Below are 284,697 nucleotides of genomic sequence, written 5' to 3'. Positions count from 1 at the left end.
TGATTTTGAAATGGGTAAAGGACCTGGACAGACATTTTTCCAAAGAAGACATACAAATGACCAACAGCTACATGAAAAGACACTCAGCATCACTAATCAATAGGGAGAGGCAAGTAAGAATCACAGTGAGCTATCACCTTGCACTTGCCTGGATCGTATTTCATTCCTCGGGCTAGAAAGGGGATATTGGGACAGTCCTAACTCAACCATAAAGGTTGGGAGCTAGGCAGGGGGAGTTCCCCAAAGGAAGATGCCTTGCTATAATCAGAAGAAGGTGAAGGTTAATGTTAGTCCTACCAGATGCTCTTTTCAGGGCTCTCTCTCCATTCCCAAATCCAGCTGGGTAACCCCATTACTCCCAGAGACCATGACTCCATCTGGGACCCCCATCCCCACCCCCAGTCTTTGCCCACTAGCTTCCTGGGGCCCCACAACCTGCCCCTGAAACCTGCCCCCACCTGGCATGACAGGATGAGGAATTGGGAACCGGCTACTAGTGATGGAAGAGGCAGACAGTCTCTGCTTGTTCCCATAACAAATGGGCACCTGTCAGAGAGGAACTTAGGAAAAGACACGGCCCCTGAAGATCTCTCGCTTGTAGACTTTAAAAATTTCCGCTGCACCCTGGTATGACTATTAATTAATATTATTATTATCTTTCACTGAGATGGATGGGAATACTAATTGATCCTCTCCCACCAGTCTCTCCATAGTCATACTTATCTTTAGACAAATAACAATCTAAGGACGAATGATGGACTCTCGGCATTTAGCACTCTTTTTGTAAAATGGATAAGCAAGAGGGCAATGAGGCTGAACTTCTACAATTGAGCTCCCTGTGCCAATCTGCCTGCCACCATCCCGGGACCCTCTGCTCTGAACTCTCCTCCCCGCTGCCCTCAGAGGTCCCACCCTTCTGCCTGTCCCTCTTTCCCCATCCTGTCCCTTCTGTGGCCATACCACTGGTTCCTCAGTTTAGGGGCAGAGAAAGGGAGAGATCTCTTTGAAATAAAGCGTGGCACAGTGGAAGGAAAGGGGTCTATGGAGTCAAACACACAAGACCCAAATCCTCCTGCTGTTATTCCTTAGCTGTGTGACCATGAGAAGTCACCTGTCCCTCAAAGCTGCCTCAGTTTTGTGGAAATAAGAAATACCACCCAAATAAGAAGACATTCTGTTGCCATATATGGTCTGGCCATTGTCCATTTGTCTATTCAATCTCCCAGTTTCCTCGCTGGTAAAATGGAGAAGAAAATAAACCCTAACTCAGAGATGGTAGGGGAAATAGTAGTAAGACATGATCTAAAAATCCCTTGAAGGAAACCCTCCTGCACTGTCAGTGGGAATGTAATTTGGTATGGCCACTACGGAGAACAGTATGGTGGTTCCTTAAAAAACTAAAAATAGAGTTACCATATGATCCAGCAATCCCACTCCTGGGCATATATCTGGAAAAGATGAAAACTCTAACATGTACCCCAAGAGCAACACTATTTACAGTAGCCAAGACATGGAAGCAACCTAAATGTCCATTGACAGAGGAATGGAAGATGTGGTCTATATATACAATGGAATATTACTCAGCCATGAAAAAGAATGAAATAATGCCATTTGCCGCAACATGGATAGACCTAGAGATTATTATACTGAGTGAAGTAAGTCAGACAGAGAAAGACAAATATCATATGATATCACATATATGTGGAATCTAAAAAAATGATACAAATGAACTTATTTATAAAACAGAAATATATCCACAGACGTAGAAACAAACTTATGGTTACTCAAGGGGAAAGGGAGGGAGGGATAAATTAGGAGCTGGGGATTAACAGATACACACTACTATATATAAAATAGATAAACAGGGACCTACTGTATAGCACAGGGAACTATATCCAACATCTTGTAATAACCTATAATGGAAAAGAATCTGAAAAGAATATATATATATATATATATATATATACATATATATGTAAAACTGAATCACTTTGCTTATACCTAGAACATTGTGAATCAACTATACTTCAGTTTAAAAAAGAAATCACTTGACTTCATGCCTGGCATTCATTCATGCATCCCACAAATGTTTTTCAAGCACCTTTTCTTGGTGATGGGGATATATATTGCAATGGGCAAACAGGAAAGGTCCCTAATCCCATGGAACTCACATTTTAGTGGCAATATGCAGCTTACAATGCAGCAAGCAATAAATAAACAAAATACTTTCAGACGGTGATAAATGCCATGAAGAAAAGCAAAGAGGGCCTGGGAGAGTGGGTCACTGGGAAGTGGGGTGGGCTGGTACTTTAAAAGCGTGGTCAGGAAAGACCTCTTAATAAAGACTATATTCAGACCTGAAGGAGCCAGCCACGCAATGACCTGGAGGAGAGGCATCCAGACAGGGGAACAGAGAGCATTTGCGAGGAGCGTGATGAAGTGCAGGGTGGCTGGAAGGGCGTGAGCCCAGGGGACACATACAGATATTGCCTCAGAGAAGCAGGCACGAGTCAGCTCACAGAGAGGACTTTGGCTTTTATTTTAAAAGCAAAGAAAAGTTACCAGGGCTTCCCTGGTGGTGCAGTGGTTGGGAATCTGCCTGCCAATGCAGCGGACATGGGTTCGAGCCCTGGTCCGGGAGGATCCCACATGCCGCGGAGCAACTAAGCCCGAGCGCCACAACTACTGAGCATGCTCTCTAGAGCCCGCGAGCCACAACTACTGAAGCCCGTGTGCCTAGAGCCCCGTGCTCTGCAACAAGAGAAGCCACCACAACGAGAAGCCCATGCACCGCAACGAAGAGCGCCCCCGCTCACCGCAACTAGAGAAAGCCCACGCACAGCAATGCAAGACCCAGCGCAGCCAAAAATGAATAAATAAATTAAAAAAAAAAAAGTCACCAGAGGATTGAAACAGGGTGATGCCACGTAACCGGATTTGCATTTCTAATGGATCATCCAGAGTTAAGAAACTGCCCTGGTGGTTTGGGCAAGAGGTGGGTGGCTTGGACCAAAGCAGCAGCAGAGAGGGAGGGAAATGATCTGACCCAGTGTATATTGGAGGCAGAGCCAGCAGACCCTGCTGATGAGCGGGACTTGGGGAAAGGGAGGGACAAGAGAGGATGGTTCCTGGGTGCAGTGAATGGAGAAGGAGCCGTAATTAATACCTTAATTGCTATTAATCACCAGTTGCTGGGAAGAGGCGGGAGTGAGGAGAGAAGTGTGGCTGGAGGAGGGGGAGAGAGATTCGCCTCCAGCCTGCTTCGAAAATACATGAAAACTACCTCTGTGATCCACAGTTCTCCATACACACAGGCCCCTGCTTTTCTGCCCTCTCCCTTCTGATCCTGACGCAGCCCCTCCCTTCCCTTCCACAGGGAGGAGGAGACGGTTTCTGTGGCCAAACTTTCCTAATTACCTTCACAGCAGCTCTCAGGTCCCTGGACGACTCTTCTGAAAAAGAGAAATCGCCTCTAGATATGGGCCCCAAGCAGGGAGCAGGCCTGCGATTGGCCCAAGATAATTGGGCTGTTGTCTAGGTCTCCGGAACGGGCTGTTTGGGAACATTAGCTGAGGCCACTGGCATCTTGCTGGGCTGGGGCATGCAGAGAGGCAGAATGAACCAAGCAGGGGGGTGTCCTGGTCATCAGAAACTCCGCTGGGGCCTGGGGCTGCCTCGGGTCCCCTGGGGGTGGAGGTGGGGGTAGGACTGAGCCACCAGCATTGCTGGGAGCTGCGTAATCCTCCCTGGTTTCTTCTCCCAAGAGCCATCTTCCCCTTCAGACTTGCTTCTCCATTGGCTCTTAAGGGGTGTAGTAGACAGAGCATTGTGTTCCCAGAAGCCCTAAAAGAGCTGGGACTCCCCACCCTGCTGCTGGATCCAATTCACTCACCTGAACCTCCATTTTCTAATCTGTAAAACAGAGATAAGGATGCTACCTGACTGGTATTGTTCAAGGATTAAGGGAAATGATGTATGTGAAAGTGTCGAGAAGAGTCTCTGGAATGTCCCATAAGTATTGTTCCTTGCATCCTTTACTTTCAATGGAGCCACTCTCAAAATGCCTCCTTTGCCCCTACGCCCAGCTCAAACCACACGAACCCGCAGACTCTTCCTGGATTCCTCAGTGGGGTTTCTCTCCTCTGCCCCATGCCCCCTACTAAGTCCTTGTCTGCACCTTCCATATTGCCTCTCAGCTCCTACTGAAGCCCCCTGTTGGGTGATTAACAAGGTCCCTGTTAGAACAATAGCTAACGTCATTCTGTGTTTACAGGGCACCAGGCACTGCACTGGGCATTTCCCATGTGTTACCCCAGGAGACAAGAGCTATTACCACCACCACCACCACCCCCCGCCCGTTTCAGAGATAAGCAAACAGATGCTCCGAAAGGCTGAAATGCTCTCCCAAATTTGCCTTGTTAGTAAATGAGAGAGCTGGGCTTCAAACCCCTGGCTTATCTGGCCGCACCTCCCACATCATGGCCCCCACGCTGCACCTGAACTTGCTCACCTCCATTTTCTCATTCAAGGTTTATAATAACCCAGGTAAGGAGGAATTATTCTCTCTCTTCTCTATCAGACCCATTTCACAGATGAAAAAAATCAAGGCCCAGCAGGATAGAGTAACCGACTCAATACCAAGAGCCACTAAGTAGTAGGTAAAAGATAAACTTACCTCGATTGATGGGGTTTTTTTTCTATTTATATTTCTTTTTATTTTGACTGACCCATTTGAAAATAAGTTGCAATCATTACATTTCACCTGTAAATACTATGAACAGGAATAGAACATTTGCCCACAAAAATACAAGGAATTTACCATTGATATGATAATATTAACTAATAGAAAGTTCATATCAAAATTTCCTTAAATGATCCCAAGCTGTCCTTTGTAGTTCTTTTTTGTTTTAAAAATGAAGTGTGGGCTTCCCTGGTGGCGCAGTGGTTGAGGGTCCGCCTGCCGATGCAGGGGACACGGGTTCGTACCCCGGTCCGGGAAGATCCCACATGCCGCGGAGCGGCTGGGCCCGTGAGCCATGGCCGCTGAGCCTGCGCGTCCGGAGCCTGTGCTCCGCAACGGGAGAGGCCACAACAGTGAGAGGCCCGCGTACCGCAAAAAAAAAAAAATGAAGTGTAATTTCTATACCATAACAATAACCCATTTTAAGTAGACAATCTCATGCTTTTTAGTAAATTTTAGAGCTGATTGATGGGTTTTAACCTAACAGGCATGGAGATGAAGTAAGGACACAGCATCACAACACAGCCTTTTTCCATCAACACAACCTCTCCCTTAAAGGACAAACATCTAGTTGTCCTGAAACCTCATTGCTGGATGTAAACTTGAAGTTGAAGCCTCATTTCTAACTCTGGAATTAACTCACTCCCAACTGGGTTTGGGATGGAAGAATTAACAACTGTCGGTTATTTTCCAGATACTTGTCACATGTTCGCTGAAGGGCAAAGGTGTTGAGATGGCAGGTGAAGACACCTTCTCTGGGGTCGGCAGTGAAGACCCCAGAAGAAAAAGAAGAGCTTTCTAGGCTGTCATTCAAAGCATCATTCTGTCCTCTTCCACGAATGCTGTTTCTGACCCCAGATCTTGGGATGCCAAGTTGGTCCTCCAGACATCAGAAGGGCAGGAGGCAAGATATCGTAGCTGTTGAGAGCACATCTTGGCTCTCAGTTGGGGCTAGGTTGGAGCCCAGCTCTGTCACTCCCTCACAATGTAACCTTGGACAAGTGGCTTTACCTCTGTGTGGTGAGGATTTAATGAAACAGTGGGTGAAAAGTCTTCAGCCATCTTCTAAAGCTTAGTAAGAACTCAAGAAGCAGGGGCTTCAGAAGCCAAGAGCTCCAGTACAGAGAGGAAGTGCCCAACGAAGAACGGGAGGGCTTGGAGAAACATGCTGTCTTCTTCCCAGTGAGATGGCAGTGAGGGGGGATGAAGCAAGTCCTGGCGTTGACCCTGGACAACATCAGCTCAGTGACAAGCGCTCTCAGCTTCATTCTCGTTAAGGGCTCTTATGAGGATAAAATAAAGCCCCACCTGTAAAGTATACAGCCTAGAGCAGGGTGTTCCATAAGCCTTGGGCATCTTTCCTTTCGGCTGCCTCAGTTGCCTTGCATCCAGCCATGGGTACAAGAGATTTGCCATCACCCTCCAGAAAGCCAGAGCCATTTGTTCCTTGGTGTTCTCTCTCCTCTCCACAGCCCTATCCATCCTCCCTGGGTGTCCCGAGGCACCACCCACACCCAAGTCCCGGCCGCCATCCATCTCCCACCAAACTCACGGGGCTCCTTTGAAATTCAGGGTTCCCTCTTTCCCTTTGGCTCATTTCCTCCTTATTAAATGCAACTCTGCCACCCTCTCCTGAGAGCAGTCTCAGAGGCCCCTCCAAGTCAAAGATGAGAACGTTGTCAAAGTGGCCTAATTGCACTCTGGGGAGCCTGGCATGGAGTCTCATCCCTGGCTCAAGTTACAAGTAAGTAACTTGTAGATTTCTCCCTGAGTCCCTGCTCCTGTAGAGTCTGGAGAAAGGCTGCTTCTCCACCCTGGAAGTCAGGCGGATCCTCCAAACGGTTTGCCTCCCACTTGAAGAGCCCAATGTGCTTTCTCAACCCTTTCATGGTGTCTCCGACGTGGACATGTTTGAGTGGGTTTACAGCTCACCTCTCAACCAACCAGAACACGCAATGATCTAAAATGTCCCCACACATGCTCACAAGAGGACACCTACACCCTCACGCACTGCAGCTGGCCTAGACATTAACATATTTACGAAAAAATGGGTTCCATGCAAATCCAAGCTTCAGCAGGAAGGTCATCCCAGCAGGGGTGCCAGACAAGAGATGAATAAGGCGTTTCCCCTGGAAGTGAATCTGAATCACGAATCACCGTGAAAATCAGAAGACAGAACCAAAGTGGTGGTATTCAACTGTTCATCTGAGAGCAAAGTGGGCTCCAAACAAAAGCAGTCTGAGCTGGAGGATTGGGGACACGTCAGAAAAGAGTCCATGGTGGGTCACGTGAACAGCTTCGGGAGATGTTTAGGTGGGGAGCAACACCCATCACCCACCATGTCACTCTGTGTTACTCCGTGACATCACATTGGTAGCCTGAGATCAGCCACCGTGGGAGTATTTACACCCCAGTAATTGACAAACTCTACAAATTAGAGTTTAGTTTCACTGTGCTTTGGTTTGGTTTTGGGGTTTGGGTTTTGCAGAAAGCTGGTTGTTAAAGGTTACCAGCACACCAATGGTAGCATGGCAGGGTAGTAGGGTGGTTAAGCTCACAGGGGTTGTAACCAGACAGACTGGGAAATCTGAGTATGTTATTTAACCTTGGTGAGCCTCGATTTTGTAATCTGTAAAAAGTGTTGGGTCACTTTAAAGGGATTCATCAGATTAAATGTCCTCCTTGTACAAAGCACTCACCTCAATGTCAGGCACACAGGAATCCCTCTCTAATAATTATATCACAATAGCCATGCTCCTGGTGCCACTGCAAGAAGGTTAAAGACTTCTTTTCCTGCAATCCATTCCACGGTCATGCCTGACCAACTTAAAGGAGACAGGCAGCTCAGAAGCCAAAGAAAGCTGAACATATATAGATGGTTTCAGAAGTGCCAAAGTCAAGAAGAAAATGTCTACTTCTCATCTCTGCCAACTTACTTTTTGGGTGTTTGTTTAAAAAAAAAAATAGAATTCAGGAAGCCAAGTCATTCTAGGAGGATTTTTCAATAATTGCCCTTTTTTCCTTCAGATGTTCAGAGATGATTTCTGCCACCATCGAGATACAGATAAAAAGGAAGTCGAGTGTTTCAGTGCCGAGCCCGGCCTGCCTTGTGAGCAGGGAGGTTATAACGAGAAGATAGCTGTCTCCAAGTAAAGCTAATCCGTCGTTTTCATGTCCAACCTTTACAAATCGTGCCCGTGTGGTGGAGTTTGAATCACTCTCTCTGAAAACAAATGCAAAACCTTTCAAGTTCATTCAAAGTCATTACAACACTTTCCAGAACTGAATCCATTACCGTAACCTCCGTGGGTGTGTAAAATATGAAATTACCAGCACCCTCACAGAGCCAGAGAATGGGCAAATTAGCAGAAATTGATTATGGGAGCTTTGGGAGCAGCCCCTGTTGTATTAAGTGTCTTGATGACGAACAGCAATATGTTATTTGTGAAGTTTTGTTTGATGAAATTGTCTTGTCCACTAATGGTGCTCAGCCTTGGTGATCGCAGATTTCGCCATCTAACAAACTGACATGGGGGTTGAGCTTACTGTGTTGTGACTAATGAAAACAAGACAATGAAATTGTTCTGATAGGTCCAGTATCCATTTTGTGTGACAATCCGGATGAGAATGTGGTCACTCCAAATGAGCTCACCGTGGTTCCTCCTCCCTCGACACCATGGGTCATACTTCCAGAGCAGACTATAATTTAGACTTTTTTGTCCTTTTCATCACTCCCTTCTCACACCCTGTGCCTTGCTTCTCTTCCCTTTTATTATCTTATGGATCCACTTCCGAGCCAAGTTTGTTAGCAGGCAGGATCAAGGTACCCTAAGAGATAAGCCATCCCAATGTAATCCTTTCTTCTAGCTCCTGTTTTCTTAATTTATACTTTGATTTGTCTCAAAGCAAGACGGACTTCGCTGGGAATGGAGAAGGAAAACCGTCAGTAGGACAAAACCTTCCAAGATTAGCATACTGAGACCTCTAGGGATGCTTTCCTGGCTCACAATAATGTAACTTCTGGAAAGGGGTGCAGGTCTGTGACCTCCCCTTCTGCCAACCCAGCCGTAACCGAATGACCCCAGGCATGAGCACCTGAGCGAAGCTGGGCAAACTGGATTCCCTACTGGAACTTAGACATTTGGAAGGCTAAGATTTAAGGGCTGTATGTCATTGAACCTGAGTCCTGGCAGTCCATAGAGAAGCATCATGGACTCTTGGGCTTATGTCACATGGGGCACACCTGGCTGTTGCAGGTTCTTAGTTCCCCAACCAGGGATTGAACGCGGGCCCCTGGCAGTGAAAGCGCCAAGTCCTAACCACTGAGCCGCCAGGAGACTCCCAGTTCTTGCCTTTATTGATTCTTGGTTATCCACTACTTTCTGGGGTTCCTTTTGCTACCCCCGTTCCTTCTCAATAAAGCCCCACTTTTTTAAACTTAAGTTTGCCAGAGTCCATTTCTATTGCTTGCAAACCAAATAACTTTAATACAGTAAAATTCAGAGAAGGTGAAAGCAATCAAACTGGGCTGAGCAATATGGCCAGTGATTTCCACGCTGCTTATGTGGTGAGTGGAAAAGAGTGTGGGCTTTGAAGTCAGACCCAGGTTTGAATTCTAGCTTGGCTGCCTGTTGGCTGAATAGCTTAGAGTTGGTTCCCTCATGTCTCTGTGCCTTGATTTCCTCCTCTGTAAAATGAGGATAAAACTGCTAAACTCTCAGGGCTATTTTTTATGTTTATTTTTTTATTGACGTATAGTTGAATTATGACGTTTCAGGTGTATAGCAAAGTGGTTCAGTTATACCTATACTTTTCTTCAGGTTCTTTTCCATTATGGGTTATTACAAGCCATTGAATGTAGTTCCCTGTGCTGTACAGTAGGCCCTGTTATCTCTTTTATATATAGTAGTGTGTATGTGTTACTACCAAATTCCAAATTTATCCCTTCCCCTCCTTTCCTCGTTGATAACCATAAGTTTGTTTTCTATGTCTGTGAGTCTATTTCTGTATCGTAAATAAGTTCGTTTGTATCATTTTTTTAGATTCCACATATAAGTGATATCGTGATATTTGTCTTTCCTGTCTGACTTATTTCACTTAGTATGATAATCTCTGGGTCCATCCATGTTGCTACAAATGACACTGTTTCATTCTTTTTTATGGCTGAGTAAGATTCCTTTGTGTGTATATACCACATCTTCTTTTTCCATTCATCTGTCGATGGACCTTTAAGTTGCTTACATCTTGGGGCCATTTTTTTTTTTGGCCGAGCCGCACAGTAGGCAGGATCTTAGTTCACTAACCAGGGATTGGACCCATGCCCCCTGCAGTGGAAGCGTGGAGTTTTAACCACTGGACTGCCAGGGAAGTCCCCTCGGGGCCATTTTGAAGAGTACACAAGACACCATGTGTAAAGCACAGCATGGACATGTTGTAGGTAATTGGCAGTTACTCTTCAAATGGGAATCCTGAGACGAGTCAGCATTGCCCTCCCAGGTCATGCTGGAGCCAGGAATGGTCACATGGCTGCAGAGAAGAGGTTGGCGTAACCTGGATCTACCTAACTTACTTAAACCTACTTAAAGGTGCAGGAAAATGGTACCTAACAGAACCCCCTCTTAGAAAGGCTAGTCCTCCAGAGAATGGCATGAGCAACATTGAGGAAGCTGGTGTGTCCCCCAACCATCAAGGCTTCCCTATAGAAGGACGTTTGGGCACCTTCAAGCAGGGGCTAAAAGCAGAAGGGAGAACTGGGATAATGAATCACAGATCGCTACGTACATTTGAAGCCACCACAAGATCCCCTGAAACCTACATTTCTAGCCTCCCCATCACTCCGACTTCCACCATACCCTCCAGTCCAGCCACATCAAAGAGACACTCCCTATTCCCTGGTATACAAGAAAAGCTAATGGTTGTGAGTTGAGTTAGTTTCCCACTAACCCACAGACACTCTCCCATCGACACTTCAAACTTGGGACGTGAAGACATTATGTGAAAGAAGCCAGACACAAAAAGATAAAGATTGTACAATTCTGTTTGTATGAAATGTCCAGAATAGGCAAATCTGTAGACACAGAAAGTAGAATTGTGGTTGCCAGAGCTGGTGGGAGGAGGAAATGGGTTCCTCTCTGGGGTGATGAAAATGTTCTGGAATTAGGTAGTGATGATACTTGCATAACTTTGTGAATGTACTAAAAACCACAGAAGTGTACACTTTCAAAGGGTGAATTTGGTGATATATGGATTATATCCCAATCCAAAAAAAAAAGAGGAAAATAGTGGAAAATGGAAAAGAAGAGGGAAGAAAAAATGGATGAAAGAAAGGGTTGGACTTAGGCTCTTAGGATTTGGATTAACTCTTAGGAAGAGTCAGAGATGCTAAGTGTGGTGGTTAAGAGCATGAATTCTGAAATCCAGCTGCCTGGGTTCAATTCCCAGCTCTTCCGCTTACCAGCTGTGCCTTTAGGGCAGGTCCTCTCGCCTCTTTTGGCCTCACTCCCCCGGAGGTAATATAGGAACGATTTGGGGATTGTTGGGAGGATAAAACTAGATAATCCATGCAAGGTGCTTAGCATAGCACGTGGCACATACTCAGGGCTCAGTAAATATGTGTTAGTTTCCTTAGGAAGGGAGGAAATCATTGAGTTGAAGGGAGAGGAGAATTGGGGTAGAGGGAACGGAGAGGGAAGTTGAGGAGTTGGGAGAGCAGGAGGGGAGGAGGTTGGGGCTCTCTCTGAGGGGTAGGAAAAGTCTGGGGAAGAAGCTTGCTCGGAGAAACAGGCTGGTGCCCTTGAGAGAGATCAGGGTGGTCCCAGCCCAGAAACTGCAGTCAGATCTCTTCCCTTCCCACCCCTGCTTGAGTGAAGTGCTCAGAATCAACCCCACCAGCAAGGACCACAGCCCTCCAACGTCAGCTTATGTTTCCCGGTCTGCTGGTTGCCCCAGCGAAGCAGGAACACAGAATGTCTGTCCTCTCCCTCTTCTAAGTCAAAGCCAGGGTGGAGGTGGGAACAGGAGAAGGTGGCAATGTTTACTGAGCTCTCACCATCCCGTATGCCTTAGCATGCATGGCCTTGGGGTGCAGCTACCCCCAGATCGACTCTGTGATGCTCCCACCATCTTGGGTGCCTTAGCGTGCATGACATCTTAGCAATCAGGGTCCCCAGATCAACCTTGTGGTGCAGGGATGGCCACCCTCGTGCTACAGAGGAGAAAACCAGGGCTCAGGAAGATGAAAGAACTTCATCGAGTCCTTCACTCATCCATTCAATCCATTCAGCAATATCTATTGAGCACCTGCCTCGTGCCAGATGACATCTCCAGGGCTGTGGATACAGCAGGGCAAAGACAAGAGTAATTTACATTCTCCTGGAGGACAAGAGACAATAAGCAGGAGATAAATCACTGAACACAATGATTACAGATCGCGCCAACTGTGGGGAAGGAAAGAGGGACGCACTATTGAGCGGCGAGACAGGAGCACCACTTCCACTAGGGTGGCCTCTCGGAGGAGGTGACATGAGAGGGTGGGATCTGAAAGATGAAATAGAGCCAGGGTGTCCAGATCGTGGGAAAGAGCATTCTTGTAAGTACAAAGGCCCTGGGACAGAACTAGCTCACCTTGCATGATAACAACTTGCACAATACGAAAGCCAGTACTGTGTTTAACTCTAGCAGGTACACAAATGGTGCTTAATAAATGTCATCACTCGCTGTTCATCTGAAAGGCCCTTGCAGCTTCCAGACCCATGAGACCAAGTGGTCCTCCAAAGCAGCAAACGTCTTCTCTCTGTGTGTATCCTCAGTGCCAGGCATAAAGTGGAGGCCTTTTACCAAATGACTTACTAAGGAGACTGTGTCATTGGCTGTTCTGTACTTGCTAAGTGAGGATGCACAGGAAATCAAAAACGCCTGGCTTGGCTGTCAGGGAGACCCAAATTCAAATCCCAACTCTGCCTGTTAGTGCCTGTGTGATTTGGGGCTCAATTTTTATCCAAGACTCAGTCCCCTCGCCTTGAAATGAGCATGAAATAGACACCTCCCCGTGGGTTCCTTGTGAGCACAAAATGAGATAATGTATTGTTAATCCCAAGCAAGATGCCTGGTCTGTGGTAAGAATTTTTTTTTTTCAGTCATGAGTTTTTTCTGGTTTTAGCCAATCCACATTCACTCTGAGCCTGCACTAATTCCCTCTCTTCTGTTGTCTTTTAATCCTCATATGAGACCATTAAGAGAGGTACTGTTTTTGCCCCACTTTATGGAAAAGGAAACTACGCCCAGAGAGGTTAAGGAACTTGCCTAAAGTCACACAGCTGTAAACAGCTAATAAGCAGGATCTGACTCCAAATCCACGGCATTACCCTGCCTCTGCCCTATAAGCGGGGTGTGTGTGTGTGTGTGTGTGTGTGTGTGTGTGTGTGTGTGTGAGCTATTTTTTAGCAACTTATTATCTTCCCCTCCCTATCACCTCCATGATATCTGCCAAGCCACTTGTTTCCTGATAGTTTCTGATACGAATTTACTCACCCAAAATGCACCTACATATACACACACACACTTTCTCTCATGAAGGAATCCATATTTTCAGATAATGAAAGAAGATGCAAGTGCCTTGACTCCCCAGTCTCCCCTCCTCTGCAGACGATCCCATGCTGTTCTAGTTAATAGGCCCTGCCGCCCCTTCTGACCTGCTCCCCCAAACCCAGCAAGTTCTCCCAAAGCATCCAATCATCGCCTCCCCCCCTCCCTGCCTCTGGCACCGCAGGGAGCGCCTCGCGGAAGCTTGAGCAGAAGGATGATGCTTCCGTCAAAGGGAGCAGGACAGGCTTTCCGCGGATCAGAGGGGAATGACTTCGCTGCTCCTCGCTCTGTTAACATAATGAGGGGATAATCTGGTCTTTAAATCACAGCCCAAGTGGTAAATCTGCATTGTCAGCCTTCAACGTGATTTACAAAATAATTTTAAAATGCATGAACCTTCTTCTTGATAAAGCATGGGGGTGCTAAGTTGGCTTCTAAATATTTTATCACCCAAGGTGAGCTGTTTGCCTTGTGGCCATCACATATGGAGGCAGCGAGGGGGGCGAGAGGTGTGTGAGCTTCTGAAGACCCTCCCACATCAAGTTCACGGCCATCAAGTGAGGATCCGGGAGGGTGTGGGTGGTTTATGTTGCCTCTGGTCCTTTGAACAGTGCTTTTTTAGCCAACTTCCTGGAAAATGGCTGCTTGCAGGTGTCCCCAGCAGGCTCAAATGCCCTTCGCTCATTAGGACTGAGCAAGAGATCATTGACTTTGAGGGTCTCCCCGGCAAGAATCTGTGGAAGGCTAAGGGGAACCTGCAGGGTGGGCTGGGAGTGACACTCAGATGAGCACTTTGGAGTACACGTAGGGGGAAACAGCAGCCTCTCCCATCATCTTCACCACCTGGAAGAGATTGCAGCTGGCCAGGGTGAGAAGCAAGAACAAAGACTCGTTCAATCTGGGAAGAGAAGAAATGCTATACTTGAAAGAAGGGTTGTTGTTGGGTTTTTTAAATATTTATTTATTTATTTGGCTGCATCAGGTCTTAGTTGCGGCACACGGAATCTTTAGTTGCGGCATGCATGTGGGATCTAGTTCCCTGACCAGGGAAAGAACCCCAGGCCCCCTGCATTGGGAGTGCAGAGTCTTAGCCACTGGACCACCAGAGAAGTCTCAGAAGGGTTGTTTTGCTTTGTTTTGTTTTTTCATGTCACTAACTTCTTATTCAAGGGGACGATCATGTCCACATCCCCGGAGCTAAATGTTGAGTGTTGCTGTCCCAAACTGATTCTGAGCAGGACTTACCAAAAGCCACGGTGGGACTCGAGTGAGCGCTCTCATAAACAAACAGGGTAAGGGGGGGGTCCCGGGAGAAAGAGAACCAGGTGTGGCTTTCTTGACATAAGAGAAGCCATTTTTGGCCTAAGCCTTTTTATGATCTGAGCCTGGTTACATTGCTTGCCCTTGAATAGGTCTCAGTTAAGGGAACAAAAGGATTCAAGTACAAAGGAAAAGCAATTAAGAAACAATACTTCCCCCAAAAGTCAGAGTCCTAATTCGTCCTCAAGGGAAATATATTACAATCTGATACATATCTTTAGTTTCTGCAGGAACTAAGGCCCTCACCTGGGTGGAGGATGGTAACTACACACTGAGACCCCAGGTTGGTCAGAAACTAAGGGATGATGATGTTGACCTTTTCTGACCCTCCTGACTTCAGTCAACTAAAGCTTGGACTCTTGTCAACCCTTGTCCCAGTTCTATGCTAAATTCTCCTCTGCTCAATCCCCTTCATGAATATGCATCCACCCAAGCCCCTTCATGAATATGCATGTACCTTAGCTTAAAACTTCCCCAATTTTGCTGATGGGGAGACACTGCTTTGGGAGAGATCCCTGGTGTTCTCCTTACTTGCTGCCAGTAATAAGTCCTTTCTTCTTCCGATCTTTGGCTTGTTGTGTCTTTTTGCTCGACAGCCACCGAGAGGTGAACCCAGTTTTCGGGTAACACCCTATCACATGGACATCAACCCGTCACTGGGGCTGGCTCCTCCCTGTCACTGGAAGAGGAGAAGTGGTGGCTGGACGACGGGCAGGGGAGTAACCGAATCAGAATATCTGGGAAGAGGAGCCCAGGAACCAGCATTTATAATCAACTTCTGCTGTGGTTCTCACGCACACTAAAATTTTAGAACTTCTGGGCTATCGTAAAGGTTCTGAACCCTATCTGAACATTAGAATTTGTAAAGGGGGAGTTTTAAGAAGTACTGATACTCCAGATCCTACCCCTGGAAATCCTGATTTAATTGATGCACCATGTGGCTTGGACATGAAGAACTTTATAAGCTCTCCCAGGTGATTCTGAGATGCAGCCAAGGTTGACCACCACGGAACCGGAGGAACTTAAGGCTCCTGGATTTCCATGAATTCGTGCCTGCATTCAACTTGAATTTCTCTAAGCGATGGCATGCTCACCACTTCACCTGGTAGTTCGTTCCTTGACTGATTGTCTAATTGTAACACCTTATTCCTCCAACTGAGCTGAAACTTCACTCCACACCAATTCCACATGCTGGTCCTACCTGCCTTGAGATCAGGTCACCCCAACAGACAAACTCTAGAGTTGATGAAATTTGCATTCACTGAAATTGGTGAAATTGCATTCCCTTTGCCCTGTTACATCCTTATTTCTTCTCCAGGGCCCTCACCTCTTTCCCTCCCTCTAATCCCACCTGGAAGCCAGTGCCCTAATCTCTCTCCCTCCATGAAAACACTCTCAAGCAGGTGTCTGAGATGAGTCAGTTGCACCTTAGAATGAAGGAGTCGATGGAGGAGGGAGTCTTAGATGTCAGAGACCTGGCTCCAGCTGGATCTGCCCATGTAGCACCTTGGATAAGACCCATTCACTCTCTGGGTTTCAGAGTTTTCACCCCTAAAACTAGGGGAATTCGTCTAGATTCATTTTTAGCTCCCACAATCCAATCTGGGAAAGGAATGGGAAAGGTAGGAATAATGGTTGATGTAGTCAACCAATGGAAGGAGAATGATGGGGGTTGGAGAAGAGATGGAAGGAGACAGGAATTGAGGGAAGAAAGGTAAGAGGTTAGGAAGGAAGGGGAATAGAGTCAAACAAGAGAGGGAGGATGGGGGGGAGAGAGAGAAGCAGAAAATGGGGGAAGGAAGGAAGGAAGGAACGGAGGAAGGAGGGAGGGAGAGAGGGAAAGAGGGAAGGAAGAATGGAAGGGTGGGCCACAGGAGTCTTTTGAGAACTTTCTAAAGCATCAAACAAAATATTTTGAAAATGTAGACAACACTACTCTTTATATAGTTACTTATTACACGGTGCTGGTGTGCTGTTTGAATCACAAATTGCATGCTAATGGCCTAATTCATAAACCACTGACATTCTTTATGAGTTCTTAGCATTCAGAAATGAAGAATTTGTGTTCAAAATATAATTTGCATTGCAAAATTCAATAATTTAGTTTCTCATATTCATTAATGCCTAAAACCACAACACATAACTTATCCCATTCCAACTCCCTCCTTAGGACACTGAGAAAATAAGTGTTTCAGCTGGGATCTCAAGTACTGCTTGTTAGGGCCAAGTTTGGAACTGCTCTGAGAGTCATCACCAGGGGCAGCCATGCGGGTTTCCCTTAAGGAGTGGGCACTGAAGGAGTCTGCACAGTAAGAAAAAAGAACTAGAAGAGCCTCTCAAGCACATGTTTATTTCAACTTCCCAATTGCAGGAACCCCACCTGAAACTTCAATTCCTGCTGAAAGAAATGTACAGTTTCCAGGGAAATGGTCGGTGGAAAATCCAGCAAAATAATCGATGTAACATTTAGTTGAATGGTCTGTGCTACCCACAGAAATATTGTCCAGGGACTTCCCTGGTGGCGCAGTGGATAAGATTTTGCATTCCCAATGCAGGGGGCCTGGGATCGATCCCTGGTCTGGGAACAAAATCCTACATGCCTGCCTCAACTAAGAGTTCGCATGCCACAACTAAGGAGCCCTTGAACCACAACTAAGGAGCCCACCTGCCGCAACTAAGACCCGACACAACCAAATAAGTAAATAACTCAATATTTTAAAAAAAAAAGAAATATTGTCCAATCAGATGTTTAATGGAAAAGACCATAGAATACTCTGCAAACTAAAACTAGGAACATTCTCTTGGCAAATATCTTTGCTGTGACTTAGGGACCCTGCCTCATCTATCTGAAGGATGAAATTGGATTCATAGCCTGCCCAGCTATTTCTGTTTTCTGGTACAACATAGGCACTGAGAATTGTTGAAAGAAAGGAGGGATCGATTGTTTATGGAAGAGCTGATGAAAATACTTACCTGGCCCAGTGTCCCCTTAAGAACAGGTCTTCAGGGATATATGTGGGGATGATCTCCAACACACCTATCTTGGTTTGATAGGTTATATTGCAGTGTGCTAGGGTAAATCTTTTGGAGCAATATGTAGGCTCTCGGTTTGAACCAGAACCTTTCAGAACCAAGACCTGAGTCAGGACAATGAAATTGAACACATATAATTCCCAGAGTCAGAAGTTCTACATTTTAGTTCTCAAAACAAAACCTCCAACTTGCCGTGTGGATTTGTGCAATTCATGCCCTCTCTCTGAACCTTGTAAATAGGGAGGTTTGGTTCCTAAAAACTCTTCCAACCCTGAAACTTCTAGGACTTCAAGATGTGACCCTAGTACCATGCCCAAAATTGGACATTTGTCACTCCTGTCTGGGTATGTCTGCCTGAGAGCTGGTTATCCAAGCCTTAGAAGGTCAAAGACCAAAGACCTTACTAGAATGTAAAGGGGTCCCTTAAAAGGAACCACATGCCTGTCTTTCAATGCTGTATTCCCAGCACCCAGCCTGCACGTCATCAGTGCTCGAGAAATAACCACTCATTCCAACAGATGTGCTCTGAACACTGACAATGTGATGGTCTACATCCTAGGCAGTAAGGATACAGTGATAAACAACATAAATCAAGTCTCTACCTCTGTAGGGCTTACATTAGAGTGGAAGAGACAGACAATAAACAAGCACACATAAACAAAACAAACAAACAAGTTCAAATAGTGATAAGAGCTGATAAAATAAGGTAATGGGATGGAGAGTGATGGAGATGGGCTATTTAGATTAGGTGCTCAGGCACATCCTCTCTGACAGTGGAGGGAACATATGAGTTGAGATCTAGACCAAAAGGAGGCAGCCATGGGAAGATGCTGAAGCAGAGCATTCTGGGAAGAGGGAGTAGCAAGAGCAAAGGTCCTGAGGCAGAAACATGCTCTGTGTGTTCAGAGAAGATGAACAAAGGCCCCAGGGGAGGGAGTATTGTGAGTGAGGGACCGTGAGTAAGTAAGGTGGTCGGAAGAGCAGTGGGAGCGGATTCTGTAGAGCCTTCCAGGCCCCTGGTCAAGAGTTAGGAATTTATTCTAAATGTGACAGGAAACTCTGGAATGTATTAAGTAGGTGAGTGGCATTATCTGGTCCTTAGCTCTAAAGATCCCACTGGATGCTTCATGGCAAACTGAATTGTTGAATGAATGGGGTACGAAGTACCTACTCTGTGCACCTTGGAAGAGAGTCAGCCTGGGAGGGTGATGCCCATCCATGAGAAGGACGTGGTCCGGCACTTCAGAAAGCCAGGGTGACGCCTGCTGCAGTGGCATCTGGCTGGGAAAGCCACTGAAACCACCTGGTACCCAGTACCTCTCTGTGAAGCCTGAAGTGGCTCTCATTCCAAAATCCACTCAACCTCCTCCTCCCATCTCTGCAAACTCTGCAGCCTTGCCGTAAGAGCAAGTCATTCGTCAGCAAATCTAAAATATTTATTGTGCATATTTTAAAGCCAAAGTGCTACATCATTGAGTTGTGCCCAGATGGGGACAAGGCTTCACAGTGCCGATGACTGGGATGAGGACGTGCTGGACAAAATTGCAGACAATTAATCTGTGCAAATGGAACTCTTCAAAGGGGACTGAAGGACTCACTTAAGCACCAGAGACAAACCAGCCCATAATGATCACCATTAAAATTTAATACAATTTGCTTATTTTGAAAAAATGAAATTCCTCATATCCCTTATGGCTATCACTTACCCTACTGGGAAAATGTGAGAGACGGTAGGACTGCTTTGAGGGTGAATCTTGAACCAGATTCTAGAAAGGGGGTCTCTCCAAAGGCATCCACGTTGGTAGACGTTCAACCATCACTATTTTCCTTTGGGAGAGTTTGGATAATATGCATAAGTCCTTGGTGGGCATGTTGGAGGAAGAGAAGCTGGTGGCAAGGTGAGCGAGGTGGTGGTCGTTATTGACCTTGAACAGACTCTAGTTTCCTCTAAGTCTCGGGACTCTTTATTTATAAAATGGGGGTGAGAGGAAAATTTATTCCGTGGGGTGGTGGCGAGGACTGAACAAGATGGCGCATGCAACACGTTGAGTACTGTGCTTGGCATGTGGTCTCATTGGATCCACGTACATCGTCATCTCATCGCCATTGTTGGTTGGGCCACCATTGTTATGGCTGAACTACTCACATACCAGCTGTGGGGCTCTGGGCAAGTCTCCTAACCTTCCCATAAAATGGGACGATGATTTTCTCTTCCCTGTGGAGTTCTTGGGAAGATTAGACAAGGTAATGCATGCCTAACACTTAGGGCCGAGTGCAAGTCCAGTGAAGAGCTGTTCCCGTCATTATCACCACCTTCATCATGTTCAGTGATTGACTTCACCATCCGGTCAGGAATCATCTTGGAATTGAGGCTGGTGCTAAGCTGTTGTTGGAGGGAAGCTAGGCACTAGGAAGTCTCACCATCCAGGTGTCTGCTCTGCCTAATCCAATCAGTATATTGGGGATCATATTGGACCCACACTCTCCATTAGCACTGTTTTCAAGTAAAATGCAATTATAGATACTAAGGCATTAGGAAGGTTTAAAAACAGCTCTCTATAAATATAAGGTGTGGATGGTTATTGTTTATTAAGTAGAGAGGAAAATTTTTTGTTATTGTTTTGAGTCCCCCAGCCCTGAGATAGCAGACATATATACACTAATACGTATAAAATGGATAACTAATAAGAACCTGCTGTATAAAAAAAATTAAAATAAAAAAGATAAATCAGAGCAACGTCAAGTCAGAGTGAAACATGGGTTTCCAGGATCCAGGGTACCGAGTTTCATCGGGACTTTTTTTTTTTTTCTTTTTGCAATCTTTGCTGAAAGACATTTGAAGTGAAGTTAATAATTGAAACGTAATGAATAACTGCAGTTTGGGGTCCATAGCACAATCATAATTGCCAGTTTATTACTTTTTTAATATATTTGCCAAGTATTAATAATATTGAAATAATGCAAGAAGATCATGGAAAATAAATGAAATATATCATTTGTCAAGGAAAAAGGATTTCCAAACTGTAGGCACTGCTCTTATGAGTTCTGTGATGAACGCAGCAGGGTACCAAATCATTCATCGTGGAGACATCACCTGCAAAGTTTGGTTCCTGCAGAATTCTCATCAGGTCAAATCAAGGTGAAGCTACAGAAGGCTCCTAGTGTAGACGGCCCCGCCATCTCTTATGTGCTTCTTAGGGGTGTAGGGAGCATGGTGCAGTAGAAAGTCCCCAAGCTAGGAATAATAATACCCTGGTTTTCGCCCCAGCTCTTTGGTTTGATCTTGGACAAGTCCCTTCCCTGCTCAAGTTCTCCTGGTCCTCAATATAAAGTAAAAAGCAAAAAAGGAAAAAAAGATAAAGGGATTGGAATAGATCCTGGATCCCAACTCTGTCATCTCTAAGAACCCATTTTATTATTTTTCTCCCCCAGGGACTGCCTGTTTTGAAAGGTCTTCATATACTAATTTGAACCTAACTCAATTCAACAAGGCTTGTCTTCTACCCCAGGAGCAGTGTAGGGAATATACATCCTCATCTGTAAAGCAGGCAGGTTGATTTGGGCAGAGATATCTCAGCACTGGTGAACCTTGGCTAGCGATGGGGACGGCCACAACGAATTTGTTACTAAAATCAGCTAAAGTAATGAAGTCTGCAACTGAGTCTCCAAAACAAACGGGAGTGGATTCGAAGGTCTCTCTGACAAAGCCATTCTTGCTTCTTTATGTACAGACACATTTCCCTTTGTCTGCTGCATGTCTAAGGCATTCACCTTATGACAGGCGGGCACCCAGCTAAGGAAATGAGCCCCAGGAAAGAAGTGGGCTCAGAGCTGAGGTTCTGGGGCCCACCACCATTCCTGGTCTGTGTCTTCCATCCTCAGCCTATAGTAAAAGGCAGTGCAGTGGGTCTGGAGGGTGGGATCTCGGCCACAGTAAGCCTGGAGAACAGAGCATTGAGCCAAAGAGAGTTATTCTCCAGCCTTAAGATCTCGTGGAGTGTGCCTCACAGTTTGGGCTTCCTTGGGGCCTGTTGTTCTTTTCTTGTTTTCTATTTCTCCCTTTGGGAGTGGAATGTCGGTCCTACACCTGCCCCAGCATTGTATTTTAGAAGCACATCATTTGTTGGGTTTCACACGGTTCACAGCTGGAGAGCAATTTGCCTCAGGATGACTCATACCTGGTGTCTCACTCATTTCTGATTGAGATGATACTTAGATGAGACTTTGGATTTTAGACTTGAGAGTTGATGCTGGAATGAGTTAAGATTTGGGAGCTGCTGGGATGTAATGAATATATTTTGCATGTGAGAGAACATGAACTGTGGGGACCAGGGGTGGAATGCTATAGACTGCATGTTTGTAGACCCCCAAGTTCATATGTGAACTCCTAACCCCCAAGGTGATGGTATTAGGAGGCGGGGCCTTGGGAAGTGATTAGGTCATGAGGGTGGGGCCTTCATGAATGCAATTAGTTCTCTTATAAAAGAGACCCTAGAGAGCTCCCTCACCCCTTCTGCCATGTGAAGACACAGAGAGAAAACAGCCATCTATAAACCAGGAAACAGACCCTCATCAGATACCAAATCTGCTGGCACCTTGATCTTGGACTTCCCAGCCTCCAGAACTGTGAGAAATAAATTTCTGTTGTTTATATGCCCCTCGGTCTATGGTATTTTTGATATAGCAGCCCAAATGGACTAAAACACTGATTCTAATATTTTAATGAACATTCTTCCCAATTTATATAGATATCCATATATATATGTATTCTGTTTTATATAAACACGATAATATATGTGCTTAGCTACAGTCTGGTTTTTTTTCCCCCGTTCTATTCTATGCCAGGAACTTCTACTCATTACAGCAAAGCCCTGCAGAAGTTTTCCGTTGTACTTATTTACTATTAATAATTCACCACTGACATTCACACAGCTATCAAAAAGTAGCTGTAAAAAGAACAAGAAAGCTTTTTTGTGTACTGATAGAGAACAATCTTCAAGATTGGTTGTTAAGTGTAAAAAGCAAGGTTAGGACAGTGTTTACTTTGCTCCCATTTGTGTAAAAAAAAAGAAAGAAAGAAAAAGTAAGGTGGAGTAGGAAAAATATATAAACATACTTGCTCTGGAGAACCCAAAGAGCTGGTGGTGCTGGTTGTTTCTAGGAGAAGCCCCAGTGGGCAGGGGCCTGAGGCTGGAGAGAGACATCTCATTGCAGACCCAACTCTATCTTTGGAATTTTGGGCCGTATGATTGTATTAACCCAGACAAAAAACGTGTGTGTTGTGTTTTTATGTTTTATATACTTCACTGTGTATGAGTTAAGATTTGGGGTCTGTTGGGATGTAATGAGTGTATTTTGCATATGAGAAAGACATGAATTTGGGAGGGCCAGGGTCAGAATGCTACAGACTAAACGTTTGTAGCCCCCTAAAAATCCACCCAATTCTTACTGACCTCTCAATGTATAAAAATATATCATTCTATATGACACAAATGAACCTATCTACAAGACAGAAACAGACTCACAGACATAGAAAAGAGACTTGTGGATGCCAAGGCGGGGGGTAAGGGGGTGGTTAATGGACTGGGAGTTGGGGATTAGCAGATGCAAACTATTACATACAGGATGGATCAACAACAAGGTCCTGCTGTATAGCGCAGGGAACTACATTCAGTATCCTGTGAAAAACCATAATGGAAAAGAATATAGGGCTTTCCTGGTGGCTCAGTGGTTAAGAATCCGCCTGCCAATGCAGGGGACGCGGGTTCGAGCCCTGGTCCGGGAAGATCTCACATGCCGCGGAGCAACTAAGCCCGTGCGCCACAGCTACTGAGCCTGCGCTCTAGAGCCCATGAGCCACCAGTACTGAGCCTGTGCGCCTAGAGGCTGTGCTCCGCAACAAGAGAAGCCACCGCAATAAGCCCGCACACTGCAACAAAGAGAAGCCCCACTCACAGCAACTAGAGAAAGCCCGAGCGCAGCAATGAAGACGCAGGGCAGCCAATAAATAAATAAAATTTTTTTTTTTTCAAAAGAAGCCTTTAAAAAAAAAAAAAGGTGCTGTGGTTACCAAGAACGTGAACCAGTTATGTCTAGTGCCAAAGCCCTTGCAGCCTCGGACTCAGAAGGCCATACAATTTGTCACCCAAACAAGAACAGCGGTCCTTATCAATAATGCCAAGAATGCAGGCATAAAGCAGGACCGTCCCAGGCCACACTAGAAAACAACTCAAGATAAAGAACGTGAAAGGAACAATGACGTCCATTAAAAGACCAGAGACCAGGGCTTCCCTGGTGGCGCAGTGGTTGAGAGTCCACCTGCCGATGCAGGGGACACAGGTTCGTGCCCCGGTCCGGGAAGATCCCACATGCCGCGGAGCGGCTGGGTCCGTGAGCCATGGCCGCTGAGCCTGCGTGTCCGAAGCCTGTGCTCCGCAACGGGAGAGGCCACAGCAGTGAGAGGCCCGCGTACCGCAAAAAAAAAAAAAAAAAAAAAAAGACCAGAGACCATTAAGCTGAGCACGGGCTTCAGGGAGGGAAAAGTTCTCAGTGTAACCAGAAGATGGCTTTCTTGAACCAATTCCTCCCTCTGCTACAACAGGAAACCCCCTTCTACCCCAGTCCCACATGTGAAATATATTTGACATTTCAAAAAATAATTGTCACTTTTATTAATGTTTTAACCTATAAATTTTAAATGTGACAGATGAGTGAGAAACGACAGTCTGTTTCAATGAAAATTTCATACTCTCCAGCAATAAATCATAGACCAAAGAGAACCCGACATGGGTCACAATAGTTCTTGCCTGTCTGTGTAGGGGTTACTGGAGTTTGCCAACGTTAACTTAGCAGAAGGATACCACTTGGGAACTTAGAATCCCTTGTCCGAGAAGGGTGGGAAGCCGGCCCCCTCTCACCCCCTCCACCGGGGTGCCCCTGCTCCAGACTCTTTTCCAACATTAGGGCCCATTCCCAAACTTTTCATCCAGAATCTCTACTGATATTCTATTTTCTCTCTTGTGAAGTCTTGCAAAACATGCTTTATCCTATCCTTGGTTGGCAACAAACCAATTCCATCTATTCTATATTTTTTAAGAAACCCAGAGAAGGAGCTGCTAGGGTCTCCCCTGGTCATCCAAGCTAGCTTTTAATCCCAAGGTCGGTTCCTTCCTTCAACACCATCTCAGGAAACCTTCAAATCTGGTTTGTGGTTTACAAAGAATTGAGTCAATTCACTGTGATCTAGATTTGCTCTTGGAAAACTTTAAGTATACAAGAATAATTTGGAGGTAATGGTGTGGTTGAAAATGCACACCATTTCAAAAATGGACCAGGATCTTATAAATGCTGATCCCATGGGTCGGGGGAACGGGGACCAGGCGTGTGCTTTGGACACAAGCATCCCAGGTGAGTCTAACAAAGGCAGTTTGAGGACCACGCTTTCAGAAGCACCAGGCTGAACAAGACTTGGTGGGAGCATGAAGCGCGAAGCCTGGGGTGGTGGGTGCTTTGGGGAAACTGGGATATTTCCAGCCAGAACCGCCTGGGTATCAGCTCTCCGATCCTCCTGGCTCTGCCCCACATACTCCTTCTACACCAGAGTTTAGCAAAGCTCGTCTTCTGAGGCCAGATTGAAATGCCAGAATGTATGGAGATTAATCACAGAATAATACAAACTGCAGCTTATCATCTCCCATATATTTGACATAATTACCCTACAAGCAACATGAAAATGTTATATTGTAATAACTCCCAGCCAGAAGAAAAAGCAGTGCTGCTGATAACATGAAAATAGAGAAGACAGAATAGAGCCCTTCGAAAACTTTTAATTAATTTTTCCCCCTTTCAGCATAATTGATGTCAATTCAGGCTTCAGTGTTTTCAAAGCGCCTGGCCTCAGAGCAAAGGAATTTAGGGCTGGTGCGGGTTGACTGCAGGGCAAAGCTGGGCCCTCCTGCATTTCTGCATCTTTTTTTAAATTATTTTTTGAAGTACAGTTGATTTACAATATTGTGTTAATTTCTGCTGTACAGCAAAGTAATTCAGTTATACATATATATATATATAAATATATACATATACACATTCTTTCTCACTTTCTTTTCCATTCTGGTTTATCACAGGATATTCAATACAGTTCCCTGTGCTATACAGTAGGACCGTGTTGTTGATCCATCCTCTATATAATAGTTTGCATCTGCTAATCCCAAACTCCCAATCCATCCCTCCCCTACTCCCTCCCCCTTAGCAACCACAATTCTGTTCTCTATGTCTATGTGAGACTGTTTCTGTTTCATAGGTAGGTGCATTTGTGTCATATTTTAGATCCCACATATAAGTGATACCATATGGTATTTGTCTTTCTCTGTCTGACTTACTTCACTTAGTATGATGATCTCTAGGTCCATCCATGTTGCTGCAAATAGCATTATTTCATTCTGTTTTATGGCTGAGTGATATGCCATTGTATATATAGGTACCACATCTTCTTTATCCATTCATCTGTCAATGGACATTTAGGTTGTTTCCACATCTTGGCTACTGTAAATAATGTTGCTGTGAACATAGGGGTCTGCATCTTTTAAACATGTAACAGACTGCATCACTTCCCTGTTCAAAATTCTTTCACAGCTCCCATTTCCTGCCCAACAGAGCACAAAGACCCAGGTTCTTTGATGTCCTTCTGGAGCCTTTGTGGTCAGGCACTTGCTTGCTACCTTGCCAATTTCACCTCTTGCCCCTCCCCCACGGGCCCCAGTCTTCCCAAATCACTTGCAATTTCTCCAATGTACCATTCTTAGTCCATTTGAGCCACTATAACAAAGTACAATAGACTAGGTGGCTTATAAACAACAGAAATTTATTTCTCACAGTTCTGGAGGCTGGAAGTACAAGACCAGGGCACCAACCCGGTTGGGTTCTCGTGAGAGTTCCCTTCTGGGCTGCAGATGGTTGTCTTCTGGTTGTGTGCTCACATGGCAGAAGGAGTGTAAGAGAGCTTCCTGGGGTGTCCTTATAAAGGCACTAATTCCATTCATAAAGGCTCCACCTCCATGATCTAATTATCCCCAAAGCCCCACCTCCTCATACCACCACATTGGGGTCAGGATTTCAACATATGAATTTGGTGGGAGGGGGGGACACTGCACCTTCATTCCTCCAAATATTCGCACTGGACATCCATCCCCACACCCTCCCCACCCACTTCTTCATCTGGCCAGCCCAACTCATCCTTCAAAGCTCAGAGAGCATCTCCTTCCAAAAGCCTTCCCTCCTCACCGGCAGCTGAGATTTCCGCCTTGGGTTCCCAGAGCCTCCAGGTGTCTCCCCTAACCCAGAGCTTACCACACTCGCACTGTTCTATGAGTCACTCCCTCTCTCTCCTCCACTAGAAAGTGCATGTACCTTATTCAACTCTGTAACCCAGCATCTACAGTGTCTAGGATAGAAGATGCCTCAGAGAATATTGGAAGAATGAATGAATAAATTATTTATGATTACTAATCTCACACACTGTTGATGCCCATTGTATAGGAAACTATACAGTAAATTCCTGGCAAGAAACCACTCATCTCTCATGATGAACTACTTGGAAGCATTGCTCAAACCAGCTTCTAGTGCTTGCTTCAGCAGCACATATACTAAAATTGGAACGATACAGAGAAGATTAGCATGGGAAATGAAATTGAGTTATTTGTAGTGAGGTGGATGGACCTAGAGTCTGTCATACAGAGTGAAGTAAGTCAGAAAGAGAAAAACAAATACCATATGCTAACACATATATATGGAATCTAAAAAAAAAATAAAAAGAAGAACCTAGTTGCAGGACAGGAATAAAGACGCAGACGTCTTTATTCAAGTAGAGAGTCCAGAGAATGGACTTGAGGACACGGGGAGGGGGAAGGGTAAGCTGGGATGAAGTGAGAGAGTCGCATGGACATATATACACTACCAAATGTAAAATAGATAGCTAGTGGGAAGCAGCCGCATAGCACCCGGAGATCAGCTCGGTGCTTTGTGTCCACCTAGAGGGGTGGGATAGGGAGGGTGGGAGGGAGATGCAAGAGGAAAGAGATATGGGGATATATGTATACATATAGCTAATTCACTTTGCTATATAGCAGAAACTAACACACCATTGTAAAGCAATTATACTCCAATAAAGATGTTAAAAAAAAAAAGCCAACACAAATAAAAGCCAAAGTCTTAACAGTGAAAAAAAGCAAATTATATAACCCATTATTTCCCTTTTTTATTGAAGTACAGTTGATTTACAATATTGTGTTAGTTTCAGGTATACAGCAAAGTGATTCAGTTATAAATAAATTTTTTTCAGATTCTTTTCCACCATAGGTCATTACAAGATATTGAACAGAGTCCCCTGTGTTACACAGTAAATCCTTGTTGTTTATTTTATATACAGTGGTGTGTATCTGTTAATCCCACACTCCTAATTTATCCCTCCCCCCATTATTTCTCTTTTTGCCTAGCCTGCCAGGAAGCTCAAAGTTAAATGCCATACTTAATCTTCACGATGGTGCTAGTCTAGATTTTGCTGATTAATTTTCTCTTTTCCTCTCTGTTATTTTATTATTGTTACTCTTTTCTACTTTCAATATACTGGCCCTATTTTCTCATTTTATTCATCATTGGTATTGCAAACATCTTCATATAGTTGGGCTGCAAAGAATAAGTAAAGGAAATACCCTCTGATGCATGCTTTATGTCTGACTTAACGGATAAGCACACCATTTAGATAAATAACAAGCATAATTTGTCTAAGCAGTAACCAAATAGCAAATGTCTGTTAAGCATTAACTGTGAGACAGGCAGTAAGCTAAGCCCTATGCATCCAAAGAAGAAAAACATATGGTTCCCTCACTGAAGGAGTTCATTGTCTGCTGGGAAGCAGATGTGATTACAGCCCAGCACGGGTACCTGCCATGATAGAAGTTTGTCCTGGGTGCCATAGGAGTAGGGAAAGCAAAGCATGAGGCTTCCTGGGGAAGTTTGGGAGAGGTTTTCTAGAGAAAGTAATGTTGAGTAGGGTCTTAACGGATACATAGGAGTACATCAGTTTGCTTCAAAAAAGTGAAGTGATATTGTTGGAGGACCACATACGGAATGGGGGTGGGAGGTCGGTAGATGACCAGCCTGTTAAGACAAGGAAGCCTAGATCATGAACACACAGAGGAAGACCTTGCTGCCAAGTTTAGATTTTATCCTACAGGCCACTGGTCTATAATAACTGTTTGGCATATGGGGACCCCATTTCAATGTTCAGAAATTTCATGGCAGTAGTTTCAGTGCAAATTGTCTGAGAAAACACATCACAGCAAAAGTTATGGTAAGTTCAGTGATGCATTTAAATTAATTTGTACTTTGTTCAGCCCAATCAAATCTATAGACGTTTGAAAAATAGCTGCACCCAGCAAAACATAAGCTGTTCTCCTCGTAGCTATAAATAAAATATGACTGTGTCTATTGCACGTGGTTCCCCTTTTTCCCAGCACCTTACATTGTGATGCTCAGCATTGAAGTACTATAGTCTCTGCGTTATGTCTTTCCACTGTGGTACCAACTCATGGACTGCTTTTATCAGATGCTTCTCTCTTTTATTTAACTAGGCCCGTTCTGCACCTTTTCTCTTCTCTATAAGTGTTCTTCACTTTCTTCAATGTTCTTTATTGATAACCTGTTGTTGTCAAGTTACACTCTGATGCGTTCATCTAAATTGGTGGTCCTCAAACTCTCAGGCTCATCAGCATCACCCAGAGGTTAAAACACAGATTGCTGGGCCCCGCCCCAGAGTTCCTAATTCAGTGGACTGGGACCTGAGGATGGCGTTCTAACAAATTCCCAGGTGATACTGATGCTGCTGGTCCAGGGACCGTTGATTTACATTCTCTCTCTTCTACTTTATTAGCAGTCTGTCTATGGGTTCATGGATTTCTTACATATTTTTACCCTCTTAAAATTTTCAAACCCTTGATTTCAAAAACCAGCGGTCCCCAACCTTTTTGGCACCAGGGACCGGTTTCGTGGAAGACAATTTTTCCACTGACGGGGGGTGGGGGGGAATGGTTCAGGCAGTAATGCGAGCGATGGGGAGTGATGGGGAGCGATGGGGAGCAGTGGAGAGTGGTGGGGAGCGGTGGGGAGTGATGGGGAGCGATGGGGAGTGGTGGGGAGAGATGGAGAGCGGGGGGAGCGGTGGGGAGCAATGGGGAGCGGTGGGGAGCGATGTGGAGCGGTGGGGAGCAGTGGGGAGCGGTGGGAAGCGATGGGGAGTGGTGGGGAGAGATGGGGAGCAGTGGAGAGTGGTGGGGAGCGGTGGGGAGTGATGGGGAGCGATGAGGAGTGGTGGGGAGAGATGGAGAGCGGGGGGAGCGGTGGGGAGCAATGGGGAGCGGTGGGGAGCGATGGGGAGCGATGGGGAGCGGTGGGGAGCGGCAGATGAAGCTTCACTCACTCGCCCGCCGAGTGAGCGCTCAGCCCTGTTCCTAACAGGCCACAGACCGGTGCTGGTCCACGGCCCAGGGGTGGGCACCCCTGTCAGAAACAAATGCTCAAAAAATATGAAATAATTAACTTAAGAAATAAATGTCAGGCAATGCATACAATCCCTATAACAGTACATCTGCTTGATGTCTACGATGGATGGTACATATTCCTAAGAATTATAGGAATTCTTAACTCATTTCAAACTAAGTCAATAAATGCCTGTAATTTGCATTACCTCTGTCACCTGTCAGTATATGTCAACACTTCTCAGTTAAGAGCCAAACCTTTTGTGTGGTCGCTCTGTGTTTATATCTTCATTATGGGAAACGGAACACACATACAGACAATGGCCAGAGCATATTGAAATAGGCTCCTAACCCGCAATCGGCAGCAAACAGCCCAGGAAGGTCATCTACACTAACCAGGCCAGGAAGCCAGCCTGCTCACTATAGCTACATATATTCCATAGGTCAGACTCTAGGAAGTTAGACCATTATCTCTAACAACCAGTCCAGGAAGCCAAAATTGGCCCCAGACGGTCAGGACTTGATTAATAACTGACAGCTTCCCTAATCGTTGTCCATTCTGCCAGCATGGGACTAACCAGAGAATGTCTCCTATATACCGCTAACCAACCACTAAGATGCCCCACTTCTAAGTAGCTCATCCCCAATTCCCCATGCCAACAGCCTCCAATCAGGGCACATCTGAAGACCCCCCCTTTTTCTCCTACAAAGCTTTTCCTTTCCTCTGCCTGCCTTTGAGCCTCTGCCCAAACACAAGGGAGTCAGCCACCATCGCTCGCGTCTTGGCCAGCTCTGAATACACAGCCTTTGCTTGTGCTCGTTTGGTCGGTCTTCATTTCCTCAGTCAGATGGAGGAACCAGAGGAAAGCCCCAGCCGACTGAACCTTGGGGAGGGGTCTCTAAAAATTTCATGAAAAGATTTACACACGTAAGACCCATTAGGATATTATATACAACGGTTGCTGTGCGTATGTGCTCTCGGGCCCTTGTCCGTAATTATGCTGAAGGGCTATGCGGCCCTGGTGATGGCAAGCATGGCTGTAGGCAAGTGGGAGCCCTCTAGGAATTTCTGAGCTGAGCCATGTATGATCTGTGCGTTAAAATCATCATACCAGCAGCACTGCAGAGGATGCGGAACAAGGAAGGGCAGGAAGAGTCAATCAGGGTTTCTTTAAGGAGATTGAACAAGAACTCTAGACCAGATCCTGTCTCCATGTACCTTTCCTGGTCCTGAAGCGAATTCCCATTGCCCTTGGAGAGCCCAGGTTTCATTCCTGATCACAAAGGATGGGGTCACTGTCTTCCCGAGCAGGGCCTCGTGTGGCCTCCGTGTGAAGCTGCGTGCAGTCCCAGGCCACGGTCATGCTTTGTTTATTTTTTCCCCTGGCTGCAATGCCTGACGTGCAGGATCTTAGTTCCCACACCAGGGATTGAACCCACGCCCTGGCAGCTGAGTCCTAACCATTGGACCGCAGGGGAATTCCCAAGGTCATGGTTATTTAATTAGCACAGTAGATTTTCATCAGGAAACCAAGAGGCACATTCACAGCTGAGAATCCCCTCTTAATTGCTGGGTGTGGGAGACCCATCATTCCTTCGATGGGCCCGCGGCTTGCTCTTTTGCCCTCCAACATCTGGCCTTGCTGGGGCTATGGAAATGATTCCAGGCTAGGTGATAGGTATCCCAGGAATGAGACTCTAGCCAGAATATTTGGCCAGACTTCTTAAATTTCATGAGGATGGGAAATGCACATTCCACACTCTCGGAGGTGCTGCAAGCAAGATCACCAGAAAACCCTGATCTTCCAATAAATTAAGTCGGACGCCCCGAGTTTGATCCAAGCCTTGGTGCTTAGCAACGGTGGGCACCCGACGGCACAAGTGCCTTACCCTCTCCATCCCTCCACTTCCCTGTTTGCAAAACGGGTGCAACGTGAACATCTGCCTCTCAGAGCAAACTGAAGGGCTTGGTGGCCTGACCCACAACGAACGCCGACAATAACGACACATACATCTCGAGCTCCGGGTGGCACTTTGTAGCATCCCGCAGTGGAGGTCAGCAATTTCCAAGTGCAAGCCCCTTGGGCCCATGCAGATCTACAGCAGCACTTCATGACCTTTTATTCATCACCACCTCCCCAAAGAGTCTTTTAGACTTTTTTTTCTTAATTGCCACCCCACCCACGAAATTTTAATAGCACAGATACACTGTATATCCGTTTATGGACTATGGTTCTTTGGAGAGCAAAAAAAACATGAATTTTTTTCACCTCCAAGAACCAATTTTCTCAACAGGGGTGAAATCTTATATGCATCTTTTATTCTCTTCCCTGCCCAGAGGGAAGTGACCTAAGGTTCACTGTGTATATACGTGTATAAAGCATATACACACATATATTGATGATGGTAGCTTTACATTAATTGATTAGTATGACAGTGTGAAATATTTACATTTTACATACAGGAGGAACTAGTGTTAAAAGAAAGAAAGCACCTCCTAATTTTTTTTAAAAAGAGCCAATTTTCACTCACGTTAAGAATGCATGATCTCAGGGCTTCCCTGGTGGCACAGTGGTTAAGAATCCACCTGCTAATGCAGGGAACACGGGTTCGAGCCCTGGTCTGGGAAGATCCCACATGCCACAGAGCAACTAAGCCCATGTGCCACAACTACTGAGCCCACGTGCCACAACTACTGAGGCCCTCGCGCCTAGAGCTCGTGCACCGCAACGAAGAGTAGCGCCCACTTGCCGCGGCTACAGAAAGCCCACATGCAGCAACGAAGACCCAACACAGCCAAAAATAAATAAACAAGTAAATTTATAAAAACAAAAAAAATGCATGATCTCAAAGAGAGTGAACTGAGAAAAGTAAGACAGTCCACACATATTCAGTTTAAAGCACAACCTCCGATTCCAAAATATTTCCCTTCCGGTGCATGCATTGCATACATGCATGCGTGTGTGTGTGTGTGTGTGTTAGTGAGGGAGACATGGTAGTGACGGGAGATGGTAGTGTTTGTCTTTTTGTATGTGGTTTTGTGTGTGTCTGTGTGTTTGGGGGGTTGTTTAATTGATGGGCTGACTTGGCAAGATAAAAAATGGGTAGGAAAAAACCTTAGTCCTCCACATTTTTGTCCTGTTCAGTGAGATCTGAAGTCCGGATCCCTCTCGTCACTCTACCTGTCAGGGCTCTGAAGGTTACCTTCCTCCCACTCCGACATTCACACGTGCTCATGGCCTGTTCATCGCCCTGTGGTCCTGGCCGGATCCACTGGAGAGAGCACTCCCTGCACCCCGGGGAGGGAACCACAGGAGAAGAAGGTGGGCTCAGCACCCCTGGGCTCAGCTATTCTCCATCCTACCTTGTGCTTGGCATACGGAGGTACAAAGATGGACAGTTCACGGCTCTGACACTCAAGGTGGCCACAGCTGAACAAAGGTGACTGATCTCTCCCACCTTCCTGCTCCCACACTCTTTTGTTGGCCCCCAAGCTCATCTCCCCCGTGGCCAAAGCAAAGAGAGAAACTCCATAAGTGACAAGATTCCTGGTTTCCTTGGATAAAAACCTACTAACCGTTGAAGAAAAACATTGCCTTTTTGTCTCAGAGGCATAAGAGAAATTGTTCTTGCAGAAGTTGTAAACGATAGCCCAGCTGACATTACGGGGGCATTTAAATCAACACCCTTACATCATATTTAACATCCTTAGGCGATATCCTGTGATAAACCAGAGTGGAAAAGAATATGAAAAAGAATATATATATATATATATATATATATGTATGTATAACTGGGTCACTTTGCTGTACAGAAGAAATTAACACAACATTGTAAATCAACTATACTTCAATAAAGGTTTTTTAAAAAACACCTTTAGAGATGTTTTGGAGAGGAGCCTCCCCATTCAAGCCCATGTGCCATTCAGTGAAAACAATGGTCCCAATTACCAAAAGCTGGAAAGCCCTCTCATGTCCTTTAGTGATTGACTGGATTAGTGAAGTGTACCACATCGATGCTGTGGAAAACTACTCAGGGACAGAAAGGACAGAGCTATGGATGCAGGTCACACCCTGGGTGCATCTCATAGGCACTGTGCTGAGAGAAGATGGGCCAATCTCAAGAAGTTACATACTGGGGAATTCCCTGGTGGCACAATGGTTAAGAATCCGCCTGCCAATGCAGGGGACACGGGTTCAAGCCCTGGTCCAGGAAGATCCCACGTGCCACGGAGCAACTAAGCCCGTGCGCCACAACTACTGAGCCTGCGCTCTAGAGCCCGTGAGCCACAACTACTGAGCTCGTGTGCCACAACTACTGGAGCCCACGTGCCTAGAGCCCGTGCTCCGCAACAATAGAAGCCACCTCAATGAGAAGCCCGTGCACCGCAACGAAGAGTAGCCCACAACTAGAGGAAGTCCACACGCAGCAACGAAGACCCAATACAGCCCAGAATAAATAAATAAATTTATTTAAAAAAGAAAAACAACTCTGAACTACTCAACAGCAACGCTAGAATCCAGAATACAAGAAAAAAAAAAACAAAAAGAAGTTATGTACTTTATGATTCCACTCACGTCATAGTCCCTAAATGACAAAACTCTGGCGATGGAAAACGGGATCCGACACGGGGTGGAAGGGGTGGGAAGTGCAATTCTAAACAAGTAGCACGAGGGTCCTGTTTAGGGTGATGGTAAAGTTCTGCATCTTAATTATAGTGGCGGTAACAGGAACCTGTATGTAGGAGGAAACTGCATAGAACTACACACACACACACACACACACACACACACACACACACAGAAATGAGGTCTGTCCTCACCTTAGCATTGCACCCATTTCCTGATATTAACATTGTACTACAGTTACATAGGGTGTCACCCCTGGGGTTCACGGGACTCTGTGTACTAGTTTTGCAATTTCCTGTGAGTCTATAATTATTTCAAAATGCCAAGTAAAAACAACAACAACTAAAGACGACGGCCGTTATCTAGGCGCTCTCCCTAGTTCTCCAACCCCGAGACTTCTGCCTCCAGCTTGAAGGTGAATCCTCGCTGGGTCAGCACAACCCCCCTGCCCTTCCTGCAGCCCCCCCAAGTCAAGGCTGATGCAGCTCTCAGCTCTCAGGTGGCTGCGCTGTGATTCCAATGCATCTTTGATCCCTCACTTTTGGTCTCTTACCACTTAAGCTGCCTGTGTTTCATGCTCCCTGAGTGATCTCCATCCTTTCATCCAGGCCCTTTGATGACTTAGTTCTGGTCAGTCACTAATCCGGCCGAGCTTCCTGCTTCCCACCAGGTTTTCTTCCGCCTTCTCATCGTTTCCTTTGTTGTTGGCCCTTTGCTGGGCTGAAAGGCCACGATGGAAATGCCAGGGGAGTGCAGGACTTCTGACCACCGCTGTTGTATCCCTCTGGTCTAAGAAATACTAAGCTGACCCCGGGGCTTTGGCTCAGGGATCCTGCTTTCCAAACCATGACCTGTGATTTAATCCGTATCATTTCATACTTTGGAATTGGAGTCCTAGAAAAATCTGGCAACAGGTGGTCCCTACTGCAGGTACCTGCGGCCAGAGAACTCATTCAGGAGAATGAAAAAGGCCATGGAGTTTGAAGAATCAGGAGGTGGGGATTCAAGTAGTCGCGTCACCATTTGCCAGCAAGGCTTCACCTCTCCTGGAGACGTAAATGACTGTACTGTACCTGCAGATGTGCTCCAAGCATCTGATGGGATAAAGGCAGGAAAGGGATCGGCAAACAGGACAGCACTTTGCAAATAAAATTTACAAGTTACTACCTTAGTTTCATCTTCTTCCTCTTCCAAGACCACTTTTTTGCTGTTGCCTCATTGGCCATTCATCTGATGTCATCTGTCATTAGACAAACTGAAGATGGTCCCACCTGAAGGCAAGGGAGCCGGAGTATCTACAAGCTCCACCCACGGTAGGTTAAGAGATGCTCCCAGGGCTCCTAGCTCCCCTGCACTTCCAGCCTACCCCGGGTATTAGCCAAGCAGACTCCTGAGGCCAAAGAGAGGGTCATAGATACTTGAGGTAGAAAACCATCAGCCCAGAAGGGGAAATGGTCACGGCCAAAAGGAGATGGGCAGGCACTGACAGCCTCTGCTGTGAACATAATATTCCACAGAGTACTGTTCTGTTTATCTAGTGCTGCCAACAAACCACTCCAAAACTGAGTGACCTATCACAATGACCCCATTTGTTTTGCTCATGAATCTGCAAGTATGCAACGCTTGGTGCAGACAGCTAGTCACTGCTCCACTCAGCCTCATTTGGTACAGCTTGGAGGATGGAGTCTGGAATCATCTAAAACAGGGGTCCCCGGCCTCTGGGCCGAGGACCGGTACCGAGCTGTGGCCTGTTAGGAATCAGGCCGCACAGCAGGAGGTGAGCATCAGGCGAGTGAACGAAGCTTCAGCTGCCGCCCTGCATCGCTCACGTTACTGCCTGAACCATCCCTGCCCCCGCCCCATCCATGGAAAAATTGTTTTCCACAAAACTGGTCCCTGATGCCAGAAAAGGTTGGGGACCACTGATCTAAAAGGTCACCCCATCACATGCCCAGGGGTTGATGCTGGCTGTCGCCAGGCCCTCAGCTGGGGATGGAGCTGGAGCTGGAACATTACACATGGTCTCTCCATGTGGCTGCTTGGGCTTCCTCACAACGTGGCAGCTCAATTCCAAGGGCACAGAGCAGGGGGAGGGGAACCAAGCAGAAGCCACATTGTCTTTTATGACCAAGCCTCAGAAGTCATGCAACAATACTTCCAGCACCTACTGGTTGGAGGCAAATCACAAAGGCCAGCCCATATTTAAGAGAAGAGGAATGAGACTCCATCTTTTCAGAGGGGGGGAGTGTCAAAGAATCTGCAGATATATTTTAGAACCACCACACTACACGTTTCCATTCAGTTTTACAAATACAGAGCATTTCCTCTATGCCACATATTTTTGCTAGATACCAGGGTGACAGAAATGGGCAATCCATTTGGAACAGAGATCTTTTAAAAAAAAAACTCTGGAGTCAAAGTGTTTGGGCTCATTGCCCTACTTATCTCAAGAGTAATTTTATAATTTGCATGAATTTTGCATGAATTTTTGATTAATACCAATTTCTTCTGAAATGATTCAGAAATACTTACATTGTTCAAGAATACTTTTGTGCCCAGGGCCACCACATACAGTGAGGCAAGTTGGGCACTGCACAAGGGCACCCCTCCAAGGAACCAAGGTGGGGATGAAGGGAATTTCCTGGTGGTCCATGGTTAGGACTAGGTGCTTTCAGGCCGAGGGCCTGGCTTAAAATCCCATAAGCCACATGGTGCAGCCAAAAATAGAAAACGGTGGGAATGAAACCCAAGCTGCACCTGCTCATCAGATGGTGTGCCCTGGTGCAGGGCTTGTTCGCAGAAGGACATTTTCTGGTTTCACCTGCTAAGCCATGTGCCCCTACCTGGAGCAGGCATCTTCTGCTAATTTACCCAAAGGTGCCATATGCACTAGTGCCACATGGGCTGGTGGTGGCCTTGTTTATATAAGTAGATACTTAAAGACATGCTCAAGGTTGGAAGGGGAACATGTAGATGCTGAAAGAATTAGGGAAAACCATCCAGGTAGTTAATTATGAGTGTGTGTGTTTATCAAGAATAGTTAAGTGGATATAAAGACTAGAAAGAAACACAACAAGATGTTAAGAGGTATCACTGCTGAGTGCTGGACCTATAGGAGATTTTTATCCTCTTTCTGTTGTTTGTGTGTAGTTTTCAAATTTCCTGTAAAGAACGCACATTATTGTTGTGAAGAAAAAAGTAAGACTATATTATTAAAGTCACCTGAGTCGACCCATTAAACTGTACCTGGGGCTTCCCTGGTGGCGCGGTGGTTGAGAATCCACCTGCCAATGCAGGGGACACGGGTTCAAGCCCTGGTCTGGGAAGATCCCACATGCCACGGAGCAACTAAGCCCGTGCGCCACAACTACTGAGCCTGCGCTCTAGGGCCCATGAGCCACGCAACTGCTGAAGCCCACGCGCCTGGAGCCCCTGCTCCACAAAGGGAGAAGCCACTGCAATGAGAGGCCCGCACACTGCAATGAAGAGAACCCCCGCTGCTCGCAACTAGAGAAAACCCACGCGCAGCAACAAAGACCCAATGCAGCCAAAAGTAAATAAAGTATTAAATAAAAATAAATAATAAATAAACTGTACCTGTCCAGCTGTCCAGGGAATGGAGCAGAAAAATCCTCCTGAACTTGGATCTGACCCTAGTTCCCATACCTGGTAGCTTGGTTTGTGAACCTAAACAAGCTATTTCCTTTCTCTGGACCTCAGTTTCTTCATCTGTGAATGGGTGACCAACACCCACACCCTGGGTGTTTTCTGGGGCATTCAAAGGCTCGAAAGAGATCCCAGAAGTGAACAAGCTTTGGAAGCTCTAAGATGTTCTGCACATAGGAAGGACATTTTCAACCCAAATGCCCCCAAGATAAAGGGTGGGTCCAGCAGGAGGCCCACGTGGGTCAGAACTAAGGTGAGGCCCTGGGTGCAAAATGTAGGGGGGCCCCAAATGACTCACTCATCCGGATAGGTAACACTGCAGTGCACTGCTTCTTTTAAAATCAAAAGTAATCCTCCAAATACCCATGATGAACAGAATATCAACATCTTTAAATGAAGACAGGATCTGACCCTGCAGCTCCTCCAAGCCTTGCTCTCCTCACCCTGCTCTCAACCCCGAGACCTGGACTCCAGTGCGGGAGTGATTGAACGGCTAGTGTAGAGGAGGGGAATTCCCTGAGCGCAAGGTCATCCTATGGGTTCAGAGGTCGAGCCTGGACCAGGGTCCAAATCTCCTAGCCTCTAACCAGGAGTTCTTTCTATCCCACTGGGTGGCATCTGCCCTACCAGTAAGATGCTTCAGGGAAGGTGTGTGCATGTGTGTCCCCTGCCCTCACCATCAATACTAAAGTCAACCCGTACGAGCAGGTGGTTTTCTCCAGAAAAGCCAGGAAGCATAAGAAACATCTTTACCGCTGCCCCTGATTTTCTACGTTCTTATCCACATTTTGACTCCTTGGTGTTTCCATCCAAAGCTGAGCTTGAAGGGACTGAACCCCATTTCAGTAGAAGTAGCAGGTCCTAAGACTGCTTCCCGGGAATCCTTCCTCCAGGATGATAATAGATGCACTGGAGAGGGTTTCCACCCCTGAATCTTTCCCTTGGTGGAGCGTTGGGGCTGCGCAAACAGATGAGGCAGTGTTTTCTGCACAGCTGCTCCAGAGCTGGGCAGAGAGGGTGCCTGCATCTTGGCTTTTCATAGTTTCATGCCCTTCCTCACATGTCTCTGTTGGTAATTACGCGTGTGCCACCTGATTAATGTCTGCCTCCCTCGCCCCTCCCCAAACCAGGCTTTCTGTGGGGTGGGGTCTGCCTCCATCCTGCTCACTGCTCCACCCCCAGGGGGAGCGCAGAGTACGTCTCCCATACAGATTTGTTGGAAGCATGAACCATGGAGTTAATTAAATCCATGGAGTGAGGCAAGGTCCGAGGTCTGGAAATGAGCAGAATACTGAGAAGAGCAGCCCTGGTTTACACTTACAAATGAGAGCCCCCATTCTAAGCTCTGTGCAGCGTGGACGCATGTAATCGCTGAGACCGTCCCGAAGGCAGGTACCGCTAGGAGCCCCGTCTCATGGCTGAGGAAGTGACAGCACAGGAAGCTTAAGCCATTTGCCCATCACGCTCTGCAGGCCCTCTCTCGACACAAAGTCCAAGCAGAAACATGATGCCCATGGTGGGTGCACAGAGAGAGGTGCAGGCAGCAGGTGGCACCACCATCTGCCCATTTCTGGGACTCTCCCTCCTTCCTCCCTGCTGGTCCCTCCTTCTTAGTAAGCCTTGTGGTCTCCACTGGTTTTGTCCCATTGGAGCCTGTGTTTATCACAGACACATAGGGGCCTCTCCTCTCTCACACCACACTGACGCTCTGAGCATCTCAAGGATCCCAAAGGCTTACACTGCCGTCTAGATACAGACTCTCCAAAGCATTAGACCAAGTGGTTCTCAACCGGGGCCAGCTTCCCCAGCCACCCCCCTGCCAGGGGACATCTGGCAATGTCTGGAGACGTTTGTGATTGTCATGCCTGGGAAGGGGGTGCAGTTGGCGTCTACTGGGTAGAGGTCAGAGATTGGGCACCCATCCACTGCACAGGGTGGCCCCTACAACGCAGAGTGACCTGGCCTCAGATGTCACTATGGCTGAGGTTGGGAAGTTCCGGTTGATTCCGCTCTGTGCTAAGAAGTATTCCCAGCAGGGGCGTGTCCACTTGGCCGTCCCCCAGGGTCTCAAACTCAATATCCTCCAGAAGGAACTCATTGTCTGCACCCCTCCCCCAATACTTCTGTTCAGCTTGCCTTCCAGCATTTTCCACCTCTGGAAATCTGGTTCCATTCCAGCTGGAACCGGTGTCATCTGCGCACACCACACACCCACCAAATTCAGCAACACCCCCCCACCCCGCCTAAATGCCAGCTGAGAATTCTTCTTGCCCTCCCATCACCTCCACCCTGCTCGGGCCACCACGTTCTCTCCACTACACCAGTAACAGCCTCTTTGCTGGCCTTTGTCCCTGCAGCTTCACCAGCGACCCCCTCCAGCCCATCACCCAAGCAATGGGCAGAGAGATCCTTCTAGAGCAAGAAAGTGTCACCTCCTCCAGAAAACTCCCCATTTAGTACCGAATTTGGTGGTGTGCTTGCATAGCATTGTAAAGGTGCTAAATGCCACCGGCTTGTGCATTTTAAAATGTTTAAATTTTACTCTGTATATATTTTACCACAATTTCTTAAAAACCTCCCCATTGGCCTCTGGGCTCCTCTCTGCGGCTTCTACGATCCGGCCCCTGCCTATCCCCCCAGCCTTCTTTCTTGCTAAGGACTCAATCATTGGACTTTTCCTGGGGACTGGAGCAGGGGGGGCAGGGGGGTGGGGGCAGGTGACTGAGATCTTGCAGGTGGAAACAGTGAGGCAGTGAGATTAAGAAAGCAGGTTACGGGCTTCCCTGGTGGCGCAGTGGTTGAGAATCTGCCTGCTAACGCAGGGGACACAGGTTCGAGCCCTGGTCTGGGAGGATCCCACATGCCGCGGAGCGACTAAGCCCGTGAGCAACAATTAGTGAGCCTGCGCGTCTGGAGCCTGTGCTCCGCAACAAGAGAGGCCGCAATAGTGAGAGGCCCGCGCACCGCTATGAAGAGTGGCCCCCGCTTGCCACAACTAGAGAAAGCCCTCGCACAGAAATGAAGACCCAACACAGCAAAAATAAATAAATTAATTAAAATGACCCAGGATGTACCTTTAAAAAAAAAAAAAAGCAAGCAGGTTACTCTCGTAGAGGGTGGCACGTGGTGCTTTCTGAAGATGCTACCAACACTACATCCAACACCCCAGGCTCTTCTTAGCATGTGACTCTGATACTCTTCCCAGGGAGGCTGGGGTCTGTGTTCCCTCCCCGTGAATCAGGACAGGCTGGTGATGGTGGCAGAGGGGATATGGCTTCTGAGGCTAAGTTACAAAAGGCAGTGCAGCTGGCACCTTGCTCCTTGGAGCACCTGCACTGGATCCCAAGCCTCTGACTGCCCTGCTGCTGCCATGTTGTCAGGAAGCCCAATCTAGCCCACATGGAGAGATTGTTACCAACCCAGGTTCTTGGCCTCCTTAATCAACAGACACCGATCAGAGGCCAGACAGGAAATTCAGGCAAGGCTTTATTGGGGCCCCTGCTGCAGCAAGGGTGGGGAGTGAGAACAAGTAAGAGGTTCCATTGCTCACTCGCTCCCCGGGGTGGGGGGCAAGCTAGTTCTTTATATGGGGTGAGGGTAGGGGTGGGTCCAGGGGTCAGGTCAGAGGGGCGGCTTAGGTAGTTTGCCCACCCCTTTGGTGGTGTTGAGTGCAGGGGGCGTGCACACTATCGCCCTGCTTTTGCTCCCGGCTCTTCAGAAGTGGCAGTTAGGCTTTTTGGTCTTTTTGTATCTTGTTGTCCATAATTTGCCCCAACTGCACATGCATGCAGTTATTTTTAGTCCCTTACAGTTTCTTTGTATATTCTTGCTCAAGGAGACCTTTGTGCAGGTGCAAGCCCTGCAGCAAAGGGTCCCAGGTCCCAGCCTGTCTCAAGATGTATGGAAAGGCTTTGAGGAGACACAGAGGAGCGCTCAGCCTGCTTGGCTGTACCCCCTGTTGCTCCAATTCCAGTCCCTGCATGAGAGAGACCAAACCAGAACCAGCGGCCGAGCACTTTCTGAATTCCTGACCCTCAAAGACCACAAAGGATAAAAAATGATTGTTGCTGGTTTTAGCCACTGCTTTTCTGGTGACTTGTTATGAAGCAACAAAGGAGACAGGCAGGGATGGTGCTCAAGAGCACAGATGCCAGTCAGCCAGCCTCCACCCATTCCCCCTCCCCACCTCTTACCGGGGGTGCAGCTTGGGCAATTATCTCCCCTCCCTAAGCCCCAGTCCCCTCATTGTGGAAGAGGTGATCACAGCACCTGCCTCGCAGGTATCTTAAGACTGAAGAAGATGAAGTATACTCAGCAGGTGGTAAGCACTTGATAGTGAAGCTGTGGTTATTATTCTGAGGTTTAAAACCATCCTGTTATGGTGCCTGTATTAATCCCCCAGGACCACCATGACAAAGTACCCCAAACTGGGCAGCTAAAAACAACAGAAATTTATTCTCTCAACGTTCTAGAAGCCGGAAGTCCAAGATCAAGGTGTCGGGAGGGTCATGCTCCCTCTGAAGACTCCAGGGTAGGATCTTCCTGCCTCTTCTAGTTTCTGGAGGCTCCAGATGTCCCTTGGCTTACGGCAGCACCACTCCATTCTATGCCTCTGACTTACCTGGCCTCCTCTCTGTGTGTCTGTGTCTTCCAATGGCCTTCTTATAAAGACACCAGTCGTTGGGTTTAGAGTCCACCCTAATCCAGTGTGATCTCATCTTAATTTAACTAATTACATCTGCAAAGACCCTCTTTCTTTCTTTTTTTTTTTTAATATTTATTTATTTAGCTGCACCGGGTCTTAGTTGCGGCAGGCATGTGGGATCTAGTTCCCCGACCATGGATCGAACCCAGGCCCCCCGCATTGGGAGCACAGAGTCTCAGCCACTGGACCACCAGGGAGGTCCAAAGATCCTTTTTCCAATTAAGGTCACAGGTACTGGGATCACGATCCAATATCTTTTGGAGTATAGCCTTGAACCCACAGCAGGCCCATGTTTAGGTAGGCAAGTACAGCGCGCTTAGCACACACCTCACCTCAAAGGGCCTCGTGGATAAAAGGTGAAGATCAGATGCGGATATCAGACCATCCAGGTCTGACACCAGCTCATTCCGTGGTGCAGATTCAGGACCAAGTCCCAGGCAAAGAGAAAAACAAACAGCTGGTTCCGGGAATTACAGGTGAGGCCTCGGCTCACCTCTCGGGCTCCCCGAGGCTGCTGCTTCCAGGCAAGGACTCAACAACGAAGAGAGGTGCAGGAGGGAGCAAACCCCACAAAGAAGCAAGGAGACAGGGGATGGGGGAGTCAGCTCTCCCAGCGCATAAATATTTTATTAGTCATCACAGCCTCCTTCCTCCTCTGGGGCTCCGACTATTCCATTAAATTAAGCATTTCTAACTGAGGAAATAGAAATGAACATGGAACAAATGCCGATGTACTGAGAGAACCCCCATGTCCTCCTAGCAGGGAGAGGTCCCCCCGCCCTGAGGTTGCAATACTAGCAACTTACTGAGGTTGCCGATGAAAGGGCAGGAATCCTCGGGTGCGGCAGCATCTGGTGTCATGACCACAATAGGTGCCACCAGGAGGTCCTCAGACCCCAAGGATGGTGGATGAGGAGGCAGAAGCACACAGCTCGGCTCAGTGATCAGAACACCGGGTTTGGGTCTTGGTCCTGGCCCATGACCTTGGACGCAACCTTGGCCTCACTGAGCCTCTGCAGGAGCGTCCGTCGGTGGGAACCACGGTGGACGCCCCCTCCCTGCAGGACAGCGGCAAGGGTCAGATAGGGGCCAGGAGCTTGGGAAACTCTAAAGTGCTCCCAGGTGTAAGAAAGGCATGCGCGCCGGGTGACCCACCCTAAATGGTGTTCCCGGGAGGCTTCCAGAAGAGGCCGAAGCAGATCACTCGTGGCTGCGCACAGGGGAGACGCCTCCTGGGGACAGTCGGGGACATCTGAGCGGCAGTGAGGTGATGTCCTCCCTCTCCATCTGTCAGTCCTACCGTGACAAGCTCACACCTGCAGGGTAGGTGAGAAATTGGGGCTCAAGCAGGAGAAGGAACTTTCCCAAGGCACACGTCTGGGAAGCAGAAGAGCGAGTGCCCTGGAGCACGGCTGCCTGAGCCCACCCGCCTACGTCTCCCTGAACCACACTTCCTGCACTGCCAGCCTCAGCCCCACTTACAGAGTCTCTTGTCCCCTGGGCTGGGCCCCTGCATTTGAGAGAGGGTGGTGGGATAGCTGTGCCACCAGAGAGCCTGCAGGACAGGTGATGCCATTCCCCTAAGAGGGACTTCCTAGACCCAAAAATCACATCCACACCTGATATTTCATGGGACCTGGTGACAATCAGTTTTTCTCACTGGTGCGTCCCCAGTACCTGGCAGAGGACTTGGCACAGAAAGGCTCTCAGGAGACGTGTGCTGGATTTAATTTGATGAAACGGGCTTGGGGAGGACCATCCATGGGCCCATTTTACAGACAAGAAGACTGATGCCCAGAGGGAGACAGGAACGTCCCCAAAGCCACAACCCTGAGCAGGAAGAGGTGCATCCGTCTGTTCCCCGCCTTCCTCAGACCTCTCCGCCTCGATTTTGCACCACTCCCCAGTCTCAGCTGGGCCAAGGTGTGATCCTGGGGGTCTCGGAGCCCCTGCTGGAGAAGGGTCTCGTAGCCTCCAGGGCAGAGGTTTGGGCAGCCGTGATGGTGAGAGACTGGGACGAGCATCTTCCCTTCCCAGACACCTTGGAGAAACACCTTCCTCCTGGGGCCTGACCCTGCCGGGCTCCCCCTGCAGGCGGGCCGAGCGGTAGGAGAGGGCAAAGTCCTTGCAAAGCCGGGTTCTGTCTGCAGCCTCTGAAAAGACCCACGGCACCCACGGCTGATTGTAACAAGATGCAGAATAAAATTTACGCCCCACCCAAGAGAATCATAGAAGAGGTGAGATGCGGGTGGCAACGCACCGTGCAAAGGTCAGAAGTTCGGCGTGGATGGCACTGGCTGTGAACCCTGACTGCACAGAGGACTGTGCAGCCGCGGGTGTCCCCAGCCTCAGCCCAGGGCCCGTGGCGCTGGCCTCCTAGGGATGCTGTAAGAATCGAACCCCATGGCACGGGTGAGGAGCGCCTGGTGTGTAGTAGGTGCATAATAAATGCTCTTTGCTTCTCTGCGCCTTCTCATCCCAGTCTTTCTCCTTCTTCCGTCACTTTTTCTTCCTCTTCCCCCTCCCCCATACTGTAGTCCCTGCATCCCAAGAGGCCCTCAAATCCCAGATGGGGAACCTCTCGAGAGCCAGGTGACCGTCCCCCTCCCCCGAGGGGCAGGGAGGAAGCAGGGGCTCCAGGGTCGTAGGTGAAAGGAGGGCTGGGAGTCTGCGCTGCCCTGGGGGCTGCCCAACACGCCCCGCCCCCAGACCCCGGTTGCCTGCCAGCCCGGAACAAGCTCACAGTCCCCTTTGTGTCACCCACCCCCTCGATCTGAGGGTCTCTCCTGCACCCTGAATCCTTTGCATTCGGTTTTTTTTTCTTGTGTTTTTCTTAATTTTAATTGGAGTATAGTTGCTTTACAACGTTGTTACTTTCTGCTGTACAGCAAAGTGAATCAGTCATTCGTATACATATATCCCCACTTTTTTGGATTTCCTTCCCATTTAGGTTACCACAGAGCACTGAGTTCCTTGTGCTATACAGTAGGTTTTCACTGGTTATCTATTTTATACATAGTAGTGTATATATGTCAATCCATTCTCCCAATTCATCCCACCCCCCTCCCCCCTTGGTAGCCATACATTTGTTCTCTACATCTGTGTCTCTATTTCTGCTTTGCAAATAAGTTCGTCTGTACCATTTTTCTCAGTTCCACATATAAGCGATATTATGCGATGTTTGGTTTTCTCTTTCCGACTTACTTCACTCTGGTCCATCCACGTCTCTGCAAATGGCACAATTGTTCTTTTTATGGCTGAGTAGTATTCCGTTGAATAAACGTACCACATCTTCTTTATCCATTCCTCTGTTGATGGACATTTTGGTTGCTTCCATGTCCTGGCTATTGTGAATAGCGCTGCTATGAACATTGGGGTGCATGTGTCTTTCTGAACTATGGTTTTCTTCAGGTATATGCGTCTCTGGTTTTTTGTTGTCTGTTTCACTCTCTGTTCCGCTCTCAGATTCTCTGCCCTTCTTTCCGCCTTTTTCTGAACCTCCCTGGGTCTCTTCCTGTCTCTCTCTCTTCTTTCTCTGGACGCAGCTCCTTCCTCTCTGTCTTCCTCTGACTTCAGTCCACTCGTCTCTGTCTGCACCTCTGTCTTTATCTCTTTTACTGTTGTTGATATGTTTCTCTGGGCCTCTCATGGGTGTGGGTGTGGGTGTGGGTCCATCTGTTATTCTGTCCTTCTCTCTCGCTCGCTCTCTCTTCCCCCATCCTCCAGACGCTCCAGCGGGGACCCAAATATTTGGGAAAGTTCAGGTGGCTGTTGGAACAGGCAGAGGTTGTGCGTCTTCCTCAGTGTTCACAGAGGCCTCATATCAGCGTCCCTGCCCTTGGGTATCACGTGCTGGAAAATGACAAATGGAAATTCACTGACGGGATAAGCAAAGGCCATGGGCTGCTCCCTTTTTGGCTATAAAGGAAATCCAGGCCTCTGACTCTCGAGGGAGCAGCCCACGATGTCAGAGGATGGGAAACAAGTGACCACGCTGAAGCCCCGAAGCCAGGGTCTGGGTCCCGGTTGCCTCACCTGCAGCATCAAGTCCCCATTCTGCAGGTGAGGAGCGTGGGGGCCTCAGGTTCCTTACCTGCAAAATGGGGCAACAGTGCCTGCTCTGCGAGCTCCTGTCTCCCCAGTCTCTTCCCCTCACCGCAGCCAGGATCCTATCAGCCCTGAGGCTCATCTCCAGGAAAAGGCACCGAGGTCAGCTTGGGGAGACCGAGGCCAGGTCTTCACTCAACCCATGTGTCCAGCCTCCAGGGAGACTCCCCTTCCAGACCCTACAAGAGGGGCCCAGGACACACTCATGAATTGATGAATCAATTACTGGTTCTTCAATCCTGCTCAGCAGAGGACCAGCTCCATGGGTCACTGCCAAGGTCACACTCCCCACGCACCCATCCCTGCCCCTCCTCCACTTCTTTATAGAACCTCTTCCCAGGTGACTTACCCTATGTTTTACCCATCATGTTTATTGTCTGTATGTCACACACACACAGACACACACACACAAATGTCAGCTCCATGATGACAGGGGTTTTTGTCGCTTTTGTTCATGGCTAAATTCCGAGTGCTCCAAACAGCACCTGGCACATCAGACATCCAGTAAGTAATAGTTGTTAAATGAATGAGTGAATGGAGTGATAAATGCGTGAATGAGTGAAGGCATGAATGAATGAATGATGGATGGGTGATGGATGGATGGATCAGCGAATGAATCAATTAATGGACAAATGTATGAAGTAGTGAATGAATGAATGACAAATGAATGAATGAGTGTATAAGTGAGTGAAGAAATGAATGAAGAGATGAGTGAATGGGTACATGAATATATAAATTATGAACAAATCTGCGGATGGATGGTTGGAGGGTGGACGAGTGTGTGAGTAAATGAGGGGAATGAATGGACGAGTGAATGAATGAACCTTCACTGCCAGGCAGCGTCCTCTCCGAGGGGGGAGTGGGACAGTTCCATGGGCCATCCAGCCAGGTCTGGACTTGAGGACACAGGTCTGGGCTGAGCTTCCACCGCAAAGGGGAAGCACCTACTTACCCTTCTTCTTGTCCTAGTTACCTTTTTATGAGCAAAAGTCGCCTCCCCTGAACCCCCAAACCCCCCCTGAATACAAGCCACGCCTCCCCCAGTCCAAGCTCTTTCATCTCACCTGGGTGATGGGAGAAGCCCCTCCCTGCCATCTGCTCTCCACTCACCAGACCAAAGGAGCTTCAGCAGTTGTTCTCACACCACCCCTGCACAGCACAGTCACCTGGGGAACTTTTTAAAAATACCAGTGCCTGGGCCCACTTTTGATGTTTTGATTCCTTTAGGTTCAGTTGTTAGAAGTTTGATTTTATTTTAAAGCCCCTGAATGATGCCTGGGTTGAGAACCGCTGTCTTAAAGCCGATGCATCTCTGCACCATCTCTGGAGGTGCCCCATTGCTCCCAAAGCAGGAATGGAATGGGATGGGATGGGATGGAATAGAAGAATAGAATAGAACAGTATAGAATAGAATCCTAAACCCAGCTTAATTATCATCACCTCCTTACCCTGGGCCATGGGCACTCTCCAGCCCACATCTTCCGCCTCCTCGTCACCCCTCTAAACTTCTGTCACTCTCCCTCAACGCTCCTTCCTTCTCTCCCTCAAACACATAAGTTGTTCCCACCTCAGCTACTTTGCACTTGCTGCCACCTGCCTGGTCCTCTGTTTCCCCACCTGGTAGGTTCCTCACTTGAGTCTCAGCACAATGCCACCTCTTCCAAGAAGCCCTCCCTGACTCTCCTTCCTAGAGTAGCATCTCCCAGCCACCCTCCAGCTCATGGCCCTGTTTTCTTCACTATGTGAATTTCTCATGGGTACTATTGGTTCATGTGTGTACCATCTGTTTCCATGTAACTGCAGGGATTTTGTCAGTCATCCCCATTGACGTGTCCTCAGACCCCCAGAACAGTTCTTGACACATAACAGGTGTTTCGTAAATATTTATTTAATGAATGAGATTCTTTTCAGCCGTGTTGTCAGTTCCTTTAGAACACACATGCTTTCTCTTGTTATTATTCCTTTCGTTCCCCTAGCAGGGTTTTTCACCTTCGGCGCTTTGACATGAGGGACTAGACGGTTCTTTACGGTGGGAGCATCCTGTGCACTGTGGAAGTTGAGCAGCACCCCTGGCCTCCACCCACTAGATGCCAGTAGCACTCGTCCCCAGTAATGACAGCCAAAAATGTCTCCAGACATTCCCAAAAGCCCCAGGTGGAGAGGGAGCGGCGAATCTCCCCAGTTGAGAAACCCTACCCTGCAGTATTTAACCCTCTGCTGGGCACTCAGGAGGCTGAAAACAAATGTCCCAGGACTGATTGGAATGTCAAGTCCAGCCTCAGTTCCACCATGTGACCAGCAGGTGGAAGCAAAGACCGCTCTCTCACTAGCACGGTTGCTTTCGCTTTGTGAAAAAATTTTTCTTTCCTCAGCCTAGAAACTGGTTTTGCAACCACGTTCACGCGGTGCCATGGGACTTTGTGAGCCATCCACTCAGTTTGCGCTTTTCCGGACTAGAGAGAAAGAGAAGCAGCAGCAACATCCTGAACCCAAGAGCAGACAGGGTCGGCAGAAGTGGAAAGGAAATCATCTTGGAATCAGGCAGATCTGAATTTCAGTCCTAGTTGTACCCTTTCTCTCCTTAATTGAGTCCACCTGTGCCTCAGTTCCCTGACCTGTACCCTGCCTCGCTTATCTCCAGTCATCACCAACAAGCACGTTTCACCTGCCAGTCTCTCCTCAACCATGTGGCCGCTCAGAGAGCAAGGGCTTGCTCTGCTGGGTCACTGCCCCTAGTTCCTGGCATGAAATGGCCTGTCCTCGGGGGTTTGTTGAACGACTGACTGATTGATGAGCTCGTTGAGCAGTGCAGGTAAGGCATGACTCAATGGGTTTCAGCTGTGATGATGTCATGCCGTGCTGAGGATGACGACATCATGGCGATGGTCATGTTATGAGGAGGAGGAGGATGTCATAGTTCAATGATGTCATGGTCAGGAGGATGATGTCATGGTGAGAGTAAGGGTGTCATGCTGGGGTGAGGTCATGGTGAGGATGATGACATCATGCAGTTGATAATGGTGTTCTCATGGTCCACACCAGTGGTCCCCAAACCTCTTGCCATCAGCCCTGCCCGGGCAGTTTCTTTTCTTTTCTTTTTTTTTGAATTTATTGTATTTATTTTTAAATTTATTTTTGGGCTGCATCAGGTCTTAGTTGTGGTACACGGGATCTTTCGTTGTGGCTCGCAGTCTTCTCCCTAGTTGTGGCGCGCTGGTTTTCTCTCTCTGGTTGTGGCACGTGGGCTCCACAGCACGTGGGCTCTATCGTTTGCGGCACGCAGGCTCTCTAGTTGAGGCGCGCGAGCTCAGTAGTTGTGGCGTGTGGGCTTAGTTGCTCCGCGGCATGTGGAATCTTAGTTCCCCGACCAGGGATCTAACCCGCGTCCCTGCATTGGAAGGCCAATTCGTTACCACTGGACCACCAGGGAAGCCCCTCGGGCAGTTTCTTAAACCTGAGGCTCCCCAATCCCTCCCCACATCTCATGACTCAGCATCTTACAGGAACAGGTTCTAAACCTTAGCTGATGTTGGAATCATCTGAAGAGGGCTTAAAAATTATCGGTGCCTGGACTCCCTCCCTAGAGGTGATCAGAGCAGGGATTCGGCCCCGGAATCAGGGGTTTTTAAGATGTCCTCGTGATTCTAACATGCAGGAAGGTGACAACCAGCCCTGCCACTTAACAAACTCCCAGGTCAGTGTGATACAAAGGGTGATCCCAGACCAGGAGCATCTGCATCACCTGGGAACTGGTGAGAACTGTGAATTGTGGGACCCCACCCAGACCCACTGACTCAGAGACTCTGGCCAGATGGGTTTGGACATGCAGCCACTTCGGGGCCCCCATCCCCATGGGCCGAAATATCGGGATAAAAGAGGGATGGAATTTTCTGGGGGAGGGACAAAGTGTTACGATTAGTCCCCAAAGATCCCCCTATCAATTGACCAACTCTGTGGGAAACTTTCAACTCCATATTCTAGACCAAAGCTCCACCCCACACGATAAAAACCCTGTATCAAAACTGGAGTGATTTTCACCCCAAAGGAGCCAAGTCTCAATACCAACAGGGCTGAGGAGATAGGTGCACCCCCTCACCCAGACTCGCTGTAGCCACGCCAAGAAAACATCTTCCTCTGGCCACACAACTGCTATGGGGTGTCATTATTTCACAGAAGAAGGGCTGCAATATGTCACCAGGACCCGGCCTGTGATAGTACAGACCTCCCATGCTCGTGCAGAAGCGAGCCACAATCCCTGCTGCTTTCAAGGAGACCGTGTGTGTTTATGCTGTGTAAATCCTCCCAGTCAAAGCTGGTTAGAGATGCAGGATCGCCAGCCCCGCACCCAACCTACTGAATCAGAGGCTGCATTTTCATAAGCTCTCCATGAATTTGAGATGCGCTAGTATGAACCAGATGCCAGGCCACTCTCCTTCTTGAGGGTTTATTGTTGTTGTTCCCCCACATGCAGCCTCTTATGGAGCTGAGACCATCATCACAGGAGATCCCACCTGTGTTTTATAAAGTTACACACAGGCATCTGTCCGGGTTCTAAGCCAGTCTGGTGCTTATCTCAACCCAGGCTGTACTTTGGGAAAAACCGGAGCAGTTCTGGAAGCTAATGGTGCTTGGGCCCCCAACCCCAGAGACTGTGATTTCACGGCCTGAGGTGACACCTGGGCATTTTTTAAATTCCCCGGGTGACTGCAGTGGGGTGTTAGGGTTGGGATCTGCTGATGCCCATGCATAGGCCTTATTCAGGGGATGTCAGAGGACTTAGCACATGACACTGGTTATGTGTTTTCCAGTGTGTTTAAATCTCACTGGCCTTGGATGTTACACCTGGGAACTGGGCTCCATCAACACTTTGATGTGGAAACTATTTCTATCACAGGCTCGGGGTGTCCTGAGCTCACATGTAGCGTTTGGAATGAAGGCTAAATGCAAAGCCGATGGTCCAGGAGATGCTCGTTGTGTTTGGAGGATCATTGTTTCCCACTAAGTGTGAGTGCGGGTAATTCTCTCCTCCGCGGTGAGCTTGCCAATGAGTGCTTCTTGGGCATCACAAGTTTGCTTATTGCCCTTCCTGCTGATTGTGGCTTGCTGACCCTTCCTCTCCTCCCATGAGGACCTCCTGGCACCTGTGAAGTGACACATGAATGGGACCACTGACCGCCTGAATGTCCAAGAGGGGCTTTCATCTCTGGGATGACTCTGTGTTGTTTCAAAAGCGAGTCGCTGACCACGGAGAATCATTGCATTAACTGAGCCTTTTCTGCTTGAGGCTCAGGACTCTAGACCAGGTGAGCGCGAGCCCGGCTGGGGTCAGGGAGGACATGTCCACCTCCTGGTTGCTGCGAAGCCCAGATCTCTGCTGTCTGCCCTCCAATTTCCCACGGTGCCTCCTGCCTGGTTCCAGGTCGCGGGAAGCATGAAGCCCAGTGTCTGAGACGCAGCATCCTCCACACACAGGATCCACGTCACAGCCAGCCGGCATGAACCTACTCAGAAAAGCTGTGATAAAGGAGAACATGCCTCTAGCTTGCTGTGTGTTTTTGCAACACTTACCTAACCTCTCTGGTCCTCCATTTCCTTAACAAAGAAGAGAAACCCATCCAAAGGGCAGGAGTGAGGATGAAGGGAAGCCAGAGGAGACTCACGGAGGTTGCAATCAGTAAGTTCTGTACATGATGAAGGAGATGCTTTTGCTTTTTCATGGGTTTGGCACTCAGCCTCCTCCAGCCCACACGAGACACACGTGCCTAGACAGAGCACACACCGTGCCAGGCAGCACTCAGATAGCAGCCAGGGCTGGAGCCCGGTCCACAGCGGCTCTCAGGTGGTGGCCTTTGAGGAAGAGGAGCCCACCGAGATGGGTCCATGAGGCCCCCACGCCAAGTCCCTCCCTCCCACCACGACCAGGCATCGGGGCTCAGATGGCCTGGTCCTGCCTCCGTCTCAGGCTGAGCACGCGGGCTGCTGCCAGGAAGGCCGCCCCGGTGAGCAGCTCGGCGATGAAGCTGATCCAGCCCAGGGCCAGGGACCAGCCGAAGCGGATGTCCACCTGGTCCAGCAGGGCCTTCTCCTCCAGGAGAAACAGCGCCTCCCGGAAGGCGGCGGCTGAATACGCGATGTAGACGCTGATGCCCGCGAGGGTCACCAAGGCTGAAGGGGTTGCAAAGGAGAGCAGATCAGACCCCCATCCCCGGGCACTGCCCCTCCTTCCCACTGCCGGTCCCTCTGCCCAGTGTGCTCCCTCCTCCCTTCCTGCCACTGGTAACTCCTGCTCATCCCCGCATCTCAGCTCCTGGCGATTCCTGGACCCCCCCGAGCCAGTCCAACCCACCGTGGGGTTTCACAGCATCACATGGCCCTCCATCACTTCCCAGGTCAGAATTTGTTTGTGAAACGACTTAACCAATGCCTGTCTGCCCCAATGTGAGCTCCAGAGGGTCCACCCTGGATGCCCAGCCCCCAGAACAGCACCCTGCACACGGCAGTGCTCCATGCATATGTTATTAGAACGCACTGTCCAGTCCCATAGCCACTGGCCCCACACGGCTCTTTAAACTTTTATTAATTTAAATGAACATCTCAGCTCCACGTTGGCACCTGCCACACGCCAAGTGCTCGTTGCCTGTTTCGTGGCAAATTAGAGAATTTCTCCATCAGGAGAGTTCCCCTGGAAGGTGCTGTTTGGAGAATTAGTCACTGGGCAAACTATTAATGCCAATATTAATAATAATAGCAGGTGGGTGGAGGGGATCAGAGCCTCACCGTATTCTCACCTCCAGGCATTACTTTTCTTTATTTCCCTCCATGGATTCTGCGTGTGTGTGTCATTACTGTTCTTGTTCTTTTTTAAGGTCCATTTCAAATGCACCAGAAGCAGGGAGGCCATAAAACAACCAGCTGTGAGTTTGGTTTTAATCAATCAAAGCAACGCCTGTCAGGATGGCAGGTGCACATGAAAGACTGAGGGTGGCCAGAGTGAGGGTCTCCCTCCAGCCCATGGCCCTAACGCTGACGCTCTCACAACACACTTCTTCTGTGAAATAATCAAAGTGATTCTCAGAATCTGCTCTCACCCCTATTCTTCTCTCTTGGGAACACAGACCCAGGGACCCTGGGTGGGGAGCTACTGATCCCTTCCAGCTAGGAGATCACAGGAGGGGGAAGCAAGCCCCAGAAGCGATGGGACCCCCCCAACCCTTCGCTTCTAGGGGATCGGGCACAGCCCCTCCTGGAACCCAGGCCCCGTGCAGGGTGGACACCTACCTCCAAAGAGGAAGAGGGTCCCCGTGAGCAGGAGAAGGAGGGAGGCTCGCAGGAGGAAGCTCAGAAACCCTGTCATCCCCCCAAAAACCATCAGGATGAGGCTGAGGGGCAGCAGAATCACAAACGTCCCATGCATGGCTTAGGGGAGACAGGAGGACAGCAGGTTACTAACATCCTTCTGTTAATCAACAGACATTCACTGAGCACCTCCTGTGGGCCAGCACCCACACGCTGGGGGAAAAAATCAACACCACTGCTGCTTATAATAATGGTGGTAGGGCTTCCCTGGTGGCGCAGTGGTTGAGAGTCCGCCTGCCGATGCAGGGGACACGGGTTCGTGCCCCGGTCCGGGAGGAACCCACATGCCGCGGAGCGGCTGGGCCCGTGAGCCATGGCCGCTGAGCCTGCGCGTCCGGAGCCTGTGCTCCGCAACGGGAGAGGCCACAACAGTGAGAGGCCCGCGTACCGCAAAAAATAATAATAATAATGATGATGACAATAATATTATTAATAGCAACAGTTATCGAGGCTCAGCTATGCCAGACTTTGTGCTGTATGAGTATCAGCTCAAGTAATTCTCACACACCCTGCGAGGGAAGTATGGTTCTTGTTCATTCGCTTCTTCACTCAGCACATGTGTATTGAGTGCATGCTTTGTGCCAGGCTCTGTCCCCGGCACAGCGGATTCAGCGGCAAATCCACCAGGACTCCTGACCTCGTCGGGCTGTGTGGATTCAAGCAAGTGAACAAATAAGTGACAAAGTTGAGAGGTGGTGACAAACTCCTGGGGCGGGGCGTGAATAAAGCAGAGGAGGGGCCGGAGCAGTGGCTCCACTGAAGAAGCGACATTGGAGCAAAGACCTGAAGAAGGCGAGGGAGGCAGCTGCGCAAGGGCCGGAAGGGAGGGGCCGCAGGGAGGGGCGGGGGTGGAGTCTGAGATGGGAGGGCGTGTGCCCGGTGCGGCTGAGGCTGGCAAAAGCCGGCGAGGGCAGCGGGGAGTCAGGGAGGGGAAGGCAGTGCAGGAGGAAGGCAGAGTTAACAGCAGCTCACGTGGGGCTCCTGAGCCATCGGGAAGATTTTGAACTTCTCTCTGAATGAGATGGAGGCCACCAGACAGTTTGGGGCGGAAGAAACTAGAATTTAACTTCAGTTTCTAAAGGTCGCTCTGGCCACTATATTGAGAGTGGACAGCAGAGGGCGTAGTGGGTTGAAAGGCGGCTCCCAAGTTCACATCCAGCAGGAACCTGTGAATGTGACCTCATTAGGGACAAGAGTCGTTGCCGATGTAACGAAGTCCAGGGTCTCCAGGTGAGCTCATCTCGGGTGAGACCCAATGACTTTATTTATTTATTTAAACATCTTTATTGGAGTATAATTGCTTTACAATGGTGTGTTAGTTTCTGCTGTATAACAGAGTGAATCAGCTATAGGTATACATATATCCCCATATCTCTTCCCTCTTGCATCTCCCTCCTTCCCACCCTCCCTATCCCACCCCTCCAGGTGGTCACAAAGCACCGAACTGATCTCCCTGTGCTATGCGGCTGCTTCCCACTAGCTATCTATTTTACATTTGGTAGTGTATATATGTCCATGCCACTCTCTCACTTCGTCCCAGCTTACCCTTCCCCCTCCCCGTGTCCTCAAGTCCATTCTCTATGTCTGTGTCTTTATTCCTGTTCTGCCCCTAGGTTCTTCAGAACCTTTTTTGTTTTTTTTAGATTCCATATATATGTGTTAGCATATGGTACTTGTTTTTCTCTTTCTGACTTACTTCACTCTGTATGACCTGTCTCTAGGTCCTGATGGACCTGTCTCTAGGTCCATCCACCTCACTACAGATAACTACAGATAACTCAATTTCGTTTCTTTTTATAGCTGAATAATATTCCATTGTATATATGTGCCACATCTTCTTTATCCATTCATCTGTTGATTGTCACTTAGGTTGCTTCCATGTCCTGGCTATTGTAAATAGAGCTGCAATGAACATTTTGGTACATGACTCTTTTTGAATTATGGTTTTCTCAGGCTATATGCCCAGTAGTGAGATTGCTGGGTCGTGTGGTAGTTCTATTTTTAGTTTTTTAAGGAACCTCCATACTGTTCTCCACAGTGGCTGTATCAATTTACATTCCCACCGACAGTGCAAGAGGGTTCCTTTTTCTTCACACCCTCTCCAGCATTCAGTGTTTGTAGATGTTTTGATGATGGCCATTCTGACCGGTGTGAGGTGATACCTCATTGTAGTTTTGATTTGCATTTCTCTAATATTAGTGATGTTGAGCATCCTTTCATGTCTCTGTTGGCAATCTGTATATCTTCTTTGACTTTATAAGAGAAAGGGGAGGAAACACAGAGGAGAAGATGAGGTGAAAACAGAGATGGAGATCAGAGTGATGCTTCTACAAGCCAAAGACCACCCAGGATGGACGGCAGCCCCCAGAAGCCAGGAGTGAGGGCTGGAATGGATTCTCCCCCAGAACCTCCAGAAGGACCAATCCTGCCGACACCTTGATTTTGGACTTCTGACCTCCAGAACTTGAGACAATAAATTCCTGTTGTTTTAAGCCACCAAGCTTGCGGTAACTTCTCAGCTGGCCGAGAAAACAGTACAGGGACCAAGCTGGAAGCAGGAAGACCATTGGGTGGCTACTGCAATAACCCTGGACCTGGATGGAAGCAGTGGGGTGGTGAGAAGTGGTCAGGTCCCAGGTATATTTTGAAGGTAAAACAAGCAACCACTTTGATGAGAGTAGGAGAAAAAGAGAGGGGCAAGGTGACACTGAGATTTAGGGCCTGAGCCACGGGATGGATGAGTTGCCATCTGCCAAGATGGGAAAGATGGGGGAGGCAGAGTGGGCTGCGGTGGATACCAGGACTTGTCAAGGGTGAGATGCCTGCTGGACTCCAAGCAGTGGTTTACAGTAGAGCAGAGTTCAGTGGGAGATCTGGGTGGGTGTCAATATGGTACCATTATTATGAAGGTTGGAACAGAGAGCAGACTTAGAGTGGGACCCAACTCAGCCAGGGTGTTTGAGAAAATCTCACAGGGGCTGAGCTGCAGCTAAGACGTGAAGGAATGCGGCTTCACCAGAGGACAGAGGCGATAGTCAACAAGTGTGTATCCAGCACCTGCCAGGTTCCAGGGCTCAGCAGGGAGCAAAGCCAGCAAGGATGCAGGAATTCATGTCCTTCCCAGCCACTGGAAGCGTCCTCTGCTGGAGAAGAGTGACAGGTGGGGGGATGAGCAGGAGAGAAAGGGGGAGGCCAGAGAAAGAACAACTCAGAAAAGTGCCACCAGCATCCACCACCCCCCTCCTCTGACCCCAAATTGCATGTCTTTTGTGAGTCACTTAATCCTCAGAACCGCATTTTCACATCCATGAAATGGAGGTCATAATGTGCAGCTCATGGTATTATCATAAGAACAATGCGTGTGGAGAAAATGGAGTTCCATAGAGCAAGTATTAAATAAACCATAACCCTGCCAACAATAAAGATGATGAAGATAATCATTCAGTCGGACTTCCACTGTGATCATATCACTTTGTCTTCAAGACCCTAAATGCCACCAGCCTTGGCAAGTCGAGGAGACAAAGCTGATTTCCTTTCCGGGGCTGTCACACGATAAAATGTGATTCCAGGGGGCGGGACCTGTAGTCCTTCCTCCTTCCCTCCTTCCTTCCCTCCCTCCCTCCTTCCTTCCTTCCTTCCTTCTTTCTTTCTTTTCTTTCTTAAGGAAAAACTTTGGGAAAGGAAGCACAACAGCTGGTGTGAAAACCTGGTTCTGTAAGCTCTGTCTCCTGCATGGCATTGCCTCCAGATGGTGGCTGAGAAATGAAATCATTTCTCATTTAGAAATTAATGAGGTTTCCCGGAGCTGGTTTGGCCCAGCAGTCGCATGTGTGAGGTCCCCAGACAACGCTGCTGCTGAGTTCGCGTCCATGTTCAATTAAATGTCTGTGCAAGAACAGGACAACCCCTGGGAAAGCTGTAAGATCTCCTGCTGAAATTGGTTTAGTATATATATTTTTTTGGTATGTGCCTTGGTATTTTTTATTTTCTGATTTTCAGGACTGCTGTCTGAGGACATAAATATTGATTCTGAGTTATGTTCTACTTGGAAATGTCCCCACCTCCAGTCACATCTCACTCAGAAACAAACGTCTATGGGCCCCATAGAGCCTGGGGATGCTGCAGGGGACAAGGTCTCTGCCCTCATGGACACCACAGTCCAGTACAGGAGACAGACTAGCAGGAAATAAAGGGTATAATTACAGACCGAGTGTCACAAAGGACATGAGTGTGATGATGCAGAAAAACAGGGTGGGCGGTGAGGGGGGGTGCACTTCTATAGATGAGATCGTTGTTTTAATTTCCTAGAGCTGACATAACAAATTACTACAAACTAGGTGTCTTAATAGCAGGAGGAATTTATTCTCTCACGGTTCTGGAGGCCCTAAGTCCAAAATCAAGGTGTCAGCAGGACCGCGCTCCCTTCAGAGACTCCAGGGGAGAATCCTTCCTTGCCTCTTCCAGCTTCTGGCAGTTGCCGGCAATCCTTGGCATTCCTTGGCTCGTGGCAGCATCCCTCTGTCCACCTCCATCTTCTCATGACCTTCTTTTCTCTCCTCTGTGATTCTCCTTTTTTTACGAGGACACTCGCCACAGGATTTAGGTTAATCCACAATGATCTCATCTTGAGAGCCTTAACTCAATTACACCTGCGAAGTTACTTTTCCCAAATGAGGTCCCATTCACAGGTACCGAAGGTTAGGATGTGGACACATCTTTTGTGGGGGGGCGGTGATACCTTTCAATCCACTACAGTGTTTACAGTAGGAGCTCAAGACGTGAGAGCTAAGATTACCGTCTAGAGTTAATAATACTAATAATGTTGGAGATCAGGAAGATAACTAACATGCAGCCCCATCCTCAAGGAAGCTATGTTCTGATGACAGTAGACTCGAAAATTTACAAAAATCATAAAAATCCACTTCCTTACCAGGCATAATAGGACTGAATATCTCTAAGCATTTCTTGGAGTCTCCAAGTCATACTGACAAGGTTTGAAAATAAAGATAGTGACACTTTCCCCTTTGGGAAATGGTTCCTGAGACTTCCTTCTTTCGCCAGAGCTTCTGATGTTTCTGGAGAATAATACTTCTCTGCTCTCTTTAAGAGAAGGACTGTTACTTCGCTAACCACCCCGGGGCTTCCTGACCTCGCAAGCATTCTGCAAGGCTGCTTTTCCCATCGAGCTATTCTTTGAACAGTGCAATAATGAATCATTCACACAGTTATCCTTGGCGTGAACGACTTGGCATTTTTCTGGGTTTGCTTTTCCTTTGCAACAAAGCACTTCTGAGTCGAAAAGATCTCTTGCACCTGGTACGTATTTGCTCTTGATGGAAAAAAATGACCTGTCAACATTATTAGTGTTATTAATTCTACATGGTAATCTTAGTTCTCACGTGTTGAGTTCCTACTGTAGGCAGTGGAGGATAGCAGAACTCTGAACCCAAGAAACAGGCTAGGAACTTTTCCCCTGGTCTGCCGTGGCCTCCGGTCTTGGCACACTCACGTTATACTGGAATTACCCTCGGTGTAGCATCATTCTAGAAGAATAGAAACTTCTGGGTCCAAATCCCAGATCAACCAGTTACCGTGCAAACTTCGGTAACTTACCTGACCTCTCTGTGCCTCGGTTTCCTCATTTGAAAAGTGAGGAGTATAATAACAGTACCTGCCTCGTGGGTCTGTTGTGAAGATTAAATGGGTTAAACACGTAAAGACCTCAGGACAGGGTCTGGCACACAGCACCTGTTCTGTAATCATTGACTGTTATTTTTATTGCCCTTCAACCACTCCACTGAAAGTGGTCCCCACCTCCTTTTATTACATGCGCCTGTTTTATTTCCTTTGTTACACCTACTACTATTTGAAGCCATTTTATGTTAATTTATTCACTGGTCCATGTGTTTATTATCTGTTCTCCTGCACTAGACACTAAGCCTATGTGGCAAGGACCCCACCTGTCTCATCATGTTTTATCCCCAGCACTAAGCAAAGGCATTTGCAATGATTAGCTCCATTTTACAGATGAGAAGCCTGAGGTTCAGGGAGACAATATGACTTAGAGCAGAAGGAGGAGAGAATAACTGACCTCCTGCTTTGGGTGATACCCTACGCTGGATGCTTTCCTTCCGTGATCTCATTTCATCTCAAAACAGCCCAGTTATTTTCTTAATTTATTATTTTATTGAAGTATAGTTGAATTACAATGTTGTGTTAACTACTGCTACACAGTGGAGTGACTCAGTTATACATATATACACATTCTTTTTCATATTCTTTTCCATCCACAGGATATGGAATATAGTTCCCTGTGCTATACAGTAGGACCTTGCTGTTTATAAAACAGCCCATTTATGGAAGCAGGTGGCTGGCCAGAGGTCACACAGCTGGGAGGAAGGAGGGCCCTTATCTATGATGTGGCTGACCCCACCCCCCACATCCTGCTGGGAGAGGCACATGACTCAGCTCAGCCAATCAGCACATTCCTTCCCTTCGGCCACACTGACTGGCTCAGACCTGGGCACATGATCCAATCTAGTCCAGTCAGAGACCTACCTGGAGGTTTTGCAGAATGACTGGGCAACAGGCTCCTTCTGCTTAGGTTGCTGATTCTGGAGAGGATTTAGTTGAAAGCAGAACCCAAACAGAAGCAAAGCCCAGAGAGGAGAAAAAGAAATTGAGTTTAGCTCTGGATCCCAGGGGGCTTGAGCTTTTCAGTTGCGTGGACCAGGAATTCCTTTTCTGTTTCAACTAGTATGATTTGAGTTTCTGTCACTTACCATCAAAAGACTCCTGGCTGGTACAGCTAGCCTGGTTGGTTCTAGACTGTGGCTCTTTTATGTAAACTGTGCTGAATTTGAAGACCCCCCCACCACCAAAACAAATTCCAGTCCCTAGCCAGGGAACCAAACCCATGACATCCCCAGAGCTAATCAGGAAGATAAAACATCCAAGCAAGGTGGATTTTTATTGGGTACTGAAGTAGGCTACCTGATTGGATTTTCTTGGAGGGAAAACCAATGGTTCTTCCCATACACCCCCACGGGGATTTGTCTAGGAGGCTGACTCACAGAACACGCTGCTTGTCACCTGGCCTCTCTCCTCTATGGGCTCTGCATAAAGGGAATGAAACGTCTTCATATAATAAAAGAACTTGGACAACATTCAAAACTCTTTCTGGGGATAAAGAGATTCTGTGAAAAAGCTCTCTCTGGGGGTGATCTGCAGTGAGCACGAGGTCTGAAGCGGCAGCCTCCTCTCTGTGATGATACAATGGTAGTAAGAGCAGCTAACACTTATGGCAGACTTAAAGGAGCCAGACACTGCATGAGGCTCTTTAAATACACTCTCCCACTTCATCCTTGAATTAGCCTTATGAGGAGACATGACAGTTATCTTCATTTTGCCCATGGGGGAACTGAGGCTCGGAGAGGTAAGAAATTTGCCCAAGGCCACGTGCCTAGTTGGTGGTGAAGCAGGCAGTTAGACCTAGGGCCAAGGGAACAGATGAACAGACTGTGGATGTGAGTTTTGCCTGTTTCTCAAAACCCTGGACAACACACGGTTGGTTCATTATCAAGTTTCATGAAGAGGCCAGACCAGTGGTGACCGTGGTTAGCCATCCAGTTTACTCACTGATGTGATAAGCAAGCTGAATGCCAGCACCCAGCCCAGCAAAGGGCCATAGATGTGACTGCATCTAAAAGAGGCTGGGGGGACTTCCCTGGTGGTGCAGTGGTTAAGAATCTGCCTGCCAACGCAGGGGACACGGGTTAGAGCCCTGGTCTGGGAAGATCCCACATGCCGCGGAGCAACCAAGCCCGTGCGCCACAACTACTGAGCCCGCATGCCACAACTGCTGAGCCTGCACGCCACACCTACTGAAGCCCTCGTGCCTAGAGCCCATGCTCCACAACAAGAGAAGCCACCGCAATGAGAAGCCCACGCACCGCAGCAAAGAATAGCCCCCGCTCGCCGCAACTAGAGAAAGCCCGTGCACAGCAACGAAGACCCGACACGGCCAAAAATAAATAAAATAATAATAATAAATAAAAACTAAATAAAATAAGCTGCACAGGAACAATTTTAAAGTCCAAAGAGACACGAACTTTGTTTTAAGGCTGTAGTAGCTTGATACACCATCTCCTTGCTACCTTCTCCAGCCTTCTCTGTGGACCACAGCACTACATTCAGAAGCCTGTTAGCCGACACAGGAGTTTTTGAACAGGAATTCTTGATTACTCTTGATACGCTCTGAGAACACCCAAAGTTCCTCCTAGCACAGCTTGGGGCTGAGGACAGAGTTCGTGAGACCACTTCCTTTCCTCCACCCCCCTCATATTCCAAGCATCTAGGGGATATCTCCTTCAATGGAACTTCATTCAGTGGTGTGCTGGAGCTGGATTATATCACAGAGTCAGCTGTTAAGTTTTCAGCAGTATGAGGAGCCAGCTGACATCATGTTGACAGCCTGAAACTGACCACAGTGGGAATATTTACACCACAGAGATTGGCAAATGCCACAAATCAAGACTCTCCCCTCCCACAGACAGCCAATTGTTAAATATTTTCCAGCCCACCACTGGACTTTAGAGAAACAGTCTGGTTCATTCATATACTCATTCAGTCATTCAACAAATTTGGATTGAGTTCCACCTCTAAATAATAGAGTTTGCATTCACTCTCGTGCCTGCTCAGCAAACCTTGGCTCATGGGCTACTCTATACCAGGCTCTGTGCTAAACACAGGGAATCCAGCAGTGGCAAGAAAGACGTGGTCCCTGCCCTCATGGAGCTCAGGGTCGAAAAAAATGCCACACAACCTGTAGCACGAGTAGGAGCTGACCAAGTCAAGCTGGAAGGATGGGAGCAGGGAGACTCCAATTGGAGGCAATGGCATGTGCAAAGTTCCTGTGGCAGGAGGAAACTTAGCACCCCTCCAGGAACTGGACCAAGGCCAGCATAGCCGGAGAGCAAAGAGCAAAGGGGAGAGTGGAGTTGGAGAGGGACCCTGGCAGCCCTTGTGGGCCATGCTAGGGACTTGTCTTCATTCTAAGAGTCACATCCCCAGGCCTCACTCAGTAAGTCTATCAAAAGCTGTGCATACTTTTCAAGGTCTATGGAACTCAGTCCTCATTTCCGCATCATGTCCTTTCTGTGGTACCTCTCTGGGCCTCAGTTTCCTCTTTGGAAAAATAAAGATTAAGACAGAGATGACAAAGAACTTCATAGGGAGGCTGTGGAGGTGAAATGAGGACACAGATGGAGAGCGTTCAGCTCCATGTCTGGCCAGCTGCGAGCCTCAGTGAATCGAACTATGACTTTTACTTCCCTCCTTCCTCCACTGTTTATTCAGCCCGTTTGCTTTCTCAAATTCTATCCTCCCACCTTTCCAGAGTTCCAATCACCGTGCCAGGCACTGGGAAATCAGCCAGGAACAACAGACACATGGTCCCTGGCGACAGGGAGCCGTCCTCTGCCTCCTGGTTGCCTCTCCTGAATCATTCAACAAATATTTACTGCATCCCTGCTACTGCCAAGCGCTTGTTCTCAACACCGAGGATGCAGAGAAGGCTGACAAGGGGTTGTGACAGTCAGCTCCCCGGGCTGGTTTAGGTGTCTCTTCGGGCTCCCAGCCACCCTCCCTCGTGCTGCTTGTCACTCTGAAATGTAACTGCGCACTTCCACCTCGGTCTCACCAGCTAGTCTGTGCGCCCCCTGAGCGCCTGGCCTGGGCCTTCGGCAGCAGCACGGTGCCTGGCGCACAGAAAGCCTTCAGCCAACGTTTGTTGAATGAATCCTCAACCACACGTTACGGGTGGAGCAAGTGGACCCCGCTTCCTGCTCCTACCCGCGTTCCCCTCTCCCGCCGGTGCCAGAGGCCGCCCCGACCGCCCTCTCCAACGCAGCGCCAACGCCCCCCACCCCACCTCGCCTGCTGTTTGGACAAAAGCTCCCAAACTGGTGTCCAGCCCCGGGTCCTCCCCCATCCCACCCTCCCCGGACTCACTGAGAAGTTGTCGGCTCGAGTCGCTGAAGGTCACGTTCTCCTGCCAGAAGGGGTTCATCAGCGGCGCGCACGGGCTCTGGACTGGATGGGGCAGAGGACTCGGTGGGCGGGGGCCCCGGGGTTCGGACCCCGGACCGAGGCTTCGCCCCGGCGCCTCTCGGAACTGCGAAGGCAGCCCCAGAAGCCCTGCCCACCTGCCCTTCCGACCCCAGATACCGCGTTTCGCGCCCCGGGGCTTGGGGGGCGGATGCGCTCCAAGCAACAAGTCCCGGGCGGGGGCGGCGGTGGAGGCCACCGCCCCGGGTACCCGGGTACATTCTTACCCCGGCAGGTCCGCCAGAGGCCGGAGTGCGAGCTCAGAGGTTCGAGCTGGCTGCGGTTGGAGGCCCCTGCCGGGTCCCACGCCCCCGGGCTGCTCCGCTGCAGCCGCTCTGTGTCAATGATGTACCAGAAGTCCGTGCCGATGGCGGCCGCCAGGAGCACAAAGCTGAGCGCCCCGCTCAGCGACGCCGCGCCGGCCAGCGCTCCCAGGTGCACCCGCATCGCCGAGCCGGGACCCCACGCGCCGCCCGCAGCCCCCCGCGCCGCCTCCCGCGTCCCTGAGCTCGGAGCCGGAAAGCCGGCCTCCGGACCTCGATCCCTCCCTCCGACCCTGGCTCCGCCCCTCAGCCCCTCACCTGCGCCCTGGGACCTGCCCCGGCTCCTCCCTCAGACCCCATACCAGCCAAACCCCACCTCAGTCAACACTCCCAGCCCTAGCGCAGCCCCTCGCCCCCACTCCTCACTTTCCCCCGACCCTTCTCCCTCCTACCCCCTTCCGCGCTCTCCACGAACCCCCAGCCGTTCCCCACTACGCCCTGCCTCTGCCTTTCCTCCCCAAGCCCGGCTCCTCTCCTCGCACCACCGACTCAACTTCCCACTTCCCGCCCGGTGCGCCAGGAGTCTTCCCTCTGCCGCCCTTCCCACCGCTCCCTCCTCTGCTCACAGCGCCCAGGTGACCTGCACAGTGAGAAGGGCTGGGTGGGGTGGGGGAGGGAGGGCGGCCTTCCCGCAAACTGGGGGAGCAAGAAGGACGGGCAACGGCTGTCGGATTTGCAGGTAATCTTCAATAGCCTGTCGCTCCAGCTTCAACCACCCTTCCTCCAAAATCCACCTTCAGTTGATTTTTCTAGGCTGGCTACAGAGGAAAAAGACAGATCAGGGTTTTTTTTATAAAAGCTCTTTAACAGATTACCAGCAAGGTCCTACTGTATAGCACAGGGAACTCTGCTCAATATTCTGTAATAACCTAAATGGGGAAAGAATTTGAAAAAGAATAGACACATGTATATGTATAATCGAATCACTTTGCTGTGCACCTGAAACTAACACAACATTGTAAATCAACTATTGCCCAATATAAAATTTTTTTTTAAAATTTTAAGTTCTTTAAAGCAATGGGCCACGCCTTCTGAGTCCATTATCTCTACCACCAAAGTCTTCATCACCATCACTGCCACCACCAGCACCACCAGCACCACCAACACCACCACCATCATCACCATCACCATTCTTTTCTTTTATCATCACCATCCTCTTCTTTATCATCACCATCACCCTTATCAATTCCACCACCTTTTTCACCACCATGAAACCTTTCATTATTTCAAGAAAGATTCTTGAGTGCCTACGATGGGGCAGACACCACAGTTTATATTAAAAATATAGCCATAAACAATCCAAACACAGCCCCTACCCTTAAGAAGTGTGTGGTGTAGGCTTCCCAGCTTTTTCAAAGCCAGGAATGCAGAGGAAAAACATCATACTTGTATGGCACACCGGGATAAATAGAAGAAGCTTCTAGAAGCTGGAGATGACCAGCCTCAGGGGCTGCAGCTACCAAAGGCCCCTGGAGGCTGCCCTTTATGGCTGAGAGACCAAAATCTTGGCGCTCCTGTGACACGTTCTTAAGGAAATATTGTGCCAACTCCCAAAATTTGATGAATTGGGGAGAGAATCCTTCAACAAATCTTGCTTTGAACAGGGTACTCTGAGAGAAAGTAAAAGAGGGGAGGTCTCACTGGGATTCGGAATCCAGGAAGTGACATGGATGATGAGACACAAAGAATATAAAGGCATTTCACGCCTAGGGGATGGCTTATACAAAGGGTTTGGTACATTTTAGAGAAACTCCAAGAGTAATCAGGCTGGAACATAGTGAGAGAGGAGTAAGTAGAGGGAAATGAGACTGGAGGAATAGGTTGGGGCCAGGCCATGCATGTCCTGGGGTCACAATAAAGAGTTTGGTTTCTAGTCTAGGCTTCTGACCAGTTTTGAGAAGAGTAGTGAAATGCTGTAATTTACATTTTTAAAATCTCACTCTCCGTATCGGCTTTAGTGTGGAACAGAGACTGTAAGGAAACAGGAAAGGAAGTGAGGAAGCCAGTTAGGAGCAACATAGAAGTAGGAGCAGCAAGAGATGCTTGGATGCTTAGGCTGTGGTGGTGGCAGCAGCGAGGAGGGAGGGAAGTAAATAGATTTTTTTTTTAATTGAGAGGGGCAGGATTGATAGGACCTGGGGATAGACTAAGGCTGAGAACCATTCTTTTCCTTGTTGCTTTGTTCTCTCTCACCACCTTAATCTTCATCATTGGCATCCTCATCTCCATTATCAGCAGCATCAACACACTGAACAGAGCCATCATCAGCGAGAACACATCCTCCCCTTGATTTTACACACATTCTACTGCATCACCCCTTCAACCACCACCTTCATTAAGATTGATCTCTCCCATTACCGTCCCCACTGATGGTTTTGCCTTCAACTCCATCACCTTATTACTGTTATCTTCCATTGCATCATCATCCAACCAGTCCTCCACTGTTCCATCTACATTAGGGAGCCTACATGAAGGTAAAATTCAATAAGGCTGGTCCCAGGACCCCTAATAATGTCTTTAAGGTTTAATCTCTTCTCTCTCCCTTTCTCTCCATCTCTCAAATGTTTTTCCTCTCTTGGCTTCATTCTTATTCAGACTCTCACTTGTTGGACCCCAGGAGCTACCTTTCACTGCTTAGCAACCCCAACAAAAAGAACAAATCTCTTTCTCAGTGGTGCAAGCCACATTTCCAGAATCGAAGCCCATATCCCCGTCTCTGAACCAATCTCTGAGTGATAGGGATAGAAGGCTCTGATTGGCCAAGCCTGGATCGCCTGCCTGCTCCTGGAACCAAGGCAGGGTGAATTGGTCCCATCCTAACCATTTGAGTTTAAGCAGTGTCAGGGCTGCCAGATGTACCAAATAAAAGCACAGTGTGCCTGGTTAAATTTGAATTTCAAATAAATAATAAAATTTTAGTATAAATATGTTCCATACAATATTTGGGATACACTTATACTTTTAAAATTGTTATTGTTGTTGTTTAATCTGAAGTTCAATTTTAACTGAGTGTCCTGTCTTTTATCTGGCAAACATAGCTGGCTCCCCAAAGGAAAACCAAGGTGCTATGACCAGAACCAAGAGAAGGGGTGATGGCAGGGTGGATGGTGGCCCTCCACCCAGCACATGCATTTTCCTTCACTAGGTCCCACATCTCTCGTCTGCATAAGGAGAACTTCTTCCTGGCCCCTTTGTAAAGACAATCTTGTAAGCTTTGATCATTCTACTTTTCCTGAGGATTTTGATATAATGTACCTGAATCATGCTCAGTCACTCTAAAAAGCACAGAGAGTAATGTTTTTCAATGAATCTGGGGAGGGATGGAGCACATCAAATATCGGATGCTATCATTACTCAGCCAGTTAACTGAAGAGGCAGGATAAAACCTGAAGGCTCCTGAGGCAGAATGCAAAGGAAGCACAGCATTTAGGATTCAAGCCACACCAGGCGCCATGCTGGGTACCGGACTGGTGGAGAAAGGGCATTGAACAGGGATTCCAGAGGCTGGTTTTGAGTCTTAAATCAGCATCTTACAGGCTGTGTGAGCCCAGAGAAATTGCCTGTCTTCTCTGAGCCTCAGTTTTCTCGGTTGTAAAATGGGGGCGCTCATACTTACCAATCTCAGAAGGGCACCATGGGGGTGTAATGATGGTGGGTATAAGTACTTTGTGACCTATGCAGAGTCATACCAACATAATTATTAGCATATGTGGAAACGCTTTGAGAAGAGGGGAGGAGTGCATTTCAAACATGCAAAGAAGAATATTTAAAAGAAAGAGGAGGGCATCAGCACCTGCGCTGCCTCATACTGAGAAGCAGGAATTTGCTTTTCAGCACCACGGACAGCAATCTGCTGGCAGCCGGGAAGCAGAGGGAGCCAGAATTGGGGGCATCCATGGAGCCAAACAAATATTGACTGAGCACATCCTGGGGCCAGGCACGCTAGAGAATACAAAGATTTATGTGGTCTTGACGTCCAAATAACTTAATCTCTTCAAGTCATCAACATTCCTAGACTGATACAGCTGGGGCAAGGCTTCTGATACTTGAAAAGTGGGGAGAATCAAAGGGAAAATGTTTTCTTTTCCAACAATTGTTGAATATCTGCTGTGCGTTCACATATGCCATCTAATTTTCTCACTAGACTACCACCCTCAAAGAGAACAGTTACTGCCATGTCCTATGCATTGTTACATTCCAAGTGCCCAGCACGGCGCCTGGCATATGACAGATACTCAGTAGTTTTTGAATGGATGTGTGAAGGAATTCTTATAAAATCCTATTTTACTCTTTAAAAAAGAATAAAAAAAGAGGAAGGCAGAAGGAAGGGAGGATGTCGGGATACCGGGAAGAAAGGTTACTTTTCATTATGAAGCATTGAGTATCATGGGAAAGCCGACATATTTTTAATCAGTGAGATCTGGATTTGTGCAACTCTGCAGCCCTGAGGCCCTGCTTGCCTCGCCAGCCTCACAAACCCAGGCTTCAAACACATGAAGTTTGTTCCTGCCTCTGAGCATCCACACATGCTGTTCCCTTTAACTGAAATACTCTTATCCCCACCTTTTTTTCCTTTTTATTTCTTTCTTTTTTCGGGGGGGGGCCTCAACTTAAAAATTAGTTCTTTGGAAAGGGCTTAGCCAACCCCCGATTTAGGTCGAAAGCTCTTAGGATACGATGATTTATGATGATTCAGGTGTGGTTAAGGTCCATTGTATCTCCTTAGGCTCTCAACTGCTCAGCGGCACGCCTACAACATTTACCACACACACCTGTGACTCTCCACATATGGACTTTTCTCCCCAAGTGAGAAGGCTGGAATTACTGGAGAGTGAAGGCCCCCAGGAACACCGAGCACTGATGAAGTTGGAGGATAAATAGCCCTAGCTACCTCACCCCTTTGGGGAGGGAAAGGCTCTGAAGCCTGTTCTACTCTGTCCCCCAGAGTTTCCAAGGGGGAATGAACCCCAGCTGCCCACTGCAATGATGTCTTCAATTGATTTCCTTTCTTCTTCATCTTAATTCCCCACTCTTGTACCAGTGTGTCCTAGGATCACCCCCCAAATACAATTACTGGCTCTCAAATCCTTATACCAGAGTCTACTTCGAAAGAAACCCAACCTAAAACATATGCTATCTTAGCACTGAGACTCTCCCCGTAGTAATTAATGATTATCGAGTGACGAAGTCATTTGCTACCTGTCTGTCTACTCCTTTGGACATTCAAGCAGGATGGTAGTTACTAGAGGATGGTTCATCCAACACCATTCTGATCCACCTCCCCCTTCTTATTTCTAGGTACCTTCCAGCCAGTGGTGGCCATGTAACATAATTCTGACCAATGAGGTAGAAGCAAGAGTCTGTTGGGAAGGGCTCCCCCAATTTAAAAAAGGCCAGGCCCTGGGAGGAGAAGGCTTTTGGTCCACTTGTAATACAGACGTGATGTCTGGAGTTACAACAGCCATCTTACAACCATGAGTTTAACCCTCCTGGTGGGAGGCAAAAACAAAAAGAGTCTGAGTCTCTGATTGCATCGTTGAACAGCTGTCCCATCCTTGAATTGCCTACCTCAGAAATTCTTGTTAGAAGATAAAAATAAGCCCCTATCAGTTTAAGCCACCATCTTAGGGTTGTCTGTGTTTGCAACTGAATGCCTTATGAACTGCGGCAGACACAGAATATGTTGGTCCTACCCCATGCATATCATTGGCCTTTAGGTTAGTACATGATACACAGTAGATGTGTAATGAAGATTTGTTGATTCAATAAATGAAAAGCCTTCCCAAAAGTCTCTTCTTGCAAGCACAGAGCTTATCCTGTGTGGCAAACTTGTAAGGAACCAACTCAAGGCTTTAGACATATAGCCAGGATATCGGTTCAGTTATTAAGATCGCCACACTAGAGACAAATGGCCTCTGTTTATTAAATTTCATGAGGTCATGATGCTCTGCTGGCCAGTTGGACTCCATGGACTTGACCCCTGCATAACTGTTTAAGTGCAAAGCCTCCATCTGTCCATTAGAAACTTCTAGAAGGGCTGGCTGCCACTCTTCATATCCTATATGATGTAATCAGCTTAGTATGAAAAGGGATCAGTAACCCACTGGTCTAATTTTCCCATTGCACACCTGGCGTGATGCCAAGATGAAGGCTGAGTTGCCCTTTTTTCATTTCAGGGAGTCTCTTCCCAAATTGGAATAAAAATCCCTCAGCCGGAGAGAAGCCGCTTCCAGGAGCAATGTGGTAGGGAAAGAGCTAGGACCATGAGCCAGTGCTCCTGGATTCCAGCACCACTAGCCTGCTGAGAGATCTGAACTGATTGCTTCCCTTCTCTGAGCCTCGGTTTTCTCATTGGTAAAAAGGGCTTGCAGAAATCCTCTTCTGGGAATCTATTCCTGCCACAGTTTACATGCTGCATGGTTACAATGCAGGCATCATAGATTTCTTTTTTTTTTAAATAGATTTCTTTTCTGAATCTTCACATCAGTCCTATGAAAGAAATATGCTCTTCCCCCCACCCAGTCTTATAATGGGTACAAATGGTATACAAAAAAACTGCACCAAATTAATGTATACAATTCAGTGAGTTTAGACATATGTACACACTTGTGTCACCATGACCACAGTCAAGGTAATAAACATGTTCTTCACCTCCAAAAGTTTCCTTGTGTCCCTCTGTTGTTTTGTTGTCGCTATTGTTTTGCTTTCATTTTTCAGTAAGAACACTTAGCCTGAGATCTACCCTCTTAACAAATGGTAATCTCATCCGGCAGCACACTGACAGGTACACCCCACAGGCGCACCCGGAAATTAGGCTTAATCTGGGCGCCTCGTGGCCAGTCAAGTCGATGCATAAAATTAACCATCACAGGGAATTCCCGTGCGGTCCAGTAGTTAGGACTCCACGCTCTCACTGCCAAGGGCCCAGGTTCAACCCCTGGTCGGGGAACTAAGATCCTGCATGCCCCACGGCATGGCCGAAAAGAAAGAAAAAAGAATTAACCATCACAGAGGGGATGAGGAATAACTGTAAATAGGCATGAGGTTGCTTCTGGGGGTGAAACAAATGTTCTCAAACTAGATTATGGTGATGGTTGCACAACTCTGCAGATATACTAAAAACAATTTTGTATATATAAATATATATACACTATATATATATATATGCAGATATAGATATGCAAATTTATAGAAGCCTAGGCCAGACTTGTCCAGGCCTGAACAAAAGGAACAGAAAGGGAAGCGTTCAGGAGCAATGAGAATGGTGATGCAATGATGGTGGAGGTGACAAGGACAATAGTAACCACAATGGCACCACTTCCTGAAAGTGGACGTCTGCTCTGTGTCAGACACTGTGGCATCCATCATATCACTTCATGAACACGGCGATCCTGGGAGGTAGTTCTGGTTGAGAGGCTGGGGGTCTATGACCAGCACACAGCTCTGGAGGCAGGCTACCCAGGATCAAACCACACCTGCAGCCCTTCCTAGCCTGGGACCACAAGCAATGTCCAAAGCCTCCCTAAGCCTCAGTTTCTCCATCTGTAGAGAAGACATAAGATGATCCTGACCTTGGGATTACAAGGACACGACCTGGAATCAAGCACGTGAAGCTCTGAGCAAAGTCCCCGGAAACCCCTAGAAAACAGCCAGTGTAAATGTTAGCTCTGGCTACTAGCGTGGGTCCCTGTTGTACAAAACATGACACAGTCATTCAGAGTTTGACCCAGCAAGGTCAGATATCTAATAAGGCACAGACATGGCTTTCAAATCCAGGCCAGACTCCCAACTCTGGGATGTTGCCACTACCTGGGTATGAATCTGAACAATCAGGCCTGACACGTTCACCTACCCCAGTGGGGCAGACAGCAGCCAGCCTGCCCCAGCCCTCCCCCGAAAGCATTTGCAGCTCCCAAGGAGACAGCATCTCTCCAGATTGTTAGTGCCAGAGCTGCCACATCAGTGCCCAGCGTCAGCCTCCAGCCAGCTCCCTGCAGCCCTCCCAGGCTGGGCTAAGCAAAGGTCAGACTAGAAATTTGCTAATAGAGATTCTGGACATCACAAGGGGTGGGTCTGGAACCAGCCAGGTCTCCGAGGTCATGTTCTCTTGAAATTGCCTGCTGCTGGGGCCATTGCCACTCCCTTCCCCAGCCAGGACCTGCAACCATGAGAGACAGATTTGGTCCTTCTCAATACAGTGGCTCAGCGGGGTCTGGGGGAGAGGCGGAGGCACTAGAACCATAGAGCTGGAAGAAACCACAGAATCAGCCCAATCATCTTACAGAGGAGGAAAGCGGGACCCAGAAAGGAAAGAGCACAGTTCTGCATGGAAGACGAGAAGAGGGGCATCTCTGTTCAGCTTCGAAAGCTCTCGTTTATTGAGCAGCTACTGTGTGCCAGGCACAAAGGATACAATAGGAATAAGACAAGGTCCCCTTCCTCCTCTGAGGGCCTCACAGTGTCCCAGGAGACACAGAACAGGAAAGGAATACACTCAACACGACGTAGTACATGCAGTCACAGAAGAAGGTCGAAACCATACTCTTTGAGGACAGCTACCATTTGTGAAGGTCTGACTTAAAAACCCTTCCCATAGCAGGATATTGAGACAGCCCCCCACTCCCTCCTCCAGCCAATCACTCTCCCCCATACCTGGTCACGTTCCTGAGATTTCGTCTACACCGCACCCTGCATGAGTTTCCTGTGGCCGCTATTCCAAATTATCACAAATTGAGTGGCCTAAGACAACACAAGTTCATTCTCTTTCAGTTCTGGGGGTCAGAAGTCTGAAATTAGTTTCCTCGGGCTAAAGTCAAGGTGTGGGCAGGGCTGTGCTGAATCTACAGGCCGCCTGCATTCCTTGGCTTGTAGCCCCTCCCTCCATCTTCAAAGCCAGCTGCATAGCATCTTCCCTCCTCTCGGACCTCTGCTCCCTCTGCTTTTGCCCTTATACCTTCTCTCTCTGACCCTTTTGGCTCTCTCTTATAAGGACACTGTGATCCCCTTGAGCACACTCAGGCAATCCATGAAAATCTCCCCATCTTGAGATCCTTAATTTAATCACATCTGCAAAGTCCCCTTTGCCATGGAGAGTACTACAGTCACGGGTTTCAGAGATTAGGACCCGGACACCTTTTGGTGGGCCATGATTCTGCCCAGCACAAACCCCAAAAGGTAGGGACTCACTATCACCCCCACATTAGAGATCAGGAAACCAGGACTTAGAGAGGTGGAGTAACTTACCCAAAGTCACAAAAGGGAAAGAGATTTGAAGTGGGTTTACCTGATTCCTAAGAGCATGGTCTGGTCTCTACTCTGCTACAAAAGACGGAAGGTTGAGGTCTAGAGCCAGCGAAAGAAGACTTCCCGAAAGAGGTTTCCCAAGCCAAACTGCCTTTGCAACTGGGGCATAAATAGGGCATTTGGGGCATTCCGGGGTTGAACTGCAGGACACCTGGCTACACTTTCCACCCCGCTCCCCAGACCAACATCAACACAAGCAACATGGGGGAAAGAAACCAGGTAGCTGATGTCTCCAAACAAGCCAGGCCACTTGCCCCTGTAGTTCCATATCATCGAGACAGAAATGGTAGCTTGGCTGGAAGCTTCAACAATTCAGTCATTTACCTCCAGTCCCCAACTCATCTGAATCTCTGAAACCTCTACAAGCATCTTTCTCCCATCTGAAAAATGGGCATAATTGATGCCTATTAAAGTAAGCATATTCAGGGGAATTCCCTAGTGGTCCAGTGGTTAAGACTCTGTGCTTCCACTGCAGAGGGCACAGGTTCGATCCCTGGTCGGGGAGCTAAGAGCCCACAAGCCGCGCAGCGTGGCCAACAAATAAATAAATAAGTAAAGTAAGTAAGTAAGCACATTCACTACCCTCCCTACCTCCTTCCATTCGTCTCCCTGGCCCTGGAATTTTGTTCAGAGACATCTTTCCAATGTTAAGAAGTCTCTCTTTTCTACAACAGCTGAGGGAAATAAGGCATCTAGACACAGGACAGACAAGCCTGGCCTTATCCAACCTCGGCCATTACTTCAAGTCTGAATAGAATCCCACAGAGAATGTACAATCAGAGACTCTTGGGATGGGATGGGCCGGGAAGGAGTGGAAATGTTCAGTATAAAAATACTATGTAACTTTTTTTTATTCTTGGGGAAAAGGAAAAAAAATAAAGTTGTTTATTATGCAGAGAAACCTCTGTTAACCTGTCATGTGCGTTTCTTTCTAATCTTTTTTCTATGAATAAAAATCAGGATAGTAGCATTTCTTTCTTTCTCTGGGTGCGGGGCCCTGCTCTGAGTGTTTTACTTGCATCGCCCCGGTCCTCATGGCAATTCTTCAAGGTTATAGAATTACAATTCTACAAGGTTAGAATTGCTCCACGAGGCATGCGGGATCTTAGTTCTCTGACCAGTGATCGAGCCCGTGCCCCCTGCACTGGGAGCACAGAGTCTTAACTACTGGACCACCAGGGAAGTCCCTATGACAGGTGCTTTGTATGTTTTACTTCATTTAAGTCTCCCAACAATGCTATTCTTATCATATTATACCCATTTTACACACCAGCAAATGAAGTCTCCAGGAGATGAAGTGACTCACCAGAAATGAATCAGACAATGCTCGTAAAATTCTTACTACCATGTCTTGCACAACGCCAGTGCTCAATAAATCTTACGGTGTTTGTACTCATTCAGTTTCAAGTTTCAGAAACCTAACTCAAAATAGTCTAAGCTAAAAAGAGCTCACAGAACTGGGGAGTTCTGGGTGGCTGGCTCCAGGCATGGCTGTATCCCAGAGCTGGAAGGATATCTGTTGGCAGGACTCTGTCTTTACCAATCTATTAGCTCTGTTTGCTTCTGTTTTTCAGGCTCTATCCACATGACAGACCTATTTCTTCCCGGCCTAGCAAGCCTGGGAGAACAGAAGCATCCCTCTCCCCAAATCCACAGGCTAACCTGAAAGAATATGATTGGCCCAGTTTGGGTCACATACCCCTTGCTAGAATTACATCACCAGGAGTTTGGGGCTCTATGATTGGCCATTCTGGATCACATGACCAGCTTCCAGGGGCAGGAGTGTCATGATTGACAGCCCCACCCAAAACCTAGGTCAGTAGAGTGATTCAAGAAGGAGTGCTGCGAGCAGAATGGGCGGGGCACCTTGATTGACAGCACCGCTAAGACTGCGCAATGCAGGGGATGGTTCCCCTAAGAAAAATTAGGGTACCATTGCCTGAAGAAGGAAAAGGGGTGCTGGGGAGCCTCAAACCCCAGGTGTCCACCGTAGAGTCCCTTCTGATTCCTGGTGTGCCAGCCGTACCAGGCTGCTGGTGGTTTTGCAAGGACAATGCTCTCTCTCCGAGCCTTTGCACCCAGAACGCCCTCCCTTGTGACTTGGCCGTTGATTAGTTCCTACACATCTTTCAGGCTCGCCGTCTTTTGGAGTTTTCCCCATCCCCTTGCCAGGCTGAATCAAGGGAACTTTGTGTTCCCACAGGGCGGCCTGGGCTTACTTCTATCAGCTCCTAGAGGTGGTGGTGCTGTGGTCTCCTTCTCGCCTCTCCAGCCCCTATCCAGCTTCTGGCCCTGGTGCCAGCTCAATAAATAGCGATTTTTGGTCTGACTTTGGATATTCTTCCTGTTCTGTGGGGGAATTTTAGCTGCAGGAGAAAAGGGCAGCTTTTGTGCAAAAAAACAAAAATTTCGATTTCTTCTCTCCCAGTTGGAGAAATGTGTTGCTGTCAGAGCAGCGCCGAGCTCTGTGGAGAAGGAGAGAGCAAGATAGCTTAGGGGTGTGGTTCAGGGAAGGTGTGCTGGCAGGAAGGCAAACAAGGGGTGCTTCATGTTCTCTGGGATAAAGCTGGAATGCTGGGGGAGGGGCACACAAGGGCTGAGGGACCTGGAATGGGATACAGGAAGCAACAGCCATCCCCAGGGGAGGCAGTGCCACGTGCGCACAAAGGCCTGGGCTTGGAGTCTTGGATTCAAGTCCTCTTTTGTTAATGAGCTATGTGAATTTGGGCAAGTTATCAATGTCTCAGAGCCTCAGTTTCTTTCATCTATAAAGTGGGGATAATAGTGCCCACCTGACGGAGTTGTTTTAGTGTTTAAAGGGAACAGCCCAGCTTGGTCCCTGGTTTATAGTATTTGCTCAATAAACACACATGCTTCTCTTTAGTTCCTGAACAGTTCTCATAGAACCACGGTCCCAGGCCAAATACAGCCTGGCTTTTGTGAGTAAAGTTTATTAGCAAACAGCCAGGCCAACTCATTTACAGTTGTTTATGGCCTCTTTCATGCTACAACGGTAGAGCTGAATAGTTGTGTCAGAGATCATATGGCCAGGAATGCCTTAACTATTTACTCTTCTGGCACCATACAGGGTTAGTTGGTAACCCTTTGTGTATATATAAGATATATATCTTATATACAGAGTCTCATTCTTTCTAGACTGTCACTGTGTCACCGTAGACTAGGGGACCCAAACTCAAACGATTCCAGGGGTCTCACCAGTCATGCCAACATGCAGTTTGCTAATGTAAACATTTTTGTGGATGAATAAGCTATCTTCCATTTTTCTTGAAACACAAGTTCTTCTACGTCTTCGTTGTGTGTTTGTTTTCCATGTTTGATTGAGACAGGGCACTGAGAAATTTATTCATTCAATAAGTGTTTATCAAGCGCATGGTATGTGCCAGGCAGTCTTCTGTAAGCTGAGAATAAAGCAGTGAACAAAAGAGACACCCACCCGGTCCTGCCTTCACAGAACTTCTGTTCTAGTGGGAGGGAGAGAAAATGTGTCAATTAACTTGCAATATTGGGGGGTGATAATTGCCCTTATGAGAGGCAAGGCATGGCAGCAGGATGGAGAGAGAGGTGGGGGCCATACTGAATCGGGTGGCCAGGAAAAGCCATGCAGAATGGGAGGCTGAATGGATTATCTCTCTCCTTGAGCACAGACAAAAGTTTTTGTATTCAAAGAATCAACACTGGGAAAGAGGAATGAGAAAAGCTCCCTTCGGGCTGGATAGAAAATGGGAGCATCCAGAGACCTGGTCTTTGTTCATCCCAGAGTTTGGAGTTCACACTCAAGAGAGGGGAGACATAATAATAACATTACCAAACGCAAGTAGTTCGTGTTCCTGATGCACAGTGAGGACGAACAAACCCAAACGCAGGAGTTTGGAGCAGAGAAAGGTTTATTGCAGGGACATGCAAGGAAACGGGTGGCTCGTGCCCCCAAACCCCCAAACTCCCCGAAGGGTTTCAGCAAAGCATTTTTAAAGGCAAGGTAAGGGAGGGGTGTGGTTAGTTGTTGCAAATTTCTTGGTGCCGGAATCCTTTGTTCTTGCAGCTGTCCATGTAGGTCAGGTCACGATGTTCCTGTAAACCTCCAACAAGACAAATGTTATTCTCTGTTCTGCAATTTTTTTATCTCCATGTGAATGGAAAAGAGCCTTGAGAATGGGCTATCCTGTCTATTTCAGGCTATAGGCAACATTCTTAACTGGAAGCAAAAGCAATAGAATACAAAGGTTCAAGTAAAAGAAACAGACCCAATATGGAGTCAGATTTGTTCTTCCCTATTACAATAATAGCAATAATAATAATAATAATAATAATGTCAGCTAACCCTTACTTAGCCCTTTCTGCAGGCCTGGCACTGTTCTAGTTGCTTTATCTAATCCAGTGAACCCAAGTGATGCAAAGGAGGGGGGTATGGAATCCTGGAACCCACAATGGGGGTGTTCCCACAGCTGAAGTGTCTTTTATACGCCTTGCCTAGACCTGTCTTGAAAGTAAGAGGGTCTCATATGGCAACACTATCTACTATGATAATCACTGTCCCAAATGACTATTTTTTTTTCTTTTGTTAAAAATAATCTGCACTTAAAAAAATAATTATTATTATTTATTTATTTGGTTGTGCCGGGTCTTAGTTGCAGCAGGTGGGCTCCTTAATTGCGGCATGCATGTGGGAGTAGTTCCCTGCTCAGGGGTGGAACCCGGGCCCCCTGCATTGGGAGCACGGAGTCCTATCCACTGCGCCACCAGGGAAGTCCCCCAAATGACTATTGAGCACTTGAAATGTGGCCAGTGTAACTGAGGAGCTGCATTTAAAATGCTTAAAATTAAATCGCCACATGGTGAGTAGTGGCTATCATTTTGGATGGCATAGCTCTAATCCATATAATCTATAAAATTATAAACCTACTGTCTCCTTCACATTTCTTCTGCCAAAATCCAGATGTCCAGTTACCTACTTAATATTTTTCTTTAAATAGAATCACCTTGTTAAAATCATCTTTAAAAGAGCTCTGGGTGCTACTGCTGCAGTGGAAAACTGCCATTTCTTACCAGGCAGAGAAGGTGGCTGTGAAAGTGAATATCGTGGGAAACGAGGCAAGCCTACTGGATTCTCGCCTGGAAGTGCCCAAGTCTGAGCCTGAAGCTTGCTGTCTTGGTAAAAAGGGAAATGGACAAGCGTCAGCTATAAGGGCATTTGTTCCAGCAACAAATTGAGACTTCCTTCTGGGAGCGATCAGAGGGCTGAAGGAGCATTGGAGAGGAAATGGCTGTCTTTCTGTGTGATCAGATGTTACTCAATCCTTGACATGCAACATCTGAAAACGCTCTCCAATCCCACCCACCCCTGGAGGATGCATCCCACCCACCTCCAGAAGATGCAGCCCCCCCGCCTTGGGAAACCGGTCCATGTGCAAGCTCATGAAGGGCAGCTGGGGCTGTTTCACTCTGCATTTGCTCCCCAGGGCATGGTACACTTTTTGGCACATAGTAAGTGCTCAATAAACGCATGTTAAAGCCTTTCCACCCTGCCTTACCCTGGCTCTTTCACCTCCCTTGCCCCACCGGCCACCTTTGCAGTCATCGAAGGTGGGCGTGGGTTGGAAAGATGAAGCAGCTGTGCAGATCGGCAGAGACCAACGTCTTCTCCTGTCCAGATCTCCACCAAGGGACACTCGTCACAGGCCCAGCAGCCCTTCTGCCAGGAAGGGTCTTGGTGAGCAGATAGTGGGGTGACTTTGAGTTAGTGCAGAATTGGGGATGGGCCCAATCGGCATCTTCCTTACCTACGATAATGTGTTAGGACACGATGTCCAGGGGCGAACAGGGAGATGCCCGCCCCCAACCCACCTAATGAGGCAGGAGGGATCATCATTGGTGATGCCTATGAAAATATTCCTGATCTGAAAAGTGGGGCTTTCCAGGGAACATGGCTGCCCTTCTAGTGGGCTCTGAGCACCTTGCTCCTCTTCGCTGCGGGAATTGGAGGGTTAGCAACGTCGGCTCTGGGCAAGTTACATCACCATTCTGTGTGCCTCAGTTTATCTGTAAAATGGGAGTAATGATAGCACATTCCTTCATAGGCTGTTGCGAGGATGGAATTAACATGGGTAAAGTATAACAGGGCCTGGCACACAGCAAGCACTCAACAAACATTTGCCGATTTATGATCGTTTTTGTTGCCAGGGTGGGGCGGGCCACGGAGAAGCCCCTCAGCCTTCTAGAGACCCTGTCCTGGGCTCGCTGTGTCGCTGACAATGCTCCAGACCTGGAGCCCTTGTGAGCAAGGACCAGGGCACTGCAGCCCCGCTGGCTCTGACCTTTGCGTCCAGCCAGCTTTCCTTCACCGACACTCTTACGAGCTGCTTTTTAGCCGCACACTGTTGGGCAGAGGGGTTGTTTTCCAGGTCAGCTGACAGTGTGAAGTGTGAAAAGGTTAGAGTGTGGACGTGGGAGATGAGGCGTGTGTAATGGAAACGACGTGAGCTCCAGAGCGGGGCGGTGGTGTTCTGACCACCATCTTCCCTCAATATCCATTCTGGAGTCATAATTCCTAAAGGGTAGACCAATCAGATGCTCTTCTTTCCAGAATATGCCTCGCGAATAGAGACCGTGATGAAGGAAAGTGCTTGGGGCGTAGGGTTACCCCATTTCTAAGGTAACGCCTTGAAGAAGGACGCTTTGCTTTCGTCCTAAATTTCCTGAGCTCTCTGGACCCTGTCCCTCTCAAGGTCTGGCTTTCCCAGCTTTTCCATCCTTTTGGTGTGAGAGTCCCCCAGTACACTGTCATATTTTTTAGTATATTTTAGCCATTGCTGGTTTCAGGGGCTTCCAACCAAGCCATCGGAACAGGCACAGGGCTGTGCAAGGTCAAAAGGTCTAGGAAAGCGTGCAGAATGGATCAGACATTAGACGAGTGAGTCCGTCATCAGAAGATCATCTTGGATTACCCGTTAGGGGCCTAAATCCAAGGGTCCTCATAAGAAGAGAAGACACAGACACAGAAGAGAAGAGCATGCAAAGATGGAGGCAGGGATTGGAGCGATGCGTCTACAAGGCAAGGAACGTCCAGTGTTGCCAACTGGAAGAGAAGCCTGTAACAGATCTTTCCCAAGAGCCTTCAGAGGGAGCCTGGCCCTGCCAACACCTTGATATTGGACTTCTAGGCTCTGGAACTGTGAGACTATACAATTCTGTTGTTCTAAGCCACCCAGTTTGTGCTGGTTTCTTACAACAGCCCAAGGAAACTCCCACACTTGTCTCAAGGAAGGGGAAAGGCTGTAGTATAACTTATGCTCCACAGCTCCCCGTGGGATCAGGCTGAAGCTGGAATTCCACCTGAGCCCTCTCTCATGCTGGCCTTCTCGCCTTCCCTGTCCTACTTTCCTCACTCCCTTTCCAGTTTCTCCTGGAAACCCTTGAAAAATCACTTGCATGTGAATTTCCATCTCTGGGTCTGCTTCTGGGAGAACCTGACCTGAGACAGGGGGTAGGGGGCAGGGCTAAGATTGGCATCGAGGCTGCCTGACTCCAGAAAGCTGGAAGCACATTTTAGAAGAGTCACTTTACTTTTCTGAACCACTTTTCAGAGTCAGACCCACCTGGGCCAGTCCCCTAGGAACTGAGTTACTGCAGGCAAGTGACTTCACATCTCTGAGCCTCAGTTTGCTGATCTGCAAAATGGGGCCAGTCTTGGTTTCTCCCTCTTAAGGCAGCCTGGAGAATTGGAGATGACGTGTGTGAGCATGCTGCAGGCCCCCGACCCACGGGTGCTGTGTTCTGCACTGCTGGGTATGTCCAGACAGGTGTGAGTTCTCAGGCAAGGCAGCCTCATCCTGACTCAGTGCTCTTGAAGGAGACCCGGGCAGGTGTGGACCTTCCGTGAGCCCTCTGCCGCTCTGGATTGATTAGATTTGGTGCCACGTGTTCCCAAGATAAAAGAAGCTGATGATGAGCCGTATGATCAAAGTGCCTTTGTAAGATCTGAAGCCTCACGGAGCATCGTCAGCTAGAAACAAGAAATTCTGAGTTGGAGAGAGAAAAAAAAAAAAAGATCACAAAGGCTGGGAGCAGAATGAAAGGGGCCATCTGCATTCTGACTCTCCAACAAGAGCCCCCATTCCTGTTCGGGGGGGGGTGCCTACATAGGATGGGGGCGCATTGCAGGGGAGAAGGCATTGGACCAGCCTACCCTGGCTCACCCAGAAAGAAGCCAACGCTCAGAGAGGACACCTGAAGTCTCACAGGTGGGGGCCAGTCCCAGGTCTACTAGAGTCCAGAGCCCAGACTCTCAACCCATGTCTTCCTTAAGCTGTCCAGGGTCCCTCCTGGGCCCAATTCGGTGCTTTTCTCCCTCCCCCAGCCTATTCCCCATCTACCAAGTCCAGCATTTCAAACCACAATGTGTTCTAGGAAGTTCTTACTCAATACAGCCATGACCCCCAGAGGACTCTCAGGAACAAACAAGAAAGCATCTCTATGAGACGAACCATGGGCATTCGTCAAGTCACCGCTTTCCTGAGTGTCGAGACCACGATTGCCCGCCTGGATGGTGGATTTCAAGGCACTCGGAGAAACAGGTAACTACAGCTCAGCTGGAGAGGTTCCTGGGGCTAAAGATTGGGGGCGGGGCAGTTTGCAGGGGATATATTGGATATAAATCTCTGTACTTAACCCTTAATTTTGCTATGAACCTAAAACTGCTCTAAAAAATAAAGTTTATTAATTTTTTCATGTTTTAAGAAAAGAAGGACGGAACAGGAGGGAAAGAAAAGAAAAGGGAAGGAAAGGATGTTGGGCACATGACTTAACCTGTCTGACCTCATCTATAAAATGGGAACAATACTTCACTCATAGCGTTGTTGTGGGAACTAAAAGCGATAAAACATATGAGATGCCTGGCACGGCCTCCATTCGTCCAGGAATTATTAAACAGGACATGGCTTCGCATTCCGGAGTTACTATCCCTTACTCAGATAGCAAAGATCAATCCCTGCCCAAGCTTGAAGAAAAGAGACATTTTAAATAAAATTAAATAGAAATCAGAGGGGAGACCCAAAGAAGCTGTTGGGCAGAGACAGTTGAAAAGCAGCTTAAAAATAATTTTAAAAATAAATAAATCAATCAAAGTAGCTAATCCTTCCCTGGGGAGATGGTGCATTTGCCTCCCCCCACACTGGTCCTGCTATTCAGAGGATGTACCCCGATATCTGGATCCTGGTGATTCCACTGCTACCCTACCATAAGTGCTCAGATGCAGCAATCGGACACCTTGCCAGGAGACAGCCATAATCAGAAGAGGGAGGGAGCCTCACCAGGAAGAGAAGATGCCATTCAAAGTCTTCCACCAGCATCCTGGGTCCTGGGGTAATCTGGGAAGAAGGAAAACAGAGCAGGCTTGGGACACTTGGAAATATTCATTATTCTCCCAAAGCCGGACACAGGAAAGAACAGGGTGACTTCTTAAGCTCATCTCAAAAGAGAACGTTTTGATCCTGGTCTAAGTGTTTCACCAAAACCTCTTCTGCCCACCATGCACAGCGAGTGGGTAGGGTGTCAAGGGCCAGTTTCTCTGAAGTTACACCTTCCCCATGACATCTGGGGCAGTAGCGCCTCCAGAGGCGCTCCGAAGGTCTCCAGCCTCTCGTTCTTTCTGCAGAGTCCCCTGTCACAGGCACTCAGGAAAACAGTGAACCAGGCAGGCAAGGCCCCGCTGTCATGCATCTTACATGCTAGTGCAAAAGACAGATGATAAACGCGGAGAAATTAAATAACAGGTCGTTCTGGAGAGCAACAGGCCTAGGAAGAAAATAAAACAGGTGTGTGATAGAGATCCTTGCACAGATGGTAGGGGGCAACACAGGATGGGGCGGTGGGGAGAAGGCCTATCTGAGCAGGGAGCATTTAGACTGTGAACTTCAGAAGGAGCTGATCGTGGAGGTGGAAACCGGGCTGGGCAGTGGCCTTCGGAGCCCAGGGGACACCAAAGCCTTGAGGCACCAACCAGCTGAGACCACCCGTTAGCTTCCTAACTGGGTACCACAAACTAGGGGGCTTCAACAACAGCAATTTCTTCTCTCACAGTTCTGGAGAGCAGAGGTCTAAGATCAAGATGTCAGAAGGGTTGATTCCTGCAAGAGACTCTGAGGGACGCTCTGTCCTCTGCCTCTCTCCCGGCTCCTGGTGTGGCCAGCAATCTTTGGTGTCCCCTGGCTTGTAGACTGGTCACTCCAATCTCTGCCTCTGTCTTCAATCACCTTCTTCTCTCTGCATCCTCTCCTCTTTTTATTTATTTTTTAAATATGTATTTAATTTGTTTATTTATTTATTTTGGTTGCATCGGGTCTTAGTTGCAGGCTCATGGGATCTTCGTTGAGGCATATGAGGTCTTTTCATTGTGGTGCGCAGGCTTTTGTTGTGGCACTCAGGCTTCTCTCTAGTTGTGGCGTGCGGGTTTTCTCTCTCTAGTTGTGGCGCGCAGGCTCCAGAGTGCGTGGGCTCTGTAGTTTTGGGGCATGCGGGCTCTCTAGTTGAGGCGCATGAGCTCAGTAGTTGTGGCGCACGGGCTTAGTTGCCCCGCGGCATGTGGGAATCTTAGTTCCCCGACCAGGGATCAAACCTGCGCCCCCTGCATTGGAAGGCGGATTCTTTACCACTGGACCACCAGGGAAGTCCTCTTTTTATAAGGACACTTGTCATTGGATTCAGGGTCCACCCTAAATCCAAGATGATTACGTCTACAGAGACCGTATTTCCAAAGAAGGTCACATTCGGAGGTTTCAGGTGGATATGAATTTTTGGAGGATGCTTTTCAGATCACTACAGATCCTTAATTGTGTGATTTTAACACAATTAAAAGGGCATCTGCAGTCCTGTGAGGGCCACAGCAGGCTGTGGGAGATATGAGAACTGGCTGGGTTATCCTTAAACAATTCATAAGAACAGCAGCCGAGATACTTCATCGCATCCCTTTTTTCCATGCATCCAGGCCCAACATCTAATAGGCAGCACCAGAGGCTTTCTCTAGGGTCACTCTGCTCACCCACGGCCAACCAGAAAAGCCAAGAAATTAGCAGCCCTAACCAATGACTGAGGGATTTGGTGTATAAATGCCCCAGCACCCACACCCTTTGGGTGAGACAACTCAGAGGCATGTGTTTTACACTGGTTCCAAGAGTTCCCCAATAAGACTAAACTCCAGGAAACTGGAAGCTTCATACTCAGCTGGGGCTGGAATATAAAATTATGCAGCCACTTTGGAAAACAGTTTGACTTTCCTTAAAAGATTAAACATAGTCACCAAAAGACCCAGCAATTCCATTCCTAGGTAGGTAGCCAAGAGACATGAAAATGTATGTCCACACAAAAACTTTACATGAATGTTCACAGCACCATTATTTATAACGGCCAAAAAGTAGAAACAACCCAAATGTCCATCCACTAATGAATGAATAAATAAATGTGGTCTCTCCATACCATGGAATGTTGTTTTGCCATTAAAAAGGAATGAAGTACTTATAATAACTACAAATGGAGTATAACCTTTAAAAATTGTGAATCACTATACCATACACTTATATAAAATTGTACATCAACTATACTTCAATTAAAAAAGTATTCTCAGCCAAAGACACATGTTTTTTTGGGTTTTTTTGCGGTACGCGGGCCTCTCACTGTTGTGGCCTCTCCCATTGCGGAGCACAGGCTCCGGACGCACAGGCTCAGCGGCCATGGCTCATGGGCCCAGCCGCTCCGCGGGACCAGGGCACGAACCCGTGTCCCCTACATCGGCAGGCGGACTCTCAACCACTGCGCCACCAGGGAAGCCCAAAGACATATGTTTAATCAGATTGGAGTTTACCAACTCATGTTTTAAAAAATTACACTGGCAACTTAGAATAAATTAATTTGACAATTGATAAGACATCTCAAAAAAAAAAAAAGGAATGAAGTACTAATACATGCTACAACACGGGTAAACCTTGAAAACATGCTCAGTGAAAGAAGCCAAGCACAAAAGAGTGCATTTTGTAGGATTCCATTTATATGAAATACCCCAAAGAGGCAAATCCACAGACAGAAAGTGGTTTGGCATTTGCCATGGGAGAGGGCAATGGAGAGTGAAACGAAACAGGACACTATGGTGCTTCCCCCACCCCCATATCCTCCTGCCTTTTGTCTGTGGAAAAACTTTAGCCAAAGAATAAGTTTACTCAGAGAAGTGAGAGAATGTAGAAGCAAAGAAAAACAGTCAAACAGGACGAAACGATAATAGTTTAGTCAGTAAGCAAAGTCAAGGACATTTAGTTCCCTCTCAAGGGCTACAGATAATATTCTGAGCCATATCCTGTGAGCTGTCTTATAGTTACTGAAACCCTCACCAGCTGGAAGAAGTTAACTACATGATGACCAGGCTGTAGCCATGACATAAGCTGCCACAATTCCGAGAATTGGCCTCAAGGAAATGGGAACAAAGCGACCCGGGGAACTGAAGGTTAACTGTATCTAAAACCATCAATATGGTGCTGGTCAGACCACCAATGACCAATTTCAAGATGACTGTCAGAGCTGACTGTGCTGTTTCTGCATGTAGCCCCCTCCCTCTGCCTATAAAAGCTCTTGCCCCCTGGTTGTCAGTGGGGGGGAGTTGGCCTTTGGACAGGACTCTGCACCTCCCCCCAGTTGCTGGCCTCCAAAATAAAGCAAACTTTACTTCCCACCAACTTTGCCTCTTTATTGGCTTTTGAGTGGCGAACAGAGGGACCCCACTTTCAGTTACAGGAGGATGCTGATGGGCACAGTGTTTGTTTTGGGGGTGATGAACATATTCTGGAATTAGACAGTGGTGATGGCTGTACGATGTTGTGAATATACGAAATCCACCAATTTATACACTTTAAAATAGTGAATTTGACAGTATGTAGATTATATCTTAGTTCATTCAGGCTGCTATAACCGCATACTACAGCCTGGGCAGCTTATAAACAACAGAAATATATTTCTCACAGTTCTGGAGGCTGCAAGTCTGAGATCAGGGTGGCAGTGCGGTCAGGTCAGTGTGGCCTGTGTGACTGTCTTGTACCTCAATTGTCTTTTTCCCAAGGGTTTAACATCCATTGATGATTCTTATCTGGATCAGTCAGCATTAAGGTGACTTTAAAGAGTGATTTTCTATTTCTATTCATCCTTCCTTCTACAGTTTCTCACTGCAGTTTTCCATCCACCACCCTTTTAAAAAGTCTTTTAGTTTCATTATGAACTCATGGATTTTTTAACTGAAATAAAATTCACCATTCTAAAGTGAACAATTCAGTGGCATTTAGTACATTTACAGTGTTGTACAACCACACCCTCTATCTAGTTTCAAGCCATTTTCATCACTCCCAAAGGAGACCCCGCACCCATTAAGCAGTCACTCCCCATTTTTCCCTCTCCCCAGGCCCTGGCAACCACTAGTCTGCTTATGGTCTCTATGGATTTGCCTTTTCTGGATGTTTCATTATACGTGGAATCATGCAGTACGTGTGTGGTCTTTTGTGTCTGGCACATTTCACTGAGTATCATATTTTCAATGTCCATCCATGTTGTAACATGTATCAGTACTTCCTTCCATTTTAAGGCTGGCTAATTTCCCCCTGTATGGATAGACCACATTTTATTTATCCATTTTTCAGCTGATGGACATTTAGGTTGTTTCTTTTTGCTACTATGAATAGTGATTTATGAACATTCGTGTACAAGCACTGGCCTGAATGTTTGTGTCACCCCAAGAGGGCCTTCACCACAACCTGACCACGCTGGTACCCTGAACTCAGACTTCCAGCCTCCAGAATTGTAAGCATTTCTGTTGTTTATAAACCACCTACTCTATGGTATGCTGTTATAGCAGTTTCAATGGACTAAGACACATTTGTTTTGAGTACCTGTTTACATAGATTGCTTTTATTCAATGTGTCATGTTTTATTCTTGCCAATAAATATTCATTTAAAGGCTCATATTGTCCCACACTTGACCAGTGTAAGCCCCTGTGCACTTTCATTTTTAAATAAATTTCTAACCATAGAAGTGATATATGTTGCAGCCCTTTAAAAATTAAAACAAAGTCCTCTCAAACCTACCTTCATCCCAGCCCCTATCCTGAGAGGGCATCTTTCCAGATTTTTTCTGTGTATTTATATAATATGCACATATCCTGAGAAAACATATAATTTTTTGAGTGTTTTCTGTTACTTAACTAATATTATACAGTATGTATGGCATCATAACTGGGTTTTTAAATTTTTTTATTTTAATTTTACTGGAGTACAGTTGATTTACAATGTTGTGTTCATTTCAGGTGTACAGCCAAATGATTCAGTTATACATATACATATATTCATTCTTTTTTAGATTCTTTTCTCATATAGGTTATTACAGAATATTGAGTAGAGTTCCCTGTGCTACACAGTGGGTCCTTGTTGGTTATCTGTCCTATGCATAGTTGTGTGTGTGTGTTCATCCCAAGCTCCTGATTTATGTAACTGGCTTTTTAAATTATTTATTTAATTTTTTAAATTTTACTTTTTTGTTTTATTTTTATTACAGAGTACAAAATACACTGCATGCTACACAATACACTGCATAACCTTCTAGCAGCGGTAGATGAGCATAACTGAGTTATTTTTCATCAATCAGGAAAATGCTTCCTTAATCAATGTTCTCCTAAACCCTTTGGCACATAGTAACGATCAACTCCAGAAATGCGCCTATCTCTTTCCACCAAGTTCCACAGATACGAATAATGGGCAACCCTTTTTTCCTTGCCTCCATTAGTGAACCTGTGGATGCGTGCAGTGGCCATTCCCGGGATGAACAAGCATGCGGCCATGACGGCAACCCAGGGGACAATCTCAAACCACATCGTGACACCATCACCAAGGCCAAACACTTCCTTCCAGGCCCCTTAAAGGTGACCTGGCTTAACTAGATTTTTTTTTTTTTTTTTTTGCGGTACGCGGGCCTCTCACTGTTGTGGCCTCTCCCGTTGCGGAGCACAAGCTCCGGACGCGCAGGCTCAGCGGCCATGGCTCACGAGCCCAGCCGCTCTGCTGCATGTGAGATCTTCCCGGACCGGGGCACAAACCCGTGTCCCCTGCATCGGCAGGCGGACTCTCAACCACTGCGCCACCAGGGAAGCCCTAACTGGCTTTTTAAAAATCTAACAATATATAACTTGGTAAAATTAGTGAAATTGGTGCGTTCTTTAAGATGAAGAGATACGCTCAGATCAGCTCAAGAAGCACAGGAAAGTCGCGCCTGGAACTTTTCACATTCTATTTCACTCATTCTCACAACAACGCTTCAAGGTAGGTATTATTATCAGTACTCGAGAAATTAGAAAATTAAGTTTCAAAGAAGTAAAGTAACTTGCCCGAGTACCTAGCATGTGAAAAACTCTCCACAATCACGCATCAAATGAGTGACTATGATTACTGAGTGGCCGAGCTGGGATTTGAACCCAGCTCCATCGCACGCAACGGTCACCTTGGTTTCTCTCAACGCGGTACCAGGAACCAGAGAGGCAATCACTGTGCATTTGTAGCAACTGCTGTTAGAGGCTGGTGAGATGCGGGGGTGGGGAGGTGTAGAATTATAATCACCTGCTCTCAGCAGATCCAGGGGAAGAGCTTTCTCTCCAGGAGGACAAAATCTTCCAGGGCCGATTGGGAAAACGCATCAAGCATTTAGTAAACGCATGACCTTTGGAAACGGGGCTGCTGTGAATACCCGGGCTAATAATGATCACCTGATAGCAATTTCCTGCAAGCTGGTTTCTTATCACACATCTGGCAGGCCATCTGCTTTCCTCTGTTGCATGCGTGATTTGTCATTAGCCCAGGCAGTGGGGGTGATGTACACTCCGGCATATGGGAGTTAGCACAGTAACCCTTGCATCGCCAAGCCTCGGGGGAGACTCTCAAAGGAAAAGACGTGCCTGGGATGCTAGAAACGGCTTTTCACTCTAAGGCCCCATCCAACGCTGGGACATTTCAGAGACCTGGGTCTGCATCCCAGCTCTGCCACTCAGCAGCTGGCATTTTGAGCAAAGCACCTCACCTGTCTGAGCCTCAGGGGTGGTTGTGTATGTAACTGAGACTCAGGAACGCGGGGGGCCCTCTCCCCCTAACCTGCAAAGTTCTGCGAAGAAGGGCAGCTTTCCTTCCCCCTTATTCTGAGCATCTACTGCTGTGTTGCAAACTACCCCCAAATTTAGTGGCATAGACGATAATAACACTTTTGTTATGTTTATGGATTCTGTGGGTCAGGAATTCAGACGGAGCACAGCGGGGCTGGCTCGTCTCTGCACTACGATGTCTGGGAGTCTCAGCCAGGAGGACCCCCATAGCTGAGGTGACTCACACATCTGGAGGCTGAAAAACTAGGTCTGGAGCATCCCCTCTACGATATTTTCTATTATGGGTCAAATTATGTTCCCCCAAAAGATGTGTTCAAGTCCCAAACCTGTGAATGTGACCTTATTTGGAAATAGGGTCTTTGCAGGTAAATAAGTGAAGATGAGGTCATACTGGTTTAGGTAGGCCCTAATCCAATGACTGGTGTCCTTAGAAGAGGAGGCGATTTGGACATAGACACAGAGGGAAGATGGCCATGTGAAGATGGAGGCAAATGTGTCACTGAAATGACTCATCTACAAGTCAGGGGTCACCGGGAGTCATCAGAAGCTAGGAGAAAGGCAAGAAAGGTATTACAAACTGCATATGTCCCCCCAAATTAATATATAGAAGCCCTAACCCCTAGTGTGGCTGTATTTGGAGATGGGGCCTCTAAGAAAGTCATTAAGGTTAAATGAGGTCATAAGGATGGGGCCCTGATCTGATAGGATTAGTGTCCTTATAAGAGACACTAGAGAGCTTGCTCCCTCTCTATTCATGTACTCAGAGAAGAGGGCGTGTGAGGACACAGTGAGAAGGTGGCTGTCTGCAACCCAAGGGGCGATCCCCTCACCACAATCTGGCCATGCTGGCACCTTGATCTCAGACTTCCAGCCTCCAAAACTGTGAGAAAATAAATTTCAGTTGTTTAAGCCCCTCAACCTATAATAGTTTGTTACAGCAGCTCAAGCTAATACAGAAGGATCCTTCCTGAGAGCCTTTGGAGAGAACCCAGCCCTGATGACACCTTGATTTTGAACTTCTGGCCTCCAGGACTGTGAAAAAATAAATTCATTTTGTTTTAAGCCACCAAACTTGTGGTAATTTGTTACAGCAGCCATAAGAACCTTAATACAGTTCCATCATTCACATTTGCAGGGCCTGGCCGAATGGTGAACAATGGATTCAGCTGGACCTGTTGACCAGAGGGTCTACACCTGCCTGCCCCCTCAGACATGTCTGGGGCGTTTACCACCTGAATGAACTAGTATAAGCAATAATATAGTTGACCTGTGAACAACGCAAGGGTTAGGGGCACTGACCCTCTGCAGAATTGAAAATCCAAATATAGGACCTACTGTATAGCACAGGGAACTCTGCTCAATATTCTATAATAACCTAAATGGGAAAATAATTTGAAAAAGAAAACAAAAGAAAATCCAAATATAACTTTACAGCCAGCAGATTCAACAAACCACAGATTGTATAGTACCACAGTACCTGTTTAGTGAAAAAAATCCTCCTATAAATTGACCCATGATGCACAATTCAAACCCATGTTGTTCAAGGGTCAACTGTTATAGTTTATAGGTGCTCTTGTCATTTCTTGAGTACTCATAGCATGCCGAGGATGATGCTAACTGCTTTACAAGCATTATTCCCTTTTCCTTTGTGGATACGGAGAAATCCTGCATAAGTTGCTGATGGGAACCAGCAGCTGCTCCTGCCTCCAAGGCACTCACAACCTGGTGGGGGAGTCACAGGTGCTCTGATGGAGACAGTAGAGAGGACCGGGAGGGCCCAGAGACTCATAGTCGTGAACTGGAGGAGGGGGAATCAGGGAAGGCTTCCTGGAGGAGGTGACCCCCAAGTAGGTTTGCCACTCTGCCATAACTTAGTGTAGAGCCCTCATAGCACATCTGTTTTGGGCCTCATGGATGATGGAAGGGACAAAGTATTAGGAACCAAGGACTCCCCAGTTTCCTGCTTAAGGAAGGGTCCCGGAAACTGCTCCGTAACACTTCCCTTTACATCCCATTGGCTTAATCCCTTTAGTTTAACCCCATGTCCTTGCTATTGCAAGGGAGGCTGGGAAATAGTCTTTAATTTGAGAGAGGCGTGTGCCCAGCAAAAATACTATACAACTATAGGAGGAGAGGAGAATGGATACTGTCCGTGTCTCAGGGAGGAAAGGTTAACGGGGTCCAAATGGAGTTTGAACTTGACGCTGAGGATGACAGGAAGCCTGGGATGACCTGAATTACCTCAACATCTCAGTGAGGAGCTACCCAGACCCCCAGCAGCTCTCTGTCCAGCTCCCTAACACATCTGGGCAGCCCAAAGATGGGCAGTGACATCACGTCTGCTTTTGTCTACCCTCTCTGCACACCCCGTGAGCACACATTCCTCTTTCCTTTCTTCTTTCATTCGACAAATTGAACTTTTTGAGCAGCTCCTATGCACCAGGGAGTGCCTGGGTGGGGAGAGGTGGCTTTTTTTTTTTTTTTGGCCAGGGCCTGGGGATTGCAGGATCTTCGTTCCCTGACCAGGGATCGAACCTGGGCCCCCAGCAGTGGAAGCGCAGAGTCCAAACCACTAGACCACCAGGGAATTCCCCGAGAAGCGGTTATTTTAAATAGGATGGTCTGGGAAGATCTCACTGAGAAGAGGATGATGCCTTAGCACAGGCCAGAAGGAGGTGAGGGAATGGAACAAGGCAGGTGGGTGTCCTGGAGAGAAGCCTCCCGGGTGAATAGGAGGGAGCAGAGTCGGGTATGAGATGGGGAGGGGATGACTGTGAGAATACTGACTTCCTTCTGTCCAAGGTGGGGGCCTCCAAGGGTTTGAACAGAGGAGGGACGTAATCTGACTTTTGTTTTTAAAAGATGGCTCTGCCTGCTTTATTCTCACAAGCTTTTAGACAAAAAACCCAGAAGTGTCTACACCACCTTCCTCGGTGCCCTCCTAGCACCCAGACATCCCCTGGGAACAACCCAACCAAGACTAGAACGGGGTCCCAAGATGCCCAGCCGGCTCCCTCTGTACTATCCTGGGGAGTTCAAGAAACAATCTGTTTCCTTTAAAAACATTTATGTTGCTTGCTCACTCTATTAACCACCCCCTCATGTTTTATCCATGAAACTGATGTTGACCCTCCGTATGTGCATGTAAATGTGTGCACATTTTACATCTGTGGTCCTATGTGCTTGGAAGCTTACTTGAAGTGCAATAGTTGTATCAGATTTCATTTCCTGTTAGACGCTAATTAACCTGAGGTTCTTCATTCGCCTGGTGTTGGAGACTTGACGAGTGGATGAATGAATGAAACGAGTACCAGCTATTATATTGATAAGTACTAAGAGCAGGGATAACGATAATTAGTATATAGCTAGTATGCTGGTTAACATCACAGGCTCTAGAGCCCTATTACCCGGGTTCGAATCCAAGCCTTGCCACTCAGCTGGGTGACCTGGGGCGACCTAACGGCCCCCCTCTCGCAGACCCGTCCCACCCAGGCCGGCCACCCCATTAAACCAGGGCAGGTGAGAGCAGACCTGTGCAGGTGCGAAACTCACCTCCTCAGGGCTGCACCAGTCTGCCAGCGAGGCTGGCACGCATGCGCGCTTCGGCAGGTAGGCGTGGTCAGGGCGACGAGGAGGGACACGCGCGCAGGGGGTGGGGCCGCGCCTGCGCAGGCTGCCTGCAATGGCAGCAGCTTGCGCACCGTGGTGAGCGTTTCGGTTGGGACTTCAGGCAGCGGCCGGCGGTGGGTAAGCCTGTGGGAGAGGCGGCGGCACGCGGAAGGGTGCAGGGAGCCTCCTTGCACCGAGCCTGGCCTTGAAGTGCGGGCTCCCACGGGCCTGAAGCCTAAGTCCCCACTCAGCCTCAGTTTCCCCGTCTAAGCCAGGGTGTTGGGAGGAGTCCATGCCTTCCTCTGGGTTTCCGTTCGGGGTCCACGCAGCCCCCTTGGTTTTGGATTAGGAAGGGAGGGTGATGCCCGAGCTGTGACTGCAGTTTGAGAGGGCAATGCTTAGCTCGCCAGCTGGAGTTAAGGGAGCGGCAAGACAGAGAGAACGAAGAGCCCCGAGGGTCGAGGACCCTGGAGCCCCTAACTACGGCTCCGCGCCGCGGCCAGGGCCAAGTCTTTGCCCCACAGACCCGGGCCTCAGTGTCAGAATCCCTCCTGCTTCCTGATTGTTGATGACCTTGTGACACCTGGCAGAGAGAAAGCCTGGGAGGCGGGGAGGCATTTCAACCCCCAGATCCCAGCAAACTGCTTTTAGTGGGCACTCCTGACAGGGTTAGGATGACAGCGTCTGCGTCTGGCCCCTACAGCCTTAGAGGAGCCAAGGACACTTGTCAGATGCCCAAAGGAGGAAGCAGAGGTCCCATCTGCAGTCGGGGTGTCCTTTCCCTCCTCCCCAGTGAGAAGAGGGGACTGAAGCCCATCCAGCCCCAGCATTCCCAGACAGAGACTGTGAGTCAGCTATTCCTAAATAGAGAAGCTATTGCCTTATTACATCTTCCAGCACATCAGTTAATAATTATTCTTATCAACACTATAATGATAATATTTTCTATTGTCATTTATTGAGCACTTAATATGTCCTGAGCCCTGAAAATGATCATTGTCTCATTTAATCCTCACACAGACGCTGAGACAGGTACAAAGTGCTTCTGCATTCCCAGAGATCTGGTTCTAGGAAAAGCCCCTTACAGGGAATCCACTTAACCTAGTACTCCATTGTAGAGTGCGTTTCCTGGGAGACCTGTGCAGGTTGGATTTTAAATTTGAAATTTCAACTAGAAATTAAGAATACGGGTTTGGCTTTTCTCTGTATTTAAGAAAATTTGGTATGCAATTGCAATATTTTCCCCCAGGATCTCTTTCAGTCCCGGGAGAGCCAGATCTGTCTATAAAACGATTGGTCATGGGAGGTCTAAGATGTATTTATACTGGATACTCTTCCTGGATCTATCCTAATTTTTCCAGTCCACATTGGTTGAGGACTTTTGCCTGAGGGTCGAGCATTTCTTCTTCATTGCTTTCATTGACACCATGAAATCCTGCATCCGTTTGCCAGATTCACAGGCTCACTTCACAAGCCACTTGCTTTGTGCTGGCTTATAGTCTTAGATAGGAAAGCCAGCCAGCAAGGGGCGACTCTTTTATAAAAATGTTTGTGTTGGTACAACTTTTGCTACCCTGTGGAAAGTACTTAAATGTAGGCACTCCAGTTATGTGGACTCAGATTGTGGACAGCCTGGGTTATGACGATCCCATTTTCCAGTTAAAGAAATGGAGGCCCGAGAGGTCTCATGACGTGCGTGGAGCACACACGTAGTGCACACACACACCCAAGTAGGGACGGTTCCCGTAGGAGGTCAGGGATTGTGGGCAGGTTTGGGTCAAGCATCAGAAACCAAGGATTTATTAACAATTGCTGCGGACCAAGGGCTCTGCTCAGCACTTAACACCCTTCCCCCACATATCCCCCCTCATCCCCCCACCTACTGCCAACCCTGCAAGGTGAGAATGTAGCTGAAGAAACGGGTCCAGAGAGGTGGAGTAATTTTCTCAAGGTCATGTAGCAAGGAGGTAGGAGACTGGGTTTATCCCTGCTCTGCCCAGCATCACAGCTCAAGGCTCTGTCTGCACGCGGCTGCTGCTGTTTAATGCTTTTTGATGAGGTGGAACATTTGGATGGACGAAAAGCCTTCCTGGTTTTGACCACCTTACCTCCAGCCTGGTTTTCCAAATTTTAGTTATTGCTGTGTCGCCTTCATAATTTTTCCACATCTGTATATCACCCGTACAGTGATTCCCTTAGTTGCTTTTCCTTTAAATCCACTCACTTTTTTTAATTTAAGAAGAAGGTTTAAAAACAAATGATATATGGGCAGCTGGGGCTAACTTCTAGAAGAAAAAGGTTATAGGGAAAACAACTCCTAAATGCAAAGCATAAATTGTGATTGAATACTGGTTTAGGAAAAACTAGCTGCAAAGGACGTTTGGGTGTCAAATGGAGAAAATTGATTATGAACTGGGTTTTAAATGGTATAAGGGAATCGTTCATTGTTTTAGGTCTGCTAATGGTCTTATGGTTATGTAGGAGCATGTTCTTTGGAGACAGATGCTGAAGAATTATTTAGGGGTTAAATGATGTGATGTCTAGAAGGTGCTCAGTTCAGGGGAGAAAAAACCTAGATAGACGGATCGATTTATCACGTGAAAAAGCATTAATGATCATTGAATCTAAGCAGTGGGTATATGGCTGTTTATTATGCTATGCCCTCAACTTGCTATTTGAAAATTTTCATAATAAAAAAATTGGAAAAAATAAAAAAGGAAAGGAAAACTTTATCAGTATAAATGGAAATGTAGATCTCTTGCCATAAATAAACGATTACTATGAAAATGAACACAGTGCAAAACAAAATAACCGTTCTAGCTGCATTCTGTTCCCTTGCCAAGGCTCTGAGACTTTCTCCTTCAGGAAGAATTAAGAGAGGATTGAAAAGGGAGCTCTCTGCCACCTGGCTGGGGTCGTTTACACTGTTCCCCTCTGGGACCTGCTGTCCTGAGGACTTGCTTTCGCCTCTTAGGTGCTGCTGTCCCATGGTTGATGGGGAGCCCAGGCCATGGTTGCCGTCTCCCTCCCCGGCCATGGACGAGATCACCTTCAAAAGCGACACCGTGCTGTCAGACGTCCACCTCCACACCCCAAACCAGAGACATCTCATGGTGCGGCTGAGTGGCGTGGGGCAGCCCGGTAAGGTCCCTGCACCCCAGGGAGCCCATTGTGTTTCCTGCTTTCTCCCAGAAAAGATTGGGAAGACTGGATTGTTTAGCTTATCCTCACACCACTTCTTAAGTGCCCTTGTTTCACTGAGCAAACCCCTGTGCTTTCCCGAGCACCCGCTCTGTGCCAGACCTGGACGCGATGCTGGGAACGCAGAGGGAATGAGTCAAGCTCTGCCTGGGGGAGCCCACGGGCCAGTGGGGGAATCGGGGCCCGGGGACTCCCCCAGCCCACTGCCCCTACCCCCGGCTGACTCCTCCCACCAGGGCTCCCTGGTTTTTCTCCTGCACACACTCCCTCACTCCTCTCCCCAGCATCCCAGGGGGTCCTTTGAAAAATGCAGATCATACCACTGCCCTGATTTAGACCCTCCAGTGGCTTCCCTTGCTCTTAGAAGGAAATCAGAGCCCTCACTTTGGCCTGCGAGGCCCAGCCCCTGCCCGTGTGTCCACACTTCTCTCTCCCGCCCTCGCTGCTCAGTGGCCACTTTCTGCCCCTTTCCGCCCCTCACACACTGCATGTACCTTCCTCTCTGAGCACCTTTGCCCTTGCTTTTCGCTCTGCCTAGAACGTTCTTCCCTCCCTGGCCGCCCTCCCCAGCTCCGATCACTGTTGTATTTGCTTGTTCTGGTGCAGTTCATAACTCCCCTTTCCCTCATGTCCCAGTTTGGATTCCTGGATTCAGGAAACTGAGGCTCAGAACAGATAAGCGAGTTGCCCCAGGGTCAGACAGTCGGGGGATGTGGAGGACTCTGGCCCAGGACACCCCCTGCCTCCAGCCCAACTCTCCCGGCGCCCACACTCTTACCAAAGCCTGTCCCAGTGACTTTCTGGCCGCCTGGTGGTGAGGGACACAGTATCCTTGTCCTCACTTCCAACCTTAAGGCTGAACAGTGAGGAGGGCAGAAGCGCAGGGGTTGAGTAGACCGGGTTTGAATCCTGCCTCAGCCACGCCCACAGCTGTGTGACCTTGGTCAGCTCACGTAACCTCTGAGCCTCAGCCTCCACATCTGTAAAACAGAGTGACACTGGGACTTCCCTGGTGGTCTGGTGGTTAAGACACCGCACTTCCACTACAGGGGGTGTGGGTCCCATCCCTGGTCGGGAACCAAAATCCTATAAGCCGTGTGGCGCAGCCAAAAAATTTTTAAATAAAAAATAAAATAGAGTGACACTGCCACTTTCATAGCCGCTGTAAGGAGTAAATGCGGTCTTGTGAGCCGAGCACCTGCAGTGCAGGTGCTCATCGGCGGGGCTGCTCTGGAGGCTGCAGCGTCACAGCTGGATCAGACAGACCTTTGCTGCTGGTTTTATGATATTTCCACCTGGCCTTTCTTTTTTTTTTCTTTTCAATTATGGTTTATTTACCGGATATTGAATATAGTTCCCTGTGCTATACAGTAGGTCCTTGTCCTTTTTTTTTTCACCTGGCCTTTAAAACTCTTCCCAGGTGGAAATTGAGGAAGGGAAATAGAAAAGGAGACGGTTTAGAAATATTCTGCTTTTGTGTTTTGTCTTGCCTTTCAGTCTTCCTGTCCCAGTTCAAGCTTCTGTGGAACCAAGCCTCTCAGACAGACTCGGGGGCTGAGGGTGGCAATCACAGAGCCCATCACGCAGAGGTGACTTCTCCCGCCAGAAGCAGCTGCAGCAGTGAGGGAGTCTCCCTCCAGGCTGGGGCCGACGCCACCAGCCAGGAGGGGATGGCAGCTCAGCTGGACGAGGATGGGGATTTGGACGTTGTGAGAAGACCACGGGCTGCCTCTCCCTCCAAGCCCTCGGGGCCTCCGAGAGACAAGGTACATCCCATGATTCTAACGCAGGAGGAAGATGACGTCCTGGGAGACGAAGCACGAGAGAGTGGCCCCTACGATGTCATCAAAATAGGTAATAAAGGGCTGCTCACCTGCCGCCAGGCGGCACCACAGCGTTGGTCAGGGCACAAGGCTGCTGAGCACGGGCCCATCCGGGCATCTCAGGGCAGGACAGGTTAGCAGAACCGGCGTCCAGACACTGGGAGCCAGTAGTGCCGCTGGCAGCAGGGGAGCTTGCCAAAGTGCTGTCGGGTCACCCTCCTGCTCCAGACTCTTCAGTGGCTCCCCATTGCCCTCGGGACACAGTACACACGCTCAGCATAGCTCCAGGGCCCCTGTGTGAGGTGGCTCCGCCCTCCTCTCCAGCCTCAACTCACACCAGCCTCACCCGCTCAGCCTCTGTGCGCCTTCTCCCTGCGCACCTCTGCTTCTGCCTCCTCCTCAGAGGGCTCGCTCCCTAACACATTCCTGATTGTACAAGTCCCAGCTTGGCCATCCCCTGCTCCAGAAGCTTCAGTGCTGCTGCCTCCTGCATCAGTACTCTGATCCTACGTAGCATGCCAGGGTGTGGGTCGGGGTTGTTTTTGGAAGATTTGGCCCACAGGAGCCCGCAGCAGGGAGCCATGGCAGATTCTGGAGCTGGAGCAGGGCAGAGGGGGAGGGAGGGGGAGGGAGATCCAGAGTTAACCTGGAGGAGTGTGTGGGCCCATCAGATGGGCTGGGAGCTAGAAGCTGGGGGTGTGGGGGGTGGAGGAGGCAGGGATGCAGTGGCAGGAGAGGTGGGGCGGAAGGAGGTTTCAGCAGGCACTCAGGCAGGGCCCAGAGCATCCATGGCCGGGCATAGGGGCAGGCAGAGGGCTTTGGTGACTCAGGGACTTTGATGTTTGGAAATGCCAGGAGTGGAGAGCAGCCAGGTCAGGAAGGAAGCCAGAGACGATGAGGCACCTATAGTGCTTTGATGTTCACCTTCATCATCTCACATAGTCTTCTCAGCCTCTCTGAGGGGTGCTACTAATGAGGAAGTGACGAGCCCAAGGCCGTGCCGTTTGGGGGCAGGGAGGAAGTTTCTGAGTCCGTGTGATCCATCTCCACAGCCAGGACTCTGGCCATCCCCAGCACTGCTGTGATGTGAGTCTGTTCACTGAGATGCAGGGTCCTGGATAGTGCCTGAGGTCCCAGGTAAAGGCCTCCCCCAGCACTGGCCTGGGTTGCGCATATGGGGTCCACTGGGTGCTCTCAGAAACCCAGACAGAACAGCAGCTCTGATAGCCGTGCGGTCATCCGTTCAGCAGACGGTTACCGAGGGCCTGCTGGGTACCAGGCAGGCTGGTTCTAGACCACCCTGGTGGGGGCTCTACCCTGTTTTCTGTGGATTACCTCTGGTCCTCATGGCCTTTCCAGGGATGAGTATTCCCATTTCACAGAGGAGGGAACTGAGGCTCAGAGAGGTTGAGGAACTTGCCCAAGATCACACAGCTAGTCAGTGGCAGAGCCTTGACTCACACTCAGGTCCATCTGACACCACAGCCCATGTTTCTTACCCATGTCACGTGATCAGAACATTGGAAAGTGTTATTCGTGGGGGTCGATGACTGCTCCTTTCCCTCAGCCGTCACTTAACTGGCCTCCCTGAGGAGGGGGGCAGCAGACTTCACAGCGAGCTGTTTGGCCTCCAGGGCGCATGTTTAATGTTCCAGGAATTTCCCATCCTGCAAGCTGAGAACAAAGTCCCACAGGGCAGGGTAGGGTCAGTGTGCCGCCAGCTCTGCCTCGCTGTGAAGCCCCATCTCACAGCGCCTGGAAATTCGCCCTCCTTTTTGGCTCACTGTCGCTCGGTCCCTACCTGCCCTGAGGGAGGAGAATAGAAAGGTCATTGAATACCTGAGCTTAAGCAGTAACTCCTAACTATTCCATCCGCAGCTGTACACTCACATCTGTAAAATGTGGCACAGGGGAAGGGGTCCTGGTCTCAGGATCCTGTAGAGCTCCTCCACCCCTCACAAGCCAGGGGACCCCGGACAAGTATCCTGCCCACCCAGAGCCTCAAGTTTTTGGACCTATGAAAGGGGGTTGGGGAAGCTGCCCTCCCTGGGTTTTGGTGGTGATTTCATAAATACTGCCCCGTAAGTGCTCCTGCAGGGCCTGGTGCAGAGCAGGTGCTAAGCAGGTGTCCCTCCCCTGGCCACCCTGTTCCTCCCATTCGTAAGCCCAGCCTTTTTTTAAGGTTATAGACCCATTTGAGAAACTGATTAAAATAAAATTCTCTTAGGGGGAGGAGAATGTGTTTTCCAGACTACTTCCAGGGATTGTCAAAAATCTAAAGTTTATCCACGAACCTGCTAGGAATCCACAGACCCAAGGTTCAAAGTAAATTATGATCATTTTCCCCATTTTATAGATAAACTGGGATGCAAAGAGAACTCAGAGGAGGCAGGGCTAGAACTTGGGCTGTCGGATCCCAAGTCACGTGCCTTTTCCATTGGCCTGTGACTTGGGCAAGTACGTTAACCTCTCAGAGTTCAGTTTTCTTGTCAGTAAAATGGGTATAATCTCTGGTTGTGAGGAACTGAGAGAGATGGCACATGTAGAGTTCTTAACACAGTGCTTGGTGCATAGTAGGTGCTCAAAAAACGTGAGCTGCTGTCAGCTTTCATTCCAGGGGACTGATCTGAGTGTGGAGGAGGGAGACGGGCTGAGGAGGAGAGTCTGGGTTCCTGCAGGTCTAGAGACAGTCCTGGTAGGGGCAGGGTACAGCTCAGATACTAAGACTGTCTGTCTAACCCCATTTGCCAACCCTGGAGTTTCTCGTGTGTTCCTCAGGCTGGGCTTTTATGTTCTTAAGACGCCACTGGAATTGTTTAAATATAAAGTGTGACTTTCCTCTGGGGCAGGAGCTCTCTGCCCTTGACCCTGGTTAGGGAGGCCATTGAGCCCATGAATGAGGTGATGTTATTTCTGTATCTTGTAAAGGAGCAAACTGTGGCTCTGGTGCTGAGAAGTTCAGTGACTCACGCCACCGGCCAGACTGCGTGACTGAGCCTGGCTCACACGCAGGTCTTTCTGAGCTCAGTCCATGTTCTCACTCAAGGGAAGCTGAGCACCCCTCAAATGCAGCTGGAGGCAAAACTTAAGTCCACGGGCCCCCTCGGAGAAAAGACCAGGCATAGACGACTGAGGTCCCCGTGGGAGGGCACCCCTGGCTCAGCCCGGCAAACTGGAAGGAGACAAAGAAAGATGGGAGGAGGGGAGACGCGCACCCCAGCCGGGGGCCAGTGGGCCAGGGACAGTATGCCGTGGGGCTGCAGAGACTGGGGAAGAGGGATGGGCAGGATGGGGGAAGCTGACACTGAGGGTCCGGAGCAGGGCTGGAAAGCGAGGAGGCCTCTTCTCTCAGGCACGTGCACACTCATACAGACACAGACACAGACACACACCCCTTCAGCCTTGCTGTCCCCTCCCCCCGCCACCCCCGCTCCCTGCTCCCGGTTTGAGGTGAGCCTGGGGTTTGATGTGAACTAGTCTGCCGTGCGTGTGTTGTGTTTTGATGGCCATCACCATCTTGCTTAAAGATACGAGAGCCGGTTCTTATTTAACAGGAAAAACGTTTGCCATCATTCCCTTTTCTCCTTGATCTCATAGTTCTGTTCTCCACCTCCCCCCAACAACCAGCACCAGATTTTGTCCTAATGTATTTTGTGCTTGAGAACACTCCCTAACATACTTATTTTTCATCTAAAAAGGATATAATCTGAAACTTCCTTTGTTAGCTTCTAGTGTGGTTCTGAGTGTAAGAAAATATTTTGGAGTGGGTTGTGATTATTATTCCCGTACAGTTGATCAAAAGAACATAAATATAGTATGATCGTAACATGTGGTTACCGAACATAAAAAAGTGGAGTGTGGGGTATGTGTGTTTGATTAAGTTGGGCCAGGTCCTCCTGTGACCCGAGTCTCTGGGCTGCGGGCAGAGAGACCCAGGGATCTGAATGAGAGTGACGCTCACACGCCCCCTCCTGACTGTAGCCTGGCCTGTGTTTCTGCTGCCTCCCCCACACCCCGTCTGTCTCTGTTCTGTCCATCCCCGTTTTCACGGTGGCCCTTTCTCTCTCGGTTTCCGTCCCGTCCAGAGCACACCATGGCCACCCCCCTGGAGGATGTTGGCAAGCAGGTGGGTAGGTCCCGTCCGCTTCCCACGGCCCTGAAGGGTCTCTCGGGAGCCGCAGGCCACCTTTGTTCCTGGTCCCTCTCCCCTCCAGGTGTGGCGGGGCGCCCTGTTCCTGGCGGACTACATCCTGTCCCAGCGGGACCTCTTCCAGGGTCGCACGGTGCTGGAGCTCGGGGCGGGCACCGGGCTGGCCAGCATCCTCGCGGCCACCGTGGCGCAGACCGTCTACTGTACAGGTAACGCCCCACCGTCTCAGGCTGAGGGGGAGTAGGCTCTTCACAGAGCGTGTGCTGACTAGATAAAAAGTGAGGCAGGAAACTGGACACTGGACCTTGGCTGCTCTTGCCTTTGCCCTCCTCTTTTGCTGGTTTTCTCCACCCTTCGTTGTTTTCTCAGCAGTGTGAGGATGACCCAGCAGGACCAGCGGGTGCAGGACCAGTGGCTCTGCTGGTACCTCTGTTCACACCCCCTCAAAAGAATAAACATCTCAGAAAACCATGAGGAATATGCCTCTCATACGGCTTAAAAACAAGCTTCTTTTTTTTTTTCTGATTATGGAAATCTTGCCTACTCTCTGTGGAAAATTTGTAGAACAGCAAATAACATTTCCTCATAATTTTACATTTCCCATATAAATTCAACAATATGCAGTTCATTGCATGCCCACTACATGCCAGACACAGTTCCAGATGCAGGAGACCCAGGAGTGAATGAAACAGATCAAGTCGCTGTACTCAGGGAGCTTTAGAATCTATTTCTTAACGTTCGTATATATATTTTTTACAAGTTTTTTCCTTTTCCTTTGTGTGTACCTATTCCCAAACAATAGCTAAAGTCAAACTGTATATATTCAGTGCTGTATCCTGCCAAAAATGTCAAAAAAGGGAAAAAGCATTTTCCACTGTCATTGAAAATTACTTACAAATGACTTTCAATGACCAGGTAATGTTTTGTCCCTTTTTTTTTTTTTAACCATTCTTATATTACTCGACATTTTGGCTGTTTTCATATGTTGTGTTTTGTTTTGTTTGCATTTGTCTATTGCACTGCAACAAATACCTTTGTGCATCATTGATAATCCTTAAACTAGATTCCTCGAAGTGGGTGGGACCTTTCTTAAGCTTTTGATACTTATGGTCAAATGATTGCTTTTTAAATTTTTTATTTTGAAATAATATTAGGTTCACATAGAAGTTGCCAAACTAGTATAGAAAGTGCCATGTACCCTTCACCCAGCTCCCCCAGTGGTAACATCTGCTATACCATAGTTTGGGGATCACACCAGCAAATTGACACAGTGCAGTACTGTCAGCTACACTCCAGATTTGCCGACGTGCTTTTTTAGGGAGAGTATACCAGTTTATAAGAAAGTACAATAGTATCTTATCAGGTAATTATTGTTAGTGTCATTATGTTTTAAATCTTCGATATCTGCTAGGCAGGAAGTGGTGCTGCTGATGTGCTTTGCGTTTCATCGATTCCTAGTTGACGTTTTCGTGGCGCACGTCTTTTGCTTCTGAGCTAGGAAAGGGGAAGCTAGGGGTGGCCTGGGAGTCGGGCGTACTTTTCAGATACCCTGCATAAGCCACCCTGTTTACTCCTCCTTGACAATTCAGTGTAAATCGCCAGTGAACTTCTCAAGAGTCAAGCCGTAAAGCAACAGTGCCTAGCGCCTGACAACAGCATCTAATCAAGTTATCTTACCCCTGAGAGAGATTTACTGGAGAGGAAGAGAGCTTGCATCCTGTCAGCACATTCCAGTTAGTAGAGCCTTTTCATGAGCATCAGCGCCTTTAACCTCACAGTGACCCTGGGGCAGTCGCCGGGGAGCCTGTCACCATCCCCTCCATCCAAGTGGGCAGGGTAAGGCTGAGGTCAGGGGGCTGGGCGAAGGTCACATACATGGCCGCTGGCTCACAGCACGGTGCCTCTCATCACGTGGGGGGCTCAGGCTGTTTTCTGTGGAGCAGGGTTCTGTGGGCTCCCTCGGGGGCTGGCCAAGGGGTGGGGGGGGCAGCCCCAGGGCTCTGGGTCTCCCACCGCCGCTCAGCCATCGCTGCTCCTCTCGTATGTGCTTGGTGTGTTAGAATCCCGCACAAGATCTGTTTTGACAAAAAGTACCATAAAGGCTTAAAAACTGCTGACCCAGTCCTGTGTTGTCAGGCACATACATCAGTATTCTCTTTACCCAGTGGCCCAGGAGAAGGGACAGGTGCGGCCCTTCGGTGAGCAGAGCCACACACACACACATCCCCGGCTCTGCATGGTCCCTGAGGTGGAAACGATGGTCCAGTCCCGGGAGGTCTGCAGTGAGCGGGCGAATGCCATTCACAAGACCCCCTGTGCCCTCCACATGCACGCTCTCCTAATGGGAAGTTAATTTTGGCAAAGCACTTCCCCCACTGCCGTCAAGGATACACTGTGCTACAACTCAGGTTTGCTCAAGTGACAGGAACCCCCGTCTCATCAGAGCAGCAGGTGGCTCGGGAGACGTGATGGCGGGATGGTGAGTCAGGCACCAGGGTGCCTGCCTCCAGCCTGCCTGAATGTGCTCTGTCTCCACCGATCACATCCAAATGCCCTCCTGGCTCCGGTCAGTTTTCTGGGGTGTCAAAGAGCGAGGCTTGTTGGAGTCAGAGACACCTGGGTTCAAATCCCAGCCCTGGCTCTGCCCAGCCACGTGACTGCCGGAGTCGCTTTGCCTGTGACGGGACCATGACACCAGCTCAGGGTCATTAGAAATATGGAGGGTGGATTCGGGAAGTGTGTGCATGTGTCATACGCTCTAAGGATGCTGGGAGTTCTCACCCTTCCCTGGAACGCAGAGTCTGTCCCCACCAGGACAGTCTTCTCTGTTTTAAGGCAGAGATCATTAGAAAGAGCCTTAAGGTGAATATATTTCATTTTAGTGTAAAACACACAGGAGAAACTTTTGTTTCAATTTTGCACGTTTCTGCAGCCGTGCTGTTGGTACCAGCTCTCTCCAGGCAGAAACACAAAGATAAAAGTGTCGTCACGACCGGCACCTTATGACTTGCCCTTCTGTCTTTCCAGATGTCGGTGCAGATCTCTTGGCCATGTGCCAGCGAAACATTGCCCTTAACAGCCACCTGACTGCCGCTGGAGGTGAGGCCCAGCAGGTCCCCGCCCGGGAGGGAGGTTTCCCTGTTTCGCAGGTGAGACAGACACCCAGAACCACGACACTGGGAGGCGGGGTTCTCCCTGCGTCCCTGGACACCCCGGTAGTGGAGGGATGGACGTCTCGGCTTTGTGTCACTTCAGATGCTTGACGGCTCTGTCCTCGCCTCATCTCTTCCCACGCCCACAGCCACGTCCTACCTCAGCTCTCTCCTCCCTGCAGGTCGCAGGGCCCTACCTGGTCTCCCCAGCTCCTGTCTGAGCTGCCCAAGCATCCAGAATGACCTTTCTAAGATGCAGCCTGACCCCTTCACTCCCCACTGAGCATCTTCCGGGGGTGAAGTCCAAGCTCTTCCTCTGGCTCCAGACCTCCTGGTCTGGCCCTGGCCGGCTTTTCCTGTCTCCTGTCCTGGCAGCCCCGCTGTCCAGCCCTGCATCCAGTGAGCCACGGGCTCACTTCACATGCTCTTCCCTCTGCCCAGAGCGCCCCCGCCCTGTCGGCCTGACCATCAGATTCCTGCCCCGCTGCAGGAGTGAACTGCCATGATGGAGGAGCTGCCCGGCCAGGCCTCCTGCCCCAAGCGCGATCTGGGGCGCTCTTCTGGACTCCGACCGGGTCATCTGGCCCCCCAGGCTTCAGAGCCTTCAGAGGTTTCTCATTGCTCTCGGAGTACAGACACAACTCCTTGGCTTCTCCGGACCCCGTGGGGCCTGGCCCTTGCCTGTCGGCAGCCCCTTCCCTACAGCGGCTCCCTCCGCTCTAGCCATCCTGGCCTTGCTGGTGGTTCCATCCGCTTGGGGCCTTTGCTCTGCTCTCTCCTCCTGCCTGTTTCCTCTCCCTCTTCCTCCTGTCTGTTCCTAATCATGCTCAGACGTCCAGGCAAGATCACAGCCCCCTTACAGACTCTCCTTACACCTTGAACCATGGTATTGTGACATTTGTTTGTGGGACTAGTTGATTGGCATCTGCCGCCCCACTAGACCACATGCTCCGTGAGGTCAGGGCCCTGTCTGATCCCCTGTGTCATGTTTGTTGAATGCCCAGGGCACAGCAGGCTGTCAGCAGGCCTGGAAGGAAGAAGTGGTGTGAAGTGCCTTCTCCTCAAAGCCTTCCCTGACACCCATCGACACGAGAGCCCTGTCCTCCTGTGCACCTGGCACGTCCTTTTCATATCAGTGTCTGCTCCCTGCTGGTCTCCTAGGACAGGGACGTACCTCATGAATCTCTGCTCCCTGGGCCGACACCGGGCCTGATGCTCAGCACTCAAAAAATGTGGGGTGGATGGATCTTGGTGTGTAGTGGGAAGTTTTATCTTCTTTCCTAACTGTGTTCAGAGTTTGGGGAGTTCCACTTGTGTTTGTTTTGCAGGCGGTGTGATTAAGGTCAAGGAACTGGACTGGCTGAAAGACGATCTCTGCACAGGTGCGTGGCCTCCTCTGTCGTGTCCCAGTTGATTCATTGGTTCCTTGTGCTGCCCCAGGCCATCAGCCCTGTGGCCTTGACCGCCCAGCAGAGTCCTAGCTCCGTTGGCTGATGAGTGACAGCTGCCATTCTTGGTGCTGCATGTCAGGCACCCTACACTCATTCTGTCATTCAGACTCACAGTATCACTGTCCAGTCGGTCCTATAGTCCCCAGTTCCGGGGAAGACTGATGCTCAGAGAGGTTCAGTGCCTGCCCAGGGTCACAGGTACCTAGCAGGTCAGGGTGTGAACCCAAGTCTGGGACTCCAGGGCCTAGACCGTTTGCCTGCCAGGAAGCAGCTTCCCGCTTAGCACCCGTCCTCTGCCTGCAGCAGGGAGTTGGCCCCAGGGGTTCAGGGGCTGCTGGGTGGGGAACATTTCTAAATTTCTTATGCAGACTGTTTCAGACCTGCACCTTTGCTCTTTCTTTGTACAAGAACTTTTCTTTTCCCTGTCAGATGTCAGGTGAGGAAAATCATTGCTTGTTGAGGGCCTGTCACCTAGCAAGCACCTAGCACACTTGAGGTCCTTTGGTCTCCCCGACAGTCCTGTGAGGGAAGCATTGTTATGCCCATTCTAGTGCAAACACTGCAGCCCAGAGAGGTGAAGCACCTTTCTTGGGGTCACACAGCAAGTCCACGGGGGCAGGAATGCCATGGACGGAGGTGTAGATCGTTTTCTGCACAGGCTACTGGCCGAGTCAGCAGGTCAGACCCCCATGGATAAGGTAGCCGCCCCGGCAGAAATGGCACCTCCTGCCCTGAAGTTTTCCACGTGGGTGGCGGAGGCGCTGGGATTCGGGGCTGCCTGGTGGCGCCCACTGCACCGAGCTTACCCGACCCCATTTCTTTTCCTGAAGCTTCTTTCAGTCTGTCTCGGTGAGAGCTGGTGGCCCGCAGAGAAAGGGCTGAGCCCAAGGTGTCCTTCCCCTTTCACAGATCCCGAGGTCCCCTTCAGCTGGTCGGAGGAGGACATCTCCGACCTGTACGGCCACACCACCATCCTGCTCGCGGCCGAAGGTGAGGGCGCCTCCGCGGCACAGCTGGTGTCACCGCTCGTCGTCACGGGCCGGCTCCCACCACGGCTCCGTGCCGCTTTCATTCTGAGCGCTGTGGCTGTTATGTTTATCAAAGATTCCGTCCGTGGGGCCCGCTGAGGACTCATTTCCTCTGATATTTTCCTGTTTTCTTCCCCGCAGTGTTTTACGACGATGACCTAACTGACGCTCTGTTTAAAACACTGTCCCGACTGGCTCACAGGTTGAAGAACGCCTCCACCGCCATCCTCTCTGTGGAGAAGAGGTGAGCTCCTCGCGGGGCCAGACTCTCACCTTCCAGATGCGTCCTCATTGGTGTCGTCCTCATCACTTGCTTATCCAGCACCTGCTGCGGCTGAGCCTGCTGGTCCTTTACACACGTGGCCTCGTTTAATCCGCTCACCAACCCCGTGTGCAGGCACTGCCATCCCCATCGCACAGCCAACGGGAGGAGGGCTGAGGCGTCAGGGACCCGTCCAGGCTGTAGCTGGGCAGTGAGTGCGTCAAAGCCCAGACACATGTCCACTCTGCACCCCGGGCCTCTGCCCTCGCCCTGACACAGAGCCCCTCCGGGGCGTTTCTGCCCGGATGTCCTGAAACGTTAGGGCTCTTGTTGATGGAGTGACCGTGTTGTGATAGACTCGGTGCTGGGCCCCCTGCACACATTTTCCTCTAATTCTTGTGATAACCCACAGCTTTTCTGAAGGCAATTTAGAGTATAGAGCAAAAGCCATAAAACCAAACACACTGATTTTTTTTTATTGGAGTATAATTGCTTTACAACGTTGCATTAGTTTCTGCTGTACAGCAAAGTGAATCAGCTGTGTGTATACATATATCCCCTCCCCCCCACCCCCCCATCCCAGCCATCTAGGTCATCACAGAGCATTGTGCTGAGCTCCCTGTGCTATACAGCAGGCTCCCACTAGCTACCTATTTTACACGTGCGAACACACTGATTGACCCAGCAGTTCAGCATCTGGAACTGGCCCTGAGGAAGCGATCCCAGCCGTGCACAGAGCCGTCCAGATGGACACATCTGTTGCAGCGTTGTTTACACTGATGGCCTCCAGGACCCCCTTCAGGGTCCACGTGACCAGTGGTAACGTGTGGACCCGATCACTCGAGTGGAATTTTGGGCACATGCCTTTCCCTCTCTGAGCCCCAGTCCCCACCTGAGCGGAGGCCGTAGCCGGCCCTACCTCCCAGGCTCTCCTGCAGATGCCGGAAGGCCGCGCACTGGCGCCCAGCATGAAGGAGGCGCTCAATTAAAATCCAGCGCCGTGAGGGGAGGGAGCCACAGAGCCTCTGGTGGTGACAGGCAGTGTGTGTGTCGCGGCTTGTGCGCAGGCTGAACTTCACGCTGCGGCACCTGGAGGTCACGTGCGAGGCCTACGACCACTTCCGCTCATGCCTGCGGCGACTGGAGGGGCTGACCGGTGGGCGCCTGCGCTTCGCAGTGGAGCCGGTGGACGCTTCCTTCCCGCAGCTCTTGGTCTACGAGCGCATCCAGCAGCTGGTAGGTGTGCCCGCCCGCCCGAGGGCAGCTTGCTCTGGCGTGAGGCTGTCGGCTGGAGGAGGTCGTGAGCCAGCCTCCAGGTCCAGCCCGGCCCGCGCTCTCCCCGCTGACCCCGACGCTGGGCTCTCTCCAGGTCCAGGAGGACCTGCCTGGCCAACGGTCACTTGGCCTTAGAGCACTTCCTCTTGCCGCAGGCAGTGCAGACTCCGGGGGAAGCGGGGGCGGGGGGGGGGCATTGCGTGTGGATTGCTCTTGACTGGGCCGAAGATCTTGATGCAAGAGCCCCAGTGCCGACGGCCACGTCTTCACTGTGAAAGTGTGTGGCCTCGTGGCCTAGGCGGGCTTGCCTGATGGCCGATGGCCCGTCTGACGGGGCAAGTGGGGTCCTATCACATAGGCCTCTGAGCAATAACCCCAATGACATGCTCTAGGTGCTGGCTGTCTCAGCGAGAGACAAGGTGAGTCCCGGCCAGGAAAGGGCGGGGCTGGGGTTAATCACTTCCTATTACAGTTTTAAAACCAGCACTAGGGGGAAATCTGGAAAGTCAGAAGACCCTTTAAAATCCCTTAAACTTTGTAGGAGCTGGATTCGTATAAGTCTCAAGGTCTTTCGTTCTCTCGGCCTCTTGTCTGCAGCCGCCCTTTGTCTGGGTCTTTGGAGACCCGGCCTGGTTCTTAGGAGGGGCCAGCTCAGCTCGCCCTCCGGTCCCTTCCACCAGCAAGCACGGCATTGCGTTCGTTCGTGTGTGCGGTTCCATGTGCGAGGAGGGCCTTCCCTTCATCGCTCCGCGGCCTCTGAGCTTCCCAGGCCCCTCCTAGTGAGGGTGCCAGGCTCCCACTAAGAACTTGGCGTGTTTTGTACCTTCTCCACCTGCCAGCATTAAGAGGAGCATCACACAGCCAAGAAATCAGCTCCTCACAAAATCCAGCAGCTGTGCTGCACGGCTCCCAGAATGGAGAAGGTGTGCGACTTGTGGCCATTCTGGTCCCTTTGACAGTGTGGCAGCCTCCTGCCTCTCAGATCAGTGCCAGGACTCAGCATCCAGCTCCGCCTCCACGGAACAGCCCAGAGCAATAAAAGCACCAGGAGAGGCTCCCTGCTCTCGCAGTAGCTTTCATGCTGCCCGTTTTTCGCGTCTTGTTTGGGGCTTCTCTTTTGCTGATTACGTCCCTTTATGAAATCGTGAAGTCTCATTTGCACATCTCGGAATCTCCCCCTCTCTCTGTTTGCTGCAGGAGCTCTGGAAGGTCTTTGTGGAACCAGTAACAGAACCCATCGTGTCTGCCGACACAGCTTCTTGACTGTTCTTGTGATGTTTCTAATAAAATTGAAAGCTCACAAAGTAATGTGCTTGAGATTTTATTGTTTAAAAAATACGGCAGGTGGGCCTTGTGTGACCCAATGCGGTTTTCTGCTTCCCAGCAGCAGCCAGAGAACGTTACTGCCCTAGGCTGGGAGTCCATTTGGTTGCATGTGGTTTTTGTGCTGCGGGCTTGGAGTAGGTGTTGCAGGGTGTTTGAGAGCTGCTTGGTCAAGCTGGGCGGTGTCCTCAGCTTGGTTCCGCTGGAGCTGATGACCTTACCCAGGTGCTTCCCTTGGGGCAGGGGCCCCAGGCTGCACCCATAGTCTTTTATGTTCTCTTCTTCTAACTGCTTACAAATGAGTTTAATACCATCTTCACAGTTGCCGTAGTACCACCCCGCAAAATGGGGCACAGAAGCCTCCTTGCCTTCCACGCTTGCGTGTGCCCTGTCCCTGTCCCTCTGCTGGGGGCCCCTTCAGAGGAGGAGGCAGGAGCTCCCAGACTGGACGCCTCTGGTGGTGGCCCTTGTTTTATGTTTTAACCCTTTGTAACCAAAATCGGGTGTGCGTAGAACAAACATAAAAGCCACTCCTTTGGGTCCTGCAGCTGCCTAGGGCCGGGTCCGTGCAGCCACCCGCCTCGAGGGCATTTCCCTTCCTCAGCCTGGCCTTGTTCCCCCTGTCCCCTCAGTCTCTCCACCATGCGCCACCTGTGCACGTGTTTGTCTGTCTGTCTGGTTTTTGATCTTTTTGTCTGTGCCTCTGCTGTATCTCACCCCCTCCTTCTTGCTCTCCCCCTTTACCTTGTCTCTTTATGCCCCTCCCACCACCTCTCCCTCCTTCTCCTTCTTTCCAGTTAGGGTCCCTCCCACCCTCCCGGAGGCTCCATTTCCCCGCCTCGCTGCTCCTGCCTGCTTTCCACCAGGGCCCGGCATGCCCCTTCCCCGGCTGCCCCTGCAGCTGCAGCTCAGCTGCTCCTGCCCACGTCGCTTCTCCCCAGGCACAGGTCCGATTGCCAGGCCCGTCGTACCCCCCACCCCTGGTCATTGGCTTATCCCGACACTGTGGGCTAGGCTTTTGCAGGTCTCAGTTCATTTCATTTTCCCAACAACTCTAGAAGTCAGCAGCCTGGTTAGACCCACTGAACAGCTGAGAAGACTAAGGCTCCAAAAGGGAAAAATCTCCATGAGGTCAGGGACCCTGTTTGTCTCATATACCAATGTATTCCTGGCCCAAAGTAGGTACTCGGCACATATTGTCGGTTTTTTTTTTGTTTTTTTTTTTTTGTGGTACGCGGGCCTCCCACTGTTGTGGCCTCTCCCATTGCGGAGCACAGGCTCTGGACGCACAGGCTCAGCGGCCATGGCTCACGGGCCCAGCCGCTCCGCGGCATGTGGGATCCTCCCGGACCGGGGCACGAACCCGCGTCCCCTGCATCGGCAGGCAGACTCTCAACCACTGCGCCACCAGGGAAGCCCTCGGCACATATTGTTGAATGAATCGTTAGTAGGAATTACTGCTTAGGATGGTGGTTTTCAGTTGTGGGCAGTTTTGCTTCCAGAGGCATTTGGCAAAGTTTGGAAACATTTTGGGTGGTCACCACTCGAGGAGATGGGTGCCACTGGCCAAGGAAGCTGCTAAACATCCTGTCCTGTACGGGAGCCCCCCCCACAAAGAATGGTCCAACCCAAAATGTCAGTGGTGCCAAGGTGGAGAAACCGTGACCTGGAAGAAGAGAATTAGCTACTTTAGGAAAGAAAAGTGGACCTCAGCTGTACCTGCCATGAAAGCAGTGCAGGAGAATGAGTCCCAGCCCTTCCCTCTGGGAGTGGAAGTCTACACACATCATCTCTAAATCTTACAAAGACCCCGAGAGGAGGAAGTATCCCCATTTTAAATGTGAGAAATCTGGGACTTCCCTAGTGGTGCAACGGTTAAGACTCCATGCTTCCACTGCAGGGGGCATGGGTTCGATCCCTGGTCAGGGAACTAATATCCTGCATGCCACGTGGTGTGGCCGAAATAGATAGATAGATAAATAAATAAATGTGAGTAATCTGAAGTTCAGAGAGGTTAAACAATTTGCGCACCATCACACAGCTGCCAAGTGGCAGAGTCAGGCTCCCAGCCCAGGCCTGTGCTCTTCCCACATCCCCACAGTGCGGTGCCTGGACCGGCAGCACCAGCGGCAGTGGCATCACCTGGGAGCTTGTTAAACATGTAGCAGCAACACAAGCCCAGACCGGAGTCAGATCTGCATTCTGACAAGACACCGGGTGATTTGTGAACACAGTGGTTTGAGATGCATAGCATTTGAGCTACTCCCACTTTCCAAGGTTCCTACACACAAAAAAAAATCCCTGATAGACTCGCCATAATCAGGCATAATCCCTGATAGACTCGCCATAATCGTGCAGATCACGATGGGATTTATTAATAACAAGTCTTCGAAATAGAACCACCACCCCCCCCCCCAGACAGAGCCGCAGCTGGTGATGTATCAGCATTACCGGTGACATTTTCCTAGTGCTCCTGGGGACAGGCCTATAAATGTAATTGACACCAGGCAATAGAGTTTGTCACGCCTTTCACCTGGCACGTTAGGGCAAGTGCTTTTATGTCCAAACCACTTGGCCTGAAAGCTTCCTGTAAGTGGAGCCTGGAATTAATCTCGATTCACTATAATTCAAGGCATCATCAGATTTTCACTTCTCAGAGTGGAAATGCACCCTTATGGCCGTGTTTTAAGGCTTTGCTTGAGCTTCTTGTAAGCACTTGTTTGGCAGTGCTATTTTAGAATCATCAAACCATTGAGGTGTTCTGCTAGAGAATTAACCCAGGCCATTGGACTCAAATTTATTTTTTTACATATTCTAACACTTTCAGAGGATATATGGCCCCGGGAGGGGACTTGACTTGGTGGTTCAAGCCTACATGGGAAAGATTTGGTAAAACCAACAGATAGTAACGCTGTGGGCCCAGCACTTCTCAGATTCTATGCACGTGAATCACCCAGGGTTTTTTGTTTTGTTTTGTTTTTAAATTTATTTTTGACTGCATTGGGTCTTCGTTGCTGCGTGCGGGCTTTCTCTAGTTGCGGCGAGCGGGGGGCTACTCTTCGTTGCGGTGCACGGGCTTCTCATCGCGGTGGCTTCTGTTGTCGCAGAGCACGGACTCTAGGCGCACAGGCTGCAGTAGCTGTGGCTCGCGGGCTCTAGAGCGCAGGCTTAGAAGTTGTGGCGCATGGGCTTAGTTGCTCCGCGGCATGTGGGATCTTCCCGGACCAGGGCTCGAACCCGTGTCCCCTGCGTTGACAGACAGATTCTTAACCACTGCGCCACCAGGGAAGCCCCTTACCCAGGGTTTTGACGGACGCAGGTGCTGACTCAGTCCCGGGTGGGGCCTGGTGCTGCAATTTACCAGGCTCCCAGATGATGCTGGTGCAGGGACCACATTGTGGAGAGCAAGACTGTAATGTGTCATCCCTGGTTAAGAGCACAAACTTTGGGGTTGGGCAGACCTGGATTCAATCCTGGCTCTGCCACAGACCAGCCAGGTGACCTTGGACAAACGACCTAGTCTCTCTGAGCCTCAGCTTCCCCACCTGTAAAATGGTAAGTCTCCCCTCTTCATGGAGTTATTGTGAAGATGATATGAGATAATCTGAGTAAGAGGCACCGGGGAAATTTTTAGTAGATTGCAGGTATTGTCCTAATGTAGAGTTGTTTGGTTTGGGAGTATCTTCAGTTTGTACACTGTGGCCTGGGTGATTTATAAGGTCTGGTTGTCTGTCATCGTCACCTGCTAGAGGAATCACTGAGAGCCATCTCTACCTCTCTGTGTACATAAAACGGATCCTGGGAATTCCCAGGCAGTCCAGTGGTTAAGACTCGGTGCTTTCACTGCTGTGGCCCGGGTTCAATCGCTGGTCGGGGAACTAAGATCTCACAAGCCACAGTGTGCAGCCGGAAAAGAAAAAAAAAAAAAAAAAGATCCTGTGTGTTACCTATCCTGCCACAATAGCTGGGCAGAGAGCAAATTTGAAAAGTCATACTGAACAGGCCTGCCTTAAATTCCAGGCTCCGTGTTACACACAAAGGTCACTTTGGAGGACCTGAGTGGCCCTCAGAGGAATAGGCAAGTCACCTTCAACACCACTGGTGGGGGAGACCACTGCCTGGGGAAACGATCTCAGGGTCCAGGTATCTCATACAGGGTGGAGCTGGAAGTGGGATGTCGTGTCTGCCCCATCTGAGGTGAAAACTAGTGCATGGGGCTGACCCTAATTTGGCAGGCAGATCCTGGCCCTCCGTGACTCTGATGTAAAGCATCCTGGTAGGAGCCTGAGCTTGCTGTGTCTCTGCATCAAGGTGACCCGTAGGCCTCTGGGCTCTGGGCTGCAGCAGCCGTACTGGGTACCTGGGCGCTGGTCCTCCTGATGGGATGACGACACTGTGCGTGCTATGTTCCCTGCCCTGCAGTCTTCTAGAAAGCTACGCAAGTGTGGTATTAGATCTCGGGAATGTGACTGCAAGGTCAAACCCACCTCGGCCAGCACATGGGCTGAGGCGCTGAGCAGGTGGTCACCCTGCAGACAGTGGAAGAAGGCAGGGGTTCACCCCGGTCCCAGCTAGAACCCAGGACACCTCCCAGACTGTGCCGTTCCCCACCCGGCGTGGCAGCCCCGTGCCCCAAAGCAGGTGTCAGCCAGGACTTGGTGACCCAACACTGCTGAGTGGTTTTCCTCCACAACACTGGGGCAGCTAGCTGGTGGTTCTGAAATCCATGAACTATTCAGTGATGTTACAGTCTCTACCAACAGACTGAGAAATCAACCTGATGGTTTTGTGCATTTTAACCCTCTGTTAAAACCACAGGGAATTCCCTGGCGGTCCAGTGGGTAAGACTCCACGCTTTCAATGCAGAGGCCCGAGTTCAATCCCTGGTCAGGGAACTAGATCCCGCACGCATGCCGCAACTAAAAGATCCCTCATGCTGTAACTTAAGGCCCAGCGCAGCCAAAATAAATATTTAAAAAATAAATAAAAATAAAACCACAAAGGGGCAGGGTCAGCCCCGCAGACCAAAAAAAAAAAAAACCTGTGGGCTTGGGTGATGGAAGATGCCCTGGACGCTTGGGGGCAGCCCTGACCTCTGTCCCCACATGGACACTCTTCTTGTCAGAACAATCTGGCATCCAGTGAATGTGAGTTCTGTGCTGATAGGAAAAAAATCGATGGGATGATTGGAAAGAGCATAAGAATCAGAGGAAGAAACAGTACCACCATTGGTGATTAAACCCGTGGGAAATAAAGCTAAATGCAGTGCAGTGGACAAATAAATGAGTAGAAACACCAATCTCTATTGATTGATAGATGCCTGGTCAAAATGGGTCTTGAATTGGTTTTCCATGGGGAACACCAGGTGATTTTAAGCAGCAGAGTTGTAATGATTAAAATCTAACTTTATTCTTAAGCTGCCGTATGTAGTAAAACCTTAATTAACTAGAACTCAGTTCATTAAACCTGCTTGCCCATCACTTCCAAGGCTCAAGCCACTGGGAGAGTTAAGCATAGGAGGGAACTTGAAGAAGGATCACAGCACATCAACACCCTCCCCTAAGCACCTGGGCAGTGAGGAACCACCTAGAAAGATGATGACCTCGGGAGGAGAAAGCCTTGCTTCAAAACCAGGCCTGAGTACGATGCTGCTGTGGGAGCCCTGGAGTATCAAGGTAGTAAAAACCAACCGTTCTGAACACTTTGGAGGTGTTAGCTCAGTAAATCCCCCGGCATGCACATGAGGCAGGTAGTATCAACCCCACTTTATGGCTGGGTAAACTAAGGCATGGGGGCAGGCCAGGTAACCCTCCCAAGGTCACATAGGTGGTAAGCGATGGAGTCAGAAATTGAACCCAGGCAGTCTGGACCTAGAGTCTGAACACACCCACGGGCCATCAACCCCTCCAAGTAATCTGCCCACCACGGCACTGCTTATAAATGGCAACTCTAAGGTATGTGTTTCTACGTGGAAAGTTACACACTGCACCACGGGCTTGGGTTAATCCTGGGGCGTGGGATTGAGGAAGGAGTTGATAAGAGACTTTGCCTTTTGTACTGTGCACACCTACACCTGACCTTTGAACAACACAGGTATGAACTGCCTGGGTCCACTTATTCTCGGATATTTTTCTATAGTAAATACTACAGAACCTCACAGTCCACGGTTGGTTGAATCCGTGGATGCGGCAGGACCACGGATACCGAGTGCCGACTAGAAATTAATTATACTTGGATTAATTCCCACATTGTTCAAGGGTCAACTGTACTTTGTTTTTACAACCAGCGTGGGGTATTTTTGTGTTTTTCTTTTTTACTGCAAATAAAGATAAAAGATAAGCTCACACACGTGCGCCCACGCGCGCGCGCACACACACACACACACACACACACACACACACACACACCCTCAAATGCTACCTCCACCAAGAGACACATTTGAATACAAATGGGTCAAACCATGCTTTTGGAATGTGGCTCAGTAGCCAATCTTGGAAAATAAAATCAATTTTGACCCAAAGGCTCTAGAAAGACTTAGAGAAACAGTTACCTGTGCGGAGGCCAAATCATGCCTCAGGTGGCTCTGGGGCTGCAAGACCGTGTGCTCCGTCCTCCTCCAGCTGAGACCCAGATGACAATGACACAGAAGGAGAGGACTCGGGGCCATTTAATAAAGCTCCACGTTGTCCAGTTTTCCTGTTTGGGAATTTGGCATATCCAAGCCCAGGAGAGCATGGCCACCGTCTGCACTAAAGGCTGGAGTCGTGCCATAGATTTTATCCACATTTCTAGCCCATTACTTTTTCAAGGAGAGCCCTCACGGACATGGCAGCCAACTGAAGGTGGGCATAAATCCAGCCACCACAGGGGGAGTGACTCAGACCTCTGAGCCTCTGCCCAGTGGCTGGAGAACACTAATATAAGCGAGGCCCTCTGTAGAGAGCACAGAGGTTGTATTAGTTATCTATTCACTGCATAACAAAATACCCCCAAAACTTAGAGGCTTAAAACACAAACATTTATCCTCCTACAGTTTCTATGGTCAGGAATCTGGGTTTGGCTTAACTGGGTGCCTCTGTCCCAAGCTCTCTCACAAGGGGTTCAGTGTCTTTGCTCTATAGGACATTAACCAAATTTATGTCTAAAACGGCAACTTCATCTCACCATTTTCCCAACTTACTCTGAAAATCTCTGGTTTTCATATCCTCTTTTGAACCAGCTCATCCTGCTTAGTCCCTCTTTAGTGAATTAAACAAGGTTCTGCAGCGTGCTGGCTATCAATTTGAAGAGAATTACTTTTTAATGCTTTGAGAATTATAACGTCCACGGGGTTGATAAGCGCTACGAAGAAAAGTTAAGCCATCTAGTAGAGCGTTAACGATGGGGGAGGTGATGGGGCGGGTCCTGAAGACAGAGGAGCCGGCAGTGCAGAGAAAGGAACGGAGGAATGAATGAATGAATGAACCGCAAGGGAACCAGAGCTCTTCGTCCTCCTTGCTCTGCCCCAACCGGAGGTGAAGACGGGGGCTGGAGCTACTTCTTAGAGCCTGCAGGTCCTTTTCTCCTCCCACCTCACCTCCAGGCTGGCTCCCCGGAGGACTCTCGCCGCGAGGTGGCGCCCCAGCCTCATGAATCGACAGCGGGAACTGCAGCGAGGAATCTAGGGCATAGTCATCTGTCCCCTTGGCCACTGGCAGCCGCTCCCAAGTGGACCCTGGAAGTCACGAGGGACTCTCTACCCAACCTGCGCTACATTATCCGATGGCACATTAGTTCTGAGAGCGGCCAGGGCCTAGTTAGCCCCACACCCTAATTCAGATCAAACGCACGTTTATTAAGCACTTACTACTGCTCTCATTTATCAGTACATCAACCCTGAACCCATTTTAGAGGTGGGTAAGCTGAGGCTCAAAGAGCACACGTAGGCTGTCCGAGGTCCCAGGACTCGGAAGTAACAAGGGTGGGATCTAAGCCCAGGTCTGCCTGGCTCTGTAGTCAGCATTCTTACAATTACCCCCTGCCCAGGGTGGGGACTGTTTGTCTGGAGGCAAGCAGGAGCCCTGTGGATCAGAGAGTTTGCTATGCTATTTTGCTGGGATAGATCCAAGGGTTTGATATGCGAGGACTGAGACACCATTCTGCCTTAGGCTTTAGGAAGCAGTACACATTGGAGCCATACAGGACCGTTTCTTTGGGGGCAGCAACGTCTGGATCAAGGAGTTAAGCTCACAAATGGGTTGCATGGGCAATTGTGGAGTTTCCAGCTCCCAGCTTACCAAGAAGAGAGCCTGGAGCTAATGGTTTGGATGCTGGGGCCAGGGACAAAAGGAACTGAACTTTCCCCATACACCCTCCTCCACTGAAGGCTCCTGAACGGCAATAAAGCTTGGTGCAAATGCTTAGAGCATGGCACCAGGTGTCTGAACTGGGCTCAAGCCAGCCCTAAAGCCTCGGCATTTGTGTCTGTAAAAGGCTGTACTTGATAATGCATATAAAACACGTGGCACATAACCTGGTTCAGGAGAGATGCAAGAGCTGGTGGTCATCATCGTTATCGCTTGCATCACCACCGCCATCAGCATCATTGCCATCACTATTATTAATTGTTCACTGTTGCATTTCTATTAACTGCCTGTCTCAGTGGGGGATGGAAACTCCCCAAGCAGCCGCCTTGCTCAACAGTTAACGATGCTAAAACAATCTCACTTGCCTAACCACTTTGCCTAAGTGTTATTTGACTGACAGGATGGGTTATTTTGGGGAGAAAAAATAATCATACGAGCTCTTGAATGCACCATCCCTGAAAGGTTTCCATGACAACCCACACCTGGATGTTCCAGGGAGAAGGCAGCCATGTGGGGAAGAGTGAGAACTAAAATCGAGAGATGGGGAGGGGGCGTCGCCCCAGTCCTATTTTTCTGGCTGTGTTTGTACAGTAGGACTCTTTACATAGGTTCTCTCTTTTAAACCTCACCACAATCCTATGGGGCTAAGTACTATTATTCTTACCCCCATTTTACAGATGAAGAAACTTCGACTCAGAGAGGTTAAAACTTGCCCAAGGTCGGTCTTCTCAAACCAGAGGAGTTATACTAGAGCAGGGTTTCTCAGCCGTGGCACTGTTGACTTTTTGGTCCAGATAACTCTTCGTTGGGGCCTGGCCTGTGCACTACTAGATGTTTAGCAGCATCTCTGGCCTCCATTCAGTCGATGCCAGCACCTCCCTCCTCCCCTGGTCATGACAACCCAAACCGGCTCCAGACCATGGCCCGGTGTCCCAGCTGTCCCTAGCCTTAACCCCCAGGCTAGGTTAATAGTCATTCCTTACACTTGTAGGGCACTCTACATGTATAATGCTCTTTCATAGGACCTGTCTCATGGGATCACATGTAATCATGTAACTCTGAGGTCCTTAATGGCGAGGATCCTGGGATCCTGGGACCCAGGGTGTGAGCCCAGTGGCTGAACTAGGGGAGGGACCTGGGAAATCAGGGCGAAACTCAACCGTCTAACCTCCTCGCTGAGCAGACACATCTTGCAGTACCACCCCTTTTTATGGGCAGGGAAACGGAGGGTCAGAGAGGAGGGGGAGCCCCCAAGGATCCCGGGGCCTGTAAGCGGCAGTGCTGGGTGAGTGGTTTCCACTGTAGCCTCTAAGGACTCCAGATCCCAAAGGCCACATTTGTTCAATAGGCTCGCCCAGCTCAGCTTGCTGTGCTGTATCACAGACTTGAGGATGGACTAAAGCAGCCTAGAGTCACGGGCACCCCACTCAGGACCCAGCGTGGCAGATGTCAGGCCCTTGGTCACACGGAGGACCATGGCATGGGGGGAGGGCTGTCACCTGCCTGTGGTTACAGAGGAGGAGTGGAGGATATTTCAGTGAAAGTAGCTTTGGTTCGGTGGTCCTCATAAAGAGGGTGGGACCTTACGTGATGCGAACAGTGATTTCCCAAGCTGTATGCACAAGCTACCACATTTAATCCTCTCAACACCCAGCGAGGAGAAATCATCATCCCCACTTAGAAAGCTGAGGCTCAGAGAGAGCCAGTGACAAGCTCAAGGTCACACAGCTGGGAAGTAACAACCGGTCTGGGACTGGAACCCTGGTGAATGCAGGTAAGGAGAGGCCCGGGAGCTGGCATGTCATCTGGTACCTTCCAGGCAAGGCTCCTCCCTCCACTGCCTGTGAATTCAGCAGGAGAATGAGTTACTTGCGTGTACTTCATGTCTGCAAACTCCCAGGGACCCCCAAGATTCGTTTTCATGAAGACCTTTTCTGTGGGAAATGTATTTGAAATATCAGTCAACCAAGTGTCTGCTTCCCACAAACCCTGGATTTTTTTTTTTTAATTTACTTATTTTTGACTGCGTTGCTGCACATGGGCTTTCTCTAGTTGCGGTGAGCAGTGCGGGGGCAGGTGATGCTACTCTTCATTGCGGCGCACGGGCTTCTCATTGCGGTGGCTTCTCTTGTTGTGGAGCACGGGCTCTAGGCATGCAGGCTTCCGTAGTTGTGGCATGTGGGCTCAGTAGTTGTGGCTCACGGGCTCTAGATCGCAGGCTCAGTAGTTGTGGTGAACGGGCTTGGTTGCTACATGGCATGTGGGATCTTCCTGGACCAGGGATCAAACCCGCGTCGCCTGCATCGGCAGGCGGACTCTTAACCACTGCACCACCAGGGAAGCCTGGATCTTTATGGCCATGTTCAATTCAGGAAGAATAAAAAGTAAAAATGATACTGTTTCCTCTACTTTGTTTCTGTTCAATTAGACACATACTGAGCCCTGCTCTGTGCTCGGTAAGCCAGGCCGGCTCCCGAGTTCCCCAGGGGAATGCCGCTCTGCTCGCCCGTAGAAACCTTTTTATCATCCACCTTTCCTTCTCTATCTCACCACCCCACCCTGTACTGGGGTCTCCTGGGATCACTTCCCAGATAAAGCACTCAAATCCTGGTTCCAGGAGGAACCCACACTGACTGTGATGATTTGATGATGTTCATAATAATGGCTAATATCGTGGAGTGCTTACTGTGTGCCAACCATTCCACTATGTGCTCTGTAGACATTTCTCCCACTGAACACTCAGGGGACCCCAGTCATGCAGCAGCATCATCATCACCCCCATTTCACAGATGTGGAGCTGAGGCTGGGAGAACTTAAGTTGTCTATGTAAAGTCATACCCCTCTTAACTGTCACAGCCAGGATTTGAACCCAGATCTCTGTTGAGACTGGCTGGGACCTGGGACCTGGGACCCTTCACCAGAGTGCTTGCACTTGCAGAAGCAACTAAAAATAACTGCATGCATGCGCGGTTGGGGCAATTAGGAACAATAAGGTACAAAAAGGCCACAAACCAACTGTGATTTCTGAGGTGCTGGGTGCAAAAGCAGCACACTACCCATGATCCCTGCTCACAGTACCACTAAGGAGGTGAGCAGACCACCTAAGGCCACAGCCTTCTGGCCCAACCCACGGATCCACCCCTACCCTCACCTCATTTACGAAACCAGCTCCCGGAGCTTCCCGGGTGGCACAGTGGTTGGGAGTCCGCCTGCCAGTGCAGGGGACACGGGTTCGAGCCCTGGTCCGGGAAGATCCCACATGCCGCAGAGCAACTAAACCCATGCGCCACAACTACTGAAGCCTGCACGCCTAGAGCCCGTGCTCCGCAACAAGAGAAACCACTGCAGTGAGAAGCCCGCGCACTGCAATGAAGACCCAACGCAGCCAAATAAATACATACGTACATACATACCTAAGAATTTCACACACAAAAAAGAAACCAGCTCCCTCCTCAGGGAGTGAGCAAGGGCACACGTTCCTTGAGGGTATTTTGCTCCCTTGTGCTGCAGTCCCAGCAAAGCCTGGCCTGAATTTCTCGTCTGACCTCTTATCAATTTCTATTGATTAAAGAGTCCAAGGACCTGAGTCAGTACTGAGGGGAGGATGAGGGGGAGAAATGACTTGGGAATTGCTGCCCCTGTGGGAAGTTTGTTCTCACTTTGGGCTTTCTCCTCCTCATTAGGGAGTTGTCAGGGCCAGGTATTAATAGAGTGCCTACTGCATGCCAGGTACTGTCCTCAAAGACCTCAGGAAAGACCTAAATGCTTAGCTATTTTCTCCAGCAGTGGAGGTTAGGGGGGAGCCACACCCCTCCATCTGACCCCCAGACATGCCCTTGTATGTATCCGCCAAGAAGAATTGGGATGAATAGGAGGACGTCTCCAGCCACAGAGGAAGGGACCTCGTACACAATACGTTCCTTCCATATTCTGGGAACGACATAAACATCACCTAGTACTAGGTTTCTCAGCTTGGGCACTGTTGACATTTGAGCACGATGATTGTTCTCAGGGGCTGCCTTGTGCATTTCCTGCCTCAGGGAAGCTCTGCAGGGCATGGGGCGGTGGGGGGCTCTAGGGAATGACACAGTCCCCCTGATGTTTCAGCGTGTCCGGAGCTACCAGGGTAACTGCACTGTCATGTCTCTTTCGGGCTGGCTCTGAGGGGCCCAGACATCGCAAAGGCAGCAGAATAAAGCATGTCTGTGACGTAGCAGATGTGGCAACTCCTTCTGTTGGTTGTGGCACACCTCCCCACGCTGTCCCCGTTTTACCTGTCCTTCAGGTAAGGAAAGTTGCAGGCAGCCCTGGGTCTTCCAGGAGCCCAGCGCAAGGAACAAAATGCATGGGAATCAGTGCAAGGAAATCCCATCCAGGCTTGCATTCAGGCGTCCACTTATGTCCCAGCCTTCCAGGCGACCTCTGGCCATCATGGCCGACGTACCTGCTCCCACCCTGGGAACATCATCCTTTGTTTGCTTCTAAGAGTTTTATAGTTTTAAGATGTATTTAGGTCTTTGATCCATTATGAGTTAATTTTTTATATGGTGTGAAGTAAAGGTCCAACTTCATTCTTTTACATGTTGATCTTGTGGTAGATACTTTAATTACCCAGTTTACAGATGAAAACACAGAGGCTGAGAAGGGGTAAATGATTTGTCCAGTGTCACATGGCCACTGGAAGGTGAAACTGGAAATCAATATCAAGTCCCAAACTGGTCCCCTTTCCCTTATACCCAAATGCCCTCTATGACACCCCTTTATTAGTTTGTGAGCAGGGAGTATGGAAAGCACAGACCTCAGAAATAAGGCACACATTTTAATCTGTCTCTGGGCAAGTTCATCCTCATCTCTGAGCCTCAGTTTCGTTTTCTGTACAGTGAGTTGCTGATTGCTGAGGGTCTTTCCTGCTCAGAGCCCCAAGAGCCTCAGGCTCCATTGTCCTCATTTCTCCTCTCAGGAGGTGCAGTGGGAACCCTCACAGGCAGAGCTGCTTTTCTGGCAGGAGTTCCCATCCTGGGCCTCAGCCAGCCTCTGGAAGACATTCTCAGCATCCCCTGGAAGACACCTGTAGCCCCATAGGAAAGCCTCAGAGCTGAGGAAAATGCAAGCAAAAAAAATGCTAATGTGAGCAGGGCTTTCTCTACCTGCTGACAGTTTTCTTCATAAGTGTTACAATGAAGCTATTTGAGAACCACCTTGCAAAGCCCCTCGCTCTGAATATCCCTCTCACACCCTCCCTGAACCAGAAACAACGCAGCACCTCCTTGGATGCCCAGCACCAGGGCCTAACCCACAGTGGATGCTTCGTACACAGACGCATGAATGAATGAACAGATGAAGATGACTCCACACACTTTGTCTCCCCTGACTGCCTTAGACCAGGGCCTGGCAAACTTTTCTAAAAACGCCAGATGGTGAATATGTTTGGCTTTGCAGGCTGTGTGGTCTCTGTCGCCAGTAGTCCTCAGCTCTGCTGTGGTAGCACAAAGACAGCCACAGACATGCAGAAGTGGGTGGGAATGGCTGTGTTCCAGTAAAACTTTAGGCACAACGAAATTTGAATTTTACACAATTTTCTTGAGATACAAAATATTCTTCTTCTTTTGACTTTTTTCTACCATTAAAAATGTAAAACCTATTTTATATCCTAGCTTGCAGGTCATATAAACAGATGGTGGGTTGCATTTGACTTAGACTTTTGCCTTTTGTTTTTCATTTTAAATATTTTTTTCTCAGTACAGAAGCAATATATATTCATTATAGAATAATTAGAAATTAGTGACATGCAGATAAAGTAAAATTATAATCGTCCACAATTTCAACATAAAGAGGGAACTACTTCTGGGCATTTATTTTTTCGGCCTGTCTATCTATCTATCTATCTATCTATCTATCTATCTATCTATCTATCTATCTTCTACCATCTATATTGGTGCTGTCCAGTGTGATAGCCACTAGCCATGTGTGACTATTTAACTTAAAACTAAAATTAGGGAATTCCCGGGCGGTCCAGTGGTTAGGATGAATGCTTTCACTGCCGAGGGCCCAGGTTTGATCCCTGGTTGGGGAAACTAAGATCCCACAAGTCGTGCGGCATAGCCTAAATTAATAAATAATAAAATTAGATAATATTTTAAAATTCAGTTTCTCATTCGACTAGTGACATGTCAAGTGTTCCATACCTACCTATGGCTGGTGGCTACCATATTGAACAGCACAGATAAGAACATTTCCACCATCACAGAAAGTTCTATTGGATAGCACTGATTTATCTGTGCTATAGATTTATATAAATCTATTTATATAAATTTACCAAAAATAGAACAACACCAAATAAACTTTTTAGGTGAATATCTTTTACTCACTTAATATTTTGAGTCAACCATTCAACATCCAATACTATGTTTTATTCAATTCCATACCATTCAATATTCAACACCTATGCTTTATTGGAGGCATTCGGTATCATGTAACAGATGTCCCTTCTGAGTCCCTGTTGTACATTTAAGTTGTTTCCAGTTTTTTGCTACAAGAAACAAAGTGACAGTAAATCACTTTATCACTAAACTTATGCATCATTCATTGTTTTAGGTTAAATTCATAGAGGTTTAACTGCTAGTTCAAAGGGTAAGCTCATTTTTAAGATTTTTTTAAATAGGAGTACTCAGTTTCTTTCCAGAAAGGCTTTGAACATTGATACTCCCAACAGCAATTTATGAAATTGTCCACTACCTTGAAACCTCCACAAATAATTGTAATTATAATAAAAATGAGGCCATTTTTGTAGATGAAATTTTCCATCTCTTTAATTTGCCTTTCTTTGACAAACTTTATTTCCTCCCATATTTACTGATCATTTTATTTCTTTGAGTGTGTCTTGGGCAATAAAAGGGATTACCTGTGTGGCTTAGGTTTTAAGGAAAAATTGCTCGATTTATACCCCAGGCCTCATAAAGTTCTGCAGGGTGACAGGATTAACATACCAAAGAGACTGGCAAAGCTCAGTTTTAGTAGAACTGTGGATCAATTATATTTTGTCTATTCCTTTGTATTACTCTTATTATTTCTTTTGGTCCCTACAGTCACAGACCACACTAGGGGGCAGGTGGTTTGTTTGAGTTGTTTTTTTTTTAAATATTTATTTATTTGGTTGCATGAGGTCTTAGTTGTGGCAGGTGGGCTCCTTAGTTGAAGTATGCATGTGGAATCTAGTTCCCTGACTAGGTATCGAACCCAGGCCCCTCGCATTAGGAGCGTGGAGTCTTATCCACTGCACCACCAGGGAAGTCCCTGTTTGGCGGTTTTAAAATGTATTTGTTTGCTTTATATTTATCTTAATTCCTAGGACTATAGTCCTGCTCACCTAATCAGAGATAGGGCAGCCTGGATTCATGGAAGGCAGGAAGGAAGGACCTCAGGGTTTTGCAAGATTCCAGCAGACTAAGGAAATAGTTACCTGATCGTGCTGAGTGGGAAAACCCAAGCTGTATTCTTCCTTGGCCTTTTAAGCTCTGGAATCCCCATTCATCCATTCATTATGAGCACTTGGTCATCTCATGTTGTTCTGATGGGTAGTTTCTTGTGTTTTGATTTTACCATTGAATGAACGCATCCTCTTTCTAAATACCTTTAGAAAGCTACCGGGCTATCAGTCATTCACACTTTAGTATTAACTAGTTTTCATACAGCATTTTAATTTTTATAAAAGCACCTTTATCACATCTACCACCCCTCTTATGCCCATGAAGGAGGTACTATCACAGCTGTCTCCACTTACTATTGAGGAAATTGAGTATCAGGGAGGCGGAGTGACCTGCCCTAGATCGTGCAGAATGAACCATGGACTCCTAGTCCAGTGATCTTTGCATTGCCCCCACGATGCACTAGCTATTCGTCTTTGGGAGTTGATGGGCTAGGAGGTGTTAAGTGAATGACAGCTCTTAGGGCAGAGAATGAGAGGGCCCTGAGCACCTGCAAGGGTCGGGGGGGAGTACGTGAGGGGGGTGGGGTGGGGGGTACGTGTAGGCGGGGGAGGGCTCGATGCTCTTTCCCCTCCCTTTCATACGGAACCTTGTCTGACTCCGAATCTAGGTTTCCAGAGCCCGGAATCCGGGCCGCAGGGTGCAGATGGGGCAGCTACACTAGCCCGCAGCCGCGAGGGTCCAGAAAATGGTCAGGGGGTAATTAAAGTCTAGGTGAAATCAAACTATAGAGCCACCCCGCTTTTAAAGACGGGCTCCCCACCCCCGCATCAGATAGGCTTGGTGGGGGCTCCTCGCGGCAGCCGCCACAGCCCGGACCCTCGCTCCCGGCCCTCGCAGTCCCTCCTCCAGGTCCCCAGTTCTTCCGCCCCCGGAGGCCGGACTGTGCCCCCGTCCCTCCTTCCCCTCCCTCCCGGGGGCGGTGGCCCGTGGCGGACGCGCTGATTGGCGGCGGTGCGAGCGAGGGCCGGAACCGGCAGCGCTGATTGGCCAGAGCCTCTCGGCGGAGCCACGGAGCCCGGCGAGTCGCTGGGGGAAGCTGGGCAGAGACCGGGAGGAACCGGAGCTCAGGGCGCGGATCCCTCAAGTCGGTGCCTGGCAGGTCGGAGTCCGAACGTTGGAGCAGGGGCCTGGAGGTAAGGACCTGGCGCCGGGTCGCGTGAGACGAGCCCTTCCGCGGGAGCTGAGACGGAATCCTTCGGCCCTGCCCCAGGGAGCAAAAACGGGGCATCTTCTCACAGAGACGGAGCCCTCATCTTCCCGAGACGCGGGTCCCCCGCGCCCCCCCCCGAAAAGAGAGGGTCTCTCACCTCCCAGAGAGCAAAATAGTTTCCTTTTCCCTTCAGAAATGGGCCTTTCCTTCCTGGCCCCCGGCTCTAGAGATAGGATTCCTCTTCCTACTTTACCCCTTGGAATGGAACGTGCCCCCTCAAAGTGGGTTCCAGCCTCCCCAGGTATCTAGGGCCCCTTGATCTCTTTGGAGACCCATGCCCCTTCCCCTTCCCTAAAAAACTAAGTTTGGATTCTTCTCCCCACCCAGCCTTCTCAGCTCATAGATAACGGTGTGTTTCCTCCAGGAGGGGAAATAAGCCCCTCCCTAAGAGAAGGATATCCCTCTCCAGAGATTCTGCATGTCACCCTCAAACGCGATACAGACCTCCCTGGGCCCCCCAACTCAGAAACTGGACTCTGTGATTTGCCTTCAAAGGTGGATGATTACCTACCTCCTCCCACCCCCCCATCCGTAAGAGAGAGACGACGGTTGGTTGCCTCAGACACCTCCACACTGAAGGCATTTGGGGGATTTCCCCTCTTTCTCCAGTCAAGATGTAACAGAAGGGGTTTTCACACTCAGAAACAGGGCCAGGGTCTGGTCACCAGTCTGGACCAGTCACCCACCTCAATCCACCCCTCTGTAACCCTTTTACACAAACCCCATCCCACTAACACCCCCCCTGCCCCCATCCACCACTCCCAGTCCCATCCTTCCCACCTAATTCCATCTTACCTTTCCTCACCCACCTGGCCAGAGGTAAGGCCAGAGGATGAGGTTTAGTAAGACTGAAACTCTTAAAGCTGGGATCCTGAGCCTAGAGATCATTCCAGGAGCCTCCAAACTGCCAACAGAGATGGGCTCTGAGGCAGCAGGACCAGCAGGGACCACCCCCCGCCAACACACACACACACACACACACACACACACGCGCGCACACACACACACACACACACACACACACACACAAAGGACTGTGTTCAGAATATCCTCCCCTGAGGCAGGCCAACCCCTCTTCTAGAGAAGAGGGTGTCAGTGCAGACAGAAGGGCCCCAATTTGCTCCCTGGGGCTGCCCCTCCCCCAGCTCCTGTGGGCATTGCCTGGTGGAATTCCCTAGGCCCTTGGCCAGGGGAGATGCTGCAGGAACCATCCGTTGGGCTGGCTTCAGTGAAGCTGGACTAAGGGACAGGATGTTGGTGACCTGAGCGGGGCTGGGCACCGCTGTAATCTGGCAGGCCAGGATGGGGGTGGGAGGCAGGGGAGAGAAAGGCAAGGAGCTTTGCTTTGCTCTTTGGAGTTCACCCTAGAGGTGGAGTAGGAGAAGCGTGTGTCCTGGACGCCCAAAGAGGTCAGCCCTGGAGAGAGAAAAATGGCCAAGTCGGGAGTCCTTAGACCTCCCAGGGACTCCAGATCAAAGATCTTTCTCCTTCATTTGACAGTTGAGCAAAGAGAGGCACAAGGAGGGGAAGAGACTTGCTCAAGGTCACCTAGCCAGTGGGTAGCGAAGCTGGTCACAGCCTCTCCGGGACTCCTGGGCTGCCGGGGTCCTGGACACTACCTCTTGTCCTCATATTTAGAACCGGGACTTCTGGGCACTGTGGTCCCCACTTACCAAAGGTGGTACAGAGGCTCTGCCAATGTCACGCAGCTAGGAGCAGACAGAGCTGGAACCCAGCGCCGCCCCCCAACAAGCCACCTTGTAGATCCATTCCCAGGGCCTTGCACTTCACCACTCAGCCCTTGGGATCTTTTTACTGAGCCCACTGCCAAATCTAGGCTTGCCAGAATACAAATGGACTCAGGATAGCAAATGAGATCAGTTGCAATAGTCTGGAGCCGACGCTGCTGCAGGAATATCTGTTGCAGGTGAGGCTTGCTCCAGGCACTTTGGGCAGAGCTCCCCCCCAGAACTGGAAGTCACGGCCCCTCCCTCCAGGGCCCCCCCACCTCGATCCCTGCCTTTTCCCTCCGACCCCGAGTTCCCTGCCGCAATGTCCCACCCCAGCTTAGAGCCTGCTCCTTTTCCTGAGGCATTGGATGCCCACCAGCCCACTGGGTCAACAGCAACCAGGTCCCTACAAATGGGAGGGTCTTGAGGCAGAAACTCCCCCTGCCTCCAGCTAAGGGGTTGGCTATTGTGCTCCAATTTAGAGCAGGGATCCAAGTCCAAGGTGCCAAGGTGAAAGTTCAGAGTATGAGGGAGAACTGTAGTGCATGGGGGTTGAGAGATGGGTCTCTGAACCCCTCTTATCAGGGTCTAGAGCCCAAATCTGCTACTTAGTATGTTTCTTGGAGGAATTATTAAATTCTCTGTGACTCAGTTCCCTCAATGTCCTTATCAGGGTAAAATGAGTTAATCTTTGTAAAGTGCATGGCACAGGGCAAGTGGGTGGAAGCAGTGATTATGATTACAAGTCATAAAACCTCTAAACCTGGGTAGGGAGGTTGTGCTTTTAGGTCAAACTTACGACTCGCAGTGTAGATAATCTGTCGGGGTAAAGGCAGTGAACAGTCGGCCCCTGTTTGGAGACAAGGGTGATGTCTTCCCAGAGAGACCGTACAGTGTTTGGAACGCACCGCAGACCCTAAAGTCAGATGGAGCCGGGAGTCTACTCCCATTACTGCTGACGGGGGACCTTGGACAGATCATCCACCTCTCTGAGCCTCAGTTTCCTTATCTTTGAATTGGGTTTGTTGGGGGGTAGGCATCAGATAAGAGAGAGGTCTAGAGCAGGGTTTCTTATCCTCAGCAGTGTTGCCATTTGGGGCCGGATCATTCTTTGTTGCGGGGGGCAGGGGGCTGTCCTGTGCACTGTAGGATGTCTAGCAGCATCCCTACCCTCTACCCAGTAAAGTCACTTGCAACCATTTCCATTTATGACAACTAAAATCATCTCCAAGCATTGTCAGATGTCCTCCGGAGGGGGGCGGCAAAATCCTCCCCCCTTGAGAACTGCTGATCTAATACAGGTGCCCCACTCATAGTGGATGATTGACATAAGAGAGCATCCTTCTTGTTCAGGTTCCTCGTTCTGGTTTGTGCATCATGGAAGCGGTGTGTTCAACTGCTGAGCCTCCCGATATTGAGGGCAGTATTAACCCCTCATGTTTCAACAGGAAAGTCTGGAGCACCTCCATGTATATTACTGTAGGTTTCCCATTTTACAGGTGAGCAAACGGAGGCCCACAGAAGTTAAAGGACTCTTCTAAAGGCATTACCCCCTTCCCTGCTAGAAGTCGAAGAAACGTCCATGCAAGAAACAGTTTTAGAAATCACTTAGTTCTGGGGCCTTCTCAGATCCTTTGGCAGTCTCTTTCAGAATTTAAACTGCGTGCCCTTGGGCCCGGCCATCCCACTTCTAAGAATCTCCTGTAGAAATGCTCACACAAGCACACAGTAGAATGCAGGAATGTTCGCCTAAGGGCTTAGCAATCCAAGATGGGAAGGGGTTCCATTACATGGGAATATAAGCCGTCCTTTTAGAAGAATGGGGGAGAGCTACATTCCTGACTGGAAAGACCTCCAAGACATGATTTAGTGAAAACACTAAAGTTACAGCATCAGTATATACAGTATTTTAGTAAGTATATGTAAATACATATAGGGAAGCAAGGAGCATGAAATGGGCCTGTGTGTCTGTGTATATACCTATACATATATATATGTAAATGAATCTATCCAGGGGGAAGGAGAAGAAAAGGAATCCTCTAGCCAGCTTCCTGTGCATTACAGATGAGCCAAGCACAGTCTCCAGAGGTTGAGGCTTGCTCAGGGTCCCTCAGCCAGGAAGGATGACAGGGGGACTGTAGCCCGAGTTCTACAGCCCAGGCTGGGGCTCTTTCAGCTGCCTGGCCCCCAGGTCAGTGTGGCGGGCGGGGTCTGAGGACTGGACATTCCTGCACGCCCTGGTCCCTCTCTCCTGGGAAGTGGTCAGGCCAGAAGCTGCCAGTGGCTGAAACTCAGGCCTTTGAGCTTCCTAAGAGTTCTGGGGCCAGGAGACAGGAATCTGAAGCCTCACGTCCACAGGCCGAGCCTCTGCCCTGGCCACAGCGGATTCTTTCTACCAGCATCCCAATGGGTCTTGAGGTCACACTGACCAGAGGGAGGGAGGGAGGGAGGGAGGAAGGGAGGAAGGAAGGAAGGAAGGAAGGAAGGAAGGAAGGAAGGAAGGAAGGAAGGAAGGAAGGAAGGAAGGAAGGAAGGAAGAGGGAGGGAGGGAGGCAATGGTAGAACCTACTTCTGGGTTACTCTGAGGATTAGCTGAAACCCGGTTCAAACACCTGGTACCTGGTCCCCCTTAAGTAATGTGAGCGCTGGCTCTCTCCATCTCTGTCTGCTTGCCAGCCCCCCTTGCCAGGATGCAGGGGAAAAAAGCCTCGTGGGAGCCTGAGGGCTTCAAGAACGCCCAGGCTGAATCACCAACCCCCCTCCCTCCACTGCATCCCTGCAGAAAGTCCGGGAGGGGTTTCTAAAGGTGTCTGCACTCCTCCCTCTCCCTTGTGTCTGACTAGCCCAGGCGTCTCAGGCATTAAATTGTCTTACCCATCCCCGGAATGGCCTAGCATGATATGGCCTCTAGTCACACATTCTTTCCATAGTGGGCTTGACTCCCCAAGGGCAAATTGCCCTCCTTCTTCAAAAGCTCCCTCCCTGACCCTCCCTGGCCCCAGCCTGGAGATTGATTTTTCCTCGGAACTCCCAGCACTTACATCTGAGGCCTCCTTGGGTCCATGACTGTTTGCTGGGTTTTCTCCCCTTCTGTATCCCTGGGGAGTAGAGATCATACAGTCAGGTCTCATTCCCTCCTGTCCCAAGTGCAGAGCACCTTTCCTGGCACACAGTAGAGACTGGACGAGCATTTATTGTGCAATACATATAGCATAAAATTTGCCATTCTAATCATTTTAAAGTGTACACTTCAGTGACATTAAGTACATCCACAGTGTTGCGCATCTCTCACCACTCTCTAGTTCCAGAACTCCTTTATCACCTCAAAAGGAACCCTTGTCACTCTCCCTTCCCCCAGCCCCTGGCAACCACTAATCTCTTTTTTGATTCAATAGATTTGTCTATTCTGAATATTTCATATAAATGGCATCATCCAATATGTGGCCTGTTGGGTCTGGCTTCTCCACGTTGTAGCATGTATCAGTACTTCGTTCCTTTTTATGGCTAAATAATATTCTATCGCATGGATATACCACAGTTTGTTTATCCATCTGTCAGTTGATGGACATGTGGGTTTCCAACTTTTGACAGTTGTAAATGCTGCAGCTCTGGGCATGTATGTACAACTTTTGGTTCACAGATCTGTTTTCAATTCTTTGGGAAGTGGAACTGCTGGGTCATATAGTAATTTTTTGCTTAACCTTTTGAGGAAATGCCAAACTACACCATTTTACATTCCCACCAGCAATGTGTGAGGGTTCCAATTTTTCCACAATTTTATCAACACGTTATTTTCTGATTACTGTTATTACAATGTATTATTGTCATCCTAGTGGATGTGAAGTGGTGTCTCATTGTGGTTTTGATTTGCGTTTCTCTAATGATTAGTGATGCTGAGCATCTTTTCATGTGCTGGTTGGCCATTTGTATATCTTCTTTGGAGAAAGGTTCATTCAAGTCCTTTGCCCAGTTTTGAATTGGGTCGTTTGTCTTTTTGTTGCTGTTGTAAGACTTCTTTATATACCTAAGTATATCTTTGTGTTGCCATTTCCTCTTGCATTTAAACATTTGCTCAGCTCCTGGGGGTCAGGCACTGACTGACTGGGGGTCACGGGATGTCAAGGTGACTACAATATAGTTCCTGCCCACAAGGGGCTCCCAGTTTATTTATTTATTTTTATTAATTTTTATTGGAGTATAGTTACTTTGTGTTAGTTTCTACTGTACAGCAAAGTGAATCAGCTATACATATACATATATCCCCTCTTTTTGGGATTTCCTTCCCGTTTAGGTCACAAGGGGCTCCCAGTTTAGAGCAAAGTTTCTTGACAGCACTAATGCCATTGCTGGGGTGCGTTTGGGGGTGCTGTCCCTGCACTATAGGATGTTTAACAGCATTTCTGGGTTTTACTCCACTCGGTGACAGTAGCATACTTCCCCTCAAGTTGTCACAACCAAAAATGTCTCCAGACATTGCCAAATGTCCCCTGGGGGGCCACTTGTCCCCTGGCTGAGAATCATTGGTTTAGAGGCTTAGACAGTTGTGTGTATCTACAACTTCAGTCATATCTCTTGTGCCTAACAGGGTACATAGTGGGCATTCAGGACTTATTTGTTGGATGTTGGATGGGGGGATGGATGGATGGATGGATGGATGAAATAATGAATGCAATTTACAGGGTTTGGACATGTGCCTGAAACTCTAATATGTGAAACAAAACACTCTTCTTCCGACTGGAATATTCTACCCCTTTCTGCCCAGCGCAATGTTTCTCACACTTGAGCATCAGAATCCCCTGGAGGGTGTGTTAAAACAAAGATTGATGGGCCCCACCACCAGAATTGCGGTCCCACCACCAGAATTATGTTGAATCACCGGCCCCGCAGAATGCTCCCAACCCAGTTTCCATGTCTCTTGGGAACCCTGCACCAGACTTCTCCCACCTCCGCCAGCCTGTCCATCCTAGGAGGTCTCACAGTCTTAACTACCAGCACCTCCCACTTGGGTGCTAACATTTATTGCTTTGGACTGTCAGCAACATGCTGGACATCTGTCGCTCAGCCACGGCATTGAGAATTCCTTCAAAGCCGGAACCCACCATGTCCTAGCACCCCTACAACCCTGCTACCCAAGTGTGGTCCAGTGCCCAGCGGCATGACATCACTGGGGAACTGGTTAGAAATTCAGGCTCTTGGGACACCCTCAGGCCTACAAAATGCAGTCTACATTTTAACACTATCCTGGTGGGATGGGGGGTTCATGTGCACATTCAAGTAGTTTGGGAAGCCTGTCCTAGGCCGTCTCTATAACCCTCACAACTCAGAGCTAATCCCTTGCAACTTTGCTGATGTGTTATATTGACGGCATCTGTTACACTGTACGTGGTGTCTGGGCTGGAACATCATTAGCGCGTTACTGGCCATTCATCTCTTTGCCTGATGTATTTTATCTCTTGGAATGGCTAAACTGACCTTGCTTTACCCACTGGAAAACCGGAGGGGCAGCGTCTCGCTCAAGATCAAATGAAGACTGTGAGGCAGAACAGAGAGATGGCCATCCATTCCTTAGAGGGGAGCAGTTGAAGCACCATGGTGGTGACACATGAAAATATGGGGTGGGAGGGTAGCATTCTGAGGCTACTAGGTTTGCTTTTCAAACGTGGAGAGCTGGGAGATGATTCAAAAGTAGACCAGAAACAGGGGCTGAAGTGCTATCTTGCCATTTATTCAACAAGTATTTATTGAGTACTTCGTAGATGCAGACATCGGCATCACGTGTGTGGTATTAACAAGGAATACAAGGTCTCCCTCTTAGTGGCTTCTGTCTAGGTGGGCAGTCTAGCCATCTGCATTCATTCATTCCTGTGAGTGTGCCCATTTATTGCACAACTTCCGTGTGTCCTGACAGAACTAGTGGTGTGTGTGTGCGTGTGTGCATGGTGAGGAAGAGATGAACACCCAGCTACTACACCAGAGGATCTTCTAGGCTAGCTGTCAGGGGACAGGCCTATAAACAACCATTCAGAGAGATGAGTGCCAGGTGTGTGTGGGGGAGTGGATAGTGGTCAGAGCTCAGAGAAGGAAGAGGTTCCTTGTCCCTGGGGATGCTGGGAAGGAAATTTCAGGAGGAAAAATCAGAAAAGCCAGGAAAGATATTCTCAACAGATAGAACATGAACAGGGGCTCAGAGACTTCATGGAAAACTGTTAAAAGAAAATCTTCAGGAAAAAGGTGCGGGGGGGGGGAATAAAATCATGGTTCCAAATACAGATGCAAAAACAAACACTTGTCAGTGATTTTATTAAGCTCATTCAATGAGAGAACCAAGCAGATGTTGGAACTGGTTCAAAGGAAGTCAAATAAAGCACAATTGTCTACAGAGTCAAGGAATGCTTAAATGCATTACAAACGGAGACAAAATAAAATGGTTGGACAAGACAGAATTGGCTTCTCTATCAGATTCCTACAACTTACAAAGAGTTGAAAAAAATATCTCAAAGATAATGAACAGGGCTAGAATCAGATATCTTAAAAGTTTGTGTTGTATGTAAACAATGCATAGTTTTCCATTGAGATGCAATTTTTTTTTCTATAAAACCAATGTTCAGAGGATGGGGGAGGCATATGGCGGAGCCCGCCCAGGGTGGATGGGCAAGGAGAGGGAAGCTGCAGGGGGGCCAGATCATGGACAGCCTGGTGACCCTAGATAATGAGTTCAGACTTGACCTAGAGACCCCTGGGGAACCTGCAAGAGTTTTAAACAAGGAGGTGACCTGATTTGATTAGCACTTGAGCAATATCCTTCTGGAAGATTCGTGGAGAGTGGACTGGTTGTAGAAGGAGCAGACAGAGAAGCCTGTTAAAAGATGAGATGGTGGGGGCTTCACGCAGAGTAGGGCTCGGCAAATATTTTCTTTAAAGGGCTGGTAGTAAATATTTGAGGCTTTGTGGGCCACACAGTTACGATCGCAACTGCTCAAACTGTACCGTGAAATGTAAATGAATGGACGAATCTGTGTGCTAATAAAGCTTTATCTACAAAAACAGGCTGGGGGGCCAGATGCCCCCCCCAACCACAGTTTGTCAACCCCTCATCTAGAGCAACGTCGGAGAGGCTAGAGCTGTCCATGGTTTTCACAGGCCTCCTGTATCCCTTCCTCGAGATGTTTAGAGTCCACTGGCAGCTATTGGTGGGAGTCAGGGACACTGCTCCCCTCCCTTTGAGTGTGGGTTCCCTGAGGGAATCAGACAATCCCTGGGGTGGATCACTGGCCTTCTAGCAAAAGCTTTCAGGACCTCGAAGCTCCTTCAGGGTAAGATTAGCCAAACAGCCTCTTAAAGCAGCCAAAAGAGCAAGCCGTCACCTCAGCAGGGCTTTCCTGCGTAAGATCAGAGTCTGCCTCCCCTCTTTGCCCAGAGCTGTAAATAGCTCTCTGCTGGCTTTGCAAGTGCCATTCTGGGGACAGGCTGGAAATGAGCACACCAAGGAGCATTTGTGCAAATTACTGCCTGCATGCGAATTTGCATGCTTGGCATCCTGCCCCAGCCCTAAGTGCACAGTCCTCCCAGGGGCTGAAAGCAAGACTCAAAGAAGAGCCACACACAGAAGAGCATGGACGTTCTGACCTGGGGACAGCGTCCAGGAGCGATCCAGGTTTGGGCTGCCAGGGTAATGATAAGCTAGAGGGACAAGAGGAAACATTCAGAGGACCCTGGACGGAGTTTCAACTCAGGCTCTGCCCATCCGAATGCAATGACCCATAAACAGTGGCAACTCATATTTGCTGAGAATTTGGTGGGTGCTAGGGCTATTCTGAGGGTTTTATGTGTATTTTGTTCGTCCCATTGCTCACAACAACCTAAGGAGGAAAGACTGATCAGGTTACAGAGGTAGGAAATGGAGGCTCAGAATGGATGACTGACTCCCGGGCTCTCATAGTAAAAGCAGCAAGTCTAGAGAGAAACCCAGGCTTACAGACCCCGACCCCTGCTGTCTAACACTAAGCCACACGGATGCCTCTGGGTATGCCCACTGCTCTTGCTGGCCTCAGTTTACTCATCCATCAATAGGAATAATAATGTTTTATCCCTTGATGATCACAGCAGAGTTTGGGAGGACCAGCTGCCACAGCAAATGAGAAAGCATGGTTCGAAAGTCAAAAATGCTGAATAAAGCTGGTGGTGGGTGGAGAAAGCCCAAAGCACTTCCAGCAGCAGCCGCCCACCAGCAACTCGGATCATTTGCGTAATTGATAGATTCGACCCTGTGCAACCCCTCAATGTCCTGCTGTGGGCTTGTGGGGGGGTCTGTTTCTTAGACCCTCCTATGGGGGTCAAGGAAGAAGTCCTGTATTTGGAAAGCAGCTGTGTTGCTGGCCCCCTGAGCGCCCTGGAGGTTGTGACTTCTGGGTCTCAGTTTGTTCATCTGTAAAATGGCAACAATACTGCCCTTTGAAACAGCGTATTGGTGGTTATTAGATTGGATGATAAGGGTGAGTGGTTGAATGCTTTCTACCTGCCAGGCACTGGGCTCTATTTGGATTATCTCATTTAATGCTCTCAGTAATTCAGATGGGGTTGACCTTTCTGTGGACATGGAAACAGAATCAGAGAGTTTTAAGTTTCTTGGCCAAGTTCACAGAGGTAGGAAGGGCCAGAAACTGGACATGTGAGACATAATTCAGTCCATAGCAAGACTACTATAAATTGTGTTGCCATGAACATTCTAGAACAAAGTGTTTTAGACTCCACCAGCAGTGTGTATGAGGGTTCCACTTCCTCCATACCCTTTCCAGCTCCAGCACCTCGACTCGCTATTATACTTTAGCCATTCCAGGGGTAGTTGGAGTAGTTGTGGGGTTTTTTGTTTGTTTGTTTGTTTTATTTTTGGCTTCATTGGGTCTTCGTTGCTGCGCACGGGCTTTCTCTAGTTGCGGCGAGCGGGGGCTACTCTTCGTTGCAGTGCGCAGGCTTCTCATTGCGGTGGCTTCTCTTGTTGCGTGCAGAGCACGGGTTCTACGCACGTGGACTCAGTAGTTGTGGCTCGCGGGCTCTAGAACACAGGCTCAGTAGTTGTGGAGCATGGGCTTAGTTGCTTCGCGACATGTGGGATCTTCCCGGACCAGGGCTCGAACCCGTGTCCCCTGCTAACCACTGTGCCACCAGGGAAGCCCTCTTGTCTATTTTCTTTTTCTTATAGCTTTGGACTTGTCCATTTTCTTTTTCTTATAGCTTTGTAGGAGTTATTTAATCATGCTGAATAGTGATCCCTTTGCCAGTTATATGTTATGTATCTTCTACTCTGTGGCGTGACTTAGTTTTCAATGGTGACTTTCGGTTATTGGAATTTTTAATTTTTACATATTTCATATTCATCTTTTTTAATGGTTGAGGCTTTTTGTGTTATATTTAAGAAATTTAAAGTTATTCATATTGCCCCCTCTATTTTCTAGTAGCTTTCACATTTTACGTTTCATATTTATCTCTATAGTCTGCCTGGGGTTGACTTTTACGTATCGAATGAGGCAGGATCATGATAAATTTTTCTTTCCATATGGATAATCCCATTGACCCAATATCACTGACTCTTTATAGGAAATCAAGCATTCATATAAGTGTAAGTCTGTTTTTCTGTTCTCTATTTCATTTGTGAAGTGTGTTTCTTTGCCCCACACCACATTGTCTTAACCACTGTAGCCTTAGAATATGATGGAACATTCCAGATTGCCTCTAAAGAGGCTGAACCAATCAACACTTTTACTAACAATTCAATAACGGTATAATATATGGATGTATGATCCTAAGCATAGGCACAGCTTAAAGAAGTTTACAGTTTTATAAGTGACCAGACATGACCCAAATTATTATACAACAGAGGTGTCCTATAAATGGGGTGCCACAAAGAGGGAGGTATGTGGGGCTGAGTGTGCATGGAGTGGGCAGGGGCTTGGGGGAGGTTTGATCTGGTGGGAGAGAGATCAGGGAAGGCTTCCCAGAGGAGGTGTGTCATGAATCAAAATTGAGGGTTAGTAGGAAATAGAAATCAGAAACAAGGGGAAAGCATTGGGGGCAGTGGGAACAGCAACTGCAAAGTCTCTGGCACAGAAACCTACACAGATGGACACTAGATCCAAGTGGCAGAACCTAGAGAGAAGGGAAAGTTGCGGTGCGTGAAGATGGGAAAGGTCAGAGGATCCAGACCTCAAGGCTTTTGAAGCACATTCAAGAGCTGGTTTTTATACCAAGAACAACTACCCTAAGAAAAGAACAGGAATATTCCAGATTAAGGGCAGTTCCAAGCACCTTCTCAGTGCAGCTAGAGTTGCTTCTTTGCAGGAGAATCTGTGTGACAACCTCTGTAGTAACACATGGGTCCTATAGCCTCATCCCACAGTTCCTGGCACTGAGCGTCTGGGTTTTCCTGGAAGTGACAGTTTTTCCTTGCAGGCAGCCCGAGTTCTGCCGGCAGCAGCATCTGCCCAGCTCCATATCAGGTCTGGAACCCTTCTCTCCCCAGCCTGGAGAGTGTATCCTGCCCGCTGGGCATTTGTGGGATGCCAGGCCCTGCGCCATGGACTTGAGCCATTCCTCTTCATTCATCATCATCTCTACTCATCACCCCACAGATGAGAAAACAGCAGCTCAGAGAGCTCAAGTCACTTGCCTAAGACCACACAGCTTCCAAGGGGCAAACATGACAGTTTTCAGCTCTCTATGAATTTTATTTTCTAAACTTGAATGGTACTTTTTTTTCCTTTTCAAAATAGTGGGTGAGATTCTTCAGGAATTTCACCTGCAGAGTTCCAACGCTGAGTCTGGATTTTAAAATATCCCCAGATCTGTGCCCTGAACTGAACTGATGAATACCCAGGCCTAAGACCCCTCATTCTGCCCTTGGCTCTGCTTTTTCAATTTGGTAGCCAGCATGGGGTTTTGGTTCTTTCTGCACTGAGTAGAATAATTGAGAAGGTTTTAATATGTCAAGGTATATGTCTGCTGGGGTTTTACAGAACTGGGGGAGGGGGAGAGAGCTATATCTACACCAGCACTTAAAATCTCATCAAATGGGTCCGTCCCTGTTTCAGGATGGGAAATCCAGACAGGGCCGACAAGATTGATGATGTTTTCATGAATCTGGGCATCTGTTGTGTTCCTTGTGGGTTTTCAAGGCAGGAATTTGCTGGCAAGAGAATGAAGAAGCCAGGAGCTTCAGAGAGGTCTCAGAGCCTGGAGAGATGGTATAGTTTTGGAACAAGGATTGGCTTTCCCCTCCACAGTGGGGTATGCTGGTGGGTGGGGGTGGGAACAGACTACGGATTTCCCTTATTCCCTCCCTTTGCAAGCCGCGCTCCCCGTATTGGCTGACACTTCTGTTTACTGAGCACCTTCTCTGCACGGCAGTGTGCTGAGTGCTGCAATTACCCTCTGTTGGGACCCCATAACAACCCTGGGACGGGATTTCAGACCCATTTTACAGATGAGGAGCTATTAACAAAACTTGCACCAACTCCCAGAAACTGACTGCGGGAGTTGGGATTTGAACTGAGTCGCCTGACCTGCTGCATTTGTCTGTCAGTGGTCAGGAATCCCCTTGGGGCAGACATAGTTTTGATTGGCATTTCTCTGTTAATTAGCGATGTTGAGCATCTTTTCATGTGCCTGTTTAAGAGTAGGGGATTTCCTGTGGGGCAGTTGTGGCCCCACAGGGGACCTTTGGCAAGGTCTGAAACCATTTTGAGTTGTCACAGCTGGTGGAGGGGATAGTACTGGCATTTAGTAGGCAGAGGCCAGGGACGCTGTTAACATCCTGCAGTGCACAGGACAGCCCCCAACCCACATACAGCAAAAAATTGGCTGGCTCAAAAAGTCAATAGTGCTGAGGCTGGGAGACCCTGCTTGAGAGCACGCCTTTCCACCCTCTTTTGAAGGTTTTCTTGGGAAGTTTCTGTAAGGGGACGCCCCTCTCTCTGACACATTGTGCCTTGGGACTGGTTCTTACCGGGTCTCTGGGTGTTTCTTCTGCTAGGATGGCATGGCCTAGGCTCTGCATTGGAGTCAGTAAAATGCTTTAGATAACATCCAAGAAGGAGGCGGCAGCTGACCTCGTGATGTTCAGCTCAAGATGGGTTTTTTTTTCTTTTTTGGCTGTACGGTGCGGCTTGCGGGATCTTAGTTCCCTGACCAGGGATTGAACCCGGGCCTCCTCCTGCCGTGGAAGCGCCAAGCCCTAACCACTGGACCACCAGGGAATTCCCACAATTTTAAAACCCACCATTCTGGATCCAGGGCATTTCCAGTACTGCCAGTTCACCCCTGTGTTGATAGGGGGTTAAGAGAAAAATCCCCCCATGGGGGCCTGAAACTCAGGACACTTGCCATATTATATTCTTTTCCTTCTCGTGGGAACGCAGCACATGAATGCAGTCGTGCCGAAGCTACTAAACACGTGTGCCCGGGGTCACCGCACGTGTCCGGGTGAGATCCTGCGTGTTTATCCTGGAGGATGAGCAGCTGTGCAAACTCTCGCCTTTTGTGTGGGGTTTTGCTACGTTGCCCAATTGAACAGTGGAAAACTTGGGCAAGTTAGTTAGCGTCTGTGCCTCTTCTGTAAAATGGGGTTAATAATCACATTTGATGAGGTATCAGACAGATTGCTTGTCTTCTCTGAGCCTTGTTTTTTCACTCTGTTAAATGGGAGGGTTGGACAAGATCTCTGAGGTCTTTATCCAGCTCTGAAAGTTTTAAATTTGAGATGCCCAGTTGCCACTGCCACTTTGCTAAGAGCTTCCGGTGGAATCGTGGACTTGGCCGTGACAGGTGCACCCCGAAGGCTGAGCCATCCCTGGAGTAACTTTAGAAAGCTGGTCTCGGCCCATGTCCGGTCAGGCACTCACGGGCAGAGAAGGAAAAGGAAACTCGGGGAGGCCACCTCATCCTGACAGAGTTCCAACTGGGGGCTCTCGGGGGCGAGTCCCCCAGAGCTCCATGCCCCCTTCTCCACACACACGCTGTGCATCCCTGACCTCCTTCCGGCTCCCCACGTATTTCCTCACATGAACACAAGGCCCAGTAGACGGTGTTCTGTGGGAGCCGCTGAGCCTGGGAGCCGCTGAGCCCGGGAGCCGAGCTGGTACCAGAAACACCGGCATCCAGCCTGGTCTGACCAGAGCCCATATCTCCGTGAGCTCTTTTTTCTGCATCTCTTCAGATCTGTGAAATGAAGAGTCCCAGGTTTGCTTGGGGATGTCCTTTGGAAAGAAGAATGGCATGTTGACGCCACATGGTTATTGGGGAAAGTTGCTGAGTCTACAAGACATCTCTGCACTTGACTCGGCATTGGATGAGAGACAGGAGAACTCCTCGGAGATTTCTGTTAAAAGACCAGAATGAGAGGCAGATGGTTCATAGTGGCTGCGATAAGAGGCCGGTGACTTGGTGTACTTTTCATTTTCTGCAGGAGCCAAATGATGGTAGAGATTGCATTTCTCCGCATATGTAGAATCACCCCACAGCGCCATGCTCGTGATTCTGCAGAAAAGCCAGGCAGCCAGACAGATATGGGTTCAAACCCCAACTGTCAACTTATTCGATACAAGAAGGGGGGGTGAGTTTTACTTAACCTTCTGTGAATCTGTCTCCCCATCTGCAAAATGGCTCTGCCGTTGCATCACGAGATGTTTAAATGCATCAGTGATCAGAGAGCAGAGAGTAGAGATAAAGCCTGGTCCGCAAAAGGGCGCTTCAGCTTTCTTTGCCTTGGTTTTCTTATTCACTAAATGGGAAGAAGTCTTCCACGTGATGGAGTGGTGTTTTGTCTCAAAACAAACAGCACTCGTGGCGACAGAGAGACACAGGGTACTTACTGGTGATAACCAACCAGAGCAGTTTGCCCCAGGACACCCGTCATTCCTTGGGCAGTGGACCCAGGGGAGTGGACAGTCCAACAGGGCACAGAATCTCAGAACCTGGGACCAGGAGGAATCTCTGAGCTGATCCAGTCTAACCGTGATGCTTGAAACTCCTCTCCTGCATTCTCGATGAGAAGACGCCCAGCCTCTGGAGTCGAACCCACTCCAACACGAGGAGCTTCCTTAGTTATTGGCCCGAAATCTGCCCGTCCTGGTTATTTCTCTCTCGTTTTGTGACTTACCCAAGACGGCAGCCATTGCACAAGGCACAGCCGGCACATGAACCCAGGTCTCCGTGCTCAGCTCGTGCCCATAGCCCCCATGTTATTCGGGGTCCTATTGCTGCCTTCTGTTCTGCCCAGGTTTCTGGGCACACAGCAGGGCTGGTGTGACTGTGCAGGGGGACTTCCGGGGAGAAGGCTGCTCTCTACCTTGAGGACTCTTGGGAATTTGGGGAGTCAGCAATCTGACTGTGTCCCTGAGGCCTGGGCAGCCCTTCTCATCTGCAGATGCTGACCGGCTGATGGGACTGTCACAGGAGAGACGGGGGAGTGTTCCCAGCAGCCGGCTGCCCTGGGGGCAGACCTAAGGAACACTGGTCTTGGACTGGCCTGTCCCAGCTGACCCAAGGCCACCTACTTCCCCAGGAGAAATCTGCCTAGGTTGAGGAATCATTTGTTCTCGCTCTTTTTTTTTTGGCCTCACAAAGCTGCAAGATCTCAGTTCCCCAGCCAGGGATCGAACCCTGGCCCTGGCAGTGAAAGCACTGAGTCCCAACCACTGGACCACCAGGGAATTCCCAATCATTTGTTGATTTTGGTTTTTCCTCCTACAAAGTCAGCGTGCTGCCCCCATTCCCAGAGGTGTCCACATCCCAAGGACTTAGCAACATTCAACACATAAATTATTATTTCATGTCCACGATGAAACAGAGGTGAAGAGGAGCTTGCATTCCGGGGCAGGGAGACGAATGCATCAATGAACAAATGGGAAACTGTGAAGGGCCTCAACGAACATAAAATCTGGCAAGGTGAAGTAGTGGAGTCTGGAAGCCCTCTCTGAAAGTGTGATTTCTGAGCTGTGGAACGTGCCACCCATTCAGAGACAGGGAAGTATGTTGGGGGGGTGGGGTGGGTGGGCGGGGCTCTTTACAGGAAGTGCATGGCAGGACCCAGGTCCAGGGACTTTGAGATTGTAACGAGAAGGTTGCGTTTTATTGTCTTTGCAATCAGACACCATTGGTAGGCTATTAACCAGGGAGTGACATTGGTCTGTTTTGGCAGCCCCATGGAATGTGGATTGAACAGGGCCCCAGGGAAAGCTGCTGTGACTTGGAGGTGGCTCGGATTCGGGTGGAAACAGAGAGAGGGGATGTCCTGGAAATGTCTGGAATGATGTCAGGACCTGAGGGAGTGGCATCAGTGCCTGGGTTCAGATCCCAGCCCGAGTGGTGAGCATACGAGCTTGAGCCTTCCTTTCCTCGTGTGTAAATTTTAAACGGGAGGAGCCGGTGTCTTGAAACAACAGAAATTTATTCTCTCACGGTGCTGGAGGCCCGAAGTCCAAAATCAAGGTGTCAGCAGGGCCACGCTCCCTCTGGAGGCACGAGGCCTCCGGCTCGGTCTGCCCGAGGGGGAATGGAAGCGGCTGAGTCCACAGCCGGGAGGTACCTTCAGTCCCCTCCCCACAGGGCCCCTACAGGCGACCCCATCATGGTCTCTGAGCGAGGAGAGCCAAGAGGTAGGCAGAATGGGACAGTGTCCCAGATATATCTTCTCTCCCTAGAACCACCTGAGAAATGAGGTGTGCCCAGGTTTTAAGGAAACTGAGGTTCAAAGAGATGGCACTAAGCAGGTATTGACTAGAAGAGCCAATATTTGAATTGCAGCATCGTGACATAGGGCTTGTGTGCTTTCCTTCCGCCCTTTCTCACCAGGGCTCTCCCTCCATCAGACTAGCTCCAAAAGTGCTGAGACGTGGACAGAGCCTCTCAAACTGAGTGTGGTTAATACAACAATTGATCGTTCTCTCCCCAACTTCTGTGGGTTGGCTGGGCTCAGCTGGGCGGTTCTGGCTGTGGGTCTCTCATACAGTGGTGGGTCAGGTGCAGACGGGATGGGAGTCATCCCAAGACTTGACTGGGCTGGTTGTGCGAAGCACTACTTCCCTCCCAGGCCTGGCCCTGTGGTGCTTCTGGCCTTTCTCTCTGCACAGCTCTCAGCCTCCAGAACCTCTCCCTGTGACTTGGGCTTCTCATGCATGGCTCGGAAGTCTCAGAGAAGTCCGTTTGCTTCCATGGAGGCTGCTTCCAAGAGGTAGGAAGAGGCTCTGCCTGGAACTGGCACGGCATCACTTCCACCGTATTGTTTTGGTTTGTTTCCTGGAGGCTCCATTAAGATATAATTCACATGCCATACAATTCACACATTCATTTCACAATTCAATGAGTTTGGGAATATTACATTATTAGTGTTTTTTAATTGTGGTAAAATATATATAATGTGAAATTTGACATTTTAGACAGTTTTAAAAGTACAATTCAGTGACATTAATTACATTCACATTGCTGTGCAACCATCACCACAATCTAGTTCCAAAACCTTTTCATCCCCCCCAAACAGAAACTCTGTAACCAATAAGCAATAATTCCCTTTTCTCTCCTCCCCCCAGCAACTAGTAACCTCTAATCAACTTTTTGTCTTTATGAATTTGCCTATCCTAGACATTTCAAATAAGTGGAATCATATGCTATCTGTCCTTTACTTGACTCCTTTCACTGAGCATGATGTTTTCAAGGTTCATCCATGTCGTAGCATGTATGAGTACTTCATTCTTTTTTATGGCTGATTCATATTCTGTTGTATAGATAGACCATATTTTCTTTATCCATTTATCTGTTGATGGACACTTGGGTTGTTTCCACTTTTTAACTACTGTGAATAGTGCTGCTATGAACACTGGTTTACAAGTATCTGTTTGAGTTGCTGCTTTCAGTTCTTTGGGGTATTTACCTAGGCGTGGAATTGCTGGGTCATATGGTAATTCTCTGTGTACCTTTTGAAGAAACAGCCAAACTGTTCTCCCTAACGTGCCATACTGTTTTGGTCAAAGTAGGCACAGTAGCCTTTCCAGATTCAATAGGTTGTAGAGACAGACCCCTACCTCCTGAGGGGGGAGCAAGGTCACAGAGACAGGATGTGCAGGAGGGGAGATACCGCAGTAGCACCTTTGCAACAAGCAAACTGCTGCACGGACGGGGCATTGATCAGTCCATTTATTCATTCCTTCAGTGAATATTTATTGATGTTGTCTGTGCCAGGTGCTGTGCCACGGTGGGGATACAGGGCATCCAGCGTGTGGTTCTTGCCATCTCAGAGCTTACAGTTACTTGGAGAGAGTCCTGAACTAAAATTATGCAATTGATTTTGGAGGAAGGGACCTGGGTTTTCTTGATATTCCTTTTCTCCTTCCTTTCACCCTTTTTTATGTTTTAAATTGTTATGATCATCTTTAAAAAATTTTTTTTATTAGAGTATAATTGATTTACAAATCAGTACACCTGGTTTACAGGTGTATGGCAAAGTGAATCAGTTATACATACACACATATCCACTCTTTTTTTAGATTCTTTTCCCATATAGGTCATTACAGGGTACCGAGTAGAGTTCCCTGTGCTATACAGAGGTCCTTATTAGTTATCTTCTCCTTCCTTTTACCTTTTTTAAAATGGATGAATAGCTTAATATGGCAAACTGCACTAAACTTAACATACGGCTCCATGAGTCTTCACCTATGTAAACACACATGGGACCAGCACCCAGATCACAGTACGGACCATTCCCAGCCCCCAGAAAGTTCCCTCGTGCCCCTTCCCAGTTAATAACCCCCAGAGGGTAACCGCTGTTTGACATCTATCAGCAGAGATTAGCTTTGTCTGTTTTTGAACTTCATCTGAATGGGATATGCAGGAGATGCCCTTTGGTGTCGGGCATCTCCCTCCTGCTTGTGAAACCCTACAATTAATGCTTTAGTTAAAAGCTGCAGTAGGGCTGTGAGCACGTGCAGTAGTGAGACAGAACCAAATCTGGGGAGAATCATATCAATACTGACAACAGAAGAGCTTGCCTTCTGTTATTTATTATGCTTGCATTGGCAGGCATAATAAATGCCTGCTAAGCATTTATTATGTGCCAAGCCCTGCATGAAATTATAGTGGGGGCAGAAGTCAGAAGGCCACGGGCTCTGGGACAGTTCCCAATGGGGCTGAACTCCCACCTCTGCTGTTTATCATCGGTGTGACTCTGGGCAGGTTCCTTAAATCTCTCTGTGCCTTCGTTTCCCCTTTTGTAAAATTAGAATGACCGTTGCTGTATCATGTCACATTATCTCAGTGATCAAAATAGACACGAAGCACTGTATTTAGGGAGCTCGAATCCTTATGGGGATGTGGGGAAGATAGACAGCTTTTTTTAAAATTGAAGCATATTTGATATACAATATTGTCTTCGTTTCAGGTGTACAGCATACTGATTTGAGTTTTTTGCAGATTATGTTCCATTATAGGTTGTTACAAGCTATTGGGTATAATTTCCTGTGCTATACAGTAAATCCTTGTTCCTTATCTCTTTTATGTATAGTAGTTTGTATCTGTTAATCCCATACTCCTCCTAATTTATCTCTCCCCTGCTCCCTTTCCCCTTTGGTAACCATAAATTAGTTTTCTATGTCTGTGAGTCTGTTTCTGTTTTGTATATAGACTCATATTATTTTTTAGATTCCACATATAAGTGACATCATATAGTATTTTTCTTTCTCTGTCTGACTTTACTAACATAATATTCTCTAGGTCTATCCATGTTGCTGCAAGTGGCATTATTTCATTCTTTTTTATGGCTGAGTAATATTCAGTTGTGTGTGTGTGTGTGTGTGTGTGTGTGTGTGTGTGTAGACTGCAAATGCTGGCTCTGGAGAAACACGCGCCTCCAGTGCTGCCTACGTGTTACCAGGAAAGGAAACAGTGTCTGCTGCAAAGAGTGGCTCCACCAAACCAGGGTTTTCGCGCTTTCTCTAAAGACTGCACTCTGGACGTGGATGCACATGGGTCACTGTTGTGTCATTAGGAAGATAGGACCGATCCGTGGTTTCAAGGCTTGGAAAGCCTAGATCAGTGTTCAGCAAACTTTTTCCGCAAAGGGCCAGATGGTCAATATTTTCTGCAGTGTGGCGGTGTGATTTCTGTTGCAGCTACGCAGCTGCCTTTGTAGTGCTTTGTAGTAGCCACAGTGGCCGGAAATGAACGAGCAGACCTTCATTTGCAAAAATCACGCAACTGTGCAGACTCATAGCTTAGAATTTGAATCCCTGGGCAGCCAAGCCTCAGAACATCCTCTTTCCTGGCCTTCCAGGAATTCCGGGCTTCCTGACTCCGAGCTTCCCTTTCCTCCTATGTCTTGGGATGAGTCGAGAAATTTCACTTTGTGTTGACAACACGTGCCCTGAGCTCCTTGACTGTGCTGACCTACTTTCAACTTTCAAGTATTTACATCTGGGATTGGAATCCGGTTTGACCTGGTTCAATGCCAGGAAACAAACGTCCCTTTTAGAGTCCATTTGAAAGCTCACCTCCTCCTCCCACATCTTCAGAAACCAAATCGAACACAGAGATCAATGTTCCAGTGTCTGTGAGGCTCTCTGTTAATGCCGTGTCAATTTATTCAGTACTTGTTTTCCTGTAATTAAATGTCTAGACACATTTTGCTGCCATCAGCTGGGGCTACCCTAGCTCTCTGTTATCATTTCTCTGTATATTATTAGAGAGAGAGGCTGCTTTCAGGTCATTAGCAATGATCCAGAAAATACCAAAAGGTGGAAAAAAGTAGACTTCCACTCCATAGCCCCATATCCAAGACAAAATGGTGTTGAACAGAAAATCCATTTCTTTCCAGCCTTCCTTTCTTGTGTATTGGTTTATGGGTTTGTTTTGGCACCTCTATGAAAGCATAGCCAGACTGCATATAAAATTTTACAGTCTTTTCTCTCTCATTACATCGCTTCAAAAATCATTCCTCTGGGGCTTCCCTGGTGGCGCAGTGGTTGAGAGTCCGCCTGCCGATGCAGGGGACACGGGTTTGTGCCCCGGTCCGGGAAGATCCCACATGCCGCGGAGCAGCTAGGCCCGTGAGCCATGGCCGCTGAGCCTGCGCGTCCGGAGCCTGTGCTCCGCAACGGGAGAGGCCACAACAGTGAGAGGCCCGCGTACCGCAAAAAAAAAAAAAATAAAAAAAATCATTCCTCTGCCTTTTTACATGGTTTTTGATAAATAATTAAGTTGTTGTATCACAGCTTATTTGAGTAGCCCTCTTCTGTTTGTTGTTTACATTGTTTTCAGTGGTCCACTCTTCTAAATTACACTGCTCTGAACAACTGAGCACAGAACTATTTCTTTCTTTAGGATTGATTGCTTTAGCTATGTTTCTGGGAGGTGGAATTATTTGGTTTTCAAATATTTACTATCTCTTGATTCCTTGGGGCTACACTGTTTTCCAAAACTGTTGGATCCAGATACTATCCATCATGGTATATTTGGAGAGAGAGCAGGGGTGATGTTCTGACTCCCAGACCTGAGATCAGAAATGCAAAAAACATAACTCGCAGATGGTTGCTTGGTTGGTTGGTTTGTTGGTTGGTTGGTTCTACCTTCTCGGTCTCATTTCACAGAGAGGAAATTGACTCCACACCTAACACACACCCTCAATTTCACAGATGCTATTTCTTTTTTTTGAATTTTATTTATTTTTTTATACAGCAGGTTCTTATTAGTCACCCATTTTATACACATCAGTGTATACATGTCAATCCCTATCTCCCAATTCATCACACCACCACCACCACCACCAACCCCACCCCGCCGCTTTCCCCCCTTGGTGTCCATACGTTTGTTCTCTACATCTTTGTCTCAATTTCTGCCCTGCAAACCGGTTCATCTGTATCATTTTTCTAGGTTCCACATACATGCGTTAATATACGATATTTGTTTTTCTCTTTCTGACTTACTTCACTCTGTATGACAGTCTCTAGATCCAGCCATGTCTCTACAAATGACCCAATTTCGTTCCTTTTTATGGCTGAGTAATATTCCATTGTATATATGTACCACTTCGTCTGTCAATGGGCATTTAGGTTGCATCCATGACCTGGCTATTGTAAATAATGCTGCAATGAACATTGGGGTGCATGTGTCTTTTTGAATTATGGTTTTGTCTGGGTATATGCCCAGGAGTGAGATTGCTGGATCATATGATAATTCTATTTTTAGTTTTTTAAGGAACCTCCATACTGTTCTCCATAGTGGCTGTATCAATTTATATTCCCACTAACAGTGCAAGAGGGTTCCCTTTTCTCCACACCCTCTCCAGCATTTGTTGTTTGTAGATTTTCTCATGATGCCCATTCTAACTGGTGTGAGGCGATACCTCATTGTAGTTTTGATTTGCATTTCTCTAATAATTAGTGATGTTGAGCAGCTTTTCATGTGCTTCTTGGCCATCTGTATGTCTTCTTTGGAGAAATGTCTATTTAGGTCTTCTGCCCATTTTTGGACTGGGTTGTTTGTTTTTTTGATATTGAGCTGCATGAGCTGTTTATATATTTTGGAGATTAGTCCCTTGTCCATTGCTTCGTTTGCAAATATTTTCTCCCACTCTGAGGGTTGTCTTTTCGTTTCGTCTGTAGTTTCCTTTGCTTTGCAAAAGCTTTTAAGTTTCATTAGGTCCCATTTTTTAATTTTTGTTTTTATTTCCATTACTCTAGGAGGTGGATCAAAAAAAAATCTTGCTGTGATTTATGTCAAAGAGTGTTCTTCCTATGTTTTCCTCTTAGAGTTTTATAGTGTCCGGTCTTACAGTTAGGTCTCCAATCCATTTTGAGTTTCTTTTTGTGTATGGTATTAGGGAGTGTTCTAATTTCATTCTTTTACATCTAGCTGTCCGGTTTTCCCAGCACCACTTATTGATGAGACTGTCTTTTTTCCATTGTATATCCTTGCCTCCTTTGTCATAGATTAGTTGACCATAGGTGCGTGGGTTTATCTCTGGGCTTTCTATCTTGTTCCATTGATCTATGTTTCTGTTTTTGTGCCAGTACCTTATTGTCTTGATTACTGTAGCTTTGTAGTATAGTCTGAAGTCAGGGAGTCTGATTCCTCCAGCTCCGTTTTTTTTCCCTCAAGACTGTTTTGGCTATTCAGGGTTTTTTGTGTCTCCATACAAATTTTAAGATTTTTTGTTCTAGTTCTGTAAAAAATGCCATTGGTAATTTGATAGGGATTGCATTGAATCTGTAGATTGCTTTGGGTAGTATAGTCATTTTCACAGTATTGAGTCTTCCAATCCAAGAACATGGTGTATCTCTCCATCTGTTGGTATCATCTTTTTTTTTTTTTTTTTTGCGGTACGCGGGCCTCTCACTGCTGTGGCCTCTCCTGTTGCGGAGCACAGGCTCCGGACGCACAGGCTCAGCAGCCATGGTTCACGGGCCCAGCCGCTCCACGGCACGTGGGATCCTCCTGGACCGGGGCACGAACCCATGTCCCCTGAATCGGCAGGCGGACTCTCAACCACTGCGCCACCAGGGAAGCCCTGTTGGTATCATCTTTAATTTCTTTAATCAGTGTCTTATAGTTTTCTGCATACAGGTCTTTTGTCTCCTTAGGTAGGTTTATTCCTAGGTATTTTATTCTTTTTGTTGCAATGGTAAATGGGAGTGTTTCCTTAATTTCTCTTTCAGATTTTTCATCATTAGTGTATAGGAATGCAAGAGATTTCTGTGCATTAATTTTGTATCCTGCAACTTTACCAGATTCATTGATTAGCTCTAGTAGTTTTCTGGTGGCATCTTTAGGATTCTCTATGTATAGTATCATGTCATCTGCAAGCAGTGACACTTTTACTTCTTCTTTTCCAATTTGTATTGCTTTTTCTTCTCTAACTGTCGTGGCTAGGACTTCCAAAACTATGTTGAATAATAGTGGTGAGAGTGGACATCCTTGTCTTGTTCCTGATCTTAGAGGAAATGCTTTCAGTTTTTCACCATTGAGAATGATGTTTGCTGTGGGTTTGTCGTATATGGCCTTTATTATGTTGAGGTAGGTTCCATCTATGCCCACTTTCTGGAGAGTTTTTATTATAAATCGGTGTTGAATTTTGTCAAAAGCTTTTTCTACATCTATTGAGATGATCATATGGTTTTTATTCTTCAGTTTGTTAATATGGTTTATCACATTGATTGATTTACATATATTGAAGAATCCTTCAATCCCTGGGATAAATCCCACTTGATCATGGTGTATGATCCTTTTAATGTGTTGTTGGATTCTGTTTGCTAGTATTTTGTTGAGGATTTTTGCATCTATATTCGTCACTGATATTGACCTGTAATTTTCTTTTTTTGTAGTATCTTTGTCTGGCTTTGGCATCAGGGTGATGGTGGCCTCTTGGAATGAGTTTGGGAGTGTTCCTCCACAATTTTTTGGAAGAGTTTGAGAAGGATGGGTGTTAGCTCTTCTCTAAATGTTTGATAGAATTCACCTGTGAAGCCATCTTGTCCTGGACTTTTGTTTCTTGGAAGGTTTTTAATCACAGTTTCAATTTCATTACTTGTGATTGGTCCGTTCATATTTTCTATTTCTTCCTGGTTCAGTTTTGGAAGGTTATACCTTTCTAAGAATTTGTCCATTTCTTCCAGGTTGTCCATTTTATTGGCGTAGAGTTGCTTGTAGTAGTCTCTTAGGATGCTTTGTATTTCTGTGGTGTCTGTTGTAACTTCTCCTTTTTCATTTCTAATTTTATTGATTTGAGTCCTCTCCCTCTTTTTCTTTTTTTTTTTTTTTTTGCTGTACTCGGGCCTCTCACTGTTGTGGCCTCTCCCGTTGCGGAGCACAGGCTCTGGACGCGCAGGCTCAGTGGCCATGGCTCACGGGCCCAGCTGCTCCACGGCATGTGGGATTTTCCCAGACCGGGGCACGAACCCGTGTCCCCTGAATCGGCAGGCGGACTCTCAACCACTGCGCCACCAGGGAAGCCCTCTCTCTTTTTCTTGATGAGTCTGGCTAATGGTTTATCAATTTTGTTTATCTTCTCAAAGAACCAGCTTTTAGTTTTATTGATCTTTGCTATTGTTTTCTTTGTTTCTATGCTCTGATCTTCATGATTTCTTTCCTTCTGCTAACTTTGGGTTTTGTTTGCTCTTCTTTCTCTAGTTCCTTTAGGTGTAAGGTTAGATTGTTTATTTGAGATTTTTCTTGTTTCTTGAGGTAGCCTTGTATAGCTATAAACTTCCCTCTTAGAACTGCTTTTACTGCATCCCATAGGTTTTGGATCATTGTGTTTTCTTTGTCATTTGTCTCTAGGTATTTTTTGATTTCCTCTTTGATTTATTCAGTGATCTCTTGGTTATTTAGTAACATATTGTTTAGCCTCCATGTGTTTGTGTTTTTAACGTTTCTTTCCCTGTAATTGATTTCTAATTTCATAGCATTGTGGTCAGAATGCTAATTTCATAGCATTGTGGTCAGAAAAAATGCTTGATATGATTTCAATTTTCTTAAATTTACTGAGGCTTGATATGTGACCCAAGATGTGATCTATCCTGGAGAATGTTCCATGAGCACTTGAGAAGAAAGTGTAATCTGCTGTTTTGGATGGAATGTCCTATAAATATCAATTAAATCTCTCTGGTCTATTGTGTCATTTAAAGCTTCTGTTTCCTTTTTTATTTTCATTTTGGATGATCTGTCCATTGGTGTAAGTGAGGTGTTAAAGTCACCACTATTATTGTGTTACTGTCGATTTCCTCTTTTATAACTGTTAGCAGTTGCCTTATGTATTGAGGTGCTCCTATGCTGGGTGCATATATGTTTACAATTGTTATATCTTCTTCTTGGATTGATCCCTTGATCATTATGTAGTGTGTCCTTCCTTGTCTCTTATAACATTCTTTATTTTAAAGTCTATTTTATCTGATATGAGTATTGCTACTCCGACTTTCTTTTTTCTTTTTTTTTTTTTTGCGGCATGCGGGCCTCTCCTGTTGCGGAGCACAGGCTCAGCGGCCATGACTCACGGGCCCAGCCGCTCTGCGGCATGTAGGATCCTCCCGGACTGGGCCATGAACTCGCGTCCCCTGCATCAGCAGGCGGACTCTCAACCACTGCGCCACCAGGGAAGCCCCCGACTTTCTTTTGATTTCCATTTGCATGGAGTATCTCTTTCCATCCCCTCACTTTCAGTCTGTATGTGTCCCTAGGTCTGAAGTGGGTCTCTTGTAGACAGCATATAGATGGGTCTTGTTTTTGTATCCATTCAGCAAGCCTGTGTCTTGTGGTTGGAGCATTTAATTCATTCACGTTTAAGGTAATTATCGATATGTATGTTCCTATGACCATTTTCTTAATTGTTTTGGGTTTATTTTTGTAAGTCCTTTTCTTCTCTGTGTTTCCCAGTTAGAGAAGTTCCTTTAGCATTTGTTGTAGAGCTGGTTTGGTGGTGCTGAATTCTCTTAGCTTTTGCTTGTCTGTAAAGCTTTTGATTTCTCCATCGAATCTGAATGAGATCCTTGCTGGGTAGAGTAATCCTGGTTGTAGGTTTTTCCCTTTCATCACTTTAAGTATATCATGCCACTCCCTTCTGGCTTGTAGAGTTTCTGCTGAGAAATCAGCTGTTAACCTTATGGGAGTTCCCTTTTATGTTATTTGTCGTTTTTCCCTTGTTGCTTTCAATAATTTTTCTTTGTCTTAAATATTGCCAGTTTGATTACTATGTGTCTCAGCGTGTTTCTCTTTGGGTTTATCCTGTATGGGACTCTCTGTGCTTCCTGGACTTGGGTGGCTATTTCCTTTCCCATGTTAGGGAAGTTTTCGACTGTAATCTCTTCAAATATTTTCTCAGGTCCTTTCTCTCTCTCTTCTCCTTCTGGGACCCCTATAATGCGAATGTTGTTGTGTTTAATGTTGTCCCAGAGGTCTCTTAGGTTGTCTTCATTTCTTCTCATTCTTTCTTCTTTATTCTGTTCCGCAGCAGTGAATTCCACCCTTCTGTCTTCCAGGTCACTTATCCGTTCTTCTGCCTCAGTTATTCTGCTATTGATTCCTTCTAGTGTAGTTTTCATTTCAGTTTTTGTATTGTTCATCTCTGTCTGTTTGTTCTTTAATTCTTCTAGGTCTTTGTTAAACATTTCTTGCATTTTCTCGATCTTTGCCTCCATTCTTTTTCTGAGGTCCTGGATCATCTTCACTATCATTATTCTGAATTCTTTTTCTGGAAGGTTGCCTATCTCCACTTCATTTAGTTGTTTTTCTGGAGTTTTATATTTTTATTTTATTTATTTATTTATTTATTTTTTGCGGTACGCGGGCCTCTCACTGTTGTGGCCTCTCCCGTTGCGGAGCACAGGCTCCGGATGCGCAGGCTCAGTGGCCATGGTTCACGGGCCTAGCCGCTCGCGGCACGTGGGATCTTCCCGGACCGGGGCACGAACCCGTGTCCTCTGCATCGGCAGGTGGACTCTCAACCACTGTGCCACGAGGGAAGCCTCTGGGGTTTTATCTTGTTTCTTCACCTGGTACATAGCGCTCTCCCTTTTCATGTTGTCTATCTTTCTGTGAATATGGTTTTTGTTCCACAGGCTGCAGGATTGTAGTTCTTCTTGCTTCTGCTGTCTGCCCTCTGGTGGATGAGGCTAACTAAAGAGGCTTATGCAAGTTTCCTGATGGGAGGGACTGGTGGTGGGTAGAGCTGACTGTTGCTCTGGTGGGCAGAGCTCAGTAAAACTTTAATCCGCTTGACTGCTGATGGGTGGGGCCGGGTTCCCTCCCTGTTGGTTGTTTGGCCTGAGGCAACCCAACACTGGAGCCTACCTGGGCTCTTTGGTGGGGCTAATGACAGACTCTGGGAGTGCTCACGCCAAGGAGTACTTCCCAGAACTTCTGCTGCCAGTGTCCTTGTCCCCATGGTGAGCCACAGCCACCCCCCCGCCTCTGCAGGAGACCCTCCAACACTAGGAAGTAGGTCTGGTTCAGTCTCCCCTGGGGTGACTGCTCCTTCCCCTGGGTGCCAATGCGCACACTACTTTGTGTGTGCCCTCCAAGAGTGGAGTCTCTGTTTCCCCCAGTCCTGTCGAAGTCCTGCAATCAAATCCCACTAGCCTTCAAAGTCTGATTCTCTAGGAATTTCTCCTCCTGTTGCTGGACCCCCAGGTTGGGAACCTAACGTGGGGCTCAGAACCTTCACTCCAGTGGGTGGACTTCTGTGGTATAAGTGTTCTCCAGTCTGTGAGTCGCCCACCCAGCAGTTATGGGATTTGATTTTACTGTGATTGCTCCCCCCTACCGTCTCATTGTGGCTTCTCCTTGGTCTTTGGATGTGGGGTGTCTTTTTTGGTGAGTTCCAGTGTCTTCCTGTCGATGATTGTCCAGCAGCTAGTTGTGATGCTGGTGTTCTCGCAAGAGGGAGTGAGAGCACGTCCTTCTACTCCGCCATCTTGGTTCCTAGTCACAGACGCTATTTCTTGAGTATAACTGTGTGCTAGTGAATTGGCCACATTTCTTGGCAGAACGTCTAGACCCTTTGGATTAGAACTTTGCATACAAGAGGATGTCAATAAGTTTTTTCTTTTCCATTATAGTTGATTACAAGATATTGAATATAGTTCCCTGTGCTATATAGTAGGACCTTGTTTATCTATTTTATTTATTTATTTATTTTTATTTTATTTATTTTTGGCTGCATCGGGTCTTAGTTGTGGCATGCAGCATCTTTGTTAAGGCAGTCAGAATCTTTCATTGCAGTGTGTGGGCTTCTCTCTAGTTGTAGCATGTGGGTTTTTCTCTCTAGTTGTGGCGCGCAGGCTCCAGGGTGCGTGAACTCTGTAGTTTGCGGGACGCAGGCTCTCTAGTTGAGGCACACAAGCTCAGTAGTTGTGGCACGTGGGCTTAGTTGCCCCGTGGCACGTGGGATCTTAGTTCCCTGACCAGGGATCGAACCTGCCTCCCCTGCATTGCAAGGCGGATTCTTTACCACTGGACCACCAGGGAAGTCCCCATCTATTTTATATATAGTAGTTAGTATCTGCTAATCTCAAATTCCTAATTTACCCCTCCCCCCTCCCTTTTCCCTTTGGTAACCATAAGTTTGTCTTCTATGTCTGTGAGTGTGTTTCTGTTTTGTAAAGAAGTTCACTTGTATCATTTTTTTTAGATTCCACATATAAGTGATATCATATGATGGCTATCAACAATTTTTTTAATATAGTTGTGTCATTTGGAGAAGTTTCTTTTCTTCCAAGCCCTCAGTGCTCTCATCTATAAAACGGGAATAGCAAGAATTCACTCAACAAATAGTGAATGTGCGCCTTGTGTGTGCCATGCACTGTGCTGGGCGCTCACCCCATCTCTGGGGAATGGGGAATATCCTGGAAGGCATGGAGTAAGAAGATACACAAATAAATGTATAAGTGCAAGCTGTGATAAGTGGAAAGGAACAGTAACACAGGAAGCTGTAAGAAATTACAGCAGGACAAGCATATTTCCATGAAGTTAAAAAAAAAGCTTCTCTGAGGAGATAACAGGCAATGATTGAGACCTGAAGGATGCACAGAGGCTGGCGGAGGAGGCCTGAGGGAAGCAGTGCAGGCAGCAAGAATGGCCAATGCAAAGGCCCTGAGGCCACAGAGCTCTGTGCTTTCCAGGATTCAGAGGCCAGAATGGCTGGAGAGAGTGAACAAAAGGCAGTGGCAGGACATGAATTAGGAGAGATAGACAGGCGGCTTCGTGAAAGACTGGGAACCAAATTGTCCTTACCTGCGGAGTGACAAGCTGAGAGCGTGGAATTAGGAAGATGACTCTGTCCCTGCATTAGAGTGACAAGCTGAGAGCGTGGAATTAGGAAGATGACTCTGTCCCTGCATTAGACCTGCCGAGAGACGCCCAGGCTGGAGCAACTAATGGAAATGGAGAGAAGCAGATGAGTTAGAGGAAAATTAGAGTCGCCTTTCTTCCTCCCTTCTCTGGTTACATCCTCAAGCTGATAACCAGGTAATTCTGGTCACATTCAAAGAATCAGCACCAAGGTGTGGTTGACTTATGCCGGTTTACAGCCTGCATTTCTGAGGCAGCAGCCACACCATGGAGCCAAAGAGCTGGCTGGACTGAACTCCGGTGCATCCTCGCCAGGCATTAGGGATGTTGGCAGCCCAGGTCAGGTATCACTTGTGCTTCAAACTGGTCCAGGATCGTCCAGGACAAGTCGTAAAATCACCACCACCGTCCCCATCCCCAGTAGAATACAGCCAATCTTTGCATGTCATAAGTAAAACCAGGGGGAGGAGCAAGCTCTTACGATCTCACAAAAGAATGAAGCCACCATTGTGTCCGACAGGGAGCTGCTTTGAGGGGTAGAAACTTGAACTTGGTCATTTCCTTTAATTCACATCCCATCGAAACAAAAGGAGGCATGCTGATGGGGGGTTCACGGTCTGGTTTGCTATCCTTTTTTTTTTTTTTGAGGTACGCAGGCCTCTCACTGTTGTGGCCTCTCCCGTTGCGGAGCACAGGCTCCGGACGCGCAGGCTCCGCGGCCATGGCTCACGGGCCCAGCCGCTCCGCGGCATGTGGGATCTTCCCGGACCGGGGCACGAACCCGTGTCCCCTGCATCGGCAGGCGGACTCTCAACCTCTGCGCCACCAGGGAATCCCTCCATTCTTAAGGTCCCACGTTGGTTCGGAGTTCAGAGTGCGTTGCATACTTTTTAATGTTTATTTGATCGTATATATTGATTAATCAGATTGTTTAACATTAAGTGCCGCAAGTCAAATCCTTTTTCTCGGGAGTTTAATTTTTACAGACTGATATGTTGTAAGAGGAGATCGGACATTAGCGGGTGGCCGTGGGGGCCAGGTTTCCTCGGATAATTAGCTCCATGGTCTTGGGCTTGTCACCTAAACTACCTGAGCTTCATTTTTCTCCTCTGTAACTTGTAGGAGCGCCTGCTTTCCGGGGTGGAGAGAACAGTGGAGTTAATATATGTGAAACACTTAGAAGAGGGCCAGGCATCTAGCAGGTGCTCAGTAAATGGTGACCAAAAACATTATTGAAGGTTTAGAGTCATTCTAGGTATGTAAAGGCACCACCTAAGCTGCCACACACGACTGCTGAGTACCAGAAACGTGGCTCACCTGAACCGAGATGTGCTGTAAGCGATTCTAAAGATGCAGTAGACCCAAAAAATTAAAATGCCATTAAATTGTTAAAAAAAAAGAAAAGAAAAAAAAAGAAAAATATGCCATTAATTAGTTTTTATATCGCTTATGTGTTGAAATGATATTTTGGGTGTATCAGGTTAAATAGAACATACAACTAACATTAAAATTTCACTTCTTCCCCTTTTTTGATAATGTGTTCAGTAGAAAAAAAATTTTAATGGGAATATTCAGTAATTTGGGTATGGCTCTGGTCTTTTTTTGTTTTTATTATTGGAGTGTAGTTGATTTACAATGTTGTGTTAGTTTCTGGTGTACAGCAAAGTGAATCAGTTATACATATACATATATCAGTTCTGGCCTTTATCCTGTCCTATTTTGGATGTTAGGTGATCCATGAATTTACCAATGGCTATATCCGTTTTATTTTTTTAATTTTATTAAAGCACAGTTGATTTAATAGAAAATTTTAAATTGCATACCTGACTCGCATTTAGAGTTGACCCTTGACCTACACGGATTGAACTGCACAGATTGTTTTCAATAAATGTAGTACCTATAGGGACTTCCCTTGTGGTGCAGTGGTTAAGAATCCGCCTTCCAATGCAGGGGACGAGGGTTCAATCCCTGGTCAGGGAACTAGATCCCACATGCATGCCGCAACTAAGAGTTCACATGCCGCAACTAAGGAGCCCGCAAGCCACAACTAAGGAGCCCGTGGGCTGTAACTAAAACCTGGTGCAATCAAAAATAAATAAATTAATTTAATTAAATTAAAAAAAACTGAGTCTATAAATATATATATGTGTGTGTGTATACACACACACACACAAATATATATATAGTACCTATATTTCCACTTTCCAGATCTTTGGATTAACTAAGTGTGATAGAGAGTTTGTGTTGGATTTAGAGATCACAATATGTGGAATACAAAAAACCAGGGTTTGAGTCCTGATTCTATTCACGCTGTTTCAGCTTCCTGCCCTTGGGTGAGTCATTTATCAATTCCTTTGTTTTTGAGGCAGAGAGAGCAGTACTCGAATTTTGGACTGTGGAGGGTTGGTGCCCCTAACCACCACGTTGTTCAAGGGTCAAGTGTATATTTTCAACAACACTGGTCTAAAGGTCTGATTTAAGAAGGTGGAATGATTAAAAAGTGGGAGAAACATGAACTTTGCAGTCAGAAAGATTTGGGGGTATCTGGGTAGCATCCCTCTGTATTTTATCAGGGAAGCTACTTAACCTCTCTGTGCCTCTTTCTCATCTGTAAAGTGGGAGCAAAAATCCCTACTACAGAAGAGTTGTTTTGAGGCTTAAACGAGATCATACAAGTAAAGTGCTTACCTCAGTCCTAGGCAAAAATAGGCACTCAAACAGAAGCAACAGGTATAGCTTTTGTTCCAGGCACTTAAGGGGTGTTTAGTATTCAGAAGTGGGCTTGAGGGGCTTCCCTGGTGGCGCAGTGGTTAAGAATCTGCCTGCCAATGCAGGGGACACGGGTTTGAGCCCGGGTCCGGGAAGATCCCACATGCCGCGGAGCAACTAAGCCCATGTGCCACAACTACTGAACCTGCGCTCTTGAGCCCGTGAGCCACAACTACTGAAGCCCGTGTGCCACAACTACTGAAGCCTGCATGCCTAGAGCCTGTGCTCCACAACAAGAGAAGTCACTGCAGTGAAAAGCCCTTGCACTGCAGCAAAGAGTAGCCCCCGCTCGCTGCAACTAGAGAAAGCCGGGGCACAGCAATGGAAGACCCAAAGCAGCCAATAAATAAATAAATAAATAAATAAAATCTAAAAGAAGTAGGCTTGAGTACACTATGGGAAACAGTATGGAGGTTCCTCAAAAAACTAAAAATAGAGTTACCATATAATCCTGCAATCCCACTCCTGGGCATATATCCAGAGAAAACGCTAATTCAAAAAGATACATGGACCCGTATGTTCATAGAAGCACTATTCACAATAGCCAAGACATGGAAGCAACCTAAATGTCCATTGACAGACGAATGGATAAAGATGTGGCACATATATAAAATGGAATATTACTCAGCCATAAAAAAGAATGAAATAATGCCATTTGCAGCAACATAGCTGGACCCAGAGATTATCATACTAAGTGAAGTAAGTCAGACAGAAAGATAAAAGCCATACGATATCTCTTATATGCAGAATCTAAAATATGACACAAATGAACCTATCTGCAAAACAGAAACAGACTCACAGACATAGAGAACAGACTTGTAGTTGCCAAGGGGGTGGGGGGAGTGGGAGGGAGGGGGAGGGATGGAATGGACTGGAAGTTTGGGATTAGCAGATGTAAGCTCTTATATATAGGATGGATAAACAACAAGGTCCTACTATATAGCACAGGGAACTATATTCAATATCCTGTTATAAACCATAATGGAAAAGAATATTTTAAAAGAATATATATATGTATGTATAACAGAATCACTTTGCTGTACTGAAGAAATTAACACAACATTGTAAATCAACTATACTTCAATTTAAAAAGAAGTGGGCTTAGTAGATCTGAAGATAAACTAATAATAATAACTCTCATTTGTGTAGCAAGATGACTTTGCCTTGCTGTTTTCACCTCCATTGCCACCTTTGATCTCCAGAACCACTCTGGGAGGTATGTTCAGCCCCTTGTAGATCTGGGGAGACTGAGGCACAGGGACCCTGCGAGGTTTGAGCAGGACCTAGAGCCAGGCACCTTCCTGTCAACCCCATCATGCTCCCTTGAAACTTGCCATGCCTCCAAAGTGTGTTCCAGTTTTTGCTTCACCCTCCGGTTAGGTATTTTCCACAGTCATCCCTGGAACAGGGGAGAAGACCATCACCTAGTACAACCAGCCCCTACAGGACTGACCTTACCTAAGGGTGCTGCTGGGGTGCTGTGTGTTACCTGGGGAGGCTTGAAAGGCTGGAAAGGTATTCCTGGTGAAGAGCTAGTGTTGATACTTGTGACAGAGAAGAGGCAGCTCATAAAAGCACGTTCCCTGGACACATTGGTCCACTTAAATCTCAAACCAATGTGATACCCAAGTGTAGGAACTGCTGGGGACTTAGGAGACATTGCCCCATACATGCTCCTTTGCAAATTCTTTGACTTAGATTTTGATAAATTGCTCTCCGAGGTATTTGTATAAATGTGTGCCCCCACCAGCATGGCCAGATATTTCATGAAGATAAATCAGTGTGGAGAAAGCAGAGGAAGAGTGAGATGGCAGCCGGGAGACCAGCCAGGAGGCTGGGGCAGCTGTCCACCTAAGACATGACAGGTACCAGAACTGGGACAAGAGGAGAGGCTGGAGCCCAGAGCTAGTGTGGAAGTAAAATCCCAGGGCATGGTACCAAGTGAAGGTAATGGGAGGGAGGAATCAGGGTGTGTCTCGAGTTTCTGGCTTGAATAAATGGGTAGACAGTGGTTCTGCTTACTGAGATGCTGAACACAGGAAATGGAATAGGTGTGGTGAAGGGAAAAAATGATGATATTTAGTTGAGAAGGTATTGAGCTTAATGTGCAGGACCTCCTGTTGGAACAGGGAGGAAGATTCAGGGATGGTGAATCATTCATGGAAACCATGAGTGTGCATGAGGTCTCCCAGGGATGCACGGATGGATGGATGAGTGGGAGGCTGGGTGGGTAGATGGGTGGAAAAGAAGGTAGATGGGTGGATGGATGGATGGATGGACAGCTAGATGACAGAAATCTAGATTTTGTTCTACTTAGATTGAATCAAATTAAATTGCTGTTTTGTTCTTTAAAATGATCAAATATTTAATTTTATTCACGCTGAAGTATTTGAGGGGGAAGGGCACTGATGTCTGCAGTTTACTTTGAAATGCATCAACAAATCCGGAGGGTTAATGGATGGAAAGAGGGGTGGATATGTGATAAAGCCATCATGGTAAAAATGTTAACAGCAGAAGCTAGGCAGTGAGTGGACAGGTATTCAATGTCAAATTCAACTTTGGTGTACGTTGGAAATTTCCATAATAAATTCAGGGGAAATGTTTTTCAATGGTCAAATGTTGACATTTTTCATGTGGTTTCACCGAATGTTTACTCTTCATTTGGCCAAAAGATCCTTCCAGGTTTCCTTTCTGTGGCATCAACAGATCTGCCTTGCTGAGGCTCCTTTGGCCTTACTCTTCCCAGAGCTGGGGGCTGGGGGTCAGCGATCCCCACGCCACTCCCAGAGTTCAGGTTAAATTGCCCCAACATGCTGATTACCGCGCCAAGTTCGCCGGTATCTGGCTTGTAATAATTATAGATTTCCTCTGCGATTTGAGCCCATTGGTTGCCACGGCAACGGCGTAATAGCTCAACTGAAGCGCTGTCACGGTGATTTAGAACCAACTCGTCTCTTGCAGCCTCCAGTCTGGGTGCCCCCACCCCCTTGCCGTCGTCATAGCAACTGATGAGCAGCATGTGACCAAAAGCTCTGTGTCCCCCGCCCACCACTTGCCCTCCCCATCGTGTGACCATTCCCACTTCCTCTTCTGGGCCCCCTGTGGACAGGCATTGACCCCAGCTTGGTCTATAATGGGGAGGCTAGAGTAATCCCCCAGACCCCGCCCAGAGAGGGGGTCAGAGGGACTGGAAGAGACAGGGCAGCCCGTCAGCCCCTGGAGGTCTTGGAGATGACCTGGCGCCCCTCAGAGCCCCTCAGGGCTGTGGCCCCATCATAGGCTGGATCTGCTGCCGCCGCCACCGAGTCCTGGGGAAGCCATTTAGGAATCTGAAGCCTTGGATCACTGCTTTGTAGCTTCAGGAATTCCTGAGCCTGTTAGAGAAAAATCTAGGGAGAGACCCCCGACGGGTCAAGGGGAGAAGAACAGTCTATTTCAGAAAGTCCCAGAGCAGGTGTTTCGTGTGGATCTTTTCCTTTCTGCTTCTGTCTGGAAAGCTCTCTCTCTCTCTGAATCCATGTCTCGCTCTCCCCGCCCCTCCTCCTCATCCCTTCTCCCTCTAAGCACTTGCTGGGAACCAGCTGAGCGCATCCTTTTTCAGATCTGCTTTGCTTCCTTTTCCAAATCTGCTTTGCTTCCGAGGAGCCCTTTTCTCCCTCCAGTATCTGAGCCCATGTTCTGGGGACGGACGGCCTGGGAGTCTGGAACATCCTCCCGAGCGGGGAGCTGGTACCCGGTGGCACCTCTTAGGATGAACCAGCTGGCCGCGTCCCTGGGACTCTGCAGGATGGCATAGAGGAGGCATTTTAAGCAGGCGGGAGCTGGGCTTGCTGCAGGACCCTGACGACCAGGCGCTGTGAGTGTAGACGTGTGTGTGTGTGTGTGTGTGTGTGTGTGTGTGTGTGTGTGTCCATGTGTTTGCATGTATCTGCTGACATGTGGAGGTGTGTCACTGTTATCTGTGGTGTTTGGCGTACAAGTGTGCCTGTGTGTGACTTTGTCTGAAGGACACACAAACCTACATGACAGATTTTTCAAGGATATTTTGTGGAGAGAACACAGCAGGATGAGCCCCACCCCTTTTTATTTAATTTAATTTTTTATTGAAGTATAGTTGACTTTTTAAAGTATGGGCCCCTTTCAAGTGGGAACAAAATAAAGACAGATGTTAAAATGATAAGTAAGGAATTTGCATTTATCAGTAGGTTGGCAGAACCACTTCCGACATGCGTCTGCCTCCTGGCCCCAGGAAATGAAGTGTGGGTCACCTTGAAAGGGCATTTTCACTCAAACCCCCCAAAGAGATCCTTCCTTTCTGTCCTAAGGGTTAAAACAGCACACACACACACACCCCTTTCTCTCTGAAACTCTGGGGGAATGGAAGTCTCACGGGGCCCCATCAGCGGGCATTTCACTTTCTTCCGCCACAAGACGGAAGGATTTTGCTTGACAACCTGGAGGGCTTAGTCAAGGAGACGTGAGGAAACTTTGGATGGCAGCCCCCTCACATGGTTTACTTCCGCGGTCAATTAGAAGTCCATTTTGAATTTTTTGAGCAAAGCAGCCCAAGCCCCAAGAACCAGCAAGAGGCAAGCGGGTTTAGAAAGGGAAATTTCATTTGCAGGGCAAGACGTGGGAATCCTGGTGACTCGCTGTCACCCCTGGAAGGGAATCCTTTGTGCTTTGCCTGTCCCTGAACTTCTGGGAAGCTTGGTGGCCAGTCGCTCTGGATGAACACTGCCTGTGGGCTGGGCAGTGCCCTTGGCATCTTGGAGGAGAAGACAGATCCAGAGACAAGGACCAGCCTCAGGAAGGTTCCGGTCCACGCAGGCACAGACCCTGCTTATTCAGTGCGGTGCTCTCACCCTTAGAGGCGTTGCTGCCACTGGTAATTCCAAGATGCCACTCTCGTTCCCTACACTATGGCCTCTGTCTGCAGTGGCCCCGCCACCTTGTTCCACCTGCTCAAAGCTCAAATCACCTTTAAACATCCTCTGTCATTGCTTCTGGGAAACCTCGTACTTAGACCCAGGTAGAGCTGATGCTGTAGGCCCTCCTCTGCCCCGCCCCCAAACCCCCTGTACCTCTACCCTATAGGGCACTTTCTCCATTTGCCCATGGGCTACAGTTTATTTTACAAGGACTTAAAAATATATATATTAAGACTCTCAAAGCGACTGGCCTAGACTCTTTGCATGAAAAGCAAAATGGCTGAGAAATGGTCCCAGGTTAAAAAGAGATGAAAGAGCCTTGCACACGAATGCGATGATGAGTGATCCCGGGTTGGAGCCTGGAAAACAGAAACAGCCGCCAGAGACATTTTGGGGACAAGTGGGGGAGTCAATACAGAATATATTAGATAATACTATTACGTCAATGGTGAATTTCCTGAAGGTGAAATACCTTGTATCTCAGATAATTTGTACTGGGGTTAATATAGGACAATGTCCCTGTTCTCAGACTATACAGGCTGAAGGATTTAGGGACGAAATTCACAATGTCTGCAACTATCTCTCAAAGAATCCAGAAGAGAGATAATAAATGCATAGACTGATAAATAGATGGGTTAGGTACACATGTGGCCAAGTATTAACAATTGGTGGTTCTGGGATTATGGGTGGTTGTTGAGCTATGCTTGCATCTTTTCCGTACCGGCCACATGCTGGGCACTCTGCCTAGCTCGGTACGTGGATTGCCTCATGTCATCCTCAGAGCAGCCTCGGGATGGGGGAACTCTATCATACCCATTTTCCAGTTGAGAAAACAGAGGCAGAGCCAGATTCCAGCCCCAGCCAAAACCCACATGATGTCACTGCTCCACTGCCACCCTTCTTGTGAAATAACTCAACAGTCTCGCCCACTTCCAGTTTGAGTCTGAGTGACTTCACCTCTTTACTGTGGTGTAGAGGTTAAGAGCGCTGGATCTAGAGCCAGGCTGGGCTTGTATCCTGGCTTACCTACTTAGTGGCTGTGTGTTTCTGGGCAAGTCACTTAACCTCTCTGTGCTTCCAGTTTCCACCCCATCCCCCCCTTTTTGCGGGGGTTGGTAAGAGAGGAGGATCATTGTAACTGCTTCAGGGGATTGTTCTAAAAATTAAAGGCACTATTATATGGAAAAGCTTAAAAGAGGGTTGGCCCTAAGTAAGTGATCACTAAATACTGTTGTTGCTGTTATTCTTGTAATCCCAGCACCCCTGCCTCAGCCAGTGATGGATGAACCTGGAGGGTCTTTCCCTTCTGCACCCAGGGCTGGCTTTCTAGAGCTGCCTCTGGGCAGGTGGCCCCTAGTGGGTACTGCAGAGATCTTGGGGTGGGGGGTATGGTAAGAGGCCTCCCTATCCCACCTCTTCCCAACAGAACTGCCCTCCTGCCTTCGCCTGGCAACGAGTTACTCAGGTGCGCTGTAAAGACCTCCAGGGAAACACACGTTTAGTCAGAGCCCATAAGCCCACAAGCTCACCAGAGCCTCCGAAGTCCATCCCAGAGGGCTGGAAGCAGCCTCCTGTGTTTTGTCTGTTTTGTGTTGCTTTCACCCCTTGACATTATGGGGGTGACTCTTCAGGGTGATCAAGAAAGAACCCAGGTACGGAGTGTTTATCAGTTCACTCGTGGCCTTTTGGTTTTGTGAACCAGATGTTCGCACACTTGAAAAGTCATCCTGAGAGCAGACTGTGGTGGCCAGCGGGTGCGGGGGTGGGGGGAGCTGTATCTCAGTCCTGAGCAGCTGGGGTGGATCCCCAGTCATCCTGGTCCCCATCCACTGCCCCCTTCCAAGGGGGTGGAAAGGGAAGGACTGTTGCCATAGTGACCGCAGAACCCAGGCTACCTCGGTGGAACCCTGTGTTCAGAGCATCCAGCTCTGGGAGCACACAGATGTTTGCTGGGCCTCCTCTGCCTCTGACATGTGCTCAGTGCTGGAGGTGATGAGACAGGCGGGTCGATGGCTGTCAAGTGATGCTGATGACCCTCGTCACGATGTGAAATTGTCTTCCTTGTTTACTTAGTTGTTGTCTGTCTCTTCCGCCGGAACAGAATGCAGGGACTCTGCTGTCTGGTCCCACCATCCCACCTGGGTCCTCAGGATTTAGTGTTGTGTCTTCAGGCCATAGGCAGTCAGGACATAGCAGTGCCTGCTGGTGGACCCGTGAGTGAATGAATGAGTGAATACATGAATCTCACAGGCTAAAGGCAGAGACAGAGATGTGAACAGATAGACAGTACAGGTGAACAGGAAAAGAATATGTGTATAAATCTGTGGCTAATCTAAACATGACAGATGTTGACTGTTGGAACAAGGTGGTAGGTAGAGTCAGATTCATCTTGTGTGTTTGAAATTTAATTATTTATTTATTGGCCATGCTACGTAGCTTGTGGGATCTTAGTTCCCCGACCAGGGATTGAACCCGGGCCCCAGCAATGAGAGCGCCGAGTCCTAACCACTGGACCGCCAGGGAATTCCCCTAAAATATTTAAAAAAAAAAAAGGAATGATTGCTGGAGAAATACAGATGAGTGGCATCTAACCCTGAACTGAGAAGCAGGAAGGCTTCTTGGAGTAGGTGGCCGGAGGTGGCCACTCTGAAAAGGTATACAAGAGGTAAGGGAATATGCACAGGACGAGGGGCAGAAAGGACATTCCAACAAACAGGATCATGTGAGTGACAACCCGGAGGCAGCGAAGAGCAGAGTATGTGCAGGTCAGTGTCCACAGGGCAGGACATACAGGTTGGGGGCAGGGGGTACCCAGCCAAGCAGCTGGGCTTTATCCTGGGGGTAGCAAGGAGCCAAGGAATGTTGGGGCATTTCACATTTTTTAAATGTGAAAAAATAAGATGGTTTCAATAGAAAGCCCTCAACTCATTCCTGAAAGCCTTATCTTTTTGCCTGGAGGATGGCTGGGGGTTTTGTACATGTCTCAAGGAGTATCATTTTAGAGATTTTCTTTTTTTAATTAGCAAGTTTGTTTTCCTAAAACTATCAAAAAGCCATAAAATGGAGGCATTTTTCTCAACAGGAGGGAAGGCAGAGAACGCTGTTGATGAGAGAAAAACGGGGAGGTTTGGACACCTGGGTGGGTTTCCCCTCCAGGGAGGATGCCAACCAGGAAATATTCCATGCCAGTTTTATTTACTCTGCGTATCTGGCTCTGTGTGGACAAAACACCGTGGAAGTGATGGATGTTTTGCACTAGATCAATGCTCCAGCCTCACATGTTGATAATCACCAGCAGCTGTGATCAGCCTTCTTCCCCAGATTCATGTCCCAGCTCTTTCTTTGGTGCTATATTTTGTCCTCCGGGGCCCACTCCTTTCAATAAACAAGCTAAACAAGGCATTGTGAGCTGTAGGGTTAAGGGCTCCATCCATCTGCCCTCTGTGGTCCCGTGGGAAGACTCCCTAAACAGACAGATTACGTTTGATGTCTCAGATGCTGCCAGATCTTTGGTGGGGCGGGGGGGGCAGGTAAGGCTGGCATGAGGATCTCGGAAATCAACACACACGTGCCATCCAGAAGGCCTGACTGTTTGTCCAGGATCATATGACTGACGGCCATTGTGCCACATCAACAGCAAGGGGTGAGCCTGCTTGATTGGCTCAGAAGGCGGTGAATTGGCTGCTTTTTCATGACTCTATCCTTGGACCTCCCCTCCCCTTTGCTGTCTCTCCTGCAGCAAAATGTTTAAAGCGTTGGCTAGAAGAATTAGGACGCAAGAAAAGGTAGGCAGACTCTTGGGTCACATATTGATGTTTAAAACATGCAGTTAGCATTCTCTGTTACCTGGAGCTGTCCTAAGTGCCACGGAGTCATAAAGATGCTGCTTCTTCCACGCCAAGGACCTTACATGCCATAGGGTGGGATGGGGCGCCTCGTGGAATTTGGGCCTCTGCACCCTGGAAGGGACTGTGGGACAAGCTTTGGGGTTTAGGGAAAGTGCCATGTGTGGGCTGAGGTTGGAAACGAGTGTGTGGCTAAAAGATGAAGGTCTTGGGACTTCCTTGGCGGTCCAGTGGTTAAGACTTCATGCTTCCAATGTAGGGGGCGTGTGTTTGATCCCTGGTCAGGGAACTAAGATCTCATGTGCTGCACGGTGCGGCAAAAAAAAAAAAGAAAAGATGACGGTCTTCAGGAAGGCTGCAAGCAGTGGTAACTGTTGAAGTTTTTTGTCCCTGTAAAGGAGGTGTATGTATGTTGGTCTCTGTTGATTGATGAGCTCTCTGGGTAAGGATCGCAACCACCAAACTGGTAATATACCCAGATCTTAGTCTTCAAGCGCAGAGGGCCGTGGTTCTAACACAGCTCCACTATCTCTAGCTTTGTGTCCTTGCGCAAGTGGCAAAACCTCTCTGAGCCTATTCCCTCACCTGAAAAATGGGAGAGTAGTAGTTGCCTTCCAGGAGTAGATGAGATAGTGTGGGTAACGCTTGGCACAGGAGGGATTCATTCATTGAATCATAGCAGACCCTGCATCACGCATCAGTGAAAGATCCTTTGAATTTCTGAAAAGTTAAGATATTTCCAAGGGATCGTAGGAATACCGTCGGGCACACACTGTAACTCCAATCACCAAAAAAGTGCTTCCAAGTTGCCTGTGGTGCAGACCTGGAAAGAAATAAATGGCTCATTTGTTATACGCTGTTGTATTTGCATACTTAGCAGTTCCTGGAGTCCTTAAAATGATTTGGTTTCTCTAAACAGGAAGCATGTCTCCTCTCATCATGCTGACCTTATCTGTTGCTTGTTGGCCCCCCGCTTGGGAACACTGGATCCTGAGGACAGAGCAGGGCATGTGCTCGCTCTGCAGGCACGTGCCGGCTCAGTGCAGGCGCCCTGTAAACATTTGTGAAATTGAGCAGACTCGCGTACGTTGGCCTGGGTCAGCTTCTTCAGTGTTGGCACAGCATCCTTCCCAGCCCAGATTCTGCTTTCTCACTCCTGCTCCCTTGTGGGGTTGGAAATCCAAAACTAGCCCAGCCATTCCAGGATGCGTCTTTACACCTGTTTCCTGCCCCTAGAATAAAGCCTGTGTCTCTCCCATTCAGAGGACTTGGACTTGAAGCCTTGTCTGTTCTTTCCTCCCTTCACTCTGTTCTAGTGATGCCGTGTTCATGCTGCCTGCATGCATGATTTAAGTTCACCTTATTCTTCCTGATGGAGCCTGGCGGGCTGGGGCAGGCAGGTGAACTGGGAGACAGGAGCCTGAGGATGAGAGATGTTGAGGCAGACCAGCTTCTGTCTCGTGGAAGCTGGATGTTCAGGCTCAAGCAGAGCTAGAGATTTGCACGTGCAAATTGTCCCTCCCAGCACTTGAGGCTGTAGAAGAAAAACCTTCCCTGCAGAGGAGGGGTCTTTGGAAACTGAGAACATGGCCTGCGAGGAGCCTTCTCTTCTACATCTTGTGTGTAGGCTTCAGTTGGCCGGAACCAAATTCTGTGCCTCGTGACCACATGGGTAGGTTTTATTCTTCCCATTTTACAGATGAGAAAATTGAGGCCCTGGTGAGCTGAGCAATGTTTTTTATTTATTTATTTATTTAATTTTTAGCTGTGTTGGGCCTTCGTTGCTGCATGTGGGCTTTCTCTAGTTGCAGTGAGCGGGGGCTACTCTTCGTTGCAGTGTGCAGGCTTCTCATTGCAGTGGCTTCTTTTGTCGCGGAACACAGGCTCCTGGTGCATGGGCTTCAGTAGTTGCAGCACGCGGGCTCAGTAGTTGTGGCTCGTGGGCTCTAGAGCGCAGGCTCAGTAGTTGTGGTGCACAGGCTTAGTTGCTCTGCGGCATGTGGGATCTTCCCAGACCAGGGCTTGAACCCGTGTCCCCTGCATTGGCAGGCAGATTCTTAACCACTGTGCCACCAGGGAAGTCCTGAGCGACTTTTTTTTTGGCCATGCCACACGGCTTGTGGGATCTTAGTTCCCCGACCAGGAATTGAACCCCAGGCACTCACCTGGGCCCTCGGCAGTGAGAGCGCAGAGTCCTAACCACTAGACTGCCAGGGAATTCCCTAGTTGAGCAACTTGCCCAGAGTCATCGAGCTAATAGACAGCACATTTGGACCCAATTTCTGGCTCACGTTACTTTCTCAAATGAACCCTTAGTCTGTCTTAGGAGTCAACACTTGCCTGTTGCTAAGAATAATATTCCTCCCTCCTGACACAAGCCACTGATGATAGTATCGTGCTCCACGAGGCAGGTTCTTAAAGGAAATCCTGAGTGCAGGGTGGGAGGGCCGGGGTCTATTTTGCAGAGAAAACCAGGGAGGGGGAGTCACAGGAATCGGGGCCGGAGGAGGGAAGCCAGGTCTGAGATGAAACCTTCTGTCCCAAGGCCACCGTCACAGGCCCATGAATGGGGCCCTGTTAGCCATCTGTAAAGGCCAGGGCTCTGGCTTTATTGGTTGCCATGACGACCCCTGGCCTTGACAATGGAGGCCCACTTAGCTGACCGTGTCATTGTGTCCCCATTGAGTCTGCAGAATAGCCGACGGCTAGGGCTGCAGATGGGAAAGGAATGTCCCCAGCCTCTGCCAGCCCTTTTGTCTCTGTCACTAGAGCAGATAGAAGAATGAGAAAGAGCATCTTCAGGGCCTCAGAGAGGTCTGGGGCTTCTATCTCTAGCTAATGACACATGCAAAGATTTGGTGTTCATAGGGCCTGGGAGGCAGCATGGTGGAGAGATGAGTCCATCTTCGTAGGATGGCTCTGGAGTGTTTATTATTTATTCAGTGATTGTTCTCAGCCGGGCACTGGGGCTGGGGATACAGCAGGGACCCGAGTCCCAGGTCTCAGTTCACCCTCTGCTAGCACATGAGTTAGGTGCAATTGGTATTGTCCCCATTTTACAGAGGAGGAAACTGAAGCACAGAGAGGTTACTTAAGGTGCCCAAGGTCACACAGAAGGCAAAAGAGGCTGGTTTCACATCAAACACCCTGCATACCACCTCCCCAAAGAGCCACCTTGATCTTCTTCTTTCTCTTCTTTTTCATCTTTGGGATGTTCAACTTTCAAAGTCGGAAACCATTTCCAAGGATTTGGGGGCCATACAGACCTGGGTCAAGTGCAGGGTCCACCGTTTACCCCTTAGGAAGGCGGTTCCAACCCTGCCTCGGGAGCTTCACCAATGCCCAGGTCAGATCCGTGGGTGTGCCCAGGGCGGGGGTAGGGGGTGGGCGTCGTAGGTGGAGAGCTCCCCTGATTCTCACGAGCAGCATGGGGAAGAATCACTGGCTTCTGAGACCCCAAAATCACTGGCTTTTGAGCTTGGGAAGCCATTCACCTCTGAGCCTGTCACCTGAGGTGGATACGAAAAGTAATATAGAAGATACAGGGCACACAGTAGGTGAGCCATAAACAGCAAGGGAGGGGATATGGTGATATATGTATACATACAGCTGATTCAGTTTGTTATACAGCAGAAACTAACACAACATTGTAAAGCAATTATACTCCAATAAAGATGTTTAACAAAAAATCCAGCAACCAGTACTTTTGACTTTTTATTCTCCCTCCAAAGCAAATTGGGAAGGTTCCCCCCCCAACCCCGTTCACCTGAATTCCTCTCCCCCTATTGATTTAAACATTGCTTTCTCCCAGCCCTGCCCACCCTTCAGTTGCACCAGGCAGATAAGAGGGAGCAGAAAGAACTAATTAGCATTTTAATTAGAGGAAAAGGGATAGGGAGCAGTGGGTGGAAACTCAAGGGTTTCAACTTGTTTTGACTGAAATGCACAGTAAGAAACAGCATTTATTGTAGGGGCTCTGGGTGTCTGAAACAAAGATCACCCCCATCTGCCGTGTACTCTGATGGTTCCTATTCTGTCTAATTTATTCATTGATTGAAATTTCTCTTTAGGTTCTGTCAAGGAGAAAAGTCCCTGTCCTCCTTTAACACCTGTCTAAGAGCTGGTGGTCTCCATCCCAGCAAAAATAGGGGGCCTGGCCGAGGCTGGAAACCTTGGGTAGTCAACTGCATCCAGCTTTTAATTTAACAACCTGTCTTGATTTTCTTACATTCTTTCCCCCATCACCTTTATTTGCCCCAGATGAAACTTTGAGGAAAAGGGGCTGGGGAGTGATTAGTAGGGGTTGTAGGAAAATAGCTTTATAAAGTTTAGAAAGCAAGTTGATTTCGGGGCTTCCCTGACAGTCCAGTGGTTAAGACTCGGAGCTTCCAAAGCATGGGGCGCGGGTTTGATCCCTGGTCGGGGAACTAAGATCCCAGGTGACTCTCGGCACAAACAAAAAGTTAAAAAAAAAAAAAAAGATATAAAGCAAGTTGATTTCAAGAAGTACGTTAAGTAAATACATGTTGTACGAGATTAAGAATGTGAGGGAGAAGTAGTATGCTGGGAAGAGGTTTGGAAAACACAGAGGGAGATGGGATTTTAGGGACCAGGGGTGCCTGCAACCAGCTTGTTTCCATTCAGAGTCTGGGATTTCTCCAGCCCCGCCTTGGCCACTAGCCTCAGGGTGTGCCAGTGCTCAGAAAGCTCCCCCTCAGGCCCGGGATCCTTCAGGTCACCTCCTCCTTTTTCCAGATGTGCCGCAGATTGCAGAGGGCATGGCGGGAGGACCAGGGTGATGCTGGGACCCCTTCTGGGGTAAGAGTGGGGGTGGGGAGCAGTGCTGCCAGGTATTCTCGGCAAACTACTCGCCACATGCTTCTCGGGGTCAGAAGGGGCCTTAGAAACAATATGATCCAACATCTACGTTTTACACACAAGGAAACCGAGGCCAGGAGAGTGATGTGTCTTCTGTCCCCAAGCCAAACAAGGGTTGTGGTGGACAGTCAGTGACACAGTGACTTTAGATTTGAGGGGAGGGGAATGTTATTGTTAAATTGTTGTTTTAACACAAATTTCAGACCTGCTCGCTAATTTTAAATATGATCTACCTTAAAAGGCATGTGGGACTGTCTGCCTTTCACAGCTCAAATGCGGTGAGGCCGGGAGCTGTGCTGAGCTCCGGGTACCTGGTGAACAGGAAAAACTCCATCCCCACTGTCTCGGGGTTTGCATTTTTCTAAGTGTGATCGGAGGGTTTTAGGCAGGAGAGTGATGTGAGATGAATTATCCTTTAAAAAGGTCAGAAACCAATTAGAAAACAGAAGGAGAGGAAGAGAGAAAGCCAGGAACCCCCTGAGGGCATCATTGCCCCGCCAGGTGAGAGACGGGCATGACTGGCCCCCAGCAAGACCCCTGGGCACCCAGCTCTCTGCTGTCACTCTTGCTGCTTTGGGGTCTCCGCCCGGGAAAGGGAGCCCCTCCTGTGGCCGACTTGCATCTGAGGGGCCCCAGAGTGAGTCTGCAGGGAGAGTCTGCCTGTAGGCTGTCCCCTTTCCTCAGTGACCCCAGAAACCTCCAGGGATCTCAGACCACAGAGCTCTAGAATCAACGACTGCACTATTACAGTGCACGTGACAGACATCACTAATCTATCACAGCTCTTTTAAAGCTGGGTCTTGCTCTGCATCTCATCAGAGTGCCTATGCACGGTGCCTGGCGTATCACAGGGGCACAGGGACATCTGCTAAGTGAATGAATGAAGCAGATGGGTCAAATGACAACTTGGGATCACACAGCCTGTAGCGGCAGGAATTCAAACGCAGGCCTCTATGATCAGGATGTGTCATTCCCCTCTATGCCCTTTTCTGGTCCCCTCTCTCCCCTCTGTGAAAGAGGAGGGATCACTCAACAATTCTCTTTTTTATTGAGGTCAAATTCACATAACAAAATTAACTATCAACCATCTTCAGTGAACAATTCTGTGCCTTTTAATACATTCACAGTGTTGTACAACCATCACCACTATCTAGTTCCAAAGTTTTTCATCACCCAAACTAGAAACCCTGTGTCCATTCAATAGTCACTCCCACTATCCTCTCTTCCCAGCCCCTGGCAACCACTGATCTGCCTTCTATCTCTTTGGATTTACCTATTCTTGAAGTTTTATATATAAACAGAATCTTACAATATGTGACCTTTGACGTCGGGATTCTTGCATTTACCATAATGTCTCTGAGGTTCATCCATGTTGTATCAGTGCTTCTTTCCTTCTCATGGCGAATAATACTCCCTGGTATAGACAGACTGCATGGTGTTCATCTGCTCATCCATTGATGGACAGTGGGTTGTTTCCAACTTTTGATGATTGAGAATGGTGCTGCTGTGAACATGCATGTTTATGTATTTATTCCTATTTTCAGTTCTTTTGGGTGTATACTTAGGAGTGGAATTGCTGGGCCATATAGTAATCCTACGTTTAACATTTTGAGGAAGGCATAATTCTTAAACCACCATCTTTAAGGCTGAGGGTTTAGGAGCTGGTCCCTGGCTGCTTCCTCGCCATAGACTCCCACCCTGGTTGGTGCCCTCCACTCAGCTCACCCCAGCAAGCCCCCCTCCCCAACTCAACGATGACCCCAGCGTCTCATTGACATGCTGAGTACTCATTCCCTCCCCGTCCTCTGGGACTTGGCTGAACAGGATCCTTCCGGATAAGACTAGAGCAGCCGGCACCCTCCCTCCTTGAGAGGGTCTCCAGAGGGTTCCGTCTGGCGATCAGCTGTTTCTGCCCCTCATCTTCCCTTCCACCACTCTGTGATTTCTTGCCTGAATCCTTGGCCGTTCCATGTCCTTTCACGCCTCCGAGCATTAGCTCAGGCCTTACCTCCCCTTTCTTCTGTGACTTCTGAAATCTCGCAGCCTTTCAAGGGGCAGCACACCCCCCAACCCAGAATTAATTTCTCTGTTCCCATGGCACCTTGCTTATACCAGCAAAAGTCAGGGTTCCATTCTGTCTTATACAGAATTAGTTGTTGACAGTGAACTGGAAATTTTTTCACCTGCATATCCTGCCAGGTTATTTTAAGAATTTATCAACATGATGCGTAAAGCAGCTAGTATATTAAATTCTCCCATTTTTTCCCCCTTCATTCCTCTGACACTAAATTATGAGCTTCAGAAAGAGAGGAGCATTTTATCCATCTTCGTTTTCTCCTATGTCTAAATAATGCAGTGCCTTGCCTGAAACAGGTGCCTAATTAATTTTGTTGATTGAATTAGTGGGCCAGGGACAGTGAATGAATGACATTAATTCTTCTGATTGTTGGAAATATATTGTGCTAAGAACTAACGTCTGGTAGAGATCAGGTTTCGTTATAAGGTCAGTTTCAACTGCGGGCCACTGAAATATCACTGAGATATATTTCCCAGTGTGACATTTTGTAATTGAAAGTGTATAGATGTGACTTTCACTTTTGCAGAGCATTCAAATGTTAATATGCTAGCTCTCCGAGATTCTCGCATTTTCAAAAACAGCATTTTCAAAAACACGTCTAATGGAAATTGAACTGTATGGAGTCTTAAGTGCTCCCGTTTGAGACCAATGCTCTTAAATGAGAGACAGCAACTACTCTTTCTACCTAGTTACCAGGCTGCTAAAAATTAACAGGGTTGCATTGAGTTGGCTGTTCTGGAATAGATCAAAATATCCATTGAGTTATCAAGGAAAGAGTCTGGTTTCTCAGTTAATTTAAGGTCGCACCTTCCAAGCCCTTGCTTTTTTCAATAATATTTTCTCAGGTGAAAAGCAATAAAATTTCCCCTCTGAACTAGATCATTTGTATTCATCAAGCCCCGTTGCTTCTACAGTAGGTGTTTTGTTATTCACTGACTTAATCGATGTTGTAATGAAGGGTTTGGGGTCAGGCAGTCCGAAGCAATCCTATGACCAAATCCAAATACCATAACTCCTCCAAGCTTCCATCTCGTCGTCTCTGAAACGGAGAGATACACTACTGCTGGTTGAGCAGATTGAGGGGAATAAAGTACCCTTCAGAACAGTCACTTCCACCCTGGAGGAATCCCGATCCCCCACTGGGCAGAGAAGGTTTGCCGCCCAGAAGTCTTTATCCTTAGCCACCCTGCAGGGCCTTGCTCCACCTGCAGTGCTGAGTAGAAGCAGCATTATTATGGTTTTGTTTATCGTTTTCTTTTTCTTTTTTGGCTGTGCCGTGTGGCATGTGAGATCTTAGTTCCCTGACCAGGGATCGAACCTGCACCCCCTGCAGTGGAAGCACGGAGTCTAAATCACTGGACCACCGGGGAAGTCCCAGAAGAGGCATTATTATTCCCAGTGCACTCCCAAAATTTGGGGCTCTGACGCTCTAACCATGCTGTTAGCTAGGATTCTGTTTGCAAGCAACAGAAATCCATTCAAAGTAATGCAAGCAAGCCCCGAAAAGTGGGGAAGGGGGAGGCTTTCTGGACTTTCTTACCAAGGCACTATTAGGATGGGAACACTTTTCCCTCACTCCTGATGTTTCCTGCCACGTGGAGGGACATCTTTGAGCGTAACACTCCTGGCTCTCCCCTGCCCCCACCCACTCACCACCCCCCCCCCCGCCCCGCCCCGGGAAGGTAACTCAGGTCTCCCCAACAGGTTCAGAAGTGGGTGCTGCACTCATGGCCAAGCTGAGCTGCAGGCTTGAGATGGAACCAGGGAGTCCCCCACATGCCGGACCCAATTTCTCTCTCCTGTGGCTGCTTCTCTCTAGTGCACAGGGCACATTCTTCTCCATGAAAAGACCCTGTTTGGGGACTTCCCTGGTGGTCCAGTGGTTAAGACTCTGCTCCCAATGCATGGGGCCTGGGTTCGATCCCTGGTCAGGAAACTAGATCCCGCATGCCGCAACTAAGACCCAGCGCAGCCAAATTAATTAATTAATTAATTAAACAAAAGACCCTGTTTGAATGCCAGCTCCTCTTACAAGGTAGATAGTGGCTGACCCAACAGCTCCCAGGACTCTGGCCCAGCCAGGACCAGTCAGGTATGACCAGTGGGGCTGGGTCACACAGAACAGACCTGGCTGCCATGTCTACACCCCTGTAGATGGAGGGAGAAGTTTCTGAGGATGGTGAATGGTGACATTTGCTGACCCTGGACTCAGACAGCTGAGTTCTGTTTTCAGATCCACCATTAACATCTATGTGCCTCAGTTTCCTCATCTGTAAAAAGGGGATCACATAGCATTGTTGTGGGTGTTAATAATAATAATAAATGTTAATAATACTGTATGTAAAGTGCTTAGCATAGTGGGCAGCATGTAGAAAGGACTTGGGAAACAGAGTAATAATGAGAAGTGAATGCTTCCGTCGTTGTTCTGAGAAACAATACAGGTCTATACCCAGTACTGTAGGTACACAAGGAAAATACATGTGCCAAGTAACAAAGCATGTATTTAGTGAGAAGACCCACAAACAAAAAGATGCACAGAGAGTATGTTTGAATGGTGGCCTGGGGAGAGGGGGATGGAGGGGGGAGAGGTGATAAAAAGAAGCAGATAAACAATGGGGGAGGGAGGTTTTGCTCAAGGCCTACAGTGCAAAAGGCAACTAACAGAGCTAGGTGCTGGGATTTGGGATCAGGGCTTAGGAGCAATCTGGAGAGAATCAACCAACACACCCGTAAAGTGGGAGCTGGGAACCCTGACTCCCTGGGGCTGCATAGAGTAACTATCTACTGGGCTCTGGGCCTCTTCCAGTTTCAAAACTGAAAACCCCACATTCCAGGGACCCCTCTCAGTCCAGAACAAACTCGGGAGAAGTACAACCCCCAAAATGGGCCACCGGATACGCCTCTGGATCTGCAGGATTCCCAACCACCGATATTCTGTATGTGAACAGGGCAGAGGGAGCTCCCTGCTTCCCACATTGAGCAGTCATCATGACGTGTGCTGTGAAGTTTCGTCCATCTGGGTCTTTCCATCGTGTAGAACACAGGCCTGCCTTGCTTATCCCAGGTGGATGATGCCCTGAGCTTGCCAGCTCACCTACAGAGAGCTCTCAAGCCAACTCTGTCCCCTTTCTTTGTTTTTCCATCTAGAAAATGGGCATAATAATCCTACCTGGCTACAAGGCCAAATGAAAACATGTGAACAGGCTTTGATTTAAAGTGTATATTCTGGGGAATTCCCTGGAGGTCCAGTGGTTAGGTCTCGAAGCTTTCACTGCTGTGGCCTGGGTTCAATCCCTGGTCCAGGAACTAAGATCCTGCAAGTCACGTGGTCAAAAAGTTTATTTTTTAAGTTTATATTCTGGGCTTCCCTGGTGGCGCAGTGGTTGAGAATCCACTTGCCAATGCAGGGGACACGGGTTCAATCCCTGGTCCGGGAAGATCCCACATGCCGCGGAGCAACTAAGCCCATGTGCCACAACTACTGAGCCTGCAGTCTACAGCCTGTGAGCCACAACTACTTAGCCCGCGTGCCACAACTACTGAAGCCTGCATGACTAGAGCCCGTGCTCTGCAACAAGAGAAAACACTGCAATGAGAAGCCCGCGCGCCAAAACAAAGAGTAGCCCCTGCTCACCGCAACTAGAGAAAGGCCACACGCAGCAATGACCCAACGCAGCCAAAAATAAATAAAATAAATTTATTTTTAAAAAAAGTTTAGGGCTTCCCTGGTGGCGCAGTGGTTGAGAGTCCGCCTGCCGATGCAGGGGACACGGGTTCGTGTCCCGGTCCGGGAAGATCACACATGCTGCGGAGTGGCTGGGCCCATGAGCCATGGCCGCTGAGCCTGTGCGTCCGGAGAGGCCACAACAGTGAGAGGCCCGCGTACCACCAAAAAAAAAAAAAAAAAAAAAGTTTATATTCTGTATAAAAGCAAAGGCTTTCATATTAGAAGAACCTTCTCCACTGTGTGGGGAAATTGTGGGGAGTGGGATACTTGGCCAGCGAGGGTGTGGTCTTGGTTGGCGTGACTCTGTGCTTCTGTTTTCTTTCAGGGCAGGAGCGTGTGACAGGGGTCTCTGTTGCCGGTGGAGGTGACCATGGCCTCCATGTTGCTCACCCGGCGGCTGGCCTGCAGCTTCCAGCACAACTACCGCCTGCTGGTGCCCGGTAAGCCCTAGGGAGGTCTCGGCAAGAACTGGCCCTAATGGAAGACACAATTCAGACTAGGGATTTGGGGTCTGAAAAAGTCTTTGGGGATAAAGGGATCCACTGTCCCACCCACCCCCATAAAACTGTCCCCATCGCCACACCTTCCATCTCCACCATGTGTTCCTGTCCCCGGGTGGACAGCTCTGCAGTGGTCAGGGAGCTGATCCATCCTGGAGCCACTCTGCTGGCACGGAGGTGGTGGTCCCAGCAGCTAGAAGGGCCCAGCTGGCTGCATAGGGATTGCTGGAGAAAACATATAGCTGGGTTTACTGCGGAGAAACAGGAAAACTACAGAAGTCCTTGTAATTCACCTGAAAGCTTCAAGGGCGCTGGGTGGGAGGCCCCATCCCAGGAATGTCCACCCCACCCTCTCCCTCACCTCCATTCACCCTGCACCTAACCGGCCAACAGCACTGGCTCATTCTGCCGCCGTGGTCTCTCTCAGATGCTTCTATTTCTCTCTGTCTCGCTGAGTTCAGTGTAGCCCGGTGAGCACCCTGCCCGCGTGATCTCAGGAGACCTCCCTCCCTATAATCTAATGAGGAAGGAAAGGGTGAATCCCATTTTACAGATGAGAAAACTGAGGCTCGAGAAGCAAAGTCACGCAGCCCCTTGAATGCAAGTCAGTCCGGCTCCAGACACTGGGTTATCATCACCACTCCCCCACGTGCCTCCCAGCAGCTCTGGGAGAGGGAGGCTTGCAGTAGCCTCCTTTGGACGCCAGCCCCTCCAGGCTGTCCCCAGTTTTCAGAGCCCCGTGCTTGCTGTCACAATGTCTCCTTCTTATTGTCAGTCCTGTCTGCCTTCTGAAGACAAATTGTTTGCCGAGGCCTTGATTTGCATGTTGAATGTTGCAGGTGTTTATATCCTGAGTGCGATAAAAAGCAGGAATGTTCTCTCCTCTCCCACAGGTTTTATTTTTAAATAAACATTTTCTTTTGGAATATTTTAGGTATGCAGAGAAATTGCAGAGGCAGTACAAAGAGATCCCATATGCTCCTCACCTAGTTTTCCCCAGTGTTAGCATCTTACATCACCAGGATGCATTTGTCACAACTGAGGAACTGACCTTGGTACGTTGCTCTGAACCAAACTGAGACTCAGAGAGGTTATGTAAGTTTCCCAGAGTCTCAGAGCCTGCCAATGACTGAGCCAGGCTTTGAGCCGAGCCAGGTTGCCCCAGGACCCACACCCTTAACTACATATTAATTATCTATTGTGATATAACAAATACCTGCAAACTTAAGAGGTTAAAATAATGCATGTTTATTATCTCACAGTTTTTGTGGATTATGAATCCAAGGCTTGGCTGGATGCTCTGGGTCCAGGTCTCTCATGAGGCACAGTTGAGCTGGTACCAGGGCTGTGGTCCTGTGTGAAGCTTCACCGGGGGAGCCGGGGATCCACCCTCAAGCTCAGTCACGTGGCTGTGGCTGGATTCAGTGCCACGTGGATGTCTTCATGCAGCAGCTCACAACACGGCAGCTGCTTCCTCAGGGTGAGGGAGAGAAGTGGGTGCCCAAGTGGGGAGCCACAGACTGCTACCACCCTCACTGTGTTCAGATGCTTCCGTGCAGTGTCTCCACCCACTGGATCACTGCAAAGCCATTAAACATGCTGATAGCTCATGGCCTGAGACAGTGTTCCCAATGGCATCATGCAAAGCGTTTGTAATCTTATATCAGCAAGTAGAGCACAGAGACCCGGAGACCAGACAGCAGAATGGTTCTCTCTGGGTGGTGAAATTAGACGTGTTTGTTTTTTCATTGTTGCTTACTGATATTTTCCTTGTTAAGAGTAAGTGGGGCGGACAGTTGAGGGGAGGGATAAGGTATGTTGTTTTGTTTTTAAACAAAAGCAAACAACTCCAGTTGAACGTGACCTTGATTTTGGCCAGGCTCACATACAGAACCCTTGCTATTTGGGAAAATGACATTCATTTATTACTCTCAGTAAAAGACTAAGAGGACGTTAAAAACATTGGATGGCTGCTTTTACAGTTTAGAGTTAAAAAATGACTCTGTGGATTGGCATGGCCACAGAGGGCTGGGCTGGATTTACCCGCTATGCCCGGTCTTGTGCGTCAGGGCACACCCCTGCCTTCTGGGCGTGCTGCTTTATTCATGAATGAAAATGCTGGGTCATTCAATATTAATGCAAACATTTTTTGGCTTCCTTGTACTTTTGATAGTAATTTGCCTCTGGGGGAAGTGAGTCGTTTTGCTGCAAACGTTTCATTTGAAAGACCCACACTAGATGAAATGGAAGATACAGCAGTTACATTCACAGTATCTGGGAAAGGAGACGTCCAGCGGACAGATTTCCAGCTTAGCCACTCAACAGACGTGTGACTTTGGGCAAATTAATTGACCTTTCTGAGCTTTAGTGTCTTCTTTAACATGAGAATCATAATAACGTTTACCACCTAGGGGGTTGTGAGCATTACGTGCGGTAATCCATGTAAATTGCTCAGAATAATGCCTGCCATGTTCACCATTAGTGCTCAGTAAATGGACATCTATTCATGCAACTTGGTATAAGCGATCCCAGAAAAGGCTTCCTTGACAATTTAAATCTTGTTCTTTTTTGTGTGTGTGTGGTTTATGGCATTATATATCATCAAGAGAAAATTTATCGTATTGGTATTTGGTTATTTTCCTCTACAAAAAATCAAAATTGAGATATAGTGGGAAAAGCACAAGTATTCTGGATTTTTTTTTTGCGGTACGCGGGCCTCTCACTGCTGTGGCCTCTCCCGTTGTGGAGCACAGGCTCCGGACGCGCAGGCTCAGCGGGCATGGCTCACGGGCCCAGCCGCTCCGCGGCATGTGGGATCCTCCCGGACAGGGGCACGAACCCGTGTTGCCCGCATTGGCAGGCGGACTCAACCACTGCGCCACCAGGGAAGCCCAAGTATTCTGGATTTAGATTCTGGCCTTGCAACTCACTAGCTGTGTGACCTCAGGAAAGTTGCTTAACCTCTCTGATCCTCCTCTGTAAAATGGGGACAACATCATCTCACAAAAAGGTTGTGGATTAATTAAAACAAGAGGTGAGCGTTTGCCTAGGTAGGGCCTGCCTAGGACAAAGTAGGGACTGAATCTGTGTTAGCTTCCCCATCTTCCTTTTTCCGATAGCACAGTTGCCAAAAAACTCACCAGACTCTGATTTTCAGGATTTCTGCCCAGAGGTTTTGGCCCTCTTCCATCCACATCCACAAGTCTTCCTACAAAGACTTGGCACATGGTAGGAACCAGTGCAGTTCTTGACCCAGACCCATCCGCCTTGCACCTGGCCATGGCCTCCCCACCTCATGCCCCATTGATCTCTGCTCCCAGTGGAAGGATCCTCTCCCTCTATCCACTGCCTCTCCTCGCTCCTACCCCAACCCCACCTCCCAGTCCTGTTTACTCATGGTCTTGGCATCCTCATAACCGTGACTCCACATGACCCCACACGCTCCCTGTCATCAGGATCCTTTCAGCTGCAGGTCCCACTGCTAACTCCCTCCATTCCTGGTATTCCCGCTTTCCAACCCCCAAGAAGTCTGATTCCTACAATGCGATGTCAAGACATTTTCTGGAGAAAGGAAGGGAGGACTTGTGTATCCTCACGAGAGGACAACTTACTACTTACAAATTTTTCACTTTCCTCCTTTGCTGGAGACAAAGCAAGACCAGCACTGGTTAAGAGCTCTTTTTATCCAAATAGCCATCCCTGTTGAATGCAGGTCTAGTTGGACTCAGTCTTGACCAGTAACCCTGAGCTCTGGAAGAGAGAAAGAGTTTACAGTTTTCTTAAAAGTCATCAGTGTGTTCCATGACCTTTAACTCTCTGCTAATGGAATAAATGGGAATTCCCTTTTCATTGTAAGATCAAACAAAAGATAATAAAAGCTGGTAACTTCATGCCTCAAAATAAGGGTAGTTTTGGATTTTAACTGGATTTTACGTTCAAAGGGCTACACTTTATTGCATAATTAATTCAGAAACCTTCTTTGATATTCAAAGCAATTATGAAAAATTAAGAATGAATTTAAATATGTTTTCTAATATCATGACTTTTTATAGTTTGGCAAGTTGTGTGTGTGTGTGTGTGTGTGTGTGTGTGTGCGTGTGTGAGACACAGAGAGAGAGAGAAAACAGAGAGAGATGCTAGCATGTTTTAGTGTTAGTTTCCTTTCCTATGTAATGCAGACAATAACAACCTACCCCTCAGGGTTGTGGAAAGATAAAATAAGATCACACATATGATTTATATGAAGCATCTAGAGATTCCCTAGGTTGATGCAAGTATGGCAACCACCAAATATGTGCCAGGAAGATGAAAGATGAACAGGGACATTAAAAGGATTTCTAGGGGTTACTGATTATAAATCATTACACACTTATCTTGGATTCCGCACAGCCGTCTTTTGCTTAGCGATCAGTGAGGCTTGGAATTGAAACTACCCTTCATTTCAGCAAGATGCTGAGCTAAAAAGCTCTGTGAGGTTAGCCTGGGAACTCAAGTTTATTTAACCCTCTACAAGTTTATTACTATGCAAAAAATGTGAAATCAGTTTCAAGCAAATGACTTGTGCCCCAAATATTTTTTAACCAAAAAAATCTGTAAGTGAGGACCACCTGAATTTAGACATTTGATTATTCTCTCCTGGATGATTTTTGATTGATGCAACTAGGGGCACAACTCCCGGGTGGGTGCTACTGGCATCTAATGGGTTGAGGCCAGGGAGGCTGCTAAACATCCTACAGTGCCCAGGGCAATCTCCCACAGCAGAGAACGATACAGCCCACGATGTCAATAGGCCCGAGGCTGAGAAACTCAGGTCTATATATACATATGGATATAGATTAAAGTTTTTACAAAATTTGGGTAATTTTTATTATGGATACATAATATTGCCAGTATTCCGCTGTCTGTGAAATGGTAGAATATGGCATATTCTATTCAGCAACTCTCCATTGTTGGACATTTAGGTTGTTTCCTCTTTGTTGTTGTTAGAAACAATACTATGACAAATATTTTTTGTGTGTTTTTGGTTTTTTTCTTTTTTCTTTTGGCCTCCCTGTGCTGTATGCAGGATCTTAGTTCCTCGACCAGGGATCAAACCCATGCCCCCTGCAGTGGAAGCACGGAGTATTAACCACTGGACCGCCAGGGAAGTCCCAATATTTTTAACCTATATCTTTGTGCACTGGTCCCGTTATTTTCTTGGGATGAATCCTAAACACTGAGATTGTTCACTCAAAAGGAATAGGAAGCTGGCATCAGCTTATCCTCACACCAGCAGGACGTGAGCATGCCTTCTTGCTTACAGCTTCACTGGCACCGGGCTTTCCCGTTTCTTTAAATCCTCAGGGTTCTTGTGGTGCCCACGTGGCCACACTCAGAGTTCTGGGGCAGTCTGGCGGGGATGGGGCTGAGGTACTGGCACTGCCTCTGTTAGGGACATTGGGTGTTATAAGGGCAGGAGTCTCACATCTGCTGTCCCCAGGGGTTCTCACCATCTTTGTTTACTGCAGGATCCAGACGCATCAGTCAGGCCGCAGCCAAAGTCGACATTGAATTTGATTATGATGGGCCTTTGATGAAGACGGAAGTCCCAGGGCCTAGATCTCTGGTGAGTTGAGCACAGCTGAATGGTGTGTTTCAGAAAAGAGCAAAAAGTGTCCATGGGGCAAGAACACAGCCAAGCTGAGGGCCCCGTATCCTTAGCTGCTTTCAGAGAGTTCACCATTAGAGATCCTGAACCTTAAACCAAGCCATTCCTTCATAAGAAGCCAAAGAATTCTTCTCAGAGGAGATGTATCAGTTGTCTATTGCCACAATAATGCTGTGTAACAAACAGTCACAAAACCTCAGCAGCATACAAGTTGCTCATGCGTCCAGGGTTAACTGGCAGTTGGGTAGGCAGCTCTCTCGGGCTCATCTACATGCCTGAGGGATGATTGGCTAGGCTTGTCTTGGGTCACTGTGGTGACTTGGCTCTGCTTTGCGCATCTCTTATGCTCCAGCCAGCCAGGCTGAGCTTGTTCTCACAGTGATCCAAGAGGAGAGCTTGCTATAGGTCTCTTGAGCTAGGCTCCACACTGGCCCACCATCATTTCCACTTCATTCTGTTGGCCAAAGCAAGTTACATGGCTTGCTTTGAGTCCAGAGTCAGGGGCTGGGGTACAGCATTCCAACAACAGTGAAGGAACATGACGATGTGATATGGCACAGGGCGTGTATAGCACATGCCCCACTGAGCTTGATCTTAAAGGGCCACAAGGAGGAACTGGATGAAGGAGTGCATTCTGTTCTAGGCAAGGGGAATGGTGTACAGAGAAGCCCTCAGGGTGACAGTACAGGGTGTATGAGAGTAGCTCTGAATCCCTGGAATTGATGTTAGCCTGTGAGATGGAAGAGACACAGGTGAGTGAGAGGTGTTGCTGCTTCTCCTCAAAGAAGCTACAAAACCTGCATACAGCACGATTTGGAAGGCTGGTTAACCTTGATTCCGTGTTGTAACGTGCAATACTGCTTCTAATGTTTGCACCTGAAATATAACAGTGTAAACCTTTTTAATACAAATTTATTTTCTCTGCATATTTTGCAGATTTTATCCACAGTGTCTTTTTCTTTAAGTCAAAAGCTGTCTCTTTTGTCATTGAAACTATTTAATAAATACAGAAATCTTTGTACCGATTTAAATGATTGTAGTTATTTTGCATAGTCTTTTGCTGACAAAAGACTTTTTTCACGCATGTTTCTATTGGGGAGGGGTGGATTTTAATTTAATAATCATAAAATACTTGGAATAAATTTCATATTCTTGTCATGAATGTTATTTTGTATTTTTACGTGGAAATACATAGTTTTATGACACTAATTGCTAAAGTTTACTTTATGTTGACTTGTTTTTAAAGAAGAAATCCTTGTAATAGTAAAACCACTAGTTTGTAATTCCCAGTTTCTATGTGGAATTGTACAAGTGGGGTGTTCAGATTATAATTATAAATGGCTCTTTGATGTGCAAATTTCTATTTTCAGTTAATTTTATTTTCCTAATGGGGTGTTAAAGCCTTTTTTTACCCCTTAATAAAAAGAGAGCCCATGCTTTTCTGGACATTAGATAAATATCTTCAACTTAAATTTTTTTGTTAAATAGTTTATTTGACTGTAATCTTTGAAGTGTCTAAACCTCCAGCCTGTCTGTTGTACTGGTAATTTAACTGGCAGGAATTGTTTCCTGCCAACTAATTCTATTAAGCAATTTAAAAATATTTACAATATTGGGAAAACATGAAAGATTTTAAGCTGCTCTGGCAAGCATGTGTCCTTGCTCTAATGCTTTTCTCTTCTCTCCTGCAGGAGTTAATGAAACAGCTGAATGTAATTCAGGTGAGTGGGGATGAAATAACAATCCTTCCATTGCTTCTTTGTTACAGTTTCACCAAAGGAGGCAAACACTTAATCTGTGCTGGCTCTTTTTTTAAAACATGCAGCTGACTTTTTTTTTTTTTTTTTTTTTTTTTGCGGTAAGTGGGCCTCTCACTGTTGTGGCCTCTCCCGTTGCCGAGCCCAGGCTCCAGACGCGCAGGCTCAACGGCCGTGGCTCACGGGCCCAGCCGCTCTGCGGCATGTGGGATCTTCCCGGACCGGGGCACAAACCGGTGTCCCCTGCATCGGCAGGCGGACTCTCAACCACTGCGCCACCAGGGAAGCCCATGCAGCTGACTTTTGATGTAAACATATTTTTCTAATTTCCCTTGTGATTTCTTCTTTGACTCATTGGTTATTTGTGCGTTGTGTAATTTCCACATTTTGGTGAACTTCCCAAACTTCTTTCTTTCTTTTTAAATTTTTTAAAATTTTATTTATTTGTTTATGGATGCGTTGGGTCTTTATTGCTGTGTGTGGGCTTTAGTTGCAGCGAGCGGGGGCTATGCTTCTTTGCAGTGCACAGGCTTCTCATTGCAGTGGCTTCTCTTGTTGGGGAGCACGGGCTCTAGTCATGTGGGCTTCAGTAGTTGTGGCACGCAGGCTAAGTAGCTGTGGCTCGCAGGCTCTAGACTGCAGGCTAAGTAGCTGTGGTGCACAGGATTAATTGCTCCGCGGCATGTGGGATCTTCCCGGACCAGGGCTCGAACCTGTGTCCCCTGCGTTGGCAGGCAGATTCTTAACCACTGCGTCACCGGGGAAGCCCCCCAAACTTCTTTCTGTTATCGATTTCTAATCTCATCTCATTCTGTTGGGGCTGGAAACTTATTTTGAGTGATTTCAATCCTTTGAAATTTATTGAGCCTTTTTTATGGCCTAGCATATCGTCTATTCTGGAAAATGTTCCACATGCGCTTGAGAGGGACATGTACCCTACTGTTGTTGGGTGGGGTGTTCCACGCATGTTTGTGAGATCTATTGATCTGGAGCGTATTCATGTTAATCTTCTGCCTGTTTGTTCAATCCATTGCTGAAAACCAGGTACCGAAGTCTCCAACTAGTCTTAGAGAATTATTTTTCCCTTCAATTCTGTTGGGTTTTGCTTCATGTATTTTGGGGCTGTGTTATCGGGTGCTTATATGTTTATAGTCGTCTTAGTGGATGGACCCTTTTGTCATTATAAAATGCCTCTCTTTACCTCTAGGAACATTTTGTTTGTTTTACAGTCAATTTTGTCTGATATTAGTAGACACCATTGCATCTTTCTTATGATTGCTGTGAGAATCATATATCTTTTCCCATATTTTTACTTTCAACCTCATTTGTATTCTTGAATCTAAAGTATGTCTCATGTAGACAGCATATAACTGAATCTTTTTAGCCAGTCTGATGGTTTCTGATTTTTTTTGTTGAATTGCTTAATCCATGCACAGTTAATGTTATTATTGGTGTAGTTGTATTTACGGCTAACGTTTTATTTTTATTCTCTCTCTGTCTCATGTCTTTTTTGTTCCTCTCTTCATTTTCTACTAATTTTTTGTACATAAAGTGAATATCTTCTAGTGTACCCTTTTCATTTCTTTCATAATCACTATATATTTTTTAGATTTTTTAGGCCTTAAGGCTTACTATATACATTTTAACTTTTCAGAATCTTCTTCAGAGTTATATCTCAATCTTTTTTGTTGTGATATATAAAACACATACAGAAAAAAATCATAAAATACAAATCCACAGCCTAATAAACAATTATAAAGCAAATCACCCATGTAATTACCAGCAGGGCAAAAAATCCAACACTGCCAGCACCCACAGATACCGTCCATGTGTCCATAAATGGGCAGGACATGGCTTACTTCATCAATTCAAGCTTAATCCTGAAAGACTGAGGGTCTAAGGAATTGCAGTGAGCCTGATCCAGTCTCTCCTTTCCCCAAGAATGCAGAAGCTGTGCACTTTTTCTGCAATTACGAAGAGAGCCGAGGCAATTACCTGGTGGACGTGGATGGCAACCGGATGTTGGATCTTTATTCCCAGATCTCCTCTGTCCCCATAGGTAAGAGCTGGAAAATCAGTCCCTGAATGTAGCCTCTGTCTCTGTGTAGTTGTGGCTCTCCAGACTTCAGCCACTCCTTCCAAGATGTGCATCCTTGTGTGCAGCCAGACACTTCCCTCAAGGGCAGAGAAAAGGAACAAGTCATTCGTAGGATGACTTTACATGTCTTTTCTCATTTACTCCTCCCCCAAACCCTACAAGTATGGATCTGGGTACATATGCCCATTTTGTAGGTAGATGAGCAAAGCTTGGAGAGGAAGCATAGGTAGAATGTGAACCCATGTCCAATGTCAGCAGTCTTAGGATTCCTGGAAGAAGATCCTGAGGCAGGGATTTGGTGCAAGTGGTTAACTGAGGGAGAGCTCTTGGGAGAATGGGCAGGGAGGGAGAGAGCAGAGGGCAGGGGGAAATTAAGAAGGATGAGGTCTCAGCCAGAGACCAGCCACAGCCTGATTCCACGGGGGTCTCTGAAGCGTGCATTGCACCCCAGAGTCGGTCCCAGACCAAGGCAAAGAGGCTGGCCTTTTGGTACCCCTGGGCCGGTCGGTCCTTGCCCATCAGGTGCCAGAGGGAAGCACTTGTGTCATCTCTTGGGCGAAGCAGCTTCCATTCACCAGGGGCAATTTTCCAGAGAAGGAAGCAGCTGGAGCCATTAGCAGCACTGCCCCCGCCCCCCACCAACACACACACACAGAGCAGCTGGGAGAGGGGTGGCTTGCCTAGGAAAGGTGACCTGGAGGGGCACCAGTAGCCTCTGCCTTACCAGGCTCCCCTCCTGGCCATCCAGAGCGAGGCTGTGCTGCTGCAGGAGGGCATGGCAGACGGGACAGACAGGGCTGATTGGCACGTGCAGGTGGCTGCTGTTTGTAGCTCGGATGGTCGATGTTTCTTGGGTCGATGGATTACCCATGGCATCCGCTGGTTTGTAGGCTGAGCGTCGGATGAAACTTGTCCCTTAGTGGATGATGGCAGACATCCTGGGCTCCCCATCAACAGCTCCCCACCCCCCTCCAAGCCCCTGCACTCAGCCGCCTGGGGTCTTTCCCCTGAGACCCCCCTTTAGGTCCCCATGCCTCTTCTGCTTTCCCCCTGCCCAGTCCCTTGAACCTATTTATTTCCCATTAAGATGAGATTCTATGGGAAAAGAATCTTAAAAAAAAAAAGGGAATGGATATATGTATATGTATAACTGATTCACTTTGCTGGACACCTGAAACTAACACAACATTGTAAATCAACTATACTCCCATAGGGGACTTCCCTGGCAGTCCAATGGTTAAGACTCTGCGCTTCCACTGCAGGGGCGCAGGTTCGATCCCTGGTTGGGGAACTAAGATCCCACATGCTGTGCACTGTGGCCAGAAAATAAAAAATAAAAAGAATCATACCAAAAAAAAAAAAGCTATCCTTTTTTTCCAATAAAATTTTTATTTTCCAATAAAAATTAAAAAAAAAAAAGAGAGATTTGGGGAATTCCCTGGTGGTCCAGCTGTTAAGACTCAGCACTTTCACTATGGAGGCCCAGGTTCGATCCTGCTTGGGGAACTAAGATCCCGCAAGCTGCACGGTGAGGCCAAATTAAAAAAAAAAAAAAAAGGATGAGAGTCAACCGTTGGCAGATGACTCATTGTTTGGGGGAAGTTCATCATTCAGAGATCCCTTGGCCTCTGAAGGCGATTTGGAGTCCAAGATTTACAAAACCCTCTCTCCATATCCTGTTGGAGTGAACGGGATAAGATCTCGAGTTTTCCTGGGACTGTGGGCCAGTCTCTTCCCAGCTAACCTCTGCATCCTTCACACCACCCCCCACCACAACCACCCGGGGCTCCTTCTGCTTCAATCCCCAGCCAGCCAGCATCTCTATGGGGGGGTGGGAGGATCAGGCTAGCAGTAGCTGTTAAAAGACCAGAAGTTCTAAAAAATTCTCTCTCTGGCCACCTTTTTTCCCACATCTGTAGTCATTGAGATGATTTTTTTTTTAGCGGTACGCGGGCCTCTCCCTGTTGTGGCCTCTCCCGTTGCGGAGCACAGGCTCCGGACGCGCAGGCTCAGCGGCCATGGCTCACGGGCCCAGCCGCTCCGCGGCATGTGGGATCTTCCCGGACCGGGGCACGACCACGCGTCCCCTGCATCGGCAGGCGGACTCTCAACCACTGCGCCACCAGGGAAGCCCGAGATGATTTTTTTAAACTAATAATTATTGAGAAATTACTGTCTGCCTGGCATAGTGCCTTCCATGTTATCTCAGGTAATCCCTAAGACCGTCCTATACCATCGGGTCTTTTACTATCACTTCCAGTTTATTGATAGGGAGCCAGGTTTCACGGGGTTGCAGCTTCCCCCAGCTGTCCAGGGAGCCCAGGATTTGAACCAATGACTCTGCCTCTCAAGCTGACTTCTGTAATAGCAGCCTCCCAGACAGCCGCCCCTGCCCTGCAGTGCGGGGGCCCATGGCATCAAAAGCCCAGGCATGGGATTTCCTGATCAGAGGGCCAGCTCAGCTTTCATCTCTCCTTCTGAAGCCAATAGGAAATGCTGCATCTGTGGCTTAATTTGATTCCCTGAAACTGCCTTATCTACTGAGGCAGAAAAGTCATAAATACCCAGGCAGCGTGATAAAGAGTCAGAGCTGGAAGACCTCTAGCCGAAGGTCAGTTGGAAAAGCCCCACAGAGTGTTCCTTCCTTGAGTACTGAGCACTCCCCAGCCTTGGTCCCAGCACAGCTGTGAGTGGGGGGGGGAGGGGTGGAGTGGAGAGGCAGAGGAACAATGTTAATTACTCTCTCCCTTGGTCCCCACATCACTGCCCCAACCCACGCTCCCTGCATCCTGCAGAGTGAAACCACAGGCTTTTCAAATCTGTTCACTCTTTGATTCCGTCAGGAGAGAGTCTCCCCTGGGTGATGCTGGGTCTTTAACACCTGAATCTACACTTGTTAATCTCTTGTTATGGAGGAGATCAGGCCCCAGGTTCAGAGCCTTGGGCAGCTTTCTTACCCTAGTGATAGAAAGTGTCCGTTCAAAAGTAAATCTTTTTTTTTTTTTGGCTTCTCTGCAAAGCTTGCGGGGATCTCAGTTCCCGGACCAGGGATCGAACCGAGCCATGGAAGCAAAGCCCTGGAATCCTAACCATTAGGCCACGAGGGAAATCCCAAAGTAAATCTCTTTAAATTAAAAAGTTAATTGGTTTAAAGAAAGTAGGTGCAAAATATGCATGATAAAAAAAAAATGTGATACTTGAAGACTGGGGGTTTTTCTCCAAAGTCTGCTTCTTGCTCCAAGAGTCACTGATGTCTTTTCTGATCTGTAACAGTTTTGAGTTCTAGCCTGTGTTACTGTATCTTCACATTGTTCCATCATTCAACCAATATCTATCCAGCTGAACACTTGGCATCTGCCTTTGAGGGTCCTGCATCTGGTCTCCTGACTTCAGTGCCTCCTACAAACTTGGCCTTCCTGCGCAAGTTGTTGCCAGGATTAGCAATAAGGAACAGAAAGCCCCCTGCACAAAGATGCTCAGTAAATGGCAGTAAAGGCTCTGCAGAGCCCAGGACATCTGGCTCCAGTGCTGTGTGGGCCTGTCTTACTCTTCCCTCCTCTATAATATCCCATTTTATCGAGCATCTACTATGTGCAAGAGACTTTGTGTTCATTATTGCTAATCCTGGCAACAACTGATCTGCTGTTGATGGACGTTAGGTTGCTTTCAAGCCTGCAGATGTTGGCGAGTCACCATGAAGATAGGTATACACAGGTTTTTTGGGTTTTGTCTTTTTTTGCCATGCCACCTGCGGCATGTGGGATCTGAGTTCCTTGGGCAGGGATCAAACCCACATCCCCTGCAGTGGAAGCACAGAGTCTTAACCACTGGACCCCAAGGGAAGTCCCTACATGGGTTTTTATTCACGTGTAGGATAAATTCGTAGAAGAACAATTTTGCGGAATCAAAGGGCATCCTTGGCCTTGTCGCAGGGTGGCAGGCCCAGGCTAGACATGAGCAAATGTGTTCAGGCAGCACCGGTTGTGCTGGTTGCAGAGTGCAGCCAGCATCCTTCCCTCCCTCAGTCCCTGACCGAATGCCTACTGAGATTTGACTCAAGCGGTGGACACCAGCGGGGAAGGCAAGGACCACGTTTGCAATTCGTCACGCAGACCTGGGGAACCCTCCCAACCCTGGTCCCGAGTTAGCTTTAACCTTCATTCACTGTCTGTCTAGTCCAGTGTGTCTCCCACCTGAACATCAGAGTCATCCAGAGAACTAGTGGAAGATTTGGGGGCCTCACCCTGAGTGATTCTGAGTCAGGGGAATCTGGGCTGGGTCCCAGGAATGGGCCTTTGTGTGTAAAGAGAGTTGCAGGGTTGGAAGGGAAGAGAGGGGGCAGGCAATGGGAGGGAGGGGCATGGGACCCCCGGATCCGATGCTGGTCTCTAACCATATCTTCCCCTCCCCAGGTTACAACCATCCTGCTCTCATGAAACTCATCCAACAGCCTCAAAATGTGGTGAGTCCCCGGGTTATGCAGTGTTCACAGAGATTCAGAGGATCACTGGGGCAGCCTTTGGAAATAGTCCATCCCTTCAGTCATCCCTTAAATATTTATTGAGCACATACTATGCGCTAAGCGCTTGGTACGCCTTGGGTGAGCAAAAACACAACGCCCTGCTCCCATGGAGGCAGCCAGTTAGCCACACACATAAGTAGAGAATTGCAAACATACTAAGTGCTACAGACCGAGGCAGTCAGTGTTATGTGGGCAAAAAACAGTGAGAATGATAATAATGAACAATAGTTACGAGCATAATATGTGCAAACACTGTGGCTGGCACTTCACAGATTGAATATTGCCAAGTCTGTGAGGCAGCTACTGTTGTTATCCCTGTTTTACAGAGGAGGGAACTGAGGCACAGAGAGGTTAAGTATTTGTCCAAGGTCACGCAGCTAGAGGAGGTGCTGGGAATAAAACCCACAGGAGCTGGGCTTTTTGGGGATGGAGGGGCCGGGGGGTCAGGGAAGAGTGGTCCGTGCAGGGAGAGGAGGGTGGGAGGAGAGGAGCAGAGAGCTTCAGGAACAAAAGAGGACAGCACAGCCGGAGCAGAGAGGGCCAGGAAGGACCCAAGTATGACTGGAGTGGCAGGCAGGGGGCAGGTGACACACAGTTTCTCATCCTCGGCACTGTTAACATTTGGAGCCAGATTCTTCTCTGTTGTGGGCGCCGTTGATGATTGATGACACTGGCTGTAACACACATGGAGACATGCCTACATGCTGAGTGTACTGCTGAATGAATGTTCCCTTGTAACCCAGTGTTTCCCAACTTTCTTTTTTCAATTATCACTCCCTTAAGGAGCCTCTTTAGACATTAGTTTCCTGTTGCTGCCATCACAAACTACTGCCAGCCTAGGGGTTTAAAACATCACGCATTTATGGTTTCACAGATCTTGTGGGTCCGGAGTCTGGCCGGCTCAGCTGAGTGCTCTGCTTTGGGGCTCACGAAGCTGAGGTCAGCTCTTAGCTGCAAGCTCTGGGGGAGGATCCGCTTTGGGGCTCGGGCAGGTCATTGGCAGAGTTTGTTTCACGTGGTCCTTCCATCGTCAAGCCAGCAACGGCTGGTCCAATCCCTCTCTCTGCCGCTGCCCTTAGCAAAGGGCTTGTGTGGTTGCACGAAGCTCATCCAGAAAATCCAGAACAGTCTCCTTTCTGAACTGAATACGAAGCTTACTTACATCTGCAAAGTTCCCTCTGCCATGTGATACTGGGTTGACCAAAAAGTTCATTGCGATTTTCCCAGAAAAACCCGAACGAACTTTTTGGCCAAGCCAATATATTCACAGTCCCGGGGATGGAATGAGGGTTGGGACATCTTCTTGGGGCATCTTCATAATTGTGCCTACAACACACCTATGGTGTGTGGTATATATGTATACGATGTGGTACATACGTAGATATGTAGATATGCTATCTACATATGTAGATAGCACCATAGAGATGTCTGTGCTTTCTACATCACAAGGGTAAGATGCTTTTCACCCCCACTGAATTCAACATGCCCTGACCCAGTTCCTATTCCCCCAGACCAAATTAGGCCGACCACTCCCCTTACTTCTAACGGCACATGAGTAGAATTGTACCGGCTGTGCCCTTTATCACGTCTGGCTTATTTCACTCAAAATCCATCTGAAGATGCATCCTTGGTAGCCGCAGAGGATCCATCCTCCTGGCTCTAATCATTCCCTTGTGTGAACACGCTGCAGTTAACATCCTACCTACCGCTGATGAGCATCTGGGTCGCTTGCTACTGTGAACCTTCCAGTGTGTCTTTCGATGGCACATTCACGCGTCCCATGATACAAGGCCAGTCCGTCTCTGGCCATAGGGAGCGCACACAGTTGACCTCAGCAGATCCCGCCAGACAGTTTTCCAAACTGGGGTGGGAATTCTTCTCCATCCAGCAGTGTGAGAGCTCCGGCCACTCCCCACCCTCCTGGGCATTGCCTGTCATTGGGGCTTTCATTTTTCTCAGGTGTGGCATACGTGTCCACACATGACAAAGTGTGATTCCTAAACGGAAATCAAAGAAAAGCAGGGGGACTGAGAGCCCGACCACGTCAGGAACCGACTATCCAGTCTTAAACGTTTTCCCTTGAATCTGAACAGCAGAAGATAATAGGAAAGAACTCGGGTCCTCTTTACCTGTGGGTGTGCCTGCCTGGGAGGGGCCTGGACGTGGCTCTCGCCTCCAATTAGTTGACAAGTCTAGGGGCTGCTCCAGCAGAAGCCGCGTCCTCCGGAGGGTGTCTGGCGAGGCCCGTTGGTGGCTCCAGGCGTGTGTTTACATTCAGAGCCCCGCTTTGTTTCGAAACGTTCTGCGGATCCCAGATGCCTCAGCAGTTGGTGCTAAAAAACTATGTCAACAAACACACCAGACACATTTGCAGTGTCAGCTGCCTCCGGAGGCACAGTTGCCCAGCAGCACGTGACTTCCAGGCCCAGGGATTCTGATTTCAGGGGATGCCTTGCCCCCACCCATCCTGCCCGGAACCTGGACCTGGATGCCACCCCCCATCCTCCCTTCTCCCACCCAGTCCTGGGCCTGTCCTGGCTCTGCCCCCAACTTCCACTTGGGGTTTCCTCAACAGCCCCTCTTCATCACTCCCTCCCACCTCCACGTCCATTCTCACCTCCTCCAAACCACCCTCCAAGCTGCGCTGTGCCTGGAACCCTCTCCTGGTACCTACTGCCTTCAGGATGCATCCCAGCTCCTCCACTGCAAGTGTAAAGCCCTTTGTGATCTGGCTTCTGCTTCTTCAGCCTCACTTCTTGACATCTGTTTCCTTACTGATGGATGGAGTGCCTACTATGTGCTGGGCACTGTCCTTGGTGCTGGATTTGATGGCGAGATCACAGTCTAGATTACAGTCCAGAACAGTCTAGACCACAGTCTGGATCACAGATTAGATCCGTCTAGATCACCATCTAGACCGTAGTCTGGATCGTGGTCTAGATCACAGTCTGTGCTGACGTCCTGCAGAGGGCACGGGGACCGGCACAACCTTAGAGAAGTGACAGCTGACCGCCACAGGCTCAGCAGAGTATATCTGGGGCATCAGACCAGATGACCGTTGATTGACATCTTGGGTCTTCCAAACTCTTAGCGGGAAATGCGCTCAGGTGGTGGTCAAGGTATTTTACCTGTCCTGGGCAGGCTCCTGCCAAGTCATTGAAGTTCTGAGAAGGGCTTATCAACCCTTTTGTACCCCAAACACATCATCCATTATTCATGTGCCGTGTCACCTGGATCCAATATCTAGGTTCCAGTTAGAACTTCTTATGTCACCAGGGCCATCTCATTACATTGCCCACAGGTTACACAATAATTATTGGGCATTGCACATGCCCCATCATTGCAATGTGTGATGAGTGCCGACTGACATCCGTGGCACCTTGGCTAGGCTGGCTGGAGGGCAGCTGGCCTGGTCAGCTGAGACATCAGTGTGACCTCCAGGCCTTTTCACCTGCGTGATTCTGTCCTTCAAGACTGAGCTCCTGCCTCATCTGTATGTTGTGTTTTCCCACTGGCTCCTTCTGAGCACCCAAGAAGGGATCCTCATTTTTGCAAATGAGGACTCTAAAGACCAGAGAGGTTAAGTGACTTGCCTCAGGTTGCACAGCCACTTAAACCAAAGCTCATTCTCTTCCCGCTACAGCAGGTCTGATGGCGAGGATTCTAGAAACCTGTCCTCAATTGATTCTGCTACCCAAAGTCCCAGGTATCTTCTGTTCTTCATGAATATCACGCTTTGCCAAACAGGAGTACCACCTCCACATCTTCCCTGGGCCCAGATAGGCAGTCACGCTGCCAGCCCGGCCATCCCCTCTGTGAGCCGCTTCCCCTGCTGCCAGTGATGGCAGTTCGCCTCCACCCTGATCTCGTGCTATGCTTGATTTCTTTGGAGCCCCATTAATACCTTGAAGCCAAAACAAAAGGCCCCTCGGCAGCCCCCACAGGCCACCCAAGGTCTCTGGGCTGTGCCAAGTAAACTCATGTCCAGCACTGACATTTTCGGGTGGAGACTGCTTGCGGCGTCTGGCAGAGGGTGGGATCTGAAGTCAGCAAACCTGGGTTTGAGTCGTGGTTCTGCCCCTTCCCGTCTGTGTGACTTGAAGCAGGATGCTTGACCTCTCTGGGCCTCAGTTTCCCCGGCTCTACAATGAAAACGGTTAACTCCCTCCACCGCATATCCTAGACCCACCCGGCTGGTCACAAAGAAGAAGAGGCAACAGAGGTATGAGCCTGCCATGAACTCTAGTGGGCCACGCCAAATCCCAATGCCACCAGAAGGATGAGTGCTGGGGCCTCCCTATCCTTGGGTTTCCTCCGATGGGGTGATGCCCCCATTTGGATTTGCACTGAGTTTATTACACCATTGAGTCCGAGAGAGAGAGAGGTGCCTGAGAAGTTTCCAAATCCCAGGCTCAATCAAACCTTCCATACTCTTTAATTCGATGTTTTTATTTTTATTATTTATTTGGCTGTGCCTCTCGGCTTGCGGGACCTTAGTTCCCTGACCAGGGATTGAACCTGCACCCTCGGCAGTGAAAGCGCCGAGTCCTAACCACTGGACCGCCAGGGAATTCCAGACTCAGTGTTTTTATTTTTGACTAATTTCAGATTTACAAGTTGTGAAGATAGTTCCCATCTACCTTTTACCCAGTTTCCCCCAAGGTTAACACCTCACCTCTCTACGGTACCCTTGTCCAAACTAAGAAATTAACGTTGGTGCATTACCTACTACAGACTTTATTCAGATTTCCCCAGTTTTTCCACTAGTGTCCATGATTTTGGTCCCCAGAATCCAATCCAGTACGCTGCATTGCATTTAGTACAATCCCTTTCTATTACCCAAATCCACTTCCTGATGACCTCATTGCTTGTCCATTGAGCAGACAGACCCCTCCCAGACTCTTCCCAAGCCTTCCAGGGGGCACTGGCTAGACCTGGAGGCACTGGACCGCTCTATTCTTATCCCCATTTGCATTTCCATTTGTGTCTTTTCCATAATGGTGGACACGTGTCATCATTATACATTTATCAAAACCCATAGAAGGTACAACACTCAGTGAACCCTAAAGTAAAATTGTAACATTCTTTTTACACGACATTTTTCCGGCAATACAACATCACCTTCAGTTAATGCGCCTTCGTTTAGTTAACCTAATGTTGTCATTTAGAGTGGTTCTCTTTTTTGTTGTAAATAACACTCCGTCTTTCCTGGGTATCAGAAGCGAGTGTCTGTTTAGCGTCAGGCTTGCATGGTTGATTTCCTTACAGAGGGAAATCCTTCTCTGGACGCACATCTATCAAAATGGTGCGGGCGGGGGGCGGGGGGGGGGGGAGGAATTTTTCTAACACTGCTTTTTCATATGCAGCTCATTCATTTATTAACCAGCTCCCTCATCAGATTGCTCTCCTAAGGCTCATTCTATGTAGAAATTGCAGAGCTACTGAAGCCTCTTTTCTTCCCCGCTTTTTTTTTTTTAATTAAAGTGTAATTCACATGCAGTCAAATCCATCCTTTGCAGGTACAGTTCTGTGGGTTTCAACAAATGCATAATCTGGGAATTCCCTGGTGGTCTGGTGGTTAGGACTCCACGCTTCCACTGCAGGGGCCACAGGTTTGATCCCTGCTCGGGGAACTAAGATCCCACAAGCCACGCGGTGCAGCCAAAAAATAAATTAAAAAAAATTTTAAAAATTTAAAAAGTGCATAATTGTACAGCCACTGTCAAAACCCGGACATTTGCACACCCATGTTCATACTGTTCACAGTAGCCCAAAGGTGGAAGCAACCTAAGTGTCCATCAGCAGATGAACAGATACAGGAAATGTGGCATATCCATACAGTGGAGTATTATTCAGCCTTAAAAAGGAAAGGAGAAAAAAAAAAAGGAAAGAAAATCTGCGTATGCTGTAACATCATGGATGAACCTAGAGGACGTTATGCTAAGTGAAATAAGCCAGTCGCAAAAGGACACATAATGTTTGATTCCACTTATTTGAGGTGGTTAGCGGCCTCAAAATCAGAGACAGGAAGTAGAATGCTGGTGGCCAGGGGCTGGAGGGAGGGGAGAATGGGGAGTCAGTGTTTAGTGGGGGCAGAGCTCCAGTTTTGTAAGATGAAAGAGTTCTGGAGACGGATGGTGATGATGGTTGCATAACGATATGAATATTCTTAACATTACTGAGAACTATATGCTTAGAAATGACTAAGATGGTAAATTTTATGTTACTTGTTTTTTAACCACAATCCAAAAAAATCCAGACACAGACCTTCATCTCCCCAAACATTCCCCTGAGCCCATGGGTAGTCGATCGCACCCCAGCCCCTGACAGCCGTGAGCTATTTTCTGTCCCAAAAGTTCTGCCTTTTCCAGAATGTCATAGGAATGGAGCCCCACAGTGGGTGACCCTCTGATTCCAGCTTCTTTCACTCGGCATCGTGACTTTGAGATTCTCCCGTGTTGTTAAGTGTGTGGGTAGATTGTTCCATTTCATTGCTGAGCAGTGTTCCATGGTGTGCATATACCACGGTCTATTTATCATTTCCCCAGTGGAAGGACATTTGGGCTGTTTCCAATTCTTGGCAACTGAAGATAAAAGCCACAACAAACCTTCATATCCATTCACATCTTTGTCTGACATATGCTGTCATTTTTCTCTTAGGTAAATACCTCGGAGCGAACTGCTGGGTCATAGGGTGTGTGTCTGTTTAACATTATAGGAAACTACCAACCTGTTTTCCAAAGTGGCCACACCACATTACATCCCCACCAGCCATGAATGAGAATTCTCACCAGTAATTGTTATCGTCCATTTTTTGTTTTTCAATCATTCTGATTTTTTTTTTTTAAGATTACAGATTCAGAGGGAGGTGCAAAACATAGTACAAAGAGGTCCCGTGTATTTTCTATCCAGTTTCCCCCAATGGTAGCATCTTACCTAGTGATAGTGCAATATCCCAACCAAGAAATTGACACTTTGTTTTAAACCCAGAGCAATCCTAGTGGATTTCTCTAAAAACGCAGGGAAGTATTTATATCATTCCCCACAGCATGGAACACATCTGCTCTGAAAAGCATCGCTGGTGGGTGGGAGCTGGGTCAGGTTGAGAAGTCACTGCTGGTCTCCTGGCTTTTTTGCAGAGCACATTCATCAACAGACCTGCCCTCGGAATCTTTCCTCCTGAGAACTTTGTGGAGAAGCTCCGGGAGTCCCTGCTCTCAGTGAGTCTGTGGGGACAGCTTGCCACCGTGAGAACCCACCTCTGCCCTTCACCGCGCTGGCCCGCAGCTCTGGTCTCCAGGAGGCTGGAGCAGCAGGGAAGGAAAGGACTGAGATCCATAATGATTAAGGATGGGATGTTTCTACTTCAGTCTTGATCTTCGTGCTATTTCTTTCATGAAGAGTCTTTTTAATTTTCCTTTGCAAGAAAAGCTGGGATCCCTTGTGTGCGGGAAAAAGGGAACCCGGGGAAGTTAGTATTGATCCCACGACAGGGCCTTTGCCTGTGCCCTTCAGTCCTCCTTTGGGTTTCAGTTGCTACAAGGATTAGAGTCCTTCAGAACCCCGAATTCCCACCTGTAAAATGTGGGTGTCTCCGGGCAGAGGTTGTGTCAGGAGGGATGTCTGGGCTTTTCTTCACCTTTTTTCCTCTCTGGCCTCCAGCCTGGGGCCTTTTGGGGCTTCTCGTCCACCTCCTCCAGTCAGACTGCCTCCGGGACTGCATCCCTGTTTCCCTCCCAGCCTCCCACAGCCTCCAGGGCCCAGTGTGCAGCCCCTGCAGAGGCCCCGCTCCAGCTGGGGGGGTGGGGAGCCCACAGCTGTTTCCCTCCCACAGGTGGCTCCTAAAGGCATGTCCCAGCTCATCACGATGGCCTGCGGTTCCTGCTCCAACGAAAACGCCTTCAAGACCATCTTCATGTGGTACCGGGTGAGGTTTGGGGCTTGTATGCATGCAACGTGCACACACACACACACACACACACACAGGCCCCCCAGCCCCCAGCCACACACTCAGCCCTTGTCCGACTGTTCATCCCAGCTGGCCAGAGTACTGGACATCAGTGGCCATGGTCGAAATCCAAGGAGGGCCACTTCCTGGACCGGGTTTTCCAAACATCCTGGCAGTGTGTAGTGTAAAACCTCCCCAGTGTCATTATACTGTGTTACCTGAAATAACATACCATCTCACAGATCTTCACTGTTGCCAATAGAATAGTAAAGCAACTTATTCATCCATTTATTTATTTCATCACAAGGACAATGAATGGTCTCATGCTTCAGTCCATACGTGTAACGTCAACGTGTATATGATCAGCTTTTGAGAAAGCATCCCCTCATTGACTAGATGTTGGTTTGGGTGGAAAGTGGGAGCCCTTCCTGCCCCAGAGCGTCTCTGAGAGTTTGTTCTGTTCCATTTTATCAGAGCAAGGAAAGGGGCCAATCGGGTTTCTCCAAGGAGGAGCTGGAGACGTGCATGATCAACCAGGTGAGCCCAGCATCCATCCCCTCCTCCTCATGCCTGGGGCCCTGTCCTTCTCAAGTAGGAGGGTGTCTTAGTTAGCACAGGCTGCCATAACAAAAACCCTAGACAGGGTGGCCTAAGCAACAGACATGTATGATGTATTTTTCTCACAGTCCTGGAGGCTGGAAGTCCAAGGTCAATGTGCTGGCCAATCCAGTTTCCCAGGGCAGGCTCTCTTCCTGGCTTGGGGATGTCCACCTTCTCACTGTGTCCTCCATCTATCTCAGGGAGAGGGATCAGGCCCTCTGGTGTCCATTCCTATAAGGGCACTAATCCCATCACAGGGCCCCAACCACATGACCTCATCCAACCCTAAGTACCACCCAAAGACCCCATGTTCAGATACCATTACACTGGGGGTTAGGGCTTCAATATATGAACTTGAGGGTGACTTAAACATTCAGTCCACAACAAGGGATCCTCAAGCATTCCAACCCCCTAGTCCATTCCCTTGGTTTCAAGGCCGGCCGAGTGGAACTCTTCCGACTAGCACGCATCAGTTTCCCAGGACAGCTGCCTGTATTTGACCCGTCTAAAGTGGCATTTCATGTATTCTCTAGAATAATCCAAAATGTCAACACAAATATATGTGCAAGGGTGTTCACCCGTTGGTGTTTAGATTGGCAACCACCTGTATATCCAGTAATGGGGAAAGATGGATTAAGTGTAGGGGTTCCAAGTGGAACCCCAGCAGTTCAGGGAGGCACCAAGGGGGCCAGTGTTGGGGTACAACAGTCGGGGGTGCACGGGGAAGACCAAGTAAGGCTCCAAGATTCCCAGCCAGCTTCAATCAGAGCAGGCCAGTCCTTCCCCTAAATCCCACTATGATTGAGGCAGAAGTGTATACCGCTTAAAAAAAGGGGTGGGGGGGCGGGTGTTTGCAGATCGAGAGCCACTGAACTCAGTTACCCACTGTGTCCAAACACAAAGTTCTGCAGCCAGAATAATCACAAAGGGTTTCTCTTGGCCTAGAGACACGTGTGCTATAATTTAGTGAAAACAGTGGGTTGTAAATTGCATAGGCACCGTGCTCTCAACCATGTAAATCAGCATAGGGGCACACCTCAGAGATATTGGGGGTTCGGTTCCAGATCACCCCGGTAAAGCAAATATTGCAATAAAGCGAGTCACATGATTTTTTTTAGTTTCTCAGTGCATAGAAAAGTTATGTTTATACTGTACTGTAGTCCATTAAATGTGCAATAGCCTTACGTCTTAAAAAAATGTACACACGTTAATTCAAAAATACTTCATTGCTGAAAAATGCTAACCATCATCTGAGCCTTCAGGGAGTTGTAGTAGCAACATCACAGATCACCGATCGCAGGTCACCATGACAAGCAGAATAATAACCCAAAAGTCGCAAATATCGTGAGAATTACCAAAATGTGACAGAGACACGAAGTGAGCAAATGCCGTTGGAAAATGGCTCCAGAAGACTTGTCCCATGCAGGGTTGCCACAAACCTTCAATCTGTAAAAAAGTGCAACATCTGTGAAGTGCAGTAAAACAAGTTACGCCCTATATATCACATTTGGAGACTAACAAAGGAATATGACAAGAGGGCATTCTGGGATTTGTGGGAAGAGGTCTTGGAGCTTTTCCCGGGGGTCCCAGGGACCCAGTGGAGATCAGCCAGCCTGAGAAAATGCCATACAACCTCCCAGAGACTCAGGGGCCCCCAAGGTGGCCTCTGCCGCGTCCCCAGCGGCTCCTGAGTCACTGGAGGCAGGTCTGATTTCCTGCCAGCTGGAGGGTCAGAAGGCAGTGCTGCTGTGCCATTCGCTTGGGGCTGGAAGAAGACTGGGGTTCATGAGTCCCTCCTGAGCTCAGGGGCAGCCCCGTGGGGAGAGGGAAAGCTGGGGGTCCCACCCTCCCGCTCTGGCCCAGCAGACCTCGTCCAAAGCCTGGGCATGTCCTGTGTGGGGCCCAGCTCAACCTCAGGTCACAGGAGGCAGATATCACCACCAGCACCTGGCCCACCTGTGGGCTGTGGGAGCAATCGGGGGGGGCGGGCAGGGGGACTGAGGCAGGGGAGTTTGAAAAGCCTGTGGACTCCTGCCAGTGATGGAAGGGAGAAAGATGGGTGGTGAGGGCCCAGGGCCAGCGTGCTCGCCCACCTTCAGGCTTGACCGAGAGAAATGGGCCCATGTGGTACAGAACTTGTGAGAAGACAGAGGTTCAGGATATCTATTTCATGAAATCTCTTGATAAAAAACAAACAGAAAACACCACGTGTGGGCTGGATACAGACCTCTGGAGTCCAGTTTGTAACTTCTGCCTGAGCGGGGATCCTGGTTCTCCTGAGACTTTCGTACTCCTCGAGGTTCGTGGGGGCCACCATGTGGGTCCCCAGCTCACAACCCTGACTGATGGCTGTTTCTTGATTCCAGGCCCCCGGGTGCCCCGACTACAGCATCCTCTCCTTCATGGGTGCCTTCCATGGGAGGACCATGGGTAAGGAGGGCCGTGAGATCCCAAGGTGGCAGGTAGAGTAATAATAACAGCAACAACAATAGTGACGGCTGCCTCTGATCTGGCACTGGCGGCTTCCACGTATTGTCTCATCGATTGCATACCGTTCCCTGGAGACTGGGGATGGCTGTTGCCACTTTGCAGATGTGGAAACTGAGGCTCGGCAAGGGAAGGAACATTCCAAGCCCATGCAGTGGCAGAGCTAGGATTTGAATCCTTGTCTCTCTTCCTTCAAAGTCTGTGTTAGTCTGTGATAGATCAGAAAGCAAAGACACACACACACACACACACACACACACACACACACAGATTAAGACACATGGGTGCCACTTCAGCTTCAGGATGTTCCTAGAACTGTGGTTCTGCAGGCACCGGGCCTCCCTGGGCTGCCCCATCTCCTCCTCAGAGACGGTCCATCCTCCTTCCCTGAGCCAACCTCTGCTCTTCTGTTGTGCTGGGCTTAGGTTGCTTAGCGACCACGCACTCCAAAGCTATTCACAAGATCGACATCCCTTCCTTCGACTGGCCCATTGCACCATTCCCACGGCTGAAGTATCCTCTGGAAGAGTTTGTGAAAGAGAACCAACAAGAAGAGGCCCGTTGTCTAGAAGAGGTAACCCCCAAGTCCTCCCCTCACCTCCCCCTCAACCCCTCACCCCAAGACTTAGCCCCAGGGAAGAGGAACACACAAAGAGTTTATCCAGCGACCCGCGTGGCGCTCCCTGGGTGGGACGGAGGGACGGGGGCGCTTCCTGCCCCAATGTTCCATGTTAGGAAAGGTACTGAGACATTGATTTTGCCACCCAGCCTCCATCACCCCGCTTCTGGTACCAACTTCTGTATCATGTGAGTTTCTTTGGGGACAAGCTTCATTGACTCTGGAGTAAGAGAAAATGAATTGATGGAAAGAATACAGGGTAGCTCATAGGAAAAACAATTCCATGGGATCCTGTAGTCCACTGTGTGTCAGTCTTCTCCAGAATCCTGGGGCTTTTTGGGAGCCCTGGAGGTTGCAGTGGGGGCGGGGAGGGACTGAGGATGGGCAACCCTGGTCCCCGTGCCTCCACTTCAACCACAATAGCCCCGCTTTGATCTGTCCCATATATTGGGGTTCCATGTAAGACATTGGAAGGATTCTGTTGCAGGGTGGGGGGTGGCGGGGAATGGCTATCACTCTTCAGATTTGGATTTGGGCTCACATAAGGCTGGTTTGCCTCTTAAGCTCATCATTTTTTTTAATTAATAGTTAACACCTACTAAGTGTAAAGCAAGGTGCTAGGCACTGGGTATTTAGTGGTAAATAAAAGAGACAAGGTGATGCAGTCGAAGCAAAATAAGGCAAGCTAAATGTCACTACAGCTTTTCTAGTAACTACATTTTTTAAAAGTAAAAATAATTGGGTGAAATTAATTTTAATAACATTTTATTGAACCCAGTGTATCGAAAATATTGTGTCATGTCATTAATATTTAAAAATTATTGATGACATGTTTTTATAGTCTTTTTTTCGTGTTAGATCTTTGAAACGCTGTGTGTATTTTACACGTAGAGCACATCTCAGTTTGGACCAGCTACATTCCAAGCGCTTGCTAGCCACATGTCTTTCCTGCATCCTATCAGAGAGTATAGGGTAGTCAGAAACACAGCACTGGACAAATAAGCAAGAAAATAGCCATATGATGACAAATTGCAGATGACACTGATTGCAAAGAAAAGCATCTTAGAGCTTCCCTGGGGCAATTGGTGAGACCGAGGCTAAAATTGCATCATCCAAATAGAAGGTTTTTCCTTAATTCTGCATAACAGAGAAAGATTGTACTTGTTACTCTATCCAGGTGTATGGTTTGGGTTTTTTCAATTATGTGTAATTATTAAATTATTAATAAAGTATCACAATTATTTTTTTTATTTTTTATAAATTTATTTATTTATTTTTATCTTTGGCTGCATTGGGTCTTCATTGCTGCACGCAGGCTTTCTTTAGTTGCGGTGAGCGGGGGCTACTCTGTATCGCGGTGCGCGGGCTTCTCATTGCGGTGGCTTCTCTTGTTGCGGAGTGTGGGCTCTAGGTGCGCAGGCTCAGTAGTTGTGGCTCGGGGGCTCTAGAGCGCAGGCTCAGTAGTTGTGGCGCACGGGCTTAGTTGCTCCACGGTATGTGGGATCTTCCCGGACCAGGGGTCAAGCCTGTGTCCCCTGCATTGGCAGGCGGATTCTTAACCACTGCACCACCAGGGAAGCCCCAAGTATCACAATTATTAGTCTTTAATTATCTGTAAGAAGATGCCCATTTTAGAGCAAGAGTTCAAGAAATATAACCTCTTGGGGAAAATAAGATGCTTTTCTCACTGTTAACAGTTAAAAATTTTTTTCTTTTAATGACCTATAATGGAGGAGAATCTGAAAAAGAATATGTGTGTGTGTGTGTGTGTGTGTGTGTGTATGTAACTGAGTCACTTTGCTGTACACCAGAAACTAACACATTGTAAATTAACTATACTTCAATTTAAAAAAATAGTTTAAAAAAAGTTAAATTTTTATTTTTATTTTTTGGCTGCATTGGGTCTTCATTGCTGCACGCGGGCTTTTCTCTAGTTGTGGCGAGCAGGGGCCGCTCTTTTTTGCGGTGCGCGGGCTTCTCATTGCGGTGGCAAAGTGATTCAGTCATATATATATGTATGTATATATATGTGTATATATATTCTTTTTCAGATTCTTTTCTATTATGGATTATTACAAGATATTGAATATAGTTTCCTGTGCTATACAGTAGGACCTTGTTGGTTATCTGTTTTATATATAGTAGCTTGTATCTGCTAATGCCAAACTCCTAATTTATCCCTCCCTCCCCACACTTTCCCGTAAGTTTGTTTTCTATGTCTGTGAGTCTGATTCTGTTTTGTAAGTAAGTTCATCTGTATTTTTTTTTCATTTTTTTTTTGGCCACACCGCGTGGCATGCGGGATCTTAGTTCCCTGACCAGGGATCGAACCCATGTCCCCTGCAGTAGAAGTGCAGAGTCTTAACCACTGGACCACCGGGGAAGTCCCTGTATGATTTTTTAGATTCCACATATAAGCGATATCATATGACATTTGTTTTTTTCTGTCTGGCTTACTTCACTTAGTATGATAATCTCTAGGTCCATCTATGTAACTGCAAATGACATTATTTCATTCTTTTTTATGGCTGAATAATATTCCATTGTATATTTATACCACATCTTCTTTATCCATTCATCTGTCAATGGACACTTAGGTTGCTTCCACCTCTTGGCTATTGTAAATAGTGTTGCTATAAACATAGGGGTGCATGTATCTTTCAAATTAGAGTTTTCTCTGGATATATCCCCAGGAGTGGGATTGCTGGATCATATGGTAACTCTATTTTTACTTTGTTAAGGAACCTCCATACTGTTCTCCATAGTGGCTGCACTAATTTACATTCCCACCAACAGTGTAGGAGGGTTCCCTTTTCTCCACACGCTCTCCAGCATTTGTTATTTGTAGACTTTTTAATGATGGCCATTCTGACCGGTGTGAGGTGATATACCTCACTGTAGTTTTGATTTGCATTTCCCTAATAATTAGTGATGTTGAGCATCTTTTCATGTGTCTGTTGGCCATCTGTATGTCTTCTTTGGAGAAATGTCTGTTAGGTCTTCTGTCCATTTTTTGATTGGGTTGTTTGTTTTTTTGTTATTGAGTTGTATGAGCTGTTTGTATATTTTGGAAATTAAGTCCTTATCAGTCGCATCGTTTGCAAATATTTTATTCCAGTCTGTAGGTTGTCTTTTCCTTTTGTTTATGGTTTACTTTGCTGTGCAAAAGCTTATAAGTTTGATTAGGTCCCATTTGTTTATTTTTGCTTTTATTTCTATTGCCTTGGGAGACTGATCTAAGAAAACATTGCTACAGTTTATGTCAGAGAATGTTCTGCCTATGTTCTCTTCTAGGAGTTTTATAGTGCTGTGTCTTATATTGAATATTTAAATCTTTAAGCCATTTTGAGTTTATTTTGTGTATGGTGTGAGGGTGTGTTCTAACTTCATTGATTTACATGCGGCTGTACAGCTTTCCCAGCACCACTTGCTGAAGAGACTGTCTTTTCTCCATTGTGTATTCTATGTAATGATAAGACACTATGACATTTTCAACTTAAATTCCAGGGGTCCACAGCACCCCACATGCCCATCCTCCGAGGCTGCCCAAGAGCCTCCACGAATCCTTGTCATGTCCCCCTTTGGAATCCAGGTGGAGGACCTGATCGTGAAATACCGGAAGAAGAAGAAGACGGTGGCGGGGATCATAGTGGAGCCCATCCAGTCTGAGGGTGGAGACAACCACGCATCGGACGACTTCTTCCGGAAGCTGAGGGACATCTCCAGGAAGGTCAGCACACAGGGCCAGGGCTGGATGGGGCCACGGGCCATTTCCAGTTGGTTTTCCAGAGCAAAGGGTTAGCCTGGGGTCCTTGTAAACTTCCAGGTGTTCAGAGGCTGCCTGTCGGCCTCATGGGTAGAGAAGTTGGGGGTGAGGGCAGGACGGGGGATTCTCCCCTAAAATCTTATTCCAAAGTCAGTCTCCAACCTGCCGTCTTAGTCGGGGACATTCCCAATCAAGAGAACATCCTGGGGAAAGCCTAAGCCTCCTCCCTTTTCTTTCTAGGGATCCCACCTCATCTTTCAGCCCATTGTGGTCCACACTGAACAGAAGCCAAATGAACAAACTTCATGTTAATATCATGTCTATTTTAATGTGTCTTGCACGTATAACTGGCCTGTCCAAGCAGTCAGTTCACGGATAAAGGTGACATGACATGAGTTGATTTAAACAGAAATGCTAAGTAAATAATAGTCCGGGTGATGAGCAGAGCTGGCAAACACTGCACCGGAAGTTTGGGAAATGGGGCTGCCTTACGGTTGGGACACCTTCCTTCTGAGCATGTCAACTTGCTCAGGGACCGAAGCCGATGGTCAGGGATCATTTGATGTTCCGGTTTCGTACCGGCTGAGCAGTTTGAGGCCACGTGCAGACACAGCCCTGCTGGAACTGCCCTCCTGCAGGCTTAGTTTGGTTTTGCACAGCCCAAGAACACAGGCTTGGTTTGAGGTTCAGAAAGCAGTGGCTCTTGGGCTGGATTTGGGGGTCCGAGGTGGGCGAGTTGCGCTGGGTGTTTATTTCTCTTTCATTCCATGTCGGCCAGCACGGCTGTGCCTTCTTGGTGGATGAGGTCCAGACCGGAGGAGGCTGCACCGGCAAGTTCTGGGCCCACGAGCACTGGGGCTTGGATGACCCAGCAGACGTGATGACCTTCAGCAAGAAGATGATGACCGGGGGCTTCTTTCACAAGGAGGAGTTGAGGCCCAACGCTGTGAGTGTGGACCCTCTCCTGTCCAGGGCAGGGGAGGGAGGCGGGGCAAGGGACATCGACTTCTCATTACTGCTTCTTTCTCACCAATGAGGAACTAAGTGAATACCTAATGTGTCACAGAGGTTTCCTAAAGCCTAGTTCTTATCAATTTAATTTAAAGCCAGTGATTACGATTACCCCAGCTCTCTCTGCAGGGCTGACTTCATAGCGGTCCATTGTCAGGCTTCTAATTTTTTGCTTTGTGCACAAGCAAAAATATTGTTATTAGCTGCTGCTGTGAATGGAGCATTTGCTCTGTGCCTGGCCCAGTTCTAAGTATTCCTCTTGTACTTTTAATCCTTACAACAGTCTAACCAAGTAGATGGTATTTTTCTCTCCCGTTTTGCTAATGAGGAAATCAGGCACAGAGAGGTTAAGTAAGTTGTCTAAGGTTACACAGCCTGTTAAGTGACAAAGTCAAGATTTAAATCCAGAGCTCATGCTCTAAACCATTTTACTGTACTGCCACTTGTACGTATGGATTTTCATACACACACACACACACACACACACACACACATGCACAGAGTCATCAAGGGCCCAGGATCGTTCCTTCCACCATTCCTGCATGCAGCTTCTACCCTCAAGGTCACTTCATGATCCAAAATGGCTACTGGAGCGCCATCTCAATTTGACGCAGTAGGAAGGAAAAAGGAGGGAAGGATAAAGTGGCCCCCTTCTCGTCTTCAAGCAGTCTTCCCAGAAATCCCACAACATTTCTGCTTCTACCACTTTTGACTAAGATCTGGTCACATGGCCACTCCTAGCTGCAAGAGAGGCTGGGAAGTGTGTTTTAGTTGGCTGCAATGACACCCTGAAGGGGGAGTAAAGCGGGTGGTCTTTGAGGGTCAGACTGCCACCAATCCACTCCTGACTCCACCACCTAAGGGGCCATATTTTCACAGACAAGTCACTCAACTGCTCAGCACCTCAGCTTCCTCCTTTATAAAATGAGGATTATGGTAACTAGGGGCTAACCGTCTCGGTTTCCCCAGGACTGAGGGATTTCCCAGGACCTGGACAAGTTGGTGTCCCTAATAGTAGTACCTGCCTACAGGGTTGCTGTTACGGAGAGATTCTGGTGAGCCCATATGTGTTATCCTCCCAGCACTTAGTAGCTACTCGCTGGGTTAGTCTCTCTCCTCTTAAATGGGGAGAAGTGTGTGTCTGGGGGTGTGCCTGGAACCCTTCTGATGCCCTGTGTCTTGTTCCAGCCTTACCGGATCTTCAACACGTGGCTGGGGGACCCGTCCAAGAACCTGCTGCTGGCTGAGGTCATCAACATCATCAAGCGGGAGGACCTGCTGAATAACGCGGCCCATGCTGGGAAGGTCCTGCTCACGGGACTGCTGGACCTCCAGGTACTCCGCCCGGCCCTCCCGGATCCCCATCCATGGCTCCCCACGGCCCCCGCGGGCAGCAGCTGAGCTCTTCAGTGTAGCCTCACATCCGCTGCCCCAGCCTGTGCCATTTCTGTAGGGGACGCCTTCCCACCAGTCCGTCCCGACCCCGTTTTCAGTTCCTGAACTCCCGGTTTTCTGCTGACACTGAGTTCAGGCATCCCTCCTTTGAGAAACCTCCCCAATGTTCCCTGTCTCTCGCTCCCACCCATGTGCCCACTATTCCCTCCTCTGGACCACCTTCTACATCCTGATCACTCCGTAGCAGTGCTCTCCAGGGGAATAGATTGCTAGCTATGCACATAACTTCAAAGGTCCTAGTACCCATACTAAAAGTGAAACAGAAGGAGCTGAAATTAATTTGAATAATATATTTTACTTAACCCATCATATCCAAAATATTATTTCAACATGCCACCAATATATAAAATAATTCAATATTTCTTATTCTTCTTCTCATAATAAGTCTTTGAAATCCAGTATGTATTTTACGCTTACAGTGCATTCCAATTTGGACTCACATTTCAACAGCTCCATGTGGCCACCTCATTGGACAGTAGAGCTCTTTATTATAATTATTTGTCTTTGTTATGTCTACTCCCTGCCCAACACGCTCTCCTAGATTTGGGGACGGGGGATGCTGCTGGGAGGAACCACAGTGTTTCCAGGACTGGCCAGCCCAGCCCAGGAGTTAGCAGGAGAGATGACCCTAACCCCAGAGGGCTGGATACAAAGAGCCCTTCCTTGAAGCACCCAGTCACCAGTGAGCAGAGCAGATCCACTGATGGTGATGGTGATGGTGATGACGAAGCGAGGAGGGATGGTAGTGATAACAGCTTCCATTTACTGAGAGCCTGCTCCTGCCAAGTTCCGTAATAGGGGATCTCATACACTCTTAAGTCCAACGGTAACGCTGTGGATGTAGACACCACCATGATCCTTATTTTACAGATGAGGAAACTGAGGTGTGGCGGGTTATTAACTTGTCCAAAGTTACACAGCTTGCACTGGGGTTTGAACCTGATTCTTGTAGCCTTCAAAGCCCATGTTCTTTTTTTTTTTTCTATTTTTTGACGGGATCTTAGTTCCCCAACTAGGGATCAAACCCAGGCCCCCGGCAGTGAAAGTGCCAAGTCCTAACCACTGGACCACCAGGGAATTCCCAAGCCCATGTTCTTTGCCAGCGTTTACCTCTCTGACGTGATCAAGGACATAACAATAATAATTATTTATTATTTCCATTAATTGAGAACTTGCTCTGTGCCAAGCATTGTGTTAGGTGCCTTATCTCATTTAATCCTCAGAATAGGATTGCTGCATTTAGGGGGGAAAACAGTTAAATTTAAATTTCACAAGTCTGAAGCCCAGGAGGGAAGGGCAGACACTGGACTTGGTTCCAGTCACAGGGCAGAGGCAGGAGCTTCAGGGACCACCATCTTCCTCTCCCAGGTAGGGATGCCAGGACACCCGGTTAAATTTAAAAGATAGCAACTAAATTTTTTTTTTTTTTTAGCGTAAGTATATCCCATGCAATGTTTGGAACATATTTATACTAAAAAATTAGAAGTTGCTTATCTGAAATTTAACTGGGTGTCCTGTTTTTCTTCTGGCACCCTTAACCCAGAACAACTTGAAATTAGGAAACTATAATTCTCCTCATTTTCTGGATGAGAATGGGGAGCTTTAAACCCAGATCTGCCTGATTGCAGACTCTGAAGGGGCAAGTGTGGCTGCTGAGATAGCTGAGAGCCTCTAACTGTGCTGTAGCTCTAGGGGGAATTTCTTTTTCTTTTCTTGGGCTGGATTTGCATTTAGACTGAGGCTGGGCAGGGGTAGGTGCTAGGAAAGGCCTCTGGGAAGGGTGGAAGGATCGGGCCCTTCCCTCCTGCCACAGCGTTCCTTCCCCTGTCACCAGCGTGGCAGGAGAAATGTCAGGCACTTACTTATGTCCCCTGGGGGGACAGATGCACCCTGCTTGCAGTTGTTGGTGCTGGAGTATGGGACGTGCCAGGGCCGGGCTCGGCAGGGATCTTGTTGTTCTGAGGCTCTCACAAACACAGGCTGCCCCTGTCCTGAGTGGCCATGAGGTCCACGTGGGCTGATGGCTGCCTTCCTTGGCTTTGATGCCGGCCTTGTGTCCCCACTGCAGGCCCGGTACCCCCAGCTCATCAGCAGAGTGAGAGGACGAGGCACCTTCTGCTCCTTCGACACGCCAGATGAATCCATACGGAATAAACTCATTTCAATAGCCAGAAACAAAGGTAAGGCAGCCAGGGGTACCCACATTTCCTGGTGGGGGGCCCGGAGGGAGGGGGAGGGGAAGGTGATTCACAGGACTAAAAATAGTCTGAATTGCCTTTCTCAAAAGAAGAGAAAGTTACCAGGGAGCTTTCCTTATACATTTATTCATTCAACGATATTCGCCGAGAAGGTGAGCAGAAGGTGAGAGGTACCAACTCTGGAGAGGGTCAGGAGAGCCAGGGTCCCTTCCTTCAAGGAGCCTGCAGTCTAGCAGGAAGGGGTGACATCAAAGAGAATATTCCATAAACAATCTATTACAGTTATAAGTCCTAGAACAGAGGAAAGGGAGTTAGAGAACGAATAGCTGGGGAAAATGTCCAGGAAATCAGGGAAGGCTTCCTTGAGGAAGTGGCATTTTACCCTACATCTTGCCGGATGAATAGGGATTGGCCAGGTGAAGAAGGTGAGAAGGAGCATTCCGGGCAGGGGAAGGGATGTGTGCCTTTAGCTGGGCAGAATGGGGCATACAGAGGGAGAAAACAAATGCATGGAGTGGAACGAGGGACAGACGGGTGGCAGGGGGTGAATCAGGTTCACGTCAGCCTGGGGATGAGGTTCGAGATTGTGGACTTTCTCCTAAGAGCTATAGGAGCCATGGAAGTTTTAAGTGGGGCCGATCAGAGAGCCTACTGTGTGTCAAAGCTGGTGTCTTTCACCTGGACCATCTTAGAGAATCCTGGAGCAGCCCTGAAGGGCAGGGGTAATTCACCTCCTCTTGAGAATGAAAAACCTGAGTCTCAGAGACGCTATACAACCCAGCCAAAGAGCCCCATCTAGTCAAAGGTGAAATCGCCCTTTAAAAGAAGCAGGTTCCGAGAATTCCCTGGCGGTCCAGTGGTTAGAACGCCACGCTCTCACTGCCGGGGCCCCAGGTTGGATCCCCGGTTGGGGAACTGAGATCCTGCAAGCCGCGCAGCGCGGCCCCCAAAAAAAACCAAAACTCAGATTCCATCCTTCATAAGCGCTGCTGACCTGCCCACACTTGTGTAATTTACTTATTTTCTTTCCCTGCCACACCGCGAGTTTCTGGAAGGCCAGGACTTTGTGTCAGGATTTCTCAATCAGCAGGCCTAGCTCAGGGGCAGCAGAGCTGGCCTTCAAAGTTGGAAGGGAGGGAGGGGAGAGAAGGGCGGCTGAGCGGGCCGATGAGAGAGAATGGGAAGGAGGGCTGGACGGGTGGCTGCAAGGAAGGACAGAACGGTTCGGACGGATGGGGTAGCCACCGTGTGTGACCCCGCCCGGCTCCCCAGCCCGTGACTCCGAGCCCAAGCCCCTAACCCACCCCCGCCTCTCCTTTTAGGCCTGATGCTGGGGGGCTGCGGCGACAAATCCATCCGCTTCCGTCCCACTCTGGTCTTCAGGGACCACCACGCACACCTGTTCCTCAATATTTTCAGCGACATCTTAGCCGACTTCAAGTAAAGAAGCCATTTCCTCCATGCTCTGAGGAAGCCCTGATCTCACCCCTTGTCAAATTGATTAGTTTGCCTAATTCATGTTTTCACTTAAAGTATCAGAGGTGAATGCATAAACTGGAGGATTATTTGTGGGGAGGGGATGTTTTTCGTGGCTTGGGGGGAGGGGAGGGGCTGGTTTGCTCTCTCCCTGCAGAGCCAGTGGCGCACATTGGTTTTAAGCCCAGAAATTCTGCTTGAGCCCTGGACATAGTCTTAGGTTGGGCCCCGAGGGTCCTGGCCAGGTTATCTGCCACCCTCGACCCCAACGATACCTTTGGAAGCCAGTCAGGGGAATGATACCTGCTCCTGGGGCTGGTGGCTGGGACTCCTGGGTTCCGTCCCTCTCAAGTGACACGTTCTGAACGGGGAGGACGCTGGCTCCCCCTGCCCTATGCAAACAGACATGCTGCCCCCTTGCGCCCAGGCCCCGAAGCTCTGAGCATGTCCCATGCGCAGTCCAGTGATGGGCAGGACAGAGCATATTAAGGCAGGAGAGTAGGGACACGGCATTGAGCTTGGGGGTGTGGGAAGGGGTCTTCTGGCCTCCTAAAGAGTAGGGCCACTCCCCCGATCCATCCGGGGATTCCTCTCCAAACTGTGAATTCTCGCCTTCATGGGGCTTTGTCCTGGGAGAATCTCTGGGTGGCATCGCCAACAGGTCTTACTCAGCACCCTCATTCCCCAAATTCCCTCCCTCCCGTTAAACGTCAGCCCAGACCTCTGTGCAAAGAAAGCTGCACCTGATCATCCCAGGGACACACGCCCAGGAGTGTAAGCCCAGGTCTGGGGCAGCAGAGACCCCTCCTCCTGTCCCCACGGCACCTGGGGTCTGAGTTTGGACCCCTCGCCCCGGGACCCTTTCTCTAGCTCTACTCATCCACCTCTGCTCCACTTCTGAGCCGTCCCAGGAATGGCTTTGCTGCTACATCAAAGCTGGACTAGGTGTCTTCTTGCTGGAGGCATCATGAATTGAGGGCGCCACAGTTCCATGCAGGAGAAAGTAGCCTGTTGGTGCAAGGTGGCTTCCTTGTCGTTACCCCTGCAAGTCAGAGATTTTCCTGCCATGAGTGACTGTGAGATGACGAGGTAGGTGATGCTTAGAGGCTTAACTGGATGAAGGCTGAGGCTAAGGGGGTCTCTGCTAGAGGCGAGACCATTTTGGAACTGATTTGACCTCAGATGCTCCTAAAAAGAGCATTTGGTCGTCCTCCAGCAATGAGTGTTGTTTAGCGGGTAGATGAAGGAAGTCTGTCCAAAAGGAAGCCACTTGGTCTCCTGGTGCCTTGGTTGACTATTTTGGGAGCTGGGCAGATCAAGATTCTCAATTCAGCACTTTTCTCTTTTAATAACCATCCAAAGATCTCAAAGTGGTTTGTTCTTTTTCTGCTTCCGCTTTTCAGCAGATTTGGTCATCATCCTATTTTTGCCAAGAATGAAAGGCAGTCGCGTGTTTAACAGACGAGGGGGAATCCCTGAATCCCGGTTCACCCTGCATTCCTGCACTCAGTGCTAATCCGTTGCTTTTAAGGAGCTCTGCCGTGTCCAAGGGCATTCGCACTGCCAACTAAATGGAGCCTCCCTCTCTCTGCAAGCTTTCGCTCATTTGTATATTCATTTATTTATCCAGTCATTCATTCATGAAACTTGCATTAAGTACCTGCTCTGTCCCAGGCCCAGTGCTAAGCACTAGAAATCCAAAGGTGAAATAAAACCTAGTCCCTGCTCTCAAGGGACTCACATCCCACTGCGGACAACAGAATCTTAAACCAGCAATTAATGCCATAATAGTCGTATGTGTAGGAACATCAGGAAGTCAGAGGGAGTGGCCCAATCCACCTAAGGGTCAGAGGAGGTTCCAAGGAGAAAGTGACATTTGAGCAGGATTTTGCAGGATGAACAAGAGTTCACCAAGTAGACAAGACAAGGAAGAGTGTTGCAGAAAGGGAACAGCATATGCAAAGACACATGAGTTCACAGCCTCACACCTTTCACTGGGGATCCAGATTCCACAGGCAATATCCCAAGATTCAAGGCCTTATTTAACAAACAAGCAAAATGCAAACCAAACCATAATTCATGTATGCTTTCTCCTGAGAACTTTAGCATTGGATCCAAACATACAATGAGATTGCTGGAGTCCAAAAGGTTTTTAAGCCAGGGCACAACCAGAAACGTTGGCTTTCTTTGGTGGAGAGAGTGGCTCCAATATTTTGTTCTCTCCCCACAGGGCACTGACAGAGAAATGAAATCTTTTTTATCTGGAAAGTCATTTCCAGACTTATTCACTCCTTATCAAGGGAAGTTACTTATAAAACTTTTTAAGCCATTTATCAGCCAGTCCTCGTTGACTCAGGGCATAGTGAGTTCCTGAGACGTTCTCTTTTGGAAGTGGAGGTGTAGCTGCGAGAATTTCAAGGAAAACATTCTCAGCAGCGCTCAAGAAACTTGCTAGAGGTTGGTGAAAACATAGGGAGCCCAGAGGACAGGGTGCTGGCTCAGGCAGAGCCCACGCAGAAGAACTTCTGTGGCCGACGGTCCGGAAACGAATCCATCACACATTAGTGCCATAGAGTTTAGTAAATGTCGCTAGCAAATCTCATTACTTTTACAGAAAACAAGGTCCAGTCATGGCAAATCTTAGCACATCCTCACTTTTATTATAAATGGGTGTTTTTTAAATAATTTTTACTGACACTCAGTAACCATGCAAAATCGTGCACAACATTAATATAATCTGTATATCTATATCTGTCTATATCTATCTGTATATCAGCTCATGGTAGAAAACCATAGCTAGGGAGCCTTGCCAACTTACGCATACAAAGTGATCTTGTTTACAGTATTCTGTTGACAGTGCCAATAAATGATAAAGAAATTAACACGTCACAGTGTAACTAATGACCATATGCGCAAGTCCATGAACTCAGTCTGTTTCCTGTGTTAATCGGTATTCTTAAATTAAAAACAAAATATTTATAATGGAAACATCAGAGTAAATGTGGTCTTTTTGGTTGGAAATGGTTTTGGTAAGGACTTCTTTCACAAGTTCTTATGAAGGTCCTATGATTAAGCACCTCTTAGGGATGTCTTGGGGGAATTCTCTTCCTGCGTTAAGTCTGCCTTGGGCTGAGAAGTCTGGTGAGGCCATTCAGTTCATCAGAGTTCATCCAAGACATGCCATGTAATGGGGATGGACAAGGTGTGGTCCTTACCCTCAGCTCACCTTCCAGTGGGGCAAAGGTCACAGCAACCCAGCGTAAGGACCAGAATACAGGAGGATATTGTACATGAACAAAGGATAGGCCCAAGTCAGGGTAGAGGTTAGGCCCCTGAGTTTCAACTTCAAGGTTGAGTGGGAACTGCTCCAGTGACTCAGAGGAGGGGTGGAAGGCATTCCAGACCAAGAGGACAGCTATAGCTGAAGGCACGAAGGCAGGATGAGGCGGGCATTTCTACAGCGTTCAGCATTACTAGATCACAAAGACAAGGAGAGCAGAAGAGCCTGGAGACCAGGCCAAAGAAACAGGCAGGGCTCGGACCTGGAGGGCCTCCTGTGCCAGTCTGGGCCTTCCATGAACTGATGGAGCAGGGATTGGAGCAGGGGGGTAATCCAACATGCATTCTAGAATGAATGTCCTGATTGTCCACTGTGAACAAGAGAGACTGGGTGATCAGTCGGAATCTGTGGCCATCAAGATGACCAGGTGGCCCAACCAGGACAGCGGTAATGGGCTGGATGGAGAGGGAGGGAAAAGCACAGAATCCACTACATCCAGGACAGTGACATTCAACACTAGAGGCACTTTGGAGTTGCCCTAAAGAACTTTGTAAATACCCTAATGCTCAGGCCCCACCCCAAACCAATTAAATCACGTTCTCTCCCTCACGGATGGAGGTGGTAAGCTGATGACTGACGGGAATCAGCCGGGAGGCAGGTGCAGCGTGGGAAGGCATGGAAGAGATGCTGAGTCAGCACCTGTGGAAATGAGCTGGCTCTTTGGTCCTCCTGCTATCCTGACCTAGAACCGCGGGCCGTGGGCTCCTGACTCACCTGCACCCAGCTGTCTCAGTGGCCCTCCATGGCCCTTCTTTCTCTCACCTGGAAAATGTATGGTTTGGACCACGTGATTTCCAAGGTTCCTTCCGGCTGGGACACCGAACAGGTGTATGAAATAACTGACTAGGAAAGCAATATCTACCATTAAATATGCTTTTAAGAATAATCACATATAGTGATAATATTTATCATTTGTTGAGCATCTGCTATGCACAAGCATATTCTGCTGGGGCTTTGTCATGTTCACAACACACCTATGAGCCGTGTATGTGTCTGCCTGTTTGTAAGATGAGAAGCCCGATGCTCAGAGAGATTGGGGAACCCGCCCAGCATCACACAGCCTGGAGGCCAGGATTTGGGACACACAGGTGTGTGTGAATGAGCACATGCAGTCAGCATGGGGTTGGTTAAGGATCAACCACTCAGGACCCTTCTCACCACCAGCCTGGCCACTGGCCTGGGAAAGTGAACTTGAACTGGTCAGCATTAGTGTGAGCTCCTAAGCGTATATCCCTAAGGCAGGTGGGTGGAAGGTGCCAGGACCTTTGTTAAAAACAGTCACTGTTTCCATTTTCTGTCCTTCTTCCCCCTTCTCCACCCCCCGGGGAGGCAGGACAAGGCAGTAGAATGACCTAACTCTGCTGCTTTCTAGCTGGGTGACCTTGAGTAAGTCACTTCACCTCTCTGAGTATCACCCGCAGACAGTGATCACAGTAAAGCAGCTGACACTTACTGAGGGCTTCCCTGGACCAAGCGCTGTTTTTAAGTGCTTTTCATGTAGTAAGTCAGCCCCTTCAACTACCCTCGGTGGGTGCTTTTATTATCATTAATTCACAGATGAAGAAACCAAGGCACAGACAGTGATTATATTACTGGCCCACAGTCACAGCCTGGGAGTGGCAGGGCTGGGGTTCAAGCAGGTAGGAAGTCTTGCTTCCAAGCCACGTGCTTCACCCTACACCTGCGACCTCTCTCCGGTTCTCCAACTCCAACAGCTGCTGGGAGGATTCAAGAAAATCACGTAATCGGGACTTCCCTGGTGGCGCAGTGGTTAAGAATCCACCTGCCAATGCAGGGGACACAGGTTCGATCTCTGGTCTGGGAAGATCCCACATGCCGTGGAGCAACTAAGCCCATGCACCACAACTACTGAGCCTGTGCTCTAGAGCCCAAGTGCCGTAACTACTGAGCCCACACACCACAACTACTGAAGTCTGCGCGCCTAGAGCCCATGCTCCACAAGAGAAGCCACCGCAGTGAGAAGCCAGTGCACTGCGACGAAGAGTAGCCCCTGCTCACCGCAACTAGAGAAAGCCCACGCACGCAGCAACGAAGACCCAACACAGCCAAAGATAAAAATAAATAAATAAAATAAAAAATCATGTAATCATCTCCTGACTCGTGGTAGGTGCTTAATACACGATGGTTCCTTTTGCCACTTGATCTCTGTGAACCTGGCTCACATATAGTTCTAAATGTTAAACCTACTTCCCAACATGGGGACAAGTCCCACCAGATCCCAGAGCAGATTACAACTGTTAATCAATAAAATGGATGTTTGTCACTAGAGTTGGTACAAACGTGGCCAGATGGTATCGACCCTGCCTGATTAACCCTCATCAGGCATGATGTTATAGTTGAATGAATGCTGCAGGATCAAAACAGGGCCATAAAAGTTGGACTCTGCCCAGGTTTCAAAGGGACCTGGTGGCTTTCCATCTGGGGACTCACAAGACCTGAATTCTTAAAGCAGCCAAGGGCAAGCTCCTAGTTATTTGGCTAACTCACCCCAGGCTGGCCCCCTGCAAGCAGCTAAGCCCATCAAATCTGTTCTGGGAAGTGCATTAAACATTTTTATTTATGATGGGCTGGGGGTGGGATATCTGGGCCTATGACCAGGTAAGGCTCAGTTCTGGTAACCAGTGTAGGAGGGACAACGGCTCCCAGCCATGCACACTGTGAATGTCCCCAGTTGGAGCAGACCTCACCATGGTCTGGAGGACTACCTGTCTCAGCTCAAGCTGCTCTAACAGAATATCAGAGATGGGGCACATAAACAGCCAACATTTATTTCTCACTGTTCTGGAGGCTGGAAGTCCAGGGTTGGGTCCTTGGTGAGGGTCTCTTCCTGCTTGTGTCCTCACATGGCACTGATTCCATCGTGGGGGCCCCACCCTCATGACCTCATCTGACTCCAGTCACCTCCCAAAAGCCCCATCTCCAAACACTATCACATGGGGGGCTATGGTTCAACATGTGAATTTTAGGAGGGGATACAAACATTCAGTCCCTAGCACCTACCATGTGAAAATGGACGTGCTACAGGTTACCCCATTTCCTGCATCTAAATAACACACAGCCCAGGGCAGGTGGGGTGCCCAAAGTCCAGATGGTTCTCAGCAGATGGGAATGAAAACCAGTCTACAAAATACAAACACGGTTGTATCACTAATGCTTTTAATGACTGTTTCCTACTGTCCACCCAGCTTCCAAGTCCAGAATGGAGATTCATGGTTGAGAAACTTTTCTCTTTACCTCAAAAGCTGGCAGGAGTGGGAAAGGATGGCAGAAGAGATTGTGTTTAGTACAGCATTTTACTTCATTTGTTAAGATGGATGACACGATCATTACGGAAATTTTAAACAATACTAGAAGGCCATAAAGTTCAAAGTAGAAGTTTTCCCTCTGTCTCATCCACCTGAATCTTCTCCCCAGAATGAACCACTGTGAAAAATTTGGAATGCGTTTTTTTAAATCACAAATAGGATCATACAGAACTATATTGTTCTCTGATTTGCTTTTTCCACCTAACACTACCCCATGATTATCCTGTCACATCAGCAGATATGGTTCAACCTCACTCTTTTTAAGGGCATGTAATATTCCATAGCTTATTTAACTGTGTTGCCTACTAATGGCAACTTAGTTTACTTCCTGTTGTTGTTGTGTTTGTTTCACTATTAGAAACATTCAGTGAACATCCTCATATACATGCTTGAGTATTTCCATTAGATGATTATTTTGGAATTGTTTTCCAAGGGGGAAATCACCAATATAACCACACACCACCTGAATCTAAAGACTGTTTCCATTTTCTGAGAAGCTGCTTGACCATCAGAGAGGCACGGCTCTTGGGAAGGCTCAATCCCACACAATGATTCTCAAAACCTGGGGTGCCTTGGAATTACCTGGGAAGCATCAAAATACAGATACCCAGCTTCTGCCCAACCAGAATCTGCAGGGTTGAGCACAAGCGAGTTTTGTTGTTTTTGTTGTTGCTGATCTGGAGCATGGGAACTGGGTACTACTGCCCTGCTGGTGCACTGCAGAAACCCTAAACTGTTTCCCTTGTCACATGCAATTTTAGCTTGGAAATAAAGGGATAGAATAATGCATTTGCTCTGTGTGCCCTCTGCTGGTACTGCATGAGCAAACCACACATCCAAGTGGAGGCTCTTTTGTGCCAGAGCCGGTGAGAATCGGGGCTGTCACCTCCCACTGAACTGACACTTCTGGGCAGTAATTGTCAAATCAGGCTACGCATGAGAATCCCCTCTAGGGAAACTGGTCATGGGCCTGGGCAACAGTACTTTTTAAGAGGTGTCCAGGTGATTCTACACACGGAGCCCAGACAGAGAACCTATTCTGTAGGAAAAAAAAAAAAAAATTGGCCCAGGGACACAGAGGCATGTGTCATTCTGGTGTTGTCCACCCTGGTCATCTATTTCAGAAATTCCCAGCATGGCTGCATAGCAGAATTAGCCTCAAGCTTGACAAAAAGACCGATTCTGGGGATCCACCCCAGACATAATCAGAATCTCCAGGGGGTGAAGCTCACTCAGGTAAGTGCTTACAGGTAGCCCAACAGGCCTACTTAATTTTTGGTTTTAATAAGTCAAGGTCAGATCATTAATCCCTCTTAAGACATTTTATAGGCACAGACTGTGTCTTTGGGAGAAGAGGTTCACAGGAACTGAAGTCACTGACAAGCAGGTGAGGGAAAGGTAGGGAAGGGAACCAGCAGCTCTAAAGATTATATAATCGAGTCTTCTATATAATTGAATCCTCAGTACAACTTCTTGAGGATAAATAGTAACATCCCTGTTATACAGAGAGAGAAACTGGAGACAGACAGATAGACACTTCTATGTAGATACCTAGGAAGAAAGGCTTTTAGGCAGAGGGACTGTCAGTGCAAAGGCCCTGAGGCTGCGGGGTCCTTGATTATTGGAGGAAGAGCAAGGGAAATATAGCTAACTGAAGTGGTAAGTGCAGAGTTGTGGATGAGAAGAAAGCTGGGGGTAGGGGCGGGGCCAGGCCATGCTGGGCCCTGTAGGTCACAGTAAGGACTTCAGCTTCTACAGCAGTGATGTGATTCTCTTTTTTAAAAGGATCACTTTGGCAGGACTTCCCTGGTGGTCCAGTGGTTAGGACTCCGTGCTTCCACTGTAGGGGGCATGGGTTCGATCCCTGGTCAGGGAACTAAGATCCCACAAGCCACAAGGTGTGGCAGGAAGGAAGGAGGGAAGAAAGAAAGGAAGGACAGAAAGGAAGGACCACTTCGGCTGCTGCGAGAACAGATTCTAGAAGGGCAAGGATGGAAGCAGCAGGTTGCAATAATCCAGAGGCTATAAGGGCAGCTTGGATCGAAATGGCAGGGCTGGAGCAGGTGAGAGCAGTCAGTTTCTGGTTGTACTTTTAGAGTAAAGTTGGTATAAAATTAAGTCAGTGGAACCACATGCCATTTACCCTAAGAGCCGGCACTTCTGAGTGGGTCTGCGGCTCTCTGGGAACCCCCAGGCCCACAACCGGGCTCTGGGTCACACCGTCCACGGCACGCACAGCCCCTCTATCTAGACAGACCCTGCAGATATACCCCAGCTGACAATGGGAGCCCAGCATTCCCAAACATCTGAGGGACATGGTCACACACTCCCCAGGCCATTGCCTTCAACTGGCTGGAATTAACACGCGATGGGAATTTAACAGAGGCAATGACAAATCCATAAGTCTATGCCCTTTCATTTGCATCTTTAATTAAAAACAAATACAAATTAAAAGCTATTTCCTCTTGTTCTAAAGAGCTCCTAAGCTTTCTTTCACTGACTTTCAAAGGCTCCCCACAGTGACTTGGATCAAATTCAGGGTCCTCCCCTTAGCAAAGGCACCCACCCCATTCCTGTCCAGGGCAGAAATGCACGCTTGTGTCCCCTCAGCAGTGCTCATGTCCATCTCCTCCACACACCTGGGGTCCCCTTCAAAGTCCCGGCCCCAGGCCTCACCCCCTCCTGCTCTTCTGCCTCAGGCCACCCCACTCTTCTCTTTCCTTGCACTTTCCCCCATTTTATTCATTTATTGGCTGTGTCGGGTCTTGGTTGCAGCATGCGGGATCTTTTGTTGCGGTGCGCGGGCTTAGTTGCCCCGTGGCATGTGGGATCTTACCCTGTCCAGGGATCAAACCCGTGTCCCCTGCATTGGCAGGCGGATTCTTAACCACTGGACCACCAGGGAAGTCCCTCCCCATTTCTAATTATACATATGCACTTAGCATCCGCCCTCCCTCCCCACCAAGATGCTGTCAGTCCAAAGGCCCAAATCCTCCCCTTTTATGAAGCGTGGTGCCTTCAGCACCCAGCGGAAGAGGTCTGGGATGACTGGCTGATTTGGAAGCCTGCAGGGACAAACTGCCTTGAATTACATGCTTTACTTGCTTCTGTGAAATGCAATAAATTGAGAAAATCTAACAACTTCTTTCATGTTATCGTCATTATAAAGTCACTTTTCTCAAAATGCCATTTGCAGTCTACACAAAGGAAAGATATCTCTCCATATAGCTGGCATTTATCACATTCTTTATAGCACTGAAAAAATGGAGATCATTTAAACAAGAAAGGTTATAGGACCAGCTACAACCACTCAGTGGAATATTTTGCAATTACTGATTTTTTTTGCATAAAAAGTATTTAAATGAAAAAAAAATCAAATAATCGGGGCCTTTTGTTTTTATCTATTTGTAAGGTATGCTGCCCATTTTTTCCAACTTTATTGAGATATAACTGACATACAATATGGCATTAGTTTAAGGAATGCAACATGATTTATATATGTATATACTGCAAAATGATTACCACAGTAAGTTAACATCCAGCATCTCACATAGTCACAAGGTTTCTTCCTTGTGATTGAATATTTTAAATGAATGTTTATAACTGACGTAGTCCTATGTTATAACATGAAGCAAAAAAAAAGCCAATTTCAGATACAGGATAACATCTATGTTTTAAGTAAATACTGAAAGCACAGTGAGATACACACCCATTAGGATGGCTATTATATATAAAAAAAAAAAGATGTGGATAAATTGGAACTCTGATGCATTGCTGGTGGGAATATAAAATGGTGTAGCCACTATGGAAAAGGTTGGCAGGTCCTCAGAAAGTTAAACTTAGAATTACCGTATGACCCAGTAATTCCACTTCTCAGAAAATACCCAAAAGAATTGAAAGCAGAAACTCAGATGTTTGTACACCAATGTTCACAGCAGCATTACTCACAACAGCCAAAAGGTGGAGACAATCAAAATGTCCATCGAAAGATTAACGGATAAACAAAATGTGCTATATACATATTATTCCGCCATAAAAAAGGAATGAAGTTCCGATACCTGCTACAACATGGGTAAACCCTGCAAAGTTATGCCAAGTGAAAGAAGCCAGACATAAAAGGCCGCCACACAGCGGATGATTCCATTTACATGAAATACCCACAACAGGCAACTCCATAGACACAGAAAGCAGATTAGTGGTTGCCAAGGGCTGGAGAAAGGGGGTGCTGGGGAGTTACTATTTAATGGGTGCAGAGCTTCTGGTTGGGATAACGAAAAAGTTCTGGAAATGGAGAGAGGTGATGGTTGCAAAACACTAAATATACTTAATACCACTTAGTGTACACTTAAAATGATTAAAAGGATAAATTTATATTTTACTACGATTTGAAAATAAAAAAAGACTTGAAGGTCACAAAACAAAATTTAGTTATTGACTTCTGAGTGGTAGAATTAAAGATCATGACTTCTTTCCTCTTTGTTACAAATTATATAATAAGCATATTGCTAATTACGGGGAACATTACATATAACTGGCTTTATTTGATAAAGTATCACACCAGCGTATAGTTCATCTGACTTTATCACACTGCAAAGCCTTCTGATGTGAGAGCCCCTAGACCTCTGGGCGGTGAACTTGCTCGGATTACAACCTTGCCCCAGTGGCTGTGCAGCTACCGTGCTGGCAGGATGAACGACCCACCTCTAGGCTTCATCCTGGTCCCCCCGCCGCCGGGTCCACAAGGGGGCGCAGCATAGGGCTGGTGAAATCCCTACCCATTGCCTGGAAGCCTTTTGCGGCGCCATCACCTCTGAACTAACAATGACATTTATTGTTTATTCTCACACCCATCCCAGGAGACAGGGAGGATTTTTCCACTTTAAGATGTGAAAATCAAGGTTCTGAGAGACTTGATAACCTGCCCCAGGACAGGGATTTGGAAACGGACAGACCCAAGTCTTCTGGCTCCCGCCCCCCACCTCTCTCTCTTTGGTTTCACAGCAGTGTAATTGTTCGAGAGAGCTTGGCATCGCTTCCTCCAAGAACTGGCTCTTAACAGAAACTTCTGGCCATTATCTGAATGTCACACACAAGTGCAGTTAAGAATCTGCACTCAGGGCCTCTTTCTAAACCCAGTTACTTCCATCTCATGAATTTCCTTATCCCAAAAGACAAGTTCCCAGGGGCCCCGGCAAAGTCTCCAGCTGCCCGACCCCCTCCTTCAGCCCCGCCCACACCCTCAGGCTGCCTGCAGGAGGCCCCCGTCCGTTCACTTGAACTTGTCCATCATCCCAAACACCTGTGTGAAACGCTCTCGGTCCAGGATGCGTCCGTAGCGCAGGGTGAGGTAGAAGGTCTGTTTCCCACTGTACTGCTGGATCCGCACGAACAGCTCCTGAGGCCGATCCTGGCTTTCCGTCATGGGGATCACGTCGGCCACAGGGCAGTATGTCTCCTGTCGCCGGCCCCAGAAGGTCAGGTGGGCCACCCGCAGCATGGTGCCCGACTCATTCACGTACAGGATGCCCACCAGCCTCCGGAAGAAATGGCTCATCCAGCACAACATGGCCAGGGCAAAGCCAGCGATCCCGCCCGCCAGGCACAGGGAGTTGAAGGTCATGAGGCCCTGGGAGTACCAGTAGAGGCTAGGCGGCAAGGCCACCACCGTCAGGGCCGTCTGTGCCACCTTCAGCTGAGACAAGTACCCGAAAGCCCTGATGGCATCAAACCGGTACACCATCTGAAATGTCTCTGTCTCTGTGCCGGGTGGTTTCTCCTTGGAGGTTGGTGGCCTGCTTCCCACCCACCTCCTAGGATCCCGCCCACTGCAGTACCACAGCCCGTGGAGAGGCCTTCCCCATGCAGCTGGCCCTGGCGACCGCGGCACAGCTCGGAGGAAGGCAGCCTGAAAGGGAGACAGGGAGACCATTTCTCTCATGGAACTCAACCATGCTAATCACACAAGGAACAGCTGCAAAGCATCTTACACGGAGGCTCCCACCAATCCTGTGAGGCCGGCATCACTGCCAGAGATGGAAAGAAAGGTAAAGCCAGATGCTTTACCTCACGTGATCTTCACAAAAGCTGTTTGCGATGGGAACCACTACTTCTACTTTACCACGGAGAAAATTAAGCCCAGAGAAAGTAAGAAATTTACCCAAAGACACACAGCCAGTGAGTGGGGCAGAGTCTGACTTTTAAACCGGCCCTCTTTCCTCCAGACAGCTCAAGTAGGTATAGGAAAGGAGGCGCAGCCTTCATTCATTCAACAAATACCTTGAGAGAGCCAACTCTGGGCTGGCACTGGATCCACAGCGTGTGTGACAATTCCCAAGCAGGAAACTCAATCAATGTCCCAGTGGGGAACAAATCCGCAAGATATTCATCATAATAACTACCCAATTCTCGGTCAGGTTTAAAGCGTCATCTTGGGGTCGGAAGGGAAACGCTGTTTACTTGGCCTAAATTGAGGGATGGGGTAGAACGGAGGAGGAGGGAGGCGTCAAACCGTAGCACAAGGGGTTTATGAGATGCACAGTTCCACACCTCGAATAGTGCAGTGAAAGATACTTTGGGCGGTGAAGTCAGATCTGGGTTCCAATCCCGACTCCTACAGTCACCAGCTGTGGATCTTTGGGCAAATTACTCCACCTCTCTGGGCCCCAGTTTCTTCATCTTTCAAAATGGGGATCCAAAATATACTGAATGTGATGATGGTTTTAAAGCCTTCAAATGCACTTGATGCTCGGCGAGTGCTCAGTGGGTTTTAGTTATCGCCGTTGCTCGCCCACGTGACCTGAGCGCAGAGGAGAGCGGGGAATAACAAATCGGAACCCACGTCCCTCCCATGGATTCTCCGAATCAGAACCCCAGGTGCCTGCAGGCCTCCCCCAGGCCTGCCCCCGACCCACAAAACACGTCACCTCCCTTACTTCCCACCACCCGCCTTCTTACCATGACTTCAATGCCGGCTGCCGGAAGTGAATCCCACCTACTCCCGGAACCGCTAAGAGCGCGTGTTCGGCCCTAATAGGACCGCGTAGAGGAGCATCGCATTCTGGGATCTGTAGTCCAGAGAGAACAGCTAGCGCTATTCCGAGGCATTATGGGAGTGGATTCTCCTTCTCCCGGCGTGCCCTGCGGCAGGGGGGCTGGTCCCGGAAGTTCCGAGACGGATTCCAGGTGCCAGCGAATCCTGTAAGGTACGCGTGGAAACTGGGATCATGGCGGCGCACGGCCCAGCGCTCTGCCTCTTCGACGTGGACGGGACCCTGACGGCCCCGCGGCAGGTAAGCGGCGTCCGGCGGGCTGGCGGCAGCCGGTGCAGAGCCCCCTGCTGCTCCCAGACGGGGCTAAGGACCATCTATCTCCCCTGAAGGGACAGAACTCTACTCTGGGTTCCTGGAGGAATGAGATGGAAGCTCCCACCAGCTCTTCAAGACCTCAGGGTGCTCGAAGAGATGGGACAGGCCGGAAAACTCTAGAGAGGAAGAAACTTGTGTTGGGTTGGAAAACGCAGTTCTGGACTCTTACCTCCAGCCCCGGATTTGAACCCTAGCTCTGCCCCTTAACCAGCTTGTGTGCCCTCCTCAGACCTATGACGTATGGTCTCTGCCTGTAGCCTGATGTGAAAGACATAGGTTTCCAGGTCAAACGGACCTGGTAGAGTCTCAGCTTTACCTCCTGACAACTGTGTGACCTTGAGCAAAGTCATTTAACCTCAGAGCCTCAGCATCTATGGCATTAAGTGGGGATATGACCTGTTGCATGTGGTGTTTGTGGGTGTCGAATGAAATCATATAACTTCATGAAAGTATCTTGCATACGGTAGACTGGGTTCAATAATATTCAGTTAATATCAGCGACCGCCACCACTCGCTTCTCCAGCCCTGCAGTGGAGTGGGGTGATGGAGGAGACCTAGATTGCTGCAGGCTGCCTGCTGAGAACCTCCTTGGACTCCTAGAAACTTCTCATTTCCAGATTTTGTTGCCGTAGGCAGGATATGTTTCAGTTAAGATTAACATTTGTGATCTTTGCCCACTCTGACCTCCCCCTTGCACAGATTAGTCACTGAACACCAGCCATTTGAACTTGAGACTTGGCCCAAGTAGCCTCACTGTCTTCAAGTTCTAGCTCTACCCTGCTTAGTTTGGGCCAGGTGAAAGCAGTGGTATGTGTGCTCCAGAATTCACAACGAATGTCTGTGACCTTAGCCGTCCCTATCATGTTACCTTTCTGAGCCACAGGTGGTATGTATCTAGTGATGATGCTCAATTGCAAGTTCTCCAGAGGCCCTTTTTGATTCTGAGATTCAGTGATCCATGCACACCTGTAGGTTGTTAATTAGCGCATAGTGGTCTGGAGCCAATGTCAGCAATTCATTGTTTGTAAAAGGCCAGATAGCAAATACGTTTGTGTTTGCCGACCATATGGTCTGTAGTAACTACTCGACTTTAATGCAAAAGCAACCATAGACCTTATGTAGACATAGTATAGCTGCGTTCCAGTAAAACTGCTCTCAATTTGGCCCATTGGCTGTAATGGCCTCGGATTTACATTCCAAGCCTTTTTACACAGTATCATTAGACCCTTTTAACCTTTCTCCCTCTTTCATCCCTGGTAGGATAGTTGTTATTTCCATTTTAAATAAGGAAACAGACTCAGTGGAACCATGACCTTGATTTCACACAAGAGCTCTGGTACAAGTCTCTGGGCCTCAGGGCATCGTTATTTGCTAAGTTTGCCATTTTCTGCTACCGCTCCAAGGTGGAGGCTGTTGTGTTACTAGGTGTGTCATTCAGGAACGTGCTTCTGATTCCCAGAAGGTACCAGGATATATAAGCATAAAGTATGAAATAGCAGCGAGACCAGGCAACCCTCAGTGTTCTCCCTTAAAACATTTGAAACGTGATATTCTTTGGCGAATGTAAGTAAATTTTTACACTCAAAAAAAAAATCTAATTTTAAAGAGAATTGTTTCGGGGCTTCCCTGGTGGCACAGTGGTTAAGAATCTGCCTGCCAGTGCAGGGGACATGGGTTCGAGCCCTGGTCCAGGAAGTTCCCACATGCCACGGAGCAATTAAGCCCGTGCGCCACAGCTGCTGAGCCCGTGTGCCGCAACTACTGAAGCCCGTGCGCCTAGAGCCCGTGCTCCGCAACAAGAGAAGCCACTGCAATGAGAAGCCCGCGCACCGCAATGAAGAGTAGCCCCGCTCGCCGCAACTAGACAGAGCCTGTGTGCAGCAGCAAAGACACAACACAGCTAAAAAAATAAATTAAATAAATAAATTTCAAAAATAAAAAAAAATAGAATTGTTTCTATGTGCTGGGTGCTCAAGGTTAAAAAAATAAAGCTATTTTAAAAATAAAAAATAACTATTTTAGCAACAGATCTGTTCATTGTACAACCTTTCCCTTCCTCAGTACTCGCATTCTCAAACATTGATAAGCACAAGACAATCCGAAAGCAATCAAATGGGTTATCTTTTCCTGCAGCTGCTGAAATAGTATATGACCTAAACAGGTAAAATCTAATTAGAGTGGAATCCAGAGCTTTGCACATTTTAGTGTTTTAGTAGAATTTTGCTGTTCTGAGTACTTTCCTAAGAAATGCCATTGCATCTAAAAGCAGTTGAGACTTAGAACGAGGATATAAACCTGGGTGAATTGTTTTCCAACTTCCTGTCATGAAAAATTTCAAACGTACACAATCGCTGGAAAAGTATAGTACCCAAAACATCCATATTCCCACCACTTAAATTCAACAGTGATATTAACTTTCTCTCTTTTTTTAATCTTTTCTGTGCCACTTCCTAAGCTGTAGTCATAATGGTACTTCACCCCTAAATGTTCGCACCTGCAGCTCTTGAGGACAAGGACATGTGTCGTAACCAAAGTACCGTCATCATACTTAAGGAAACTATCACCAATTCCCTAATATTATTTTATATCCTGGTCCAGGGGTCAGCAAACTTTTTTCTGTAAAAGCCAGATAGTAAATGGTTGAGGCTCGCAGGCCATATGGTCTCTGTCACAGCTACTCACATCTATAGTTGTGGCCACAGACACCTCGGAAATGAATGGATATATGGCTGTGTTCCAGTCCCTCTACAAAAACAAGCAGCATGCTGGGTCTGGCCCACAGGCCCTATTTTCTAACTCTTCCTCTACTCCACTCAGTTTTCCTTAATTGTCCCAAAAAAGTCTTTTATAATTTTTTTTTTTAATTTTGCAGAAGGTGAACTTTTAACATTTTTTCACCTTAATTCCAAGCTTTTGGCTCTTTCTCTGTGCTTTATTTTGTCTGGGATGATTTAGAATTCCTTGAAATTATCAGCACAAGAGTTATTTAGAAACATTATGACAATTTGGCTGTGTGGTTATTTTGCTCCAAATCTCTCCTGCGGTGTGGGGTAGTTTAGATGCTCTATTGTGGTCACGAGCAGCTAGGTCTTATTTCCTGTCAAAAAGTATTTGCTGACATCTGGAAGCGAAAAGGTGTCTCTGACCAATGCAAGTTGCAGAGCACGTCTGATAGCTGGACAGCAACACCATTTAACTCATCAGTGTGCACAAGGGTCAAGAGAAAATAAATTGTGCCCTTAGGCTTCTGTTTGAAGGTGGAAGTATTGCGTTTGTGTTGCATTTTTAATATTTTGCAATCATGGGAATCTTCCCCACTTGCATTCTGACGTCGGCTCTGAGTAAAGCAGTTGTGGGGACTCTGGGACCCATTTTCACAATCACTGACTCAGAGGCCACTAGATTTTGTCTATTAGGTCGAGATTCCACCGGAAGATGTAGAAAAGATTGCACTCTGATGTAAGCCCTTCTGTACAATTTTATTTTATTAATCATATGCATGTATTACTCTAAAAAAATTTTTTTTAAGAAAAGGAGAAGGGCTTCCCTGGTAGCGCAGTGGTTGGGAGTCCGCCTGTCAATGCAGGGGACGCGGGTTCGTGCCCCAGTCCGGGAGGATTCCACGTGCCACGGAGCGGCTGGGCCCGTGAGCCATGGCCGCTGAGCCTGCGCGTCCAGAGCCTGTGCTCCACAGCGGGAGAGGCCACAGCAGTGAGAGGCCCGCGTACCAAAAAAAAAAAAAGAAAAGGAGAAGCTTGAATTCTGGATGTTTTTGTACTGAAGTTGAGTTAAGTGGGTTTTTTGTTTTTAATTTCTGGTAACTTTATTTGTGTAGATATTCCACGTAAGTGTACAATTAAGATTGCTAAAAGTAATGAAATAAAAGTTTAAAAACTTCATTGTGATTTGCTTGAACACAGGGATATCTTTTCATGTCAGTTTAAAATTTCTTTTGAATGGGCACACGGTTTGGAATTTAACTAGCATAAAATTATACCACTGAGACCACTATTTATTTTTTCTTTCTTTCTTTATTTTGGCCGCCCCGGGTCTTAGTTGCCGCATGCGGACTCTTAGTTGCAGCATGCAGGATCCAATTCCCCGACCGGGGATGGAACCCAGGCCCCCTGCACTGGGAGCGCAGAGTCTTACCCGCTGGACCACCAGGGAAGTCTTGAGACCACTATTTATAGATAGAGCTTTTCTTTCAGGAGAGACTGAAAAATCTAGTCGTCTTACTCCAAGGCTGTTTGTTTGTTTATATAATTATAATAAATCAACTCTCAACTTCCTCTTTAATCTCATTATGTTATTTTGTTTTAATCAACTTAAATCCATAAATGGAGCACAGTGTGGCACTTGAAAGGACTGGGGTAGGTCTACATGCGTTATGGAAAAATCACAACTTAGTGCTGAGAAAGCAAGTCATTGCACAAGATGTGGGATGAGTCCACTTGTGTTTCAAAAAGCACCTATTTATGTATGTGCATATAGACAAGTGTATATATAAATGCACAGAAAAAAGGCTAGAGCAGTACAGAACAGCTGTTAATACATTTCTTGTGTGTTTTAAACTAGGTAAAAATAAGTAAAATTTAACAAGTTTTTTTCCGATAAAAAAGTTGATGTCCCAAAAGCACGACTAAATAGTGGGTCTTATCTGTAGACCTAGAAACCAAATTGGCAGTTATAAAAATAAGGGTTGTATCACTCTTGGGATTTTAGTCTCCCGATTACTTCGTGGCTCTTGACTGTTGTGTTTTTCTTTTTGAAACGCAGAAAATTACCAAAGACATGGATTGCTTTCTACAAAAACTGAGGCAGAAGATCAAAGTTGGAGTCGTAGGCGGGTCGGACTTTGAGAAAGTACAGGAGCAACTGGGAAACGATGGTAAACTCCACATTGCTGGCTACGTTTTGGTAAAAGGTCAACTTCTCATGAGGACGTTGGGACCTGTTGCCATTTAGTATCACAGGAGCCCCGAGCCCTCATCCCCGTGTGGCAGGCTTCAGGCTTCCTGCTTCCTTGTTTGGGGAAACATTTTCTCTGCCTTTATTTTTCCTCTGTTTTTAGTCCTATAAATAAATTTCTGGAGTTGCTAGTGGGACAGTTGGTACTCGGATACATGGACAGATTCACCTAGAAAGATGGGTGTCTGTTTCTCGGCCTGCAGTCCTTCCTGTTGGTCCCCATTAACTGCCCTTCTGGCCTCAGTTCGGGCCCCATCTCCTGACGTCCTTCTCACCCAGGTGTTGAGGGGTGCTCCGGGTCTTCATGCCTCCCTCTGTTGCCGTATCGCAGTGTTCCCCAGAGTTCCCTAGTCGGGAGGCACCCAGGCTCCTCCCCACCTAGTGAACCAGAATCTCAAGCCCAGGACCCCAGGAAGGTGGAGATTCTTACGTGCCCCTTCACTGGAGATTCTGAAGGGCATGGGTCTGTAGGGCATGGGAATCATACTTTAGCAACTACCCTCGAAGAGAGTCTAGTGCTGTGGGTGTAGCACTCTGATTATTGGAAACTGTCTGGTTATGTTTGGCTTGAAGACTAGTGCTATGGATTATTCATCTCCATGGCCCTAGGGCCTCCAGGGTGCCTGGCCTATAAGAAATAGCAGGTAGAGAGAGAGATGGATTGAGCATTCTTTTTGGCACTGTTGACGTTTTGGGCCAGTAATTCTCTATGTCCTGTGCACTGTAGGATGTTTAGCGGCATCCCTGGCCTCTACTCACTTGATATCAGTAGTGCTGCCACACCCAGTGTGACAACCAAAAATGTCTCCAGACACTGCCAAATGTCCCCAGGGGGCAAAATCACCCCCAGTTGAGAACCACTGTTCTAGATGTAATATCTTACAGTGCAAATCTGTGTGGGGTGTATTTATTGAACCAGTTACTGAAAGAGGGATCTGTGTAGTGCCTTTAAAACTCTCTGTTCTGGTTACACTTAATTTTCCTTGTAGGTGCTCTGTTTAGAAACGCTATAAACAACATAATGGGACACATTAAGACCCAGGGATCCTGTTACCTGGTCCTGATTGCCCTTTCTGCCTCTGGTCACGTAATTAACCACAGGCTCAGAGAGGTTTTGTCAGTGCAGCACAGCGTCTTACATTTCAGAGAGTAAGAATGGAAACTCCAGAATCAAAACAGTAGCGAGCCAGAAGAAAGTGGAAGACCCACCTGTATCAGAATCACCTGAGGAGCTCATTCAAATGGAGATGTGGGAGCCCCACCCAACACATAGTGCCTGGGAATCTGCATTTTGGCAAGCACCTAGAGTTTGAGGCTCCATTAAGATTTATGTGGGTGGTCTTCAAATGTGAATGAATATAAGAATCACCTGAAGAGCTTTAAAAAACAAAATCTGATTCTTAACCTGGCCTCTGCAGATTCTGATTCAGAAACCTTGGGAGCAGAGCCTGGAACTCTGCAGATTTTCATCACTGCCCCAGTGATGCAGATTCACAGTGGGGTTTGGGAGCCATCGTTGAGGTGCCCACCAAGTCTCCAATCTGCAGCCTAATTGTCATCTTTTAAATTTATAATGAAGAGCCTTTTTTAAAAAGTTTTTAAGGAGCTTTTTTTCCACCCTCCCAATCTGTTAAGATGAGATAGCCTTTCTCAGTCATTACTGGAGTTTAGCATTTTTATTGACGATTAGTGTTAATCAAGAAATAGAAACACAGGGTCCAATTCATTGCGTTCTCAATTTTGTTTTGTTGGCAGTGGTTGAAAAATATGATTATGTGTTTCCAGAAAATGGCTTGGTAGCATACAAAGATGGGAAACTCTTGTGCAAACAGGTAGGTTTGCAAGTATCCAAACTACTCTGTACTACTAGTGAAATGTTTTCTAAAAAGGTATTTGATATTGAATGCCTCCAGGGAGTTATATCTGGGAGAAGAGTGGTAATGAATCTTCACCCTGTATTGTTTACATTTTGGATATTGAACCATGTGACTAGTACACATTCCAAATTGTTAACTACATTTTTATAATTGTTTTTCAAGGTTACTTAATCTAATATTTCTATTATGGTAGCGAAGACTAGGGCAAGTTGCCTTGCTGCAAGCATTTCTAAGAGGTACCGTGTAGGTCTTATTACCATTAAGGCCGTTCTGTTCAGATGTAAGAGGAAGCCAAAGTGGAACAAATATATTTTCTATCAGTGTCTGCAGATATTTTAATTGAATAAAAGGCAGCAGCAATAAACTCTTCGGGGCTTCCAGGAAGCACTTGAGAGAGATGAATACAAAAATCTTGAGTAATGAGGCAGAAAATGGTTTTGACCGAGGCCCTTTCTGGTTTGCCTAATGTTTTCAACCAGAGAAAAAGGGAGAAAAGGAGAAAGGCAGTGGGGTGTGTCCCCACCACCGCTTGGTGACCCTCCAGCCACAGAGGCTGAAGACCTGGGTTTGCTGGAAAGCCATTTTGAAAAGGCCTCCCACTGTGTCAAGTTAACTGCAGTATTTTCTTTATCTAGAACATTCAAGGTCACCTGGGTGAGGCCCTAATCCAGGATTTAATCAACTACTGTCTGAGCTACATCGCGAAAATTAAACTCCCGAAGAAAAGGTGGGTTTGCTTTTAGCAAAGAAGCGCCACTGGAATATGGCGTGATGTCATCTGGTGGGTTGGAGCCAACTTAACTCCAAAGCCCGGTGCTTAGTAAGGGATCACTGGAAACCTTCTGTAAAGCCAGCGGTAGACCAATGATTACATAAATGATGGTGCATCCACGTGACGGAAGTTGAAAACTATATGCTTTCAAAGGCTATCAGTTAAGGCACATGCCTGTGAAACAGCAGTGTGGGAGAAGCAGCATCAGCCCAGGCCCCAGCTCAGGAGTCTCAAACCGGAGGCCCCCAGGCCAAATCCCATGCAAAGCCAAGTTCAGTTGGCCCCTGGTGTTCAGTAAAATCTGCATTAAGTGCTATCATTTAAAAGTCTGATTTCACACTTTAAAATACCTGGGTTTCCGGCTTCTGCAGCATCTGAAAACCCGGCAGCTCGATGCTCCCTCCTAGGTGGCAGCAGCCTGGCGGGCAGCGCTGCCCCCTCCCCATCCCCCAGTCTTTCACGGGCCACTTGTCTCATTTTTCTGGCCTCGGTAGGCATTTGATTCGGGAACCTACCTCTTGTTCTGAATACTGTTATCTCAATTCCCATTTTTAAATAATAACAACAGTAATGTGCACACATGCCCACAGTTAAAAGACTGGCAGAAAACGGACCATATGCTAATGGTGGTTGTTTCTTGGTAATGAGATTTCAGGTGGTTTCTTTGAAATACTTTTCATCTTCTCGGTTTTCTGCACTTAATGTGTAACACCCTAATGATTAGAGGGTGAAACATTTCTTAAAGGGTGATTGAATTTCAAGACATGCTGGAGTTTCGAGAGTGCTCGAGACCTGTTTCCAGAATTTCCGAAACAGATACCCCTGCTCGGCACCTCCTCTCGGAGGGCAGGGGCTTCCTTTTTCACATCTGTCCCAGGAAGGGGGATGGATGAGACAGGAGGGACCCGAAGTCCATCTTTCTGGCAGCTGGGAGACGGCCCGTGAGGGTTCCTTATCCTGTGCTGTTGACTTTTACGTATATTAGAAATTCTCCGTTGTAGAAAGTGAACATATAACGTACCCCAGGTCATTTCAGTCTTTACTTTGGGCTGAGCATTGAGGGAGGATAAAAAAAGGATAAGATACACTCCTGTCCTCCAAAGAAGATGTCATCTAGTGAGAGGGCCCAGCGTGCAGAGCTGTGACTCCGAATTAGCCTGAGATACGCGGTGAATTCAGAAGGCAGAGCTGAGTTCCTCCTTGATCGGCGTTTACCCACATTGCTCGTGGGTCTAATGCTATGTCCCACACACGCCAGGCAAGTGTAGTAAGACGTCACATTGTCCAGGTCTTCGGGGGGAAGTGAATGCTTGATCAACCGCCTTAGTCCTGGTTTTTAGAACAGAAGCCTTTCTACAGTGCATCAACCTCCCTCCCTGCCTTGGGCATGACCTCTTTTTCTGACAGTTTAGGACCCACAGGCCTAGTATCCCCCCTGGGAATGATCACCAGGGCCCCATACCCCAGTGTAGATGTAGAAGGTATAGGCGACAGGCTGGTCTGTACCGAGTCCAGGACAACCGGGACGGGGTGTTTTAAAAAGTGTCTTAGGTGCACATACGTTGTTGTATCGTTTGCCTCTTTTTCTGCAAGTTGAACACAGCAGAGGAAGGATCCAGTGATGGAGATACTGCTATTTTTACTTTACTTGCTTCCCAGTTTTTTAGATAAACTGGTACTTTTCATTTCAGGAGCCCCTTCAGGGGGGCTCAGAGCAAGTGCCATTAGCCCCTTTCTGAGCTCAGAGCACAGCGGTGCCCAGGGTCCCTGGTAAGTGGCGGCATTGGCGTGGAATCTGGTCCCAGCCCCACGCCTGGCGTGTGTCCTTGAAGTATTATTACTGAGGCTCACCTGGGGATCCTCAGCAGCTTTTCCTGTGTTGTTTTTCTTGGTAAAAATCAGCATTTCACTAGGTCACTTGCAAAGGTTTCTGGGACATATACTTTCAAATTCCTCAGGGAACTTGAAGAGCTAGTAATCATTTTCATAGCTCTTTGTTAACTATAACATTCTCTGTCAAGAGCAGCACCGTCCAGCAGAAATGTAATATGAGCCACATGTGCCGTTTTTTCCGCTTTCTGTGGCCATGTTTAAAAAAAAAACAACGAAAAAAAAACAACGGAAAGGAATAGGTGAAATTGATTTTAATATGTTTTATTTAACTGACTATATCCAAACTATAGTCATTTCAAATATAGTCAGTATAAAGCATTGTCAATGATGGTTATACTCCTTTTTCATACGAAATCTGTGAACTCTGATCTCAGGTCAGATCAGCCACAGTTTTCAGGGCTCTCTAGCCACGTGAGGCTCGTGGCCGCCACATGGCCCAGCACAGCACCACCAAAGACTGATCACACCCGCCTCTGCCATCGGAATCGCCCCACTTTTTTTTTTTTTTTTTTTTTTTTTTGACCACGCCTCGGCATGCGGGATCTTAATGCCCCGACTAGGGATTGAACCCATGCCCCCTGCAGTGGAAGTGCGGAGTCTTAGCCACTGGACCGCCAGGGACGTCCCTGGAATTGGCCCGCTTTTTAGCCTGTCTGTCCATCTGTTGTGTTGCTCAAATAAATGATGTATCTCTGGGACCTCCGTCCCCTTTTCCTCCCCAGGGGTACTTTCATCGAATTCCGAAATGGGATGTTGAATGTGTCCCCCGTCGGAAGAAGCTGCAGCCAAGAAGAACGCATTGAGTTCTACGAGCTGGATCAAGTGAGTCTTTATGAAATAGCCGGGGTGTATGGACGTGTGGTGTGCATCTCTGCGGCCAAGAAAGTGTGCTTCTAATGCAGTGGACTATTGGTATCTTTTTGTTTTCCTCAGAAAGAAAGTATAAGACAGAAATTCGTGGAGGATCTGCGGAGAGAGTTTGCAGGGAAAGGCCTCACGTTTTCCATAGGTATCACGCATTCAAGCGGGCTTCAGGCTCTGTCTGGGAGCTGTTTGCTGGGAGGTGGTTGTGGGCCGGTGTGCTCTTGAACTTGGACGGTGACGAGTTTGCAGCTGGGCCGTCCGTGGCAGGAAACTGCCCTCCTGCCTGATCAGCGCTAGCCGAGACTCAGGTTAGGAGATGACTTCCACGCTGCTGGGTTTGGTTCTAAATCCTCGGCCAGCAGGATTTTTCCTGCCTGCACTTCTAGTCAAAAATAAGATTGCTTAATGAAGAGTGAGAACTTATCCCCACACCTTTGGGCAGAAGACAGCTAGCTCGTGGGTGACTGTAGGAGAGAGGTGGGACAGGGCCTCTTAGATCAAGTAGACTGAATGTGTTCTGGAATCCTGTGATGTTCAAATGGCAAGGAACCTTCGAAGTCACTTGGGCTGGTTTTACAAATCAAGAAGCCGAGGCCTAGAAAGGGGAAGGCACTTGTCTAGGTTCACGAAATTTCTGTTCATAGTGACAGGCCAGCACGCGGCCGTTTCCAGTGTCTGATGCAGAGCTCTTCCTGCACCGCTGATGTCTCTGCCTCGCTTTTTGGTGGAATATGCCTGTCAAATGCTTTAAACAGGCCGATTTCTGCTGTCAGTGCTGACAAGCCATACTTACAGCCCTCTCGTTTCACCGGCTCAAATAAGCGTACGCTTGCCAGAAAACTGGAATTGCAGAGGGCCTCTGTGTAAAAGATGAATGGGTGGCTTGTTAAGTATCCTTGAACTGTGAGATGAACATCTTCCCTGACACAGCTCTGAAAGGGTTTTTGTTGCCCAAGAAAGCTGCCTGGCAATCCCCGTCCGTGGGATTTTCATTTTCCTGCACAACGAGCTGGATGCATCCCGCTCCCAGGCCTCTCCGCCTAGCACACAGTGCAGCTCCAGGGGAGCACGGCTGAAGAAAGCTGTTCGCAGCTCTTTCACCGGCCTGCTTTGGGCTTCGTTTAAGCGCGCTCTGCAGACCGCTCGGGTGCAAAGCCATTGTGGGTCTCACTCTGAATCAGCACTCTGTGTCTCTTTTTTAGACTTTAGATTTTTAGGTTTTAGGTGAAATCACGATGGAGAAAAAAAAAGTCATGCAAGAATTGATTTCTAGAACCTACCCGTAAAGTATTGTAATTAGCAAACTGAGGTAATAAAAATCGACCTTGGCACTCCAGTTGCCGACAAGATCAAAGGGCATATTTTCTTTCAGTGACATATCATTAGCCTCCTTTTCACCTTTAGCTTGTGTGTCTCCCTCCCCGCTCGGCAGGAGGTCAGATCAGCTTTGATGTCTTCCCTGATGGATGGGACAAGAGGTATTGCCTGGGACATGTGGAAAAGGATGGCTATGAGACCATTTATTTCTTTGGTGACAAAACCATGCCAGTAAGTATGGAAGTGTTTTTGCAGTTTCATTGTTCAATTTGGGTTTGAAGAGGGGGAAAGCGGACAGATGGGCTTTTCTGCCCCCAGCCACACTTCACCTGGCAGCCCAGCTCAAACTGAGTAATGGCTTCTGTCCTATGAGAGGGGGGTGATGGAGCTCCCTCTTCTCTGCGCTCAGACACCCGACACCTCTGAAGGCAAGGATGGAGCCTTTCAGTTTGGCTTTGAGTTAAGTGTCACCCACCTCGAGCACCTTCCGGAATGAGACCCAGTGCTGTCATCAGATCCTCTTTGTGTTTCAAAGCCCTTGCAGTTTTTGTTTCATGTTTCCTCCGTGTTTTTTCCCCAGGGGCGTTCATTTAGGTTGCGCACTAGGAGTCCTAAATGGTAGGAGGACCAAGAGTCTCGTGAGTCTGGAATTCAGGAGAGATGAGAGATGGGGGGTCAGGCCTGGGCATCACATCACAGGAGGCTGTCCCGGGGGGGCTGTCGGAAATCCCAAGTCCGGGACCAAATCTAAACTGGGGAATGATGGGAATTCCCTGGCGGTCTAGTGGTTAGGACTCGGCGCTTTCACTGCCAAGGGCACAGGTTCAGTCCCTGGTCGGGGAACTAAGATACCTCAAGCTTCTCAGCGCGGCCAAAATAATAAACTGGGGACTGAGAGCAGAGCCAGGTGTTGAGAGGCCAGCAGGAGGAATTTCCCCAGAGCCACCGAGGTAGCAGGCGAGGCTCTCCTTAGGACAGGTGGGTCCCCAAGGGGCTGGATGGAGGGGCTCTGTCGCCATCGAGGCCCAGAGGAGGCTCAGCCCCCAATGGTCACTGCCCAGCCCGGGGCCGCCTCCCTTTACCTTCCTCTTGCACCCCCCGTGCCTCTCTGCTTTCCTCTCACGGGCCACCCAGTGGTGGTAGCTACCTTGCCGTCAGGCTCCTGTCTCAGGCTTTGTGGCTGTACTGCAGCAGCAGAAAGGCTGCATGGATGGAGTTTTTAATCCCTCCAACCCCCGGTCCACCCAAAATGCGTGCTGTTTTGCTATGGTCTCTCCTGTGTGGACCTGCCTTTTTCAGTAAGATCTCAACGTGCTAGTCTTCCAGCGTGAAAGGGGCTTCTGGATAGTATAGTCTCATGTCCTGCTTTCCAGATTATAAAACTGGGGGAATTCCCTGGCCATCCAGTGGTCAGGACTCCACGCTTCCGCTGCAGGGGGCCACAGGTTCAATCCCTGGTCGAGGAACTAGGATCCCACGAGCCGCCCTCGCCGGTCCCCCGTCTTCCCCCCCCCCATCCTCCCGGCTTTGGGCTGATTCCTGCAGGCTGAGAAGACAGCCCTTCAGAGGGGCTGAGGCAGGTTGTTCTGTGATGATGACGCCTCAGCTGGGACTTTGCAGGATGGAATGCAGGTCTTGAGATAATCAGAAAACAGCATCTTTGGGGAATTCTTCATTTGGGAATTAGAGAGTTTTCTGTTTAACCACTGTATTACCACACGTCAGTTTTTGTTTTTTTTTAATCTTACCTACTTTTAAAAAATGGATACTATCGAAGGGAGGTTCCTGCCCATTCTTAATTAATAGGTATTCATTGTAGAAAATTAGAAAAAGCATGAAGAAGAAAGGAAAAGTCACTTGTAAATCACAGCTGACATGCCTCTCAGCCTCTTTGCAATGTATATGACCCCAAATGTGGGACACGGTGTGTTCACTGGTTTCTGCTTTTGTTCTCTTAACATATTTCGTTCCCCCCACGTCGGGGAATGTTCTTTGAAACAAGCTTTTAATGGCCGTATAACATTCTAGCATTTAGGCACAGATTATTTACCCATTTCCCTAGCAGAGGCCCTTTGGGTTTGTGGCTCTTTGTTGTCGTCACGAGCACTGTAGTAAACGCTCTTGCATCATTCTTTGCCCTCCTCTCTGATCTTTTTTATCAGTGGTTTCCTGGAGATGGGAGTTAGCAGTCCAGCCATCTAAATCTTTTAACAGCCTGAGGCACTGAGCAATCCAAATACTAGCTTTAAGTTTCTTTTCGTATTCAGTGATAGATATTTGGAAAGCTGTTTTCTTTCTTTGCGCCAAGGCAAAATGTTTTTGCCGGCTTCTAGGGAGACAGCACCTGAGCTAAGCGCTGTCAGTAAAAAGCCCTTTCCCTGCCAAGCTCAGGCTTAGACGCCTGCCCGGCAGCTCGGCCGGAGCCTGATGTTGCACCGAGTCCCCCATGTCTTCCCCGGCCCCCGCCCTGAGCACCTCCAGAGAGCAGAGGGAAGAGGGAAGAGGCTGCCCCTGGCTCTTCTGAATCCTCCTTAGTCCTGGAAACTCCCTCATCCGTCCCGGCAGCCACAACAGGCAGCTTACAGGCCCTGGGCCCGGCCTTTGGTGGGAGTAGCGGGTGGGGGTGGGGGCGCTCGGTTTGCCGCGGGGAGGGAGATGGCCAGCGCCTGGGAAGATGCACCCAGGCTGCTCTGCCTGGCTCTCCAGGGGGCTGCGCCTGCCAGCTCAGCCCCAGCCTTGCCGAATTCCCAGGCAGCAGTGCCTCTGCTTGTTTAATGCTTCTTGTAAAAAACATCTGGACTTGAAGTCGGGGCGACGTGAAAACCCACTGGAACACTTGGTGAGCATTACCCACTGATGGGTGTGACTCCGCAGTTCCACTTTGGTTAATTCGGCTCTCAGTTCACTCCTACCTGTGTAGAAAGGGCTACAGAGAGGGGCACGCCAGAAACAACTCCGCCCTTCGCAGGAGATGGAGAAATAAACGGGGGTCCAGCCACACAGCGGAATGCCAGGTAGCATAAGCACAGCTGGTGTGGAGCAGTGCTGGTAAGAGGCTCCATTTTTGTGTAAACACAGAGAAATCATCTCTCTTTGTGTCTGCTTGTAAGTGCACACGGGGGGTCTGAAAGGGTACCCCCAAAATTACAGAGTTACCGTGGGGGTGGGACGAGGATGGGAGAGACTTACCGCTGTGACAAGACCCTGTTTTTAAATTTTTGAGCTGCATGAAGGTGCTGTCTATTGAAAAGTAAAACTTAAAAATGTCAAATTGAAAAGAGGAAGGGAACGAAGCTTTTCAAGTGCTTCCTCAGCGTCACCCCTGAGCAGGACACTTCCACGCTGCCACCAGCCGGGGGAGGCGGGGAATGCGGGGGCCCTGCAGAGGGCCAGCTGCTCGCTGAGTGCGGTCTGGAAGCCCATGCCCTTTTTATTCTCCCCTCTCACTTCCAAAACACTAAGGCTGCTCATCCTTTACAGTCAGCATGAGGTGGTAGGCTTGGAAACCCATAGCACCGAAGTCGGCCCCTCAAAAGCCCGGCGCGGTGACCACACGTGAGTCTGTCTAAGCCTCAGTGCCCCCGGCGGTCCAGGGGGTTGTGGGTCAGCTTCCAAAGGACCGAACAAAGTGAGAGGTCTTAGAGGGAAGGCAGTTGGGGATGTGCCTCTTTCCCAGCGGCGGGCCTGCCTGGCCTGCATCCAGAGGCCCCTGCTTTTAAGGAAGTTGTGATAAGGCTCACCTAGTACTGAGGTTGCTCTGTGAGATTGGGGGCCTGCGGGATGGGTGACAGGTTGCCCTTCTGAGTGGTACCCAGCGACCCGTGAGATTCTGTTAGGCCTTTGGCCGGGGCCTGGGCTTCCTCGGCGTGCCTGGCATCTCCCGGCATCTCCTGGCATCCCCAGGGCTCCCAAGGCTCCTTAGGGCTAACAAAAGTGCAGAATGTGTCCTTGGGACAGACTTACCTGACTGTTTGTTTCTGTGGCAGAATCTGAGACCCAGGTCTTGTGTGGCTGGTGGCAGGCTTAGGTTAGCGTGGTGAGGGGGTCGCTTGTTCCTGGAGGGACCCAGGGCAAATCGCCACTCCTTGTGGTCTGAGCCTCCTGGAGGAGGATGGACCAGATTAGAGGTTCTCAACCCTGCTGAGAACCCCGGGCCCCCTGCGGGAGGACAGGAAGCCAGATGCTGTGCAGGGGAACCATGGGTCCCTTGTGTCCACTGGGGGCCTGCCTTCCTTCCGGACCCCAGAATTGGTGGCCTCGTTGGTCCAGAGAACAGGACGGTGGACCAGCCCCACCCCAAGGCAGGAGCATCCCTCACCCCAACGCTCCTGCTCAGGGAGACCCAGGCTTCGGGCCCCCAGGGCTCACTGGTGTCCACAGCATTAGCATCTCCCCGATGTGCTCCCGTGCCAGGGCCCCTCACGCATCTCTGAACCCCGTTTTACGGATGAGGGGAGCTGTGCCGGAGCCATCACCAGACTCTAAGGGGCAGTCACCCAGGGGCGTCAGCCCCACCCCTAGCCTGGTCATCACTAGATTCTGAGCTGCTGGTCCTCAGCCCTGGAGGCACATTGGAGTCACCTGATCGCTTTCAAAACCTCATGACCCTGGGGCCAGGCTGTTTTTGACCATAGCTGTTTACTTCTTTCTAGGAAAAAAATCAGCACAGTTATCTAAGGGCATTCATTTTTAAACGTGAAAGTTGTTTGAGGTTGTTTTCATCCACAGCTAATTCTGACATACTGGGAGAGCAGCGCACACCGCAGTCATCAGGTCCCCAGCCTCCTGCATAAGCCCTGGGCACCCAGCTCTCCTGTGGCCAGAGACACCCAGGCACGGGAGCTCTTAGTGCATCCTGGGCCTTTGGCCCCCATGTCTCTTGTTCTTTCCCAGTTTTATTGATGTATTTTTAAAGCTCCTGCAGTGACTGTCACTTGCAGCCAGGGGAGAACCCCTGCTCTGGGATCTTTGAAGGCTGAGCCTTTGTCTTGGTGGCCTTTGTACCCATAATGGATAGAAATTGGCTAAGTGCTTATTGAACTACCCGAGATAAACGTCCATGTGCAGCTAGAGAGCTTGCCTGTGCCGCGGGCAGGTATCCACACAGCAGAGACCCCCTGGGAGTTGTGTCTGGAGCAGGGCACGCAGCCGGCGGCGGCCAGGGACACTGATGCAAGAAAATCAGCTTGCGCTGCGACCCTCCTCCCGTCGGCCCAGACCTTGGCCTTGTAGGGATTAAACATTAATGGGCAGCCTGCGCTGATCCGGGGCCTCTACTTTGGGCCTGCCAGGTACACCTTAACGGAAACATGATCACTTACTCATCCCTTCGCCTCTTCCCTCCCTCCGTCTCCTCCCAGGAAACAGGAGCTTTGTTTTGGAGCTTGTGGGTGGCTGAGCCTGCCCAGCAGGAATCCAGTAACCTTTGGTGCACATGCAAATCCAGTTTTGAAGTTTCCTATTCACTGTAGCCTTATTTTTCTAGTGGGTGGCACTCACTAGCTTGGTGGTTTGGTTCTGCTTCTCCCGACCTCACTCCGAGTCTGGTTTGCAAGGTCTGTGCAGCCCCAGGAGGGAGCCCGCCCGCTCTGAGGCCAGTTGCCCTGCGGGAGATGGGGGCAGTGCGGGCAGTGCAGCTTTGCTGCCCTCTGAGAGCAGCGGGCCCCACCGGGCTGCAGGAGGTTTCTCCTTCCCGGGCGATCGGAATCTCTGGACCTGGCTTTGGTACGAATCAGTGGCTTACAAGGCAGCAGGGCTCAGCCTCCTTCCACGGACAGCTCCCCGCCGTCGCCACCAGCAGGCCCTCTGTCAGGTGAGGCATCTCTTGGGCACCTGGGACACCATCTCCAGGTTGGGGCAGGCGTGGCATCTGTGAGCCTTGCTGCTCCAGAGGTCCTGCTCCCCAGAGAGTGGCTTCTGTCTGCCTTGCACCCTGGCTGGGGGCTGGAGCCTCCTGACTCTCCTCTGCTTCCGCTGTTGAGTCCTCATCCCCCATCCATTCTCCAGAAAGTTCCTCTTGTGAAGTGAACCTGATGGTGTGAAGCCTGGCTCCTGGCTTTCTGGAGGCTTCACATAAAATCCCAAGTCCTCATCTCGACCTGCGAGGCCTCACGGCCTGGCCCCTCCCCGGCAGGCTGTAGCCCAGCAGGCTCTAGCCTGGCTGGCAGCCTTTCCCGGATGGGCAGTCACAGGGCTTGTCCCTTCTCTTCCTTCAGGCCTCTGCTCAAAGGCGTCTCCCCTGTCACCCTGGTCCCCTCCCCTTATTCTTTGCAGATGCCGGCAAAGCATCCACAGAGCTGTTTATGTCCATCTTAAATGTAAGCTTGGAAGGCAGCCCTTAGGTGGACGTCATTTGTTTGCCACTGTATCTCCAGCTTCTGAGACCATGCCTGGAGGGTAGTGAGCGCTGCACAAGGTTTGTTGGGTTAATCCGTGAAGACTAACCCCTCCCTCCAGGGTCAGTGAGTGACACTGGAGTGAAAGTGTCCCCAGGTGGGTGCTGGGTTTTTCTGAATAGAGCAGGAGTTCTTGCTTGCTTGGTTAGGTGCTCTGTGCTGGTTTCCCCACACCGGGCCGTTCCTAAGAGAAAGCTTTTTTTTGTCGTAAGAATTGTCTTCACGTGTACTTGTTCAGGAGATGCTGGCCATGAACTGGGGGCCAGCTGAGTGACCAGAGCCCCTTCACAGGACATAAATTCATGAGGCCCGCGCAAGGCTTGGCAGGCTTCTGGGTAAGAACATTCCCCAGTGTGGCTCCAAGATCATGGCCTCCCAACATGGCTCCACCCAGCGTGCCTCGGGCCCAGGCAGTAGTCCCTCATGAGGTCTATGAACTTCACCTTCTCCTAGGGAAGCCGTCTGCTTGGGGGTGGGTGGTTCTTACAAAGATGAGAGCAGCCATAATTTCAGGTGTCAGTTGTTTAAAAGGATGTCATTTTCGTACAGAATCGTTTTCTCCATACTGGCTTCATGCTCTGTGTTTTATGAAAAAATCCATTTTCTCTGCAGTGATTTTCATCACATTATAAACTAATTGATTTTTTTTCAAGATTTTGCGTTAGACTGCTTATCCAATGTTATGAGGAAAATACAGGAAATTCCATGAGAAGCTAAGCAGGGGCTTTCCTGCAGGGCTGTGGGTTGTGGAAGCAGCATTCCCCTGAGATGGGCGGGACTGGGGAAGGGGCTACAGCACAGACTAGGTGATCCACAGTCACAGGACCCCCTGCACCCAGCATGCCTGGCCCCTTCCAGACTGGGCCTCAACTCCTAGGGGCTCACCAGGGGGAAGGAAGCATGAAAACGCTAGGAAGCGGTGCTGGCTGCGTGCTGGGGCTGCCCCAGGATTGCGCGTCCACCAATGGCCTCGGTGCTTTGGGCGAAGTTCCACCACGATCCCCATTTCACAGATGTGGAGCTGCCCACATACCCCCTCACCGGTGCTACACCAGGATCTGAGCCCAGGCCACCAGGCTCAGACTCCAGCCACGTGGGCCTATTTAAACTTCAGTGAATCAGACTCAGTCCCTCTGTCACAGGCCTCACGTGTGGCCTCCGTCGGCTCAGAGGTGGACCATGTCCGTCGTCACAGAAAGTCTCAAGGGCAGTGCTGCTCTGGACTGTCTGCCCTCCTACAGTCCCCCATGACCTGTTAGGAAAGTTTGGATGCGGTTAAAACAAATGGATGGTGGTGAGAATTCTGCTTTCTTGATAGAAAAATAAGCCTTAGACAGATCTTCACGGGAACATCGTGATTTTTTTCACAGGCATAATTGCATGTTCCAAAGCTAAACTGCAGTTCAAGGGAAGGTGAAAAACCCTTTTTTGGTACGACAGTACCCTTGTTGTTTCTCTCCTGGGGGCTAAGAAAAGGTGCCTGAAGAGATGCTCCCCACCTGGTAAAATCGCAGGGTCCTCATTTCTGGTCCTATTTCTCTGGTAGCCCCAGGCCCCTGGGTGGCAACAGCCTTGGCCCAGGAGGAGCCAGGTGGCGCCTGCAACTGCGCCGTGTCTTCACAGGGCGGGAACGACCACGAGATCTTCACAGACCCGAGGACGGTGGGCTACACCGTGACGGCGCCCGAGGACACACGCAGGATCTGTGAGGAGCTCTTCTGCTGACCATCCCTCTCCCCGTGGGAGGGGCGTCCCACCATGCCCACCCCCAGCCCACTGTACAGTTGTCACTCGGGTCCTCACTCAGCAGGGAAATGGCCCTCCGCCTCCAGTGCTAGAAGCAGCCAGAAGGAAGAAGAAAAGGCCTGTCAAGAATGGTTCAGAGGACTGTCTCCAACAGAGGGTTTTGTCCCCACCCCGAGTCTCAGGACCCCCAGCCCTGCCCTGATACGTGCGATCACAGCACACCTGGGGGTTTTGTTTTTAAACTTTCCCATCATTCTAGAATGACACAGGAAGAACGAGTGTGCCTGGACCCCCCCTCTTTCCTCATGGGTCTTGTGGGAAACGTAACAGATACTCACATTGGGACCCTCTGCATCAATACCAGGAGGGGGGCTTTGGTGATGAGAAAGAAAGGACAAGATGCTTATGATGATCTGACCCTGGGGCACGGTTAAAAACACTTCCAGAAATGAAGCTCCCCCGTGAAAGCGCTGGCCGAGTGACCACTGACCCCAGGGACTTTGCACCTAGCTGGCCCAGGAAGCAGGGGTAGCTCTGTATCCACTACACTTTGAAGAGCCCGCTGGTTTCCTAGCCATTGGGACAGAGGCAGTGGAACCAACAACCCCGCCGAGAACTGGCACATGGCCCTCCCGGGACACAGCTCCAAGCCCAGGCCCAGAGACTAACTGAGGCGATCACACTACACCCAAAGAACCTCCTCCTGCTGTCCCCAGGGCCTGTTTGCCCTAGTTCGTCAGGGATCAGGGGAGAGCCTGAACTAACAGATCAGGAGCTGTACCGTTTCTCTGCCGATGTTTGAATAAGCCCATCCACCCAGGCCCTCGGAGCTGCCGTGGTCGGGTCTGCAACCCTCACTCCTCCCTCCCGCCTTCTGCAAGTTCCTTGTATAATTGGAAGGCAGCTCGGAGCCTCGTCCACAACACAGAACACGGAAGAGAGCTTTCCAAGAAAACGGTTCCTGTGTGCTTTTGAGCATCTTCCTCCACAGGCCAGTGCCGGGGCCGGCGTCAGTCCAGGCATGGCCTCTGCTGGGGGCTTGCAGACCTGAATCTGAAGTGGGGATTACAGAGGTGCTCTGAGCAGCCCACCTTTCTGCCCCCACCAGGTACCTTCATCACAGAGGAACCTGGTTCCCCCCAACCCTCCCCCAGACCGGCTTGTCTCAGCTCAGGATCAGCGCCAGGCTGCGAGGTCAGCCCCCTCACCTGCCCAGGGCCACACACTGGGGTGACAGTTCTCACTGGTTCCCAGGACTGTGCCGTCCTGTGGCATCCTTCCTGGCTGAATTTTACACAATACTGTAATGATCTTTCAAAATGAAGAGTAGCAAATTAAAGTGATTTTATTGTTTCCTATTTTTCTTTCTGATTACTGTTTTCTCCTCGAGTTAAGTGAGTTGGTATCTTCTCAGATTCTGGGGGAAGAGCTCAGCCCTCTTGGACCTGAGGGGCCACTCGTTGCGACGCTGACGTTCCCACGACGTTGGGGGTTGCACTTTCCAACTGGCATCGACCCACCCTCCAGGCTTTTCTGCCCACTGGGTAAGGATCCAGTATTCCGTAGAAGTTTCCTTATATATCAAAACGAGACAACTGAGTCTTACTCAGACTTGTCCCAACTTTCATGAGGTGAAGGGTGCACTGTTTCTCCGCCCTGCACAGGGCTGCCCTGGGTAGGTACCCCGAGGCCATCAGGCTGGGCCCCCTCCCCTACACTGTCACAATTCCCTCAACCTGCCTCCCCACCTCCAAAGACTTCAGACTTTGCGCCATCCTTCCCCTGCTGCGGTGGTCTTATCCTGGTCCAAGCTCCCCGGCCATGTATCCCACCTCTTCTCTCTTTAGGTGTTCCCCAGCACCCGCCCCGCTCCCTGAGGGCCTCCGCAGCTGGGCTCCGTGGTGGGGACGTCAGGTAATATAGTAGGTAAGTAACATGCAGGCAGCAGTGGCTGATGCCTTCCACGTGCTCGCAAAGCAGCAGCTTCTGTCGTTGGCAGGGAAGAGCCGGCTGCCAGGATTCAGACCCTGGTTCAGCTGCTGCAGACTGGCTGTGTGATGGAGGACGAGTTCACCCCAGCCTCAGTTTGCTCATCTGTCGAATGGGATTATAGTCCCTACCACACGTGTAACTTAACCGCGTTAACTTCAGTGAAGCACTTAGAACAGTGTGAGCTATCGCTAACTTAATCATCCCCAGAAACCCTGTAAGACGGGACTGTCAACCCTGCTTGACAGACGAGGATAAGTCATTCCCTCAGCCTTCTGCCGTTCCAGGACGGTAGACAACATCACAAGAAATGTAAACATGGTGGCTAAATGCTGAGCAAGAGGGAAGCAAAGAGGTTGCCCCAGGTCAGCGTGAGGCTGTTAAGAAAGCTTCCTCCTCCCCTTCCCCACCCCCTGCCCCCACCCCCTGCACTGCAGAAGCTGACCAGGTATTTAGCCCCGGGCTCTAGGGCTTAAGAAGCCTCAAGGGAAAGACCACTAGCAGCTACTGGCCGCTGGAAGGCCCATATAAAGCTCAGTGAGGAGCCTGAACTCGATCCCGAGGGAGGGGCCGGGGGAGGCCCATCTGTGTGACAAGGGTAGGTCTGTCTAGCTTCCGGGCAGGGAGTGACTGGAGGGCCAGCAAGAAACAAGTTTGGCAGACATTTGGGTGAGGCAAAGGTGGCCTAGGTGGCCCTGAATCACTTCCTGAGGGCTGCTTCCCTCTCCTGCCCAGACAGGGCCAACTTGGCCAGGCCTCCAGGCTCCCTTCCACATCTGCCCACCCCCCGCCCCCCTCACCCTGGCTACCACCAAACCCACCCTCCCTCCCTCGAGCCGCATGGCAGCACATGTGTTTGGGGTTCAGTGCTTACTCCGGCCTTTCCCTAATCAGGTTCGATGGGCTGGTTATAATTTGTCCTAATGCACTCTGAAAATATATTTTTACAATAAAGATGTTCACCTCTGCACGCCCAAAGCCATTATCTACCTCCCGAGGGAAACGCTGGCCAAGGAGGACCTTCGCAGCTTCTTGTGCCCCCTGCATCTCCCTGCTGCACTCCTGGAAACCAAGAAGCTGGGCTGCCTCCCCTCCCACTTCCCAACTTCCCTCCGTCTGGACCGCCCTTGGCCAGACTGCTTCTGCGCACACAGTACCAATTTAAATGCATCAGCAGTGCGTTTATCCACAGCTGACCACGTAAGTGGCATTTTCTACTGTCACGAAGCCACATCCCACCGCTAAGCTGGCCTACGCACGAGGGTGATGATTAAGGAAGGAGGGCTGATCCCATTTTCTTATTCATCCCCCAAAAAACCAGACTGCAAAGTAGAATGACTGTCAGCCTCCTCTGGGGAGACGCCCTTACCTGCTGGCTTCAAGGAAAAGCTCCCTGGCAACCAGATTCCCATTAACACATAACGCAGAGCCTCACGCAAAACAGACTTTACTGAGAGAAGGATGCTGGTGGGAGGAGACCCGCAGTCAGGAATCCGGATTCTGTGCCCAGCTCCGTCGCCAACACCGTCCATCCTCCCAGAGCCTCCGGAGTTTCTGTAACTTGAGACTCTGTGCTTGAGTGGGGAAGGGTCCCTTCCAGCTCTGACTGAGAAAGATGTGGTCACCAGGAAGGACAGAGCAAGAGCCATTTACAAAGGAGTCTACACAGCGAGAGCCCAAAGTTTAGCTCAGAAGAGCAGATCCAACTCCCAGCCCGCTGGCGGGCTGGCAGGTCACAAGGAGCCCCAACCATGTGTCAAGGTGAGGACAGGGCATTGGAGACACCTGGGGGAGCAGGTGGAGGGAAGGTGCAGGCTCTCAACCTCCGGGAGCCTGCACGGGTCTCGGGAAGTGGCTCTGGAAGCGTGGTCTGTACCCAACAGACGGGTCTCCAGGAGCCACCTGGGGACAGACCATCCAAGGCTGGAGGGGAGAAGGCCACCGCGGGGCAGCAGGAGGCAGAGGCAGGAGGACCCTTCGAGGGGCACGACAGGCCAGGAAATAGGATCAACTTCCTTAACTACAATGTTTCACTGCATACTGGAAACCAACACACTTACTTGCCTATTTAAAACAACTCCAGTGGTCATTTTGTGATGTATGAAAATATCAAATCACTGTGTTGTGCACAGGGAACTAACATAGTGTTGTAGGTCAGTTACACTTCAAACACACACACACACCAATAACAACTCCACCAGTTCTCAGCAAAATAGTTCTGGCCTTCCACCCCCTTGCAGAAATTTCCAGATTTAAGACACTGGATTAGGCCGTCATTGTCTTTCAAGGGCTCGCCTCCCTGCACTGACAAATGGACGCTTGACTACATACAGGCCACATATTTCAAGACGTATTTCCCAGCTATTGCTATTTTTAAAACACAACTAAAGCCAGACCAAACCACAGCAAAGAAAATCCTAAGGATCTGTTTACTGGAAATATCTACAAAGGTTTGCAATGTCAGCAGCGAAGTGCAAACAGAGCTGGCTCTGGTGAGAACTTCAGTTATGAAATAAAAAAAAGAAAATCCTAAGCAGTGCTTCACACCAGTTTTCCAGAAAACCCCACCAAAGGTGTATTTCCCCTTCAACTTCTGACTTTACCAGGCTGTCAGGAAGCAAACCACCTGCTCTTTTCTAGATGGATCCGGAGAAAAGTCTGGTCTTAAACAAAGAGCCTCCCCTCTCCACACTCCCCTCTCCCACCGCCATCCCCACTCCCACCCACCACCTCAGTGACGGGGCTGCTGAGCCAGGATCACTCAACCTGAAGACGGACAGAAAGGACCAGCCTTCAAAGAGAGTTAGGATTCGCCTCTGAGCACGTCGCTGCCAGGTGGAGGACTCCGGGCTCCCAGACACCCAGCTGTGACACCTCCCGCTGCAAAGGTACCAACCTCCCCCCACTCCCCGCCCCTCCCAGCCCCCTGAACAACCAGCTGAGAACCAGAAAGAAAAGCCTGCTCTGCCCAGGGCCGAGGAGAGACACAAGGGGGCCGCTTGGGCGGGAATTCCTCCCGGGAAAACACGCAGGGTCCATGTCACTACCCAGAGGGCCAGATCTGGGGATTTTGAGCCTTCCTCCAGGGATGAGGGGCTGTGGGCTGGGGAAGACCACCCGACCCAGTCCCGGGTGGGGCTCGGACAGACCCTCCACTCAGCCACTAGCGGGCGCCTCTCCTTTTTCAATGCTTTTAATGCTTTTCAGATGGTGAGAGGCTGTGCTGGTGGCCGAGAGCACCCCACACCCCTTCCTTCAAGAGACACTTGAAAGGGACCACGCTCCCCCCTTGAAGCCCCATCTCAAGCGGTAGAATGTCCTCTCCAGTTTGGTCCTGCCTCCGGCCCCAGAGTCTCCCCCAAGCCCTGGGGAAGGGGCGCCTCTGGCCTCTCCTAGGAGCTGACGATGTGGCCGGACCAGGTCTCGTGCTTGGTGCCCGGCGCCAGGTGGGTGATGACCACCTCCACGGCCTGCAGCTTCTCGTTCTTGGGCGGGATGGAGCACATCTTATAGGTGACCTCATCGCCTTCCACGGGGACGTACTCCCCCTCCACGCTGTGGGGTGGGGAGAGAGCACTCAGGGCCGGCACTCAGAGAAGCCAGGACACCAGCCCTCGCAGAGAAACTGCCGCCCTGCCCTGCCACCAGGGGGCACCACCATGGCCCTCTGGTCGTGGCTAAGGAGCCCCACACCCAATCAGCTCCTTCCCTGGGACCTCGGTTGCTGAGACAGAGATGGAGCCCCACCCCCTGGGGATGCTCACATGGCATGTTAAACGAGGGCACCGTGGGCCTGATGGAGGGAACAGCGGGGAAAGGCAGTCTGAGCCCGAGTTGGGGGATGGCCTGGGTGAGGGTTTCCTGAGCAGCACCCCAACCCCCTGACCCGTCCAGGAGTCCCAGAAACCAGGCTACACCTCTGCTGTTCAACTCCTCAGAACCCCAGTGAGCTTTCCAGAAAGTCCATTTCCCTTACTTTCTATGGGACATGAGTCACCATCTCACCCGTGATAGGGAGGTGCCCAGCTTGATGTCCCCGTGATGAGACCCCAGGAGGAAAATCCCCTTCAGATCCTGAGCACCAAGACCAGTCAGCTCCCCCGGAACTGGTTTGCCTTGACTGAAGAATAACATTGCAGATGGTGCTGCCCTCTTTGATTTGGCCACCAGGAAGCTCAGGAATAAACATGTAGCCCACTTCTAGCAGTGGAACTAGGCATCACAGTATCCCCATCTTTCTTATCTGCCCCCCAACCCCATGCTTTCCTTTCTAATTTTTTTGGTGCACTGTGTGTATCCTTGTCAACCACTACAAATCCTTTCTGGAAAGAGGCAATGTGGAGATACATGTCTACATCCACGTATGATTCATACATACGTGGAAGGCATTGCTCTAGCGTCATCCTCATGTCTACGCTGTACGGGGGGTCTACTGAAGACCCGGCGTGTAAGAATGTTGGGGGAGGGTCAGAAGGGATAACTCTCCCATCCCAGCAGACATGTGCAACAGGATCCTAATTTCAAAAACATGGTTTCTATGTAGACAAGGTCTGCTGTGTGGGGTAAGGACTTTGCCTGCCACAGTCGGAAAGACTGGGGAGCTGCCGCTGAGGTCAAGGGTTGGGGTGCGGGTCGGGGTGCCAATCGGATCCCCACAGATCTGCAGGCTGCTTAGAAGATCAGAAGTGAAGCACAGGCTGCTGGACGCCTTCCAGCCTCAAGACCAAGGACGTTTGGGCTCCACCCTGGGTCCCCCCCCACTGCCCGCCCCAGGGTTTCCAGACACTCAGGAAGGAAGGACGTCCGTGAGCAAGTGGCAGGAGAAAGGGTCCAGCCCCAAACTTCCTTCCTGGAACAGAGCACAGGCAGCCCCCCGCCTCACCAGCCTGCTTCCCCCGAGGAAGTGCAGGAGCCCAGCCGCCAGGTGAAACACAGCTCCCCAGACTCACAGGGACGCCCCTCCCCACCCACCAGACCCATACGAGCACTCAGACCCACCCCAAGCAGATCTCAACTCACACACGCGCACACACAGTCGCCTGCAGCCTGACACACTGCCATCACCACCACGGGCTCACGACCCCACCACTGAACACTGTCACACACAGACAAGCAGAGTCACACACACCTGGCTGCACAACCATCATCATAGCCGGCGCCCAGGAGAGTCACACGCTCTCCCTGCCTCCTCGGGGCCACGGCAGCACCCACCCCAGACCCAGCCCACCCAGACTGGCCGCTGACTTACTCGGAGATGTGCAGGAAGATGTCAGGGCCGCCGTCGGCCGGGGTAATGAAGCCGTGGCCCTTGGACCGACAGAAGCATTTGCAGACTCCTCTGTAGATAGGGCCCTGTGAAGCCCGCACCGTCCTGCCAGAGAGAGGAGAAAGCGTGAGCGGCCCCCGCCAGCCCTCCAGAACAGCCCCCGGCTTCCCGGGCACACCCAGCTCATCCCAGTGCCCACCCACGCTGTGCCCCAGGGAGTCCTGGCCAGGGCCACCACGTACAGCTGTGCAGGTTGTGCACTGCACGACTCTGGGAGCCATTCACAGAGACCCTGGTGACAATGACTCTCTGAATGACGCTGGCAGAGTTTTCTCGGGCCTCAGTTTCCCCCTCTGACTAAAAGCTCTCTGCGCATCCCTCCCTCCGAAGGCTATTAGCAGCAGCAGCTAGCAGCAGCCTCCACTCGTTGGCCTGAGCTCTGCATCTCCCAGGCACCATGTGGGTCCCCTGCGGCACCGTGGCCACCCTGCTACTGTCCCCCTTTTGCAGCCGATGAAGTCAAGGGCTCACGGGGGAAGAGGCCTGTGTGTCGTTAAAGCCTGATGATTTAAGACCCCAGCGATTTCCCACCCCTGGCCATCCCCAATCCTTGCCCCCAGCTCGTGACAGCCTCAAGTGGGCCTGGAGCAGCGCCGTACAGTTTACGAGGCGCCTGCCCAGTTTCTCACCATCAGCCCTTTCCCAACCCCGAGTCTCCCATCTGACAGACAGGGACATGAGGCTCTCTGGACCCCGCAGGCGACCTGTCGCAGGAAGCATGACACTCACGCTGAGAAGGTCCTTGTCCGGCGAGTGGGCAGTGGGCTCGGGACCACGTTGCCCCGAAGCGGGGATGGTGAGCGGTCTCGGGCCTGTTGGGTATCCAGCAGCCCGGCCGAGGACTGGTGGGTGGGGTGCTGTGATGGGGGAGGAGGCTCAGATGACATGGCCGACCTGGAGAGGGACAGAGGCTCTCAGGGGCTCACGCCTTGCAAGGAGGGGCCCCCCGGATGCCTCCCCACCCCAGCGTCTGCCATCTGAGACTCATTCTTCTGGCTGTGGAATGCAGGCTCGAGGCTCACTCAGCGTGGAGGTCACCTGCTCCAGAAACACGCCCGGCTCACTCCAGCCGGGGCAGGCGCCTGGTCTGGGCTCCTGCAGCTGCCGTGGGCCTCCCGCTATCATTGCTCTGTACGGAAATGCCAGGTCGCATCACTGACAAGGACACCATTGGCCCCCTCTATGTTCCCAGTGCCCAGCACAGACCCTGGCACACGCTGGGCCAGGCGTGGTAAATCCTTGTGGAAGGAAGGAAAGGAGGGAGGGCGGGAGCAGGGAGGCAGGCAGGCAGGGCGGGCGGGGATGCTTCAATGCCAACCACCTAGATGAGGACTCCAGCCACTCATCAGACATTTCCTGGCCCCGGCTAAGTGCCGGACACTGTGGGGAAAGCAGAGGCAAAAAAGGGACCAACACTCAAGTGTTCGTCCAGGAAACTCCGGGACACAAACCAAAGAAGGCTCAGACCCCAAGTCAGGCCTGCATCCAGGAGAGGGAAGCCCGGCAGGTAAGTGTGTGGGACCCTGAGGGGCAGGGGCATTTCAAAGACAGCATCTCCACCAGGCCCCTTACTCAGATCCAGGCCTTAAAGTTAATTTCCACACAGCCTGAGTCTCCAATTGCTGCTAAGAAATCGAATTCCCTCCGTGACCCCTAACATGCATCAGAGGCCGGGGGCAGACCCAGCTGGAGGGGCTGGAGGGAGCGGACTCCATAGTCCCTGCCTCGCTCTGGCAACTGTGTCAAGAGCAGCACGTGGCCGCTGTACCCAACACACTGGCGGCCTTGCCTCAAGGCCACGAGGAAAGAGCAAAGCTCAGGAGCCAAAGGGCCTTGGCTGAGTCCTTTCCCCTCTCTGGGATCAATTTTCCCATCTGCACGGTGGAGCAGCTGGGTGGGCATCATTCAGCACCTGCTCAGGGAGGGGGATGGGGACTCAAGGTGGAGCAGAGCCGGGCCCTGTGGCCCCAGGACAGTGGAGGAGGCCGACTCGGACATCACCCCCGTTCACAGGGCAGCCCTGCTGGGTTCTGTGTGGTTCACATGGGGTTTTCAAATTTAAAATATGAGCTATCTTTTAAACATCCCAGGAGTTTGCTCCAAAACCTAGGTTTCCAACTAGTTTGAAAAAACTAGCAGCTCTGACAGCCTGGAGCCTCCAGTCCACCAGCCCTGCCCCATGCGCGCCTGGTCTATAGCAATTACGCAGCCCCAGGGCACCAGTTTTCAACCTGCATCCTCCAGGGAAAGGGCCGCCTCCTTCCCCCAAAGGACGAAACCTCTCCCTCCATTGTCCCCACAGTCCCCTGCAGTCCCCCACACTCCCCTTTCAGGACTCGCTCCCTCTGGCTGGGATGGGAGAGGGCCGCCTGGCTTCCCGGGGGAAGTGACATAGCTACCTCCTGACCCTTCTCTCAGCTGCAGCCGCAGCCAGCCCAGAAAGGCCCCGGCTCCTTGGCCAGGGGTCAGGGCTCCAGCATGACCCGCCAGTACAGGTCATAGAGTCCTAGAATGTTCAATGCCTGGGGTTCTGGGAAGGGGGCCAGCCCAGAGAAGGGAAGGCCCCACGCAGGACAGCAGGTGGGACCACTGCGTCCTGGTGACACCAGGGTGAGGCGGGGAAGTGGCCTCCCCCGCATCCACAATCTCCCTCTTTCCCCTGATGTCAGGCATATCTGACTTCAAATCCCACCCTGCCGGCTGTGTGATCTTGGGCAAGTTACTTAACCTCTCTGGACCTTGGTTTCTGCATGAGGAAAATGGGGATTTTAATAGTTCTGACTTCACACCATTGTCATGAAGTTGAAATGAAACAATACATGTTAGGCACTCTGCACACCCTCCACCCAGAACAAGTGAGCATTAAGTGTCAGCTACGATTGTTGTTATAACTGTCATCATAAAGTCATTCAACAAATATGTGCCCGGTGTCAGGCCCTGTTCATGGCACTAGAGACACGGCTGAATTTGGAGCCAGAGAAGAAACAGGTCAATAAATATATAAACAAAATCATTACAGGTGGTTCCCTGGTGGCCTAGTGGTTAGGATTCCAGGCTTTCATTGCCATGGTCCAGGTTCAATCCCTGGTAGGGGAACTGAGATCCCACAAGCTGCGTGGTGTGGCCAAAAAATAAATAACCATTACAGACTGCTGAAAGGGCTGATAAGAAATACATAGAGGGACATAAAAAGTAGCAGGGTTGGGGTGCCACTCTAATGAGGGTGCAGGCTGGGTCCCAGACAGTAAGAAAGAGTGGACCATTTGCAAAACAGAGGGAGGCTCTTCCAGGTGTGGGAAACAGCCTGTGCAAAGGCTCTGAGGTTGGCAAGGGCAGGTGTGACTGAAGGCCAGCAAGGAGACTGGGGGCGGGGTGGGTGGCCGGGGCACTGGGGAAGGAGGGGTGAGAGGTGAGAGGCAGGTTGGGTTGGAGGGCATCACCATCATCCCCATGTGTCTTCATTCTTCACATCCATGTCTGTCTGACTGTCACCATGTCCCCTGCCAGGGCTACCTCCCCCTGGGTTAATGAAGCAGGCCCAAACTGGGGCCCCCCTTCTCTCTCCACCCCAGCCCCCTTGACTCCCCTAGTATACCCAGTCCAGCAGAGATGCTAATGGAAGCCCACCGTCTTGAGCGGGGAGCAACCTGAAGGCAGCATGGAGTCCCTCCACGTCCTAGGGCCCTGCACTGGGGCTGGGACAGAGCAGGGTCTTAACCAGCATTAGGACCCGAAGCCCCCGCTGGAGTTCACGTGTACTTGTGTGCTCGGTGCCTTGCACAGTCGAGCAGCAGCAGGGGGCGCCACGCATGCGTACCTGGCAGTGGGAGAAACTGAGGCATGGGGGGCACCAGAGCCTCCCGGAGTGGGAACGGGAAGGTAAGTGCTGGCCTGGGAGACTCAGGAGCCTTAACCACCACCCTGCCCGCCTCCCCTGGGCCATCAGAGCTGAAAGCAGCTGGGGCAGCTGGAGCAGGCCTGGACAAGAGCCAGCCCGCCCCCAGGGGCCTGCGTGGGGAGGGGGAGCGGCATGGGGGAGGGGGCAGGGAGAAGGAGTGCATGGCCTCTGTGTGGGGAGGCCTGGGTTAAAGTCCAGCTGTAAGGAAAACAGCTGGGGGAGGGGGGAGCCAGTAGCCCAGGAGCCAGCTCTGGGGCCCACTGCTGCCCTCCAACACACAGATGGGGGGTGTGCAGCAGTCACCCCCCCACCCTCATCCCCACCCACCGGTGCTTCCAACCAGCAACTGCTCTCCCAGCAACACCAGGGGAGCCTTGGAACTGACCCTGGAGGAGGCAGGGCCCACCCGCTGCCACTAGCCCCCCTCCTGGACCCCCTCAACTCCCTACAGCTGCAGGGCATTTGCAAACAGGCAACTGAGGCTCAGTCTGCTAGGAGGCTCTAGGCCAGACCTGAGACGGGCCTCAGGGCTGCAGCGAACTCAGACGGAAAGTCACGCCCAAGGCATGCCACGGCTGCTGAGCTGTGTGCACACACCTGTGTGTGTGCATGTGCGTAAATGCGTATGGCTGTGTGTGCACAGGATTGTATGGGCGTATTTGGCTCTGCTCACATGTGTGGTGTATGTGCGCACGTGTGTGTCTGAAGCCAGGCGCACACGTGGATGCACACCTGTCGCTGCCTGTGTGTGCACATCAGTGGACGGGGCAAGGCCACCCCACCCCCGGCACCAGCAGGGCCTTTACCCTGGGAAAGGGCAGGAAGGGGGCCTCAGCCCAAAATAGCCTGGGAATTTTCCACAGGCCCTGCATGTCCTCCTGGAAGGTTCAGAGAGTTCAGCTGGGCACCAGGCTCTGGTCTTCCTGACCCCTCTTCCACCCACCCACATATCAAGGGACTGGAGACCCAATCCTGCAGAGCTCCTGCTAACCCCCTCCCCTCCTCTCGGCCTCAAACCCCACCAATCGTATCAAGGACAAGTCTGTCTTGAGCCAAGTAGCCAGTTGCTGACTCCAGGGAGCGGATCCTTGGCAGTGCTATCCGTCATTTACACTTTAGTGAGAAGGAGTTTGCAGTTCATTCCACAAGGCTCCATTGTTGGTAGCTTTCAGACGCTTGAGGGCAGGGAGATGGAGGGGAAAGAGCTGAGTTCAAGTTGGGAGCTTCATTCTCAGCATGGTTCTCAGCAAAGCCAGATCTCTCCAAGCCTACTCTGAAAAATGGGGTGTCGAGCCTTCCATGGGTTTCTGGATGGGGGAGGCCAGGGCTGGGCACCATGTTCAGACACCTCCCAGGTGTCTGGCAGGTGGGGATGACTACTAGCCCACATGAAGGGAACAGGACAGGACACTGGAGAAAGTCGGTGCTAAAATGGAGATGCTGAAGATGGGGGCGGAGTCCCAGGTCCTGCATTTCTAAGGAGTTCCCCCCAGCAAGGCAGATGCTGGTCAACCGACACAGAGTAGTACACACAAGAGTAGTGCGGTTACCGGGTTACCGGCCTTGCCCACCTCTCAACCAGCATAAGAGGGTGGAAGGGAAATTGTTTTGGGGGGGGGCTCTAGATGAGTCACAAAGTCACCTTAGCACACCCAGGTTCCACGTCTGTAAGCTGAGGCAGCAGAGACGCCTCCCTTCCCTTCTCAGCCTCCAGCCCAGCTAAGCCCCAGCCCCGCAGAACCAAGGGCACGTGGGCCGAGGGGCTGGGTGAGCCAGCGGAGGCTGGACAGTGGGGTCCCAGGAAGCAAGAGAGGCTCATGAGGAGCCCGAGGCGGGCTTGGGCCACAATCCCCTCCATTGTTCGGGGGAGAGTGGGGCTCAGGCGAGGGAGGCGGGGAATAGAGCGAGGATAGAGGGGAGGGGCAAAGGGGGAAAGGAAGGGGGCGGGGACTCAAGGGGCGGGGATTCAGAGAGCGCCGAGGCCAAGGGGTGGGGCGGGGAGTCAGGGGGGAGGGAGCGGAGTTGGGGGAAGTGGGGAATCAAGTGGAGGGGGCGCAAGGGCGGGGCGGCGTGGCTGGAGCCTGCAGCGCCAGCAGCAGGGAGAAGTACGAACTCGGTGCGAAGGGTGCAGCCCGCGATGCCCGCGTCCGGGGAGGGGGAGCAAGCCCAGCCGGGAACTGCTCGGCCGCCCCAGAGTGCTGGGAAGAGGCCAGAAACCCGAGGGCCAGCGACCGGGAAGAAGAGGCGCCCCTCCAGCACTGCCCCCCGTTAGCGCTCCCGAACACGCCCGCCCCGCCCAGGACCTGCGCCCGCCGGCTCCCAGCATGCGCAGCCCTCCTGGGAGGAGCCCAAGCCCTTGTTCGTAACTAGGGGCCTACTCCGCACCCCATCACCCCCACTTCCAGCCCTCCTGTATTCCATTCTCGCCTCCATTCTCCCAGGGCTTCGGTCAGACCTAAGTCTCAGGCCTAACTCTGCACTCCACTCCCTCTGTGACCCCTGGCAAGCGACGTCACCGCTCCCTGCCTCAGTTTGCCCATCTGTCAAATGGGACAGTCCTGGTGCAGCCTCCCAGCCCGGCGGACGTCGTGCGGAGGATGTTGTGCAGGGGGTACCAGATACAAAGGCTCGGAAACAATGGTGGAGCCGCTAACGACAGAACTGTCAGGCCTAGGGCCATCTAGAATAATCCCTCCCATTCCTGTCCCTGCTGATGGGACACAAACCAAATGCCCTGACTTTGCCACTCGGTGAGACAAAGACCCACCCTCGTCCCCGCCCAGGACCCAGAGCCCGGCGCTGGGCCTGGCTCAGCTCATTGCGAGCATCTACTCCGGGCTGGGCTGGGCGGCGCTACAGGCCCCAGTTCCGGCTCTGCTGGGGGCGGGGGCGGGGGTGGGGGGAGGGAGTGACAAACACGGCAGCTTTGAGAACGGCGGTCATCAAGTCCGCCCGGGGAAGGCGAGCACAGAGTGGGCTTGGAGGAGGCCCCTGGCCCCGAGGAGGCAGCGGCTGCTTCGAGTCCTAAAGGCGGAGTGGGGAACTTTTTCCTGGGACCTGCAGGGGCAAAGGCCCAGGGGGAGGGAGGACGGACGGCAGAAAGAGGCTGGGAGGGTCTCGGGGGAAGATAATAGAAAGCTCTGTTGAAAAGTTTCAGACTTGACCGACAATGGACGATTTTAAGCCGGGGGTTGATCTGAACCTGTTTTTACAAGTCCTCCCTGGGTTCAGAGTGGCGAACGCATTGGAGGGGCAAGACTCCTCCAATGAGGGAGTGAAGAGACCAAGAAATATCCAAAAAGCCAGTAAAAAATGTTAACAGTAGCTAACGTTCCTCCCCGCACTGGGTCAGCCATGTCCTTTTATTCTCACTCACCCCGTTATGATAGGAAAAGTTACATCCCCAGCCTACGGATGGGGAGACGGAGGCTCAGAGAAGCCTCCTATTTTGCAGTGAGATACCCCCGCCTGTGGGAACGGAGATCGTGCCTGGAGGGGCTTATCTCCTGTCCCCCACCTCCAATACACACATCCACTCCAACCCCAGATAAGCTGTGGGGACCAGGGGCTTCCTTGTTAGAAATCAATACAAAACAAAAAACCGTTGCATTTCCGGCCTGCAAACTTGGGCTGCCAGTGAGGCTGTCGGGAGGGAGCCTGTGGGCGCGGAAGAAGTTTCTCGGCAAGGCCTCTGGGGCCCCTCATCCAGACGCAAACACACCGGGCGAGCGCCAGGCAGCTCCTCCTCCCCAGACGCGGCCAATCGTCCGGCGCCAGGATACCCCCAGCCCACCTCCCCGTCAAGCCCGGCCGACTTCCCACCACTGAGCCCACAGCTGGCGCGGCCAGGCCTGGCTGGGGGCTGTCTCCACCTCCCCGAGCGGCGCCCCCCACCCCCGCCGCGCCTCGCCCCAGCGCACCGCGAGTCACCCCATCCTGCTCCAGCCCACGAGCGAAAGCAGGGGGAGGGTGGGGGCGGGCGGGGGCGGGACGAGGAGGAGGGGAGGTTTTTTTCCGCTAGAAGAAAACAGGTGGGCAGGCGGGAAATGCAACCCGACGTCCGCCTCACATCCCTCCAGCTGCTGCCACACCCACCATTCTCCAGAGGGGGATGAGTAACCCGCGCTCCCCAAATAGGCCAAGGCGGCCCGGGTATTTCCTAGGGGCCTAGAGAGACCCAGCCTGGGGCCCTCTGCCGGCGAGCTGGAAGACCCTGCAGAGGGGGCGGTGAATGGGGGCAGCGGCGGCAGAAGAGGCCGAGGTCCCATCCCGGAGGTTCCTGGGCCTCCCTCGGGGCGGGGGCACCACACCACACCCCTCCTGGGGTCCCCGGAGAAGCTCCCTACCTGACGATCCACTCCGCTCAGCCAGCTGCTCTGCTCGAACTGCGGGAACTGAGCTGGGGAGGGGGCGCGGTTCGCGGGGCGGGCTCGCCGCGTCCCCGCCCCTGACCCCGCCCCCAGGAGCTCTCAGCCAATGGGACTGCGGTCTGGAGCAGGGGCGGGGCGGACGGGAGCACAGCCCCGGCGGGATCTTTGTGTCCTCGCGCGCGACTGGCGGGATCGCCGGGCGCATGGCCTTGGGGGGGGGAGGGGAACCCGGCTTCAGGCCTGTGCCGTACCCCGGCTAGAAAACTCCCCTGAAAAGGGAGAGAATCTGGTCTTCGCGCCCGAACAGGTCCCTCCCCTAGCCAACGGCGTCGGGTCTGGTCCCCCACCTGACCTTAGCTCCAGAAACCGGACGGCCCAGGGGCACCTCCGTTTTAGCACTAAGAAAGAGATCTAGGAATGACAAGAAGGAATGAAGAGAGCGGCCGAAGGGAGGAAAAGAAAACCAAAAAAATGCAAAGAAAGAAAGAACAAAAAAACGAGGGAAATCTGTTGATTTCGTTCTTTTTGTTTGTGTTTTGCTCTTAATTTCCACTCCCTCCTTGAGTCCTCTGTGTCTGCAGGGTTTTTTTTAAATTAATTTTTATTGGAGTATGGTTGCTTTACAATGTTGTGTTAGTTTCTACTGTCCAGCAAAACGAATCAGCTATACGTATACATACATCCCCTCTTTTTTGGATATCCTTCCCATTTAGGTCACCACAGAGCACTGAGTAGAGTTCCCTGTGCTATACAGCAGGTTCTCATTAGTTATCTATTTTATACATAGTATCAATAGTGTATATATGTCAATTCCAATCTCCCAATTCATCCCACCCCCCTTTTTTCTTTTTTTTTTTTAATTAATTTCGTACTCATAGGAGAGGAAACCGAGGCACGAGAGGTGACCCACCCCCTCACACACAGCAAGTCGGGAGCAGCCTCTGAAAGGGAACCCAGCCCTGGACCCAGGCTCAGGCTGGTAGTTGAGGGGCGGGAAGGGGGGAGGGATCCTGTAACTGTCCTGGGATAACAGGGTCCAGGAGTGGGGACGGCACGGGTGTCCCTCCTGGAACTCACCAGTTCTGCTTGCTCTTGCATGCAGATAGGTTAGGGGTCCCCAGAGAAAGAACCAGGCATGGCTTTCTTGACATAAGAGAAGCCATTTTTGGCCTAAGCCATTTTGTGATCTAAGCCCAGCCACAATGTTTGTCCTTTAACAGGGCTCAATAATTAATGATCTTCAGGGAAGTGAGGGAATGCAGGAACAAAGGAAAAGTAGTCAAGAAACAAGAGTTCAGCGATAAAATAGCTGTAGTTCCTCCTCAAGGGAATGATGATGACCTCAATCAACTAAAACTTGGACTCTGTCGAACTTTGTCCCAATTCTGTGCTGAATTCTCTGCTCAATCCCCTTCCTGAATAGGGGATTAAAACTTCCCCAGTTTGGGGAATTCCCTGGTGGTCCAGTGGTTAGGACTTGGCACTCTCACTGCGGGGGCCCCAGGTTCGATCCCTGGTCAGGGAACTAAAATCCCATAAGCTGTGTGGCCAAAGAAAAACTGCCCCGATTTTGCTGTTGGGGAGACACCGCTTTGGGAAAGATCCCAGGTGTTCTTACTTGCTGCCAGTAATGATAAATCTTTCATTCTCCTGATCTTTAGCCTGGTTGTGTCTTTTTGCTCCACACTCACCAAGAGATGAACCCAGTTTTCCAGTAACACACTCTCTCCCCCCATCTCCCTCTCCCTCTCCCTCCCACCTCCTTTGTTCCCTCCTCTACACCCACACAAAGAAGAGACTGTTGAAGGCAGCCCTCTACAAGCCTGCAAGAGGGTTCTCCAACAGGAACTGAATTGGCCAGCACCTTGATCTTGGATTTCTCAGCCTCCAAAACTGGGAGAAATCAACTGCTGTTGTTTAAGTCACCTGTCTGTGGTATTCTGTTACGGCAGCCAGAGCAAACTAAGGCAGTCCCTTCTCTTCCTTTTTTCCCCAAAGCCCTTCTCAACTAAACTGAAGCTTCTCAGAATTTCACACCTGAGGTTGTGCAGTTCGGGTCTACAATTCACTGGATGTGTTGCCCATGCTGGGCTCTGTGTTGGGCACTGAGCACCCGGAAATAAAAAGTGCCTGCCCTGTTCCCGCCCCTGAGGAGTCACAGCCTGGGGAAGTGGTAGGCGGGTAGTGCTAACCAATAACCAAAATGTCAGGTGGTGGGCTAGATAAGCCTCCATGGCTCAGTGGGTGCCGGCCCTCCGCCATAGGACGAGACAGGTTGCAGGGAGTTCTCTCTTCCAAACTGTGGTTGTTTAAGTCTCCTGCAGTCAGTGATATCAGCCCACCACCTTGGCCCCATCTGATGGCACTGGCCTAGCAGCCAGGCCTGAGCTAACAGCTGATGAGGGCATGTGGTCTAAGTTTTCTGCCCAGCAAGGCCTTATTAGCGGTTCAGCCAGCCATCTGACAAATATTTATTGCACCTGTACTCTGTTCCAAGCCCTGGGCTAAACAAAACTCTCATTAGCCCTGCCCTCCACCCCCCATTGATACACTCTAATAGCGGAGGCAGATGTCAAACCAGTAATCACACAAGGTACAAAATCACCGTGTGGCCCACAGCAGGGTCAGGCATGGTGCTGGAGGAGCCAGGAGAGACTTCTCTGAAAAGTGCTGATTGACCTGAGATCTTTAATCAGGAATTAAACAAAGAAAAGGACATGCCTGAGAGAGGTGAGAGCATGTGCAAAGGCCCTGGGGTGGGAAGGAGCATGGTGGGGCTAAGACATAGAGAGAGGAAAGGGAGTGTGGGGTGAGATGGCAGTTGCCGGAATGGGCTAAATTTATGGGTCTCAATTAGGGAGCGATGGCAGCCAGGTAAGGGCTTAAAGCAGGTATGAATGGAGACTCCTCCCTTCAAAGTGTGTCTCATGTCCACCCACCTGTACCCATTTCTTCCCACCTTGACTTAGACCTCTACCATCTCACCAGGAGCTGCAGCCTCCATCCAGTCGCTTCTGCCTCTCCCTAATAACCATGCTCATGCACCAATTTTCTGTGCAGCAGGCAGAATGAGCTTTCAAAAGCATGAATCCAACCATTGTTCAAGAAAAAAATTACTCATGACACTTGTTAAAACGGTAAGGCAGACTTTGTTCAGGACAATCACGATAGGTGTAGGGACCACTGCAATGGGGTTTTTGCAAAGATTGGGCTCAACTCCAAATGCAACTAGGAAAACTGGAAACTTACAGTGGGGGGTGGGTGGGAGGGGGGAGGACAGTGGATGGAAAATTACTAAGAAGAAACGAAACATCACGGGTCAAGGGGGATTCTGGCTAAACCGAGCTGGCAGGATTCTTGCTGTAGGCAGGTCAAGGTGATCAGACATCACCTGCCCCCACACAGCCAGCAGCATCTGCACCAGAGCGGTTCACTGGTTACAACCAACGACTGACGCATCGTTATCACCGGCATCCACAGGAGGGCCCACCTGATCCATGTGCTCAAATCCGGCTATCCTTTCCTATACTGCTTCTGGGGTTTTCCGCCCGCTGCTAAGGTTAGATAAATATTCTGTGGCATTTCCTCTTTCCTTCTAATTCTTTCATCGTTTTGAGAAGCCACTTTACATCTTTGGGATATTTTGGTGAGCAGGGTGAATGGCCCCATCCAGCTGTGCTGAGCTAGGAGTGCAGGCTGCGGGGCCAAATGGCGGGTGAACTTCACTCTGCCAATGACTGGATCTGGGGCCACTCTCTTCCCCTGCATCTTCCCAGGCTGCCTCTTTCTGGTTGTTGCTCAAATGAGGGGACCTTCCACCCACCCTGAACTAAGTGCGTGCCGTGCCCTCCCTCAGTCTGTCCCATCGCCTATGGTTACCATTTCACCCTTCTCCCCTGTGAATGTTTTTGGTGTCTGTTTCCCCCACTAACACATTGGCTCGCCAGGGCAGGCACGTTGTCTTGCTTGGTTTTGTATGCCTGACACATGGTAGGTGCTCAGTAAATACATGTTGAAGGACCAGGGCAGAGGCAATGTCATGGAGGGTAGCAAGGTCGGCCACGGATGAGGGGACTGGCGAGTGACTCAGTTTTCCCTTCTGTAAAATGGCACCAGAAGAGCCTACAGTTGAGAGGGAGCTGGAAAGTCCACCCCAAGCCGGGTGGGAGGCCAGTGGAGGTGGGAGCTTGCCCTCTGCTCTGCTCCTCCTGGGCTGACCCCCTCCGGGTAGCTCTGAGGCTGGAACCCACTCAGGGTGAGGTCCAAGGGGGCTAAGGGGGCCGGCTGAGCCTGCTGACTGAAGGAGGGAAAAGGGCCCAGGAGCCAGCTGTGTGAACTCACCCCGAACACAGACCACCCCTCCCAAAAGGACACAGACACAGAGCCCACTGAGGTGCATGGAGACCTGTGAGCACACACACTCACACCTCCACATACAAACCTGCACTGCAAACACCCCATGTAAATGAGATGAGATATCCATGGACACACACACACACACACACACACACACACACACACACACACACGAGCAGACAAGACACATACCACACACAACACCAATATCCGCCCCCCCATACAAACACATGCAGATGGAAACATGCATAACCACACTTTCCCACTGTACAGCTCCCTGGGATTCTCCCCCAAACTCCAGACCCCAGAGCTTTCTCAGTCTAGAAACAGTCCCCCTGCCTCCTCCTCCAGGCAGGCCTCAGAGTTCACTCACAGAGTTCTTAGGGCAGGGGATGGAAGGCACCCATCAGGGAAGAAGTCATCCCCATCTGGGATGCCCACTCTTCAGAGAGAGAGCCTCCGATGGTGCCCAGGGGACAAGAATTCCCCCCTCCCAATAAGCGATGGGGCTTGGGGAGGGGGCACCTACAGCAAGCAGCCCATTCACCACCCACACCTCCTGCCCCCAGCTCACCACAAGCTGGGAGGAAGAGAAAGCAGACAGATGACTGGTTAGCAGAGCTGGAAATGCAGCCCAGAGAGGTTAGGGGATGTCCCAGTATGACCCAGCAGGTCCTGCCCAGGGCTCAGGGATCCCTTTGCCAGTAGAGCAGGTGGGACCCCTCTGATGGGCAGGAGGAGAGGGAAGGGAGGGCTCGGGGAAAGCACAGCCCCTCCCCAGGCTGGAGAGCTTCTCCAGCTGCCCCTCCCCAGCCCCTTGGCAACCCAGCCCCCCTCCCCATCTCTTTCATAATAATTACAGTTACCACTCCTTCCTCCAGATTCCTTCCTCCTTATCTCCCCGCTTCCCTGCAGGAGCTGGGCCCTTCTGGGAACAGGATGAGCAGGAAGGGAAAAAAAAAGTCCCATCTCCTTTTTTCCTTGAGCAGCCCTGGCTGCGGAGTCCTCCTTATTGCAGAGCCCAGAGAGGGTGAGCGAGGAGCTCAGGGTCACTAGCAGGAGAGGACCAGGGTCCTCCAGGACTCCCAGCTGCCAGAACTCCAGGCTCACTCCATTCCCAGGATGGCCTGCCCCCCTGCCTTGGCTTTTGGGGACTCTGCTAATTTAATTCATTAGGGTCATTATTGATTGCAAGCTTTCTTTTTTAAAAAATAAATTTATTTATTATTTATTTATTTTTGACTGTATTGCATCTTTGTCGCTGCATAGGCTTTCTCTAGTTGCGGCGAGCGGGGGCTACTCTTCGTTGCAGTGCACGGGCTTCTCATTGCGGTGGCTTCTCTTGCTGCGGAGTGTGGGCTCTAGGCGCACGGGCTTCAGTAGTTGTGGCTCACGAGCTCTAGAGCACAGGCTCAGTAGTTGTGGCGCAGAGGCTTAGTTGCTCCGTGCCATGTGGGATCTTCCCGGACCAGGGCTTGAACCCATGTCCCCTGCATTGCCAGGCGGATTCTTAACCACTGCGCCACCAGCGAAGTCCCTAATTGCAAGCTTTCTATGTGCTTCACACGATTTCTTTCATTCATCATTCATACAACAAATCTTTATTGAGCGTCTACTATGTCCCGGGCACTGTGCTGGGTACTGGGGAGACAGCTGTGAACAAAATCAGTGAGGTTCCCGCCCTCACAGAGCTGAAGTTTTAGGGACAACAGACACTGATCAAGTAAACTAAACAGGAACCGGACAATTCCAGGCAGAGGTAAGTGCTGGCAAAATTGGCGGTCCAGTGGTTGAGACTCCGCGCTCCCAGTGCAGGGGACACGGGTTCGATCCCTGGTCAAGGAATTAAGATCCTGCATGCCGCACCAAAAAATAATAAATAAATAAATAACAATGAACCGGGTGACCTGGTAGAGGGTGGCTGGTTCCTCTCGCCCGGGGGGTCCATGGCAGCCCTCCATGAGGAAGTAGCATATGAGCTGAGTTTGACGATGAGACATGGGATATCTCAGGAAAGAGCCCTCCAGGTGGCAGGAGCTGCAAGGCCGGAGGTGGGTGGTGGGAGGGGGGGCAGGATGGAAGGAACAGAAAGTAGGCATGTGTGGAGGATCAGCCAGCAAGTAAAACTGTCTTCTTGAATTTTCCTAACACTCTTAGCAGGAAGTTTTATTATTATTATTATCATTGTTATTGTTGTTGTTATACCCATTTTACAGAGGAGGAAACTGAGGCCCAGCGTCACACAGCTGGGAGTGACAGAGCCCATGCTTTAACCACCTTCTTCCTCTTCCATGCCAGGCCTTATTTAGGGGATGCAAAGGTTTAAAACAAACAAATAGGGCTTCCCTGGTGGCGCAGTGGTTGGGAATCTGCCTGCCAATGCAGGGGACACGGGTTCGAGCCCTGGTCTGGGAAGATCCCATATGCCACGGAGCAACTGGGCCCGTGAGCCACAATTACTGAGCCTGCGCGTCTGGAGCCTGTGCTCCGCAACAAGAGAGACCGCGATAGTGAGAGGCCCGCGCACCGCGATGAAGAGTGGCCCGTGCTTGCCGCAGCTAGAGGAAGCCCTCGCACAGAAATGAAGACCCAACACAGCCAAAAATAAAAACAAAAAAACCAAACAAATAACAACAACAAAGCAGTCCTCCAGGAGCCCTGAGCCTCGCAGAGAACTGATCCTCATGGAAGAGGCCCAGGAGGAGCCCAGCCAGGCCTGATGGCTCTCCCATGGGGTCCCGCATCTGGGTGCGGAGGGACTGGGGTCTAACCGGGAGGCGTGCCCTTGGGCTGGCCTCAAGCCCTCTCTCAGGCCTTCTCACTCCTTGCAGCCTGACCTGAGGAGGACAAGGTGGGGCAGGAGTCCTCAGCCCCAGGGCGGTGTGAAGGCACCAGGCCAGCCCTAAAGGGACTATGGCAGGGGCGGCCCTGCTCCCCGGTCCCCACTGCGCTAGATGAGGACCTGTCCGTCCAGCAGAGCCTGGAGGGAGGAAGTGAGACGGACTCGCGCAGCCTGGTGCTGCCCCCTGGTGGCGATGGCCGGGATGGTCGGAGCCCGCGAGCATCGCCCGTCTCCCTCCTTCATTCTCCCTCAGAGTGTCCCAGTTCAGATGCGCCAGCCGGGGTCCAAACACTGCGTTAAGGGGACCAACGTCCTCAAAAATCCCCGGAGAACGAGGCAGTCACCAACCTTATCCCAAGATGTATAACCTCAAGTCTATACAAAGCCCCCTAGTCCTGGGGTGAGAAATCGGGAGGATTTTAAGCCAAATGGGGTGGGCTGTGATGGGTGAATCACGCAGCTCATTCATTCACTCATTCATTCACGCAGTCAATCTGTATTAGTGGAGCACCTCCTCCATAGCGGGCTGGGGGACGCAGCAGGACAGGAAGCAGGCATCAAACCTCAGACAGCAATGCACATAGGGATGTAGACACTGTCCAAAGGAGACGGGGCGCAGGGGACAGAGTGAGAAGAGGGGGTGAGGCGACACGTCATCATGTGGAGGCAAAAAGGACTAGCAGGAACGCCAAGCTGGCTGTTTCAAGACTCTCAGGTGTGGATGCCTTGGAATTGGTAAAAGAGCTGCAGCGACAGGAGGTCAGAGGGTCCGTGAAGGGGGAGGTGGTGCTGGAGCGAGGCCCTGACCACAGAAGAGGCATCTTTTCTTTCCAGGAAGACAAGATCTCTGTGGCAATCAGGAAAGGCCTTCCTCAATATGCTTCTTTTCCATCAGCTGAAAAACGGTTGCAACAATTCACAAATCTAACACATCTCTGATGTAAGTGGCCCTTGGATGCCATGCACACCTGCCTTCATGCCCAGATTCTCTGCCTTTGCAGGTGTCACCTCTACTTTTACCACGTCTCACAGCTTGACCTGTTTCAGAACTTCAAATAACTAGGCTCATAGGAGATGTACAGTCAGGCTTCTTTGGCTCAGAATCATTTTTTGAGACGTGTTCATCTGGCTGAGCACACCAATAGTTCATTCTTTTCATCGTTGTGCAGAATTCCTTGGTACAAATAATGTACACGATATGATGATCCACCCACCTGCTGACAAATATTTGGGTTGTTTCTAGATTTTGGCTATTATGACTCAAGCTACTATGAATTTTCTCATACAGGTCTTTTTCTGAACATATGTTTTTATTTCTCCTGGGTAAAAACGTGGGAGTGGAGTTGCTGGTCCCAGGTGGGTGGATGTTTGCCTTTAGGAGAAACTGCCAGTCTTCATAAATGATGAACAATTTTACACTCACACCAGCAATGTAGGAGGTTCTAGTTGTTCTGTATGCTTGTCAACACTTGGGGTTGTCTGTTTTTTAAAATTTAACCAGTGGAGGGACTTCCCTGGTGATTCAGTGGTTAAGACTCCATGCTTCCACTGAAGGGGGCACAGGTTTGATCCCTGGTTGGGGAACTAAGATTCTGCATGCCACGTGGCCATAAATAAATAAATAAATAAATAGAGACTCCACTTCCCACCAACATATTTATAAATAAAAATAGAACAGAGAAAACCATAATTCAAAAAAACACATGCATCCCAGTGTTCATAGCAGCACTGTTTACAATACCCAGGACAGGGAAGCAACCTAAACGTCCATTAGCAGAGGAATGGATAAAGAAGATGTGTACATACATACAATGGAATATTACTCAGCCATAAAAAGGAATGAAATTGGGTCATTTGTAGAGATGTGAATGGACCTAGAGAGTGTCATACAGAATGAAGTAAGTCAGAAAGAGAAAAACAAATATTGTATAATAAAGCATATAAGTGGAATCTAGAAAAATGGTATAGATGATCTTATATGAAAAGCGGAAATAGAGACACAGATGTAGAGAACAAATGTATGGATACCAAGGGGGAAAGGGGTGGGGTGGGAGGAATTGGGAGACTGGTATTGACACATATACATTATTGATACTATGTATAAAATAGACAACTGATGGGAACATACCGTATAGCTCAGGGAACTCTACGTAATGCACTGTGGTAACCTAAATGGGAGGGAAGTCCAAAAGGAAGGGGATACCTGTATGTGTATGGCTGATCCATTTTGTTGTGCAGTGGAGGCTAACACAACATTGTAAAGCAACCATACTCCAATAAAAATCAAAAAAAAATCTAAAGAGATATAACCAAATGCAATGCATGAACCTTGGTTGAATTTTAAATTGGAGGAAAATCATATGAGACATTTTTGTAAAAAATGGGGGAACTTGACTTCATATATTAGATGGCATTATGGAATTATTGTCAGATTTCTTAGGTGTGATAACAGTATTGTGGTTATATAGTAAAATGTCCATTTAGGTGATGCATACAGAAATAAAGAATAAAATATCATAACGTATATGACTTTAAAATTGTTTAGTAAAAAGAGAGAGAGAGGGCTTCCCTGGTGGCGCAGTGGTTGGGAGTCCGCCTGCCGATGCGGGGTACACGGGTTCGTGCCCCGGTCCGGGAAGATCCCACATTGCCGCGGAGCGGCTAGGCCCGTGAGCCATGGCCGCTGGGCCTGCGCGTCCGGAGCCTGTGCTCCGCAACGGGAGAGGCCATAATGGTGAGAGGCCCGCGTACTGCAAAAAAAAAAAAAAAAAAAAAAAAAATGTTCTTCGTCCTATGTCCAAGTTTCTGAACATTTGTGAGTTTTTAAAATAAAATTTGAGGGAAAAAAAAGAAAAAATTATTGGAAACTTTCTTTAAAGTTGGCTCATTATATTTTTTGTCCTGAAACTATCTGGTAAATCTAATTTAAATGCAATTTTATTTAATGACTAGTGTTGATATTATGATTCATCACTCATTTACTTAATTAGCACTTGACTTTATGTACCCAAAATGTCCAATTTGCACACTGATATTTTTTCAATTAAATAAAATTATGTTTTGGGAAGAAAAATAATAAAAATAAAAATAAAATAACATTTAACCAACGGTAACTATGATTTTAATTTGTGTTTCCTAGATGAATAGGGATGCTGAGCATCTTTTCATATGCATGTTGGCCATTTCTATATTTTCTTTTGTGAAGTGTCTGTTCAGGTCTTTTGCCCACTTTTAAGATTGTGAGGTTTTTTAAAAAAATTATTCAGTTGAAGGAGTTCTTTTATATTCTGTATACCTGTCCTTTGGACTTTAAATATTTTCTTCCACTCTGTAGCTTGCCTTTTTATTGTATCTATAGATGGTATCTGTTAAGAAGCAGGTGCTTTGATGAAGTAGTCTTTCAAGTTTTTCTTTTATAGCTTGTGGTTTGTGCCTTGTGTCAGGTAAGAAATCTTGATACATGATCACATTTGTTAGTTTTCGGCTGCTTTCCGTTTTTTGGTGTTGCTTTTTTCTTTTTGATGTACTTCCTTTTTAGTTAGTAAAAATAATGATATGGTTCCAAAGTCAAACCTATAAACAAGGTATATTTAGAGAGGACCTGCTTCCACTCTCAACATTAACCTTTTCAGTTCCTAAATAATCCTTCTTTTATTTCTTCTTGGAAATTATTTATCTCCCTCCCCGTTTCCTGACATTAAAAGTAGGGCTATATAGGGACTTCCCTGGTGGTCCAGTGGTTAGGATTCGTCACGCCCACTGCAGGGACCCGGGTTCGATCCCTGGTCAGGGATCTTACAAGCCACACGGCAAGGCCAAAAAAAAAAAAAAAAAAAAAAGTAGTACTATATATACATATACACACATATCTTCTTGTTTGTTATTGGACAGTATATCCAAAAAGAGACTGTTCCATAGTAATATATGGAGATTTTCCTCTTTTTTCCCTTTTCCCCCTTCTTTCCTCCCTTTATTTTTGGTAGCTGCAGAGTCACTATATGGATGGACATTTGGGTTATTTCTAGTTTTTTGTTGCTGCCTTGTGCCTACCTCACCTGATATTTTTGCTAGTCTACCTTTAGGATGGATTTCTAGAAATAGTACGGCAGGGTCAAAGGGTCCCCCATCTGTAACTCTGCTAGGTATCACCAAATCCCCCTTCTAGTGCTTGTATAGGAAAGCCTGTTCCTGCCCAGACTTGCCATAACTTTTGGTTTCTGCCAATCTGATAGGAGCAGGGCTATCTTGGACTATCTTGGATGTTCCCCAGTGTCTGCAGGCGTAATGAGAAGCCATGAAGTATACAGGTTAAGCGCACAGACCTCACTTCGTGCCTTTGTTCGCACAAACCCTGGCTTTGCCCTTCCTGGCTGTGACCCCAGGTGTAGCACGGAGCCAGCCCCAGCGCGGAGGCTGCCCTCTACAGTCGGGATCATCTCTTCTGGCTGTTTCAGGCCACCGATCATTTCACAATAAAAATGCTGGCTTTACTCCCTGGCCCGAACCGATTACCTGGGTTATGGCATTTGATCCCATAACAGCCCTATAAGGCAGCTATCGTATCCCCATGTTACAGGTAGGGAAACCAGGGGATGGAGGGTTAGAAAGAGTTAGGGCTTTGCCCAAACTCACAGCTAGACAAGCAGGAGAGGCAGCTGGACTTGTGAGGCAACACATAAACTCGCACATGTGTGTACATGCATGTACCTGCATGTCCATGTGTGCATACACGCCTGTGTGTTTATCCACACACCTGTGTGCATGTACTCATATACATGTGTATGTATGTACCTGTATCTCTGTGTATATACGCGTGTATACATATACAGTTAAGTCCCTACATACGAACGAGTTCCGTTGCGAGAGCATGTTTGTAAGTCCAGTTTGTTCGTAAGTCCAACGAAGCGAGCCTAGGTACCTAACTAACACAATCGGCTATATAGTACTGTACTGTAATAGGTTTATAATACTTTTTTTTTTTTTTTTTTTTGCGGTACGTGGGCCTCTCACTGTTGTGGCCTCTCCCGTTGCGGAGCACAGGCTCCGGATGCACAGGCTCAGCGGCCATGGCTCACGGGCCCAGCCGCTCCGCGGCATGTGGGATCTTCCCAGACCGGGGCACGAACCCATGTCCCCTGCATTGGCAGGCGGACTCTCAACCACTGCACCACCAGGGAAGCCCGGGACCAGACTTTTAACATGGGGTCCCTTTGAGGCCATTTGTGGCTCCTGCTTCCCTCCCCTGTTCTGCGTTCCAGTCACCCACAACCAAGAGTGGCCCGTTCACCCATTCACCCATGTGTCCAGACTCTTCCCCTGGCCTCTGGAAGGCCCTGCCTGCCCCCTTCTCTCTCCACCTATTCCTTCCAGCCCCATCGCTCACTCCTGGGTCTCTGTCACTTTCCCCAGGCCCTGGTGCCCCCAGGGCCTGGCGGGGACAGGTGAGTTTATGGGAGCTGGGATGGGGGAGCAAATCTCAAATCTCTGTGCCCAATTCCCAACAAGAGGTTTAATCCTTAGAATTCCTTCATGGCTACAGCACAGTAGCTTTTCTGTACTGCAAAGGCCGCTGTGCAGGAATTTGGCTAATGCAGGAATTTTGGCACTAGCTGCAGGACAGGAAGCCTCGGTTTCCACATCCAAACAGGGACCCATCTTAACAAGATTTTTAGGATTTAAAAGGCCCCAAGTTGCAGGACAGGAATAGAGACGCAGATGTAGAGAATGGACTTGAGGATATGGGGAGGGGGAAGGGTAAGCTGTGACAAAGTGAGAGAGTGGTATTGACATATATACACTACCAAACGTAAAATAGCTAGCTAGTAGGAAGCAGCCGCGCATAGCACAAGGAGATCAGCTCCGTGCTTTGTGACCACCTAGAGGGGTGGGATAGGGAGGGTGGGAGGGAGATGCAAGAGGGAGGAAATATGGGGATATATGTATATGTACAGCTGATTCACTTTGTTATAAAGCAGAAACTAACACACCATTGTAAAGCAATTACACTCCAATAAAGATGTTAAAAAAAAAAAGGCCCCAAGTTGGCTTCTGAGCAGGATCCCTCCTGGGTACCATGTGGTCTGCCTGGGGGTGAGGCTGGGCACAGGATGGGCTAAAGGGCACACGAAGGGATTTTTTTTTTTTTTAATAATTTTTATCATGGGGCATTTCCCTTTGCTGTCTTTATCTTTAAAAAAATTTTTTTTTTCCTTTGGCCGTGACGCAGCTTATGGGATTTTACTTCCCCGACCAGGGATTGAACCTGGGCCCTCAGCAGTCAGAGCCTGGAGTCCTAACCACTGGACCACCAAGGAATTCCCCAAAGGAATTTTTTTTTACTTTGCAAAATACAACAAATATTATTCCCTCATCTTTTCAATGAAAAGGAATTTCCTAGAGAAGGGGCAGAGAAGTGGGAGAATTAAGAGGCAGAGAAGAAACAGTATAGCACTGACCTACATTTTATTCACTAAACCGTGGCAGCTGCTTCTGTTTTGTTTATCACCACCCGGGAGGACAGTACGGAAGCCGAGGCCTGAGAGATGGCTGGTCTGCGTCCAGTAACTGGATGGGCAGCCGGAAACTAGGGTCGGCCTGCCCGGCAGCCTTCAGGTGGTCAGACCTGCTGCTGCGACGGCGCTGGCAGGGTGTGTCCCACCAGCCGGGGGAAAGGACCAGTCCGGGGACAGATTTCTCCAGATCTGAATGTCAGCCCCCAGAAGATGCCAGCAGCTGCCCCTCCACCCTGCCCCCATCCCCAGAGATGCCCCAGAGAACCGAGTGGGGCACTGACTCCTGAGGGGTGGTGCTAGCTAGCTGCAGGACGGGAAGCCTTGGTTTCCACATCCAAACAGGGACCCACCTTAAGATTTTTAGGGTTAGAAGATGAAGCGTCTGACATAAACTAGGCATCCTGGGAACCAACTTCTCATTTGTAATAAATCAGAATGGGGCTCCAAGTGGACCCGTGTCGACAAGGCAGGTGGCCACCCATCTAGGTCCCAAGTGTACTGATGGAAAGGGAGGTCAGGCGGGCCCACTGGCCACCACTCCCCAGAGGACAAGGTCTTGACCTGGGACTTGGCCAATCTGCAGGTTGGAGGACCACAGCCCTGCAGAGGCACCCAGGCCAGGCGGGCAACGGTCATGGGGCCTGGATGGCCCTGCCAGAACCGGAACAGGACCCGGACACGCCTGCAGAGCTCCAGCCCGGAGTCTGATTCTGCGCCTGCCAGGCTACTTGCCGGGTTTGACCTGGATTCCCAGAGAGGTCCACAGGCAGGAATATTCAGTGGCATGGCAAACGCAGTGCTGGCTCTGTGGGTGGTGTCCTGGGCCCTCCTCTACCGGCCTTTGTTCACCGTGGTCCATGCGCCGTCCACGAGGTCCGGCCCAGCTCCCCAGCAGCCCTCTGCAAGCCCACAAAGCCACCCCAGGCCACTCTGACTTAGACTGCCCAGCGTCAGGAGAGACACTTGCCAACGTTCAAAAAAAATCCCGATTTTTGGCTTCTCTTGAAAACTGCGACGGTCCAGCGGCACAGGTCCCTGGTTCGGCAGATGTCGGGCTGTCCCCTTGGCCCGGCCAGTTTCCATCATCCCAGGGCCTCCTCCTTCACTGCTTTGTACAACTTGACCTAAACCACCATTCCCATTTCGTAGCCTTGACGTCTGAGGCCTTGGTTCTGAGTCCCGAGACCTCACTGTAGACTCAGGCTGGGGCGCGTGGGACCGCAGCCCCATTCTCTGAGGCTACCCCACGCTTCTGCTCTGTCTGCACCAACCTCTGGCGCTCGCCAGGAGGGCCCAGGGCTCCGGGGGAGGTGGCCACCCTGTCCCCCTCTCCCGCAGCTCTCATCTCAAAGTGGGGGGCCCCTCCTTCCAGCAGGGAGGCCGGCTCGAATACCTGAAAAGAGGGAGCAGTGAATGTGGGTCTCAAAGCCAGCTCTGCACTCAGCAGAGGCCCCGAGAGCCCAGCCTGACAGATTAACTCAGAATCCCTGTCCTGGTCACTCGGGGTGGCCCGGATGCCTCACTGCCAGCCGCATGCGGTGAGCTCATCGGTGACAGCCACTACAGGACCACTGCCCGCCTGACCTGAGACACAGAACAGCTCCGCCGCGCCCCCTCCAGGAGTGGACTGGGGGGTGTGATAAGGCTGCAGGCAGGGCGCTGGGGACACCTCCCGCTGTTTCCAGCCTGGAGCAAGGCTGGGCAGGGTGGCCAGAGGCGAGGAGGCGTCACAAGGCCGGGAGGGCACACAGGGGCCTGGCCGGACCGTCACCCTCTACCACCTGCCCGCCTGTGAAGGGGTGAAATGAACCAGCCCCCCAGCAGCAGCCCTGACCCTCTGCGGCACTGGGTCTGAACGGACGAGGGCGCCTCCTCTGTACCGGTGGGAAGGGGGCAGGATTCGGCTTCAGGGGGGCTGAGTGTGGGTTCTCTCTCCCAACGTCTTATGACGAACTCAGAACATCCATCATACTGGGCAGGATCATGCCGTGAACCCCCATCCCTGGATCTATCCATCAACAACGGTGCCTGCCCCTCGCGTGGGTCAGTGGCCCCTTAAAGCTGCGATGAGCTGCGACCCTGTGTCTGAACAGCTCAGCCCGCCCCCTCCAAGGCCGCCGGAGGCCCAGGTTCCAGGCCTCACAGAATGAGCGTTTTATGTATCATATGTTAACTCGACAGCTCGAGGGAGCTGATCACTGTAAAGACACACAAAGCGAGGGAAATGTGGTTGGAACGCCTGAGCCACATGTGGCAATTTAAAATTAAATCAGTGAAAACTCACTCTCTCTGCTACTTTAGCCACGTTTCAGGTGCTCAGCGGACACCTGGGGCTCGCGGCTCCCTCACTGGGCAGGGCCGACGGAGGACCCCCCACCCCAACGGCGGACATTCTATCGGGCAGTGAGCGGTCAGAACAAAAAGGCCGAGAGTGGCAAAAATGCCACAGCATCACCCACCCCCAAACGGGGGATCTACAGTTCCGTCTTGACATCTGAAATGTATGTTTGCAAATGCAGTTTGCTCTTACTTTCTAAAATGAGACCCTTTCTCCCAGCTTGCTGCTGCTGGTACAGTCATGACGAACCCAAGCCCCTCTTCAACGTTACCCTGTGGTTCTGGGGGCCTGAGGGGAAGACGCACCAGTCTTAGGGTCCAGAGCGAGCCGTGTGAAAGGCGGTCCTCTTCAGGTTGCACCCCTCCCACCATCCCCATCAGCTTTATGAACTCGGACTCAAGGCCGTAAGTGGGAGGGAATGGAAGAGTAAATCGCACGTGCTACCTGCTGACCATCCACGTTATGAAAAGGCCTTTGGGAAAAGCCATTTAATAACTCGACAATAAGTTTCCTTGACTTAAGACTATAATCAACCCTCAGCCAAAACCAAAACCTAAAAGAAATCAATACTTTAATGTTCGAAGTCGAGCACCCGGAGAATGACTTTCCGCGGGAGGGTGGGGCGGGTGGCGCTATGGTCACCGTGGGCACCTGGGCAGGAAGTACCCGCCAGGTGGTGAGCAGCCCAGGGACACAGTGCGCCAGGCGCGGGATGCAAGGCCACCTCCCCTGGGCCACGCCTTCCACCATTTCAGTATTTCTGGTCATCTTATTGTACTTGGTTCCTGCCCGGAAAAACTTTTTCTTAAGCTTAAATGGGATGAATCAGAGGCAAAAACAAACCCCCACCCCCCCCGCCAGAAAACCTCATTATAAAGGAATAGGTTCCCCAGGCCTATTTGCAGGGAGAGCAGAAATCTCCCTCAACTTCCACGTCACTCACTGAGTTATAATTTTTATAGAAAATTTTATTCAACATACAACATTTTCCAGCAAAAAGGCAATATACAGGAAGAGTCGGTGCACACTGCTGCTACAGAAACAAACGAAAAATACTGGAAAAGGATGAAAAGTAAGTGTCATCTGCTGATTCTATTTTACTGCACTCAAAACTAGACACGCAGCTGGCGCCAGCTCCAAAGGAAAAGGCCGGACTGAAAGAAAACTACACACAATGAATATCAACATCAGTGAAAGTCACTTAGATTCACCCAACAAAATGCCACCTCCTCCCAGTGGTAAATTGTACATGTTCATTCATTAAATATACAATTTCAATTTTCCTTTTTTTTTTCTTTTTTCTTTAGCTTTTTTATACAAAGTCAACAGCTTGCTAACACCAGTGGGCATGCCCTCTTTGCTAAAAGGCCCTCCTTTCTTGGTTCCGCCTGTCCCGTTTTAAGGAGACAGGTCTATTTGTAATTTTCCACCTGCTCGAAT

The 284,697-nt window shown here is 49.0% G+C and overlaps 6 protein-coding genes, 2 non-coding genes and 1 pseudogene across 24 annotated transcripts; 5 read left to right on the top strand and 4 right to left on the bottom strand.

The window, feature by feature from the left end:
- Positions 1-27,294: 27,294 nt before the first annotated feature.
- Positions 27,295-27,353, top strand: LOC115803798 (U6 spliceosomal RNA; annotated as a pseudogene).
- A 25,827-nt stretch (positions 27,354-53,180) lies between these two features.
- Positions 53,181-65,582, bottom strand: TMEM114 (transmembrane protein 114). 2 transcript variants are annotated; one of them, XM_022552300.3, is made up of 4 exons: positions 65,004-65,582; positions 64,681-64,761; positions 54,592-54,729; positions 53,181-53,478 (listed from the first exon to the last, which is right to left on the bottom strand). In XM_022552300.3, exons 1-4 carry the CDS (start codon positions 65,221-65,223, stop codon positions 53,246-53,248), a joined length of 672 nt encoding a protein of 223 aa, XP_022408008.1. In that variant the 5' UTR covers positions 65,224-65,582; the 3' UTR covers positions 53,181-53,245. The 2 variants fall into 2 exon arrangements, with proteins under 2 accessions (XP_022408008.1, XP_022408006.1); XM_022552298.2 differs by lacking the exon at positions 54,592-54,729.
- A 28,667-nt stretch (positions 65,583-94,249) lies between these two features.
- METTL22 (methyltransferase 22, Kin17 lysine) lies at positions 94,250-111,844 on the top strand. Of its 6 annotated transcripts, none has more exons than XM_022552244.2 (11): positions 94,250-94,336; positions 97,173-97,339; positions 98,897-99,253; positions 103,308-103,348; positions 103,437-103,581; positions 106,400-106,471; positions 107,853-107,906; positions 108,885-108,965; positions 109,145-109,247; positions 110,333-110,501; positions 111,738-111,844. In XM_022552244.2, the coding sequence occupies exons 2-11, from the start codon at positions 97,186-97,188 to the stop codon at positions 111,801-111,803; spliced, it is 1,242 nt and encodes a 413-aa protein (XP_022407952.2). In that variant the 5' UTR covers positions 94,250-94,336; positions 97,173-97,185; the 3' UTR covers positions 111,804-111,844. The 6 variants fall into 6 exon arrangements, with proteins under 6 accessions (XP_022407952.2, XP_022407955.2, XP_022407953.2 ...); XM_022552242.3 differs by having other exon boundaries at positions 94,264-94,332; XM_022552243.3 differs by lacking the exon at positions 94,250-94,336 and adding an exon at positions 94,387-95,043.
- A 16,866-nt stretch (positions 111,845-128,710) lies between these two features.
- ABAT (4-aminobutyrate aminotransferase) lies at positions 128,711-222,099 on the top strand. Of its 2 annotated transcripts, XM_022552188.3 has the most exons (16): positions 128,711-128,828; positions 182,003-182,117; positions 187,685-187,782; positions 189,516-189,545; positions 191,523-191,640; positions 196,092-196,141; positions 203,341-203,421; positions 204,036-204,128; positions 204,624-204,686; positions 207,116-207,179; positions 207,662-207,810; positions 211,448-211,585; positions 212,400-212,567; positions 213,821-213,967; positions 216,156-216,267; positions 217,608-222,099. In XM_022552188.3, exons 2-16 carry the CDS (start codon positions 182,048-182,050, stop codon positions 217,727-217,729), a joined length of 1,503 nt encoding a protein of 500 aa, XP_022407896.1. In that variant the 5' UTR covers positions 128,711-128,828; positions 182,003-182,047; the 3' UTR covers positions 217,730-222,099. The 2 variants fall into 2 exon arrangements, with proteins under 2 accessions (XP_022407896.1, XP_089752311.1); XM_089896185.1 differs by lacking the exon at positions 217,608-222,099 and having other exon boundaries at positions 216,156-217,600.
- Positions 222,100-228,781: 6,682 nt separating this feature from the next.
- TMEM186 (transmembrane protein 186) lies at positions 228,782-243,935 on the bottom strand. Its single transcript, XM_089896186.1, has 2 exons — positions 231,382-243,935; positions 228,782-231,223 (listed from the first exon to the last, which is right to left on the bottom strand). The coding sequence occupies exon 2, from the start codon at positions 230,363-230,365 to the stop codon at positions 229,697-229,699; it is 669 nt and encodes a 222-aa protein (XP_089752312.1). The 5' UTR covers positions 230,366-231,223; positions 231,382-243,935; the 3' UTR covers positions 228,782-229,696.
- Positions 231,582-252,984, top strand: PMM2 (phosphomannomutase 2). Of its 9 annotated transcripts, XR_016387825.1 has the most exons (9): positions 231,582-231,716; positions 236,571-236,682; positions 238,518-238,594; positions 239,275-239,366; positions 242,027-242,126; positions 242,238-242,313; positions 243,601-249,900; positions 250,119-250,215; positions 251,504-251,611. XR_016387825.1 is itself a non-coding variant. In XM_022552178.3 (8 exons), the coding sequence occupies exons 1-8, from the start codon at positions 231,651-231,653 to the stop codon at positions 251,603-251,605; spliced, it is 741 nt and encodes a 246-aa protein (XP_022407886.1). In that variant the 5' UTR covers positions 231,584-231,650; the 3' UTR covers positions 251,606-252,984. The 9 variants fall into 9 exon arrangements, 1 of the variants encoding a protein (XP_022407886.1); XR_016387824.1 differs by having other exon boundaries at positions 243,601-249,297; positions 250,119-252,984; XR_016387820.1 differs by having other exon boundaries at positions 243,601-249,297; positions 249,759-252,984.
- Positions 252,985-256,015: 3,031 nt separating this feature from the next.
- Positions 256,016-267,250, bottom strand: CARHSP1 (calcium regulated heat stable protein 1). Of its 2 annotated transcripts, XM_022552181.3 has the most exons (4): positions 267,186-267,250; positions 259,671-259,835; positions 258,864-258,986; positions 256,016-257,170 (listed from the first exon to the last, which is right to left on the bottom strand). In XM_022552181.3, exons 2-4 carry the CDS (start codon positions 259,826-259,828, stop codon positions 257,008-257,010), a joined length of 444 nt encoding a protein of 147 aa, XP_022407889.1. In that variant the 5' UTR covers positions 259,829-259,835; positions 267,186-267,250; the 3' UTR covers positions 256,016-257,007. The 2 variants fall into 2 exon arrangements, with proteins under 2 accessions (XP_022407889.1, XP_030619510.1); XM_030763650.2 differs by lacking the exon at positions 267,186-267,250 and having other exon boundaries at positions 259,671-261,224.
- A 1,411-nt stretch (positions 267,251-268,661) lies between these two features.
- TRNAE-CUC (transfer RNA glutamic acid (anticodon CUC)) lies at positions 268,662-268,734 on the top strand. Its single transcript has one exon. It is a non-coding gene; the product is annotated as a tRNA-Glu (tRNA).
- An 11,914-nt stretch (positions 268,735-280,648) lies between these two features.
- Positions 280,649-280,721, bottom strand: TRNAQ-CUG (transfer RNA glutamine (anticodon CUG)). The gene has a single exon. It is a non-coding gene; the product is annotated as a tRNA-Gln (tRNA).
- Between the last annotated feature and the right edge of the window lie 3,976 nt (positions 280,722-284,697).

Source organism: Delphinapterus leucas, chromosome 15 (assembly GCF_059928025.1).
Source record: "Delphinapterus leucas isolate spDelLeu-1000000601 "Yukka" chromosome 15, BTC_Dleu_Yukka2, whole genome shotgun sequence".
NCBI classification, from domain to species: domain Eukaryota; kingdom Metazoa; phylum Chordata; class Mammalia; order Artiodactyla; family Monodontidae; genus Delphinapterus; species Delphinapterus leucas.
This window is presented reverse-complemented; position numbering and strand designations above follow the sequence as displayed.

Excerpts from the sequence above, each read along its gene's own strand:
- CARHSP1 (XM_022552181.3), bottom strand. The coding sequence starts at position 259,828 with ATGTCATCTGAGCCTCCTCCCCCATCACAGCACCCCACCCACCAGTCC. Across the intron at positions 258,987-259,670 it reads CGGACAAGGACCTTCTCAGC|GACGGTGCGGGCTTCACAGG; the intron begins GTGAGTGTCATG and ends TCTCTCTGGCAG. Across the intron at positions 257,171-258,863 it reads ATCTTCCTGCACATCTCCGA|CGTGGAGGGGGAGTACGTCC; the intron begins GTAAGTCAGCGG and ends CCCACCCCACAG.
- ABAT (XM_089896185.1), top strand. The coding sequence starts at position 182,048 with ATGGCCTCCATGTTGCTCACCCGGCGGCTGGCCTGCAGCTTCCAGCAC. Across the intron at positions 204,129-204,623 it reads CCATCTTCATGTGGTACCGG|AGCAAGGAAAGGGGCCAATC; the intron begins GTGAGGTTTGGG and ends CCATTTTATCAG. Across the intron at positions 213,968-216,155 it reads CGGGACTGCTGGACCTCCAG|GCCCGGTACCCCCAGCTCAT; the intron begins GTACTCCGCCCG and ends TCCCCACTGCAG.
- TMEM186 (XM_089896186.1), bottom strand. The coding sequence starts at position 230,365 with ATGAGAGAAATGGTCTCCCTGTCTCCCTTTCAGGCTGCCTTCCTCCGA.
- PMM2 (XM_022552178.3), top strand. The coding sequence starts at position 231,651 with ATGGCGGCGCACGGCCCAGCGCTCTGCCTCTTCGACGTGGACGGGACC. Across the intron at positions 239,367-242,026 it reads ATTAAACTCCCGAAGAAAAG|GGGTACTTTCATCGAATTCC; the intron begins GTGGGTTTGCTT and ends TTTCCTCCCCAG. Across the intron at positions 242,314-243,600 it reads AGGCCTCACGTTTTCCATAG|GAGGTCAGATCAGCTTTGAT; the intron begins GTATCACGCATT and ends CCCGCTCGGCAG.
- METTL22 (XM_022552244.2), top strand. The coding sequence starts at position 97,186 with ATGGTTGATGGGGAGCCCAGGCCATGGTTGCCGTCTCCCTCCCCGGCC. Across the intron at positions 109,248-110,332 it reads ATCCTCTCTGTGGAGAAGAG|GCTGAACTTCACGCTGCGGC; the intron begins GTGAGCTCCTCG and ends GCTTGTGCGCAG. Across the intron at positions 110,502-111,737 it reads ACGAGCGCATCCAGCAGCTG|GAGCTCTGGAAGGTCTTTGT; the intron begins GTAGGTGTGCCC and ends TGTTTGCTGCAG.
- TMEM114 (XM_022552300.3), bottom strand. The coding sequence starts at position 65,223 with ATGCGGGTGCACCTGGGAGCGCTGGCCGGCGCGGCGTCGCTGAGCGGG. Across the intron at positions 64,762-65,003 it reads CCTCTGGCGGACCTGCCGGG|TCCAGAGCCCGTGCGCGCCG; the intron begins GTAAGAATGTAC and ends TGCCCCATCCAG. Across the intron at positions 53,479-54,591 it reads GACCCTCTTCCTCTTTGGAG|CCTTGGTGACCCTCGCGGGC; the intron begins GTAGGTGTCCAC and ends CAACCCCTTCAG.